This window comes from Sander lucioperca, chromosome 5, assembly GCF_008315115.2.
Source record: "Sander lucioperca isolate FBNREF2018 chromosome 5, SLUC_FBN_1.2, whole genome shotgun sequence".
Classification (NCBI taxonomy): Eukaryota; Metazoa; Chordata; class Actinopteri; order Perciformes; family Percidae; genus Sander; species Sander lucioperca.
The window spans coordinates 13,972,312-14,260,669 of NC_050177.1; the positions used below are offsets into that span (position 1 = coordinate 13,972,312).

General features: G+C 41.7%; 7 protein-coding genes and 5 long non-coding RNA genes across 21 annotated transcripts in view; 9 read left to right on the forward strand and 3 right to left on the reverse strand.

The window, feature by feature from the left end:
• Nucleotides 1-10,438: 10,438 nt before the first annotated feature.
• On the forward strand, nucleotides 10,439-14,401 carry LOC118495013. Its single transcript, XR_004897309.1, has 3 exons — nucleotides 10,439-10,579; nucleotides 13,568-13,573; nucleotides 14,391-14,401. It is a non-coding gene; the product is annotated as an uncharacterized LOC118495013 (long non-coding RNA).
• Nucleotides 14,402-26,030: 11,629 nt separating this feature from the next.
• Nucleotides 26,031-37,306, forward strand: LOC116057178 (heterochromatin protein 1-like). Its single transcript, XM_031309583.2, has 5 exons — nucleotides 26,031-26,230; nucleotides 26,507-26,639; nucleotides 27,610-27,854; nucleotides 28,132-28,284; nucleotides 36,978-37,306. Exons 2-5 carry the CDS (start codon nucleotides 26,565-26,567, stop codon nucleotides 37,054-37,056), a joined length of 552 nt encoding a protein of 183 aa, XP_031165443.2. The 5' UTR covers nucleotides 26,031-26,230; nucleotides 26,507-26,564; the 3' UTR covers nucleotides 37,057-37,306.
• An 11,500-nt stretch (nucleotides 37,307-48,806) lies between these two features.
• LOC116057179 (NLR family CARD domain-containing protein 3-like) lies at nucleotides 48,807-207,667 on the forward strand. Its single transcript, XM_036001074.1, has 14 exons — nucleotides 48,807-48,935; nucleotides 50,705-50,807; nucleotides 51,016-51,126; nucleotides 52,186-52,293; nucleotides 52,837-52,947; nucleotides 191,691-191,769; nucleotides 193,073-193,301; nucleotides 194,048-195,845; nucleotides 195,944-196,117; nucleotides 196,476-196,649; nucleotides 200,775-200,821; nucleotides 204,490-205,039; nucleotides 205,982-206,028; nucleotides 207,132-207,667. The coding sequence occupies exons 2-14, from the start codon at nucleotides 50,719-50,721 to the stop codon at nucleotides 207,665-207,667; spliced, it is 4,053 nt and encodes a 1,350-aa protein (XP_035856967.1). The 5' UTR covers nucleotides 48,807-48,935; nucleotides 50,705-50,718.
• Nucleotides 56,071-60,447, forward strand: LOC116057169. Its single transcript, XR_004106756.2, has 4 exons — nucleotides 56,071-56,082; nucleotides 57,002-57,003; nucleotides 58,904-58,908; nucleotides 60,165-60,447. It is a non-coding gene; the product is annotated as an uncharacterized LOC116057169 (long non-coding RNA).
• On the forward strand, nucleotides 80,501-100,779 carry LOC116057184 (zinc finger protein 239-like). 3 transcript variants are annotated; one of them, XM_036001065.1, is made up of 6 exons: nucleotides 81,507-81,549; nucleotides 88,122-88,286; nucleotides 88,419-88,516; nucleotides 88,766-88,904; nucleotides 98,959-99,925; nucleotides 100,020-100,779. In XM_036001065.1, exons 4-5 carry the CDS (start codon nucleotides 88,827-88,829, stop codon nucleotides 99,907-99,909), a joined length of 1,029 nt encoding a protein of 342 aa, XP_035856958.1. In that variant the 5' UTR covers nucleotides 81,507-81,549; nucleotides 88,122-88,286; nucleotides 88,419-88,516; nucleotides 88,766-88,826; the 3' UTR covers nucleotides 99,910-99,925; nucleotides 100,020-100,779. The 3 variants fall into 3 exon arrangements, with proteins under 3 accessions (XP_035856959.1, XP_035856958.1, XP_035856960.1); XM_036001066.1 differs by lacking the exons at nucleotides 81,507-81,549; nucleotides 100,020-100,779 and adding an exon at nucleotides 80,501-80,562 and having other exon boundaries at nucleotides 98,959-99,995; XM_036001067.1 differs by lacking the exons at nucleotides 81,507-81,549; nucleotides 100,020-100,779 and having other exon boundaries at nucleotides 88,277-88,286; nucleotides 88,425-88,516; nucleotides 98,959-99,994.
• LOC118495010 lies at nucleotides 158,053-189,336 on the forward strand. The gene is made up of 3 exons (XR_004897305.1): nucleotides 158,053-158,623; nucleotides 158,917-158,921; nucleotides 189,255-189,336. It is a non-coding gene; the product is annotated as an uncharacterized LOC118495010 (long non-coding RNA).
• On the forward strand, nucleotides 163,834-169,073 carry LOC116057175. Its single transcript, XR_004106762.1, has 3 exons — nucleotides 163,834-163,851; nucleotides 165,224-165,270; nucleotides 169,059-169,073. It is a non-coding gene; the product is annotated as an uncharacterized LOC116057175 (long non-coding RNA).
• On the reverse strand, nucleotides 173,595-174,890 carry LOC116057159 (protein ALP1-like). Its single transcript, XM_031309575.2, has 2 exons — nucleotides 174,390-174,890; nucleotides 173,595-174,177 (listed from the first exon to the last, which is right to left on the reverse strand). The coding sequence occupies exons 1-2, from the start codon at nucleotides 174,683-174,685 to the stop codon at nucleotides 173,790-173,792; spliced, it is 684 nt and encodes a 227-aa protein (XP_031165435.1). The 5' UTR covers nucleotides 174,686-174,890; the 3' UTR covers nucleotides 173,595-173,789.
• On the forward strand, nucleotides 182,901-185,123 carry LOC116057173. The gene is made up of 3 exons (XR_004106760.2): nucleotides 182,901-183,029; nucleotides 184,644-184,746; nucleotides 184,973-185,123. It is a non-coding gene; the product is annotated as an uncharacterized LOC116057173 (long non-coding RNA).
• Nucleotides 207,668-219,636: 11,969 nt separating the features above from the next.
• Nucleotides 219,637-225,363, reverse strand: gmnc (geminin coiled-coil domain containing). The gene is made up of 4 exons (XM_031309580.2): nucleotides 225,205-225,363; nucleotides 224,391-224,476; nucleotides 223,556-223,672; nucleotides 219,637-223,018 (listed from the first exon to the last, which is right to left on the reverse strand). Exons 1-4 carry the CDS (start codon nucleotides 225,278-225,280, stop codon nucleotides 222,017-222,019), a joined length of 1,281 nt encoding a protein of 426 aa, XP_031165440.2. The 5' UTR covers nucleotides 225,281-225,363; the 3' UTR covers nucleotides 219,637-222,016.
• A 32,172-nt stretch (nucleotides 225,364-257,535) lies between these two features.
• ostn (osteocrin) lies at nucleotides 257,536-265,467 on the forward strand. Its single transcript, XM_031309577.2, has 4 exons — nucleotides 257,536-257,771; nucleotides 259,532-259,618; nucleotides 261,945-262,174; nucleotides 264,896-265,467. Exons 2-4 carry the CDS (start codon nucleotides 259,532-259,534, stop codon nucleotides 264,981-264,983), a joined length of 405 nt encoding a protein of 134 aa, XP_031165437.1. The 5' UTR covers nucleotides 257,536-257,771; the 3' UTR covers nucleotides 264,984-265,467.
• A 6,892-nt stretch (nucleotides 265,468-272,359) lies between these two features.
• Nucleotides 272,360-288,358, reverse strand: part of LOC116057153 (protein IWS1 homolog) — an 18,706-nt gene continuing 2,707 nt past the window's right edge. The window contains exons 3-17 of one of the 8 annotated variants that reach the window (XM_031309564.2): nucleotides 287,056-287,068; nucleotides 286,363-286,926; nucleotides 285,155-285,214; nucleotides 284,579-284,795; nucleotides 284,415-284,472; nucleotides 284,138-284,238; nucleotides 283,577-283,727; nucleotides 283,402-283,484; nucleotides 281,571-281,700; nucleotides 281,084-281,201; nucleotides 280,810-280,921; nucleotides 280,055-280,111; nucleotides 277,650-277,706; nucleotides 276,820-276,931; nucleotides 272,360-272,845 (exon numbers count right to left, since the gene is read on the reverse strand). In XM_031309564.2, the coding sequence (XP_031165424.1) occupies nucleotides 272,717-272,845; nucleotides 276,820-276,931; nucleotides 277,650-277,706; nucleotides 280,055-280,111; nucleotides 280,810-280,921; nucleotides 281,084-281,201; nucleotides 281,571-281,700; nucleotides 283,402-283,484; nucleotides 283,577-283,727; nucleotides 284,138-284,238; nucleotides 284,415-284,472; nucleotides 284,579-284,795; nucleotides 285,155-285,214; nucleotides 286,363-286,926; nucleotides 287,056-287,068 (1,962 nt within the window). In that variant the 3' untranslated portion in view covers nucleotides 272,360-272,716. Of the gene's footprint in view, nucleotides 272,846-275,149; nucleotides 275,312-276,819; nucleotides 276,932-277,649; nucleotides 277,707-280,054; nucleotides 280,112-280,809; nucleotides 280,922-281,083; nucleotides 281,202-281,570; nucleotides 281,701-283,401; nucleotides 283,485-283,576; nucleotides 283,728-284,137; nucleotides 284,239-284,414; nucleotides 284,473-284,578; nucleotides 284,796-285,154; nucleotides 285,215-286,362; nucleotides 287,069-288,358 lie in introns of all 8 variants that reach the window. The other 7 variants (XM_031309561.2, XM_031309560.2, XM_031309559.2 and 4 more) reach the window with 7 other exon arrangements.

Genomic DNA, 288,358 nt, shown 5'->3' on the forward strand with positions numbered 1-288,358 from the left:
ATGTGCCTGACCTACCATTGAATGAGTGTCCGCTGATTAAGCTCATAGAGCTGGATCGTTGTCGTAGTCATAACCCTTGGACTGTTGAGCACTAAGTCCCGGATGTGGTGGTAGTGTCTGAGAATGATAGACCATCTGGGGGTGGAAACTCCAGCCTTCCTGCTGGTTGTTTTGTGTAATGTGCACAGCCTTATGCACATGGCCTCAACCAAGCGGCTGGTGCCGGGGACCTGAGCTGGCCCCCCAGGATGTCCTATCAAGCAGCGCTTAACACTTTCCACACCCGGCGTGACTCCAGACCGCTTGGGAGCTTTATAACGGCCACTTATCAGTCGCTGCTGATGACGAGGCTGGTAGTCGACCCGCTCCTTGTCGCCTTCAGGGAGAGCTGTCCACAGCTGGATGACCTGGGTCACCTGCAGCTCCGTGAGTTAAGACGCCTCATGGAGACCCACCAGGTAAGCAGCAAGATCCTGGACCTTGTCCCACCCAGCGACCCCATCCGGTCCAATGACTGCTCCCTAGTAAATGGATTGATTAATATCAATAAATGGGAAATAAAATGTCATTGATATTGGATTGAAATAGCCGTTAAAGTGTCTTACCTGAGCCTCGTTGGACAGATTGTTTTCACTCTCCAGCGCAGCCTCAGAGGGGTCAGGGAGCATTGAAGGGGCAGCAGCAGGATGTTGTCCTCCATCACGTGACGTGGACGGCAGATCAGCAGGTGATGCAGGGGCCTGAGGTGAAGAGGCCAGAGGACTCGTCATCAACGTTGAGGGCCTGTTCTCCAGATGACGGCGGGGGTCAGCCTCATAGAGCACAGGAACTGTGATATCCTCTGTGATCTCTTCTTGAAATCCCTCATCTTGTATGTCCTCATCATCATTGACTTGCTCCACCAGCCTGTCCTCCTCCTCTGGGTTCTGGAGCACTGGAGTCAGTGTTTTGCCAGTCTGATTGTACAAGTACTCCATTCCCAGCAATTCACCTACATAAACAAAAACAGAAAAAATAAAGTATTCTTAATATTTTTAAGCAATATAGCACTCGTGAGAGTGGGGTTGGTAATGGATAATCCACCGGTGTTGTTCGGCCGTAGCCACAAGGCCAGAGGCCGAGTTGCGCAGGTAACTGCCAACTAATTAACATTACAACAGTGTGTCAGAGTGGAGACGTCCTGGGATATGTCATGAATGTCTCTCAACCAATCAGAAACAAATAAATAATTCCATAGAACTCAATGGTTATAACATATAATACTTTAAAGGTTAAATTGATTAATGAATAGTGTTATTAAAGAACAAATTAATTAAGTTATTCTTTCTCATGATGGATGATGAAGATAATTTCTTGCCTGTGTACGCTCCAGGGGTGCGATAGCGCTCATCCCAGCATCTCCCTAGCACCTTTTGGCTGAGCTGGTCCACTGCCTCTTTCATAGCGCTGAAGAAGGGAGCCAATCTTTCCGCTCCCCTCACCCCCCATCTCCCAAGTGAAAAAATACGGCAAAATGTAGAATAATGAAATAACAGATATATTTTTGCCTGCAACAATATTGAAGTGATATCCCTGTGCGTTATGGACGATTTCAAGTTATATGTTTATCTAGTCACTTGCCGTGAGGTGGATTCGAACCTGCGATCTGCATGTAAATAAAAAATTAAAGGATGATTCAAAATTCAAACATGTGGGTAGGAAATGTATCGCACGTAAAAATATCCCCCTTTCTCTGTAGTCTACCGTTAGCTAGCTACCGTAATTGTAGGCTACTTTTAAAATGCCATATTTTCCCTCTGGGCTCACCAAAACAAACGTAAAAGCATACACTGCACGTGATCGCTAGTAAACATGTTACATCTTTGATGTCATTTTTCAGTTTTTTAAGTACCGGTTCTGCATCGGAATCGTAAAAATACAAACAATACCCAACCCTACTTCTTCTTTAGTGGGAGCAGCTTTCCATTAGCTTTTAACATGCTGCATTTTTTATGGCCAGCTGTGCTGTGGGGGCTACTGACACACCTAAAAGAAATACAATAGTGTTATTGAATGAATGTAGAAAGTTCAGTTATCCTTACAGAAGCCAAGTCTCATTAGGTAGCCTATATAACATTAACTATTATCATATTAAAGTAACCTTATCTGACAGAAAGAAAAGAAACTAATGGAATTTAGTCAAGTTCCCTTTCTTACGTTAGACTAGCTTATTGTTCAAGTATAATGCAGTGTGAATTACTATATAATTAGTTAATTTCAGACTGCATTCAGAGGTTTTCCTTTGGTTTCTATCTTATACTGTCTTAAATTGGTTTCTGAACTTAGGAGACACATGCTGAATTAATTCCATGGTAATTACGCTACAGTTAACTCTTGCTTCTTGATTTAACTGGTTATGCAGTTCAGTACCCCCACATTTGAGTAGCTAGCTACTGTATAAGTAGCTAGCAAGCTAGGTAGCAATCTACCTCATTGTCAATGTAAGTTATAAATTACAACCAAAATATATATTTATACTCACCAACACTACTGCCCTCCGCTTCTGTCTCCTCCACATCTTTTCTTGCTCTAGTATTTATCCGTTTTCTGTTTGGCATTGTTTTTCTTACTTTACAAACAATGTAACAGGCGGCTGTAGTAGTAGTAACTTTGTAGTATGTGTGGGTACGCAATCGGTCTGCCTGCACGACATGACATAACATGCGCATGCGTAAGATGTATAATCCTGTGCACGCGAAAGTTCTCCTGCGAGAAACCAAGGGGGTAAGCATCTCCTCACAAACTGAAACCTATGGCGCCATTTTGATGCTAATAAGCACTCGCCTCCCGTTAGCATTCCATTGACTGCCATTCATTTTGGCGCCACTTTGACAGAGAATAACTTTACATCTGAAGAGTTTAAAGACTCTATTTGTCCATTGTTTATTTCTAAAGAAACACGACAAAGTATAAAAGGCTCCATTACCTTGTACCTCACGTTATGGCTCCGTAGCAGACGTTTTTGTAAAAATAGGCTAACGATTGTGTCATAACCACAGGACTTACTGTCGCATAGTAGAGGAATTACCTAATGTTAACTAGCATTTTAGTTAGAAATAATTAGCCTGTGTCCATGTTATCTCCTACGCTCTCCGTATCTGCAAGATTGGGAATGATTGAGATTTCTCTTGGCACAGCTACCAGAAAGCTAATAACTTTTAGACAGGTTGCTCACGTCACATCTTCTAATATCCTTCACTGGTCTCCGTCCAGAGCAATGGGATCTGTTGGTCCATTCTTATATATACTATCTACACGAGAAACCTTTCTTTGTCCCATGTTGATGACGCAATCCCAACTGAACGCGGGCAGCGGGATTCTGTACCATCAATCTACACAATGACTCGATTCAGTAGTTTGAGAAACCTTCTACATGAGGATGTCTCTAGAAGAAATGCTAGGAAGCTTATTAAGTGGTTGTAGAGGAAGAAACTTTTGAGAAGAAAAATGAAATGCAGAAAATGCCATTGTAGCATGGAGCTGAAGGGAAGGGTCAACAGTGTGGACCAATATGCTTTGGTAAGAAATGTATAGACCTTTTCAATGGAATTCCATTGCTAGGCTACAGCCTGGCCCCTTGTTAATTTCCTGTCAGTTGATGCCATTCACATACACTGCAACAGGAAATCAACTTGGGTCCATTTAAAATGTTTATGTTTACATAGCATTTACATACATTTACAGATGTAAACATAAACAGAGATGAGATCCATTCAGTTCAAATTTGTGATATGTTATTGGTGAAAAATGTGTACAGTGGCTTGCATAAGTTAACACACCCATGCTAAAGTTGACTAAAAAGAGGAATAAAAAGAAATCATCTTTTGGAACCTGATCTTAATGCCTTAATTAAAAAAATAGGAAAAATCCAACCTTTAAGGACACCTATATTCTTTGTGAATGAATAGTTTATAGTAAATAAATAAATGTTCTTCCTTAAAATACAGGGGGCATAAGTCAGTACACACCGGTGCTAAATTCCCAGTCAGGCAGAACCCTATGTCCACTATGTCCACTCAGTAATATGCATGACTTCACATTTTCATTCTCAGTTCTCAATATGTGGGCTTTTCCTTATCATGCCTTTTCTAGTTTATAGTCAAATATGGGAATTGTATTGTTTGTATTGTAATTGTATGATGCACCTTTCTAAATGACAACAAATCTGTCGAGGGGCTGAACACTCCAGAAAGGTCAGACAAACATCTGTGCGTCACAAGTCAATTTTCAGTCATTTCAAGGTCTCCCTGAAAAACTGGATGCAGTTTATGCACGGGTAGGTAAGCAATACATTTGAGTTTTTAAGAAATCACCTTGCCATTATCTGTCAATGTAATTGATTATGTAGCCATACTTCTTTATTTACACTCAATGTATTACAATTGTATTATTAGTAGTATTATTGTAATGTATGTGTTATTGTTGTGTTCAAATTAGATTTGTCATTGCTTGTTATTATTGGCTATTGTGATGGTTGGGGTCGGCTGGCTGTGAGTTTGTTTATTTTTTCCCTAGCTATACCATAACTTGTTTTTTTCTGTCAGCTCTGTCTGTGTCTCTTCTGCTCTCCCTCCTCCCCTCCTGTCTACTGCCTGCCAGCTGATGAGACACACCTGCTGCAATCACCATCACCGCTCTCCCGCCACGCAGACCTGCCAGCCATCTACAATTAAGCTCAGTACTTCAACCCCGGCTCAACAGGCCATCTCCGCTGAATCGTTGTCTCTGCTGCATCGGTGACGCTCGCATACGTTATCTAAGAAAATCCTTCTGCACTTACCTTTCCCTGTGTGTTTTCCTGTCTTACCCTTTTTGTGTTCGCTTTGCAGTGACCATCTCCAAGTCTCCAAATCCAGTCAGCTGGCCTCTCCATCCAGTCCTCCTCCCACAGCACCCTGCTTCACCCTACCTCCATCTCCGCGTCCAGCCAGCCCGTCTTCGGTCCTCTGCTTCCCTTCTCCAGTGCCTCCTCCTCGGATCTTCGGCCCCGGTTTCCCCGCGCTCCCCTGAGTTCCCTCGTCATCCTGGCTCCTGCCCCTCGTCTTCCTAGTTTCTGCCCTTGAGGTCCTCGCCAGGTTTGGCTCCAGTCTTTGTTTAAATAAAATTGTTACCTTTTTTGAGTCTTGCATTTGAGTCCTATCTGTTCATTGTAACAGCTATGTTGGTACTTTTTAGTGTTATGGTATGTGTAAGGTTAACAATAGGTTTATATTGTTACCACCTTAATATGACCTTATTAGCAAAAATAACTACAAATGCTATTCCAAGGAATTATGCATGAAAATGCAAAAGTGACGTAAAATGTTATATAAAGCTAAAACAGAATGCGGAGATAGTTACTATTGTGTTGCTAGGGTAGACATGGTGGTGCTATGCTAAATAAAGTAGTTGCTGTGGTGGTTGCTAGGGTAATCATGTTGATTGCTAGGTAGTAGAGACTGTGAGCCTTTGAAGTTAAGTGTGCAAGGACCTTTTGAAACAGCACCTTGTATGCACTTGAGCAGAGGAAGTGGAGAAAAGTGAGACACACCGAGAAAGAGAGCCTTAGATGTTGAGTACTAAAAACATGCAAAGACTTTCGTTTTAAAAATAAATAAAAGAACAAAATGAAATTGATTAATAGAGAGAGAGAGAGAGAAGATGTGAGAGAAAGTGGGGAAGAAAGGCGTGAGTGATCCAGTTGAATGGAGAGAAGAGAAAACGTTCCTTTTAAGTAGCTGCATAGTCAGTAAGAGCACAGGTGCTTGGTTACTCTACATGTGCTTGATTTACCTAATATGATGTCACAATGGGCCATGTTAAGTCTATGGCAGAAATTATTTTTAGTTTTTATTTAATATCTCAAAAAGTGTATACTAGGGCTGTCAAACGATTAAGTTTTCTTTATTGTGATTAATCGTTGAATTTCTATAGTTAATCGTGATTAATCGCATGTTTTATCACATGATTAAAATTCTATTCTATTTTTTATTTTTTATTTTTATTCTATTTTGCATTTCAGAACTGTAGTTAAGTACATATTAACAATGGAAAGCCATTCTTACCAGTGTATCTTGATTGGGAATCAAATGAATGCAAAGAAAGTTACTTTATGAAGTTGATTTTAAGATTTGTATTTGTTTATTATATATTTAATCTAGTCACACATTTGAATTTAACAACTTTGAATGTACCACGAGGCTGTAAATTACCAGTTTCATTGAAGGCACCGTCTGTGTTTTTCCGACAACAGCAGCTGCAGATTGTTACATCCGGTGTTGAATCCTCTACAGTGAAACACAGTCAAACTTTACACTGTTTAGCGTTAGCTGTCAGCATTGTAACCGTGTTTAATCCAGCTACTAGCTAGCGGTAGGCTAACGTTAGCTGCTGTCAAGTATAGTGTTAACTAGCTAGCGGTAGGCTAACGTTAGCTGCTGTCGAGTATAGTGTTAACTAGCTAGCGGTAGGCTAACGTTAGCTGCTGTCGAGTATAGTGTTAACTAGCGTCACGTGCAGCAGTGTTTCTGTTGCCTGTAACGTCTGTTTCAGAGCATCAAAGAGAAGTGCAGACATATCAGTGGCACCAGAATGAGGCACCGAAATCTGCTTTGCTATTCCTGCAGCAGCAGGATGTGTTACGAGGATGTACGGCAAAATAGTAGCCCTTAGCCGAGTGAAGTGAAAATAAATTAATAAATGGCGGCATGCGATTAATACGATTAAAAAAAATTAACGCATTATGCTCGACCCTTAATCGCATCGCGATTAACGCGTTAATGCTGACAGCCCTAGTGTATACACAAAAATTAACAATACATATGTCAAGCATCCTTTTCTAAGCATGGTTGGGTGACGTCACTTCTGTTGATGTTTCAAACTAAACAGAGAGCTTGTGTATTCAGGGGACAGGCAGATAGTGAATCGTGAGATGTTTGCTGTATGTGACAAAATAAATGTCCGAGCTAAGAAACTGCGTAGCAAGACTTAGAGAACCTTTAAGCCAATCAAGCTGAATTAATCCTTGAAGAAACAATACAGCGCATTGTTTTGCCTTTTGCTGTTCTCCTTGATCTGCATAAATTATGTGCTATGTATTGTGTTAAATGTATTAACAGTACAACATTTTTTGTATTTACCTTTGAAGATTTTCACAGGGTCTAAGACTTCGTCAAATTGACATGATGGAAGACAGCATTGCAGCCAGTTCAGCAATCCTGACCAAAATGGCCAGAAAAATAAGGGAGGTATGTGTGTTTGCGATGGAGAGGTTGAGAAGGCAGACACGCCAGTAAATTGGTGGGAGAAGAAAGTTTGTAGTCCTTGATGAGAGCCACTTTCGACACAAACGAAAGGTATATTTTTAGTTTTTAGTTCATAACTTTTTGATACTTGTGAAATACAGCAGTCAATCAAGTTGTTTTTTATAGTAATATTATATCTTTTTTTTTTCCTGCATCAGTATGGAAGAGGAAGAATGGCTGGTGCGTGGGGCCGGCGGAAGTGGGTATTTGGGATGCTTGGTGTGAATGGAAAGTCAAGGAAGCCAGTTCTGCGCCTTGTGGAGAAACGGTCCAGGGGGCACCTCGTGCCTTTAGTGGTTCAACATGTCAGACCTGGGACATCAGTCGTAAGTGATGAATGGCGTGCCTATCGTGTACTGTCAGTACTTGAGTACAAACATCATTCTGTGAATCACAGTAGGTGGTATGTTGATCCCCATACTGGGGCTCATACTCAACATGTGGAGAGGGCCTGGCGCAGTTACAAGGAGCAGATTTGGAGACTGAGGGGAAATCGTTCTGAAAGTCTGCTGTCTGACCATTTGTCCCTCATGGAGTGGAACGAGTGGCTGGCGAAAAAGCACCACCATGGTGCATTTGTTCAGCTAATGCACGACATCTCAAAGAAATATAAGTAGGCCTAGGTAATGTTAATGAGGTTTTTCACTTCATTGGACAGTGACAGTGGATAGACAGGAAAGGGAGAGAGAGATGGGGGATGACACGCAGAAAAGGGCAGCAGGTCGGATTCGAACCCACCCATAAGTTTTTATTTATTGTAATTACATTTTCTATTTTCCCGTGAAGCATTTGTTGTTATTTTTTTGTTCAATACCATTACTTTCAGCTTTTTTTTTCTAATTTAGGAATTATTAAAAAATAAACTTATAAACAGTTTACATGGCCTTACTTACTATGGACCAAGCATTTACTAACTGTATTTACAAATGCTGTACTGATTAGAATGAATGTAGGAACTATGATTTACAAATGATAAACAAAGAAATTACTAATAGTTTGTAAATAGTATATAAAGGGAAAATTATTTAATTTACCAATGTTTTTTGCAATGCTTATTAAGTGTCAACCTTCTATTTATAAACATAATTTTCGAGAGCCTTAGTTACTATGAACAAACCACTTATGAGTGTGTATACAAATGCTTTATTTATGAGAATTAACATAGGAGCAATGCTTTACACATGATGAACAAAGCATTTAGCAATAGCTAGCAACTGGTTTATAATGGGGAAATTATTTCATTTCCAAATTATCTATTAAGTATAAATCATGTATACTTACAAACATATTTTTCAAAATAGGCTTATTTACTATGAACAAACTATCCATAACTGTGTGGATTAATGCTTTACTGATGATGAATTAAGTGAGAACAATTAATTAATAATGATGAACAAACCATTAACTAATGCTTAATAAATGGTGAATTATGGATAGTTATTATAAAGTGCTACCAAATATTATAGAATGCTGTAAAACAGAACACTACAATATGAGCCTAGCTGAGCAGATTCAAAGCCAATATCCCACAATGCAATGTGGGCATTCATTCAGAGAATCGGACAGTGATCAGCGGGTCTTTAACAACAGTATCGCTTCAATGTACACATATATAATCAGTGGTTTTGTCACCAACAACACGCTGCTCATTTAATAATCTTCTTCTGATATTTTATATTCCCTGTTTGTATTTTCTGTGACTGAATGTGGTTTTAAATCTGTTGAGGTCTGTTCAGACTGAAAGCAGAGACACTGATGATGTCATACAAAGTCAGAAAATAGAAAGCTAACTGTTTCCAGCAGACACTAAAGAATGATGGAGCAGCAGGAAACAGACCAGGTCAGATAGGAAACAGCTGATTTATTCATCTGACCTGTAGAATAACCTCAATGATTGAATTGTTTGAAATGTCTGGGAATGTGGAACAACTAAATGCAAAATGAATGAAATAAAACAAGGCCACATGCTGATTATTAGTGACTTGATTTGATGGATTTATTCTTCCTGTTGTGTCTGTGTTTAAACTCCTAATTAAAAGGTAAAGTTTCCATCCACTAAAAGTTCTGTTGTTGCCGCTGACAGACTCAGATTATTATTCTAAGAGTCTGACAACATTATGAAAGGATCCCTACAGAGATAGACCTTTTAGTTAAAGAGTAAGATCCTTTTAGTTTAACATGAAACAGCCCCGAGATCACCATCACCAAACCCACCAGACTCCATGTAAATAATCAGGACTTTTAGCGTTTATAGAGCCAGCATATTTCCACATGGAAATGGGTGAATTAAGAGTTTATTTCAACCAAACCAGAGTGGTGATTGTTGTTGGAACAGTTGATATATTTTTTTTTTATTTTTCTATCGACTATAAATGAAGTGTGTTTAATAATCAAGAAATTGCTATTTTATTTAAATGGAGTCTGGTGGAAACATACATTTAAATGCTTACATTATATTTAGTTATTTCTCTTTATACTTACAAATTGTTTTAATTATTTAAGTGCTGTACATTATTTAATACTCAAGTAAAGTACAAGTACCTCGAGTTAAGTCCAGTATTTGAGTAAATGTACTCAGTTCCAGTCCACCACTACCTGATTCATTAACTGAATGTGTATCTGTAGTTCCCCTCCTGACCTCCAGGTGGAGGCCTTCTTTCATTTTAAACTTTTAATCTGAAAATCCCTGACTTGGAGGAATCCGGAAGTCTCGTTAAGTCAACCCCCATTAATGCAATACTCATAGAAGCAGGAGAGACACCTCTGGAGTTGAGAAGAGAGAAACTTGCGCTGGCATATTGGATCAGATTAAAAGGAAGTGGAAAAGAAAACCCTAGAAAAGAGTCAATACAGGACTGTTGGGAGTACTCCAATGCCGCGTTCTATTCTATAAGCCGCAACTGGGATGTTTTCGTTAGCTCTAGCCCGGTTAGCTATTGTTAGCAACCAGTTGATAACAACGCATTACGCCGTTTGTTGTGTATGCAAACAGCGTAACAACATGTCCACAGATAGAAGTTGGACATGCCTGTGTGAACGACTGATTTAGTGAGACACAAATAAGACAGAAGTGCTTATAACTTTACGTTACTGCAGCTTTCACAACTGTTGATACAGAGGGCAGCCATGTTGGATTTTGAACTCACGCTACTGCGAGGTTGTACGAGTTCCGAGCTCGTAAATACGAGGTCAGGGGGCGTGTTTGTGACTTTGACCTCGTAAAAACCGAGTTGCGAGGTAAATAGAACGCGGCACAAGTTTCAGGGACCTGGGTTTGGATGGACGAGGGAAGAGAGAGTGAGGGAATATGGAAGCTTTAGATTTCACCGTGACCAACCCTGTTAGTAACATTCCACCATGGCTGTTTCCAGACGTAAAGACCGGTATTAATATCCTGGAAAAGAAAAGAGAATGCAGAATGGAGGAAGTGGGAGTTAAAACAAGCATTTACCCGAGACACAGTTACTATAATTATTTAAAGATTTACACAGACGGATCCAAGAACAAACAAGAATGTGTGGGAGTTGGAATATATATCCCAGACTTTAAAGTTGATCTCTCCAAAAGATTGTCTGACCAGTTATCGGTATATACAGCAGAAATGTTGGCAGCCATCATTGCATTACAGTGGGTTGAAGAGGTCAGACCTGATAGGGTGGTGCTATGCACAGACTCTTTAGCTGTCATAAAAAGCATACAGTCCATGACATCTGTCAGAGAAGACCTACTAATGGAACTTTATCACAGTTTGTTAAGACTACACCGGGGTGGCATAGACGTTCAGTTCTGCTGGGTACCAGCACATGAGGGGGTAAAGGGAACAAGGGTGCAGACAAACTGGCTAATGAGGCATTACTAAAGGAAATAACAGTTCCTATTCCACTTGGAAAAGCGGTGGTTAAGAAGAAAGGACTTGAAATATGGCAGAAATGGTGGGAGGACGACAGAAAAGGAAGGCGATATTATAAAATACAAAATCTGTCACTATAAAGAATTATACGGAAAGGACCAGAAGGGAGGAAATTATAATGACAAGACTCAGGGTGGATCACACAGGACTGAATGGCACCTTGTTTTTAATGGGGAAAAGGAATAGTGAGAACTGTGAGATTAAAGAAAATGCTGAACATATAATATTGTATTGGAAGGCCTTATTTACATTTTTAAAAGCTGCAGGGTTGTTGAGTAGAATTTTAAATAATTATACAATGACATGATGATACACACTCCAGCACAGTAGGTGGCGGTATAGACCTAAAAGTTGTTTGCAATCCGCCATTAAATAAGAGAAGAAGAAAAAGAACCGGAAGTCTCGTTGTTTCACTGTGCTCTCGAGCTGTGAGTATTAAACATCGACAGTATAAGAACGGTTTGAAGAAGACAGAGCTCCAGGTAAACCCGCACACACACACACTCAGGTAAACACTTTAATAACTGTTCTTTTACACGGCTATCAGAGCGAATAGAAGACAGAGCTGCGCATGCGTTAGCTTCCCATTCTGCTGTTGCTAAGATTCAGGTAAACAGAACGTCCGTTGCTGAGCAACAGTGTGCTCCGTTAGTGTCTCCTCTATAGTTCGGTGGGCTCTGTCGGTACACGATCCGTTCTGCCTGCACGATCCGTTCTGCACATGCGGAAGATAATACTGTTTTACGTATCCATACGACCTGTCTGTCCGTGGTACGATCTGTTCCACGCTAGCCTATGGCTAGCCTCCACCGGGAAGCTAACGTTAGTTTAGCTAACAGCTAATTCGGCTAACCGCTAGCTGATAGCTAGATTCAGTCTAAAATAACGTTAACTCAAACGTAATGGGAAAAGCAGGCTACAGCTAAATTAAGACTTCACAGTAATAACAATAAAGACGAGCAGGGCATGAAATTGGCACCCGCCCACCCGCCAAATGCGGGTAACTTTTGTGATTGGCGGGTGAAACTGTCAATCTACCTGCCACATTGGCGGGTAGCCAATGAGAATTGAATGATTCAGACTCGTAACTATCGGTAAGCAGGGTACACGGTTGCTTACGGGCCTGGTCCAATCAGGGGCCCGCATCACTGGAAGACACTGATTGACAGCCGGGGCCCCCTATCGCATTTTCATTACTCACACAATCCCAGTGCAGCCACTGACCAAGCGGGAGTGAGAACGGGTCAAATTAATTTCCTAGTTTCTGATATGAAGACGAGATGTGTATGTGACTCGAACATCTAACATTTACCAACAAGACGTACAGCGAAAGACCGTGCAAAACATTTCAGACCGTCCTGCCAACCTGTAGACATTTTAACATCAATGTACGCTGTAACGTTTTTTCACTCTAAAGTCAGCGCTGCTGTTTCAATCTGTCGGCTCTCTGCAGCGGGCGGGACTGCTCCGTTTCCCCCGCAACTGACGCACACACAAACACACACAAACACACACACAGACACACGCACGCACAGACAAACGCACACGGTGGATGCAGGAAAAAAAGATGAGACGTACAGGATGACCTAAATTGAGGACAGCTACGTTATTGTAAGTGTAATGATAAGTTAAAGTCCAATAAGTACTTTATTAAACCATATGAATGTGTGTTCCAGCCCAGGATAGGAAATTAACTAAACAATGTAAAGATTAACAATGACAGATATGTTCATATTTGATTCATCCAATAAATTATTTTGTGTCTTAAATCCACCAGCCTTTTTCATATTATACCAACATTTGCAGCATCCTGAGCCTTTTTGGTAAGGTTCCTAGAAAATCTCAGCCTAGAGTAATTAATTAATATTAATACGTATTATTCTCCCCAAAACAAGTTTCCTTTTTATTTATTTTTTTTATTTTTAAGAACTAAACAAAAAACATTCTTGTGTTATGGTGCGCATTCACCAGTGTTTTGTTGTTGTTGTGGTGGTGGCGTAGGTTACTCCTGATTTTGTCAGTCATCTCATCTCTTATATCAGTGGCATAACCAGCCAACACCGGGCCCCTATGCAGGATTATCAAGGCGGGCTACCATCAATAGGACAGGACAGGATTATAGAGTCACAGCAATTCCTGTTTTTCACCTTTATGACGCAAAAAAAAAAGTGGCTGGTAAAAAGTCCCTGTGGCAGGTGGATTTAAAAATCCACCTGCCACAGTGGCTGGTGGTCAAAAAAGTTAACTTCATGCCCTGAAGACAAGTATTGAGTGATTGTATTTTAAATGAGCACAAGTAAAGTAGAACTGACATAACAGCTGTTATATATGTTAGGTGTTTGTTATATATGTCAACGTTTATTTTCAAGTTTTATTTTGAGGGTCTTTTAAAGTTATTACATGCTGTCTCAGCTAGCAGTTAGCCGAATTAGCTGTTAGCTAAACTAACGTTAGCTTGGCTGTCGACCGGAAGCGTGGAACAGATCGTGCAGTGTCGTAAATCCTCGTACAACCGCGCATGCGCGAACATTTTGCGCATGGGCAGAACGGATCGTGCAGGCAGAACGGATCGTGTACCGGGGCTGAAGTTGTAACATTGTTGCATTTTTCATTTGGTTCGGTTTGCGTCACACTGCACTTTATCAAACGCAGCAAACACTGTAAACACACGTCACGTGGTGGAAGCAGTCGCTTGTTGATTGGACAGAATATCAGAGGGAAACTCTCCGAAATAATGAAGCTCCACTACATTTCTACCGTGTTGGCTTCTCTGGTTCTGCTTTAGTGTTTGTCATATTTTAGAGGAAGGTGAACAATGGGAGCAGCTGACAGTGTTGGCTGTATCATTAAATGTCTTTAGTTGTGTTAAAGAGGAGTTGGAGCAGAGTGTCTGTTAAAACCTAGGCCACTGTTTGGAGCTAACTGTAATATTACTGGAAGCTGACTCGCTAGAATAGACAAATGTTTTTTAAAGCTATGAATTGAATAATTAGCCTACTGAGAAACTAACCAGTGGTGTAGTCTAATGCAGGGGTTCTCAATAGGTGAGGCGCGCCTCCCCTGGGGGGCGCCAAAGAGCCACAGGGGAGGCGCGACACGTGAAGAAAAAATAACTATGCAGCTCTATTGATATCTGTAATTGTGCGTGCGTGTATTAGCTTTAAAGTGCATCGTTTCCTTGTCCCAAGTCAACAGAAGTCAGCATTAAGGGAGGAGACAGGACCCAGCAAAAAAATATGACGAAAGGAAATATGATCCTGAGTTAAAGTTAGGTTTCACCTGGTCGGGGTCCGAGGCTGCTCCTCTGCTGCAGTGGGACAGAGACCGGGAGAAATGGCGATCACGCGTTACGGTTGTCTGTGGAGAGCGAGTTCCCCCAGATCTCCACTAAGGCTATGAAAGTCCTGATCCCCTTCACCTCCGCCTACTTGTGTGAGTGCGGGTTTGGCTGCAGGTGGAGGTCGACTTGCGTTTATTTCTCTCTGCAGTGCAGCCCCGCATCCAACACCTCTGCACATCTAAAGCGCGGCCTCATTGTTTCCACTGACAGACGCGGCATCAGCTGATTTTGCCGGGGCTTCAGCCCCGAATGTATTTTGAAAAGTTGACTGACAAATATGAAACCGGACGTCGCTTAGTGTCCACTCTCGCTGTAAAAAGCTGTGCAGGTTCAGGTTTATGGATGCGCTCTGCTGTCGACATGCTGCAGTAGATGTGTCCCGTTTGTGCTCCGTGTATTTCTGCTGTAGTTTTGGTTTTCCACCTCCGATGTAGAGTAACGTACAGCCACTTCCCTAAACTTTGTCTCATTCAGAGACCAGAGACCCAAACGGGGCTCTGAGTCTGTCAGGAGGTCTGAGATCTACCGTATCAGCAGAGCAATCACGTAATGCACAGCAGGCTATGGTGCAGGTAGATTATTTTCTGAAATATAGTGACTTTATTCTTGTAATAGCCTATTATCACTTTATTTTTCACAAAATATCACGACTCCTCCAAATCTCAGAGAACACAGATGGGATGAGATATATTTGAATGTGAATGTGCACAAAGTTGCTCAAACACCTGAAATATTACAGTCCAGGAGTTTATTAATAAATTAAAATGAATAATGTATCATTGAGGTCATATGCACATTTAAGGAGGTTACTTCCCCAACAAAAGAAGCAAAAGAGGAGGGAGGAGTAAATGATGCTAGGCTACATGTGTGCTGACTCAGATATAATTAGAGAAGTCGATCTAAAGGAGAATAAATAGATAAAGTAATACAGAATGCCTCAGAGCCTTACTGCTAAATATTCCATTATGTTTTTAGATTTTGATTGTAATCTGTTTCCCTTTACATAAAGATATTTGCAGCATATTGATTCAGAAAAAGGTAGAAATAGGTGCATACAAATTCACCAGAATGCAGGAAATGAAGTATTTAATGCTCAAAATGTTCAGGGGGTTGACCCCCCCCCCCCCATCATAACACATGTTAAGCATGTTTTGTTGACTTGTGGATCGGCCCACTGACTGATGTTCAGTGATTTTAAAAGTAGCTTCAATTAGGCCTGCATGAAGTTAGAAATGATTTGCTGTTGCAAAGAATCGTTTATGAATTCACTTTATAAAAAGTTGTGGAAATAAAATGTCTTCAAATACAATATTAAAAAATATTTACATTTTATCAGTTGTTATTGAAACTTATCATTGTCTGGGACACACAAAAGATGTCATGTACTGCAGAGGCGTGGGTGGGTTAGGGCAGGCGGACGGGATTTTGGGGAAGGGGGGGGCTCGGCTGTCCTTAACTACTCTAAGGGGAGGCTCACATTCACCCAATTTGAAAACCCCTGGTCTAATGTATTGTAGTGGGTATACTGTACTGTATATATTGGCCAGAATCTGCCTTTGGGGAAGCATATCATAGTGGGGGGTCTGGGTGTCCTCCCCCAGGGAAGTTTTGAGCGTCAGCAAAGCATTTTTGTTGCATTTGGATACGGTTTAATGCACCAATTTATGGTGGAAATACCTTTTATTTAGCCTATGTGAAGAAGAAAATAATTGGGATTTTTTAAGTGGGTATATGGAAATCCTGGAGCTTTCTTAGTGGGTATACTGCGTATTCCTGCGTATCACGTAGACTACACCACTGGAACTAACCTGCACACGCATTACATATGGATCTGAAAGTTATCATCCATTAAACCAGATATTTAAGTCTGTAAACTGTGTGAAAGGTGTAAACTGAAGGCTAGTAAATGCTCTGTCTTTGGTCCACTTCCTGTGTTTGGGTCGGATTATGTTCCCACCTGAACCAGGACCCCCGTTTTCAAGTGGACCAGAGTCCTGGTGTTTGATCTGCACCCGAGTTCAGATGAGCTTTCACACCGTCCCAAACCAACCAGACTATTTCTAGCGGAGGTATTTTGAGGACAGTCAAGTTCTTAGTGTAAGTTAGCACACCTAAACAACGTAGTCTGAGTGAGACAGGAAGACAGCTGTCTCCGAGATGACGTCATCTTTGGCCTTCTGTAGAAGTGGTGAACTTACAGCTCGCAGCACTTTAATAAGATATAGTGTTTAGCTTTTGATTGATATATAGTGTCGGCAAAATCACTTTTTATTGAGTTTCCTTTTTCCTGAAATGCTCTGAGTGAATTTAATTTAAAAAAAATGTTTACCTTTTGCTGTGCAATTGTTTAGATTTTTTCCCAGTTTAATATAATGCTGTTTTCTCCAAACTACTCTGAGTTGATTGTGTAGCTAGGAAGGAAATGGGACAGTTTTCCAGCCTCTGCTCTGAGTTTTCCGACTGTTGTTTTAGTTGTGTGTGGATGTGAGGAAAACGAGAGGAGACAGCAGCTCCTGAATATCTCTGCTGCTTTGATTTGTACTGAACAGAATCCAGAGTGAGTCCAGCAGCCCCAGTGGACATCTGCTGGATTTCAGGACAAGAGAGGAATGGAGGAGGACAACCAGAACCTGGAGCAGCGGAGCAACAAGGTCCCCAGAAGACAAGCAGCAGACTGGGACTCTGATAGCAGCCATGTTCAGGTCAGTGTTCAGGGGGGTATCGCACAAAAGTAGAATTTATAAATCCAGGATAACTGATAAAGCCAGGCTTGACCTGGTCTAAGGCCGGTTACACACTGGATGCGTTGCGCGAGCGTGGTGTTTCTGTTGCGTCTCAGAAGCGTAGCGGCTGCGTGGATTTTTGTGGGTCCTACACACCAGAAGCGGGTCTGACGCGGCGCTGCTCCTGCTGCTAGGTACAGGGAGGGCTGATCTCGGGACATAGCGCCGACAGATTCAAACACTGAAAAATGGGTAAATGGGCTGTCTGTTTATAACAACTTTGTGTAGCTGTAAAGAGCCTATATAGCCTATCTGATGTTGGACCGTCACTCAGAACACACACTACGTTGTTATTGTAGCCTATCCTACCCTTTTATATATAGCCTACTGATTTGATTAAAGCAAGACAACGTTGGCATGTTTTCAAAAGCATCACATTAATTTTATGTGACATATTTCCAGTAGGCAACTGACTGCAAGCAGGCCCATCCGGACACAAACGCTGAGGCCGCGGAGACCCCCGGCCCAATTTAACCACTGGTCTCTCTGATGGTATTTCCTCTACCTCCGCTATTTTTTTTTTTTTTTTCGCTCCGTGCTCAACTGGTGTAATAGTCACACGACACAACAAATCGATAATGAAATTCGTTGCTAACTTTTTTAATAATCAAATTTTTTCGATTCGTTGTTACAGCCCTACGCGGACCGATTGAATGTGTAAGCAGCCTAAAAATATACATTAACTGACCACTGCTCATTTGCACAAATTAACAGTTGTATTCTTTGCCTTAAAAGTGAGCTGAAGATATGTTAATGTTATATACTAATGTTACTCAAGACATTTACCATGAAGATCCATTTTCTACAACGCTAGAATATGATGCATAAATATCTTTCACTCTGTTCCTCCCTCTCTCTCTCTCATGGGCTAAAATATAAATGACCTAAGTCATATTAACGTCCACTGCTCGCTTTTAATGCAAACTGTACAACTGTTCGTTTTTGCAAAATGACAAGTGACTCATTGAATCGTTTCAGTTAAGAGCAGTATTTCATGAATGATTATCTTTAGATATATCATTCAGTCGGTCCGCTATTATCTGCCACGCTTTTTCTCACGTGTTTTTTTTTTTTTTTTTTTTTTATATATAGAGGCCGAGTTTCCTTCTCTACATATTATATGATTTACTCCCTCATATATATGGACATAGAACAGAAAGACACTGAAGACATTGGACTCTAAAATCTAGAAACTATAAAGAGAATGAAGTGATAAATATAATGAACACTGTAAACATGAATGTAACAGAGTATATTCATCAGTTATTTCCCCCCCAGCTAAATATAAGGTCAAAAACCATTGAGGTGTCCTCTCCCTGTTGTTACATGAAGGTACAGTAGTCTACACTATATAGTTACTGGTCCAGTAAACTAAGACTAAATTTTGGGAGGATTGTACAATTAGGATATGTTCTTAAAAATGTACAGTCCTCCCAAATTATAGTCGTTAAAGAATACAAAAAAAATGTATCAACTAAAATAATTTACGGTGCATTGGTATAGAAACACACATGTACAGCACTTTATATATTGCCCTTAGTAACTGACTTCATTTAAAACACATTTGGCAGCTTTATCAGCCTTTTCTAATTATCTCAACAACTGCAGTAAAATATTCATCAAACTTCTAACAACAATATGAACTTAACTATATAATAACTTATAACTTATCTGCCTCTGCTTTTGTGAAACTGAGTCAAGGCTAAATTCATCCAGGATAACAGGAATATCCCGGCTTAATCCCTTATCCTGGTTATGTGAAATAGCCCCCAGGACACAACAACCACTCTAAAGTAACAGAGGTATTTCACAAAACCTAGATAGTGGATTAGACAAACTTTTTTTCTTTTTTTTTTTACTTTATTGACAATAGAGCTTTGTGAACTGTCTGTGGAATAGATCAACAGAGAGGAGAGAAAGCAGAGTGGCTGTAAATGACAGTAGAGATGCACCGATCCGAATTTTTCAGTCCCGATACCGATGCCAGGGCTTTGTGTATCTGTCGATACCCGATACCGATCCAATAGCGTTGCTGAATTAATAATAAACTGTATACCTTCCACCTTATACCTTCCTTCCAGCATGTGGAAGAGACTAAAGGCACCAGACCTTCCTAACTAAACATTACTTTCCTAACTAAACATTACTTTCCTAACTAAGACAAAATAACATAGATGTAATGTATTGAATTCTTATTTATTTGTTATTTAAAAAAAACAATTGTGCATTCAAATCGAAAATATAATGTAATCAATTGTGATCAATTTTTTATTGAAAAATGTACAAAATATATATATAATCACATCATATACACAATGTATTCTTTTCTTTTCCTACCCAGCAATGTAACAGAAATAAAGTCCTTTGTACATCCTTAGGAAAGCAAAAGTTTAGAACCCCTATAACACCCCACAACCCCCCCACCCCAAGGCAACTCCCTATAATCCCCCCCACCCAGGATCTCTTCCCCCAATAAAAATATAACAGAAAGATCAAGGTCGGCCATGCTGCATCCTTTCTTTAACTAACTTGTATGCTGCCTCCCATGCCTGCAGAGTCTCATGGCTGGCCCCGTGCATACGGGCAACGGACCACTCCATCAGCACAATTTCAAGAAATGAATTGGCCAAGTGCTGCCAAGCCAAGGAATGTGGCAGCTGCCACCTAAGGGCCAGCATCTTCTTGGCTGCTGTGAGACCGGCCCATAGAATATGTTTATGCTGCAGGGACAGATTTAAAAAAGAGTCGTCATTAAGCAGAAGTAAGGCTGGGGAGACTGGGATCCTGATCTTAAGAATGTCACTTAAGGTGAGAGATTTTTCCTTCCAGAATCTAACCATGCCGGGGCACTCTCAATAAACATGCAAGAAGGACCCCTGGACATTAAGTGGGCAGAGATCACAGTTTGGAGACGTGGTGATCTTCATAGAATAACACCTTCTGGGGGTGAGGTACATCCTATGAACATACTTATAGTGTATTATTGATGGTTGGGGTTTTTGGATGTACCACTAAGATTTTCCCACACTGTGTCCTAGCAGATCTCTCTATCATGTACTTCATTTAAATCTCAATTCCAGATACCCTCTACTGGTAAGGGTTTATAGGGTCCAGAAATGAATTTGTAAAGTTTAGAAATCATCATCATCTGATTTAGCGGCCAAGATGCGGAAGTCAATCGAGTTCTCCGCGATGCTACGATCCCCCTGCCGGAGAGAAACGAGCCGGGAAGCCGACTCCGTTCCTCGTACAGGGCGATCAAACACCCTCCTCATTTCCTCCACAAAAGAAGAGTAAGAGGAAAGGAGGCGTGGCTGTCCCTCGCTTACCGAGGTAAACCACGCAAGCACCCGATTGCGGATCAACCCGGCGACGAAACACATCTTGGCCTTGTCAGAGTGGAAGGTTACTGTCTGCCTCCTAAGCCTGCTGGGTCCATGTTTGGCTTGATCGTTCTGTTGTGTAGGAGACAGAACGGACCCAGCAAAAACAAGTTTATTGACAAAAAAAGGTAAGAGGGAGGAGTGGGGAGGCGGACACCAAGGACAGGAGTGAGGGCTCTGGGGCTGTGGCAGGATGATGAGGGAGTCTGCTGGGACAGGATGGCAAGGGAGCTAGCAGGGGATAGGATGGCAAGGGAGCTTACTGGGGATAGGATGGCGAGGGAACTTGCTGGGGTAGGATGGCGAGGGAGCTTGCTGGGGTAGGATGGCGAGGGAGCTTGGGGAGCGTGGGGAAATCGGGGCCGAAGGAGCCGAGGAGGAGGCACTGGAATCCGGGGAAGATGGGAGTCGAGGCGGGGGTGGCTGGAAGCTGGAGCGTAGGCAGGGCGAAACAGGAGTGGAGGCAGGGTGGAGCAGGGAGACGTGAGGAGGGGACCGAATGGTGAGGCCAGCTGACTGGAGGTACTTGAAGCGTGTGGAGAGAATGACTGTAGGGAAGAAACACGAAAAGGGTCAGCGACAGACAAGGACAGGTAAGTACGGAAGTTTTTCAGAGAGCTTGTATTGCGTGTCACCAGAACGACTGAAGCAACGATCAAGCGAAGATAATGAGTGGATCCGGGGTTCATATACTGGGCTTGATTGAAGATGGCTGGCAGGTGTGTACGGCTGGAGAGGTGATTGTGGAATGATGAGCAGGTGTGAGTAGTCAGCTGGCAGGAGCAGGCAGGAGGAGGGGAAAACACAGGGGACACAGAGAGAGGGAAGGCAAACAGAGAAAACTGACAGTGGAAATGAAATAGACACTAGGAAATTAAAAAACAAAACAAAGACTCCCAGCCAGCCGACCCCAACCATAACAAGGAAGTAGGCCTAAAATTCAAGGTGCTGTACTTTAACGAACTCCTCCTAGAGATTTCATCCGATGGACTTCAAACTTGGTCTGTACCATCTCAACACCTTAAAGATGAAAAGTTATTAAAAGAAAAACTTTTCGTCAAACAGTGTGGGCGTGGCGTGGCGGCCATTTTGAGTGTTTAGCAATGAACAAAGAAGTTGTAACTTGATTGTACGTTGTCATATCTGCCTGAAATTTCTCACGATTGACAAGGGTCCAGGCTTGAGGACAACTACAGGCCAAAATTGACTTTTGGTCATAGCGCCCCCCACTGGCAACAGGAAATGCGCCTTATATGACAAACATCATCCGATTTACATGAAACTTATAATGTGTGGTCTATGTGATACTGAGCCGCCCCCCGTACTTTAACCACGCCCCTTGCTCAGGCCACGCCCCATTTCATAACATTCAAACTGTTTAATTTAGAGTCTTGTGTGAGGTGTCATTGAACTCAGCAGAGAGTTCCTTCTTCATTGGTGATGGTTTGACCCGCTCCCTAAACTTTAGCCATGCCCCCTTCTAAAATATAGGAAATTTATATTTTAGCCCATGAGAGATAGAGAGAGAGAGAGAGGGAGAAACCGAGTGAAAGAGATATTTATGTATCATATTCTAGCGTTCTAGAAAATTGATCTTCATGGTAAATTTCCTGAGTAACATTATCTTCTGCTCACTTTTAAGGCAAAGAGTACAACTGTTAATTTGTGCAAGTGATTAGTAACCTAATCCTGGAATGGTATGATTATGACCGGTTCAGTTCAGAGCAGTGGTCAGTAAATGTATATTTTTAGGCTGCTTACACATTCAGTCGGTCCGTGATCGTCTGCCACGCTATCTCTCGGTGTTTCATGTTATCAAACTTCCACAAGAAACTGCTTCTCACTCTGTATAAAGTATGGACAATGTGTTATCTCTATTTTAGCATCAGTAAATCTGTGATCAACCTCGTGCTCTGATAAGGAAAGCCCTGAACGCTCTATCCAAAATACTTCAGCCTGACACGACCTAGTCACTCCTCCTCAGCCTGACTCCACCTAGTAGACCTGCCAACATGTATGAATTTCTTGTACTCGGCATGCATTTTGACCCTTAAGTACGCTTCGCTGCTCTCAAGGTACGCATTTTGTTACATCTTTTATTTTGCCGGTTTCAGTTTCTATGAAATCTATGATGCATGTAAGTGGAGTGAAAAGCCTTTTGCTGCATTTTATCCCTCCGCCCACCTGCCCCTCTTAGCCAAATGCTTTGCATGTTTAATTCAATTTAGTGCCTCAAGCAAGCCAGGCTGGCCGGATAACTGTAGGCTTGCATGCCATGGCTGAACCACCTCAAAAATGTTTTTCGGAAACCACAGCGGTTTCTTGACAGCTATCGGGTGAGATGGCCTTGCCTTCACATGTCCAGGCTACCTCATCATGCGTTCTGCACCGTGTGCAAGACAGACTTTGATATCAGTCACATTGGAGTAATAGTTAACGAACACAGTCCCACTCTCAAATACTGAGTCGGGTATGGCTGCAGCCTGCAGACCTCCCGTCTCATGCCTCCCATGCTCACTAACTTAACCGTAACTTCATTTAGAAAATAATTCACGATTTCGTAGGCTATTCTGAACATCTGAATTTACCGTTGTATTCTGAACATCTGAATTTACCGTTGTATTCTGATCATCTGAATTTACCGTTGGACAGGTCCAGACATGAGACGGGAGGAGCATGAGACAGGAGGTCTCCAGGCTGCAGTCATAAACTCTTGCAAACACTCCCCGCCCACCCCCCCAAACATAATGATATTAAAAATAAAAGGATGATATGAAAAAAAAACGTTCATAGTGTCAATAGGCTAGCCTATCACACCCGCCATCCTTCCCAATAGTTGGGGACAGTTAGAAAAGTGGTGGAATGGGTAGACAACTAGAAGGTTTTAGACAGGACAGGTGCTGATTAACGTAAGATAAAGGTAACAGTTAGGCTGTTTTTAGCCTAATTGAATTTATGAACATAAATAATGATTTTGACAACAGGGAGTCCAGCTGGGACGAGCTCAGTTAATGATGCATAGCATACAATAGGGCTGTTTGCTAGGCCAATGTGATGGCAACTGACATAATACAGTGTCACCCATGTCAACCTTTTAAAAGCCTATCTGAAAATATCTGACCCATGTTATTTGTGTATCTGCCAGGCTTCAATCTTGTGCTTTTTTAGTAGTTGCTTTAGGCCTATTTAAAGTTGTGTTATGAGTAAATCTGGTCTGACTCTCATCTTTAACACAGAAGTACTTAGGCCTATTTATTAGCTCACTCCGCCTCCTATTGGTTAGACTAACAAAAATATAGGGGCACAAAATATTGCACAGGATATAAGAAAACATTTGTGTAGTTTCATACACCTACAGCCATTCATCCACTCAATTCCTCTACACAATGATACTAATTTGTTGTAATCTAGGGGGGTTGTACTCATAAAATGTCTTCAAGGTTGCCAGGTCTGCAGCTAGTCAGCCTCAGCCTGTCTCGACCTAGTCTCTCCTCAGCCTGACTCGACATAGTCTCTCCTCTTCAGCCTGACTCGACATAGTCTCTCCTCCTCAGCCTGACTCGACCTACTCTCCTCCTCAGCCTGACTCGACATAGTCGCTCCTCCTCAGCCTGACTTGACCTAGTCTCTCCTCCTCAGCCTGACTCGACATAGTCGCTCCTCCTCAGCCTGACTTGACCTAGTCTCTCCTCCTCAGCCTGACTCGACATAGTCTCTCCTCTTCAGCCTGACTCGACATAGTCTCTCCTCCTCAGCCTGACTCGACCTAGTCTCTCCTCCTCAGCCTGACTCGACCTAGTCTCTCCTCTTCAGCCTGACTCGACCTACTCTCTCCTCCTCAGCCTGACTCGACCTAGTCTCTCCTCCTCAGCCTGACTCGACCTAGTCGCTCCTCCTCAGCCTGACTCGACCTAGTCTCTCCTCCTCAGCCTGACTCAACCTAGTCTCTCCAACTCAGCCTGACTCAACCTATTCTCTCCTCCTCAGCCTGACTCGACCTAGTCGCTCCTCCTAGTCGCTCCTCCTCAGCCTGATTCGACCTAGTCGCTCCTCCTCAGCCTGACTCGACCTAGTCGCTCCTCCTCAGCCTGACTCGAACTAGTCGCTCCTCCTCAGCCTGACTCGAACTAGTCGCTCCTCCTCAGCCTGACTCGAACTAGTCGCTCCTCCTCAGCCTGACTCGACCTAGTCGCTCCTCCTCAGCCTGACTCGACCTAGTCTCTCCTCCTCAGCCTGACTCAATCTAGTCTCCTCCTCAGCCTGACTCAACCTAGTCTCTCCTCCTCATCCTGACTTGACCTAGTCGCTCCTCCTCAGCCTGACTCGACCTAGTCTCTCCTCCTCATCCTGACTCGACCTAGTCTCTCCTCCTCAGCCTGACTCGACCTAGTCTCTCCTCTTCATCCTGACTCCACCTAGTCTCTCCTCCTCATCCTGACTCGACCTAGTCTCTCCTCCTCAGCCTGACTTGGCCTTCGTGAAACGCACCAAGCCAAACTGCACAGATTAGACTAGGTCAAGCCTGGCTTTATCAGTTATCCTGAATTTATTATTTATACTTTTGTGAAACAGCCCCCTGGCCTGCCTTGCAGCACAATCAAAACGTTGTTCTAAACTCAAAATTTGTTATTGTTTCCTGAAACGAACTGAATTTTGCAAGGCGAGGAACATCTGGCGTTTTTCTGGTAAATAACGTTGATTGAGGCTGAAGTCCTATGGTTTGGTCACCTCATCAGCCCTTACATTTTCTTCATTCAAACAGAACATTTCAGTGTTTCCTCTTTGTTGATTTTACCGTGGCGGCCCCCCACGGAAACATTTCTGCCCCCCACAGTATCAGAAATAGGGCTGCATTGTTAGAGTGCATCTCGGAGAATAGCGCGGTCACTCGGCAGAAAAGTGTTTGGACCTGCCCCCACTGCTAAAAAAAATCCTAAAGGAAACACTGCATTTCAATATAGTAAAACATGGTAAACTATAATTCACTCCCACCTCCCATTAGTTCTTCTAACCCTTGTATCATTATCTCTGCATGTTTCCCCCTTGGGTCTACCAAAGGAGTCCTCAGCAGACGTCAAACTGGCGACCGGAGCAGGAAAGAAGGACAAGAAGGCAGAGGAGGAGGAGCAGCCTGCAGCACCTCCTGCAGCTGCAGCAGTGAAGGAGGAGGAGGAAGAGGAGGAGGAGCAGCCTGCAGCAGCTGCACCAGAAGTGAAGGAGGAAGAGGAGGAGGAAGAGGAGCAGCCTGCATCACCTCTTGCAGCTGCAGCAGCAGCAGCGGAGGAGGAGGAGGAGCAGCTTGCAGCACCTCCTGCAGCTGCAGCAGCAGTGAAGGAGGAAGAGGAGGAGGAGGAGGAGCAGCCTGCAGCACCTCCTGCAGCTGCAGCAGCAGTGAAGGAGGAAGAGGAGGAGTATGTGGTGGAGAAGGTTTTGGACCGCAGAGTGGTGAAGGGAAGAGTAGAGTTTCTGCTGAAATGGAAGGGGTTCTCAGAGTAAGTATGAGTCTATAATATCAATACTTGGTGTTCTCTATGTATATTTAAATAGTATCTTGTTCATTTAAAAATTGCAGATAATCTACAGCATAGATTTTGGCATTGTATCATGCCCTCAAAGTTGAAAGTCTTTTGACACTAAGTTGCAGACCCGCAAATAACCTTACAAAATGGCAATAGAAAAAGGAATAATACGAATTAGCAATTAGAGTGAGAATGTATTGCCTAAAAACAAAGCCTGAGGAGATTTTCTACTGTCACTCACCTTTCCAGTGAGGATAACACATGGGAGCCTCAAGACAACCTGGACCTCAACCTTATCACCGAGTACATGAACAAACACAAGGAGAAGGAGGAGAAGAAGAAGGGCAAGAGGAAGCGAGGGTGCAAGAGGAAGAAGGAGGAGGTGAGGGAAGGAAAGAGGTTACTCCAGACTGAAGAGTCCCAGAAATCTAATCTCAATATTAATGAATATTAATACAAGAAATTTAAATGATTTATTAAAATTGTAATAATAACTAGGGATCTCAAACGATAACAACCCCCCCGAAAGATAATGATATTAAAAATAAAAGGATGATATGGAAAAAAAATGTTCATAGTGTCAATAGGCTAGCCTATCACACCCGCCATCCTTTACCAATAGTTGGGGGCAGTTAGAAAAGTGGTGGAATGGCTAGAAAACTAGAAGGTTTTAGACAGGACAGGTGCTGATTAACGTAAGATAAGGGTAGCAGTTAGGCTATTTTTTTTTAGCCTAATTAATTTTTAGCCTGACTCCACCTAGTCTCTCCTCCTCATCCTGACTCGACCTAGTCTCTCCTCCTCATCCTGACTCGACCTAGTCTCTCCTCCTCATCCTGACTCGACCTAGTCTCTCCTCCTCATCCTGACTCGACCTAGTCTCTCCTCCTCATCCTGACTCGACCTAGTCTCTCCTCTTCATCCTGACTCGACCTAGTCTCTCCTCCTCAGCCTGACTTGGCCTTTGTGAAACACACCAAGCCTGGCTGCACAGATGAGACTAGGTCAAGCCTGGCTTCATCAGTTATCCTGGATTTATAAATTCTGCTTTTGGCCTGCCTTATAGCACGATCAAAACATTGTTCTAAACTCAAAGTTTGTTGTTGTTTCCTGAAACAAACAGAATTTTGCAAGGCGAGGAACATCTGGTGATTTTCTGGTAAATGAACTGTCGTTGATTGAGGCTGAAGTCTATGGATTGTTCACCTCATCAGCCCTTGCATTTTCTCCATTCAAACAGAACATTTTAATATAGTAAAACATGGTAAACTATAATTCACTCCCACCTCCCATTAGTTCTTCTAACCCTTGTATCATTATCTCTGCATGTTTCCCCCTTGGGTCTACCAAAGGAGCCCTCAGCAGACGTCAAGCTGGCGACCGGAGCAGGAAAGAAGGGCAAGAAGGCCGAGGAGGAGCAGCCTTCAGCACCTCCTGCAGATGCAGCAGTGAAGGAGGAGGAGGAGGAGGAGCAACCTGCAGCACCTCCTGCAGCAGTGAAGGAGGAAGAGGAGGAGTATGTGGTGGAGAAGGTTTTGGACCGCAGAGTGGTGAAGGGAAGAGTAGAGTTTCTGCTGAAATGGAAGGGGTTCTCAGAGTAAGTATGAGTCTATAATATCAATACTTGGTGTTCTCTATATATTTAAATAGTATCTTGTTAATTTAAAAATTGCAGATAATCTACAGCATAAATTTTGGCATTGTATCATGCCCTCAAAGTTGAAAGTCTTTTGACACTAAGTTGCAGACCTGCAAATAACCTTACAAAATGGCAATAGAAAAAGGAATAATACGAATTAGCAATTAGAGTGAGAATGTATTGCCTAAAAACAAAGCCTGAGGAGATTTTCTACTGTCTGCACTCACCTTTCCAGTGAGGATAACACATGGGAGCCTCAAGACAACCTGGACCTCAACCTTATCACCAAGTACATGAAGAAACACAAGGAGAAGGAGGAGAAGAAGAAGAAGGGCAAGAGGAAGCGAGGGTGCAAGAGGAAGAAGGAGGAGGTGAGGGAAGGAAAGAGGTTACTCCAGACTGAAGAATATTAATACACTGTAAACCCGAATAAGTTACCAGAACTCAAAAAAATTGTGGCAACTGATTGCCTCACATTTTTTAAGTTGATTAACTTAAAAGTCCAAATTTTCCAGAACTTAAAAGGTTGGATGAATTGCTACATGTACCTTTTGATAACAGTTAAATTAAAAGTGCTCATTTAACTCAACTCAAATATTTGCAGTTAATATGACTTACAGTTTTCTGTTAAGGCAGCTCAATTACTTTCAGCTATTATGACTTAAAGTTTTGAGTTTACAAACCACAGGAATAAGTTCACAGAACTTTAAAAAAATAAGTACACAACCACACCAGTTTATGTTAACCAAACTCAATGTTTATTAGTTTTTTGTTGTCATTGTTTTAAGTACACATTAGTCAAATATGTTGAGTTTGTTTACTTAAAAACATGTGACTCAAAACTTAAAAATTTTGTGGCAACTGATTGCCTCACTTACATTAAGTTTGCCTCACTTACATTAAGTTTACCTTACTTAATATATCTAAAAGTCATGAAAGTCCGCTTTTGAACAGTTAAATTTAAAATTAAATACAAAAATAAATAAACATTTATAAATTAAAATAAATAGAAAAAAAAAATAATTTTAAAATATACTTAAATAAATTGTATATAAATAAATACATAAATACATTTGAGAGATTTTTAAGAACAAAAACTTCTAGCCTTCAAAATGTGTTCCTGGTCACTTAAAGGAACACACTGACTTATTGGGACTTTAGCTTATTCCCCGTATCCCCCAGAGTTAGATAAGTCCATACATACCCTTCTCATCTCCGTGCGTGTCTGACGCACCCACTGCATCTTCTAACCGTATACATACTGACAACTATTCTCAGAAAGGGTGAAGCACTGATACTTCTGCTACTTGGGCAGAGTGATTTGCACCTGAGAAGCCCCGTGGTGAGGAGCAGAGAGTTCACCTGGAGTTCTGCAAGCAAATCACTCCACCCAAGTAGCAGTGCTTTGCCTTCTGAGAATATAGTTCCCAGTTTGTATACGGTTAGAAGATGGTTGTGTCTCATGTGACCTTGTTATTCGTACACGCTGTGACTATACAAATCACAACATGTAAATAGGAAAATGTTGGCGTTATTTCGTCACTTATTAGGAGCATAGATGGAGCCGGTTACCTCCAGGATCTGTGCTAAGCTAGGCGTGGGTGCATCAGACAGAGTTACGACACGCACGAAGATGAGAAGGGTATGTATGGACTTATCGAACTCTGGGGGATACGGGGAATAAGCCCCAATGAGTAGGCGTGTTGCTTTAAGGCCCTAGGAAATAAATATGTATCACAAATTTCTGATATTGACCAGACAACTAATCAGATAGTCAGGAAAATGTGGGTCATCTTTCAGCCCACAATGGTTAAGAAAAACATTGAAACATACAAAACATTAGCGTTAGTTTTGCATTATATTAATGAGAACAAATGCATATTGTGTAGTTTGGGCCTATTAGATGAACACCTGCAAAGTAGTGCAGTAACTTTTTGAGGCATTATTTAGACAAAAGGAGATAACTTTGAACTAGCCTTTTATAATGCTTTACCCTGCAGCCTTTTTTCAGATGAGTTTCTACATCATTAAGCCATTCTTGAGGGTCTGCAACCTTGGTGGTAGTTTACCACTTTCTAACCTGTTCACATCTTTAATGCAATCAGACAAATGGCAAACATAAAGTGGACATAAAGCTCATTTGAATCATTGAACCTGTTCAATGTTCCACTGGGTCAACCTATGAAATGTGTAAAAATCTATTTACCTGTTCATCATTGATTTTTTTTAATTTTAGCCAGAGCATCTGCTGTCTTCCCAGTTTTTGATGCCTTCTGTCTGAATAAGGTCATCGGTTGTAGAAGATGGCGGTCAAGCTCAGCATAGCATGTGTTGGGCAGGTTCTGATTTGTAATCCGCTGGAACTCTGCATACAACTGCATAGAAATAACAGCAGGAGGAGAACACTTAAAAAAACAGTCCAATTTGAAGAATCTAGCACACATTTATAAAGCAAAAATATCGGCCAAATGAGTAAGAATCACAATTTTCACTTTAAAAGAGAGAGCTGATCCATTTTACCTCAGACTCTATTTTGAGACCAGGCCAGAGGTCTATGAGCTCGTTCACTGGTGGGAAGGATATCACTATGGTCTGTCAGCATAGGGGAAATGTGGTCTCCACCATCTTTCTTCAACAATATTTGCAAGCAAATACAAAGTAAAATATGATCTGTTCAGTGCCAAAGGTTAAATATCAATTAGGAAGATGATATTCGTGAACAGAAGACATTCATGAATTGTTGACTTGAATACGGCAAAAAGCATTATTTTGATCAAACAGGCAAGTAGAATAAACAAATGATATGTGTATGTGGGAGTGTGTATGATTTAGGGTTACCACACTAAAACATTGTCTGAAAAAACAAAACAGTTTAAGTTACTGGTATTTAGAGGTGTGTGTGTGTGTGTGTGTGTGTGTGTGTGTGTGTGTGTGTGTGTGTGTGTGTGTGTGTGTGTGTGTGTGTGGGTGTGTGTGTGGTGTGGTGTGTGTGGGTGTGTGGAGAGATTCATTGGATTACCTGGGATCTTTATCACATCTCCAGTTATCTTCCTTAACTTTTTGAAACTGGAACAGAGAGATGCAAAGGCATAAACTGATCTGAAACTGAACAAGTAAAAGCATTCAAAGAGTGTTGAATTATAAATACTTATAAATGTTCCCTGTTAATGATCTTTTCATTTGATCCCTAAAGTGTGAAGTTACTAAAGCCATCAAGCAAAATTAACATTACTGTAAAGAAAAGCAGCAGCACTTGAACCTTACTGCATGCTTAATCAACAATAATGCCATTTCTACAAACCAAAGCTTTACTGTTAAGGGTTTTTACTTTTTTCATCTTTGTCATGAAAAGCAGCTTGCCTCCAGCAGGGTCGTTTGTTTTAAAACCAACGCAACACAAGTGGGCGAGCACGGGCAGTTGACTCGTATTCTGTTAACAGCAATCTCCATGTCTCAGACAGTCTGCTCACACAGAATTTAAAACGAGCGTCCCTAGAAGCTACAGGGAGCGCGGACTTGCAGTGTAGGAACTCAGTTTGACTCATTATGCTGGTTTATGCTCTTTTAATATGATATTGGACCTTAGCGGTGCACTATTGAAAGTTTCCATCAACAAAAAACTAACTATCGCATATGAGGTGTCTGTTAGTGCTTCTACTAACAACTTATTTTCTAACACCACCTTTAAGCGGGGAATGAGCGTGTGATTACTAGATTCATCCGTCGTAAAATTCTTCAGTGAGTCTGGTAGTGGTAGGTCGCTAGCTGTGCTGCTGGAGTGTGTAACGTTAGTGGTCGCGCTAATTAGCTAGCTAGCTAGCTAGCTCTTTAGCAGCTAACCTATATCTGACAAGTTGCCAATCCCTACAAGATTTCCGTGATAAGCCAGTGAAGGGCGGGGGCTTGGAGAAGTTCTACACTCTCTGAGACAAACGCATGTAAAAATGTATAATGTATAAAAGAAGTAAAAGTGAATGAATATTAACATTCATACTTACAATAAGTCCAGTGATGCTGATTGCTGCTACGTAGGTAGTAACTTTTTGTAAGCCTACTGTCTGTTGCTTCCCGCCTTGCTGCGTTGTTCAAACTTTTCTTCTTCTGTTTTTTCCCAAAGAGCGGTAAGGAAGGTAGTATGCATATTAGCACCACCTTCTGCTTCGCAGGTTGAATCAGAGATTAACTCGGCATAAAAAATGATGCCTGCAGCTGCTCAACACTTAAATAAAAATAAAAAATATATAAGCAACATTAAATTGATGACAATAAAAATGCAAAAAATAAATACATGTTGTCTTCCACTAATGTCTAATGCATTTCAGACCATTTGCTGATTGCAATTTATTTATTATGATCAATTTTACTTATTTGGTGAAGCACTTTGAGATTTTATTGTATTTTAACATGTGCTATGTACATTTTTTTATTTTAAAGTTTTTTTTTTAAATCACCCCTATTTGAAACAATAGAAATAACAGGACTTTATCATTCTTAGTAATTACTTAATTCTATTAAGTTGCACTTAAGTTATGTTTTTAAGTTATGCTTACTTATACACAAAATAGTTCCTTTTAATCAAAAATTATTAGTTAACAATACTCAAAAATGAAGAACATGTTACACCAACTTGACAAAATTATGTTAGTATAACTTTTTCTAAAAATTTGAGTATACACCACTTAATCTATTTAATTACTTTGAACATTCGGGTTTACAGTGTACAACGCAAAAAAGGGAGAAATTTAAATGATTTATTAAAAATGTAATAATAACTAGAGCTGTCAAACGATAATTTTTTTTTATCATGATTAATCGCTGAATTAATCACATGTTTTATCACATGATTTAAATTGTATTATTTTGCATTTCAGAACTGTTTTTAAAATATCAGGGGTTTCAGGGATTTCAAATGTGGTATCTATCGACTTGTCTGCTCATTGGCTAAAAATGTAGACGGGTCTTATAGCATTATAAAATCTAACTGGTCCGAGCAAATGTCGATCGTTTGCACGTGGGCTCACATCGCGTCAGAGGAGTCTTCAGCTTTCTATTGGAATATCACAGGCAAACATGCACCGATTGGCCTATACCAGGTATCCATTAGAAAACCTTGGAACTCAGAGAATACAGTGACGCCCACATCGAACATGTAGGACCCTCGAGAGAAGAGTGAGACGCGATAGAAGTGCGGAAATGAAAGACAGCGATTTTCCGTTCTGATTCGGCCAGAAACGTCAAGATTGTACAAACAGCTCGTTTTGGATATAATGGCTTGGATATTCCATTTCCTTGGACTCTTGGGCATTTAAGAAATAAAATTTTGCAAAAAATGTAATGCTTTGAAGTTATAAAAACGTTTATGAATGGAGGTTACAGCGATGCCACAGCCACAAAGTGTGCCGTACACGGTACAGTGAACCTAATGGCTGGAGATGTGTCAAAGCAAAAACAGGGCCTCCTATAAGCATTTTACACCCTGTGCAATTTATAATGACTTATTTCTATATATTTTTGTATATAGTTATTTCAAGTATGTGTATGATTGATGTGGGTGTGTTTGTGTATTTAAAAAGTGTTTTATTTTGTACTTTATTGGCTTTTTTCTTTGCACTTTTTAAATGGAAATAGGAAAACGCACAGACATACACTCACCTAAAGGATTATTAGGAACACCCTACTAATACCGTGTTTGACCCCCTTTCCCCTTCAGAACTGCCTTAATTCTTCGTGGCATTGATTCAACAAAGTGCTGGAAGCATTCTTTAGAAATGTTGGCCCATATTGATAGGATGACAACTTGCAGTTGATGGAGATTTGTGGGATGCACATCGAGGTTATGAAGCTCCTGTTCCACCACATCCCAAAGATGTTCTATTGGGTTGAGATCTGGTGACTGTGGGGGCCATTTTAGTACAGTGAACTCATTGTCATGTTCAAGAAACCAATTTGAAATGATTGGAGCTTTGTGACATGGTGCATTATCCTGCTGGAAGTAGCCATCAGAGGATGGGTACATGGTGGTCATAAAGGGATGGACCTGGTCAGAAACAATGCTCAGGTAGGCTGTGGCATTTAAACGATGCCCAATTGGTACTAAGGGGCCTAAAGTGTGCCAAGAAAAAATTCCCCACTCCATTACACCACCACCACCAGCCTGCCCAGTGGTAACAAGGCATGATGGATCCATGTTCTCATTCTGTTTACGCCAAATTCTGACTCTACTATCAGAATGTCTCAATAGAAATCGAGACTCATCAGACGATTTTTTTTCATCCTGACTCAACCTAGTCTCTCCTCCTCAGCCTGGCTTTGCTGTCGTGAAACACAGAACACCAGGAAGCTCTGATCAGACTAGGTCAAGGCTCGCTTTATCGGTTATCCTGGATTTATAAATGGGTGAGGCTATTTGCACCCCTGGTACAATTAGTAGCGTATGCTATTCGTACCCCGCCGGTGCACACAGCAATGTGTTCTATTAATACCCCGACTGGTACAAATATCAATGTATGCTATTTGCACCCCTGTGCATTTACAGTACCTTGGCATATATTTACACACAGTTATCCATACTACTACTCATGTATTACACCTTTTTGGAATATTATAGTTTTTTATATATATATATATATATATATATATATGTATGTATGTATATGTATGTATGTATGTATGTATGTATGTATGTATATATGTATATATGTATGTATGTATGTATGTATGTATATGTATGTATGTATGTATGTATGTATGTATGTATGTGTATATATATATATATATGTGTATGTATATATATATATATATATATGTGTATGTGTATATATATATATATATGTATGTGTATATATATATATGTGTATATATATATATGTGTATATATATATATATGTGTATATATATATACAATGTGTGTTTGTGTAGGGGAAGATTGATGAATATTCATTAGGGAACTCATCACTGATTGGCTCGCCCTGACACTCTAACCATAACCAATCCCACTTCTCTTGCCTAAACCTAACCAACCCAACCAGAGCAGGCAACAAGTACTAGCCATTCAGGGATGAATCTCCTAATGAATATTCATGAGTCTTCCCCTACCACCCTGCAAAAAAAATGTCGCGTTTGCGGGCCCTGACTTGCACAATGGCATGCAAATTATCCAATCAAAATGGAAAAGAAAAACAGATCACCTTACCAGGGAATCGAACTCCAGACTCCCAGACCAAAGCTCAGAGTTATAACCACTCACCTAGCAGTTCTTACAGGAAGCTGTACAACTACCACTTGGTGTCTTCAAGTGTCGGTTGCTAGGCAACCATACTGTATATAAAAAATAGGTACTAACTAACAACGGTTGTATGCTTTCACTGAAGACAGAAAGCGCAACTGTTGTATCTATTTCCCGCTAGAAATTCAATTGTTATAAACTTTAGAGACAAAACTTTCCTAATATGCCAGTTTCTGCAGTCATGGAAGATGAACGTCCACCATGATTTCGGTGCACGCGAGCAACGTGTTTTTGTTGTTACGTCACAGGGTGTGAATAGCTCAGCTGTGCGGCCGAGGCTATTCGTACCGGGGGTGCAGATAGACACTCCGTTTATAAGTTCTACTGTTGTGCAATACCACTTTAACAACACATTGATTTCATGTAATTCTGAGCCATTTGGATGCTTGTCAACAATCCATTTGTGTAAGCCTGGGGGGCTACCTAACACTATTTAACATTTTTTAAATGAAAATGCTTTTGCTATGTTTACACCTCACGTCCCCACTACTGAGGTTAGAAGCAGAGTTTCCCATACATTATTTCTACTTGGGCGCACTGCCCAGGTAAATTAAGTCCCGCCCAGCACCTCCCCCTCGCAAAGTTGTGTGCCACATCCATGACAGCGACAATGCGACACTTGCTCAGAGAGGCTATCGTTAGTTGAAGGACAGAAATCTGCTCAGATGAGAACTTAATGAGTGCAACAGGACATGTATAGTACAGAACAGTAGGCTATGTTTAGGAACCCCAAAACACGGATTAATACACTTAAAAAAATGAACAATGATCTAACAATTATTAAGAAAAATAAGTAAATAAAAAAAGTCCACATGGGATTTGTTTTTGATGCGCTGGGTTTAACCAATCATCAAACTTCCACCTACCAATGAAACAAGTTCTAGCCAATCAGATGCAAATTAGGGCGGGTCTTTGCCTGAAAAGCAAGAGTGCAAAGTTTATCAAACTTGGAGCATGTAGATACAGCTTTATATGAGAAAGGAGTTAAAAACAAATGGTGGCGCACTTGGTGCCTCAATTTGAGGGAGCCGGGTGCTTCTGCAGCGCATGGTCAAGGAAGATACCGTACGGCAGCAGCGGTAAGACAGTGCTGCTAGTCATTAGATGCTGGTCATAAAGCATCGGTCCGTGCACTCACTGTACACTGTACACTGTCATACGAGTACATTAGCGGCAACGACGGCTACCGCTGCGACTGCTCCTTCACTGACCCACCGTGTTTGTGATACAAACAATACGTGTGTGCACTTTCACAGAGGAACCCGATTTGTCATTAACGATGGCCACTGTGTAAAAGCTATTTGAAGCCCAAACAAACAAAGCTGTCTGTCTGGAATCAGCATGGCAGTTATATAAACATAACGGCCTTGTCCCAGAGTTTAGACGTCTAGCTATATGAAAAGCTATACAATGCAAGTTTTAATAAATGTACATGAAGCAACTGATGGACATGGACAAAATCATGAATGTACTAATTCTCTTTTTTGATGATGACCTGACCAAAGTAACAACACATCTAGAAAGTTTAGTTTTCACAATGATTCATTGTAGGATTATGATGTTATGACAATATGTAAATCTACATTGACTTTTAATTTAACATATGGTTGAAGAAGTAAAATTGTATCCAAAACTTTTTACTTCTTAAAAAATCTTCTATTCTTTTGTTATTGTGTAATGTAAGAAGGACTTTAACTGTTTTGCCAGTAAAATTAACTTTAATGAAAAACATTCTCCCCCCAGGATTTAAGGAGGTTGTTCACTAACTCTCTCTCTCTGTTTGTCTGTTGCTATAGAAACGGAGAGGAGGAAAGGGACCCAAATGTCACCACTGTCAACACTGTGACAAATCTTTCACAACATCTGGATATTTAAAGATTCATCAGAGAGTTCACACTGGAGACAGTCTACACAGCTGTGGTCAATGTGGGGCAGCTTTCACACGACCGAGTACCCTAAAAAAACATCAACGCATTCACACTGGAGAGAAGCCTTACAGCTGTGATCTATGTGGTAAAACCTTTTCTCAGAGTGGTAACCTTAAATCTCACCAGCATGTTCACACTGGAGAGAAGCCTTACAGCTGTGATCAATGTGGTAAAACTTTTTCTCAGAGTGGTCACCTTAAATATCACCAGCATGTTCACACTGGAGAGAAGCCGTACTGGTGTAAACAATGTGGGGTAACTTTTTCTGTGATTGGTGCCCTTAAAATACATCAACACATTCACACTGGTAAGAAGCCATACTGGTGTAAACTATGTGGTAAAACTTTTGCTGTTCGTAGTGCCCTTATAAAACACCAGCGTATTCACACTGGAGAGAAGCCGTACTGCTGTGATCAATGTGGGAAAACGTTTTCTCAGAGTAGTTACCTTAAAAGACATCTACACATGCACACTGGAGAGAAGCCGTACTGTTGTGAACAATGTGATAAAACTTTTACTCATAGTAGTGGCCTTATAAAACACCGGCGCGTTCACACTGGAGAGAAGCCGTACTCGTGTGAACAATGTGGGAAAATGTTTTCTCGGAATGGTAACCTTAAAAAACACCAGGTCATTCACACTGGAGAGAAGCCGTACTCGTGTGAACTATGTGGGACAATGTTTACTCAGAGCAGTAGCCTTAAATCTCACCAGCGCGTTCACACTGGAGAGAAGCCGTACTCGTGTGAACAATGTGGGAAAACATTTTCTCAGAATAGTACCCTTAAATATCACCAGCTCATTCACACTGCCGTGTTTCAGAGCCAAGCTGTGTCCTCCTGCCTCCTCCTCATACCCTTATAGCTGTGTTGTTATTTTCTGATCTTCTCTCCAGTGCTTGAAGTGGAAAAAAAAGGTGCCGGTACTCTCTTGCATTGGCAAATCATTATGACATTTGAGATTTCTACAGTGAAAAACAAAACTTGGAGATATTGCTGGTACAACAACAATGTATTGTTATTTATGCAGACATAACATTAGAGAGTAGCTACACAGATGGCAGTGAAGTCAGTCTATATTCTGCTGTGATATTAACCAAATTGGCTATTCTAAAGAAACAGTAGACAATAAGTTCAATTATTTGATTGAATATTTGAAAGTAGCCATTTCTGGCATGAAAAAACACAATTATTTATTAATAATATTTAAGACTTATAGAATGGCAACCGGATGCTATGGGGTTGTTCATCAGCTCATCAGGATCCCAGGAACATGGGGTTCATCAGCTATTTTGGTGACTTTGTGGGGCACAGGCTTTCAGAAATAGAACCAGAGGTAAAAGATTAGAGGGCAGTGCGGGGATGCATTTAGTGAGGAAGTTACATTAAATAGATTGTAATCTATTGTGCTGACACATATTCATTAGCCTGGTCCTACCAGACATTTCATTTGTACAGAGAGTCTGGCCTCTCTCCATTGACAAGTGTTAACTTCCATAGGCTGGTACTCTGTTGAAGTTTAAAACTATTGGATCTGCCCAGAGCCACTCTGGATCTGCCATAACCAATCGCTAACGTTTGGTCGTGACGAATGTCATGTGCATGTTCAACAAGAGGGGAGACCAACAACAACTATCAGCTTATATTTAGCATTAGCATCGCTAGTCTTAGCCAACTCCTTCACCACTAACGGAGCGAGCTGGAAAATCAAACTGTTCCTGAACCCCGTGGGGAGGAGGGCCACAACATCATGGCCACCAACACAACTCAGATTGTTCTTGCTCGGGCTTTAACTTCTGGATATTCGGCAGCGTTGCTGCCACAACAGACCGAATGGCTTCGCTCGCATCTTTCTAGTGCACGTCCTCAACGTCATCGTTCTCAGCCACTCCCTCTGTTCGCTGATTGGACCGCCAAATATTTGACCGGAGAAAACCTAAGAATATACCGCAAACCCAGATGGAGTACTGAAGGGAAATGAAAATTGAGCGGAAGTAAGTAGGAGGGCAGAGCCAGGCTACATATTCATTGCCAAATAGGACTGAAACGATTCCTTGAATAATTCGATTACAAAAAAATCCTCGAAGCAAAATTCTTGGCCACGAAACTTCGTTAAATCAATGTAATTAAGGTTGTATGGCTCACTGTGTTTCCGCACGGAGGATAATTACTAGCGCACAAGAGGTTTTACGCTTCTGTGGACACAAAACCAGTTATATACTGTCTATGCACGAGACTGATGGCCCAGATTACAAATGAAGGAAGACGAAAATAGCGAGGGTCTAAGAGAAGAGACAGGCGAGAGAAAACGACAAAGTTTGGGATCATTTTAAGCTGCAAACATGCTGCTACATCATCTCTGTAGAAAACATCCAGTCCACTCATCCATTCCATGGAGCGAACCCGACACAAGGTATCTAACTAACGTCTGCTGCTCTCGTCCACCGCGCTGTTTTACACAACCAGCCTACAGCATGCTACTCTGCTAATAGCCATGTTTTACCAACAAGCTAAAACGAGAGCTGTCGGTTTGTAGTCTAACTGTTTGTGTCTTTGGAAACTTATCTGCTGCCGGAGACAAACCGGCTCCTCCCCCCAGCGTGGCCACTTAATATACACGTGAATGACGTCATCATGCCGGTGATGTCTGCATTCTTTATTCTTTATTCTCAGTGTGTATTAGGCTTCTGAAAATGTGTCCCCCAGAACAGTGTAGTTGAATAGCCCTGCTGTAAGCTTTGTACAGTCACATTTACCCTCTGGTTAGTGAACAGCTCTTTTGCATATCCAGTGCAAAGAGCCAGAGGCAAGAAGGGGAAGGGGTTGAAAATATTAACATTTGGGCCACCAAAAATGTACTTGGAAGTTGGCAATAAAAAATTTTGCTTTTTCAAAAAAAAACGTTTTTACGGTCAGGCTGACAGCTTTTTAGTGTCCATGGAGAAGCTAACTTCTGATAGGGTAGGCCAACTGCTTGCCTTTACGTGATTCGTCAAGATCCAAGGTAAAAATGTATTGCCCTCTGGATAATGTAGTTTATGGAACGTTAGGGTCATCTCTCTGATGCTTTCTCTGTCAGTGGAAGAGTACCGGCTACATGCGAGAAGCAGCGGTACGCAAGAAAAAGTGCAGGTACGGTTAAGAGTAAAATGTAGAGGTGCCCTGCGTACCGGCCCACTTTGAGCACTGCTTCTCTCCACGTTGAAGGCTGACCAGCAGTAACTTTATCTTCTGAACAGCATGTATGTTATCCTGGCTACTACGACTACACATTACACTCCCTCCCTTTGAAGGGATTTATTCCACTCAAAATTAGTTTGTTTTCCTGTAATAAAATATTCAGAGTTCAGGGTTCAACTGCTAGCTTTTTTTAACTAATGCTGCAAGAAGAAGTATTTGTTGTTCTAAATCACCTGGTAAATACAGTTTACCAAAAATCCCATCACTGTTTACTAAGGTGATGTCAAATTGCTGAAATATTCAGTTTATTTTCATCGCAAAAGGTAACATTAATCCTTTTATGCTAACAGTAAGTTAAGTGACTGTCCTGATACTGAATTGAGCTAATGCTAGCTTGTGTCAGGTCATGTATGTTTTATTTGAGTGATTATTAATATCTCAGTAAGATGCTGAAAACGATGTTTGTTATGTGTGTCACTGAACAGTTCCTCACGTCATTCCCCATAGACCCCCATAATAAAAAAATCCAAACTTTACATCAGAAATAAACATGTTTACAGCCTGATACAAAAATACTGTTTTGGTCTATGAAGCTAATTTCACACTTCATAACAACTGTTTATATAACTCACCTGTTTAAATTGTATCAAGGCTTAAATCAGCAGACTGTCACTAGCTTCAAAATATTTTGAAAAAAAAGTTTGATTAGAAAGCCACATATTTTATTTAATCAAGTATCCTGTATCATAAATAGATTAGGAACGTTAGGAAATGGCCGCCGTGTCAACATATCGCTCCAATAAAGAGCAGCGGCCAATGTGGTATCTACGTATATATATATACTGTGTATGTATGTACGTATGTATGTATATAAATATATTTATATATGGTATCCCCGAGGCTTCTTCAGTGGATTAGACACATGATAACAGCTGGTTGTATTTGTGGGAGGTTTTCGAGCTTTTGGCTAATTCTTGGATATTTAACCCATGTATAATCATTTGTTTTATTAATTTGATCTGTCCTCTTCTTAAATAAACTGAATTGAATTGATCTTCGACATTTTGTTTCTTCTTATTTTACAGGTTTATTCTTTTTTATGACACTCTTTTGCAACCTGGTCTCACAGAATTCCTTGAAATGAACACGGCCCCTTAACTCAAAATCTGTGACAGTTTCACGGAATCGCCAAAAATTCCGTGACGGGCCCACAGATCCGATGCCTATGTAAGTCAATGGCAGGCATCATCCGTGGTCTACGCACAGATTCCCTGATCACAGCACGTTTCTTTCTGCCAGTCGGGCTGCGGCAGAGAAGCTGTATAGCTTTGCTATTATTGGTATTTTTAGCCCAATAAGCGCTGTTTTAATCAACATTATTCACCACATCTTATCAAGTTTATTTGTATTTCTTTTAATGTTATTATTTCGGTCTATTTCGGCCAGGGAAGCTGGATTGCTTTGTTGTTTATTTATATTTTTTAAACTATAACGCTACATCTATCAACATTTATTTAGATGTTATCATAGTATACATAACACAAAATGAGCAAATAACTGACTTTATGAAATATCAATTTATGGTAGGCCTAACATATTAATTATTATATTCAGAAGATGATCCTGATATCAATCACCGTGGTTACAGCTTGTAGCCATATAGCCTTCAAAATTAAGAATGGACTAGTTTTATGAAGCATTTCAGGAAATTAGAAGGATAAGCAGATTGTTGCTGAGGTTTTTGTTTACAGAGATGTAGCTTTGTTTGTGTACATATACAACATGTGTTTTGGCATTTTTTCACAAACTGAGCAGTTGGTTGTGACGTTGTGACATGGGCCAGAGGGAATCAGAGGTCATAAATGATGAACCAATTAATCGGCTCTGCTCCTATAGGCACCTTGGTGTTCATGTGGACAACACCTTTGGCTGGAAGGCCCGTGTTCAAAGTGTGTGTTATCATTTAGAGCAGACACGGTGAATCAGAGGGTTTATGATATACAAGGCTGCATTACAGAGCATATTCATATGTCAGAAAGCATGGCAATATCTAAAAACATCTCATTTAAAGTTTGGTTGTCAGGTGACTGTCATGAAGGTTGTGGAGAGGAATAGAAAGTCTCTCCAGGCACAGAGAATATGGTCTGATCCATCTTTATTCTACATGCCAAGTAGCTCTTATCCTCTGCTGGCACCCCAATGTAAACTAAATATTTCTAAACTATAGGCCTTATTTGGACCTACCTCAACCTTTTGTGAATATTTTAAAGTTTGAATGATGTAGTTAAAATTATGTGGGAGGAGTAGCATTTCAAAAAGAAAGATGCCAGAAGAGGATTTGAAGATTGCTGAGCAGAAGCTAACAGGCTAGGTAGTAGTTCATATTAATGTTCCGTTGCATCACCAGCGTTGAAGTTAGCTTCCCATTCGATAATTATAAAGATTCAGGTAAACAGAACGTCCGTTGCTGAGCAACAGTGTGCTCCGTTAGTGTCTCCTCTATAGTGCGGTGGGCTCGGTGAGATTCGGGGCTGAAGTTGTAACATTGTTGCATTTTTCATTTGGTTCGGTTTGCGTCACACTGCACTTTATCAAACGCAGCAAACACTGTAAACACACGTCACGTGGTGGAAGCAGTCGCTTGTTGATTGGACAGAATATCAGAGGGAAACTCTCCGAAATAATGAAGCTCCACTACATTTCTACCGTGTTGGCTTCTCTGGTTCTGCTTTAGTGTTTGTCATATTTTAAAGGAAGGTGAACAATGGGAGCAGCTGACAGTGTTGGCTGTATCATTAAATGTCTTTAGTTGTGTTAAAGAGGAGTTGGCCACTGTTTGGAGCTAACTGTAATATTACTGGAAGCTGACTCGCTAGAATAGACAAATGCATTTTGACGCTGTAAATTGAAAAAATGAGTGTCAGGCATTCCCATTTGCTGGGGGAACTAACCTGCACACGCATTACATATGGATCTGAAAGTTATCATCCCTTAAACCAGATATTTAAGTCTGTAAACTGTGTGAAAGGGTGAAACTGCAGGCTAGTAAATGCTCTGTTTTTGGTCCACTTCCTGTGTTTGGGTCAGATCACGTTCTCACCTAGTCTGGCTATCACCACACCAAGCTCAATCTTTTAAGATTGAACACGGTGAAATCAAATCCCCGGCAGAGCAGTCTAGTTCTCACCTGAAGTGAACCGAACTCTAGTTCACTTGGAAGAGAACCGAGACCCCAGTTTGTTTTCTCCTGCTGGTCATACTTTTGCTCAACTTGCTCATCAGTGTTGTTGATGGAAAGTTGGAGATGTTTCCAATCAGCAGAAATCAGCTGGGACAGCCAACCAACACACAAACTGGGAGTACAAACACTTTAATTAATACTTTAAATAATTACTTTGTGAAGATTATATCTGAACTTTTAGCTTCAGTCTTCATCACAGACTCCAGCAGTTTTGGACAGTACCGAAGCCAAGTGAATGTAAAATCAATCTGAGTATCACAACTAACTGTTTTAGACACAGATATGGTCATAATAATGCTCCAAAATGCTGTCAATCCTTCATGTACAAATTGCATTTTTTTTTTTTTTTTTAAATCGTCCCATCTTCTTAAGGGGAGGAGCCCTAAACCTCCTGCCAAATATGGTCACCCAAGTCTTTTCACCAACCTGGGGAAAAGTGCCCAGTGTTGTTAAACAGGAGGAATGTGAGGTACAACAACAGCCTGTCAACTGCTACTGTTGATTCTGCATCAAGCTGCACAGTTTGGACATGTGCAGCTAACTGACTGCAGCTGGAACATCTGGTGGAGCATCACAGCTGTCTAAAAACAAGGACAGATGTTAATGACTGCTACACTTGAATATATCAATAATTCATAATCAATTAGCCTTGTGTGATGACAAAAACCAAAGTTTCTAAATGTCTGACTTGTTTTCATTCCTGCAGAATGAATCCTTCATGTACATAGACTCTTTGTCCCAAAAACTTTAAGGATTAATATTATTATAAAATCTAATTTCATTTTACTTTGTAATTTGAATTGAGGATTAAAAAGTATAAAATGTGTTCGCAGGGTGCGATTTGTGAAAAAAAACGGATGGGGGGGATGTTTTTTTACTCATGCACAACAAAAGAAAACGTGCCATAATGACCCCCCCTCCTTTCAGTACCATGGATATGGAGCTCCCAGTCACCTATTGGCCTCTAAACACATCTTCAAACTGCTGCTGATTCAACAGAACTCTGTAGCAGCTAAACAACTGCTGCTGTCAGCCGGCGTCCCGCAGCTCTGTAGCAGCTCACAGTTTATCTCCCCTCGCACTAAAGACTGTTCACGTTACAACGCTTTACTTACGCTTTGCCTACAGTGAACGAACGCGTAACGTATGCGTAACGTATGCGGACCATTAGCGGAGCGTATGTGTCACACACAATTATACTTGTCAATCAAGCCAGACGAAACCAGTCAGTTAGCTAAACTTCATGTGTGCATTAAAGATATAAAAACTTGTCGATGAACGACAACTTTCTGATGTTAAACTCAAACAAAATTGAAGTGATTGTGTTGGGCTCCAAACACCTCCGAACTTCATTATCTAAAGATATAGCTACTCTGGATGGCATTGCCCTGGCATCCAGCAAAAACAAAACAAACCTCAAGAACAGCCTTTTTTCACCTTCGTAACATTGCTAAAATTAGAAATATCCTATGAAGGTAAATATGGTGCAAAAAGGGAGAGCTTGTAGAATACAATGTGAGAACTTGCAGAACAAAAAATCTGAACTTGTATGTTAAAATTTGCACTTGTAAAAATTTAATTTGCACTTGTAAAAATAAAATTTGCACTTGTAAAAAATATTCACACACATGTGATCTGAATTTGAAGTCATACAAAGAAAAAAAACATGAGAGCTTGTAAAAAAAATCTGAACTTGTAAGTTGAAATTTGCACTTGTAGAAAATGTTAACACACCTGTATTCTGAATGTGAAGTTACAGAAAAAATATTCACAAATGTGTATATTGATATTTACATGAACACAATGACAGCTGCAAACTTATAATGCAACATTTACTCGTATACTTTTTTTTTTACTCTGGTTCATTTACCATCACAACCACAACTCAGTGATTACAACCTCTCGAATCTGTCACTGCAACTTCACATATGTGCTCTCTCGCATCACAAAGTGGCCAATCTGCGCACCTCGACTTTCACAACACTCTTGACGATACATTTGGTGCAAAACTAATTTGTACCTGTGGACTTAGGCTGTGGAGCTCTGAGCTAACAGAACGGGAAAAGCCTTCTTATATACAGTCTATGGGAAAAGCAGGGTTTCTATCGCCAGATGAGGGACAACTCTGTCCGGCTTATTTATGTAGCATGGAAACTTGGTGGAATAGAATGCTAGCGTTAGCTTGCTAACTAGCAGCCAGCCCGCTTCTAAATAAATACCTTTTAATTATCTAAACACTTTTTAACAGTCAAACTAAAACACTGGCGGTGAGCTCCACGGCCTGCAGCCGCAGACGGACCGTCATCAGTGGGGATCGACCAGCGTAGTAACACTGCTTTTGCCAGAAAGCTTCGCTGCCGACCTCGACCTGCAGTCGGAGCTCCAGCGGGACACGGAGAGCCCCACATTCGGTAGCAGCGGCCCATCCCCCGGCCATGACCAGAGCTTGCTTTGCTGATGTTGTGCATCCCTGCTAAGAATTGCACCCGCTTGGGCAGAAACAATAATTTCTGCAGAATTCATTGCTGCCGAAAATTGCATCTAAGTAGCAAGGAAATGCTACTACAGAGTCTGATAAAACATTGATGTCTCTCTAAACCTTCTAAAATCCTAATCATTATTGATGAACATGACAGAGAGATTTACTATATTGCCTAGTTTTTAAACAGTACATTGCCTTATAAAATCATTATTTTCCCTAGTGGATGCAATTCTCGGCAGGGATGCGAAACTTGGCACCTGTTACCCACTGATGACGGTCCGTCTGCGGCTGCAGGCCGTGGAGCTCACCGCCAGTGTTTTAGTTTGACTGTTAAAAATGTTTAGACAAAAGGTATTCAGAAGCGGGCTGGCTGCTAGTTAGCTAACGCTAGCATGCTATTCCACCAAGTTTCCATGCTACATAAATAAGCCGCACAGAGTTGTCCCTCATCTGGCGATAGACACCCTGCTTTTCCCATAGACTGTATATAAGAAGGCTTTTCCCGTTCTGTTAGCTCAGAGCTCCACAGCCTAAGTCCACAGGTACAAATTAGTTTTGCACCAAATGTATCGTCAAGAGTGTTGTGAAAGTCGAGGTGCGCAGATTGGCCACTTTGTGATGCGAGAGAGCACATATGTGAAGTTGCAGTGACAGATTCGAGAGGTTGTAATCACTGAGTTGTGGTTGTGATGGAAAATGAACCAGTAAAAAAAAAGTATACGAGTAAATGTTGCATTATAAGTTTGCAGCTGTCATTGTGTTCATGTAAATATCAATCTACACATTTGTGAATATTTTTTCTGTAACTTCACATTCAGAATACAGGTGTGTGAACATTTTCTACAAGTGCAAATTTCAACTTACAAGTTCAGATTTTTTTTACAAGCTCTCATGTTTTTTTTCTTTGTATGACTTCAAATTCAGATCACAGGTGTGTGAATATTTTTTACAAGTGCAAATTTTATTTTTACAAGTGCAAATAAAATTTTTACAAGTGCAAATTTTAACATACAAGTTCAGATTTTTTGTTCTGCAAGTTCTCACATTGTATTCTACAAGCTCTCCCTTTTTGCACCATATTTACCTTCATAATATCCTGTCTCAAAACGATGCTGAAAAACTAGTCCATGCATTCGTTACTTCTAGGCTGGACTACTGTAATTCCTTACTATCAGGATGCTCAAATAAGTTCCTTAGGACTCTCCAGCTGATCCAGAATGCTGCAGCGCGTGTTCTGACAAGAACTAAGAAAAGAGATCATATTTCTCCTGTATTAGCTTCTCTCCATTGGCTTCCAGTAAAATCCAGGATTGAATTTAAAATCCTTCTTCTGACCTACAAAGCTCTAAATGGCCAAGCACCATCATATCTTGAGGGGCTCTTAGTACCTTATTGTCCCACTAGAGCACTACGCTCCCAGAATTCAGAGTTTCTCGTGGTTCCTAAAGTCTCTAAAAGTAGAATGGGAGCCAGAGCCTTCAGCTACCAGGCTCCTCTCCTGTGGAACCAGCTCCCAATCTGGGTTCGGGGGGCAGACACCATCACCATATTTAAGAATAAACTGAAAACACTCCTCTTTGATAAAGCTTATAGTTAGGGAGTGAATAGAGTAGAGTAGAGGGAGGCAGGCCAGTACAGCCCGGTCCGGTTGGGGAGAGTTCTAGCCCGACCAGGCACCTCTCTTTGGCCTGCCTCTCTTAGTTATGCTGTTATAGTTCTAGACTACGGGGAAGGTTCCTTCCTTCCTGTGACACACCAAGCTGCTCTCTCCTCTCTCTTTCCATTTGTTTCCATTTGTGTGCATCCTTGCAACCAGAAATGCTTGTTACTAACCTATCTCTGGGGAGTTTACTCTCCGGAGTCCTTGTGTTTCTTTTCCGGGCCAGAATATTCCCTTGGATTAGGGTGGCACCACCATCTTGGTTGGAGCTGTCAGTGTGGTTCAACGCTCTGCAATGCCCTGCAGTGTCCGGCTGCGTCCTGCCAAGCGTCTGCATCTTGCTACGCCCACCCATGCTGTGTTGTGCCATGCTACATCCTGTAACGCCATCAGTGCCCTGTTATGACATGAACTACTACGACTACCATTTGTAGTCACTGCTCCATTATCCTTGTGATTATTATTGCCACTGTTCAGCACACCCCCAACCGGCATCGTCAGACACCGCCTACCAAGAGCCTGGGTCTGTCCCAGGTTTCTTCCTGAAAGGGAGTTTTTCCTCGCCACTCTCGCAATAGCCACTGCTAATGCTTGCTCTTGGGGGAACTATTGGAATTGTTGGGGCTTTGTAAATCATAGAGTGTGGTCTAGACCTATTCTATCTATAAAGTGTCTCGAGATAACTCTTGTTATGATTTGATACTATAAATAAATTGAATTGAAATTTAATTAAATGTGTCGTGGAATGACACATTTAAATAAATGTGTGTTGATTTGCGAGCTGCAGTCAGGAGAAAGATGCTTTTATTGTTTTAATTTGGAGATTTTCTTCTCACCCAAGAGTGAGGGAGCGGTACATGTAAAGGTAAATGTTGGACACAATTAAGCAGTGTAAAAAAAGTATTAAGGTAGTAAATATTAACAGGTAAATGTACTTAAAGTATCAAAGTAATATGTCACACGGAGGCCACTTGGAGAGATACCTGCTGCTGTACCAGTTCCTGATCTTTAGCTCATTAGATGGTCAGTTAGCTCCATCTAGTGGACAGATAGTAGAACTCCATCATCTGATGGGGGACTTCTCTGACTCTGACTGGGTGTGTGAACAGGTTGGACTGGTTCTGACGTCACTCTAAAGTTATCTGTAAATGAAAATCGACACCAGGACTGAGGAGGGACAATGAGCAGCTTCTTCTCTCCCAGTGTTTCCTCGACACATGAAGGAGGAAAGTGTCTGTAAAGTGACCTGAAGAGACTTCAGCAGGTGAGAATCTGACCAGAGGAATCTGGAAATGTTTGATGAACACAATCACTTTGATTCAATCTGTTTGACTGGACAGAAGAAATGTTTCTTTCTGGGTTGTTCTTCAGATTTTTATAGATAGACTATGATTCAAATGAGTGTCCATCTGAGTTAAAGGAGAGTGGTTTGAGAATGATTAGCATGTATTGCTGTTGGTAGTTCTCAGGTCAGAACAACAGCAGAATGTTCTCTGAGTTCACATCAGTGAAAAACAGGGAGGGTCAAAACTGGTCGGACAGCTTTGATCAACTTGGCCGTGGTACATTTGATCCAATACCCAGGTGTACTTTGACAGTGAGTTGTTTGTACTTTTACTGCATTACAGAATTACCATAGGATTATTTTCTACTGCAGTAAAAGTACCAACAAATGAATTTGTTAGTACAAGTTAAAGTTCAGCCTTGAAATTGTTACTTTGGTAAAAGCAGAAAAGTATTATCAGCTAAATATACTTAAAGTATCAAAGTAAAATGACTGAGGGCAGTAAAATGTCACCCTGTGAGTGTTGTACTATAAAATATATGAGATTATAATTTATGATGCATTCAGGTGTAAACTACATTTGACTGTTTTGATCAGTTTTTATATGATGCTGCAATGATTCTTTTCATTATTGATCAACCTGCTGATTATTTCTTTGTGTTTTTTAGGGAGCACAGGTTCAGTTATTAGCTATTATCAATGGTATTTTATCAATATTAGTAAAGTTGTGAAAATGTATATCTTGATCACTTTATCAAATTGAATAAATAATCAACAGGGCACCACCCTAAACTCAGGGACCAATAACTGAACTGTGGATGCAGTCTCTTAAGGATGCAGCTATTAAATGTCTTAATTAATGAATCTCATATTTATTAAATGAACATTGAAGGAGTGATTACGAGCACTGACCTGCACAACCAGTCGTTTTTTTTTCGTGGTGGTCAGCACGATTTTTAAACTAATGTATCTTGATCATTATCATGATCACAGCACGACTATGGTAGCGAGTAGTATGAAAGGCCGAAAATCCATGTGGCTTTTTAAAGTGTAATAGAATTAATTTAACTTCAGCAACACCAATTTAGTAAATAATAGTAATTTTTTCATACTCCACTACAACTGTGTGTGTGTGTGTGTGTGTGTGTGTGAACACGCAAGGGTGTCCGTGAGAGAGTGAGAATGAGGAAGATGGCAATGTGACTACGCGGGTGGCTACACCACAAGAGTTGAAGATGGCGAGGGAAGCCATGAGTTGAGATTCTTTGAAACTTAAGCATACGTTGCAGGCATAAGGTATAAAATTGATAATGCAGTGCTTAGGTTGGCGTGGAGTTGAGCTAAGTTACACTAACATTCAATCTGTGCAGTCAAAGACTATGTGAGTGTCAGGAAGGACATGTAGATGTGTTTGTGTGTGGTAAGAGAGGGCGTGTCTGTCATCAGTGAAAAAATGTAAGGAGTGTCAGAACTGGTGGGACAGCTTGGTGATACATTTACTGTAACTAAAACACAGCCATCTTCCAACACTGAGACAGACTTGGTTTGACTGAAATCTGTTTATACAGTCCATGTGTCAACTGTCCCAGAGACTCTGAGTCCTTCGATGGACCTGCTCAGTGTGTCTGATGGAAAGAGCTGAGTCACTGTTTTCTACACTATTTGTGACATGTTAGAGAGGAATGAGAAACTAATGTGTCCTGTGATGAAAAGCTTGTTATAGTGAGAGAGGTCATCTCTCCCAGCAGGTGAGGACTCTGCTATGAGTCAGTGTGAGGACAGAGAGGAGGGAGCCCCTCCCTCTAAAACCACTCTGTGTGGGGACCATGACAGCCAGACCAAAGCTCAGAGGTGAGATGATGATGGACTCTTCTCCATGTTAGAGCTCAGCACTCACATCACTCCTCCATCATGATTCACACTGAATATGTTGTTAATAATAACATCTTACTATAATACTCAACAAAGAGCCAACAACTGATTATCTGCTGAGATGAGACGGCATCTTTCATCAGATTACATTTTGGTGAACAGTTAATCCACTGTATTTTTTAATCAGGATGCAGCAGCAGAAACCTGGACCTGAACCCAGCTGTGTGTCCATGAAGAGTGACTGGTCTATGGATCGTCCTATTGACTTTAAAGTTGAACAAGGTGCTGCTGATGTAAGGTAAGAATTTAAAAGTTCATTTAATTATCTGACCCATCAGGTCTGGATCCAGAGCTTCATAGTCTGATGTAGGACTCAACAGTATATTGGGTAACACTTTACAATAAGGTACACAAAAAAATAGGTAGTTAATTATTAGTTACTGTTTTTGAAAGAGTAACGGATGATTAGTTACTGTTTTTCAGAAGGGTAGTTACTATTTTTTGAAAGGGTAGTTACTGTTTTTCAGAAGAGTATTTACTGTTTTTCAGAAGGGTAGTTACTGTTTTTCAGAAGAGTAGTTACTGTTTTTCAGAAGGGTAGTTACTGTTTTTTGAAAGGGTAACGAATGATTAGTTACTGTTTTTCAGAAGGGTAGTTATTAAAGGTTAAGTTCATAAAGTAACTTTCTTTGCATTCATTTGATTCGCAATCAAGATACACTGGTAAGAATTGCTTTCCGTTGTTAATATGTATTTAAAAACAGTTTTGAAATATAAAATAATAGAATTTTAATCATGTAATAAAACATGTGATTAATCGCGATTAACTATAGAAATTCAACGATTAATTGCGATTAAGAAAATGTTATCGTTTAACAGCCCTAATATATATATATGCAGCAGCATATGACGCATATGCAGCAGCATATGACGAAGCAGGCCCGGGTTCCACTCCTACCTGCGACCCTTTGCTGCATGTCATCCACCCCCCCTCTCTCCCCCTTCATTTCTTCAGCTGTCCTCTCAAAATAAAGGCAGAGGAGTAATTACCCTTCTGAAAAACAGTAACTACCCTTTTCAAAAAACAGTAACTACCCTTCTGAAAAACAGTAACTAATCATTCGTTACTATTTCAAAAACAGTAACTAATCATTAACTACTTATTTTTTTGTGTACCTTATTGTAAAGTGTTACCGTATATTGTGTCAGTAATGGCAGTGGTATGCCTATATAAAATTAACTTCTTACTTTATTAGTCAAAAAAGAGCCAATGATTGAGATGAGACAGCATTTTTTATCAGATTACTTTTTGATGAACACATAAAAGTTACTCATCCACTGTCTTTGTTTGTATCAGGATGCAGCAGCAGAAACCTGGACCTGAACCCAGCTGTGTGTCCATGAAGAGTGACCAGTCTATGGATTGTCCTATTGACTTTAAAGATGGACAAGCTGTTGATGAAAGGTAAGAATTTAAAAGTGAACATTGTTATTATCTGAGATTCTTAGAGCTTCATAGTCGAGGTGATGCCACATAACATGGTTTTGATCTGATGCCAGTGATACCAGGACCAGAACCACCAGCCAGCTCTGAACTGCCAAACACCTTTCTTACAACGGCTGAAAGTCCATCTGTTTTCAGGAACATGAAGAGTTGATTTATTGCAACAACAAAAAATTTAAAAGATCATAATTAATCTTTGGGTTTATCAAGTCCAGGTGAAATCACAAGTCATTAATGTTTTTATTTTGTGAAGTTGAGTCTAAAGTCATCAGACTCATGTTGAGTCAAAGTGACGTGAGCTTCTGCTTCAGAGTGCAGCACTAAGAAAAGTTCACATGTTCACAACATGATCTACTCTGAGACAGATCCATTTATAGTATTCATCCTGACACTCAATTCTCAAAATAGGACATATATCATTATTGATATAATAATAAAACAGGGCAAATTAATTAATATAACTAGTTAAAACTATTATTTTCATCATAAACTACTTTTCATTAGTCTGCAGCAAAGACCTGAACCTGAACCTGAACCCAGCTGTGTGTCCATGAAGAGTGACTGGTCTATGGGTCGTCCTATTGACTTTAAAGATGGACAAGCTGTTGATGAAAGGTAAGAATTTAAAAGTGAACATTGTTGTTATCTGAGATTTTTAGAGCTTCATAGTCGAGGTGATGCCACATAATGTGGTTTTGATCTGATGCCCAGTGATACCAGGACCAGAACCACCAGCCAGCTCTGAACTGCCAAACACCTTTCTTACAACGACAGAAAGTCCATCTGTTTTCAGGAACATGAGGAGTTGATTAATTGCAACAAAAAAAATTAAATTAAATTAATCTTTGGGCTTTGGGAGGATATCAAGTCCAAGTGAAATCACAAGTCATTGTTGTTAATTTTTTGATTTTGTGAACTTGAATCTGATGTCATCAGACTCATGTTGAGTCAAAGTGACGTGAGCTTCTGCTTCAGAGTGCAGCACTAAGAAAAGTTCACATGTTCACAACATGATCTACTCTGAGACAGATCCATTCATAGTATTCATCCTGACGCTCAATTCTCAAAATAAGACTTAATATATCATTATTGATATAATGATAAAACATGGCAACTTAATTAATGTATCTGGTTAAAAGTATTCGTCCGTTTGTTTGTATCAGTCTGCAGCAAAGACCTGAACCTGAACCAGGACCTGAATCTAACTGTGTTTCCATAAAGAGCGACCGGTCTATGGTCGTTTACAGGACTGCATGATTTGGTGAAAAAGTCATATTGCGATTATTGTGGATAATATTGCGATTAGCGATTGCGATATAACAAACAAATGCGTTAATGTGTATGATTCCATCAAGAAAAATTCACAGACTAAGATAATTATGTAAATGTGTATTTCTTAATCCAAATATACAAAAGTCAAAAACTTGTAGAATACTGTTGTCAAAAAACACTTTAAAATTTTACAAAATTAAATAAATAACAATAAAAGACAATAATATATATATTAGGGCTGTCAAACGATAAAATGTTCTTAATCGCGATTAATCATTGAATTTCTATAGTTATGTTTTATTACATGATTAAAATTCTATTATTTTGTATTTCAGAACTGTTTTTAAGTACATATTAACAATGGAAAGCAATTCTTACCAGTGTATCTTGATTGGGAATCAAATGAATGCAAAGAAAATGACTTTATGAACTTGATTTTAAGATTTGTATTTGTTTATTATATATTTAATCTAGTCACACATTTGAATCTAGAGTCAATATTAGGGTTGGGTATTGTTTGGTTTGGATACCGGTGCTAAAGCGGTACTTTTAAAAAGGTACCGGTGCCTTAACGGTGCCTGAACCGATACTTTTTAAGAAAGTTACAAAAAAGAAGGGTACTAAACAGTAAAGAATGGCTTGTTTATTGCTAAGGCCATATTGTCAAAATTAAATGTTTAATAATAATGTAATCACTATAACAATAAATTACTTCACTAGTAAATAGCTGGTGAATGACAAAAACAACCACCAGATGGGAAAAGGGCATTTAACAACAACTTTGAATGCACCACGAGGCTGTAAATTACTAGTTTCATTGAACACACCGTCTGTGTTTTTCCAACAACAGCAGCTGCAGATTGTTACATCCCGGTGTCGGAATCCTCTACAGTGAAATACAGACAAACTTTACACCGTTTAGCGTTAGCTGTCAGCATTTTGACCGTGTTTAATCCAGCTACTAGCTAGCGGTAGGCTAACGTTAGCTGCTGTTGAGTATTGTGTTAACTAGCGTCACGTGCACCAATGTTTCTGTTGCCTGTATCGTCTGTTTCAGAGCATCAGAGAGAAGTGCAGACATATCAGTGGCACCAGAATGAGGCACCGAAATCCGTGTTGCTATTCCTGCAGCAGCACGATGTGTTACGAGGAAGTACAGCAAAATAGTAGCCTGTTAGGCACGACGTAAAGCCGACTGAAGTGAAAATAAATTAATAAATGGCGGCATGCGATTAATACGATTAAAAAAAATTAACGCATTATCCTCAGCCCTTAATCGAATCGCGATTAATGTGTTAATGCTGACAGCCCTAATATATATATATATATATATATATATATATATATATATATATATATATATATACATATATATATATATGGCATCTCTGCAAGCATTGTTTTCAAAACATACAACTATAAGTAGAAAAATAAATAAAAACAAATGTTCATTCAGGTAATGCTCAAATAAACCAGGGCATTTAGCAGCGTGTTCTGTTTCTGTTTTAAACATGGAACCATTAGCCTTCTTCTAACTAAACATGGATTACTTAAGTTGTTTATTTAAATAAAACTAACCCCCAACAGCTATCTATTGTAGGCCTAGACTTTTTTTTATCAAGTTTTACCTCCATATTCCAGTTATCAGTTCAGAGGTTCTTTGCCAAAAACACCAGCCTATTTATCTTGTCTGGTTTTAGACATGAACAATGAGCTGATACATCACCGCCTGTGCTAAAAGCTCTCTCAGATGCAGAGCTCGTTGCTTCTATGCACAAATATTTCTATGCTAGTTTGCCCAGCCGGGGGAATGTAAATATAAATGTTGAGTTCAGCCATTATTGCTTCTCTAAACTGGGCTATGGGATCGAATGTGTCTGACACTGATGCTGCTTAGGAATGTTGTCATGTTCATTAGGTCTTGTATCTCTTCATATTTTTTGTTGAGATAGTTCAGAATTTTTGCATTTAGATTCTTGGTCAGGTCAGTGTGCTCTTCCTCTTCAGCCAGTACTGAGGTATTCAGAAGATGAAGAACAGGCTTCAGATAAGATACGCTCACATAGTTTTTACTTGATCAGTTTGAACCCACTGATGTAATACTATACATTTTTTTGAGACCAGCGCGACACAGTCCCAAGCCAACCCGACTTATGAGGAGAAGAGGGACCCATGTGAGCCAACGTCTCTATGGGAGGTGACAGTGCGCACCCTTGATCTGCTGTGCATGAATGAAATAAATACAATAACGGAAATATTTGCAAAATTAATAAAAATGAATGTTGTTTTAAATAACATAAGCGAAACCTTGAAAGAACTGGTTAAAACATATATGCCAATTCTCCTGCCACTTTTTCACATGCTGTTTATGACATCCAAACGGCACTGTAAGGGCCGGTCCCATTTCTCCCCCCCTAAAACGTCCACTTGGTTTTAAGTGACCTCGACAGTAAAGTCCCCTCCACAAGGGAAGTGGGGGTGAAGATCTTTCCCTATGAAATGGGACACCACTTATGCCAATTAGAGTAGTGAACATAGCGAACAGACTCTCTCAAAGCACTCAGCAGATATGAACATCGTCAGATAGAGTAGCTTCGTGAGATATTTTCTAACATTAGTGTTTACAACAGTTCTTTGGATGTGCATCAAACTAACACATTCCAACATATTTCGAAATTTTAACATGCTTATTTCTGAAAATACACGTACAATTCAATTGTTCCTTGTTCCAAAAAAATTTGGCCGGCTCGCTGAGGTTGCAAGGTATCCTGGGTAATTTCAGCTCCCACTTCATTTTAAGCCTGCATCGGATCTCACTATGTTTTGAGGGTTGCTTTTAATGGAAAAATAGCACTCCCCCTTGCTCCCTAAAGTATTGGGACACCCTACCCCTACGCGAGAACGCGCAAAAACGAGGGTTAGGGCAAAAATCTAGGGGAAGGGGAGGTATTGGGACAGGGCCTAAAGCTGCTGCATTCGGCCCAGTGTTTGGTGGGTTGGGTTAATTTACTACACCTTGTTCACTTACTTACAAATCATCCACAGGACGGACAGTGACGGTGAGACAGCGCCGATTAAACATTAAGAACAATTTTTTATTTAAGATTTGAGTTTGAGGTGTTTATAGAACAACTATCACTCAGTACAAGCGCAAGTAACATTTCTGGATTTAATCTTCATGATAACGTGGATGATATGGAGTGAAAAAATGTGCGTTAGGCATACGCACATTTGCAGCCCCGTTTTGTGCGTATGCCACGTTTATAAATGAGACCCCTGGTCATGCACAACCTCTTGTGTTGAACTCTTTTTTTCAGGCTTGTCATGGGAAGCTGAAAAATGTTCCTCCTTCCATTTAGCGTCTATGCTGCTGAGGCTTGGAGGAAGACCCAGCCAGCTGTGTAGGTTGCATATTTTAATAATTAAATGTCTGTAAACTTGATGTTTTCTCCACAGAATTCAGCAGAAGATTTCAGATGGCCTCGGTTGTCAGTCTGCCCAGCTGCATCAAACAGACCTGGACTCCATATTTATGGTGTGTACATGTACAAACTCAGTTTTCGCTATTAACTACAGATTAAATGCTAAACTACCATTCAGATCCCAACAGTTTCCATGCTGCTCTGTTCAGACCAACATACATTCAGCCTGATGAATCATATGTTGTGTTCTTTATAGAGGTGTGCGCAAGATTAACCCTTGTGTTGTCTTCCCGTCAACCTTTTTTCAACGTTTTTGATGCCTTTTTTTCACATTTTTCGAGCGTCTTTCACAGAGAGCAGGGCTTAGCTCGGACACACACACACACACACACGCACGCACGCACGCACGCACGCAGAGGTGTGGTGCAGACAGAGTGAGAGTTACGCCGCCTCTGCAATTTGTTAAAGTCACAGTGCCGGTAAAGGGGACACAAGTGTGGTTACAGTTTCAAAACTTCATGCTGACAGCGTTTGCTGCAATATAATACAGTAGTGAGATCGCCGTGCAGTTAAAGTTTAACTTCTGAGACAGGTTGAAGTTGGTGACTGACTGACAGGCACAAGACAAAAATGTTCATATGCCCTAGTGACAGACTGACAGGCTGAGGTTGTACAGTAATGGCAACCCTAACCCTACAAGACAATTTAAAGTGCTTTACATAAATGATTAAAGAGCAATTAAAAACACCTAAAAAAGAATTATACAAATACAAGAATCAAAGTTATAGTGCATTGTTAGAAATTTTTGATTAATAGGTTGCAGGCACGGGTTTGGGAGTAGAGAGAGATGCCGCAGTTATTTATGCTATGCCCTGCTACGCCATGAACTACTACAACTACTATTTCTAGTCATTATCTTTATTGTGACTATAATAGCCACTGTTCATCGTACCCTCAACCAGCACCGTCAGACCCGCCTACCAACCCACTGGGTCTTTCCGAGGTTTCTCCCCTAAAAGGAAGTTTTTCCTCACCACTGTTGCACTAAAAGCTTGCTCTTTGGGGAATTATTGGAATTGTTGGGTCTTCTATCTGTAAAATGTCTTGAGATAACTCCTGTTATGATTTGATACTTTCAATTAGAGATGCACCGATTACAATTTTCTAGGCCAATTCCAATTTCAGATTTTTCATTGAGTTTGACCTGACGACATAGATTTTAGCCAATTACGATTACATTTTTTCTAACCACTTTACAGCACACACAAATATTTATTTTCTATCTTTTCTTTAATAGAACATTTTGCATGGAACATAGAACATTTTTTTAACAGATAATCAATCACTATAAAATATAACTATATAAATTACTCCTGGTGTGGGAAATTCACACACATCTAAAGTGCAATGGAAGAACCATTTCCTTTTTTTCACAGTCAATATCCAACTAAAAGAATGTTATATATTTAGCAAAGTAAACTACTGTATGAAAACAGGGAAAATGGGTAATGGCAATAAAATAATAAAAATAAAATAATTATAGCCTTGCAGTTTAAAGATATTTCTCAAAACACACACACACACACACACACAGGCCTGTTTTAATGTCAACAGTAGCGCTACCTGAAAACAGTGTGTAGTTCCTTTTTTAGCAAGTTTGCTTTATTTGTCATTGTGCATAAATGCCGTTACCTGAAACTGATTATTTGCACACAGTTTAGCAACAAAGTAAACGCTGAGGGAAGATTACTACGTTTTTAATGTTGGTTTTGAGCGGTATGCATCCCCACTAACCTGGAAAGACTTTTAAACAGTAACGTTAATACAGCGTGTTGGAGGAATACAATTCAGTTTTATTTATAGTATCAAATCGTAAGTAGTAGTTGTAGTAGTTCATGGCATAGCAAGGCACTGCAGGGCGTTACAGGACGTAGCAGGGCACAGCAGAGCATAGCAGGACGTGGCAGGACACTGCAGAGTGTAGCAGGGTGTAACAAGGGCATAGCAGGGCGTGCAGCAGGACCTCGGCGACAGCTGCAATCATGACTTTGCTGCCACCATAATCCAAGGAAAACTGCTGGGCGAAAAAACATAAGGACTCCAGGGAATTAGCTCCCCAGAGGTAGGTTAGTAACAAGCATTTTTGGGACGTGGATGCACACAAATGGAAAGAGAGAGGAGAGAGAAGCTCAGTGTGTCAAAGGAAGTCCCCCGGCAGTCTAAAACTATAACAACATAATTAAGAGAGATAACCGGATCGGGCTGTGCTGGCCTGCCTCCCTCTACTTTGATTATATGGTAGATGAATCTGACGACTATGAAGAGAAGTAGGTGGGCCGGGCTAGGCAGACGCTGCAACTCCTCACTCCCTAACTATAAGCTTTATCGAAGAGGAGAGTTTTAAGTTTACTCTTAAATGTGGTGACGGTGCCTGCCCCCCGAACCCAGACTGGGAGCTGGATCCACAGGAGAGGAACCTGATAGCTGAAGGCTCTGGCTCCCATTCTACTTTTAGAGACTCTAGGAACCACAAGTAACTCTGCTTTCTGAGAGTGCAGTGCTCTAGTGGGACAATAAGGTACTATGTGTGATGAGCGAGCAGATCGGACTCAAAAGCTAGGCTCAAGGCAAAAGGTTTATTTGGGTCAAAGGAAAAGTGAATGGGGAGGTGGACGCCAGGGACAGGGAAATAGGCAGGTAAGATGGCGAGGGCAGATAGGATGGTGAGGGCTTGGGAGCTGGGAGTAGGATGGCGAAGGCAGATAGGACGATGACGGCCTGAGAGCTGGGGGTAGGATGGCGAAGGCAGATAGGACAGTAAGGGCTTGGGAGCTGGGAGTAGGATGGCAAAGGCAGAGTGGACAAGGGCACTCAGGGAAGCGTGGGGAAGCCGGGGCCGAAAAGCCGAGGGGGAGACACTAGAGCTGGAGGGCAGAGGAGCCGAGGAGTGGATGACTGGAAGCGGAGGCAGGTTGAAGCAGGGTGCCGTGGGAGGGGGACCGAGTGGTGAAGCCAGCTGACTGGAGACGACAGACAGGAATGAGATGGTAACTGCAGGGAAACAAACACAGGAAAAGGTAAGTAATGTTTTCACAAAGACAGGGAAAACAAGGGTCTCAAGGAATAGCTTGCAGGGAGTTTCACCAGTATGACTGGAGCAACAATCAAGCGGAGATGGTCTGTTGAGCCGGGGTTGAAATACTGATCTTGATTGCAGATGGAAGGCAGGTGTGCGTGGCGGGAGAAGGTGATGGTGGGATGGAAACCAGGTGCCCTCAATCAGCTGGCAGCAGCAGCGGAAGGGGGAGAACACAGGAGGCACAAAGAGAGGCAGGGCCAACAGAAAAACACAGAGAAGGCAGAACCTACCGAGAAACTGACAGTGAAAAAACCAAATAGAAAATAGTAAACAAAACAGAAAACTCACAGCCAGCCGACCCCAACCATCACACTATGAGCTCTTTAAGATATGATCGTGCCTGACCACTAAGAGCTTTGTAGGTCAGAAGAAGGATTTTAAATTCAATCCTGGATTTTACAGGAAGCCAATGCAGAGAAGCGAATACAGGAGAAATATGAGCTCTTTTCTTAGTTCTTCTCAGAACATGCGATGCAGCATTCTGGATCAGCTGGAGAGTCTTAAGGGTTTTATTTGAGCATCCTTATAATAGGAATTACAATAGTCCAGCCTGGAAGTAACAAATGCACAGACTAGTTTTTCAGCATCATTTTGAGACATTCCTAATTTTGGCAATATTACGAAGGTAAAAAAAAGCTGTTCCATGATTTTATATCTTTGATGCATGCTTGGAGTTTAGCTAACTGACTGATTCCGTCTGGCTAATGGATAGATATAATTGGGTGTCATCCGCGTAACAATGAAAGTTAATTGAGTGTTTCCTAATAATATTGCCTAGAGAAAGCATATATAAGGAGAATATAATTGGTCCAAGCACTGAGCCTTGTGGAACGCCATGGCTAACTTTAGCGTGCCTGGAGAAATCTTCGTTAACATTAACAAATTGAGATTGATCAGATAAATAGGACTTAGACCAGCTTAGTGCAATTCCTTTAATGCCAACTAAGTGTTCCCGTCTCTGTAACTTGATGGTATGGTCAATAGTATCGAATGCAGCACTAAGATCTAGTTAGACAAGTACAGAGACAAGTCCCTTGTCTGAAGCAGTTTGAAGGTCGTTAGTAATTTTCACTAGTGCCGTCTCTGTGCTACAATGCATTCTAAATCTTGACTGAAAGTCCTCAAATAGACTATTGCTACGTAGAAAATCACATATCTGGTTAACGACTAACTTCTCAAGGATCTTGGAGAGGAAGGGGAGTTTAGACATAGGTCTATAGTTAGCTAAGACCTCAGGATCGAGGGTGGCTTTTTTCCGAAGAGGTTTTATCACTGCTAATTTAAATGACTGTGGTACATAACCTGTTAATAAAGTAATATCTACTAATGAAGTGTTAACCACGGGTAACGCTTCTTTAAGTAGCCTCGTTGGGATGGGGTCTAAGAGACAGGTAGATGGCTTAGCTGAAAAGACCTTTAACATTAATTGTTGCAGGTCTATAGGATAAAAGCAGCTAAGTATATGTCAGATCTTGCCCTTCTTTCTAGCGGACCTGCTTTTAAAGGTGAACCGCTAGAAGTTGAGGGCAAGATGTGATGAATTTTCTCTCTAATTGTTATAATTTTATCATTAAAGAAGCTCATGAAGTTGTCACTACTCAGAGTTATAGGAATAAATGGCTCAATAGAGCTGTCAGTCTGGCTACAGTGCTGAAAAGAAACCTTGAGTGGTTCTTATTTTTTTCTATTAATGATGAGTAATAGTCTGATCTGACATTTCTGAGGGCCTTCCTATATGTTTTCAGACTGTCTTGTCAATCTAAAAAAAATTCTTCCAGTTTGGTGGAACGCCATTTACTTTCAAGTTTTCGTGAGGTTTGGTTTAATTTGTGAGTTTGTGAGCTATACCAAGGTGCTAGTTTCCTTTGCTTCATCATCTTCTTTTTGAGAGGAGCAACAGAGTCTAAAGTAGTCCGTAGTGAGGCTGTAGCACCATCTACAAAATTATCAATTTGGGAGGGACTAAAGTTACAATAAGACTCCTCTGTTATATTAAGGAACGGCTTTGAATTAAATGCTGTTGGAATATCTTCCTTAAATTTAGCTATAGCACTGTCAGATAGGCATTTAGTGTAGAAGCTTTTATTTAATTTCATATAGTCAGGTATAGTAAGAATTCGAAAGTTATTAAAGAATGGTCTGATAATAAAGGATTCTGCGGAAATACTTTTAAATCTTCAATTTCGATGCCACAAGGTCGAGGGTGTGGTTAAAACAGTGAGTGGCCTTATGCACAGTCCGACTGAAACCAATTGATTCTAGTATTGAGTTGAAAGCAATACTAAGGCTATTGTTGTCAGCGGCCACATGGATATTAAAATCACCTACAATAAGTACTTTGTCTGATTTAAGTACTACGCATGCAACAACAAATATAATTGGCTGTAATGTTTTCCATGTTGGATGTAGAAGGTTAAGAACAAGGCTTTGAAACAAGTTATAATTTAGTTTAGGTTTAGGATTAATTAACAGGCTTGAATCAAAAATGGCTGCAACTCCCCCTCCTTGGCCAGAGCCTCGTGGAATTTGAGTATTAATATGACTGGGAGCAGTGGATTCATTTAGACTAACATATTCTTCATGGCACAGCCATATTTCAGTAAGACAGAATAGATCAATTTTATTATCTGATATCAAAACGTTTACTAGTACTGCTTTAGAAGACAGATCTAATAGTTAATAGTCCACATCTTATTTTCCTATTGTGTTCTATCATTGCAGTGGTAGTTTTAATTCCAATTACGTTAAGTATAGGTCCTCTTTTGTTTACCTTGGATTTAACTGATCTGAGTTGGGGGACAGACACCGTGGTTATTGGACTATGAGTGGGCAACTGCTCCAACGGAAGCACAGAGAAGAGTGTGACATTGCACCTCTGATTACTGATATCAATGTCTCCAGTCCTGCAGCAGGGCGTCAGAGGGACCGCAGCGTTCACTAACGTTAGCTTCTTGTCTCATCTGGGGTCTGATAAACAGTAAGTTCATCAAAGTCAGTGTGCCTAATGCTATTTTATGATAAACTGTAGCTGTCATATTTCACAGGACCCTTGTGAGAGAGCTGCTGACTGTTCGCCTGAGCTCAGTAGAGCAGACTGCTTTGCAGAGCCGTGTATAATTCCGACTTTATGACATTTCATAAACAGCTGATGGAGCGGCGGTGCACGGAAACCATGCATGTGCACGTGTGATGCTGATGTTGCGCAATGTTAATCATGCAGCGCCTAGTGCATTTGACCGGCATAAAATCGGCATGTTGTGACAGTTTGGCTCAAGTTTAAATGATTTATCTTTTGTTTGGGGTGCCAGCCAGGTCTCTCTCCTGGCAGTAAGATACAGGTACTGGTTGTTGTTTCTTTTTAAATCAAATGTCACAAAGGATGTGTATCTTAAAAGAATGTACAACCTCCCCAATGAATGACCATAAAAGCAATAAACACCATAATTCAAAAACTAGTACAAAACAAAATTTGGATTTCACACAAAAACACAATCAGAGATGAAACACAATCCAAATCAAAATTCCACTTCGGGTTTTCTGCACACTTAAACCAACACAAAACACAAACACAAATTAGTTGCAGTCCAATACAAACAAAATCACAATTAAATCCAGACCAGTGCTGATAACGAGTGAAAAATAAAGCTGGTCGGTTTCTCAGGCTCAAAACAAACATAATGTCATAGAAGAGTTAATAACTCACGGAGTCTAGTCAGTCAGTCCAGTCCTTCCAGTCAGTCCAAGAATACAGTCCGGGTTTTTCTGCTGACTTGTGAATGATTACTGGCGTCCGTGAACAGATTTGCACGGCGAATGTGGCATGATGATCCGAAGGTGGAGTGTAAAGGATTGGTGTGCGGCTGAAAGTATGAAGGAAACAGTACGCAAGGGTTTTAACTACTTTGCTTTGTTTTGTGTTCCTTTTAAAGAGCGTTTTACTCCGGCCGGTTTTGACACTGCTCCTCTCTCTCACTCTTCTTCCGTCACACTGACTCTTACAGGGAGGAGATTTATGTGTAATGATGTAACTCAAATGGGTGTTTCCCGGTTTTACACAGGTGGTGAAACTTGGTGATGATCGCAGGTCGTCACAATGTGTCAGACTGACTGGCCGGTCGCCGGTCATGGCCGATCACGTGAAAATCCGCCAATTCCGATCACCAGCCGGTCAATCAGTGCATCTCTACTATGAATCAAATTGAAATTAAATATTAGGTCTGAAGAGGTTAGTTATACAGGAGAGAAGCCATTTGACTTTGTGGCAAAACCTTTGGTGCTCATTTTTCATTCTGTGCCTTTCGACTGAATAAAAGTCATATTTCATCATTTAGGTTTTCTTCAAAATAGTGTTAAAATCTTGTCTCGTTCTCCTGAACCCAATCTTGTGTCTCGTCTTGTGAGCTGAGTGTCACGTCACACCCCTAGTTCTTTACATTAAATGTTCAGTTCATCATTCTGTTTCAGCTGCTGGAGGAGAACATCGTCACCTTTGTGAAGAACGAACTGAAGAAGATCCAGAAAGTTCTGAATCCAGATTACCCAGAAGTCTTAGAGAGTCAGAAGAGGGATGAGGATGTGTTGGACGGTGAGGATGAAGAGCAGAGTAGGAGCAGCAGAAACGCCTTTCTGAAGATCACACTGCACTTCCTGAGGAGAATGGAGCAGGGGGAGCTGGCTGACTGTCTGCAGAACAGTAAGATGATTTAAGATTTAACATGATAGAAAATGGGAAAAACTATATATATACTATATTGCACACATCTACATCAGATCAAGGGCTATTTTTCTTAAAACTGATACAGCCTTAATTGTTTAGATTCTCTGATGTAATTTGTTGTTTGTTTATTTAGGAACTCTTGTTTCAGTATGCCGCCCCAAATTCAAATTCAACCTGGAGAAGAAGTTTCAGTGTGTGTTTGAGGGGATTGCTCAAGCAGGAAACCCAACGCTTCTGAATAAGATGTTCACAGAGATCTACATCATCGATGGAGGAACTTTAAAGGTCAATGAAGAACATGAGGTCAGACAGATTGAAATAGCATCCAAGAAACCGAACAGACCAGAAACAATAATCAGATGTGAAGACATCTTTAAAACCCCACCTGGAAGAGAGGAACCAATCAGAACCGTGATGACAAAGGGAGTGGCTGGCATCGGGAAAACAGTCTTAACACAGAAGTTCACTCTGGACTGGGCTCAAGGCAAAGCCAACCAGGACATCCAGTTCACATTTCCATTCACTTTCAGAGAACTGAATGTGCTGAAAGAGAAAAAGTACAGCTTGGTGGGACTTGTTGATCATTTCTTCAGTGAAACCAAAGAAGCAGGGATCTGCAGCTTTGAAAAATTCCCGGTTGTGTTCATCTTTGACGGTCTGGATGAGTGCCGACTTCCTCTGGACTTCCACAACACTGAGATCCTGACTGATGTTACAGAGTCCACCTCAGTGGGTGTGCTTCTGACAAACCTCATCAGGGGGAAACTTCTTCCCTCTGCTCGCCTCTGGATAACCACACGACACGCAGCAGCCAATCAGATCCCTGTTGAGTGTGTTGATATGGTGACAGAGATCAGAGGGTTCACTGACCCACAGAAGGAGGAGTTCTTCATCAAGAGATTCAGGGATGAGGAGCAGGCCAGCAAAATCTATTCCTACATTAGGAAATCACAAAGTCTACACATCATGTGCCACATCCCAGTCTTTTGCTGGATCACTGCTACAGTTCTGGAGAAGGTGTTGAAGACCAGAGAGAGAGGAGAGCTGCCCAAGACCCTGACTGAGATGTATATCCACTTCCTGGTGGTTCAGTCAAAAGTGAAGAACATCAAATATCATGGAAAATCTGAGATAGATCAACACTGGAGTCCAGAGACCAGGAAGATGATTGAGTCTCTGGGAAAACTGGCTTTTGAGCAGCTGCAGAAAGGCAACCTGATCTTCTATGAATCAGACCTGATAGAGTGTGGCATCGATATCAAAGAAGCCTCAGTGTACTCAGGAGTGTTCACACAGATCTTTAAAGAGGAGAGAGGACTGTACCAGGACAAGGTGTTCTGCTTCATCCATCTGAGTGTTCAGGAGTTTCTGGCTGCTCTTCATGTCCATCTGACATTCATCAACTCTGGAGTCAACGTGCTGGCAGAAGAAGAATCAACATCCCAGAAGACTGAAACCAGAAAAGATGGATCTTCACAGTTCTACCAGAGTGCTTTAGAGAAGGCCTTACAGAGTCCAAATGGACACCTGGACTTGTTCCTCCGCTTCCTCCTGGGTCTTTCACTAGAGACCAATCAGACTCTCCTACGAGGTCTGATGACACAGTCAGTAAATAGCTCACAGACCAATCAGAAAACAGTCGAGTACATCAAGACGAAGATCAGTGAGAATCTGTCTGCAGAGAGAAGCATCAATCTGTTCCACTGTTTGAATGAATTGGATGATGGTTCCCTAGTGGAGGAGATCCAACAGTCCCTGAGATCAGGACGTCTCTCCACAGATAAACTGTCTCCTGCTCAGTGGTCAGCTCTGGTCTTCATCTTACTATCATCAGAAAAAGATCTGGATGTGTTTGACCTGAAGAAATACTCTGCTTCAGAGGAGGCACTTCTGAGGCTGCTGCCAGTGGTCAAAGCCTCCAACAAAGCTCTGTACGTGCAAACAGAACTATCCAGATTAAATCAAGTTTTTATTTAGAGAAAAATAAATTGTGTAATAGTTTTTTTTTATGTATTGCTGACTTCTCTTCAGGTTAAGTGCTTGTAACCTGTCAGAGAGAAGCTGTGAAGCTCTGTCCTCAGTTCTAAGCTCCCAGTCCTCTAGTCTGAGAGAGCTGGATCTGAGTAACAATGACCTGCAGGATTCAGGAGTGGAGCTGATGTTTCCTGGACTGAAGAGTCCTCATTGCAGACTTGAAACTCTCAGGTTGGTGTTCAGTTCAGACCTACGTAACAATTTTCAACAACAACAATTCTTTTATTTTTTGTAACCAACCTTGAGTGCCTGGATAAGTTTTTTTGGTCATAACTCTTCCTCCGCTCCATGGACTTAATTCCATTCCATTAGCACTGGTGGTTTAAAGGATACCACAAGTGCTTTTTTTCTTAATTAAATCCTTAGTTGGGGACAACAGTGGACAAATGTGAATGTCTAACATAATGTGTGTGTTTGTGTGTGTGTGTGTGTGTGTGTGTGTGTGTGTGTGTGTGTGTGTGTGTGTGTGCTTGCATATGTGTGTGTATGTGTGCGCACGCTTGCGTGTGCGTGCGTGTGTGTGTGCGTGTGTGTGTGTTTAGTCTCTCAGGCTGTCTGATCTCAGAGGAAGGCTGTACTTCTCTGGCCTCAGTTCTGAGCTCCAACCCCTCCCATCTGAGAGAGCTGGACCTGAGCTACAATCATCCAGGAGACTCAGGAGTGAAGCTGCTGTCAGCTGGACTTAAGGATCCAAACTGGAGACTGGACACTCTCAGGTATGGACGGACATATAAGTACTAAGGGACTCTGGTTCATGTTTAATGAAGGATCTGAGTAAAGGTGTATTTGATTTTTATCTGGAACGATTCAATTGGCTTTAACAAAATAAGATTTAATCAACTCACTTATCACTTCAAGCAACATACAATCAAATTAAGTACTATCTCTTCCTATTCAACTTTTGTACCGATATAAGTAGCTGAAATTCGGTACCAGTACCCAACGGTACCTTTTCCGGTAGACAACTTTCTGTCGAACTAAATAATTTAATTTGGAAAAATAAGCCAAACATTTTTATTGTATTTTCCCTCCCGAACAACCTCCAGCCTGTCAGTCTGTCACGAGGCCATAGAGAACGTTGTTGTGCTTGTCTCAGAGTAAGTGTAACCACACCGTGACAGCTTTAGCAGCATTGCCCTGACTGTGACTTGAACAAGCTTTCACACTATGATCAGAGCCAGCCCTCCCTATACACAAACTAAGTGGCTGCTTAGGGCCCCACGGTCACTAGGGGACCCCCAAACTTTGGTCTGACCATAGATCCGGACCCTGACCTATCTAACATTACCTGATTCTGACTGACAAATTTTGTAATTTTCCACAGCCCAGGTGTATGAAGTTGATTGTGTCTTTGTTTCTTCCTGCAGGGTTGACCATGGTGGACCGCAGATTCTGAAACCTGGTCTGAGGAAGTGTGAGTGTTTTAAGTTTGCTCTAAGAGAACTCAGCTGCGTGTTACACTAGTTTAACCTAGGGCTGGGCGAGAAAATTAGATATCACGATACTCTACCAAATACCTCAATATCAATATTGCGGCGATATTCTAGTGTTGACAATTGGTGCTTCATCAGTAATGTGGACATAATGTCTAAGTGGGAAAAGGCAAATAATAGAACAGCTAGAACAGTCTGGTAAGTTCAGAAAAGTACATCACTTTACTGTAATGCAGCCTTTAAAACCAGTAAAAGACAACACTTATGTCATATCACGATATTACGATATCCAAAGTCTAAGACAGTAAGATCTAGTCTCATATCACGGTATCGATATAATATCGATATATTGCCCAGCCCTAGTTTAACCCCTTTCTGGTGCTGGAAGTATGATATTAGATGAGGTTACTTACTATTTCATGTTATACTGAACAGGATCCTGAGTGCTTTGCAATTGATGGTGAATTGGATAAATCTCCCATTACTAGTAGATATTATATAGACAAAAGCAACTACAAAGAAATAATCAAACAATAGCACGGTGCCTCCATTGTGGAACTACTTAACTCACACTGGCCAATCATGTATCTGGAGATCAAACTTGTCAATGTGGTTTGAGGCGGTGTGAGAGTCCCGTACAGGAAACAGGAAACATCACTGCCTCTATCTCTGCCACAACAAAGTTTAAAAACACCAAACACAAGCACTGAACTGCCCGGAAGTTTGTGGAACAGCTGAATCCTGCAACAACGAAGCACTCGCTATGTCTCGCTCGTTTCTTTTCTTTCTTTCTCTCTGTGAAATTAAGCTGCGTTTAACTGTGCTTTAAAGCGCCTGTATTTTGTGTGAATGCCCCATTAAAGTGCTCATATTATGAAAAAAAAACTTTTTCTGGGATATGGGGTGTTATTTTGTGTCTCTCGTGCTTCAACACGCATACAAACTTTGAAAAAAAACATCCATGCTGTTTTGAGTGAGATACGGGTTTCTGAATGTGTCCTGCTTTCAGTCTCCGGGTGAGCTCTTCAAAATCAGCAGGGCCGTCTACGTCATTGGCCGGAACATTTCAATATTTCACCCACCACCCCCTCCCATCAGAGCATATGTAAAGTGTCTATGTCTCCACCCAACAGATACAGCAGTAACTTCTCCGAATTCTTGCGCGTGCACGCGCAAGAGCGGCCAGCCGCAAAATGCCGCTTGCGCTGCGCTTTGTTCAGCGCAGCGGCAGACCAGTTCTTGCTCGCGCAAGCCATTGACAATAATGGGTTTCATAGCGCAGCGCTGCTGTTTGCGCTTACAATGTGAAACGGCCCTTAGACTCCAGACAGACTTTGATCTCTTATCTACAAATAAAGCCAGGCTTCGTCTGCTCAAATGTAGACAGCGTTTTTTTGAGTCAGGGGATAAAGCTGGGAAACTTCTGGCTCATCAGGCCAGAGCCGAGGCAACTTCACAGCTAATTCCTGCCATTAGAGCCAACTCAGGCAAGATCCACACTGATCCTGTCACCATTAATAAAATATTTGCTGAATTTTATGCTGAACTGTTTTTCCGCTCTCCTCGCGCCAGTTTTAAGAGATGTGTACAACGAGGCTTTTCGTCAGCGTCGCCTACCGGACACCCTATCGAAGGCCACTATTTCCCTAATTCCTAAGAAGGGGAAAGATCCCCTGCTCTGCAGCAGCTATAGACCAATCTCACTACTCAATGTGGACCTCAAAATTCTCTCAAAGGTTCTTGCACTCCGTCTTCAACGGGTGATGCCCTCCATTATCTCGCTAGATCAGAAAGGTTTCATGCCTGTCCGACAGTCTTCCCACAACACTAGTCACCTACTTAACATCATCCACTCGTCAAGTAATGATACCCCAGGAATCGTGGTGTCCCTCGATGCTGAAAAGGCCTTTAACAGGGTCGAGTGGGGGTACCTATATGAGGCAATGGACAGGTTCAGCCTAGGCGACAATTTTAGGTTAGGAAAAACTTTGGTTTGCAGGGCCCTTCCGTCTTGACCCCACTGCTTAAAAACAATGTCTTTACACCCTTGAGTTCAGACCTGTCATTTAGGACCTGGCACAGTAAGGGTACTGTCAGTGTCACGGACCTGCGCTGGCAGGCTACGGAGCAGGAATTTGGCTTCCCTGTCTCCAGGCCTGTTTGTCCTCCAGGGCCTCAGCTAACCAGTCCTCCTGAGCCTCAGCGGGGCAGCTTCAATGAACTCCAGCAGCCTACCAGCCTGCCTGTTGCTGGCCTGCAAGCATTGTGACTACAGGATTTTTGTCCGTCACCCAGCCTGCTCCCTTGTCTGCTTCTCCGGAATTTTTGTTAGACTGCCCAGCTGCCACCTGGTCAGCAAAACTCCCCGACCACCAGCAGTCTTTTGAGGGCACCCGCCTAGCCATATTCCCTGGGACCTGTGGAGGCCGTAGACGGGGAAAATGATGACATGGCTCCCGTCGACATGGCTCCCATCACCATGCCCCGCTTCATTCTCTCTTCAGCCCGGAGTCCTCGCTGTCGAGCGGACCAGGGCCCATGCTGTCCAGCGGCCCCGAGTCAGTGCTGTCCAGAGGCCCCGAGCCTGAGTTGTCCAGATTGCCCAGCGGACCAGAGCCTGAGCTGACCAGTGTGACCAGTGTTCCAGAGCTGACCAGTGTTCCTGAGCTGACCAGTGTTTCTGAGCTGTCCAGTCTTCCAGAGCTGTCCAGTGTTCAAGAACTGACCAGTGCTCCGGAGCCTGAACTAACCAGTGTCCCTGTGCTGACCAGTGTTTCCAAGCTGACCAGTGTTCCTGAGCCTGAGCTAACCAGTGTCACTGAGCTGACCAGCCATCCAGAGTCTCAGCTGCCGTCCAGCCGTCCAGAGTTTCAGCTGTCGTCCAGCTGTCCAGAGTCTTCGATGACTGTCCAGAGTCTTTGATGATCGTTCTTCCAGAGTCTTCGATGACCGTTCTTCCAGAGTCTTCAATGACCGGTCTTCCAGAGTCTTCCAGTCGCCCAGAGTCTGCGTCGACTGACCTCCCAGAGTCTGCGTTGACCGACCTCCCAGAGTCTTCCAGTCGTCCAGAGTCTGCGTCGACTGACCTCCCAGAGAGTCTGCATCGACCGACCTCCCAGAGTCTTCGTCGACTGACCTCCCAGAGTCTTTTCTTTCGGGCGCCCGCAGCATTTAAAGTAGCTGTGATAAAACCTCTACTGAAAAAACCCACCCTCGATCCTGAGGTCTTAGTCAACTATAGACCTATATCTAACCTTCCCTTTCTCTCCAAGATCCTTGAGAAAGTAGTCGCTAATCAGTTATGTGATTTTCTACATAGCAATAGCTTATTTGAGGACTTTCAGTCAGGATTTAGAAAGCATCATAGCACAGAGACGGCACTGGTGAAAATTACTAACGACCTTCTAACTGCATCAGACAACTTGTCTCCGTACTTGTCTTATTAGATCTTAGTGCTGCATTCGATACTATTGACCATACCATCCTCTTACAGAGACTGGAACATTTAGTTGGCATTAAAGGAATCGCACTAAACTGGTTTAAGTCCTACTTCTCTGATCGATCGCAATTTGTTAATGTTAACAATAAACCCTCCAATTACGCTAAAATTAACCATGGCGTTCCTCAAGGCTCAGTGCTTGGACCAATTCTATTCTCCTTATATATGCTTCCTCTAGGCAATATTATTAGGAAACACTCAATTAACTTTCACTGTTATGCGGATGACACCCAATTATATCTGTCAATCAAGCCAGACGAAACCAGCCAGCTAGCTAAACTTCAAGCTTGCATTAAAGATATGAAATCATGGATGGCCTACAATTTCCTGATGTTAAACTCAAACAAAACCGAAGTTATTGTGCTGGGCCCGAAACACCTATGAACCTCATTAGCCGAAGATATAATTACTCTGGATGGCATTGCCCTGGCCTCCAGTACTACTGTCAGAAATCTAGGAGTTATTTTTGATCAGGATCTATCCTTTAACGCCCATCTAAAACAAACCTCTAGAACAGCCTTTTTTCACCTTCGTAACATTGCTAAAATTAGGAACATCCTGTCTCAAAACGATGCAGAAAAACTAGTCCATGCATTCGTTACTTCCAGGCTGGACTACTGTAATTCCTTATTATCAGGATGCTCAAATAAGTCCCTTAGGACTCTCCAGCTGATCCAGAATGCTGTAGCGCGTGTTCTGACAAGAACTAAGAAAAGAGATCATATTTCTCCTGTATTAGCTTCTCTCCATTGGCTTCCTGTAAAATCCAGGATTGAATTTAAAATCCTTCTTCTGACCTATAAAGCTCTAAATGGTCAAGCTCCTTCATATCTTGAGGACCTCTTAGTACCTTATTGTCCCACTAGAGCACTACGCTCCCAGAATGCAGAGTTACTTGTGGTTCCTAGAGTCTCTAAAAGTAGAATGGGAGGCAGAGCCTTCAGCTATCAGGCTCCTCTCCTGTGGAACCAGCTCCCAATCTGGGTTCGGGGGGCAGACACCGTCGCTACATTTAAGACTAAACTGAAAACTCTCCTCTTTGATAAAGCTTATAGTTAGGGAGTGAGGAGTTGCAGTGAACGCCTAGACCGGCGGGGCAGGGTGTATAGCTGCAGACACAGCACCCCTGCTTTTCTCTGCTTCTCTTTACAGTCATCAGATTTACCTATCGTATAATCAATAATATAGTGCCTCTCCTAGTTATGCTGTTATAATTCTAGACTGCCGAGGAAGTTCCTTCTTATGACACGCTCTTTTCTTTTGTTTCCTTTTATGCACATCCTGTCTCAGAAGTGCTTGTTACTCACCTAGCTCTGGGGAGTTTACTCCCCGGTGTCCTTATGTTTCTTCTTCGCCCAGAACATCGCCTCGGATTAGGGCGACACCAAGACCTGGGTCTTGGGTGCAGCTGTGGCTATGGACCTGCTACACCCTGCTACGCTCTGCGATTCCCTGCAATGCCCGGCTACATCCTGCTGCGTCCACCGCGTCCACCCATGCTCTGCTGTGCCACACTACATCCTGTACCGTCTTAACCCCAACCGTCAGACACCGCCCACCAAGAGTCTGGGTCTGCCGAGGTTTCTTCCTAAAAGGGAGTTTTTCCTCGCCACTGTCGCAATAGCCACTGCTAATGCTTACTCTTGGGGGAACTATTGGAATTGTTGGGGCTTTATAGAGTGTGGTCTAGACCTACTCTATCTGTAAAGTGTCTCGAGATAACTCTTGTTATGATTTGATACTATAAATAAAATAAAATTGAATTGAATTGACTTGGAGGCAGCCACATCTGGCTGCAGATGTTTTTCCTAATGTGTTTAGGATTCTGGTTGACTTTGAGGGATTTGCTGTTTCATTTGTTTTATGTTTTTTGTGTTTTAGTGTATTTTGTTTTTGTATGTATGTGTGGTTGTACTGCTGCCTGTCTTGGCCAGGACACTTTTGAAAAAGAGATTTTTAATCACAATGAGTCTCTTCCTGGTTAAATAAAGGTAAAAAAGAAAGTTGTTAATAAATCATCAGATGATAACCTGCAGCTGTATTGTGTCTTGTTCTCTCCATCAGATGTCTGTGAACTGGAACTGGACACAAACACAGTACACAGAAGACTCAAACTGTCTGACAACAACAGGAAGGTGACAGGTGTGGAGGAGCTTCAGTCATATCCTGATCATCCAGACAGATTTGACTACTGGCCTCAGCTGCTGTGTAGAAATGGTCTGACTGGTCGCTGTTACTGGGAGGTCGAGAGGAGAGGAAGGGTTTATATATCAGTGAGTTACAGAGGAATCAGCAGGAAAGGAGACAGTAGAGACTGTGCATTTGGATGTAATGATCAGTCCTGGAGTCTGCACTGCTCTGATGAACGTGGTTACTCTGTCTGGCACAATAACAGAGGCACATACACCACCACCTCCCCCTCTTCTGATAGAGTAGCAGTGTATGTGGACTGTCCTGCTGGCACTCTGTCCTTCTACAGAGTCTCCTCTGATTCACTGATCCACCTCCACACCTTCAACACCACATTCACTCAACCTCTTTATCCTGGGTTTATGTTCTCCTCTGGTTCCTCATTGTCTCTGTGTCCTCTGCAGGACTGAGAGTCTCTCCTGTGGACAGAAACACTGACTGAAGATCAGCTGCTGAAATCAAAGTTCAGTCTGTTCACCATCACACACACTCTGCACTGTGAAGCAGATCTGATTTCATTTCTTTTATTATCAACATTTGACTAGAAACACTTCATCATATTTAACATCTGAACAATAATGAACTATCAATGCTAACTATTTCTTTTATATTTTGAATTATGCTGTAATGTAATGAATGTAATAGACCGAATCACTGTGACATTGATCTAACACAAAAAACTCTCCTGTGTAGACAAACGGCCGTTGATTTGTATTGCAGAGATTGTGAAATTAGCAAACTTGTTTATTTCTGTTGTCATTTTCAGCCGTTAATTTTAATGTTGAAAGATATATAGTTAAACACAGAGGTCCCACCTATGTGTCGTCTCTGCTGTGCTTATTTTCTGTTCTGTTTTGCTTTGCTTTCGTCTTAAATAAACCAAATCTAGCGTTAGAAACCCCAACATTTCGCCACCGGTCAGACTGACTGCTAGTTTGGGTGGTGTGATTTTCTTTAGTCTGTGGCCCAACAGGTAAATAAACGTTAGTAAAAGTGTTGACTTATGAAAGCATCAAACATGTATTTTAGATGAAGGAGATGAGAGTATATCCAGTTGTTCCTTGTCCCTGTTTGGTCAGTGCTGGTAAATTCTAAGTACGGGACGCAGAAGTTTTCTGCCCGGAAGTTATTGTAAACAAATATTGTGATTGGATCTATACTGTCATACATTTAAAATCTGGATGGTTTCTTTAAACATTCATATTTTCTAATGTTTTTAAATGCTTTGAATAAAATATATGCTTGTCATTTTGAGGACAGTCATTTGTTTATTTGATCACTTTCATGATTTCTGTGTCCCGATCCTGTTTCATGGCTCACCTGATCCGTTTCCTTTGCTCTTTGTTGTCACACAAAATACTGAAAACAGCTATCAACGTGTTGTTTGAACCCTCTGATCAATAAAACGCAAGACAATTTCTTTGTAGCGTCCATGTTGTTTCTACATTACAAATTAAAGCTCAAGAACAGACTGAAGTCGGAATAACAACGTCCCAAAAACACGAACGGAAGTAAACTGAGTTATTTAACTTTATTTTATTTTCTAGAATTACACGAACCTTGGACACTTGGGTTTTAGATGTTTTCTCATTTTCACTAAGGGCCACACTGGAAAAAGAGAATCACACCCAGACATGTAGAGTTTATTAACGTGCTTTTCTTACTGCGTGTCACTTTTTGTTTTACATTTTGGTAGCTTTTTTCCTCATTTTTGTTGTTTTTGTAATGACTTTTTTGTGGCTTTCTCAGACATTTGTCACCTTTTTGTTAATTTGTTGCTTTTTCCGACGTACTCTTTTTGTCGCATTTTCGTTGACATGAAGCCCTACAAAAGTCATCAAAAGAGTCCCTTAGCCATCATAGATTTTAGCAAATCAAGCAAAACGATATTTTTTTTTAACAACTTCTTTCACAGCCTGAATATGAAAACTCTCTGCTTCTGGGGGAATTTCTGAGTCACAGAGTCGGCAAATCTGCCATATTCTGCTTTGAATGTCAGGTAATTGTTACGAGGCAGAGGATTAAAGGACCCAAATGCAGGGAGAGGCAGGCAGGCAGGAGAATTTTTGAGTTTGAGGATTTATTAACCAAAACACAAAAATGAACCAAGGGAGTCCTGGGAGAAACAGCAGGCAAAAACCAATTCCAAAATAAGAATAGGCATCCAAAAAACCAAGGGAGTAAAAAACCAGGGAAATACAGGAAGAGTAGAAGCTGACCAGAACAGACATGGGGATCAGGGTGACTGCTAGCCAGCCGGGATTCAGGGGATGTGATGCGATGTGTTGACATGTTGACCCAGAAGGGGGTAGGTCCTGATAAAGGAGTCTCTGAGCGATATAAGATAAGATAAGAAAAACTTTGACTTTGACATGGCAGGCTCAAATGACATGAAATACATATAAGAACATAAAGATACATATAGAAACCATGTAATAACATTGACTGTACAAACGTGCAAAATGCAAAAACAGTGCAAGAAGAAGCTTGAATGGAACCGTTTGATCTTGTCTATGTGATGGCAGTGGGGATGAAGGATTTTTTGTTGCAAATGGGTCACTGTAGCGTCGACCTGATTACAGTAACTGAAAGGATTGGTGGAGGGGGGAATGGGATCCTGTGTGTACTGACGGATGTGAAGTTTTGTTAGGGTTGTTTGTGGGAGCCAATTATCTTGCTGGCCTGATTTATTAGTCATGCAAGTTTTGTTTTGCTGGGCTTTCATATCAGATTTAACAATTCAGATATTTGTGTGTAATCCTGTCTGCTGTTCTCTGTGTGGACTGGTTCAACTGGTTATTAATTATAACTGTTAGCTGTTAACTCAGCGTTTCCCCAGAAATGTTGTTTACCCCGGTAGCAAGTGTCTTTTTTTGACGAGGGCCTGGCTCGGACCAGTCCCAGACTGGTGGCAGCTCTAATGTTAAGCCCAGATAACAGAATCATCGACAGAAGTGCGAAATTGAGAATTTACAAAACCTATAAGACAGATTCCATAGGACCCTACATTAAGTCAATGCTAAAAGCTAACTGGAGACTTGAAAATAAGACTACGTCTAAGTTTCCTCAGATCTCTACAGGGTAAATCCAGACAGCTAAATAGACTATCTGTCCAATCTGAGTTTTCTGTTGCACGACTAAAAAAACTTTTGAACGTACACATGTTCCACCAAAATAAGTTCCTTCCCGAGGCTATTTAGCAGAGGCACTGTGACTCCGTCCGGAGCTTAGCACTGCTCAAGACAACTGTGATTGGTTTAAAGAAATGCCAATAAACCAGAGCACGTTTTTCTCCCATCCCGGAATGGTGTGTGGACAGACCCTCCTCCACAGCGCTGTGGAGGAAGGTCTGGCAAAGTGTGACTAGCACGAGTCTAACTGAGGCTTTAGAGAGAGGGTGAGAAGCTCAGACATCTGGAGGGAGCTGGACAACGCTGCTCTGGAGAGGACATTTTTCTTCTGACTCTCTTTACTGAGATTGATACACCCCACCCGTAATCAAAAACTATGTAACTCCGTGCAGCCTACTCCAAAAACCTATTATATTTCCTTTACATACATAAAGACATTTGCACCATAAATTTATGCAGAAAAGACACAAATTGTTGCAGAAAAATAAACCAGAATGCAGAAATGTTTGATGTTCAAAATTCTTAATTTTACTTTGAATACTTCAAGTTAGTGCTAAGTAAGTATGTAGCCTACTTTGACTCAAGTAGACTTTCTAATGCAGGATCTTTACTTGTAACAGAGTATTTCTACACTGTGGTAGCCTATTGCTACTTTGACTTTAATCTTTAGTGTAGTAGTGTCACTTTTTATTTCACTTTTATTCTGCTCAACCTGAGGCAGATTATTTTGAAGATTAAGACATGAACATGTGTCTTGTTTGCTCTCTCTCATCTTCTCTTCAGAAACAACCGTTCAAACACAAGCTAGGAGCTACGATCACTTTTTGGCAAGTGGAAACGTGCATTTTATGGATGTATTGCTTCTTAAAGAATGTATTTAAACTGCTTAAGTTATTGTGGGCTAAAATATGTCAGATATAATTGGAATCCAGTATTTTTGAGGCAGAAACAACCTTTCAGTGTAAAGGTAGGGGCTGCGATCACTTTTTGGCAGAACAGCAGGTGACTGATGGACGGACAGGTGCTGCTGTCGGTTCACTTTCCTTCTTCGGTTGTCGGATGGAAAGTTGGAGATGTTTCCAATCAGCAGAAATCAGCTGGGACAGCCAACCAACACACAAACTGGGAGTACAACCACTTTAATTAATACTTTAAATAATTACTTTGTGAAGATTATATCTGAACTTTTAGCTTCAGTCTTCATCACAGACTCCAGCAGTTTTGGACAGTACCGAAGCCAAGTGAATGTAAAATCAATCTGAGTATCACAACTAACTGTTTTAGACACAGATATGGTCATAATAATGCTCCAAAATGCTGTCAATCCTTCATGTACAAATTGCATTTTTTTTTTTTTTTTTAAATCGTCCCATCTTCTTAAGGGGAGGACCCCTAAACCTCCTGCCAAATATGGTCACCCAAGTCTTTTCACCAACCTGGGGAAAAGTGCCCAGTGTTGTTAAACAGGAGGAATGTGAGGTACAACAACAGCCTGTCAACTGCTACTGTTGATTCTGCATCAAGCTGCACAGTTTGGACATGTGCAGCTAACTGACTGCAGCTGGAACATCTGGTGGAGCATCACAGCTGTCTAAAAACAAGGACAGATGTTAATGACTGCTACACTTGATGATATCAATAATTTATAATCAATTAGCCTTGTGTGATGACAACAACCAAAGTTTCTAAATGTCTGACTTGTTCTCATTCCTGCAGAATGACTCCTCAACAATAACTCCCATCCCAATACTGACCTTACTTCCTTCACCTTTTAATGGTTCTGCTATAGAGCCAGCATATTTCCACCAGACTCCATGTAAATAATCAGGACTTTTAGCATGTATAGAGCCAGCATATTTCCACATGGAAATGGGTGAATTAAGAGTTTATTTCAACCAAACCAGAGTGGTGATTGTTGTTGGAACAGAGAGATATATTTTTTTATTTTTCTATCGACTATAAATGAAGTGTGTTTAATTATCAAGAAATTGCTATTTTCTGGTGGAAACATACATTTAAATGCTTACATTATATTAAGTTATTTCTCTTTATACTTACAAATTGTTTTAATTATTTAAGTGCTGTACATGATTTAATACCCAAGTAAAGTACAAGTACCTCGAGTTAAGTCCAGTACTTGAGTAAATGTACTCAGTTCCAGTCCACCACTACCTGATTCATTAACTGAATGTGTATCTGTAGTTCCCCTCCTGACCTCCAGGTGGAGGCCTTCTTTCATTTTAAACTTTTAATCCGAAAATCCCTGATTTAAAATTTATACAGATGGATCGATAGATCCACAAAATGGGCATTGTGGGATCGGGATATTTATTCCGGAATTTATTGAAAGAGATTGCTATAGGTTAAATAATTTTCTATCTGTATACTCTATAGAGATGACTGGGATAATAACAGCTCTTAGGTGGATTGAAGAGGTTAAACCAGTGAGAGCTGTAATCTGTACAGATTCCATGGCAGATATTCATAGCCTAAATACAGGTCACTCATCAAGGGAAGATTTGATTATTGAAATTAAACATTTACTATTGCAGTTCAGGATCCTTGGAATATTCAGTGTTGTCGCGTTCCAGCTCATATAGGTCTTTCAGGAAACAAAGAGGCTGATAAAATTGCGAAAAAGATGCTGAAAAACAAATGTATAGGAATTAATGTTCCACTGGGGAAGGAGGAAGCCAAATCCATAATTAAGTCTGAAAGTATGCAAAGATGGCAAACTGAATGGGAGGCAGAGTTTAATGCTAGACACTACCATAAATTACAGAAGACTGTGGCTGGGAAAAGGGTTACTTCGCTGAGTTTAAACAGAAGGGAAGAAGTGGTCTCTATACCAGACTTAGATTAGGTCACACAGGATTGAATGCCACCTTACTTATAGTAGGAAATGGTAATGGATTATACATAGAATGCCAAGACAAAGAAGATGTAGAACATGTACTTTTTGTATGCGAGAAATATAATGATAGTAGAATAAACTGGCAGGAAATAGTAGGAAAGAATGCAATACATGATATACTTGAAGAACAGGGTATGACAAGGGAGATTTATTTTTCTTCATAATACTGGTTTAATGAAAAGAATATACGTTTTTATTTTTTATTTATTTTTTTGGTTGTGGTATTATATTTATTTTTATTCATATTTTTTGTTTTTTTGTTTGTTTGTTTTGAATTAATTCCAGCCTAGACTCTATGAAGTGTATGGTATTACACACTCCTGTACACTTGGTGGCGGTATAATACAAAAGTAGTAATCTGCCAAAAAACAAAAGAAGAAGAAGAAGAAACCGGAAGTCTCCTTGCTTCACTGTGCTCTCGAGCTGTGAGTTTTAAACATCGACAGTATAAGAACGGTTTGAAGAAGACAGAGCTCCAGGTAAACCCGCACACACACACTCAGGTAAACACTTTAATAACTGTTCTTTTACACGGCTATCAAAGCGAATAGAAGACAGAGCTGCGCATGCGTTAGCTTCCCATTCTGCTGTTGCTAAGATTCAGGTAAACAGGTGAACTGTTAAAACCTAGGCCACTGTTTGGAGCTAACTGTAATATTACTGGAAGCTGACTCGCTAGAATATATCATATATATCATATCATAGTGGGGGAAGTTTTGAGCGTCAGCAACTGCATTTTTGTTGCATTTGGATACGGTTTAATGTACCAATTTATGGTGGAAATACCTTTATTTAGCCTATGTGAAGAAGAAAATAACAGATGACAATTCAAAATATATCAAAAATATAATGGAAAGTATGTTGTTGAGTATCATTGGGCATTTTTAAGTGGGTATATGGAAATCCTGGAGCTTAGTGGGTATACTGCGTATTCCTGCGTATCACGTAGACTACACCACTGGAACTAACCTGCACACGCATTACATATGGATCTGAAAGTTATCATCCATTATAACAGATATTATATACTGTGAAAGGTGGAAACTGCAGGCTAGTAAATGCTCTGAGTGAATTTAATTTAAATAATGTTAACCTTTTATTGTACAGTTGTTTAGATTTATTCCCAGTTTAATATAATGCTGTTTTCTCCAAACTCCTCTGAGTTGATTGTGTAGCGAGGAAGGAAATGGAACAGTTTTCCAGCCTCTGCTTTGAGTTTTCCGACTGTTGTTTTAGTTGTGTGTGGATGTGAGGAAAACGAGAGGAGACAGCAGCTCCTGAATATCTCTGCTGCTTTGATTTGTACTGAACAGAATCCAGAGTGAGTCCAGCAGCCCCAGTGGACATCTGCTGGATTTCAGGACAAGAGAGGAATGGAGGAGGACAACCAGAACCTGGAGCAGCGGAGCAACAAGGTCCCCAGAAGACAAGCAGCAGACTGGGACTCTGATACCAGCCATGTTCAGGTCAGTGTTCAGGGGGGTATCGCACAAAAGTAGAATTTATAAATCCAGGATAACTGATAAAGCCAGGCTTGACCTAGTCTAATCTGTGCAGCCTGGCTTGGTGCGTTTCACGAAGGCCAAGTCAGGATGAGGAGGAGAGACTAGGTCGAGTCAGGATGAAGAGGAGAGACTAGGTCGAGTCAGGATGAGGAGGAGAGACTAGGTCGAGTCAGACTGAGGAGGAGAGACTAGGTCGAGTCAGGCTGAGGAGGAGAGACTAGGTCGAGTCAGACTGAGGAGGAGAGACTAGGTCGAGTCAGGATGAAGAGGAGAGACTAGGTCGAGTCAGGATGAAGAGGAGAGACTAGGTCGAGTCAGGATGAAGAGGAGAGACTAGGTCGAGTCAGGATGAAGAGGAGAGACTAGGTCGAGTCAGACTGAGGAGGAGAGACTAGGTCGAGTCAGGATGAGGAGAGACTAGATCGAGTCAGGATGAGGAGGAGAGACTAGGTCGAGTCAGGATGAAGTAATTCAGATAGATGAGTGTTCACGGCTTTCCTCAACAGACCATGAGGTTGATAACAGATTTACTGATGCTAAAATGGAGAATAATCATTGTTCATACTTTACACAGAGTGAGCAGCAGCTTCTTGTGGAAGTATGATAACGTGAAACACATTATTTGTAAAAAAGAAACACGGCCGCTGTAATGAAACAGCGAGAGAAAGCGTGGCAGACGATCACGGACCGACTGAATGTGTAAGCAGCCTAAAAATATACATTAACTGACCACTGCTCTGAACTGAAACCATCATAATCATACCATTCAAGGATTAGGTTACTAATCATTGGCACAAATTAACAGTTGTACTCTTTGCCTTAAAAGTAAGAAGAAGATAATGTTACTCAGGAAATTTACCATGAAGATCCATTTTCTACAACGCTAGAATATGATGCATAAATATCTCTTTCACTCTATTCCTCCCTCTCTCTCTCATGGGCTAAAATATATATTTCCTAAGTCATATTAACTTCCACTGCTCGCTTTTAATGCAAAGTGTACAACTGTTCATTGAATGGTTTCAGTTAAGAGCAGTAGTTCATAAATGTATATTTTTAGATATATCATTCAGTCTATATATATACATATATATATATATACATATATATATATGTCTATATATATATGTCTATATATTTATATAATGTCTATATATTTATATTTATATTTATATTTATATTTATATTTATATATATATATATATATATATATATATATATATATATATATATATATATATATATATATATACATATACACACACATACAAGGCATGAAGTTAACTTTTTGCGTGCTGTAGTAGGGGGCCCGCCTTGATAATCCTGCATAGGGGCCCGGTGTTGGATCGTTATGCCACAGCATATAAGAGATGAGATGACTGACAAAATCAGGAGTAGCCTATGCACACCACAACAACAACAAAACACTGGTGAATGCACACCATAACACAATAATTTTTTTTGTATAGTTCTTAAAAATAAAAAAATAAATAAAAGGGAAGCTTGTTTTGGGGAGAATAATACTTAGGCTATTACTATTAATTCATTACTCTGGGCTGAGATTTCCTAGGAACCAAAAAGGCTCAGGATGCTGCAAATGTTGGTAAAATATGAAAAAGGCTGGTGGATTTAAGACACAAAATAAGAATGTATTGAATTAATCAAATATGAACATATCTGTCATTGTCAGTGGCTTGTTGATCTTTACATTGTTAGTTAAATTCCTAACCTGGCCTGGGACACACATTCATACGGTTTGATAAAGGACTTATTGGACTTTAACTTATCATTGCACTTACAATAACGAGCGCAGCTGTCCTCAATTTAGGTCATCCTGTAGGTCTCATCTGCGTTTTTTCCTGCATCCACCGTGTGCGTTTGTGTATGATTGTGTGTGTGTGTGTGTGTGTGTGTGTGTGTGTGTGTGTGTGTGTGTGTGTGTGTGTGTGTGTGTGTGTGTGTGTGTGTGTGATTGTGTGTGCGCGTCAGTCGCGGGGGAAACGGAGCAGCCCCGCCCGCTGCAGAGAGCCGACAGATTGAGACTTTAGAGTGAATAAACGTCACAGCGTACATTGATGTTTAAATGTATACATGTTGGCAGGACGGTCTGAAATGTTTTGACGGTCTTTCGCTGTACGTTTTGTTGGTAAATGTGAGATGTTCGAGTCACACACACACGTCTCGTCTTCATATCAGAAACTAGGAAATTAACTTTACCCGTTCTCACTCCCGCTTGGTCAGTGGCTGCACGTGGGACTGCTGGGATTGTGTGAGTAATGAAAATGTGATAGGGGGCCCCGGCTGTCAATCAATGTCTTTCAGTGATGCGGGCCCCTGATTGGACCAGGCCCGTAAGCAACGGCGTACCCTGCTTACTGATAGTTAGGTGTCTGAATCACTCAATTCTCATTGGCTACCCGCCAACGTGGCAGGTAGATTGACAGTTTCACCCGCCAATCACAAAAGTTACCCGCATTTGGCGGGTGCCAATTTCATGCCCTGTATATATATATATATTAACCTGACTTTTAAATAATCAATTGGTGTTAAAACCCTCCCAAATGATGTTTAATGCACTGAAATAAATTAGTTTCACTGAAAAAAGATTTATCATTTAATCAAGACAGAAAGGTCAAATTTTGGCAAGACAAAAGTTTTGTCGCCTATACAGAAATTGAACAAATTTACTGCAAATACAAAAATATGTCAGCAAATTAAGTAGTGGTGCTGTGAGATCCAAATTTAATATCTTGTATGACTTCCATGAGCTTGAAGGACTGCATCCATGCGGTTTTGCAAGGATTCATACAATTTATTGATGAAGTCATCAGGAATAGCAAAGAAAGCAGTCTTGCATGCCTCCCAGAGTTCATCAATATTCTTTGGTTTCGTCTTCCATGCTTCCTCTTTCATCCTACCCCACATATGCTCAATGATGTTCATGTCTGGTGACTGGGCTGGCCAATCCTGGAGCATCTTGATCTTCTTCGCCTTGAGGAACTTTGATGTGGAGATGGAAGTATGCGATGGAGCACCATCCTGCTGCAGAATTTGGCCTCTTTTATGGTTGGGAATATAAGAGGTAGCTAAGATTTCTTGGTATTTTAGATTATTGATGTTGCCTTCCACCCTGCAGATCTCTCGCACACCCCCATACTGGATGTAACCCCAGATCATGATTTTTCCGTCACCAAACTTCACTGTTTTCTGGGTGAATCTGGGATCCATGAGGGCTCCAGTAGGTCTCCTGCAATATTTGCGGCAACTGTGGTGTAATTCAACAGAAGATTCATCTGAAAAATCCACCTTCTTCCACTTTTCCAGCGTCCATCCTTTTAGCAGGCTGTGGGCCTTGGCAAATGTCACACGGTTTTTTAATTGTCTTTTGTTTAGTGCTGGCTTCTGGGCACTGATTTGACCATGGAGGCCATTTCGAGACAGAATCCGACAAACTGTTCTGGTTGACACAGGGACTTCAGGTGGCCAGGTCTCGTGGAGCTCTGCTGCAGTGGAAAATGGGCTGGCCTTGGATTTTCGAGCCAACAAACGGTCCTCTCGAGCAGTTGTCTTGCAGGGTCTGCCTGACCTGGGCTTGTCAAAAACGTCTCCGGTGTCTTCAAATGTTTTTTTTATCCTCTGTACTTGACGTTGAGACACATTGAAGGTGTCTGCCACATCAGCAGTGGATCTGGTCTTCAGCCTCTTGATAATCAAAACGTTAGTCTCAGGGTGAATCTTAGGCATGTTTGCAGAGGTCTAGCTGCAGTTGATGTGAAGGTCTAGTGTACTGGGGTTGTTTTTATACACACCTGAGACCTAATTGATCCATTATTAGTCACAGGTGAAGCTCATATGATTAGGCGACAACACTTATCACTTATGTCTTTGCAAAAATGGACTCAATGGGCTTTACCAAGCTGTGAATATTAGAATACTTTTTGACAGTTTCCTTTTGCACTGAAACATTACAAAAGCTGTTGGGCGTGAGCGTGGCGTTTCTGTTGCGTCTCAGAAGCGTGGCCGCTGCGTGGATTTTTCTGTGTCCTACACACCAGAAGCGTGTGTGACGCGGCGCTGCTCCTGCAGCTAGGTACAGGGAGGGCTGATCTCGGGACATAGCGCCGACACATTCAAACTCTGAAAAATGGGTAAGTGGTTCTGTCTGTTTATAACAACTTCGTGTAGCTGGACCGTCACTCAGAACACACACTACGTTGTTATTGTAGCCAATCCTACCCTTTATATATCGGCTTGTTTGACGTATTGGGAGAGAGTTGTTAAACTTAAAATAAATATATAGCCTACTGATTTGATTAAAGTAAGACAACGTCGGCAGTATTGACTGCAAAATATGTTACAGAATATTTCGTTCTGTATGACAGGTGCTATATTTGAAAATCTTTTCTCTGAAATCTTTTATTACATTTATATCTACATTGATGTCAAAACCTCGAGACTTTCAAACATCAAGATGTCATTTATTAATATGCATTCGTGTCTAAATGACATGTAAACATATTTTCCTATTCTATTTTGCATGGAAATGCTTCCAACACGCTCGCGTCTCGCGTGAAAAATAGGCGTCGGTTCTATTTCTAGCAGGCACGCGTCTCAGGCGCGGCTCATGCAGGCAGTGTGTAAGCTCTAACCTGTTAACAAGGGAGCCGAAATAAAAACGGACACGCTCGCGCGACGCATCCAGTGTTTAACCGGCCTAAGACTATAATTTGGGAGGATTGTACAATTAGGATGTTCTTAAAAATGTACAATCCTCCCAAATTATAGTCGTTAAAGAATACAAAAAAAATTAATCAACTAAAATAATTTACAGTGCATTGGTATAGAAACACACATGTGCAGCACTTTATATATTGCCCTTAGTAACTGACTTCATTTAAAACACATTTGGCAACTTTATCATCTTTTTCTAATTATCTCAACAACTGCAGTAATATATTCATCAGACTTCTAACAACAATATGAACAGCAGTCTTCATACAGTAACAATATAACAGTAACAATGTCACATGAATAATTATAAAAAATATTGGTCACAACTTTAAATAATAACTGTACTTAAATGATCAGCAATATGTACCAATATATTTTAGCCCATGAGAGAGAGAGAGGGAGGAACAGAGTGAGAGAGATATTTATGCATCATATTCTAGCGTTGTAGAAAATGGATCTTCATGGTAAATTTCCTGAATAACATTATCTTCTGCTCACTTTTAAGGCAAATAGTACAACTGTTAATTTGTTCAAATGTTGTAGTAGATTAGTAACCTAATCCTACTACTTCCACAAGAAGCTGCTGCTCACTCTGTATAAAGTATGAACGATGCATATTTTCAGTAAATCTGTTGTCGACCTCGCGGTCTGGTAAGGAAAGCCGTGAACGCTCATCTATCTGAATGATTTCAGGCTCGGCCTTCGTGAAACGCACCAAGCCAGGCTGCACAGATTAGACTAGGTCAAGCCTGGCTTTATCAGTTATCCTGGATTTATAAATTCTGCTTTTCTGAAACAGCCCCCAGGCCTGCCTTGTTGCACGTTTGTTTTTGTTTCCCGAAACGAGTTTTGCAAGGTGAGGAACATCTGGTGATTTTCTAGTAAATTAACTGTTGTTGATTGAGGCTACTGTGCATGTAGCTTGTAGCTCCAGTTAATGACTTTTGTGGCTTACATTTTAGTAGTTATTTCAGTTTTAATGCAGGAATGATGCTCTGAAGTCCTATGGATTGGTCACCTCATCAGCCCTTGCATTTTCTCCATTCAAACAGAACATTTTAATATAGTAAAACATGGTAAACTAATGGCATTTTTCCATTACATGGTACCTGCTCGCCTCGAATAGACTCGACACACTGTGCGTCCGTTTTCCATTGCAGATTTTAGTACCGCCTCAGCGTGGCTGGACGTCTTATATGCCGGCTCGAGGCACACACCAGCGCACAAGTATAAACATCAGACCACTTGAGTTTGTTTTACAGTTCTGTGGAGGCTCCACGCAGAGCTTTCACCGTAGCCTATGTAAGTGGCCTGATGTTTATACTTGTGCGCTGGTATTTGCGTCGAGCCGGCCATGTGTGTGTGTGTACGTAGGCTACGGCGAAAGCTCTGCCTGGAGCCTCCGCAGAACTGTAAAACAAGCGGCGCCTCAGTAAACTACTGTGACCTAACGCGACACACACAGAACGTGGAAGGTGTGTTGTTGTTGCCACAGCCAGAAGACATATTTAGTTTCTAATGAAGCTGGAGGGGCAAACAAAAACACAGCTGGCTAAACTGTTTAAAAATAGCGGGTTTGTTCAGGACACCCCCGTCTGTCGCTTTCACGTCACCTTTTGGTGACCTCGACTGAAGTGGTACTAAAAAAAGTACCTGTTAGCAGGTACCAGGTACCTTTTCGAGGCGAGTCGAGCAGGTACCATGTAATAAAAAAGCGCCATATAATTCACTCCCACCTCCCATTAGTTGTTCTAACCCTTGTATCATTATGTCTGCATGTTTCCCCCTTGGGTCTACCAAAGGAGCCCTCAGCAGACGTCAAGCTGGCGACCGGAGCAGGAAAGAAGGGCAAGAAGGCTGAGGAGGAGGAGCAGCCTGCAGCACCTCCTGCAGCTGCAGCAGTGAAGGAGGAAGAGGAGGAGGAGGAGGAGCAGCAGCCTGCAGCACCTCCTGCAGCAGCAGCAGCAGTAGTGAAGGAGGAAGAGGAGGAGGAGGAGGAGCAGCAGCCTGCTGCACCTCATGCAGCTGCAGTAGTGAAGGAGGAAGAGGAGGAGCAGCCTATAGCACTTTCTGGAGCTGCAGCAGTGAAGGAGGAAGAGGAGAAGGAGGAGGAGGATTATGTGGTGGAGAAGGTTTTGGACCGCAGAGTGGTGAAGGGAAGAGTAGAGTTTCTGCTGAAATGGAAGGGGTTCTCAGAGTAAGTATGAGTCTATTATTATAATACTTATTATAATACTTACTCTATTATTAAAATTATTAAAATATTAATACTTGGTGTTCTTGGTCATATATATATAGTGTATATATTGTTATTTTGACACTAAGTTGCAGACCATCAAATGACAATAGAAAAAAGGAATAATACGAATTAGCAATTATAGTGAGAATGTATTTCCTAAAAACAAAGTCTGAGGAGATTTTCTTCTGTCTGCACTCACCTTTCCAGTGAGGATAACACATGGGAGCCTCAAGACAACCTGGACTGCCCCGACCTTATCACCGAGTACATGAAGAAACACAAGAAGGAGGAGAAGAAGAAAAAGGAGGGCAAGAGGAAGCGAGGGCGCAAGAGGAAGATGGAGGAGGTGAGTGAAGGAAAGAGGTTACTCCAGACTGAAGAGTCCCAGAAATCTAATCTCAATATTAATGATTAATACAGTGCAAAAAAGGGAGTAATTTAAATGATTTATTAAAAATGTAATAATAACATAAGAATAATAATTTATTTAACCAGTAAATTGCTGTTAAACAACAACAACAGATGAGAAAAGGGTATTTTACAATAACTTTGAATGCACCACAAGGTTTACCCGTTTCAAGTTAACGCAACATTTAGGATATATTGTGCAGCCCTAGCTCCAACTGTTAATTTGTGCAAATGATTAGTAACCTAATCCTTGAATGGTATGATTATGATGGTTTCAGTTCAGAGCAGTGGTCAGTTAATGTATATTTTTAGGCTGCTTACACATTCAGTCGGTCCGTGATCTTCTGCCACGCTTTCTCTCGCTGTTTCATTGCAATGGCCGTGTTTCCTTTTTATAAATAATGGGCCTCATTCACCAATATCTTCCTAAGTTTTCTCTTAAATATGATCTTAAGAAAGTCCCTAAGAATAGTCTACATTGGATTCATGACGTGTTCTTAAACAACAGAATTGTTCGCACCTGTGTTCTTAGGATTGATGAATCCCACGTCTTTGTAATGATGAAATGAAAGCACGTGTCAGTGGTTCCTAATTAGCATAAGGGAACGCCCCACAAATTCCCATATAAGGACATGACACTTCCTGTGCACCTCCTGGGAAGCGGGAGACTCCGTTCAGGAGATGGTTGTCAGAGTCGCAGATGACTTGTACATTGCAGTGGTGGAGGAAGTACTGAATCTCAGTACTTAAGTAAAAGTACAAACAATATAACAGACATATTTACTTTAGTAAAAGTCGAAGTAGCCTACCACAATGACAACCCTACTTAAGTAAAAGTAAAGTACCTGATTTCAAATGTACTTTAACCCTTGTGTTGTCTTCCCTTCAACCTTGAAAAAAAACACTTTTTTTCTGACATTTGTGACGCCTTTTTTTCACAATTTGTTTTTGCTTTTTCCAACATTTTACATTTTTAAATTTTTCTTTTACACATTTTCAGCACTTACGTCCAATATTTTCTGATATAAAACAAAAATTTAAAACGGGCCAATGTGACCCAAAGTCAACACAAGGGTTAAGTATTATAAGTAAAAGTTCTTGCATAACGGGTTATTCCCTTAATCTTATTTGCATATTACCATTTTAAATGGCAATATGTCCACTACCACAAACAAGGCCTGGCTTTTAAAAACAGTTCCTATCCTAACCAGCTTAAAACGGAAATATGTTGTTAGAATCAGAATGCGGTTGGTTTTATTCATGGATGTATTTTAAGACGGTTTTATTTTCTTTAACCATGTAAGCAAATAAAGTTCATGAAGCAGCGGAAATGGGGAGGAGCTGTGAAGAGGTCCAGCCAAATAAATAAGATATGAACGCGTCTTACGCTGCCTGGCGGAGGAGTGAACGACGCTGTGGAGAGAAATAGATGGCAACTATGATTTAAAATCGGGAATAATAAAAAACAAACATTTTCATTTTCACTTTTACCGGAGGCTGTATTACCGAGGGTCAGCGGCGCTGCGGCCGGGCTCTGGAGTACCGGAGCCGGCTTGGAAGCCGATGAAGAATCGGCGGTGCCCCATATATACTGTATCTACGGCAACCAAACTTCAGTGGTGAGACAAACATGTGACGGTCAGGAAGACGTTTTGGCAGGGGGAAAAACTGATCATAAAATGTAATGGAACGTTGTAGAAATGTAGTGGAGTAGAAAGTATAGATAATGCTGCAAAATGTACAAAGTATGCACTATTGATTCTACTTAAAGTAAAGTACAGATACGTGAAAAATGTACTTAACCAAATAACGCAGTATTTAATCTGTTTAATTGCTGATGTAAATTACAGTCTTAGTGTTTCTTTGCATACTATGATTTTTTTTTCAACAGAAGATTAGAAATACATTACAGTACAATACTATCATTGTAAAAGACTGTAAAATTAAATAAAATGCAGTAACCAATTATTTGGAGCAAACTGTCTTCACTCAAATGTGCGTAAGCGTGCTCTTGAGTGTTCGTAGATTTTGTTGTTAGCCAGGGACGTCACTAGGATTGAAAGACGGGGGGGCTTAGCCCCGAGGCTAGGCAAAACTTTCCCTTGCAAAATCTAACATACAAACTCTAAAGTTAGCTTTTAGATACATCAACGCTGCATGGGGGGGGATTTACTTAGGCCCGACTGTGCTCCTGCTGAGTTCTTCTTTAGGCTAAGACTTAACCGCTATCTATCTGCCCGTGTAAATGTGTGGTAAAGTAATACCATACCTAATCCCTCTCTTTATTAGATAAGTCAAAATAGTCAAAAACAGGTCAAAATAAGACTACCGTATTTCCTCAAATAAAAGCCGGGGCCTTTATTTACCTGAACTGCAGAAGGTACCAGGCTTGTATTTGAAGCAGGCTTTTATTAGAGGCAGGCCTTTATTCTTGATTTCATCTGTTTGATAAGTGTAACTATTTTAAATAAACTGTTTTAAATGAAAAAACATAGCGTTCCAGTGGATAGAGATCATTCATTTTTTAAGAAACATTTGCAAAAATATCACCATATACAACAACAGCCAGAAGGGCAACAAAACAATTTGGGTCAGAATGAATCAAACACCACCATTGTGTCAGTTTGAACCCTGTAAATGTACCGGGTATTTATTTCAAATACAGGTACTACAGTATTGCTGGTATATTACAATAAGAGCATACAGCAGTTGCTGGTTTGCAGCACACCAGTATCTGATTAACGTTACAGACGGTAGCTAGCTAGCTTTGTTTCTAGCTCCAGGCTAACTTCTTTCCTCCCACCTCCAGCTAGCTAGCTGTGCTCTGCTTTAGTCGGCTAATCTTGTCAGCTCATCCTTCTGTTTCTTCCACTATCGGATTCTCCTGGGGTCAATGTCGAAACGTCTCGCAGCTTTTTCACCCGAGTTTTCCTCCGCATACTTTAAAACTCTTTTCGTTTTGTTGTTGAAAAGTCCGTCAATAGCACCAGAGTCCGTCTTTCTCTGCTAGCACTAAATGAGACCCGTGTTACATCCAATGTAGCTACTGCCATCTATTGGCACCTGTACGTTACTGCAAACTACACTTGGCTGAGTAACACATACAGCCGCACTGACTAAAATACCGGTTGGACAATAATCCAGAAAAACAAAGTGTGGAAAAAAGCATGAATATATTGTTGAAGCTGTTAAATGAAATTGGTAGAAATGTACATTACAATGAACTTGAATTTTATTTAGACTTAATATTATATGAAAGGCATTTAGGAGATTATCCACACTATTTTTTCCCCGGCCTTAATTTGAGACCGGCCTTTATTTGTCCGTGTTGACCACGCCCCCGGCCACTATCAGAGGCCCGGCTTTTAATTGACTACCGGTTTTTATTTGAGGAAATACGGTATTTAATTACTAGGGGTGTAACGATACACATATTCGTATTGAACTGTTCGTTACGAGGCTTTCGGTTTGGTGCGCACTACAAACCGAACGATTCGTTGGACTAATCCTATTTCATTTTTTTAAAAAGAGCTTAAATTGTGTGAAATATAATGTTCTCAGTGCCGCTGCACTCAACAAGGCCGCCCAAATGACGAAACAGGCAACATACTGTCTGCCCTTCCCACTCCTAAAGAAAAACACACTACTCCATCAGGCGTGATACGCTGAACTAGCTCGTTGTAATATGGATGACCAGGATTTAAAGTATGTCTGAATTTAATAACCTGATGGCGAGAAGAATAAAAGTTCTAGTATGTATTTATGTATGTATGTATGTATGCTCATATATAGCCTAGTCTACATTAAGGCAACATCTACCTACTTGTTTAATTTATTACAGCAAAGGAATGCAGAAAGTTAAGTTGGTCAGAATCACGCATATAATAAATATCATGAAATAATTTAGTTTAGGCTATGCCTTGGTGTCTCTCTCTCTCTCTCTCTCTCCTAAAATATCTTCCAGTATCCATTTGTTCAATGAATTGAAGGATATACTGGTACAATAGCATTAACAGTGACACTGATATTTAGGGACTGATATTGTTTTTAAAACTATATTAATTTTTTTATATTAATTCAATATTTTCTTGTATTTCACTCGTTTACACTAGCTAGACTATTGTTTTCTATAGCCAACTAAAATATTCCTTTATCTTTACCTGAAGTAGTGAGTGATACAGAGTGCACTGTAAAAAAGAAATAATAAAAAAATCTAATTATTATTTATCTTATTATTATTTCGGGGGACTTAGAACCATTTTGGGGTAGCTTCAGCCCCCCTAAAATATGCCTAACAACATCCCTGTTGTTAGCTAAGAACAAATCCAAGATAAGAAAAAAATAGTTAATGTCAGAATCTTCGTAAAAAGTGCGTAAGTAGGGTTTAAGAACACATTATTCGTAAGAAAGGTTGGTGAATGAGGCCCAATGTGTTTCACGTTATCATACTTCCATAAGAAGCTGCTGCTCACTAGAGCTTAGATCAGGCCCAAAATATCAAGCCCGACCCAACCTGAGCCCGTGCACGTTGTGTCCGAGCCCGGCCCGACACAAACTGACCGACATTAACTGTAATTATGAGCCCGATTTAAACCCGACAATTTTTTAATACGTGGGCCGTTATAACTGACGTTCTCAACTACAATTCAGAGTTGTTTGAACTACAGAAATCTGTTTAGAATTATCTTAATAAATACAGGTAATGCAACAAGGACGAAGCATGTAAACTGTGCCGTTTGTTTAATGGAACGGATCGCAAATGGATCCGAATGAGAAACGTAAAAAAAAACTCGACTCTATCTGCTCCCTCAGTCAAATAGTGTGGGTAACAAAGCCCTGGAACCATATAGGAGACTTTCTTGTCTCCATCACCTAATTAATACTGTCCTTCACCACAGTCTGCATGCTGACGCACTGGCCGTGAACAGTGCTGCGGATGGGGGAGACACGATGTAGCCCAGTTTACCTCACACTCAAGTCAGTGCAGGACATCCACCCAGAGCTACGGGAGAAGCTGGAGAGGCAGAGCTTGCTCCCCACCGTATAAGGCTAATAAAGTAATGATTAAAAAAACTAAAATGCTTGATCAAGGGCCCTGCCCGGCCCAAGGATAGCGGCGGAAAATATCGGCCTGGCCCGAGGATCGGGTTGGGTAGAGAATCTAAACTCTACTGCTCACTCTGTATAAAGTATGAACAATGTGTATTCTCCATTTTAACATCAGTAAATCTGTGATCGACCTCGCAGTCTGTTGAGGAAAGCTGTGAACGCACATCTATCTGAATTACCTCAGCCTGACTCGACCTAGTCTCTCCTCTTCATCCTGACTCGACCTAGTCTCTCCTCCTCATCCTGACTCGACCTAGTCTCTCCTCCTCATCCTGTCTCGACCTAGTCTCTCCTCCTCATCCTGACTCGACCTAGTCTCTCCTCCTCATCCTGACTCGACCTAGTCTCTCCTCCTCAGCCTGACTCGACCTAGTCTCTCCTCCTCAGCCTGACTCGACCTAGTCTCTCCTCCTCAGCCTGACTTTGCCGTTGTGAAACACAGAACACCAGGATGCTCTGATCAGCATAGGTCAAGCCTCGCTTTATCGGTTATCCTGGATTTACTGTATAATGCATGACAGCGTCAATGTTGCACTTACTCAGAGAGGCTATCATTAGTAGTAGCAGTAGTATGGGATTAACTGTACTAATAAAACCGTAGAAACAACAGGGCCACGCTGCTAGAAAAGCTCCCTGAACATCATTGATCAGAGTCTGGTTGTTACTCCTCTCCGCAGCAGGCTCCTCCGCTTCATGTCTTTATAACGGAGCTAGCTAACCAGAGCTAACTGCTAATCAGAGCTAATGGTTGCTAACCGAGCCTTCAGTTCTTCGTGCCTGTATCCATTAACTGTATTTATGGACCCGAGCCCGAATAAAAGCTCTTAATTTTATTAAATTGGCTGTTAAAGTTTTAAACTACAACTCAGAGTTGTTTGAATGACTGCTCAGTCTGCTCAGAAGAGAACTTAATGAGTGCAACAGGACATGTATAGTACAGAACAGTAGGCTATGTTTAGGAACCCCAAAACACGGATTAATACACTTCAAAAAATGAACAAAGTAGGGCTGCCCCCTCTTAGTCGATTAGTCGACTAATCGGTCGTTTTGGTCTTAGTCAACTAAGAATTCTTTACTCGATTAGTCATGTTTTATGCTTTTTTTCATGCTGAATGACTTATTTCCAAGAAACGTACGAGCACATCTCTGGTAAACACAAGAATTAAAGTGGTGCTTTTGCATGACTCTTTGCGGAGAAACTCAGATTTACAGATCTGTCGATTAAATCAACTAATCGATTAGTCAATACAATTGAATGAGTGTTAGTCGACTACGAATTCCTTCAATTGAGCACAGCAAAGATCAAAGATCTATCAAACAAAACGAACAAGAATGTACTTTAGATATTCCTAGTCTTGTGTGAGTTAACAGGAGTTAGGAGGAAACAGTGTTGAGATTAATAATAACATGTCATTTTCTGTATGGAGTATAGTATTATGTGTATTTTATCTGCTGAACCGTTAACATTTGGCAAAAAGAAAACAACTGATTTAATTGTCAAAGCACATCATGGCTAAACTTTTTCGTCATCTATAAATTGCAGGAACGTCTATCTGTCTGTCCATCTGTTATGCGAATATCTCTCGAACCGATGTATTTCAAACTTGACAGGTGTCCTGCTACAGGCATGAGTAAGTGCAGTGCCAAGTTTGACGTTGTTTAGATTAGAAATACTAAATATTGTTAAATATATAGGTAAAAGAAGCAACAGTCGCTCTAGCCACTGGCCACTCCCCCTCTCACCCTGAGGATCAGAGACAGAGAGCAGCGGAGCTTTGGCAGCTAAAATGTGCAAAGTTGCACTTTGGACTGTCTTTGACTTTGAATAAATAAACGACAATTCCAGAATTTAAGGACATTTCAGAATCCCCTTCTGGTCTGTGGTTGTGCGACCAGAAGTGGCAGACAGAGCGTGATGCCACTTATAGGCAGGCTATCTATCTTATAAAGCAAGACGTATCTGTATATACAGTATTGGTGTCCGTGTTTAGGGAGGGAAGGGAACCTGCACATCAGCAGACGCCACATGCAGAAAGCTTTAGAACAGCGGGGGGTCTCTTTTCCTGCGATTGTATTAAATTGCTGTGAGCTGGGAGAAGATAACATAATCTCTGAGATTATTCCTTCAGAGTTGAACCAGGCAGATACATCAGTTTTCATCAGACTCACCCTGGGTCGGGTTAATTGAGTCGCCAAAATACCCTGTTGAAATATACCCCCGTGAATCAAATCCCCTATTTCACCATTAACAGTCAAGCCACTAAACCTGTATGGAAATGAACACGTCTGCTGAAATGTTAAATTCCTTAACGATCCGACACTAGACAACACCGTCTCTCTCTCTCTCTCTCTCTCTGTCTCTCTCTCGCTCGCTCGCTCTCTCTCTCTCTCTCTCTCTCTCTCTCTCTCTGTGTGCACACACACACACACACACACACACACACACACACACACACACACACACACACACACACACACACAGTCCGGTCCTGGTGGTTGATGAACACAGATATGTGCTGATGAGCTCTCATAACGGGCCAGATGGGTAGCACACTGCCATGAGTCCATGACGCTAATGTCTGATTACTCCACATTGTCATTGTGATATTTTGTGATTACATTCTGAATCTGCAGCGTTTTCTGTCAGGTAAATATAGTAGTAATGTCTTCCTCTGATGCTACTGTAGAAGTAGCCTACACTGTAAGTCAGTAGAAGGCTATACAGTGGAGGTGCACATTAAGTGGTGTGGGGTCGTTCTGTAAGTAATTTTGGGGTACAATTTGGTTTTGATGAATTCTACAAGCAGCAATACTACAGGCCCAGTAATCGCCCGTTCCAAACAGGCACATTTTCAACGGGCACTGCACTAGTTTGTTTAAAATTTAACGAGCAATTTTTTTTTTAGCAAAATACTGAAAGCAGTAGAACTGAGTAGGCTTCATTTTAATATCTGTTTATTTATCACAAGTTATATCATTATCGCGATATTCAACAACGTTTCAGCATATCACATATTTTCCTCATATCGTGCAGCCCTAATAACTACCCTGAAATTGTGTCAGATGCCGCATAGTGTCTTTCTAAATGATCTGATAATGTTGTGTAGTCATTGTTTTCACCTTTGTTTGACTAGTTTATAACTGAACCCATTATTACTAAACCTAGCCATCACGCACCGCGCCGTCACATCTTGCACCACACACCACCACCAGTAAATTCTCAACCTGTGGGAAACACTGAGAAGAGCCCGATGGCTTCCATAGTAACATGTCTGCAACCAGAAGAACTTTACCTTTATTTTGACATCAAATTAATGTATGTATTTCAAAAGGCTTGAATGGGATTTAAAGGATGAAAAATACCCAGAATGTATGAAAGGTTTGTGTTATTTTAAAGTTACCATGGGATTTCTAACTGAAAGTAAAACTGAAGAGAGTGACCAAATGTTTTAGTTTTTAATAGGGCTGGGACGATTTGTCGACGTCATCGATTACGTAAATGCGTCGACACAAATAATTTGCGTCGCATTTCTTTAACTGTCTATGAGCATCACTCGTGTAAATCTAAATCTAAAAATAGCAGGGTTTCCCGCAGCTCTTTGCAGTTTAGGCGCCAAATAAAAAAGGATCTGAGCGCGTAAGCGCAAGCTTATCTGTCCTGTCAGACAGACAGCGGAGCTTCGACACAGACAAACACACAGACACGTGTGCGCGCAGAGGTGCAGAAGAACTACGTCAGCTCTGCAGTTCTGTTGAAGTCTCAGAGAGTCACTGTAATGCCGATAAAGTGGTTTCAAGCGTGGTTACAGTTTTCAAAACTTCACGCAGACAGCGTTTGCTGTGATATGATATTAATGGTGAGCCGAAAGCGTTCACGGTGACACTTCCTCCTGAGACAAGCAGGCACAACGGTGGTTTCTTTGCCCTGATGACTGACTGACAGGCTGATGTTTTAAGGACAGGCAACTTTATTTCTACAGCACCTTTCAGCAACAAGGCAACTTAATTCCATTCCTTTGCATTTAAGTTAGTTCTCCATTAGTTCAATGTTGACAACAGGGCAGCTACCAAGTTTACTGTTGCAATTTGCACTAAAACGTCTTTGTTGTTTACATTCCTTTGCATTTTAGTTCAATTATTACAGTTGGGATTGATACCAATCCTGAGTATGTGACTGGCGCTCCCCTATCCAAAAGCACAACCAGTTTTATTAATGTTACTCTGAGTGAGCAGTGTTATTAGAATTTTTTTAATTTTGATAACTGTTTTGATTCACAACTAAGGTGGAAAATAAAAGTTTTGTGTTTAATGTAGTTTTGTTGATGTTGAAATGGATTTTAAGACAGCAAAGCAAATACAGGCTACTCTTTTTGCACTTGCTCTGTTTACTTTAAGTTTTTATTTTTGTATTCCTCCTGAAGGTGACTTTATTTTGGCTTCAGGTTGCACTTCAAATTAATTTTACTTGAACAGTGCAGTGTTAAACATTTTAATAAATAGAGATTTGAACCTTATTGAAATTTGTTTTGTGTAAATTGTTAATAATTGAGCAATGGGAAAATAATCGCTAATCGAAAAAAGAATCGCTAGATTAATCGTTTAAAAAATAATCGTTTGGGACAGCCCTAGTTTTTAAATTGCCAAACATTTGAATGGGGAAACTTGCCCGAAAAATGTACAATATTTCTTATAAAACTTAACTTATAAAAGTTATGAAAAGTACATTTGCTTCCATAATAACATGTCTGCAACCGGCACATATTTAACTTCATTTTGTCATAAATTATTATATGAAGAGTGAAAATTGTGAGTGAGAGCAAGTCCAGGGTTTAAGAAGGTTGTTCACTAACTCTCTCTCTCTCTCTCTTTGTCTGTTGCTATAGAAACGGAGAGGAGGAGAGGGACCCAAACGTCAACCCTGTCAATACTGTGACAAATACTTCGCATCTGGATATTTAAAGATTCATCAGAGGGTTCACACTGGACAGAATCTACACTGCTGTGATCAATGTGGTGCAGCTTTCACACAAAAGAGTCGCCTAAAAACACATCAACTTATTCACACTGAAGAAAAGCCTTACAGCTGTGATCAATGTGGGGCAGCTTTCACACGACAGTGTACCCTAATAATACATCAACGCATTCACACTGGAGAAAAGCCTTACCGCTGTGGTCTGTGTGGTAAAACCTTTGCTAGGAGCGATAGCCTAGAAATCCACCGACGTATTCACACTGGAGAGAAGCCGTACTGGTGTGAACAATGTGGTAAAACGTTTCCTCAGAGGGGTGGCCTAGAAAGCCACAGACGTTCTCACACTGGAGATAAACCGTACAGCTGTGAACAATGCGGGGCAGCATTCGCATATTTAAATAGGTTACAATCCCACCAACGTGTTCACACTGGAGAGAAGCCTTACAGCTGTGAACAATGTGGAAAAACGTTTTCTCGGACTGGTGGCCTTAAAAAACACCAGCGTATTCACACTGGAGAAAAGCCGTACTGGTGTGAACAATGTGGAAAAACTTTTTCTCAGAGTACTGCGCTTAAAAAACACCAGCGCATTCACACTGGAGAGAAGCCGTACTGGTGTGAACAATGTGGTAAAACCTTTGCTCAGATTGGTAGCCTTACATATCACCAGCGCAGTCACACTGGAGAGAAGCCATACTGGTGTGAACAATGTGGTAAAACTTTTTCTCACAGTAGTCCCCTTAAATCTCACCAGCGCAGTCACACTGGAGAGAAGCCGTACTGGTGTGAACAATGTGGGAAAACTTTTTCTCAAAGTAATCACCTTAAAAAACACCAGCACGTTCACTCTGCCTCGTTGTGAACATGTTTCAAAGCCAAGCTGTGTCCTCCTGCCTCCTCCTCATGCCCTGATAGCTGTGTTGTTATTTTCTGATCTTCTCTTCACGTTGGAGGCTGACCAGCAGTAACTTTATCTTCTGAACAGCATGTATGTTATCCTGGCTACGACTACACATTACACTCCCTCCCTTTGAAGAGAGGTTTGAGATTTATTCCACTCAAAATTAGTTTATTTTCCTGTAATAAAATATTCTGAGTTCAGGGTTCAACTGCTAGCGCTTTTTAACTAATGCTGCAGCGAAGAAGTATTTGTTGTTCTAAATCACCTGGTAAATACAATTTACAAAAATCCTCATCACTAAGGTGATGTCAAGTTGCTGAAATATTCAGTTTTTTGTAACTTAAGACGAAGAAAAGAAGCAAACCTTCAGAACAGACAAGCTTTAATCAGAACATGGCTGCTGCTGCTTTAAAATGACGAACAGTTAATGGGCCCTATTTTAACGATCTAAAACGCAAATATCAAAGGTGAAACGCTTTGTGGGCGGATCTCGGGCACTGTTGCTGTTATACCGGCGGTATAGTTTTCGCTGAACCGTCCCTGGGAGCGCATATTCATTCCCCAATTTACGGAAGTGCATCTGTGGAAGTAAAAGTCAGCTGTGCGCCCGGTGCAAAATAGGATTTATACATGCGTCGGTGTACAAAGTGTGCAATTGCGCTGAGTGCAAGATAGGTCCTAATGTGTCTAAACTGCGTCTGTGCCACCGCCATCTTGGGACAGACAACTGATCTTAAAGACTCAGAAAAAGATTGTTGTACTGCTTTTGGATGTTCATGTGAAAGAAATGCTAAATTAAGCAACATGGAATAACATTTCACGGATGAAAAATGTGTTTTACAATATTATACTATTACAACAGTGTTGAATTTAATATCACAAAAGGTAACATTAATCCTTTTAAGCTAACAGTAAGTTAATTAGCTTGAGCTAATGCTAGCTTGTGTCAGGTTATGTATGTTGTATTTAAGTGATTATTAATATCTCAGTAAGATGCTGAAAATGATGTTTGTTATGTGTCACTGAACAGTTCCTCGTATCATTCCCCATAGACCCCCATGTGAAAAAAATCCAAACTTTACATCAGAAATAAACAGCCTGGTACAAAAAAACGGTTTTGGTCTATGAAGCTAATTTCACACTTCATATCAACTGTTTATATAACTCACCTGTTTAAATTGTATCAAGGCTTAAATCAGCAGACTTTCACGTCAAAAAAAAAAAAAAAAATATATATATATATATATATATATATATATATATAGTATCCCAGAGGCTTCTTCTGTGGATTAGACACATGAGAACAGCTGGTTGTATTTGGGGGGAAGTTTGCGAGTGTTAGGGTTAGGACAGAACGGACCCAAACGCAGAGCTCAGCAAAAGTTGTTTTAATAGGGAAAATGGGGGAGTGAATGGGGAAGTGGGAAGGTGGATGCCAGGGGCGAAAGCACGGGCGTGGAGACTGAAACGGGGAACAGAGAGGGTGCGCAGAGGGAGCGTGTGCGTGAGCTGAGGCAGGCTGGAGCAGAGAACCGCGAGGGAGGGACTGGATGGAGGAGCCAGCTGACTGGAGGCAGAGTGACGGGAAGGTAGTGACTGGAACTGGAAGTTGAACTTCGACATTTAGTTTCTTCTTATTTTACACGTTTATTCTTTTTTATGACACTCTTATGACATCATACTTCAATTTATCACAAACATCAACACACATCTGGAGATACATGGTTTTCATTGGACAGGAAGGGGAAAAAACTAAACTGAAAAGTAACTAGAAAATGCATTTCCTGCAGAAAATGCTCGTGAATGCTGAAAAGGTAAATTGTTAAAAATTAACTAGATTGCTGGCTTTAATGCAAAAGAGGGGAAGCAGTAAGAATAGTTGGAATAGTTTAAATTAGTTTAAATTTCATTAAATTTCAGCTGTGGTCTTAGGTGCCTCAAGGGGCGGTAACCCACGAACACCGTGGTGGACACCGGTGGTCAGGGAAGCCGTCCGACTGAAGAAGGAGTCTTTCCGGGATATGTTTTCCCAGATGACTCCGGAGGCAGTTGCAAGGTACCGAAGGGCCCGAAGGGCTGCAGCCTCTGCCGTGAAAGAGGCAAAGCAGCGGGTGTGGGAGAGGTTCGGAGAAGACATGGAGAAGGACTTTCGGTCGGCACCAAGGTGCTTCTGGAAAACCGTTCGCCACCTCAGGAGGGGGAAGCGGGGAACCATCCAAGCTGTGTACAGTAAGGTTGGGACGCTGTTGACCTCAACTGAGGAGGTAATAGGGCGGTGGAAGGAGCACTTTGAGTAACTCCTAAATCCGACTAATATGCCCTCTATGGTAGAGGCAGAGCTGGAGGATGATGGGGGATTGTCGTCAATTTCCCTGGTGGAAGTTGCTGAGGTAGTTAAACAACTCCACAGTGGCAAAGCCCCAGGGATTGATGAGATCCGTCCAGAAATGCTTAAAGCTCTGGGTGTGGAGGGGTTGTCTTGGTTGACACGCCTCTTCAACATTGCGTGGAAGTCGGGGACGGTGCCTAAGGAGTGGCAGACCGGGGTGGTGGTTCCCCTTTTCAAAAAGGGGGACCAGAGGGTGTGTGCCAATTACAGGGGTATCACACTTCTCATCCTCCCCGGTAAAGTCTACTCCAAGGTGCTGGAAAGGAGGGTTCGGTCGATAGTCGAACCTCAGGTTGAAGAGGAACAATGCGGATTCCGTCCTGGTCGTGGAACAACGGACCAGATCTTCAATCTCGCAAGGATCCTGGAGGGAGCCAGGAAGTATGCCCAACCAGTCTACATGTGCTTTGTGGATCTGGAGAAGGCGTATCACTGGGTCCCCCGGGAGATACTGTGGGAGGTGCTGCGGGAGTATGGGGCGAGGGGGTCCCTTCTCAGGGCCATCCAATCTCTGTACGACCAAAGCAAGAGCTGTGTCCGGGTTCTCGGTAGTAAGTCGGACTCGTTTCAGGTGAGGGTTGGCCTCCGCCAGGGCTGCGCTTTGTCACCAATCCTGTTTGTAGTATTTATGGACAGGATATCGAGGCGTAGTCGGGGTGGAGAGGGGTTGCAGTTTGGTGAGCTGGGGATCTCATCGCTGCTTTTTGCAGATGATGTGGTCCTGATGGCATCGTCGGCCTGTAACCTTTAGCACTCACTGGATCGGTTCGCAGCCGAGTGTGAAGCGGCTGGGATGAGGATCAGCACCTCTAAATGGAGGCCATGGTTCTCAGCAGGAAACCGATGGAGTGCCTTCTCCAGGTAGGGAATGAGTCCTTACCCCAAGTGAAGGAGTTCAAGTACCTTGGGGTCTTGTTCGCGAGTGAGGGGACAATGGAGCGGGAGATTGGTCGGAGAATCGGCGCAGCGTGTGCGATATTACATTCAATTTATCGCACCGTTGTGATGAAAAGGAACGAAAACTGACCGGTAGATTGAGAGCTTTGGCTTCTGGCTCAGCTCTCAATCTACCGGTCAGTTTTTGTTCCTATCCTCACCTATGGTCATGAAGGCTGGGTCATGACCGAAAGAATAAGATCCAGGGCACAAGCGGCCAAAATGGGTTTCCTCAGGAGGGTGGCTGGCGTCTCCCTTAGAGATAGGGTGAGAAGCTCAGTCATCCGTGAGGAGCTCGGAGTAGAGCCGCTGCTCCTTCGCGTCGAAAGGAGCCAGTTGAGGTGGTTCGGGCATCTGGTAAGGATGCCCCCTGGGCGCCTCCCTAGGGAGGTGTTCCAGGCACGTCCAGCTGGGAGGAGGCCTCGGGGGAGACCCAGGACTAGGTGGAGGGATTATATCTCCATCCTGGCCTGGGAACGCCTCGGGATGCCCCAGTCGGAGCTGGTTAATGTGGCTCTGGAAAGGGAAGTTTGGGGTCCCCTGCTGGAGCTGCTCCCCCCGCGACCCGATACCGGATAAGCGGACAAAGATGGATGGATGGATGGATGGATGGATGGATGGATCAACATTAAACGTTTTCATTTAGATGTTAGTCTTAATCATGATCTCCGTGTTAAAGTTGTTGATACATGGTTTTAATCATCATGGTTTCAAACCATCTCAGCACTAAACCTCACACAACTTCCACAGGTCACCAGGAAAGATGCAGCAACTGAAAAAGACTAGAAAAATACAAATTAAGGTATTCCCCTTTTCAAACCAGGTTTCTAGGAAGTCTTTGAATGGAACATCTATGCCTGTATTTACCCAAAAATAGTTTACTGATGTTTATGTCAGGCTTTACCTAAGCCAAAGTTATTTTTATCAACTTTTCATCAATCCAATTCAAATTCGAACAGGGAAATGTACTTCAAACATTTCCTGACACACCAACTGAATACTTATCTTAAAAGTAAAAATAAGTACTTCTAATTATCTTCTCCTAATAGTGTGTGTATTTTCAGAATGTGAGTCTGTGTGCTAGTTAGCTTCTCAATGCGTCAGATGTGTCAGATCAGGACGGTCTCTTGCTCCCCCCCTCCTTCTATCTGTCCGTCCTGCTGGCTGTTGTCCCGTACCTCCAGATAGGCGTCATCAGTTCATCACAGAATGTTCATCAAGGCTTTGGGTAGGGCATGTGGTTTGCTGCTGGCTCTTTCGTTTGCACAGTACATCTCCAGATGCTGAAGTCACAACCATACGGCTAGCACTAGTCCCCCATCCCTTTCCCTCTGGGCCCAGAACTGTAGCCAAACGACAAACCTTTATCGTGTCTAGCTGTGCTGTGGTCTGAGGTGCTGTGATGTTGGTTGTTGTTCTTCTGGGTTGTTTGTCACCGGTCCTGCAGCTGGTAGGGGGAGTGAGATAGACCCGACTGACACATACGAGGCACTGTGTGGCACAAAACAGAACTCCAAAAAGCATTATTTGTTCTTTTTATCAATATTAAAACTTGGAAAAACTTCTACTCATTTTAGTAAACATCAGTAATTATAAAACAGCATTTATTTCCTTCCTGCTGGTTTAACTGTATAAAATCCATACAAATGTGTTGAAAAGGAAACCATTATTATTATTATTATTAAACGATTATTTTAAGGGTTGTGTTTTTGCAAATAGTGCAAGTCAATCAGAACAAAACAAAATGTATTTAGAGTAAAATTTAAAATCAAAATGATGTGAACACTTTATTTATTATTGCTACTATAGCCCTCCTGTTTAAGGCATGACAAAACTCATGACTCAATAAGCAGCATATTTAAATCTGTTTAGCCATTAACACTGTCCTGTGTTACACAGCAAAACCTGTGTAAAAGCAATAAAAAGTTCAATAAATCATTATTTTTATCAAATTTTTATTTTATTTTCATTCAAACACAAAACAAATAGTGATGTACAGCCACTGAACATACCGTTACATCAAGTCCCCCCCCCCACACACACACACACACACAAACATACTTAGAATGAAAAATAATAACTATATAAAAAAAATAAAAATAAAAAAGAATAGCAATAGAATTGAGAGACGGCGGCTAAAACAAACAGTTCAATATCAATTAATAATTTAGTTTTAAACAATTATATATATACATTATATAGCAACTCGAAATGCAAACAAAGTCTATAGTGCAGCTTTACTGAAAAACTCACTAAAACAAAAATATGTTGTTTATTACAAACATAAGCACTTTTAATTTGAAGTCTATTCATCCAATTTGTTACCCTTATATGGGAACATATCACATTATATCATTTATGTCAAAAACTGTACCTCTAAATCATTGCTGAACCTAAATTCTACATGCACAACTCCTGTTTTTTCTCTTACCTCTGGGTGTGTGTGTGTGTGTGTGTGTGTGTGTGTCGCTATGGCCTTGCTCCTCTGTAAGTCTAGTCTACAGTGAGGGGTTACCATTCACCTCACTGAGTGTCTCTGCTGCTCTCATTGTGGTTGTTAGATGTCATCAGGAATTGGTGCCTTTTTTGCAGTGAGATACAATACATTACCAGTTGGTCCTCACACAATGGTGTGTCTGGTGGGTGTCCTTCTCGCCCGAGTCCAATGTGTGGAGGTGCTGTAAACAACATCTCAAAGGGTGACAGGTTAAGTCGCTTTTTCATAACCCTCAGTACAATAGGCAGAGCTTTTGTCAAGGGTAGGCATGTTGCATTTTGAATGCAAACCACTATACTTGAGATTTTGGTTGGAATTCTCCATTTTGGAATTATTTCAGTGAGTAGGGCTTTGGCTACTACACTAGCTGTCTGTTTTGACATGACACATGCCTGACAGTATTCTCTATCAAAAATAAAAAATCATTATGAAACAACTGTTTTTCCCTCAATTGTTTTTCAGAGTGTCTATTTGCACCCCCTTTTTACACATGAGCTCTACTGCTTGTGCCGAGAGATGAGATGGCAGATGTCCAAATCAGATAGCATCAGAATCAGGTACAACAGAGAAGCTCACACGGTTCATGCCAGTGCTAGAGTCTCTGGGAGAAGAAATGTCAAAAAATGAAATCAGGGTTAAGAACAGTGCATCTGTTAGAGTGGCATTTGGCAATCTAGCAGAGTAGTAATATCTAAGGTACCTGGCCACAGAGAAATAGAGTTTTTCCTTCTGTTCCCACAAAATGTGTGACACAGGCTGTGGAACAGGACGTATTTAATGCTTCCTCAGCGACAGAATCGAGTTTAGCACCAATAAAAAAACGTTCTCCCGAAGGAGAAAAGAGCAGGTGCTCAAACCTTGAGAGATGTAGAAAAAACACACAAGGAGTTGGGCACTTCAAAAAAACAAAACAATATTGGTTGTCAGTCAAGCATGCAGCTACAACACGGTCAGTATCAGTCCAAATTTTATGTGAGGTTGTCAAACTGTCATGTATGTCTCTGAAGAACCGTTTTGAGCATTCTTCATCAGGCCCTGTAGTAACATGAGCTGTGCAGTGCAAGTTGTCAGGTTTCATACAGTCAGAGGCAGGGCTGATTACAGATGCCGCCTCAGTGAGGTCATTTTAGCCACACTGTAATTAACAAATGTGGGTATATCAGATGCATCATTACGAGAAATTCTCAATCCGTCAGGTGTTGAGGTTAAACAATGTTAAAAGTGCACATTAAATCACGACCAAGCAAAATAAGTAGACATAAATACGATACCAAAAAAGACTGAGCTGTCTTCAGTTTCCCATGTACATGAGAAAGGAACAGAGAAATGTTCTTTTACTGCTTGACCTGTAGCCCCAATTGACCAAATAGAACGACCACTAAGCTTCAGTGTCAAATCTTTAGCTCTAATAATTAAGTTTGTAGCACCAGAGTCAACTAAATAAGTGAGTGTAACCCCTTTAACTTTACACTCAAAGGTACGCATTTTCCTGTAGGCTTCAGAAGAGAACATACTATAAGTTGGTTTAACTTTTGAGATTCTTTTTCAGAACTGGTTGCAGTAGCCTACCTCATCAGTGTTTGGACTCAGTCAATCAGAGGGACAAGTGCTGTTCTCTGTCTGAGGTGGTTTTTGCTTTTTCTTCGGGCAGTTACATACCCAATGTCCAAAGTTCTTGCAGTACCAACACTGGTCTGGGTTGTAGGGTCATCATTTTGTCCACGGTACCCGCCTCGGCCTCCTCTGTCTTGACCACGTCCTTCGTGGCCGCGGCTTTTTCGGGTCCGCGCTCCATATGCTCCACCAGTAAGTCTGTAACATGCAGACAGATGCTTCAAACATGGTTTTCTCATGTACTCGTTGGTCTTTCCACCCAATGCAGGTGTGATGGATGCTGTCGGTCATGTTCGAGAGTTGAGTCTGGGATATGGACGGCGATGCACAAAACATGTGTCTTCTTCGTCCCTCCGTTTTTCCCAGCTTGTCTACCGGGCTTATAGAGAACTGGAAAGCTCAGAATATGGGCTTTGGTTAGGTTGTAGAACTGATGAGGAAGTTATTGGTGTATGTGTGTTTTTGCATTCTTTCCCTGCATCACTACCATCACCTTTTATCCATAGTTAAAACATTCCTTTTTTTCCCCTCTCTAGTAGCTTTAAATCCCCTGTCTTAATCATTGATTCTCCCATTAATTCAATTTCTACTTCTTCTAAATCCTGTTTTAACATTCTCAAATTGCCTGTACTTAGTGAACCATTGTCAGTGAACCAAAATTCTTGGACCAATACGGTAGACACTCAAGTCCATATTTCTTAATCATCTCTACAACTGGTCCTTTCAGGACTTGTGACTTTGAACCTTTGTCGGTTCAAACAAGGCCTGTATGCATTTGTCTCCAGACTTTGTGTACGCAATCTACATGTGGGAATGAGATAAACTCCCTTCCAGCATTGTGAGAGAAACAGAAAAATAAAGTATACGAATAATATAGAGAATCATGCTTAAATGGAATATTTGCCATTACATAGTCACAATAAAAGATAATGGAACAGTGACTAGAAATAGTAGTTGTAAGAGTCCATGGAATAGCAGGGCACCGCAGGGCACAGCAGAGCATTTCAGGACGTAGCAGGGCACGGCAGAGCATTTCAGGACGTTGAAATGCAGAGCAGTGCATTTCAGGACGTAGCGGGCACAGCAGAGCATTTCAGGACGTTGAAATGCAGAGCAGAGCATTTCAGGACGTTGAAATGCAGAGCAGAGCATTTCAGGACGTAGCAGGGCACTGCAGAGCGTAGCAGGGCGTAACAGGGCATAGCAGGGCGTGCAGCAGGACCACGATTCTGCTGATTTAGGTGCTACCCTAATCCAAGGAAACATGCTGGGGGAAAAAAAAAACATAAGGTCTCCGGGGAATAAGCTCCCCAGAGCTAGGTTAGTAACAAGCATTTCTATTTAAGATTTATACAAGTTGGGAATACAAAATGTACAACTGCTTAACTAGTAATGATAAAGATGTAGAGCACAGGGGAGACTGGGGGGGCCTTTGTTCTAGACATCCTACTACAAAAATACCTTTTTTTGTTCCAATTAATGTTCCTAACACTTGATTCATTCTGTGTTGTTGTTAGTTTTCTCCTGTTGGTCTCTTTCATACTTTTGCTCAACTTGCTCATCAGTGTTGAGCATGAACGCGCTAAAAGAGCCTGTTCATTAAACCTTTTCAGACTGAAGGCTTTCAAAATCTATAATTTTAATCTTGTTGCACACCATAATAAGACTTGTACCTAAGATAGAAAATATATAATCTTTCAGAACCTTGAAGGCTCCATAATTTCACACTCTGAAATGTACACAGTGAATACTTTTACTTTGAATACTTCAAGTTAGTGCTAAGTAAGTATGTAGCCTACTTTGACTGAAGTAGACTTTCTACTGTAGGATCTTTACTTGTAACAGAGTATTTCTACACTGTGGGAGCCTATTCTACTTTGACTTTAATCTTTAGTTTAGTTTGGTCACTTTTAATTTCACTTTTATTCTGCTCAACCTGAGGCATATTATTTTGATGATGAAGACATGAACATGTGTCTTGTTTGTTCTCTCTCATCTTCTCTTCAGAAACAACCGTTCAAACACAAGCTAGGAGCTACGATCACTTTTTGGCAAGTGGAAACGTGCATTTATGGATGTATTGCTTCTTAAAGAATGTATTTAAACTGGTTAAGTTCTTGTGGGCTATAATCTGTCAGATATAATTGAAATCCAGTATTGTTGAGTCAGAAACAACCTTTCAGTGTAAAGGTAGGGGCTGTGATCACTTTTTGTCAGAACAGCAGAAGCGCGTGTCCCTCCCTCCCGCTCCAGGTGACTGATGGACGGACAGGTGCTGCTGTCGGTTCACTTTCCTTCTTCAGTTGTCGGATGGAAAGTTGGAGATGTTTCCAATCAGCAGAAATCAGCTGGGACAGCCAACCAACACACAAACTGGGAGAACAACCACTTTTTTAGCTGCAGTCTTCATCACAGACTCCAGCTTCTTTTCAGTTAAATCCATCAGAACAGCTGATTCCCCCGCGACAGTGAAGCCAAACATTAAAAATACAATGATGATAAGAAAGTGGAGCAACAGGTTATTTTTAAGTGTGTAATCCAGATTGTGTTGTTGTGTACGTCCTGCAGATGTTTCACAGAAGTCAACTGATTGAAGACTTTTATTTTGAAAAAGACAGAAGTGATTTTCATATCAACAACTCTTAAATCTAATGAAGGCACACAAAAGAACTAGGGCTGCATAATGATGATTTTCATGGTTTATTAATGTGTGGATTATGTTCTGGATGAATGGATGAGTAGTTTGGTCTTTAAAATATAGATCAGAGTTTCCCAAAAAGTCCAAGATGACGTCATCAAATGTCTCGTTCTGTCCACATCTCAGAGATATTCAGTTTCCTGTCCCAGAGGAGAGAAGACACTAGAACATATTCACATTTAACAAGCTGACATCACACAAGTTGACCTGTTTTATTATCAAAAATCACTCAAACTGATGAATGGATTATCAAAATAGTTGGAGATTAATTTAATAGTTGACAACTAACCTATAAACTTTGCAGCTCTAGACTTTATGTACAGTGGGGCAAAAAAGTATTTAGTCAGCCACCAATTGTGCAAGTTCTCCCAATTAAAAAGATGAGAGAGGCCTGTAATTTTCATCATAGGTACACTTCAACTATGAGAGACAAAATGAGAAACAAAATCCAGAAAAATCACATTGTAGGATATTTAATGAATTTATTGGTAAATTCCTCGGTAAAATAAGTATTTGGTCACCTACAAACAAGCAAGATTTCTGGCTCTCACAGACCTGTAACTTCTTTAAGAGGCTCCTCTGTCCTCCACTCCTTACCTGTATTAATGGCACCTGTTTGAACTTGTTATCAGTATAAAAGACACCTGTCCACAACCTCAAACAGTCACACTCCAAACTCCACTATGGCCAAGACCAAAGAGCTGTCAAAGGACACCAGAAACAAAATTGTAGACCTGCACCAGGCTGGGAAGACTGAATCTGCAATAGGTAAGCAGCTTGGTGTGAAGAAATCAACTGTGGGAGCAATTGTAAGAAAATGGAAGACATACAAGACCACTGATAATCTCCCTCGATCCTGGGCTCCATGCAAGATCTCACCCCGTGGGGTCAAAATGATCACAAGAACGGTGAGCAAAAATCCCAGAACCACACGAGGGGACCTAGTGAATGACCTGCAGAGAGCTGGGACCAAAGTAACAAAGGCTACCATCAGTAACACACTATGCCGCCAGGGACTTAAATCCTGCAGTGCCAGACGTGTCCCCCCTGCTTAACCAGTACATGTCCAGGCCCGTCTGAGATTTGCTAGAGAGCATTTGGATGATCCAGAAGAGGTTTGGGAGAATGTCAGATGGTCAGATGAAACCAAAATAGAACTTTTTGGTAAAAACTCAACTCGTCGTGTTTGGAGGAGAAAGAATGCTGAGTTGCATCCAAAGAACACCATACCTACTGTGAAGCATGGGGGTGGAAACATCATGCTTTGGGCTGTTTTTCTGCAAAGGGACCAGGACGACTGATCCGTGTAAAGGAAAGAATGAATGGGGCCATGTATCGTGAGATTTTGAGTGAAAACCTCCTTCCATCAGCAAGGGCATTGAAGATGAAACGTGGCTGGGTCTTTCAGCATGACAATGATCCCAAACACACCGCCCAGGCAACGAAGGAGTGGCTTCGTAAGAAGCATTTCAAGGTCCTGGAGTGGCCTAGCCAGTCTCCAGATCTCAACCCCATAGAAAATCTTTGGAGGGAGTTGAAAGTCTGTGTTGCCCAGCGACAGCCCCAAAACATCACTGCTCTAGAGGAGATCTGCATGGAGGAATGGGCCAAAATACCAGCAACAGTGTGTGAAAACCATGTGAAGACTTACAGAAAACGTTTGACCTCTGTCATTGTCAACAAAGGGTATATAACAAAGTATTGAGATGAACTTTTGTTATTGACCAAATACTTATTTTCCACCATAATTTACCAATAAATTCATAAAAAATCCTACAATGTGATTTTTCCGGATTTTTTTTCTCATTTTGTCTCTCATAGTTGAAGTGTACCTATGATGAAAATTACAGGCCTCTCTCATCTTTTTAAGTGGGAGAACTTGCACAATTGGTGGTTGACTAAATACTTTTTTGCCCCACTGTATGTTTGTAAGGAAGGAAGAAAATAAGTATGTATGGAAGAAGGTAGGGAAGGAAAAGAAGAAAAGGGAAGGAAAGTAAGATGAAAGAAAGGAGGCAAGGATGGAAAGAAAAAGGAAGGAAGGAATAATGGAAAGAAAGGAAAGGAAGCATCAATAAGGAAAGGATGGGAAAAGATGAAAAGAAGACGGAAGAAAGGAAAGTACGTCAGGAAAGAGGAAGGAAAGAAATGCAGGGAAGGAAGGAAGGATGAAAGGAAGGAGGATTCAGTTTCCTGTCCCAGAGGAGAGAAGAAACTAGAAAATATTCACATTTAACCAGCTGACATCACACAAGTTGACCTGTTTTATCATCAAAAATGACTCAAACTGATGAATGGATTAACTAAATAGTTGATTACATTTATAAAAGACAACTAATTGTTTCATCTTTGCAGGTCTAGACTTTATGTACGTTTTAAAGTAAGAATGTAAGGAGGAAAGGACAGAAAAGGAAGAATGAATAAGGAGGGACAAAAAAAGGGAAGGAAGGAAAGAGGGCGTAAGAAAGGACGTACGTTAAGGAGGTAGGGAAAGAAGAAAATTGAGAGAAGGAAGCAAGGAAGGATGAAAGGAAGAAAGAGTCAGTTTCCTGTCCCAGAGGAGAGAAGATACTAGAAAATATTCACATTTAACCAGCTGACATCACACAAGTTTGACTTTCTTTCACACGATTTACTTTCAGTCTCAAACAGACTCATCCATTATCAAAATAGTTGGAAATGAATATAATAATTGATCAAATGGATCAAATGAAAATAATTGTTAGTTGGGGCCTTCCTGAGTATTCTAGAAACATCTGGTGGAGCATCACAGCTGTATGAAACCTGATTTGAATAATGAATCAGCGTCTTTTGATGAGGAAAACAAAGAGCTGATGAAGGTTGGACTCATTTTTATTCCTGCTGACTGAATCTTCAACAACGAGCTTCATGTTCTCATAAAATAAAATATATCAGTTCATTCATGTTGCAGTTTGAAAATATGAAATGTGTGTGTAATGTCTGCTCTGTTCTGAGTCTGATTTATTCACCGTGTTTATGATGTATAAAGATGAGTATTTACAGTTTCTGTCAGTGTTTAATCCTCATCAATCATCTTCTATCTGACGTTCATGTTGAGACGTTTTCTAACAACTAAAAGAGCTCTGTTTGGGGGGAAAAAGGAGGAGTCTGGGACATGTAGTAAATGACAGTGTCAGCAGGAGAGTGAAAGTGTGGTTGACTCTGGTGTGAATATGGTTTAACATCTTCCCTCGTTCCCTCCCTTTTATTTCCTTCCAGCTAGAATATAAAGTGCAGCTTCCAGCATGAAGCGTATCCCACAATCCACTGCAACATGAGGTCACACAGGTCGGACGCCGCCTGTGCTCTAGAGACCCGTCGACAAATGTGAGTACCGTATTTTCCGGACTATAAGTCGCACTTTTTTTCATACTTTGGCTGGTCCTGCGACTTATAGTCAGGTGCGACTTATATATCAAAATATTTATAATTTCACGTTTTTAAATGTTATTTCATGCTGAAAACATTACCATCTACAGCCGCCAGAGGCGCTCTAGGCTTGTGACGACTATATGCTGCTCCTAAAGATAACTAAATAAAAAATATGCAGCCGAAAACGGTAATCGACCAGCAGAAAGAACGTTTGGAGTGAGAGAGAAACTTGTGAGGGACTGGCGAAAAGGTGACTCTTACTGCAATGAAGAAAACAAAGAAAGCTAGTCGCGCGCTGAAAGCAAGATGGCCAGAGCTGGAGGAACGAGTCCACAGATGTAGATGCACGTCAACGCTGCAGTTACGTCTCTGTATAGTTTAATAACTGTTAATGTGTTACGTTAACATACCGGACACCTACCGTATTCAGCCCCTTGTTCTGTGTGCTATTGTGTAGTTTAATAACTTGCCTTTCCAGATTAAATGTCTGTTCTTGATCTTGGATTTTGTGAAATCAATTTCTAAATAAATGCGACTTATAGTCCAGTGCGACTTATAGTCCGGAAAATACGGTAGTTATTTAAATTCATTTTTAACGTGTTGATTTGCGAGCTGCAGTCAGGAGAAAGATGCTTTTATTGTTTTAATTTGGAGATTTTCTTCTCACCCAAGAGTGAGGGAGAGGTACATGTAAAGGTAAATGTTGGACAAAAACAAGCAGTGTAAAAAAAGTATTAAGGTAGTAAATATTAACAGCTAAATGTACTTTACTAAAGTATCAAAGTAATATGTGACACGGAGGCCACTTGGAGAGATAGCTGCTGCTGTACCAGTTCCTGATCTTTAGCTCATTAGATGGTCCGTTAGCTCCATCTAGTGGACAGATAGTAGAACTCCATCATCTGATGGGGGACTTCTCTGACTCTGAATGGGTTTGTGAACAGGTTGGACTGGTTCTGACGTCTCTCTGACTCTGAAGTTATGAACTGTGACGGCGTCTTCAGATCAGATGCACACAGACACCAGGACGGACACAGAAGAAAAGAGCAGCTTCGTGTTTCCTCGACACATGAAGGTGGAAAGAGTCTGTTTGTCGACCTGAAGTGAGTTCAACAGGTAAGAATCCTACCAGAGGAATCTAAATGTCTGATAATCAGGATCAATTTGATCACATTGTGCTCTGTCACTGTTTAACTGGAAAGTAGAAAGGTTTCTTTATGCTGATTGGCTGATTCAAAATATGTATTTGAAATATTATGTAGAATTTCTCTCTGAGTTGAAGAACAATGATTTTAGACAATATTTACATGTAAAGTTTTTTGTACGTCCTAAAAAAAAGCAACAGTTTGATTGTCTTCTGAGTTCATGTCATCAGTAAAAAATGCTGTGAGTGCCTTAACAGGTTTGACAGCTTGGGTCAACTTGGCTGATTTTTTTGTCTGTTTTTTAACTCTTAAAACTCTGTTATGTGCTCAAATACAGCCATCTTCCAACACTGAGACTGACCTGGCATTATTGAAGACCCTTTAGCACAGTCCATGTCTCAACTGTCCCAGACTGCACCAGTCTTTATAACTATTTTTCTAGGTGGACCAGAGCCAGCCAGGAGTTGAAGGGGACTCAGGGGCCCTCTGCCGTCAAGAGACCTAAAGGAAGAGAAAATGTGAACTACTAATTAGGGACGTAACACCGAATGGTGCCAGCACCCTTTTATTTTAGTAGAGATTATTATTTGTAAAGCTTGGGATGCTTGAAAAACTCATGAAAATTGGCACAGTCGTCACAACTGCCGGAAATTGCTGTAATGATTGGGTTTTGGGAGTGGCCAACGGGCTCCATAGCGCCCCCCCCCACACCCCCCCGAAAGCACACTTTGGGTTGTGACAAAGTTCCTATTATGTTCAAAATTTGATGGGATCACTGCTATCATCTCCTGTCATCCAGCAGGAGTCAGCCATCTTGGATTTTGTGCATTTATTTCCAACACATGTTGGAGGATATTAGAATGCACAAAAAGTCACTCAACTAATTATCATGAATAATTTGCTTCTACAGCGAACTATGGCTCAGTTTATTGAAGACTCCAGCCTCCAGGACTGGAAGGTGATTGGCTCCGGAGGTTTCGGACAAATCTACAAAGCCAGGCATCGTCAGTGGGCCTGTGACGTGGCTATTAAACTGCTTCGTTATGACGACGGGTGAGTGCTTACAAAGAGTTTTCTGTTTATAATTACATTAAGTTGTGTGAATCACTTATAATGCAAACAAACACACACAGGACCAATGAATCTTTGCTGCGTGAGATCAAGAGGATGCGAGAAGCAAGCAGCCCGCATGTTCTTCGTGTCCTAGGGGTCTTCAAGGGTGTACCGCCCAACTGTGGTTGGGCAACACAGCTTGGTGTGGTCATGGAGCTCATGGAGAGAGGATCACTGGCCTCCCTACAGGTAACCAGGGGTGGAAGAACCACTCATCTTTTACTTAGAGGTACTCTGTAAAAAAGTACTCTGCTTCAAGTAAAAGTTTTGAATTTAAGATTTCAAAAAAACATCAGAACAAAAGTATGATTGACTAAATTAAAATTTGAATCTTGTCATTCCAAAAGAAAATCAAATGTAAATGTCTGAATTTTGCTGTTTTTATGTTCAAATAGTTAATATTGAAGGAAAAGAAACGACCATAAATATAACAGATGATTCCAAACTTTGTAGTGTATACAAAGCAGAAGTTGTATTTATTGCTCACTAACTCCACTATTTGTCGATCTGTAACCAGATGTGTCAAAAGTATTCACATTCATTACTCAATTAGAAGTATAGCTGCTAGGGTTTAAAAAGACTTCTGTAGAAGTTGAACTATCAAGCTTTTTACTCAAGTAAAAGTGTAAAAGTACTGGTTTCAAAACTACTTAAAGTATAAAATTAAAAGTAATGTAAGGGAAAAAAAATATCAATATGCTTTTTCAAATTATACGGCGAGTTTTGGAAACAATTACCTCGTGGTACTTGGGTGCGCAGAGCTTGAAGCCCATTCAAAAGGAGTTGTTTCTGCATCCAAACATTTCTAAAAATTCTTCCAGGTACAACCAGGGTTGAGAAGGGTTGGCCGGTCTTCTTGGCTACCAACCTCCTCGCTGGTGCTTGGTCGGGACATTTTGCTCGAGCTCTCTTGAGTCTCTGCCACGGACATCTTCGTACTAATACTAGGCTAAATACGTCTGCTATTTCCTTGCTGAAGTGTGACGTGATTTGTGTCAGGTGCAGATGCGATGGATCGCGTACAAACCAATAGGGTGTCGGAATGGTATATGTTTATACTTCTCATCCAAGCACAATCAAATTCACTCTATCCAGATGGCGCAATTTATCTGGATAGGTTTTTGGGTTTTTTTGGTGGTTTTTTGAACAATGACAAGCCAAACTGAAATGTAAGGAGTAGAAAGTACAGATAATTGCATGAAAAGTAAGGAGTAGAAGTAAGAAGTCTGCGGTAAAATAATTACTCCAGTAAAGTATAGATAGCCAAAATTTCTACTTAAGTAAGGTAACGAAGTATTTGTACTTTACTTAAGTACTTGACACCTCTGTCTGTAACTTTGAAAACAATGTTACAGAAAGCCTTGGATGGACCTCCACTCTGGCCGCTGGTCTTCAGACTGGCTCACCAAGTGGCTCTGGGTATTAACCTCCTCCACAGTCTGCCCCGTCCCGTTCTCCACCTGGACCTGAAGCCCCCCAACGTGCTGCTGGACGACTCTCTCAATGCCAAGGTGAGTCCCAGGCTTTCAGGGGAGGTCAGGCCTCATGCTTACTTTATATTGTTATAATAGTTTGCACATTTTATGGAGACTAAATAAAGGCTGAAAGTCATGTAAACTACAGACATGGTTTTCCCTAAATGTTGCAACTTGATAATAAGCAGAAACGACTCTAGATAAAAAGGAAGCAAAAGGGTTTTACTGTTTTAAAAGAGCCAAACTCCAGGTCTTAACATTGTACAGTATGAAGTATTATTAATAGGAGTAAAACTGATCTTTGACTGAAAAAGACAACTTGTTCAATTAATAACTTCAGATTAGCACTGATTTCAGGAATACATTTGATTTCCGATTCGATTAAATATCAAGTTGGGGTATTTAAGGGACACTAATAATTTAGTTAAGAGGGTGTGCTGTAGAGATGGTACGTGTCATGTCGATAAAAGTGACTTATTCCTTTTAGTTAGCATGTCAGGCTTATATTCGTATTTGTATCCATACAGTCACAGGCGATATAAGTCAAGACCTGCCAGAGATGTTCACAAGTCATTTTTTGCAAGTTCAAGTCAAGTCTTAAGTCTCTGGCCATCTGATCTGTCCCTAACACTGTATTGTTAAATCTTATGAATTCAAAGCATGTCCTGTAGCATCCATCCAGACAGGACAGTATCAAAATCAGTTGTAGGATAACTTTATGGGGTCTACTTAACACATCCCTCTAGCCCTCTGACCTGGTGAAATATTAACCTAAGTCTGTCACATCATATGGATACAACTGTAAAGATACAATTTGCCTGTTCCCAGCATTAGCACAACACTGCGATGGTTAGCTTGTTACCTGTGATGATATATGCTAAATGTAACGTCTCTTTCACTCAAAAAAATGTCTAACGTCGAAGTGGAAAATCAAGAGAATAGTGGCAGCACCACACCAGTTACAGAACAACATGCATCTCAGTGTCAGGCCAAATTACGCACAATAAGTAGTTTGAACTCACTGATGTAATGCCATTTATTTTCTAAGTGTTAGTACGCTCAGTGAAACTGAGTCCAGCACGAGGGAGACCCGACTCAGAGGAGGAGAGGTTAGTGAGGCCAGCGTCTCCACGGCAGCTGATCTGCTGCACCACGCATGGATGAAATAATGAAATAGTAAATAGGACTACAGTAACAGAAATATGTGCAGAATTAAGACAGTCAAGACGGCCCAGTGTTTGGTGGACCGGGTACAACTTGTTCACTTAATAGCCTACAAATCATCCACAGGATCAATTACGCATCACATGAGTTTGCCCCCCCGACACAGCGTGTGTTCCTGGGGAGATGGATCCGTGCGTCCCGCCTCCTGTGAGCCATGGATGTCTGAGCCTCAGCGACTACTAACTATAAAGATACTATTTGCCTGTTCCCAGTATTAGCACAACACTTTGCGATGGTTAGCTTGTTACCTGTGACGATATATGATAAATGTAACGTCTCTTTCACATTAGTGTGTGAGTGAGTGACCTATTTGGATGTGTTTTGAGATGCCTGATGAATTTTGATGTTGTTCATCCGGCATCATTTATCTTGGTGCCACACACCTTGCATGTAGCTGTTGGCTTACTGCAACTGTTTACCAAGTTATTGAAAGCAAAACTAATGACAAAAGGCACAACTCCAGGAGGATTTGGTGTCGCCATCGGCAATGCATTTTTTGATATGTGAGTGCGCACACATAGGCGCATGCGTTACGTTGCACATTATGGCGAAGGGCTGGGGACATACAGCTCGTCATACGTTTCCCTGTATATGCGCCAATAAAAGAAAATAGAAATACATGAATAAAATTAGATTTAAAAAGCAATAATTGCATGAAAACAGGTTGTTGACAAGTCTCGAAGCTCGAGTCCGAGTCAAGTCTGAAGTCTTTTGGGTCGAGTCCGAGTCAAGTCGGAAGTCAGCTGTTTGTGCGACTTAAGTGTGACTCAAGTCCGAGTCTCAGACTCGAGTCCCCATCACTGAGACCTGCATGTGTCTTCTCTGTCTTTATAGTTTGTTAATCCAAAATGCAACCAGATATCTGCCTTTAGGTTAAAGCTCCCTGCAAAAGGCAAATATTAAGAGATTGTTCTCTGGATTTTATGAATTGATATCAGATAATTCAAATGGAATTCGATAACAACCAATTTATTTTATTTTATTATTTTTTTACAATTGTGTGTATTCTCACAGCAGTAATATCAAAAACTAAATTTTGCGTCATGTCCAAAAGTAACAATTTGACGATGTGTCAAGTAAATACAATTTTCCTCTTTGTTTTCCTCTTAAGATAATTTAAACCATCACATTCCTCATTTTCTGACAGTGTTGCTTATCAAAATAGTTGCCAATTAATACAATAGAGTAAATTCATTAAATATTGGACTAAATGTTTCAACTATACTGTATGAATTGCAAAACATATTTCATAAGCTCTTTGTATACTTTGTGTGCAAAATTCTTGATTTCTAAAGTAACTAAACAATAAATGCAGTGGAATAGAAGTAGAAAGTAGCATAAAAAGAAAATACTCAAACAATGAATCCCTTTTCTGCCACCTTCCTCTCTTTACTATTTCTTTCTCCAGCTTACAGATTTTGGCCTTTCCCGGATTTCCTACAGCGTCACACAGGTTTCCAAGGACGATAAAGAGGGAGGAGGGACGACCAACTACATGCCCCCGGAGGCGTTTGGCTTAACATACAAACCTAAACGAACCTCTGATATCTACAGGTACAAGAGGCCCGAACCAGCACATGGATAAGAGTTTTATTTATCATATAATAAATAATAACTGGAGACGAGATCACTCGGAGGTTCAGTCTTGACAGGAAGTCAAAATATCAGTGACATAGTCCTTTACAGGTGAGGGAATTAGTAAGAGTATTATAGTATATATACTCAGGTGACTTCAGGCACTGATTTTATTGTTGTCATTGATTGTGTTCATTCTCACAAAAGCATCAATTTACAAATGACAATAAACCCTATCCATCAAACATTCAGGGTGTGATTGTTATGACATGGATATTAATCCTGACATGTAACTCTCTCTTTCAGTTATGGGATACTCATTTGGTCCATTGTCACAGGGAAACAACCATATGAAAGTAAGTGACTGTCTTTAGCCTCTCTTACTATCAATGCTCAAATCATATTTTGAGGCGTCACATCTTCAAAAAGCTAAGGGCCACCACCCCGACCTCCCCCGTAGTGGATTTGTCTGCTCTTATACTAGGTGCTTTGGTCATAGGTACTACAGACAGTAGAGGCTCACTTTAGAGTTCCACTCTGGTTGTGTCCAATGGCCAGAACTTACAATAGACAGGTTTCAGCGCTAAACTCAAGGCCACTCTGACACCCTTTTTAATTCTTCCTCCAATGTAGATGCAGAGCCCACCAGAGTGGAGCTCCTCATCCCACTGGGACAGCGTCCACTGCTGGACGATATCAAGGGCGATGCTCTGGGGTTGGCAGAATTGACAGGACTGATGAAGAGATGCTGGGACAATAAACCCAAACAAAGGCCTCGAGCCCTTGGTGAGGAACTCCTTCATTCATCTCTGAATTTACACAGAACAATAGCTTGTGATGCCTGGCTCCAACATTACATCTTTACTTTATGTTTGGTATAACAGAGTGTACAACTGAGACAGAACAACTATATAAGATGCACAAAGATGCAATTTTTGATGCTGTCCATGAAGTGCTTAAGAAACTGGTGAGGAACAAATCTCTTCATAAACACTCAGTCCTGCTGAGAGAAATTTTGACAACATGCAGCAAATTACTGTTTTTATCATTGTGTGTAACTTTCTCTTCCCATTTCCAGGCCCAAAAGACAAAAGAAAAAGTGATGACAGAGCAGGTTCAGAGTGATCAAATCACTGAAGCTTCAGGTCTGTATTTACTGTATATACTACTGTTGCCTGGGTCCAGACCTTTGGATCCCACCACTCCTCCAAGTTAACTGATTCATCTGACATAACAACATGAAATGGCCTTTTTTGGTTAAAAAAAAGAATTGAGCCAATGTCTAATGGTCAGCTAATCAGCACCATGGGTGGGACTAACTCAGGGTTTTCTTAATTCCACCGTGGGTGGACTCTCAGGCTTTTAAACTTCATAGAAGTATAAAGAATAGTTTAGGAACAACTAAGAACAAAGAATAATGAGGAGGATCTCCAGGGTCTTGGAAAATGAAATTTCTTTATTTCATATTTAATTTTACGTTAAAACAGGAATTAACAAATTGGTTTTTAAAATCATTAATTAATCCATTATTTAATAGCCGGAGATGTTGAGCTCTATAACGTTCTGATGAAAAACAGTAACAGGGAAATATAAAATACATAAACATTTGACTTGTCCTGTTTGTGAAAGTTGTGATTTGGAATTTTGTTTTGCCATCTAAGCTGACACTGTCCTTTCAAAAACAATGGATAGAAGGAGCGGGACGATTTTTAGAAATTGATTCTTTTTCCCTAGAATCGATATTCTTTATTATTATTTTAACTAATGATTGACCTAAATATTTTGCGTTCATACAGTACCGGCAACTAAATCATATCTGTTTCCAGCAAAACAAAGAGAAAGCAGAAAATGTGCTTCTTTAAAAATAAAAATAAATAAATGTCAGACTGACTGACTGACATGTGATGTGCATTCTTCTTAGAAAACGATTAGTTGTTAGAAATGTTTCATGATGTCTCTAGAAGTGTATTATTCAACTTTTGTTTTCGTTAAAGAAGGAAAAGAAAATCCCAACACTCAATACTATCAGATCCCAATACTTGTAGAATCGTAATGAATGAAAATCGCAATACAAATCGAATCGGCACCCATGTATCGTGAAAGAATCAAATCAGGACAAAAGCATATCGTCGCAGCCCTAACAGACATACAGTATCATTAGCAGAATGATAGGATTTTGTAACCAGCGGTGGAAGAAATACTCAGATCCTTTACTTAAGTAAAAGTACTAATATCACACTGTTAAAATACTCTGTTACTCTGTTGTTAGTAAAAGTCCTGCATTGAAAATGTACTACATGTGTTTTGTGTGCAAAAATCTTAATCTGTAAAGTAACTAGTAACTGAAAGCTGTCAGATGAATGTAGTGGCATAAAATGTACAATATTTCTCTCTGAAATGTTGCGGAGTAGAAGTAGAAAGTAGCATGAAAAGAAAAGACTCAAGTAAAGTACAAGTACCTCAACATTTGTACTTCAGTAAAGTACTTGAGTAAATGTACTTAGTTTCATTCCACCATGTGAGAGCATGCAGGACTGAACGTTTCTGTTCATTGTCATTTTCTCAGGTGATTGTGAAGAGGAGGAGAGCAGTCAGCAGCCCCAGCACGTAGCCTCTGCACTGGTCAACAGCTCTCCCAAGATGCCTTGGGGCAAGGTTCCGAACGTCGCCCGGCCCAAGTGCTTTGACGTCACTCTGCAGCGCAAAGACAACAAGGGCTTTGGCTTTGTCATCCTCACGCCAAAGAACAAGCCCCCACCTGGAGGTCAGAAATAAAGAAAAACACATCTTACATACAACTTAAAAAAAAAAATCACGTTATATCAAATACATATAAATCAGGGGTGTCAAACTCAACTTCCCTAAGGGCCGCACTGGAAAATGAGAATCACATCAAGAGCCAGATGTGTAGTTAATTGACATGCTTTTATTTTTGAAAAAGTCAAATGTCTTTGACTGTATTATTGCACGTCTTATAAAGTCCTCTCACTTACAGTTTCTCGACATAAAGCCCTAAAAAAGTTATTTAGCCATCGTAGAAAAAAACACCCAAAAAGTGGAAAGAAACTTGGAAGAAAGAGCCAAAAGCGTTGGCAGAAGTGACAAAAACTTCAGAAAAGGCGACAAAAAAAAGCATTGCATTGGTGACTGCAACACAGGATATTAAACCTGTTTCTTTGAACCTATAATAGTTTGCCCTCTGTCACTAACAGACAAGTTCGCAAACTCTAACTTGAAGCACTAAAATTGATTTAAAAAAAAAAAAAAAAATATATATATATATATATGTTTTTTATTATTATAATTTTGAGCCCCCCTAAAAAGGGTCTAAAATGGCCACTGGTTGGTAGAGAAAGTCTCAGTCCTGTGAAGCTGATTTCCAGAATGAATATTTTAGGAGATAATGGGAATGTTAAAGCACTTTTGAAGTAAGCAAAGCAAGCAAGTACAGTTTATTTATATAGCACCTTTCACAGACACCAGTCACAAAGTGCTTCACAGTCAAAGAATACACCAAAAATAAAATCCAATGTAGCATATATATATATATATATTAGGGCTGTCAAACGATTCATTTTTTTAATCGCGATTAATCGCATATTTTATTGCAATGATTAAAATTCTATTATTTTGCATTTCAAACAGTTTTTAAGTACATATTAACAATTGAAAGCAATTTTTACCAGTTTATCTTGATTGGGAATCAAATGAATTAAAAGAAAGTTATTTTTTGAACTTGATTTTAAGATTTGTAATTATTTATTTACTGTAAACAAAAGAAAAATGTGTGAATCTGTCATTATTGCACAATTCCTCCAAGTACCTAACTAAAACACTAAAAATCCCTATCCTTACTAGAGTCAATATAGTGTTTAGTAACTCCTAAATAATGTTGATTACTCACTGACGTCCAGTGATCACCGGTTAATGAGACAGCGTTTGCAGCACCTTGCAGCTGTTCCAGTGTGGCTGTTTTCTCCGTGTCATACAGGCTGTGTATCCGTGAAACTACTGTCGCCCTCGACGGCAATAAGACAGGTCAGTACATGCCAACTGTAGTACGTCTTTAAGACCCGAGTCCTCTACGATGCTGACAGGTCTGCAGTTAGTTGCCACCCGTTTCGCAAGAGCTGTAGTAATTTTTTGGGATTTGGTTTCAGCCACAGGTCGGCAAGTAGCACTCTCCAAAATAGTGCTTTGCCTGAGTGGGTAGCATGCTAGCAGGTAGCATCACGTTAACTGTACTACTATGCTTAGTTCATAGGTGGTAGCTCCAGCTTGACGTGCTTCGGTGATATTTTAATTCGGCTTTACACAATGTGCATATGGTTTTCGACTTGTCTACGAGCCGTCCGGGAGTTTTGGAAAATAAAAAGCGCCATTCAGGATTTCATTGCTGCTGTCTTTCTCCATCATGCTGCAGCCTGCAGCAGCAGGATGTGTTACGAGGAAGTGGCAGCTTGATGATAAGTAACGGTGCTGCAAAGGGTCAAAATAGAAGCTAATAGTTAGGCACAACGCAAAGCCGAGTGAAGTGTAAAATAAATACATTTTTTGAGATAGTTGGAAGAAAAGATCAGTAGAAAACTTTAACACTTTAAAATGTAACTGCCTTTTCTAGAATTACCTTAGCACCCCCAAGAAATTATTAGTGGTTTATTTATAAAAAATATTTTCCTTAATGTGTAAATAGTGTAATTTATTTTTGAAAAAATGAATAAATACATGAATAAAACAAACCGATTCTTTTTAGACTAAAAATCATAAAGCCAACACAGGTGATACTATTCAGCCAATGGGGCAGCACACATTAAACTTTTGACCTTACTTCTGCAGTAACGCATTTACACAGAAGAAGAAGAACACGATATTTGGTAGCCGTTAGGATTAGTGAAGTGAGTGTAACTTTAGTAATGGTGCAGCTAACCTGCCTGAACTTCACTTCAAACTACAGGATAACAAGTTACCAAACTGAGAGTTGAACACGACTGTTAGCTGTAAAAATGATACTTGTGCCAAAACTTTAAAAGTCCATTAGTCTCCAAACATCAGTCAGCTGGACATTAAAGTTAGTTTTTCTCTCCTCTGCTGACTGCATGTTTCTCCCTCCAACGTGCTCTACATGTCCTCTCTGACTTCCTCCTTTCTTTTCTACTCCCCAACAAAGTCATCTGATTGGCTAGGAGTGGAGCTATACAGAAAATAATTCACTTAGATTACTCCACTGAAAATACATCACACTTCACTTCCAAACAAAGGGTTATGGGAAAAGTATTTTTTTACTGTATTTACCCAGTTATGAACTGAAACAACATTTATTCATGTAGTTAACTGTATAAAATAAAGACTTTATTTATATTTATTTAACAGTATTTGTGATTTTTAGATTTTCTTGCCTGAAGTATGAAGATAAATTTCTCTTATGAGATAAGTTTCTGTTTTTGTGGCTGGAAAGATGTTAGAATTTAATTAATTAATTTAAAATCCACAAACAGAACAAACTGAACACGTTGATCCAACAGAACTAATAAATACATAAATACATGAATCAACAGTCGAGCCAACAGAAAGCTAACTTTGTTTCTTTATTTTTTATTCACACATAAGTTGTTGTGTTCAAGTAACCTTCAGTTTTCTTCTCTGGATGGTTTTAATAAATAAGCGTTGAAAAAACTCACAGTTCATAAACACAACGCGGCATAATTAATGTCACAAAGATGTTTAAAAGGTGAATAAAGTGAGTTGAGGTAGATTTATCTTCCAGTTCCTCCCTGATGGAGACCTGGTATCAGATATACGACACAGACACAAACATACCATAAATACTCATTTTTCATACATAAACTGGTATTTCTATAAAGTGAACATCAGCTAATATCAGTTTTAGAAAGCAGATGGTTCAGAGCTGCTTTGTGCTGCAGTAGAAGAAGATGGGACAGTTTTATTAGTGAGACTTTATTCAGTTGATGTTTCTAGATTTGGATCATCAGCTGTCATCATCGGGTCAACACGAGGACAAGAAGCTGAACATTGTTGACATGTTGACTCTCATGTTCACTAACTGTTCATGTTGTTAGAACTGGATTGTTAAACATCACTCACAGCTGAATATGAAATGAACGTTTGAATGATTTTCTTTCAGTTATTGTCAGTAAAGTTGTTAATAAATCATCAGATGATAACCTGCAGCTGTATTGTGTCTTGTTCTCTCCATCAGATGTCTGTGAACTGGAACTGGACACAAACACAGTACACAGAGGACTCAAACTGTCTCACAACAACAGGAAGGTGACACGTGTGGAGGAGGATCAGTCATATCCTGATCATCCAGACAGATTTGACCACTGGACTCAGCTGCTGTGTAGAAATGGTCTGACTGGTCGCTGTTACTGGGAGGTCGAGAGGAGAGGAAAGGTTAATATAGCAGTGAGTTACAGAGGAATCAGAAGGAAAGGAGACAGTGGTGACGGTGCGTTTGGATATAATGATCAGTCCTGGAGTCTGTTTTGCTCTGATGAACGTGGTTACTACGTCTGTCACAATAAGAAACACACATCCATCACCTCCTCCTCTGTCTCTAACAGAGTAGCAGTGTATGTGGACGTTCCTGCTGGCTCTCTGTCCTTCTACACATTCTCCTCTGACTCACTGCTCCACCTTCACACCTTCAACACCACATTCACTCAACCTCTTTATCCTGGGTTTGGGGTTGGGCCTGCTGGTTCCTCAGTGTCTCTGTGTCCTCTGCAGGACTGAGAGTCTCTCCTGTGGACAGAAACACTGACTGAAGATCAGCTGCTGAAATCAAAGTTCAGTCTGTTCACCATCACACACACTCTGCACTGTGAAGCAGATCTGAGACTCAAACATAAAAACATTCATCTGATTTCATCTCTGGGATTATCAACATTTGAACTGTTGGACTAAAAACACTTCATGATATGTAACATCTAAAAAATAATGAATTGGTTACTATTATGTCCTTTTATATTTTGAATCATATTGTAATATATTTAAAATTTGGAAAACGAATGTTTCTATAACAATCATCATATAGTCTAATGTTTCTAAATGCTTTTAATAAAATCTATACGTTTCATCTTGAGGGAGATCATTTGTTCATTTGATCATATCATGATTTCATTCATCAGTTGACTCTCTTTACTCAGATTGATAACCCCCCCCCTCCCCCAATAATCTAAAACTATGGAACTCAGTGCAGCTACTCCAAAAACCTATTATATTTCCTTTACATACATAAAGCACCATAAATTAATGCAGAAAAGGCACAAATTGTTGCAGAAAAATAAACCAGAATGCAGAAAATGAAGTGTTTGATGTTCAAAATTCTCAACATTCATTCTGTGTTGTTGTTAGTTTTCTCCTGTTGGTCTCTTTCATACTTTTGCTCAACTTGCTCATCAGTGTTGAGCATGAACGCGCTAAAAGAGCCTGTTCATTAAACCTTTTCAGACTGAAGGCTTTCAAAATCTATCATTTTAATCTGGTTGCACACCATAATAAGACTTGTGCCTAAGATAGAAAATATATAATCTTTCAGAACCTTGAAGGCTCCATAATTTCATACTCTGAAATGTACAAAGTTAGTGCTTTTACTTTGAATACTTCAAGTTAGTGCTAAGTAAGTATGTAGCCTACTTTGACTGAAGTAGACTTTCTACTGCAGGATCTTTACTTGTAACAGAGTATTTCTACACTGTGGTAGCCTATTCTACTTTGACTTTAATCTTTAGTTTAGTTTGGTCACTTTTTATTTCACTTTTATTCTGCTCAACCTGATTCAGATTATTCTGATGATTAAGACATGAACATGTGTCTTGTTTGCTCGCTCTCATCTTCTCTTCTCAATCAAACTAAATTAAAACCAAGTGGAGCTGATATTAACTCCAACACTTTGTAGATACTAAACCGGGTCTGAACCACTGGAATAATGAGCAAAAACTCTCCAACTTGTTGAAAACAAGAAAGCTCTTAAGCTGTTTTCATGTTTAGCTGTGTTGAAATGAATATGCGATAGCTCTGCTTTTATGTTAGTATTTCTGTTTTTTATTTTAGTTTTGTCACTTTTTATTCCAGTTTGATTTGGTCTCAACCTGAGGCAGATTATTGGGATGAATAATACATGAACATGTAGAAACAGTTGATATAACCCAAGAGTGTATGGCTGCAGCCTGGAGACCTCTCGTCTCATGCATGGTCGTGTCCAGCGGTAAATTCAGGAGGGTCAAAAATACTAAATTGTGAATTGAGCATGTTGCAACAATTGAAAGCCATTTAAACTCTTAAATTAACGATAGCCATACATAGCCTATGGTTGGCAGATTTGTGGACGTTAATGTATCCCTGATGTAAACATATTGTTTATTTGATGAAACCTGCAATTTACAATTTTTTTTTTAAATCAATGTTTTATTTGCAAATTCATAACAATACAAAAAAGGACAAGCATAACGTAAAAACGTATTCCAGCTGAACACCCACATGTACCGTTAAGCCTACTAAAAATAATACACATTTACAATTACAATATGAGACCTTACAAGGTAGGCTACAATAAAAAAAGGTTTTCATGCCTCCCATTAGAAAGAGATCTGATATTATTAAAAAAATTAGATAAGAGGAGGTTACCCAATATTTTATTACATTTTTAAAAATTAAATGAATTTTTTAGAGGTGAAGGGACCATTTAAACCTGCATCAGCATTTAATGTTGACGTTTGTTTAAAACATGTTACGTGAGAGGTTTAATTTCAAGATCCGTAAACATAACTGAAGTGTACCCTCGAGTGTAGCCTATTGCGATTATACAAATTATTACAATGGTTACAAACAAAATAAGTGATAATCAATCTGTATTCTTTTGTGGAGCAGTCATACAGGTTCCGAATATGGTTGCACTGTCCATAGAAAAAACACATTTTAAATTGATTAAATGGCCCATTTCACCAAAAGTCAAAGAGACTCACTTTAATATAATTGATAAGATATATCCGTCGCTGACTTTCTTAGAAAAAGATTTAAATTTGATGGAGACCCTTGTGTATTTTGTGAGGTGGCTGATGAGACTCTGGAACACATGTTCTTCTTTTGGCCCGTGTCCAACAGCTTCTGGTCCAAGCGACATGATTGGCTGTCACTTAAGATTGATAATATCCCTACTCTCACCTTGCCACACATCCTCTTTTATATGGATAATATAGATTCATCAGTATCAGATTTAGTCAATATGATTATTTTTATGGGTAAAAATCATATTCATTGCATTAAGTGGAGATGTTCTAAGCCTTCCTATGTTTGGTTTATAATTTTAAATTGTTTTTTTCCTCACTGAAAAAGATCGAATCTAGTAAAATTGCAAGAGAAATGTTTAGTGACATATCTTTTTTTTTTGTCAAAAAAAAAAAAAAACTGGGTTCCAATATTAAAGTGTCAGGAAAAGTCAAATATTAATAAATAAATACAAATTTGCATCTCTCTCTCTCTCTCTCTCTCTCTCTCTCTCTGTCTCTGTCTCTATCTCTCTCCCTCTATCTGTCTCTCTCTCTCTCTCTCTCTCTCTCTCTCTCCCTCTCTCCTCAAACGGTAAGTTGAAACAATAATATATATAAGAAAGAATACAAAGAAATAAAAGAATAGAGAAATAAAAATGATAATATATACAATTCTCTATTTATTTTCCTTGTATTGTGGCAGGAGAAGACATATTTAGCTGCTAGCCATGCCGTGCTTTAATCTTCCCCTAATAAACAAGGAAGCTTTTTGTCCTCAGTGTAGGTAGTGAATCCTGGTATATGTCTTTCAAATTTTTGGAAATATTTGGTTCTTAAGCCTTCATATTTGGGACATGTACATAAGAAATGTAATTAGTGGGAATGCTGTTCAGCAGCATTCCAACTATTGTTATTCTGTTCTTTATTTATTCTGCTTATTTTTATTATTCCGTACGTTTTTTGGCTCTCCGTAACTTCAGCATACATTCAGCTATTAAAACCATTCAACTTTTAAAATGTTCAGCTCTTTCAGCTAATGATGGGACTTCTTCAACTTTTTTTCTACTATTTATACTTTTTAAAATATTCAGCTTTTTATGACGTTTTTTTAACATTGAAGTGAATGAGAGCATGCTTCAAATCCTTCAAATCTTCTTCCGCTCCCAAAATTTTCAGCTCCTTCATACTTTCACCTACAGACGCCAAACAAACTTTAAAATGTTCACAAAATATTCAGGTATTAAACTATTGCTTTTCAGTTTGATATCTTTTATAGTTTTTGTGAAAAAGCTGTTTAAGTTTAGTGATCATTTCAGGATTTTTCTGCGTTTCTATGGAGTGTGTATTGCGTGTCCTAGAGTGGATGATGTCATCGTTAGAGTGCAGAAGCTTAGGAATAAAATCTTTGTCCCCTCTCTATAAATTGCTCTCACGCCCACAATATCTACTTGTCATACACAATTTATACATCAAAACGTAGGTATTTTTGTCTAGTTTCAGACAGTGTGCTCACTTTTGCAATATGCCTTATACTGTTGGCTCGATGAGCTTCCAAATGACGACAGTTCCACATTTTCCTCCATCCACTGCCATATTAAAAGTCTTCCACATTTCCCAGCGAAACGCAGAGCGAACCACTTTTTTAAATCGCTGATATGCCCACATTTTTAAGTTTATCAACATAAATTTTACATCAATACGTTCACAAAGGTCTTGTGGTGCTCACGATTACATCATTTCACCGATAGAACTTATCGTTTTAGCAGTCTGAGGCTTTATTTGAGAGCTTGCTCTGTGTCTTTGAACAGCTCCAGTGTGGCCAGCTGACAGTTTCAGCAGGTGACACGGTCGTTAACCTGATTAAAGATCAAAGAGATCTCATCACAGACTTCAAAGGGGGTTTTCACTGGTCATACGTTACCATGACAACCCTTTCACAGACAGTTGACTTGAATACTACAGGCAGTAATATGAACATTAGTCTACAGCTTTAGTGTTCCACTTCTGTCTGTCTCTGTCCGTCTGTCTGTCTGTTTGTTTCTCTGTCTGTCTCTCTCTTTCTCTCTCTCTTTCTGTCTATCTATTCAGACACACACACAGACACACAAACAGACACACGCACAAACACACACACACACACACACACACACACACAGACACAAGCACACACACACACACACACAAACACACACACTCACAAAAAAACACACACACAGACACACACACACACACACACAAACACACAAACAGACACAAACACACAGACACACACACACAAACACGCACACAAAAAAAAACACAAAAACACACACACATACGCAGACACACACACAGACAGACACACACACACACACACACACACACAGACACACACACACACACACACACACACAGACACACACACACACACACACACACAGACACACACACACACACACAGACACAAACACACACACAGACACATACACACACACACACAGATACACACCAACACACATACGCAGACACACACACACACAGACACACACACAAACACACACACACACACACAAAAACACAGACACACACACACAAACAAACACACACACAGACACACACACGCACACAGACACACACACACACGCACACACAAACGCAGACACACACACACACACAAACACACACACAGACACACACACACACACACGCACACAGACACACACACACACACACACACACACGCACACAGACATACACACACCAAAACACATACGCAGACACACAAACAAACACACACACAGACACACGCACACAGACACACACACAGACACACGCCCACAGACACACACAGACACACACACACACGTGCACACACACACGTGCACACACACACATATACACACACACCAAAACACATACGCAGACACACAAACAAACACACACACAGACACACGCACACAGACACACACACAGACACACGCCCACAGACACACACAGACACACACACACACGTGCACACACACACGTGCACACACACACATATACACACACACAGACACATACGCACACACACACACACACACACACACACACACAGCCACACATATATACACACACTGAGGTACATCAATCAATGTGTCCCTGAAGTAAACACTTAACCCATACTTGCTCCAAAGGTGTGTTACCACTGACATATATGCTATTGAAAGTTGATTCCTTTTCTCTTTTTTTCCTCTCGTTTTATCTTTCCTCTCTTTTTCCTCTCTCTCTCTCTTTCTGCTTGTTTGTTCTATGCAACGGATATGGCTGATAATAAGTCTTCTTAGTCAATTCATTGAAACGTCCACTTTTGACAGTATTACAGTTTAGCTTCCAGCTTTTCTAAAATGTATTTTAGCTCTTCACTTGGTTAATGCAGTTTAGCTTCCAACTCTAACAATTTTCCTGATTTTTTAGCGTGTAGTGCATTTGAGCTTTAAGATTTTTCGTACTATTTGTTTCATATTTCTGCATTTGTGAGTGATTATCGGTTAGAAAATGAACTCAGACCTCACAATGTTCTACGTGTTTTGTCATTATTCAACTTTTGAAGCCAACAGTTCAGTTTAGCATAAGCTTTTAACTTTTTAATGAAATTCATACGTATTAAAACGATTTCCACTTTTTCAACTATTCTCACTACTTCAACTTCTTCTTAATGATTTAAGCTATTCAACCAGTTTAGCTTTAGCAATTCAGCTATTCAGCATTCCCACGCATTTTCCGCAGGAAATGCATTTTCTAGTTCTGTTTCGATATCCTGGTGGCAGTGTGTACAGACTCGTTCCTCTCTTGGTCTCCACACTTTTAAATGTCTACCTCTTTCAATTTCCAGCTCATGGTCACTGACTCTGTATTTTGTTAAAATTTGTATTTCTTTTGGATTTTTTGTTTTGAGATATTCGGCCAATTGGATATCTCGATTCAGGGATTGATAACAGAGAAGTTTGTGTTGTATTTTATTTTCATTTTGCCATTGTTCTGTATACTCGTCTTTTAATTTAGTTTCAAATCTTTTGATTGAAGACTGAGGATTGTGTCTGTGGTGGCTCTGAGGCTCAATGTACCTGTCTCTCTCTCTACCTGTCTGTCTACTACTGACTGAGTTTAGCTCAGTGTACATGTCTCTCTCTCTCTACCTGTCTGTCTACTACTGACTGACTTTAGCTCCATGTACCTCCGAGCCAGCTGGTCCAGGGGGTGGACATCTGAACACTGCTCTCTCCCCCTCTCTCTCCCTCTCTCTCTCCCCCTCTCCCCCTCTCTCCCTCTCCCTCTCTCCCTCTCCCTCTCCCTCTCTCTCCCCTTCTCCCCCTCTCTCCCTCTCTCTCTCACTCTTTCTCCCCCTCTCCCCCTCTCTCTCTCTCCCTCTCTCTCTCCCCCTCTCCCCCTCTCTCCCTCTCCCTCTCTCCCTCTCCCTCTCCCTCTCTCTCCCCTTCTCCCCCTCTCTCCCTCTCTCTCTCTCTCTTTCTCCCCCTCTCTCCCTCTCCCTCTCTCTCCCTCTCCCTCTCTCTCTCTCTCCCTCCCCCCCTCTCTCTCCCCCTCCCTCTCTCTCCCTCCCTCTCCCCCTCTCCCCCTCTCTCCCTTTCCCTCTTTCTCTCTCTCTCTCTCCCCCTCTCCCCCTCTCCCCCTCTCTCCCTCTCCCTCTCTCTCCCCCTCTCCCCCTCTCTCCCTCTCCCTCTCCCTCTCTCTCCCCTTCTCCCCCTCTCTCCCTCTCTCTCTCACTCTTTCTCCCCCTCTCTCCCTCTCCCTCTCTCTCCCTCTCCCTCTCTCTCTCTCCCCCTCTCTCCCTCTCTCTCCCTCTCTCTCCCCCTCTCTCTCTCTCCCTCCCTCTCCCCCTCTCCCCCTCTCTCCCTGTCCCTCTTTCTCTCTCACTCTCTCCCCCTCTCCCCCTCTCTCCCTCTCCCTCTCTCTCCCCCTCTCTCCCTCTCTCTCTCCCTCTCTCTCCCCCTCTCCCCCTCTCTCCCTCTCCTCTCTCTCTCCCCTCTCTCCCTCCCCCTCTCCCNAGGAGAGAAACAGTAGAGAAAATCGGCATTCGACCCGACAACAATGGCGGATGGCAACCGGAGGGAAAGCCGAGGCGGCCGAGCAAAGGAGAAGCGGACTCCAACCTCACCTGGGTGATCAAACAAGCGGCTCACTCGCTGCCATATTCTTCTCAACATCTTTGTTCTCACCCGCATGCCTCCCATCTATCCTGCCCTGAGCAAATATCTCCTCTACTCCTGGCGACAACACTCTGCTGCCCTCTACTTCCCCTATCCTCTCCCAAGCGGAAGCTCAGTCTTCTCACTCCCTTATGACCCCCTTCCAACCCCTTTATCCCGGGTCCCAACCTCTGTTTGTACGTTTGTGATGCTCCATCTACTGATATACCTCCCTGCTGTCGTGCCGTAACCCCACTCCCCTTGGGTTTACATTCATCCCCGTCTCCCCATCTATCACTCCCCAGCTCTATCCCATCTCTCTCCCTATATCTCCCAACACAACGATCCCCCCCTGCTATTGCACCCTCTTCTAAACCTATCTCGCACTTCTCACCGCTCGTCCCGAAGAGACCACTCTCAGGGATCTCACCTCTCACCCGATCCTGCGCTCCGCTCCCACTCCTACTGCCCGTATCGCACTTTGAATATCTATAAACGTCGTATATCCCCGTCTCCCTTCCCCCCCTATCCCCCCGCTCCCACTCGCTCCCCGTTTCACGCTTTTTCTCGTCCTCTTCTCACTCTCTCCATCGCTCTCCCCCCCCTCTGCTCCTCTACTCGCTCTCTCCCCTCTCTCCTCGCCCTCCCCTCACTCTCTCTTTCGCCTCCTCTCTCTCTCTCTTCTCTGTCTCTCTCTCTCTCCTCTCTCTCTTCACTCGTGTCTCTCTCTCTCGCTCTCTCTACTCTTTCCTTCTCTATCTATCTCTCCCCTAACTCTCCTTTTTCTCTCTCTTCTCTCTATTATATCTCTCTCTCTCTCTTCCCTCTGTCTCTGTCATGACCATCCTGACAAAATTATATTCGTCTTAGGGGGCCCCTTTAATTTTGAACAGTTTGCAATTGTTGTCTTTTTTTTTTTTTTTTTTTTTTTTTTGTTTTTTTTTTTTGTGTTTAGAAACAGGTTTGGGTTGTAAAGTCATAGGAATTCCAACTCATATAGCAAATTTAAGTCTAATGTGTAAATCTAGATACCACTCTCCTCTCTCTCTCTCTCTCTCTCGCTCTATCTCTCGCTCTCCTCTCTCTCTCCTTCTCTTATCTCTCTCTCCTCTCTCTCTCCCTCTCCCTCCTCTCTCTTCTCTCTCTCTCTCTCTCTAGCTATCATCTCTCTTCCCCTCCCCCTCTCTCTCCTCTCTCTCTCTCTCTCTCTATCTCTCTCTTCCTCTCTCTCTCTCTCCTCTCTCTCTCATTCTCTTTCCCACTCCCCCTCTCTCTCTCCCCTCTCTCTCTCTCTCTCTCTCCTCTCTCTCCTAGCTCTCTCTCGCCTCGTTCTCTCCTCTCTCTCCTCTCTCTCTCTCTCTCTCTCTCTCTCGCTCTCTCTTCTCTCTCTCTCTCCTCTCTCTCTCCCCTGCTCTCTCTTTCTCCTTCTCTCTATCTCTCTATCTCTCTCTCTCCCTCTCTCCTCTCTCTCGATCTTCTCTCTCTCTCTCTCCTCTCTCTATATCTCTCTCTCCTCCCTCTCTCTCTCTCTCTCTCTCTCTCTCTCTCCTCTCTATCTCTGTCTCCTCTCTCTCTCTCATCTCTCTCTCTCTCTCTCCTCTCTCCTCTTCTCTTCTCTCTCTCCCTCCCTCTCTCCTCTCTCTCTCTCTCTCTCTCTATTCTCTTCTCCCTCTCTCTCTCTATCCCTCTCCTCTCTCTCTCTCTCTCTCTCTCTCTCTCTCTCTCTCTCTCTCTCTCTCTCTCTCTCTCTCCCTCTCTCCCTCTCTCTGTCTCTCTCTCTCTCTCTCTCTCTCTCTCTCTCTCTCTCTCCCTCCCTCTGTCTCACCAGACCAGAACCATTCTGAACGAGTGGAATAAAAGACTGGACAGTGAAGAAACAGAGATGCTGCGAGACTATGTTAATGGGACCGAAACCTCCATTTCTGGAGACCCTTTTCCGGACTTTGTTTTTTTAATTAACCACACTGACTCACCAGCACAACAGAAGACACACACTGCTGCTGATTTTCACATGGAAACTGCAAAAGGTTTGTATAAAAACCGTGTTCTGGCTACACACAGGAAGAAGATGAGTGAGAGGAAGGACATGGTGTGGAAGGACAGACTGCCACAAGACAGGACACCGGTGTACAAGCCTCCACTGAACTGTTACCTGGACTCTCACAGTCTGAAACCATCATTCACTGTTACCTGGACTCTCACAGTCTGAAACCATCATTCACTGTTACCTGGACTCTCACAGTCTGAAACCATCATTCACTGTTACCTGGACTCTCACAGTCTGAAACCATCATTCACTGTTACCTGGACTCTCACAGTCTGAAACCATCATTCACTGTTACCTGGACTCTCACAGTCTGAAACCATCATTCACTGTTACCTGGACTCTCACAGTCTGAAACCATCATTCACTGTTACCTGGACTCTCACAGTCTGAAACCATCATTCACTGTTACCTGGACTCTCACAGTCTGAAACCATCATTCACTGTTACCTGGACCGTCACAGTCTGAAACCATCATTCACTGTTACCTGGACCGTCACAGTCTGAAACCATCATTCACTGTTACCTGGACCGTCACAGACTGAAACCATCATTCACTGTTACCTGGACCGTCACAGACTGAAACCATCATTCACTGTTACCTGGACCGTCACAGTCTGAAACCATCATTCACTGTTACCTGGACCGTCACAGACTGAAACCATCATTCACTGTTACCTGGACCGTCACAGACTGAAACCATCATTCACTGTTACCTGGACCGTCACAGACTGAAACCATCATTCACTGTTACCTGGACCGTCACAGTCTGAAACCATCATTCACTGTTACCTGGACCGTCACAGTCTGAAACCATCATTCACTGTTACCTTAACATTACCTTTAACATTTTAAAAACTGTGTTTTTAGACTGTGGGGAGGATTTTACAGAGACTGATTTTATGTTTGGTGCTGGCTACAGAAAACAAAATGCAAAGAAGTGGCAATTGTTAAATTGTATTGTTGGTCAGGCCAAACTGTCGATTTATAAAAGCAGAAAAAAAACAAAATAGAAAATGTGTGTGGACAAGAGCTGACAAAGCTGTACGTGTCTGTGGTGAAAGCCAGAGTGAGAGTTGAGGTTCTCTCTCTGATGAAGGACATGCAGCAGTTTTTAGACCAGTGGTGTTTCACCACGGCTGTGTTCAGAGCTCATCTTTCACTCTGTGTTTCTATGAGATTATATATTTAATACATATATATATATTTTTTTTTTTGTGCATTTGAAAAACCATGATGTTATGGTAAAAAAGAAACGTCTTTTTATTGAAAATAAAAACATCTCTCTCTCTGTCTCTCTCTCTCTCTCTCTCTCTCTCTCTCTCTCTCTCTCTGTCTTCCTCTCTCTCTCTGTCTCCCTCTCTCTTTCTCTCTCTCTCTCTCTCTCTCTCTCTCTCTCTGTCTCTGTCTCCCTCTCTCTTTCTCTCTCTCTCCCTCTGTCTCTCTCTCTTTCTCTCTCTCTCTCTCTCTCCCTCTGTCTCTCTCTCTCTCTCTCTTTCCCTATTTCTCTCTCTCTCTGTATTGCATTATACAAGACAGATATCATGCTTTGACTGTAGCATTTGGCCAGTGGAAAAGTACTGACAGGTTGTGTAGAGCGCTAACAAAAGAGGAAATCATAAGTAGGTCAACCATTAACGTTAGAGTTCTAACTGCATATCTTGTATGACATGTGAGTTTCCTGTAAGCGTCTCCTGCATTACCTTATAAGGACATGAAGTTATGGAGAACAGACCCTGCTGCGTCTGGGGGAGTGAGGCAATTTCTGCTTAAATAGAGAAGCTTTGCAAGCAGAAAAGATAGATTAGTTACCTTGTGCTATAGGTGCAAGGACTTAGTACCTCCAACAGCCAGAGGGATACTCATCGAACCGACCCCGGTTCTGAGCATTTAAAATAAGCCTAGGTTACCTTGTGCTTTTGGGCATCGGGACTTAGGATTTAGTACCTCCAACAGCCAGAGGGATACTCATTGAACCGACTCGGTTCTGAGCCTAGTGCATTAGGTCTTTGCCTTAATATAGCCTTTCCTTTCTTTACATAAATAAAACTACCTGAGCTCGTGCTGAGCTAGGAGACCAAAAACCTCACGAGTTTTGTGTTTCTTTGGGATTCTTTAGAACAGGTTTCTTACCCCCGTGGCCAGGCGGGGGATACCCCTCACGGGGACAGCTCAGACTCCTCTTTAACCACCCGTTGCGAGTTGCGGCCCGGCGGGGACCCATTTAGACAGTCAGACCTCCTGTTATCTCTTAGTGGGAGTGCATTTCCCTACCAGCTCGGCAAGTCAGAGCCCCTGAGCACCTGACCTCTCTCAGATCGGCGACCAAGGAAGGCTAGCAGGTGTCCTTTAGAAGGAAGGGATCTCTGGTGACCCTGTGAGGAGCGGCCTTGACCGTGAGTACCTAAGAAAAATCATTGGTTGTAAAGATCCCCTCGGGCAGTGCTTTTCATACACAGGGGGACAAGAGATAGTGAGTTGGGGATGTCTAGGGTAAAAAATAGCCAGCCTCGCCTTTGGGTTCCCTGATCTGGACGAGGGCCCTTTAGCAAGGCCGTGTGTGTCTCTCTAAAAAACTAGCAATCAGGGAAGTATCTAAGTAACTCCTTTTAAATAGACCAAAACATATCTCTCTCTCCCCCTCTCTCTCCCCTCTCTCCCTCTCTCTCTCTCACTCTCTCTCTCTCTCTCTCTCACTCTCCCCCTCTCTCTCCCCTCTCTCCCTCTCTCTCTCACTCTCTCTCTCTCTCTCACTCTCCCCCTCTATCCCCTCTCTCCCTCTCTCTCTCTCTCTCTCACTCTCCCCCTCTCTCTCCCCTCTCTCCCTCTCTCTCTCTCTCTCACTCTCTCTCTCTCTCTCCCTCTCTCTCTCTCGCTCTCTCTCTCACTATCCCCCTCTCTCTCCCCTCTCTCCCTCTCCCTCTCTCTCTCTCTCTCTCTCCTCTCTCTCCCTCTCTCTCTCTCACTCTCTCTCTCTCCCTCTCTCTCTCTCTCTCACTCTCACTCTCTCTCTCTCTCTCACTCTCTCTCTCTCTCTGTCTCTCTCTCTCTCTCTCTCTCTCTCTCATATACATTCTGGGTACAGAATACAGCGGACACATATACACACACACACACACACACACACACACACACACAGAGGTGCGGACGGAGCGAAGTTACTCTAGGATAAATAGGTTTGAAATTATTTTTACAACTGAAATGCATTTTTTTGTTATTACAAAGGGAAAGTACCGAAAAAAGGTACCGTTGGGTACCGGAACCAAATTTCAAGTATCGGTACCGGTGTTGTGCCGAAAAAAGACTGCCTGCCGAAATACGACTGCACACCGCTAGAGGGCAATGTTGGTCAGTCTAAATAGTTATGTGCACCAATATTAACCAGGTCATTTTTGAAGGGCTTCAGCCACAAATGTTTTTATTGTAGCCCCAAATGTCAGACCCGTGTGTTGCTTTGTGTCCGTTCTGTATATAAAATGTACCATATAACCCTGCCAAAAAAGGACTGCACCCCCATAACTCAGGATTGCAAAGGCTGACAAAGACAAACTTTTCAGGACTTGCTTGGACTTCACTCATACCATGCAAGTATAGCAAATTGGGTGACTGTCGGACTTTGCTGTCCTGAGTTAGGGGGGGGCAGTCACTTTTCAGCAGGTCTCATATACCGCTGCCGAAAAAAGACTGCCTGCCGAAATACGTATGTGCGATGTCTTCTTACCTTACACATCAAAAGTGTTGGCTTTCCGACGAAAATTAGTTTTTTCGTTCCTGGAGTATCCCTCTGGATACTCACCACTTAATAAGTATTGGAGAATACCTTTGTATGTCTTGATCCATGATAAATGTGTGTGTGTGTGTGTGTGTGTGTGTGTGTGTGTGTGTGTGTGTGTGTGTGTGTATGTAATGCAATGTCCTATTAATGTGTGTATGTATGTAATCTAATGTATGTCCAATCTGTTTCTCGTGTAAACTCGTGACAAATTTTCCCCGCTCAAAAATGGGAAAGTTATTTTAACTTTTTAAATAACATTTTATTTACTCTTGGTTTGGATATCAAGACAACATGACCAACATTGCCCTGTAGCGGTGTGCAGTCGTATTTCGGCAGGCAGTCTTTTTTCGGCACAACACCGGCACTGGTAAAAATGTGAACGGTACCCAAGCCCTGGCCACATGTAATAGAAAATGAAGTTAACTGTTCACACAATATGGTAAAATGAGCTATTTAAATTAGCTGCATACATGGTTAAACGTAATTTGCTCTCACCAGTGTATCACCCTGTGTAACATTACTTCACCTGCAGCAATCCTGCCACAATCAGTCCCAAAACATCCCAGTTAGATATTAAATGGCATAACGTTAAACATATTCTTTGTAAATCTTTACAATTATTAACCAAAAAGATCCAACCAGAGGGTTATTTTACAAAACCAAGATAAGGGATTAAGCCGGGATATTCCTGTTATCCTGGCTCAATTTAGCCTTAACTTGGTTTCACAAAAGCAGAGGCAGATAAGTTACCATGGAGATTTATTCTGTACAGCTAGCCTGCTCCTGACCAAATCCTGGAGCCTTTTCTCTTCACTCAGCAGTGCTTTTACACTATTATTATTATCTGCCTGCATTAAAATACAACATGTGCATATTGCTATTCAGTTAAGTACTGTTATTATATAAAGTTGTGTTTTATCATTATAATTATATATTATTCATGTGACAGTCATTGTTACTGTTATATTGCTGTATGAAGACTGCTGTTCATATTGTTGTTAGAAGTTTGATGAATATATTACTGCAGTTGTTGAGATAATTAGAAAAGGCTGATAAAGTTGCCAAATGTGTTTTAAATGAAGTCAGTTACTAAGGGCAATATATAAAGTGCTGTACATGTGTGTTTCTATACCAATGCACCGTAAAGTATTTTAGTTGATTAATTTTTTTGTATTCTTTAACGACTATAATTTGGGAGGATTGTACATTTTTAAGAACATCCTAATTGTACAATCCTCCCAAATTATAGTCTTAGTTCACTGGACCAGTAACTATATAGTGTAGACTACTGTACCTTCATGTAACAACAGGGAGAGGACACCTCAATGGTTTTTGACCTTATATTTAGCTGGGGGGGGGAAATAACTGATGAATATACTCTGTTACATTCATGTTTACAGTGTGATTATATTTATCACTTAATTCTCTTTATAGTTTGTAGATTTTAGAGTCCAATGTCTTCAGTGTCTTTCTGTTCTATGTCCATATATACGAGGGAGCAAATCATATAATATGTAGAGAAGGAAACTCAGCCTCTATAAAAAAAAATAAAAAAACGTGAGAACAAGCGTGGCAGATAATAGCGGACCGACTGAATGATATATCTAAAAATATACATTTATGAACTACTGCTCTTGACTGAAACCATCAGTCACTTGTCATTTGCAAAAACAAACAGTTGAACACTTTGCATTAAAAGCGAGCAGTGGAAGTTAATATGACTTAGGTCATTTATATTTTAGCCCATGAGAGAGAGAGAGGGAGAAACGGAGTGAAAGAGATATTTATGCATCATATTCTAGTGTAGAAAAATGAACTTCATGGTAAATTTCCTGAGTAACATTATCTTCTGCTTACTTTTAAGGCAAAGAGTACAACGGTTAATTTGTGCAAATAACTAGTAACCTAATCCTTGAATGGTATGATTATGATGGTTTCAGTTCAGAGCAGTGGTCAGTTAATGTATATTTTTAGGCTGCTTACACATTCAGTCGGTCCGTGATCGTCTGCCACGCTTTCTCTCAATGTTTCATTACAGCGGCCGTGTTTCTTTTTCACAAATAATGTGTTTCACGTTATCATACTTCCACAAGAAGCTGCTGCTCACTCTGTATAAAGTATGAACAATGCGTTTTCTCCATTTTAGCATCAGTAAATCTGTTATCAACCTCGCGGTCTGGTAAGTAAAGCCGTGAACGCACATCTATCTGAATTACTTCAGCCTGACTCGACCTAGTCTCTCCTCCTCAGCCTGGCTTGGCCTTCGTGAAACACACCAAGCCAGGCTGCACAGGTTAGACTAGGTCAAGCCTGGCTTTATCAGTTATCCTGGATTTATAAGTTCGGCTTTTGTGAAACAGCCCCCTGGCCTGCCTTGTTGCACGATCAAAACATTTTTCAAAACTTGTCATTTTCAGCGTGTAGCTCGCTAGCTCAAAGTTTGTTGTTGTTTCCCGAAACGAACTGAGTTTTGCAAGGCGAGGAACATCTGGTGATTTTCTGGTAAATTAACTGTCATTGATTGAGGCTACTGTGCATGTAGCTTGTAGCTCCAGTTAATGATTTTTGTGGCTTACATTTTAGTAGTTATTTCAGTTTTAATGCAGGAGATACTTCACACTCTAAAGTCCTATGGATTTGTCACCTCATCAGCCCTTGCATTTTCTCCATTCAAACAGAACATTTTAATATAGTAAAACATGGTAAACTATAATTCACTCCCACCTCCCATTAGTTATTCTAACCATTATATCATTATCTCTGCATATTTCCCCCTTGGGTCTACCAAAAGAGCCCTCAGCAGATGTCAAGCTGGCGACCGTAGCAGGAAAGAAGGGCAAGAAGGCCGAGGAGGAGGAGCAGCCTGCAGCACCTCCTGCAGCTGCAGCAGTGAAGGAGGAGGAGGAAGAGGAGGAACAGGAGGAGTATGAGGTGGAGAAGGTTTTGGACCGCAGAGTGGTGAAGGGAAGAGTAGAGTTTCTGCTGAAATGGAAGGGGTTCTCAGAGTAAGTATGAGTATAATATTAATACTTGGTGTTCTCTCTCTCTCTCTCTCTCTCTCTCTCTCTCTCTCTCTATATATATATATATATATATATATATATATTGCATATATTGTTATTTTGACACTAAGTTGCAGACCATCAAATAACCTTACAAAATGACAATAGAAAAAAGGAATAATACGAATTAGCAATTAGAGTGAGAATGTATTGCCTAAAAACAAAGCCTGAGGAGATTTTCTTCTGTCTGCACTCACCTTTCCAGTGAGGATAACACATGGGAGCCTCAAGACAACCTGGACCTCGACCTTATCACCGAGTACATGCAGAAACACAAGGAGAAGGAGGAGAAGAAGAAGGTGGGCAATAGGAAAGTTGTCAGTGAAGCCTCGGGAGACTCAGAGGAGCGAGGGAGCAAGAGGAAGAAGGAGGAGGTGAGTGAAGGAAAGTGGTTACTCCAGACTGAAGAGTCCTATAAATCTAATCTCAATATTAATGAATGCACACAGAGGGTTTCACAAAGGTCTTTTAGGATTTACATATAAAAGACTCTTGATATTGCAGTATGCACATGCATATACATACATGTAAAATAGTAGGGGTGCAATGGATCACCAAACTCACGATTCGGTTTGGATCACGGTTTTGAGTCACAGATCAGATACATTTTTCAGATCAGTGCAAAGAAGGGAGGAATTTAAATGATTTATTAAAAATGTAATAATAACATAACAATAATAACTTATTTCACCAGTAAATTGCTGTTAAACAACCAAGTCTCTCCTCCTCAGCCTGGCTTGGCCGTCGTGAAACACAGAACGCAAGGATGCGCTAATCAGACTAGGTCAAGCCTGGCTTTATCGGTTATCCTGGATTTATACATTCTACTGTTGTACAATACCACTTTAACAACACATTGATTCCATGTAATTCTGAGCCATTTGTTTACTTGCAGGGATGTATCAATTACCGGTGCAATGGTAAACCACGGTAAAAATGTTGACGGTAACAATTACATCTGAGACTGCTGAAGTTGCCGCTCGGGCGCACTGCCTCAGACAGGAGAAGGGGACAGAATGTAGCAGCATGTTAACAGACTTTTTATCTTTATCATTCCTACCCATTTTTGGACTTGTTGAAGTGATGTGTGTAGCCCAGAACGTAAGTTAAAACTATTCTGTAGCTTGCTAAACTGTCATGGGTTTCACTGCCTCGTTATCTTCAGTAAGTGTTCTGCTACGATGTGGAAGTTTAGCCTGTGTTACGACGTGACATTTGGAGAGAGAGAGAAAGAGATATATTATAGCTTTGATAATATTGCTGTTGCTATGTTTCTTATTGCATAGCTGATAGATGTGCAGATTGTTTAATATTAGTTGTGCAGCCACGTGTTGATATCCTGGTTGTGTTAGGGCAATTTGCTAGCAACGTGCAATCAGCAGTAAACAGACTAGCCTGTGGAGCCACATGCTTAGCTATTAAAGCTGCATTACACTGTTTACTCCATTATGGAAATGTGTGCTGTAATAGATGTGGCTTATTCTCAGTTTGTGTTACTGAGCAATATGTTACATTTATGTTAATTATCACAGAGAAATTAATGTAATTCTTAATATTGTTTCTTGTTATATGCTGGTGGCTATAACATTTAGTTTTGGTAAATAATGTTCATAGTAAGTCAGATGCTTATTAATGTGCGTTATTATTTGCTTATATTTCAGAAACACATCCAACTTCACATGTAACGTCAAATACAACTCAGGGTCCCCTCGGGTCGTTAAAAAGTCTTAAATAACACGTTTACAGCAATGTATTCCTTTTTGCTGTAACGCAGTTATATAAAGCATTACTTATACTATTTAGGTAATATTATACCCGTTACAATCTTAGTAATGGGAGTTACAATGCAATTAACCCGACATTTAGTGGTGTTTTGTTTTTTTAAGAATTCACCGCAAAATATTTCGGCACAGAGAAAAAAAGTCTGCATGTATTATTTCCTGTTGCTGGATTTGGTGGTTGAAATGACTGCAGAGACGAATACATTTGCGACATTGACATTATTTGCAGGAGTGTTTTTACGCTGTATTGAAGCGAGTTGTCCCATCACTGTTCCCGTGGTCAGAACCAGAGATGGTACGGACGACATCTGTGTCCTGTCAGTGCCGACAGCAATGTGCCCGAGCAACTGACAGATAAAAACATATGTAATGTTTAGTCTTCGTTTTAGTCTTGCTACATGTAATATCATTACATTTCATCAGCGGTGGAAAGTAACTATACCGTAGACTACTTTGATTCAATTGTTATGTGCTTTTAATTGAGTATTTTCATTTTCTCCTACTTATTAGGCTACTTCTAGTGCACCACAATTCAGAGTCAAGTAGGATATTGTACGTTTTACTTAACTATTTATTTTATAGCTTTAGTTACTTTGCAGCTTCAGATTAATAATATGAATAAATTATGATGTATTAAAGAGGATAAAGATGAGACTTTGTTGATCCCATGGTGAAATTCACAAGTCATACTTCCACTATAATTTCAGTGAAAGTAACTCAAAAGTAACGCAAAAGTAGTGTGAAGCATTACAATTCAGAGACAGTAATATTGTAATATAACTAATTACTCTCAAATGACAGTAACTAGTAATCAATAATGGATTACATTTTGGAATTAATTCGCCTAACACTGGTCATGGTTGTAAGGCGAATCAGCACTTGGTATAAAAGTTGTTGTGTCCCTGTGACTTGTCTTGAGCGTGGCTCTGGTGAGCTGTGCTGTGCTACGCTTCGCCACACCATTCTGCGTCATATCGCGCTGAACTTTTTCCTGTTTTTTTTGTCGTGGTAAAGTCTTAAATTTTCGTTTTAGAAGACTTAAAAAAGGTCTTAAAAGGCATTCAATTTGCTGTTAAAAAATGTGCAGATATCCAGCAACTTCATAGTTAATTTCATGTTTGAGTTGTAAATAAATCTTCCTGGATCTCAATGTCAGACATCTCTGGTTCAAGTTCTTACCTGACACCCTGCAGCGGGCCAGTGTTTCAGCAGCCAGTTTTCAATAGTTATTACAAGCCTATAGCCTATATCTTTTGTGATATAATAACCACTGTTACACTTTTTGAAACAATTTCAGCTTGTGTAGGCCTATCAGTGCTTTCTGAACATATTGAACACACTTAAAAATACCGCGATAATACCAAAAACCATGATAATTTTGGTCACTATAGCCGTGAGGTTGAATTTTTATACCATTACATCCCTAGTTACTTGTCAACAATCCATTTCTGTAAGTCTGGGGGGCTACCTAACACTATTTAACATTTTTAAAATGAATGCTATGTTTACACCTCACGTCCACACTACTGAGGTTAGAAGCAAAGTTCCCATACATTGGTTCTACTTGGGCGCACCGGCCAGGTAGATAAAATCTGAATTCAATTGTCTTCCCAAACAATGGTGATTTTTGTACAGCTGCCTCCAGCCCCTCCCCCTCGCAAAGTTGCATGTCGCGTGCATGACAGCATCAATGTTGCACTTGCACGTTTAAATACAACCGTAGTTGACCAAGGTGCTTAACAAGCTAAAAAACTAAACAAAGTGATAATATACACAAACAATACACAATACAAACTAACCAATAGTACAAAAAAATAAAAATGGTCAAGGTATCAAACCTCAAATTGAATTCAAAGCCAACGAATAGTAGTGGGTCTTAAGCAAGAACTTGAACATTTCAACGGTCCAAGCAGTTCTTTAATGAATTGGTAAACTATTCCAGAGGTTTGGTGCAGCTACTGCAAAGGCTCGGTCACCTTTATTTTTTAAAGTCAAGCTGCTGCGTTCTGGACTGACTGTAACCGACATAGGGATGACTGATCCAATCCAACATACAAAGAGTTACAGTAGTCCAAACGAGACGTAGCGATAACTGTCTGGCTTGATTGATAGATATAAATGGGTGTCATCCATGTAACAATGAAAGTTAATTAAGTGTTTCCTAATAATATTGCCTAGTGGAAGCATATATAAGGTGAATAGAATTGGTCCAAGCACTGAGCCTTGTGGAACGCCATGGCTAACTTTAGCGTCCCTGGAGGATTTATCGTTAACAGTGATGTTCATTTGAAAACCCCAAAAACAGCTAAAACTATATTGCTGCTTAAAATGTATTAATATTTACTGCATTATACAAAACAGATAGCATGCTATGACTATTGCATTAGCTTGTGGAAAAAATACTTACAGCTTATGTAAAGTACTGACAGAGGAAGAAACCCATAGTAGTTCAACCACAGATGTTAGATTTCTAAATGCATATCCTGTATGACACATATTACTTTCCTGTAAGCATCTTCTGCATTACCTTACATTATGAATTATTAATGGACGTGTCCGAGGTGTAAAACACCTCCATAACCTAGTGGAAAGACCGCTAGACACCTCCCTACCAATAAGGAGGGTAAGGGCGATGCCTAATATAGGCAGTAACCAAGGAAGGGGTAATGAAATAATATAATAGAACCATGCCATTTTCTGAAAACTATCGACTGGGGGCCCGGACAAGGGTCCCCAGTCGATATTTTTCCATATCCGTACTGGACAACTAGGCTCAGTAAAAGATAGGAAAATTACTAGCCACAGGATATTCACTTGTAAACTCTTACTCCAACCAAGGATGGAAGGCCAGATACCAGTGACAACGGTGAAGGGCATCCAGATGAGCTACTCCACACCGCCTTTGAAGATATCGACCAAGGCCAAGAACCCATTCAGGCGGTGGCCCAAAGCAAACAACCCGCAGCGGCACTGGTAGCAGGTGAGCCAACACTGGAGCAGAACTCCTCCTCTTCTATTCTATCCCCCTCGCAATTGCCTGCTGTCCTTGAAAAACCTGAAACCAACCCATATGCCAAGAAACGCAAAAGGAAAAAACAGATTCAAGCCCCCTCTACTACCTCTGCCAAAGTGTCCAGAGGTACCCAGACTGAACCAGAGGGGTCTGAAGAGACCCCTGTTCTTGCACCAGTCTCGGCCTCTACCCCTCGGAGACCCCAGGAACCAGAAGGACCAGCCTTCAAAATCTACCAATGTGGTCAAGTGAGGGGAAGATGGAAGAAAACCAAAATTCACCCGCAAGCAACTGGGAATCCAGATATGTGGAAACGCTTCACCCATGTGAGGCTTGGACAGTTCCAACACCCTTGGATGGTTCCCCCCACCCAAGAGAATATGGATTACTTCACCCAGAAGTCCACTCATCTGAAGACAATGAACTTTGACTTCTCTGCTGAAGAAGGAGGATGCATCCCTGTTAACAAACACTGGCATGTGTTTACTGCAACAAGCAACAAGTTCCTGATACTCACAGACTGTAACCAGGACCCATTGGCGATCATCCTGGACCAGAATAAAGTCTGAACATTACAACTTTTTGCATTTTTAAAGGAGAGGAGGATGCTGAACGGAAGTTCAGTTGAAAACCCCAAAACTGCTAAAACTATATTGCTGCTTAAAATGTATTAATCTGTACTGCATTATACAAAACAGATAGCATGCTGTGACTATTGCCTTAGCTTGTGGAAAAGTCTGCTGTGTCTGTGGGAGTTGTTGAACGGAGGTTCAGTTGAAAACCCAAAAAACAGCTAAAACTATATTGCTGCATAGAATGTATTATCCCAAAAACAGCTAAAACTATATTATTGCTCAAAATATATTAATCTGTGTGAGTGCTTGAAAACATATTAATCTGTATTGCATTTATAACAGGACAGATAGTGTGCTTTAGAGAAATGCAGTTGGTTGAGCGGAAAGTACTTCAGTACATCTTTCCATTGCTACTAAAGTGAGGAGAACTGACAGTTTGTGCAGAGCAGTGTGAGAGGAAGTCGGCCGTCCACAAACTGTTGAACCCCAGCTGCTTATCCTGTATGGCACGTGGTGTGTTTCCTGTAAGCTTTTGGTGTATTGCCTTGCAAAAAATATGAAATTAGAGGGAACACCCCCGAGCTGCATCTATGAGGGGAGGGGGATGAATTGTGTATAAAAAGAGAAGCTTTGCAAGTCAAAGCACCTCTTTTTTAGGGCAGGACCAGACTCCTCGTGCTCACAGCACAAAGGTTCAATGCCTCTAATCTGGAGGGAACACTCATCGAGCCTATCCGGTTCTGAGCATGGCACTTAGGGACAGAATAGGGTATCTCGTGCCTTCGGGCAGCAGGACTTAGAAGATTTATTATACCTCTCAGCACTCGGAGGGAAACTCATAGAATCAGATTGGTTTTGAGTGCAGGTCATTTTATTTTTACACTGCTCTTATAGCGGGAAAATGACTCAGATAGGTCAGGGTCCGCGTTCTATAGCAAAAGTGAAGAATTATATCTCTATAGAATAATGCAAGAGGAAGTGTTAACTACCAGACATCCATATAGGGTAATTACCCTGTTTGGTGATGGGATTTTTCAGTACTTACAATAAGACAGTGTGCGGGCGTTGGCTAAACTGCTATGTAAACACGGGAACTGTGAATGGGTGGTCTGTTGCACCGAGAAAGCTATGGGGGATATAGAGCGGGCTCTGTTGCAAACAGAGAACCTGTATCCTGACCCCTTCTTGCGTCCGGACCGTAACGTTCACATGCCCCGTCTTGGAGTGGTGGTGTACATGCCAGGCCGTACCAGAGATCAAAGTATCTCAGGATACCTAGGAGGAGGGCCGAGAGGCACCTCACTGGGGGACCAGGAAATTTTTTTTGAATTTACTCTGTTAGGGACTTAGTGCATTTTTGTTCATTTTCTTTTAGTTTAGCTTATTTGCTTTTTTAACTTTCTGCTTCAATTAAAATAAAAATACCTGAGTTTGAGTTGAACTAGGGAACCAAAAAAAAAAACCATGTCAATCTTTTGTGCCTTTTTGGAAGACTTTTTCTTCATCCCTGCCGAAGGGAGGGGGAAACCCCCGGAGGGGGCAGTTCAGATGCCTCTTTAACCGCCTGTGGTGAGTTGCAGCCCAGCGGGGACCGATCTTGACAGGCAGGCCTCCTATTACCTCATCGGGGAGTGCATTTCCAGCGGATTTGAACCTTCGGTGATCCTGTGAGGAGCGGCCTTAAAGGTCCCATGACATGCTGCTTTTTGGATGCTTTTATATAGGCCTTAATGGTCCCCTAATACTGTATCTGATGTCTCTTTCCCGAAATTCAGCCTTGGTGCAGAATTACAGCCACTAGAGCCAGTCCCACAATGAGCTTTCATTAGGATGTGCCATTTCTGTGTCTGCAGCTATTGAGGAGGAGAGGGGGGGGGCAAGGTGGAGGGGGAGGGTGGTGTGGCCTTGACCAACTGCCACTTTGCTCATTTGAAAGCCATGATGTCTCTCTCTCATGGGTTGGCCAAATTCTTTGGGCCGGCAAAGCAGAGAAAGGGGAGGTAACCTTGCTTGTTATGACCTCATAACAAGCAAGATTCCAGATCGGCTCATCTGAGCTTACTTTTTCTCAAAGGCAGAACAGGATACCCAGGGCTCGGTTTACCCCTATCACCATTTCAAGCCAATTGGGGACCATAGGCAGGCTGGGGGAACTCATATTAATGTTAAAAAACCTTATAAAGTGACATTTTCATGCCATGGGACCTTTAAACCGTGAGTAGTAATACAAATCATTTGGTTGTGAAGCTCCCTTCGGGCAGTATTTTTTATACACAGGGGGTTAAAAGCTCGTGAGTAGGGGACATCTAGGGTGTTAATCAAAGCCTCTTGCCTCGCCTCTGGGTTCCCTGACCCGAGCGAGGGCCCTTTGATACGGGCGTGTGTGTCTCTCTAATAAACTAAAAAACAGGGAAGTATCTAAAATAACTAGGGCTGTCAATCGATTAAAAAATTTAATCTAATTAATTACATACTCTGATTAATTAATCGAAATGAATCGAATACATAATTAACGGTGCCTGAACCGATACTTTTTAAGAAAGTAAAAAAAGAAAAGAAAAAAAAGGGTACTAAACAACAGTCGGTGACATTAAAGAACGGCTTGTTTATTGCTAAGGCCATATGGTCAAAATTAAATGATTTAATAATAATGTATAACAATAACAATAACAATAACTTATTTCACTAGTAAATTGCTGTTGAACGACAAAGACAACAACCAGATAGGAAAAGGACATTTACAATAACTTCAAATGCACCACTAGGATGTAGTTTACCAGTTTCATTGAACGCACCGTCTGTGTTGTTTCTCCGACGGCAGCTACAGGTTGTTACATACCAGTGGCAAAATTACGAATCCTCTACAGTAAAACACAGTTGAACTTTACACCACCGTTTAGCGTTAGCTGTCAGCATTTTAACCGTGTTTAATCCAGCTACTAGCTAGGGGTAGGCTAACGTTAGCTGCTGTCGAGTGTAGTGATAACTAGCTGGCAGTAGGCTAACGTCAGCTGCTGTTGAGTATAGTGTTAACTAGCGTCAGCATGGATGTATTAAGCGTCACATGCAGCGGTGTTTGTGTTACCTGTCTATTTCAGAGCATCAGAGAGAAGCACAGACATATCAGTGGCACCAGATTTTTGTCTGTATGCAAACGTCAATATGGAATGGATTAATCTCGTTATTTTTTCTCAGATTAATTAATCGAAATGAACGCGTTATTTTGACAGCCCTAAAAATAACTCCTTTTAATATAGACCAAAACATCCGCTCCGCTGATAGTAACTGGTGTTGCTGTACATCAGAAGAGGGCATAGTAGACGCGGGGGTTATTGAGGGGAAGGCATAAAGGGAGTTGGCTTTTAAAGAAAAAGTGATACGAAGCCTCATCAGAGTGACCCAACTTGCACATAAATAGAGAAGCTTTGCAAACAGCAAAGGCAGCTTTGTTACCCTGTGCTTTAGGCGCAAGGATTTAGGACTTAGTACCTCACACAGCCAGAGAGAGATACTCATTGAGCCGACTCGGTTCTGAGTCTAGTGTATTTCTTTGTCCGTTTTTCTCATATAAAAAGACTCCTCTTTAATTGCCCGTGGCGAGTTGCGGCCCGGCAGGTACCGATTTAGGCAGTCAGACCTCCTGTTATCTCCTAGAGGGAGTGCATTTCACTCGATGGTGATTTTTGCCTCCAACGGCACCTTCCAGGCAGCTAACCCTAACCTTAACCCTAAACATAACCATTGCAGTGCTGCGTTGGAGGAGACGTTGGGGGCAAAAAACACCAAAGACCATGCATTTCCCTACCCACTCGGCCGGTCAAGCTAACAGTAAGTTAAGTGACTGTCCTGATACTGAATTGAGCTAACGCTAGCTTATGTATGTTTTATTTCAGTGATTATTGATACCTCAGTAAGATGCTGTGATGCTGCAGTAAACAATGTTTGTTATGTGTGTCACTGAACAGTTCCTCGCGTCATTTTCATTTTCAAAAAGTTGTAAAAAAGATTTTTAATGAATGAAAGATGCGGAACATTTTAAGTTTTGAAGGCATGTAGATAGAAAGGCAGGCAGACAGACAAAAAAGATATCATGAAGCTGAACACAACTGTTTTTTAAAAAGTACTTTACTGGGGCTTTTCCCTTTATTATAGTGACAATGGATAGACATGAAAGGGGGAGAGAGATGGGGGATGACACACAGCAAAGGGATGCAGGTTGGATTCGAACCTGGGCAGCTGCAGGACTCAGCCAACATGGGGAAAATGCTCTTACTGGGTGAGCTAGAGGCCAATAAAGTACAATATTTCCCTCTGAGATGTAGTGGGGAAAATAGTAAGTAAAGTACAGTACTTGAGTAAATGTACTCAGTTACAGTCCACCACTAACTGATTAATAAACTTTATGTGTATCTGTTGTTTCCCCTCCTGACATACAGGTGGTGACGTTCTTTCGTTTTAAACTTTGAACTGATAAACTCTGACTTGGAGGAACCAAGGGAGCAAGCATCCGGAAAGTGTACCTCATAATTATTTGAATTTGGGGATAAAGTTGTAACATTGTTGCATTTTTCATTTGGTTTGGTTTGCGTCACACTGCACTTTATCAAACGCAGCAAACTCTGTCACGTGGTGGAACCAGTCGCTTGTTTATTGGACAGAATATCAGAGGGAAACTCAGAAATAATGAAGCTCCACTACATTTATAACGTCTTGGGTTTTCTGGTACTGCTTTAGTGTTTGTAATATTTTAGAGGAAGGTGAACAATATGAGCAGCTGACAGTGTTGGCTGTATCATTAAATGTCTTTAGTTGTGTTAAAGAGGAGTTGGAGCAGAGTGTCTGTTAAAACCTAGGCCACTGTTTGGAGCTAACTGTAATATTACTGGAAGCTGACTCGCTAGAAAAAACAAATGAATTTTAACGCTGTAAATTGAAAAAAACGCCTGCTGAGAAACGAGTTTCAGGCATTCACATTTGCTGGAGGAACTAACCTGCACATGCATTACATATGGATCTGAAAGTTATCATCCCTTAAACCAGATATTTAAGTCTGTAAACTGTGTGAAAGGTGGAAACTGCAGGCTAGTAAATGCTCTGTTTTTGGTCCACTTCCTGTGTTTGGGTCGGATCACGTTCTCAACTAGTCTGGCTATCACCAGACCAAGCTCAGTCTTTTAAGATTGAACAGGGTGAAATCAAATCTCCGTCAGATGGGGCTGGGTTTACCTAGTCTAGTTCTCACCTGAAGTGAACCAAACTCTAGTTCACTTGGAAGAGAACCGAGACCCCCGTTATCAAGTGGACCAGAGTTCAGATGAGCTTTCACACCGCCCCAAACCAACCGGACTATCGGACCAAACGCTCCAGAGTTCATTTATAATGGACCAAACTGCTCAGGTGTGAAGGAAACCTTAGGTGATGTGGCAAGGTTTTTTTTGTTGCATGTCAGTTGCGTGGCGGCTGCGTGGCATTTTCTTTGTCTTTACACGCCAGAAACGTGTCTGACGCGGCGCTGCTGCTGCTGCTGCTAGCCTTGTCTGTACAGATGTATGTTTCCCTTTGATAAAATGAAATAAGCAGTAGTATAATTCATGTTAAACATAACTATATACTGATTTGATTACAGCAATGACAACGTCGGCAGTATTGATGGCAAAATAGGCTACATTTTGTTCTGTATTGACAGGTGCAATATTTGAAAATCGATAATTATTTTTTTAAATTACATTTATGTCTGCATTTAAAGCCTCTTTCCGACCAAGTAGTTACAGGAACGTAGTTATAGGAACAGTCCACTTCTAAACAGTTCTACTAACTACTCTCCCCCAAAACCAGTTTTTCAATTTGCATTCCCACTGGCCAAGTGGCCATAGGAACTGGTAGGAGGGATAAGGGAGTGACGCAAGCACGGAGACGGTCTTTATAGCTTTGTCACTTGACTTTAGCGCCACATACAAACACCCATTTGTACTAGCTCACTGGAGATTTCCTGAAGATTTTAATGTTTTCTTGTAGATCCTTCCAGGTCCCTCTGCACCTCTTTGGTGGCGTACATGGCCAGCAGCGCCTGCACCTCCACATCAGTCCTCTTTTCAGAGTTCAGTATTCCATCCATTCTCGTAGTAATTCACGTAGTCAAATAATTTAAGTATGTTTTGCTAACACAGACGGCATGGCTTGTACAGATGGTGCGCTGTGAAGGCGTGACTAGGTCACTATTCAGAAAATGGAAAAGACCCTGCCCTGAAGTAGGAGCTGAAAGAGTTACAGGAACTGCGGTCAGAGGAACTTAATAATCCCCAAATTGGTCCAGTCAGAACAGGAGAAAAAAGGGTTATAGGAAAGTTATGTTCTAGGAACTGCAAAAATCCCTCCAGTCGGAAAGCGGCTTATGTCGAAACCTAGAGACTTTCAAACATCAATATGTCATTTATTAAATGTATTTGTGTCAAAATGACATATAAACATCTTTTCCTATTCTATTTTGCCTGGAAACGCTTCCAACACGCTTGCGTGTCGCGTGAAAAATAGGCGTCGTTGCTATTTCTAGCATGCACGCGTTTTTGGTACGGCTCGAGCCGCCCCTGACGGTGCAGATCCACCTGGCAGTGCGACATTTCTGTTGCGCCGCTCTCCACTTTATTCCTATGGGCGACTTTAATGCGCCTGCAAAGCATCCCGGGAAGGCATTTCAAAAAATGCTGTGTATCAAAAAAAACCAAAGTTACCCCTTTGCATTCAACATCATCAGTATTCAGCCTGAGGTGGATGAGGTTCACTGTAAATTGTTTACCGCAATAGTATTACAGAATTCTAAGATCTAAAATTATCATTGATTTTAGTTTTCAAGGATTTTCATAAATCTGGGGTTACCATCTCCTCTTATGTGTTTAAATCCTCTAAACAAAATTATTTTTTGCTACCTCTGTGACCTCTGACCTCCTTCATACTGTCGGTAATTTGAAGGTCTTTCTCAGTCTTTGTTCTTGTGCTGGTGCGTATTCCTGACACATGCTACTTTCTGGGACATATTTCAGACTAAAGTCTAATTTAATCAGCTTTTCCAATTTGGGACGTGGTTTTTGTCCCCAATTGGAAAAGTAGTGTAAAGAAAGTATCAAGGTATTAATTATTAAATGCTAAATGTACAAAGTAATATGTGACACAGAGGCCACTTGGAGAGATACCTGCTGCTGTACAAGTTCCTGATCTTTAGCTCATTAGATGGTCAGTTAGCACCATCTAGTGGACAGATAGTAGAACTCCATCATCTGACCTAAGCAATTTAAGTAAGAAATGTATTTGATATAGCACCTTTTACAGAATGAGTCACAAAGTGCTTCACATAAAAGACAGTTGATTAAAATACAATAATACTACTAAAATACTAATACAAACATTAGACAAAAGCAAGCTGAAACAAGTATGTCTTCAGTTGCTTTCTAAAAGCGTCAACCGAGACTGCAGAATGTAAGTTAATAGGAAGGGCGTTCCACAGAATCGGCGCTACCACTTCATAGGAACGGTCACCTTTAGTTTTAAACGGGTTCGTGGAACTGCCATTAATCCCTTGTTAGAAGACCTGAGTGACCTGTTAGTGATGTTAGGATGGAGCAGGTCAGAAATATACAGACGTGCTCAAATTTGTTGGTACCCTTACAGCTCATTGAAATAATGCTTCATTCCTCCTGAAAAGTGATGAAATTGAAAGCTATTTTATCATGTATACTTGCATGCCTTTGGTATGTCATAGAATAAAGCAAAGAAGCTGTGAAAAGAGATGAATTATTGCTTATTCTACAAAGATATTCTAAAATGGCCTGGACACATTTGTTGGTACCCCTTAGAAAAGATAATAAATAACTGGATCATAGTGATATTTCAAACTAATTAGTTTCTTTAATTAGTATCACACCTGTCTCCAATCTTGTAATCAGTCATTTAGCTTATTTATATGGAGAAAAGTAGTCACTGTGCTGTTTGGTATCATTGTGTGCACCACACTGAACATGGACCAGAGAAAGCAAAGGAGAGAGTTGTCTGAGGAGATCAGAAAGAAAATAATAGACAAGCATGGTAAAGGTAAAGGCTACAAGACCATCTCCAAGCAGCTTGATTTTCCTGTGACAACAGTTGCAAATATTATTAAGAAGTTTAAGGTCCATGGAACTGTAGCCAACCTCCCTGGGCGCGGCCGCAAGAGGAAAATCGACCCCAGATTGAACAGAAGTATAGTGTGAATGGTAGAAAAAGAACCAAGGATAACTGCCAAAGAGATGCAAGCTAAACTCCAAGGTGAAGGTACGTCAGTTTCTGATCGCACCATCCGTCGCTTTTTGAGCAAAAGTGGGCTCCATGGAAGAAGACCCAGGAGGACTCCACTTTTGAAAGAAAAACATAAAAAAGCCAGACTGGAATGTCCTTTGGACATATGAGTCAAAACTGGAGCTGGCAAGTCACATCAGCTCTATGTTCACGGACGAAAAAATGAAGCTTTCAAAGAAAAGAACACCATACCTACAGTGAAACATGGAGGAGGCTTGGTTATGATTTGGGGCTGCTTTGTTGCGCCTGACACAGGGTGCCTTGAATCTGTGCAGGGCACAATGAAATCTCAAGACTATCAAGGCATTCTGGAGCGAAACATACTGCCCAGTGTCAGAAAGCTCGGTCTCAGTCGCCGGTCATGGGTCCTCCAACAGGATAATGACCTAAAACACACAGCTAAAAGCACCCAAGAATGGATAAGAACAAAACATTGGACTATTCTGAAGTGGCCTTCTATGAGTCCTGATCTGAATCCTATCGAACATCTATGGAAAGAGCTGAAACTTGCAGTCTGGAGAAGGCACCCATCAAACCTGAGACAGCTGGAGCAGTTTGCTCAGGAAGACTGGGCCAAACTACCTGTTAACAGGTGCAGAAGTCTCATTTAGAGCTACAGAAAACGTTTGATTGCAGTGATTGCCTCTAAAGGTTGTGCAACAAAATATTAGGTTAGCGGTCCCATCATTTTTGTCAATGCCATTTTCATTTGTTTTCTTATTTACAATATTATGTTGAATAAAAAATCAAAAGCAAAGTCTGTTTCAAGTTATTTCAGAGAAAATTGTGCATTCTTCATTTTTTGTGGAGGGGTACCAACAAATTTGAGCACATCTGTAAACAGGCGCCTGTCCATGCAATGTATTATATGTAAGAACAAGAACTTTAAATTGGATCCTGGAAGGTTTCTAAGATTGGGCTGCACCGCTGAAGAAAGGGACCCTAAAAGCTTAACAACCTTGGAGGCTGTAGTATCCGAAGCAACAATAAGGACTTCGGTCTTATCTTCATTAACCTGCAAGCAATTGTTTGCCAACCAATCCTTAATGGAGGACAAACATTTGAGCAATGCTGACACTTTGTTAGTCTCCTCAGGATTAAAAGAGACATACAGCTGGATGTCATCAGCATAGAAATGATAAAGTATATCTCGAGGTTAGGGTTGTTAAGATTAGGGTTAGGGGGTTTATGGTTATGGTTGGGGGTGTTAAGGTTAGGGGTGTTAAGGTTAGGGTTGTAAAGGTTAGCATTAACACAAACAGCTGTTAGTGTTCAGGATCACCATCTACTCTAACAACAAGAGCTAACCATACTAACCATGATGGAGCGGATTCCAAATTCATATTTAAGAAGTCAAATATAGCTCTGCTGACAAAGTGAGACAGGACTGAAGGTGATCTGTATAACTGTATTATAGCATATATTGATATTCTATGTTGCTGTTTTATGATGTAGGCTACTAAATTATATCTGATACTAAGTTAAACTATGTTTTATTGCTTCACTGTTCTATACTCTATAAACTGATATATTGTATTAATGTATGAGTTCTCAGGGCAGTAAAATGTTCCCTGTGTAATTTAATATTTGATATGATATTATTCTGATGTGTTCAGGTGAACACTGTGGAACAGAATGCAGCTTCTCTCTCTCCCCCTCCCTTCCTCTCTCTGTCACAGGTGTACTTCCTGCTCTTTGTGAGGCAGCAGTTTTTTTACTTTTACTTTGTCTTGTTGTGACGCAGATGTTTCCTCCACGTTAAACATTTGGCAAGTATCACTTCATCTGATTTTTGATCTTTCATTAAACTGTAAAAATGTGTTTTGTTGGAGAAGAGTTTAGTTTGGTTAGGGTTAACTGTAACAGTTATAAACTCTTAATCCTAACAGCCACGTGTTCAGGACCACCAGCTGCTCTAACAACAGGAGCTAACCAATGCTAACCATGCTAACCATAATGGAGCTATTTCCAAATTAATATTTGAGAAATCAAATGTAGCTCTGCTGACAACGTGAGGCAGGACTGGAGGTGATCTGTTAGTGTGAGGACGAGAAATGACTCATCAAACATTACTGAAACTCACTTATTATTCATATTTCAAACACACAACTCATGATAGTCTGAGTCTGAAGTCTCTAATGTTTATTCTGTGCGGCAGTAAAAGTACCAATACACCCTGTCAAAGCCTACTGCGTTAGTACAAGTTAAAGTTCTGCTTTGAAGATATTACTGATTTAAAAGTACACAAGTATTATCAGCTAAATATACTTTAGTTTATCAAATTAAAAGTACATAATTATTATTAGCTAAATTCATTAGCTGTTCCACTTCCGCTCAGCCCTAGATATTAGGCTACATAACAGCATACATCACCCTGCTGCTCACAGCAGAGAGTTGATGTTGCTGATCTTTATCTCATTAGATGGTCAGTTAGCTCCATCTAGTGGACAGATAGTAGAACTCCATCATCTAATGTGTGACAGCTTAAATCATCAGTGAAAAATGAAGGATGTGGCAGAATTGTCAGACTACTTAGATCAGGTGTGACCACACTTTTTCAGCTTGCAAGCTACTTTTAAAATGACCAAGTCAAAATTATTATCTACCTACTATAAAAATGCAAAACATATATTTATTTATACATATTTTTATTTCTAAATATATTTAAAATTCTTTATATGTACAATATAAGTTGGTGTACCTTGCATAACTGCATGAACCCATATTGCACAATATAACGTGTACATTTTTTTGTCATCACCTCACTCTGATGAATTGCACCAAATGGAATCAGCCAGGGATCCATAGTCCAGACAGTAGCTGCTGATAGCCAGCATCAAGCACATTTCCAAATGATGATCAGTCATGGTGGAACGGTATTTGGACTTAATAGTCTTCATGTGGGAAAAGGCTGACTCACATAAATAAGTGGAGTCGAATAATGCAGTCAAGGAGGTAGCACATTTCCTCATAGCGTCCACTGTCAAGTTGCACACACGCCTTCCCTTGCATCTCCAGTTCTGATACGAGCTTCTGGAAGCTTCACCTTTCTCCTTCTCAGTTTGCTTTTCGGATGGAAGTCAGTGTCGTAGCTTTTATGAAAAGTCCGTAAATTGCTGCTCCACATTTCCCTTCTTCGGAATAGCAATGGTAGATTTGCAGAATAGGACATTGTGAAAAAGAAATCCTCCTCCCATTCTGTATGGAAGTGGTAGGTTTTTGGCTTCTTACTTGATCCAGCTCCCCCACTCATTTTTATACCCTTTCTTAAGTTTAGTAGAAATAACTTAGGCTAACTGGGCAACTTGCTAGCTTGCTGGAATGTTGCTGCTGTTGTATGCACATGCGTGCAGCAGCTGATTCCATGTTTTCTACTGTATTTGTGCAGCTTGGTCTCACAGAATTGAAAATTGTTTACAGCTCATTACGTGGTGGTGGCACGGAATGTGTGAAAAATCCGTTTGGCCACCACGGAAAACAATGCCGATATAAAGTCAATGAGAAGATGACGTAGCATTAAGAGTGACTTTGATAGCGAGTAAAATGTAAGGCCAAAATTCCACGTAAGGAGGTTGGTTGGGGTGGTGGATGGGTCAAACACTGGACTTTCACCCAGGAGACCGTGGTTCGTGTCCCACATGTCAAGTTTCCTAAAGTCGCTTTCTTCTTTTCTGTCCCGTTCTTCCCGCGTGTCATGGAACCGTAAGCCCACCCACGACCTTTTCCTTAACTTAAGGGGCCGTGTTTATTTGACGGAATTCTTCCGTGGGCCCATCACGCAATGTTTTGCGATTCCGTGAAACTGCCACAGATTTTGAGTTAAGGGGCCATGTTCATTTCACGGAATTCTGTGAGATCAGGTTGTATTTGTGACATGTTAGAGAGGAATAAGAGACTAATGTGTCCTGTGATGAAAAGGTTGTCATAGTGACAGAGTGCATCTCTTCCAGCAGGTGTGGACTCTGCTATGAGTCAGTGTGAGGACAGAGAGGAGGGAGCCCCTCCCTCTAAAACCACTCTGTGTGGGGACCATGACAGCCAGACCAAAGCTCAGAGGTGAGATGATGATGGACTCTTCTCCATGTCAGAGCTCAGCACTCACATCACTCCTCCATCATGATTCATACTGAATATATATGTATAAAATATTAAAAAGCCCATATAATACTCCTTTTTTAGCATCATATTTGTACATCATGGTCTACTAGAATAGGTTTATATGCTTTGATATTAAAAAAAAACATGTTTCTTATACTGACCATTGCTGCAGTGTCTCCAGCCTTCTTAAAAAGCTCAGTCCATTCTGATTGATCAACCGAAATTCAATCAGCACCTATGGGCAGCACATATGAAAAACTGGGCTGGCTTTCTCAATCAATGACATCATTAAATTGAGAAATTTCAAACAGGAATTTGGGCGAGCTGTTTTCAGGCATTTGAGAAAAAGTGCTGTCTGTGGGAGCGAAAAGCTCCATTTGGAGTTGAATGTTTTTTTTTTACTTTATACATCTATAACATACACAAAAACTATAGAACACTATAAGATGGGAAAAATTCAAGAAAGCATGATAGGGGCTTTTTAACTACTAACTGTATTATTCAACAAAGCGACTGATCATCAACTGAGATGACATAGCATCTTTCATCAGATTACTTTTTGATGAACACAGACCTTACTCAGCCACTGTCTTTGTTTGTATCAGGATGCAGCAGGAGAAACCTGGACCTGAACCCAGCTGTGTGTCCATGAAGAGTGACTGGTCTATGGATCATCCTATTTACTTTAAAGATGGACAAGCTGTTGTTGAAAGGTAAGAATTTAAAAGTGAACTTTGTTATTATCTGACTCTCTCAGAGCTTCATAGTCGAAGTTCGGAGATGCCACATAACATGGTTTTGATATGATGCCCACTGATACCAGGACCAGAACCACCAGCCAGCTCTGAACTGCCAAACACCTTTCTTACAACAGCTGAAAGTCCATCTGTTTTCTGGAACATGAAGAGTTGATTCAATGCAACAACAAAAATATGTCAAAATTAATCTTTGGGCTTTGGGGGGATATCAAGTCCAAGTGAAGTCACAAGTCATTGTTAATTCTTTGATTTTGTGAAGTTGAGTCTAAAGTATCAGACTCATGTTGAGTCAAAGTGACGTGAGCTTCTGCTTCAGAGTGCTTCACATGTTCACAACATGTCTACTCTGACACTCAATTCTCAAAATGAGACATATATCATTATTGATATAATGATAAAACAGAGCAAATTAATTAATGTAACTAGTTAAAAGTATTATTTTCATCATAAAATACTTTTCATTAGTCTATTCAGAACCGTGATGACAAAGGGAGCAGCTGGCATCGGGAAAACAGTCTTAACACAGAAGTTCAGTCTGGACTGGGCTGAAGGCAAAGCCAACCAGGACATCCAGTTCATATTTCCATTCACTGTCAGAGAGCTGAGGCAGGTTTGAAGAGTTCCAGGTTGTGTTCATCTTTGACGGTCTGGATGAGTGTCGACTTCCTCTGGACTTCCACAACACTGAGGTCCTGACTGATGTTACAGAGTCCACCTCAGTGGATGTGCTGCTGACAAACCTCATCAAGGGGAAACTGCTTCCCTCTGCTCGCCTCTGGATAACCACACAACCTGCAGCAGCCAATCAGATCCCTCCTGAGTGTGTTGACATGGTGACAGAGATCAGAGGGTTCACTGACCCACAGAAGGACGAGTACTTTAGTAAGAGATGAGCAGATGTGGAGCAGGCCATCAAAATCTACTCCTACATTAGGAAATCACGAAGGCTTCAAATCATGTGCCACATCCCAGTTTTCTGCTGGATAACTGCTACAGTTCTGGAGAAGGTGTTGAAGACCAGAGGGGGAGGAGAGCTGCCCAAGACCCTGACTGAGATGTACATCCACTTCCTGGTGGTTCAGTCCAAACTGAAGAACATCAAATATCATGGAAAATCTGAGATAGATCGATAGATAGAATGATAGATGATAGATAGAATGTGAACATTATTTTGAGATAGATCAACACTGGAGTCCAGAGACCAGAAAGATGATTGAGTCTCTGGGAAAACTGGCTTTTGAGCAGCTGCAGAAAGGCAACCTGATCTTCTATGAATCAGACCTGACAGAGTGTGGCATCGATATCAGATCAGCCTCAGTGTACTCAGGAGTGTTCACACAGATTTTTAAAGAGGAGAGTGGACTATACCAGGACAAGGTGTTCTGCTTCGTCCATCTGAGTGTTCAGGAGTTTCTGGCTGCTCTTCATGTCCATCTGACATTGATCAACTCTGGAGTCAACCTGCTGGCAGAAAAAAGAATCAACATCCCAGAAGACTGAAACCAGAGAAGATGGATCTGCACAGTTTTACCAGAGTGCTGTGGACAATGCCGTACAGTCTAAATGGACACCTGGACTTGTTCCTCTGCTTCCTCCTGAGTCTTTCACTAGAGACCAATCAGACTCTCCTACGAGGTCTGATGACACAGACACGAAGTAGCTCACAGACCAATCAGAGAACAGTTGAGTACATAAAAACGAAGATCAGTGAGGATCTGTCTGCAAAGAGAAGCATCAATCTGTTCCCCTGTCTGAATGATGGTTCTCTAGTGGAGGAGATCCAACAGTCCCTGACTTCAGGAAGTCTCTCCACAGATAAACAGTCTCCTGCTCAGTGGTCAGCTCTGGTCTTCATCTTACTGTCATCAGAAAAAGATATGGACATGTTTGACCTGAAGAAATACTCTGCTTCAGAGGAGGCTCTTCTGAGGCTGCTGCCAGTGGTCAAAGCCTCCAACAAAGCTCTGTACGTGCACACAGAACTATCCAGATTAAATTAAGTTTTTATTCAGAGAAAAAAAAAAGTGTAATAGTTTTTTTATGTATTGCTGATTTATCTTCAGGTTAGGTGGTTGTAACCTGTCAGAGGGAAGCTGTGAAGCTCTGTCTTCAGTTTTCAGCTCACAGTCCTCTAGTCTGAGAGAGCTGGACCTGAGTAACAATGACCTACAGGATTCAGGAGTGGAGCTGATTTCTCCTGGACTGGAGAGTCCACACTGCAGACTGGAAACTCTCAGGTTGGTGTTCAGTTAGGACCTAAGTAACAATTTTCAACAACAACAACAAATCTTGTATTTTTTGTAACCAACCTTGAGTGCCTGGATATGTTTTTTTTTTTACTTTTTTGGTCATAAGTCTTCCTCCTCTCCATGAACTTAATTCCCTTCCATGAGCAATGGTGATTTATAGGATACCACAAGCACTTTTTTCTTAAGTAAATCCTTAGTTAGGGACAACAGTGGACAAATGGATGTCTAACATGATGTATTTGTGTATGTGTGTGTGTGTTCTTGCATGTGTGTGTGTGTGCTTGCATGTGGGTGTGTGTGCTTGCATATGTGTGTGTGTGTGTGTGTGTGTGTGTGTGCGTGCGTGCGTGCTTGCACGTGCATATGTATGTGTGTGTGTGTGTGTGTGTGTGTGTGTGTGTGTGTGTGTGTGTGTGTGCGTGTGTGTGTGTGGGTGTGTGTGTTTAGTCTCTCAGGCTGTCTGAACTCAGAGGATGGCTGTACTTCTCTGGCCTCAGCTCTGAGCTCCAACCCCTCCCATCTGAGAGAGCTGGAACTGAGCTACAATCATCCAGGAGACCCAGGAGTAAAGCTGCCAACAGCTGGACTTAAGGATCCCAACTGGAGACTTGACACTCTCAGGTATGGATGGACAAACACATACTAAGGGACTCTGGTTCATGTTTAATGGAGGATCTGAGTAAAGGTGTATCTGATTTTTATTAAAGGTCAGAGGTCTGGAACGATTCAATTGGCATTAACAAAAGGAGATTTAATCGACTCACTAATCACTTTAAGCAACGTACATTCAAATTAAGTACTTGCTTTTCCTAGTCAACTTTTGTACCAATATAGGTAGCTGAAGTAAGTGTAACCAGATCGCGACAGCTTTAGCAGCATTGCCCTGACTGTGACTTGAACAAGCTGTAGTGACAGCTGTAGAGTTGACGTAGTCACACTCCGTCTCTTTGAAAATTGTATTTTACACTATTAACAGAGCCGGCCCTCCCTATACACAAACTAAGTGGCTGCTTAGGGCCCCGCAGCCACTAGAGGTCCCCCAAACTTTGGTCCGACCATAGACCCGGACCGTGACCTATCTAACATTACCTGATTCTGACTGACATGGAAACGCTATGAATGTTGGTAATGAAATGTTCGGTGTTGCGACAAGAAAGGATCATGATGTTTGCTTGATCTAAAACTGGCAACAACGGTGACCTACATACAGAGCGAAACCCGCTGCCCTCTGCTTCCGCCACCAGTTTCCCCTCTGAACTGGCAAATACAACAAAGGGCCCCCAGATGTACAGGGCCAGCCCTGACTATTATCCACAGCCCTGGTGTATGAAGTTGATTGTGTCTTTGTTTCTTCCTACAGGGTGGACCATGGTGGACCGCAGATTCTGAGACCTGGTCTGAGGAAGTGTGAGTGTGTTTTAAGTTAGCTTTAAAGCAACACTAGAGAACTTTTCCCAATTCTGTCCCTCTACAGGTTGGAAGCGGAATTGTCCCATTATGTCTCATTGTAACTACAGATCCGCTACCCGATCTGGCAAACTTGTATTAACGTATAGCCGGTAGAGAGTGAATGCAGAAGTGCCGTTCACCCTGTTACGAGTTGATGAATCACTGAAACGATTTTGGAAACATTATTTTAAGGTACAAAAAGTTCTCTAGTGTTGCGTTAAGAGAACTCAGCTGCGTGTTACACTAGTTTAACCCCTTCCTGGTGCTGGAAGTATGAGGGTACTTACTATTTCAGTGATTTTCTGAACAGGATCCTGAGTGCTTAGCAGTTGATGGTGAATTGGCTAAATCTCCATTTACCAGTGGATGTTATTATGTAGATAAAAGCAACTATAAAGAAATAATTAAGAAACAATAGCACGGTGCTTCCATTGTGGAACTACTTAACTTACACTGGCCAATCTTGTATCCAGAGATCAGACTTGTCAGTGTGGTTTAAGGCGGTGTGAGAGTCCCGTACAAGAAAAAGGAAACATCACTGCCTCTATCTCTGCCACAAGAAAGTTTTAAAACACCAAACACAAGCACTGAACTGCTTGGGAGTTTGTGGAACAGCTGAGTGTTTCCTGCAACAACAAAGCACTCGCTATGTCTCGCTCGTCTCTTTTCTTTCTCTCTCTCTGTGAAATTAAGCTGCGTTTAACTGCGCTTGTTTTTGCTGTGACTGTCCCATTAATGTTCAAAAAAACACTTTATTTTTCTCATACTGTCTGTCTGCATATACCTGTATTCACCCTCTGTCTGAAACACTACTTTTTGTACAGTTAAGAATCAAGAAACAGACAGGAAATGGATAGTTTTTTTTCGTAATCATATCGTTATTGTGATATTTAACAAGGTTATCAGATATTTTCTTATTATGGTGCAGCCCTAGTCCTCCAGTGAAGTCCTGGTTTCTCCCGGTCCTCGGTGAAAGCTGCGGCTGGCGTTTACAGCTGACTGTCCCTCACGGCGGCGCTAGCTTAAACATCAACAGTTAACAGTTAACACTTTTCCAAAACTAGTGAAAACAAAAACACAGCTAACCTGCCTGAACTTCACTTAAAACTACGGGATAAAAAGTTACCAAACTGAGAGTTGCACACGACTGTTAGCTGCAAAAGAGATACTTGTTCCAAAACTTTAAAAGTCCATTAGTCTCCAAACATCAGTCAGCTGGACATTAAAGTTAGTTTTTCTCTCCTCAGCTGACTGCATGTTTCTCCCTCCAACGTGCTCTACATGTCCTCTCTGACTTCCTCCTTTCTTTTCTACTCCCCAACAAAGTCATCTGATTGGCTAGGAGTGGAGCTATACAGAAAATAATTCACTTAGATTACTCCACTGAAAATACATTACACTTCACTTCAAAACAAAGGATTATGGGAAAAGTAGTTTTCATTGTATTTGCCCAGTTATGAACTGAAACACTATTAATTCATGTAGTTAACTGTATAAAATAAACACTTTATTTATATTTATTTAACAGCATTTGTGTAGGTCCTGTTAAAAAGTTGATGTGTTTCTGAATCTCTGAGGAAGAAGAAGGCTTGGGTCCAATTGAAGATTTAACACAAAGATTTATTAATAAAAATTATAAGACCAAATACAATGAATTACGCTGCAGCGGGCTGAAGATAGTTGTTTTACCCAAAGGCTCTACATCTATCTGCCCCAGTATTTCTGTTACTATGAAGATTAATCCGGTAGAAATTTATGAGGATATCTCTAAAGGGAAGAAAAAGTCCCATTCACCTGTAGTGTGATAGTAGTGTCACCTGTTGTGGTTTTTTTCAGAACTTTCGTCCCGGGTAGAGATTTTGGCACACATCCCACATTGTTCAATGGGGTCATATTAGTCTATAACAGTTGAGATATTATCCGCTAAATGAAGTGCATACAAAATCTTACCCAGGACCTCTGATTGAAGATTTAACACAAAGATTTATTAATAAAAATGATAAGACCAAATACAATGAATTACGCTGCAGCGGGCTGAAGATAGTTGTTTTACCCAAAGGCTCTACATCTATCTGCCCCAAATTCCCGTCTCCCTCCCTGCTATATTCCTCTTGCCCCAGGGGTGGTTACTTTTCACCCTCGTGAGTAAAACCATCCTCATTGGCTCTTCGTTGGCATGGTGACATGTTTGATGCATCTCGTTGGTTTCTTTGCTGTCCAATGAGGAAAAACATGCTCTAAACTCTGCCCCCTTTGGGTCATTTTCAGCCACAGATCAAAATATTCTAGCATGCAGATGTGCAATCTTTACAAGTTTACAGGAATTAACATTCTATTGTCCCAACCTACTCTAAGACACCAGGGGGACAGAAGGAGACAGAAGGTTAACTTCTGCTGTGTAGCAGGAGGTTTCTTTCTAGAGCCCGACCGATGAGGCCGATACCGATACAAATATTTGGTGATTTAAAAATCCGATATTCCGATATATCGGCCAATATACAGTATATTTTAAAAGAAATCCAGAAACGCATAACAAAACATAAACGGATTTCCCTAACATTAGTTATTTGTAGTTATTTATAAGTCCTCACTAAAATAATATGATAATGCAGTTTAAAAATAAACTTGTTTGTTTTATTGTCACAACAGAACAGTATATATATATATATATATACAGTGCTGCTCATAAGTATTCATACCCATGGTCAAGTTGACTAAAAAGAGGAATAAAAAAATCATCTTTTGGAAATTGATCTTAATACCTTAATTAAAAAAATTAGGAAAAATCCGCCCTTTTAAGGACACCAATTTTTTTTGTGAATTAATAATGTAAATAAATAATAAATAAATATTTATACATACCCCTATGTTAAATTCCCATTGAGGAAGGCAGATTTTTATTTTTAAAGGCCAGTTATTTCATGGATCCAGGATACTATGCATCCTGATAAAGTTCCCTTGGCCGTTGGAATTAAAATAGACCCACATCATCACATCCCCTTCACCATACCTAGAGATTGGCATGGATTTATTTCAGTTCGCCTAATAGCTGGTTTGATTTGCATTGATATGGATCTTATCTCAGATAGCTATTAGGCTAACTGAAACTATATATATATATATATATATCGGCCATTATAAATGCAGATACCGATAGTTCGGTTCCGATAATATCGGCCTGCCGATATATCGGTCGGCCTCTATTTCTTTCTATATGTTAATTGTTTGGTTTCGATCTAATCTATCTGGCAGAGACAGAGGAAGAAAGGGGGAGAGTGAGAGACAAAAGGGTATGTCTTTGACCTGTTCTATAGACAGATAGAGAGAGATTGTAGAAACAGAAGGATATGGCTTTCTGACCTTAACAGTTATTTAATTCAATTCTATTTTGCCTAATCAGCTAATATCAGTTTTAGAAAGCAGATGGTTCAGAGCTGCTTTGTGCTGCAGTAGAAGAAGATGGGACAGTTTTATTAGTGAGACTTTATTCAGTTGATGTTTCTAGATTTGGATCATCAGCTGTCATCATCGGGTCAACACGAGGACAAGAAGCTGAACATTGTTGACATGTTGACTCTCATGTTCACTAACTGTTCATGTTGTTAGAACTGGATTGTTAAACATCACTCACAGCTGAATATGAAATGAACGTTTGAATGATTTTCTTTCAGTTATTGTCAGTGAAGTTGTTAATAAATCATCAGATGATAACCTGCAGCTGTATTGTGTCTTGTTCTCTCCATCAGATGTCTGTGAACTGGAACTGGACACAAACACAGTAAACAGAAGACTCAAACTGTCTGACAACAACAGGAAGGTGACAGATGTGGAGGAGTATCAGTCATATCCTGATCATCCAGACAGATTTGAGTTCTGGCCTCAGCTGCTGTGTAGAGATGGTCTGACTGGTCGCTGTTACTGGGAGGTCGAGTGGAGAGGAGCGGTTGATATATCAGTGAGTTACAGACGAATCAGAAGGAAAGGAGACAGTAAAGACTGTGTGTTTGGAGGGAATGATCAGTCCTGGAGTCTGCAGTGCTCTGATGAAGATGGTTACACTGTCTGGCATAATAACAGAGACACATACATCACTTCCTGCTCCTCTTCTGGTAGAGTAGGAGTGTATGTGGACTGTCCTGCTGGCACTCTGTCTTTTTACGGAGTCTCCTCTGACTCACTGATCCACCTCCACACCTTCAACACCACATTCACTCAACCTCTTTATCCTTTTGTGATTTGGGGTCTGGTCTGATTCCTCAGTGTCTCTGTGTCCTCTGCAGGACTGAGGACCAGATGTACGTACATTTGCGAAAGTAGCGTTATCAGCGGCATGGCCAACCCGCAGAAAGCGCACGCTGTGATACTTCAGCTTACGTCGTATTTACCAAACCTGCAGTTCATCAGGTAATCAGCGCCTTTCACCGCCCACTATACTGTAAATTGCGCATTTAAACCGCAATTGAATGTGCAATGTCTGTGTGGGGTGGGGAAATGTATGTATTGACTAGTGCGCTGTAGCAAAGTGTTAAGTACTGGTGCTATGATACAGCTGAGTGCAGACTGAGATGTTCCCACTGCTGATGTTATGACTGTTTGAAATGATCCTGATGCCAATATGTGTCATGTAGCGAGGAGTTTAACAGCTGCTGGAATGGAACGTGAACGCTGAGACAGAGATTCAATGTCATCTTTGATTTCTTCCAGTAACTGTAATATTGCATGGCTGCTTAATCTGTAATGCTTAATGATTTCGTGTTCACTCAACTAAGTGTGATCCTTGTGGCAAAAATCCTTTCAGCTCGTCTCCTTGGCCTATGTCTTCATCTTGCTCGGATCACTGCTGTCATTTCACCAGGAGGTATATGCCAGGAAACCCGCTTGCGGCTCGTTTACACCTGCTTTTAAGAGGCGGAGAATTTTCACCGCAAAATATATGTAGAATTATGCTGTAATGTAATGAATGTAATTGGCCGAATCACTATGACGTCGCTCTAACACAAAAAACTCTTCTGTGTAGACAAACGGCCGTTGATTTGAATTGCAGAGATTGTGAAATTGGCAAACTTGTTTAAATCTGTTGTCATTTTCAGCCGTTACTTTTAATGTTGAAAGATATATAGTTAAATACAGAGGTCCCACCTATGTGTGGTCTCTGCTGTGCTTATTTTCTTTTCTGTTTTGCTTTGCTAGCGTCTTAAATAAACCAAATCTAGTGTTAGAAACCCCAACATCTCTCCGCCGGTCGGACTGACTGCTAGTTTGGGTGGTGTCATTTTGTTGTGGCCCAACAGGTAAATAAACGTTAGTAAAAGTGTTGACATATGAACGCATCAAACATGTATTTTAGATGAAGGAGATGAGAGTATATGCTGTTGTTATTTTGTCCCTGTTTGCTCAGCGCTGTTAAATTCTAATTACGGGACGCAGAAGTTTTCTGCCCAGAAGTTACTGTAAACAAATATTGTGATTGGATCTATACTGTCATACATTTAAAATCTGGATGGTTTCTTTAAACATTCATATTTTCTAATGTTTTTAAATTCTTTGAATAAAATCTATGCTTTTCATTTGGAGTGCAGTCATTTGTTTATTTGATCAATTACATGATTTCTGTGTCCCGATCCTGTTTCATGGCTCACCTGATCCGTTTCCTTTGCTCTTTGTTGTCACACAAAATACTGAAAACAGCTATCAACGTGTTGTTTGAACCCTCTGAGCAATAAAACGCAAGACAATTTCTTTGTAGCGTTCATGTTGTTTCTACATTACAAATTAAAGCTCAAGAACAGATTGAAGTCGGAATAACAACGTCCCAATTTGGGAATTGGACCATTCAAGTAGCACGTGAATTCACCATTGGCCTTGGCGGAGGTCTGCACATTCTAGTTCTGATTTGGTTTGATTTGGCAAACGGCAGTGCTGCGGTATGAAACCCATTATTGTCAATGGCATGCGCGCAAAAGAACTCGTCTGCCTCTGCGCTGAGCAAAGCGCAGCGCAAGCGGCATTTTGTGGCTGGCCGCTCTTGCGCGTGCCGCGGTCAAAGTTCAACATGGTTCAACTTTGACCGCGGCATGCGCAAGAGTGGTCGCGGTGCGCTGTGACGTGTCTGAATAAAAAGAAAAAAAAGTAAACACCCAACACACGTGGATCCACAAACGGAACATGGACGAGAGGTTGATTTTGGCCGTCAGCGATCTCCCAGAGCTGTACGACACAACTTTGAGCTCGTACAGAGACCTCGGACGCAAAGCAATGCTGTGGAAGCTTATTTCTAACACAATAGGCATGCCAGGTGTGTAGATTATTGTAGCCTGTTAATTTAAATCATTCAGGTTTGTTTTAGCTATGTGAAATCAATATGGACATGTCTTCAAATACAGAAGTACAATCATAACTATGTTACTTTTTTACCACTTTGGTAGGCTTTTTAAATAATAATTTGCATTTGCAGTGAGTGCATTTCTTTTAAAACAATTGGTGGAAACTGCACCGCATAGTGACTGACCTGCACATGCCTGTTGTCTTGCTGGAATTCTTTTGTTTGTGTCCAAAGCAAGTATTTATACAAATGACACAATCAAACTGACAAGTCCTCACGCCATCATTTATACCAATATAGTGAAACTGCTTTGTGTTGTTGTCCATATTTAACAGTTCACTCTGTAAGTATAGTCTAATGAACAATGCACATGAAAGGGAGCACTATTCCCTATGTGACAAAGTTACGCATTATTGTCATCTCTGATCTGAGAAATGCACCAAAGCAACTGAGAAGAACTGAAGCCTACTGTTGTGAGCTACAAATACCAAATACCAAGTTGATAATACAGCTCCATACAGGTATTTGTAGGATATATTTGTATGTGTATGTTTATATGATGTAAAATACGCTTGGACCGATGACACAAGTCATGTTAATTTTCAGTACACATATAGGTAGTTAGGTATATGGCCTTTACACAGAATAACTACCCATTTCCTTGTGTAAGGTCAAGTTTTGGAGGAATTAATTGCACATATGCATGGAAAAAAAGTGTTTTCCAGAGTGAATGAATGATGATGAATGTATGAATATAGGCTCATATCTTAGCTTTATTACATCCAACTGCAATGACTGCAGACCTCTTACATACGTATGTAAACATGCAATGACACAGTGTTGAAATGCAACATTTTATTAAGAAATGCTAATAATCCACACGTCTATTTAGAGGAGGAGTGTAAGAAAAGGTGGAAGAACCTAAGAGACAGGTACTTAAAGGAGAGGAGGCAACAGAGAGAGAAAAAAAGTGGTGCTGGGGCAGACCACAAAAGTACTTGGAAGTACTTTGCCATTCTCTCTTTTCTGGAGCCACACGTCTGGGAGAGAGCGACAACATCTAACCTTTCCCAGTCCTGGTGCCAGTCCCAGTCCCTGTCCCAGCCCTTGTCCCAGCCCCTGTCCCAGCCCCAGCCCCTGTCCCTGTCCCAGCCCTTGTCCCAGCCCCTGACCCAGCCCCTGTCCCAGTCCCAGTCCCTGTCCCTGCCCCTGTCCCAGCCCCTGTCCCAGCCCCAGCCCCTGTCCCAGCCCCTGTCCCAGTCCCAGTCCCAGTCCCAGCCCCTGTCCCAGCCCCAGCCCCTGTCCCAGTCCCAGTCCCAGTCCCTGCCCCTGTCCCAGCCCCAGCACCTGTCCCAGTCCCAGTCCCCACAGGAGGGGTGCTCCAGCTACACTCTGTGCCTCCAAGATGTCCAGCTAGAAGGTTGGCAGATTGTGGATGACCCTGTAGAGTGCAGGGAGCCTCCAGCAACCCTGCAGCCTGCTCCAGCAACCCTGCAGCCTGCTCCAGCAACACCCCAGTCTCGGCAGGGCTCTGGCAAGAGACGGAAGAAACAGGGGGATGAGTTTGAGGAAGGTGTCCTCAATGTGCTACAGCAAAAAACAGATGACACAGAGCTGTTTCTGTTGAGCTTAGCCCCACGGCTCCGAAACCTGCCCAGGGAGAAGAGGAGTGAGGTGCAGATGGAATTTCTCGCTACTCTGCATAGAGCAGAGTTTTCTTGACATGTCCCATACACTACTACACATTACCACTATTTCTTTAAATGTTTTCACTCACAATTAGTTACCTTCCTGTGTTCCACGTTTTCCACATCAGCTGCACTCACATCACAGGTCTGCAAATGACAGGCAGAGAATTAATTGCATTTATTTTTTATAGATCTGGTAACCATTAGTTAACTTTTGTTGTGTGTGTTATTTATGTTACATAATAAAACGTCACATAAGTGACTGCATGTGATGTGTGTATATTCTGGGGGTGGATGAGTGAGTGAGATGTGATTGAAGTAATGTGTCCTTGTTATTATATCAGCTCATCGTGTCATTTAATATGGACACTTTGGAAACAGCTTTTTAAAGGATAAGAGAGTGGCTCTTAAAAGAGCCTTTGTGTTCTTCCGTAGAAGTGAAGCAGCAGGTGTGGGTTGCAAAGACGTCAGGCCACTGTGGTCCGAGGTATTGCCGCAGCAGGAGAGGAGAAGTAGGTGTTGAAAACCTCCCATGTGGCTATGGCCTCTTGGGTGGCGTTGTTGGTGGCAACTCTCCCTACATTCTGTAGAGCAGGGATGGGGATGGCCTCTGATGGGCAGGGAGCTGCAACTGGGGAGTTCCACCGCAGAAAATTGTGCAGAGCCACTGTTGCCTTCACAATGGCATCTGCATTTTCAGGGCTCACTCCAATGACACGGTGGTAGATCCTCCACTGTGCAGCAAGGATGCCAAAGGCATTCTCAACCACTCTCCTAGCACGTGACAGGCGGCTGTTGAAGGTCCTCCTTGGCTGGGTGAGGTCCCTTCCAGGATAGGGCCTCAGCAAATTCCTCCTACACAAAATGATGATGTAAGGACATGTGACTATGTACATCAAGATTACAATTTCTACAAAATACATTGTTGACATGACAATCTAATAATATCCAATGATACATTATAGTTTAACACAGTGCTGTTCAAAATCCTACAATACATAATGACAATGTGAATGACGCTGTTAAATCAGTACATGCACTTCATACAAATCAAATAGAACACTTACCTCAAGGGGAAAGCCTCATCCCCCACAAACACATGAGGCATGGGCCCCAGGTATTCAGCGCCAGGGATGAGGGCATCCTCCGGAAGACCCAGCTTGTCTCCTCGCAAGGCTGCTCCAAATGCAGAAGCTGCAAGGGTGCCTCCATCACTGCTTCGCCCGAAGGCTCCAACATCCACCACCCTGAAAAGGTATCTTGCATCCACGACCACCAGCAGCACTATGGAGAAGGTTCCCTTATAATTGAAATACTGGGAGCCGGAAATGAGGTGGTGCCTGGATGAGCACATGCTTCCCATCTATTGCCCCCACACAGTTGGGGAACTGCCACATCTCCCAGAAGCTCTGGGCGATCTCCTTCCAATGGGCAGCCGTTGGAACAGGCATGAATTCCTCCACCAGGCTATCCCAAATGGCTCCACACACCTCTGGCACAATGCCTGCCACAGTGGAGATGCCCACCCGGTAACTACTGGCAATGGTCTTGTAGGAGTCACCCGTGGCCAGGTATCTGAAATTACATTACATTACATTTCATTTGGCTGACGCCTTTCAACCAGTGACTCCCAACAAGGGAAAAATCTAGGTAGAGTATGGTAAGTACAAGTTACTGCATCAATGAGTGCTATTTCTATAAAGTGTCAGTTAGTTATACTCAGGTGATAAGTGCTAGAATTAGCTAGCTATGCTAGTTGTAGGTAGTGCTACAGGACATTAGTTAATCATTCAAGTTGGAAGATGTAACGCAGGCACAACAATGCAATGTTTCCTTTATCCGTCTGTTATGTGCAACAGTCAATCATTAATAATCATTATTATCCACACTAGGTTATTACTATCGACACAATTAGTAACAGACAGAAATGTAATCACCACAAGCAAGCGTAGGCCTACTAAACGAGAGAACCTTGGCAACAACATTCCATTCATGTGTACGTTATCACTCAGCTGATGCTAATGTTGCTACAGATGACAGATATTGCCATGTACCTCACCTCAAACAAATTGCCAGACGCTCCGTTGGAGAAATGGGCTTACGGAATGTTGTTCGCATCCGGGAAATCGTAGGCCCCACTCTCGTCAGCAAACAGTCAAATTGCTCCCTGTTGAGCCGAAAGTACCCCTTGAACCGGTCACAGTGAAAGCGGAGCTCCTTCACCAGCCGAAATTCCCCCAACTGCTCTCTGGACCTGAGGGTCTCGTGCACCCACACCCTTCTTGCTGCTGCTGTGGCTGCCCTCCTCCGTCTTCTCCTCACAACCAGGGCAAGTGCCAAGGCTTTTTTTTGTTTCATAGACAGAAACATCGTCTCCACCAAGTCACTGTCGCATGTACTGCACGGTCTGATGTCAACACCGGACGCAGACATGACGTGCATTTAAATATTGGCGCATGTATGACGTAAATTTGCGCTGAGGCCGGCGGCAAGCACAACAAACATAGTTGGGAATAGGACAACCTAGCGGCGAGCGTAGCATGCCGCGTACAATGTGAATGGCCCTTAAGAGCGACAAACTCAGGATGTAAGTTGCAGTGGTGGATGAGTCAAACAAACCTAGGACTTATTTTCTAGCATACTATCATGCTCCATGATTGAAATAACAGTAAATGGCAAGTTTTAACTTTACTTTTATTTTTATGAGCATGAGACGAACATCGGACACGGAGATCACCTGTCGGGACACAGATGTTGTCCGTAGCGTCTCTTGTTCTGGTTCTGACCACAGGAACAGTGACGGGACAGCTCGCTTCAACGCAGCGTAATAACTCCTGAACTCCATCTCGCAAATGTATTTTCTACAGTCATCTCAACCATCAAATACAGCAACAGGAAATAATACTCACGGCTTTTTTTTTTCCTGTGAAGAAAACACTGCTAAATGTTGCGTTAAAATGCCTTGTAAGTCACGTTACTGAGATTGTAACGGGTATAATATTACCGAAATTGTATTAGTAATGTAAGTAAACTGAGTATGAACACACACACACAGTTTCCTCTGAGAGCTTCAATAGAAACGTTACATGATGCTTTCTAACAGCAATCATATGTATACATTTGATACCAATAACTGTTGTATAAGTGTATCATTGTATTTACCTCTCTGATTGGGATTCTCTGAGGTCCTCCACAATCTGCACTGCAGGTTTAACTTGTTTTTTTCATTCTCAAAGTATAATCTGACTAAAACACTCTCTTCTTATTGTCCCACTGAGCTTCTCAAATAGAGAATGAATGTTCGGCATGAGTTTGATTTTGGGTGGTGCATTGAATCAGTGATTTGCGGGACTGCTTGCATGGCTGAAACAGCTGCATCTCCATCTCTGAGCACTAAGAAGGAGGTGCTGACTCCCTGTCCCTGAGGTGCTGCAGCTCAAGTTCAAATATCAAGTAGTAGTTTATGAGTGAGGGTAGAATGGAGCATGAGATTGACAGGTGGATTGGTGCGGCATCATAAGTGATGGGGATGTTTTGCATGACCGCTGTGGTGGAGAGGGATGTAATAGATCTAATCCTAAAATGTGGTCATGAGCTTTGGGTAGTGACCTAAAGAATGAGCTCGCGGATACACAAAGTTTACTTTGTAGGGTGTCTGCTGGGCTTAGCCTTACACTAGGTTTATGGTCGCTGTGGTGTTCCCAGCACAAGATGTGAAAGCCATAAAATGATGTCACCAAGTCTGTCGTTTCCAGCGCTAAGGCTTGGCAAGTTGTTGCAGCGTGTGGTCGTGCACCTCTTGAATTTTTGTAACTCTGCGTGCGCTTTCAGTTCAACATGGTCGGCTGGGATGATTCTTAAACATGTGGTCAGAGAGACACCACACTGGGAAAAGGAGAAGCATTTTGCTGGATTGTGTGGAAATCGCTTTGTCAAAGCTACAAAAACAGCCTCATGTAAAGAGTGTTTGTAACATCAAGAGGCATTCAGTTGGAGTTAAATTCATTCGGAGATAAACAACAGTCACGTTAATGATAAGAGTAGATAAATGTAATGTTTGGCATTACATCTGTGTTTATTATGGATGATAACTCAGTGTTTACCCAGAAAGGTGTTATACCCCAGTAGCATTAGTCTTTTTTTGACGAGGGCCCAGCTCAGACCAGTCCCAGACTGATTGCAGCACTAATATAAAGCAAAGATAACAGAATCGACAGAAGTGCGAAATTGAGAATTTAAAAAACCTATAAGACAGATTCCATAAGGCCCTACATTAAGTCAATGCTAAAAGCTAACTGGAGACTTGGAAATAAGACTATATTTAAGTTTCCAATCGAGCCACCCCACTGTAACTGTAGTCAGAAACACGTCTTAAAAATAGATACAAATTATTTTACAGTGGCTTAGGCCTGGCCACCAGGCTTCCAATACACTGGGGGAAACCCTGGTTTACTACTGTTACTAGGCAGCCTGCTTTCCTTTACTTCCGCTCTCTACTTCTTCTTGCATATTCACAGATAATTTTGTTTGTAGCCCCTTGGTGTTTCGGAGAATACAGAAACAAACGATGTGTTAAGAATAAACCCCTCCGTAGCGTGTCCAGCATCTACGGAGGCCCACACCACGGTGTCTTGCACGAGTCTAGTCTATATCCACGTTGTTTCTCTTCCAGGATTGCTAGATCTCCGTTGCAGCCAGAAATTCTGCTGGATGACACCCTTTTCGGCAGGATGCCCATCACGTTGCTCTTTCTTTGTGTTGGCGTTCTAACCTCCGGTGGATTTCTGAGGTCTATGGTTAACTGCTCCTCAGATCTCTGCAGGGTAAATCCAGACAGTTAGCTAGACTATCTGTCCAATCTGAGTTTTCTGTTGCACGACTAAAAAACTTTTGAACATACACATGTTCCACCAAAACAAGTTCCTTCCCGAGGCTATTTTGCAGAGGCACTGTGGCTCCGTCCGGAGCTTAGCACCGCCCAAGACGATTGTGATTGGTTTAAAGAAATGCCAATAAACCAGAGCACGTTTTTCTCCCATCCCAGAATGCTCTATGGACTAGCCCTCCTCCGCTGCGCTGTGGAGGAAGGTCTTGCAAAGCGAGACTAGCACGAGTCTAACTGAAGATTTAGAGAGAGGGTGAGGAGCTCAGACATCTGGAGGGAGCTGGAAAACACTGCTCTGGAGAGGACATTTTTCATTTAATGATCTCCTAAACACTGGACTCTCCTAAATAACATTAAACCTGTCCTGTATAGGACAATATACAGTCCACCTATCCACAGATCAGAGACCGACTCATGTTCAGTCATTTTTTTCCTTTCAGTTATTGTCAGTGAAGTTCTAAATAAATCATCAGATTGTGTCTTGTTCTCTCCATCAGATGTCTTCGAACTGAATTGGACACAAACACAGTAAACAGAAAACTCAAACTGCACATTGGTGTCTGGCCTGGTTCCTCAGTGTCTCTGTGTCCTCTGCAGGACTGAGAGTCTCTCCTGTGGACAGAAACACTGACTGAAGATCAGCTGCTGAAATCAAAGTTCAGTCTGTTCACCATCACACACACTCTGCACTGTGAAGCAGATCTGAGACTCAAACACAAAAACATTCATCTGATTTCATCTCTGGGATTATCAACATTTGAACTGTTGGACTAAAAACACTTCATATGTAACATCTAAAAAATTATCAACTGTTATTTACATTTTGAATCATATTGTAATATATATAGAATTTGGAAAACAAATGTTTCGATAATCATATAGTCCGTTTCTAAGTGCTTTTAATAAAATCTATAAGTTTCATCTTGAGGGAGATCATTTGATATGATTTCGTTCATCATAAATTTATGCAGAAAAGGCACAAATTGTTGCAGAAAAATAAACCAGAAATGAAGTGTTTGATGTCCAGAAGTCTCAACACAAAAATTATTTTGATAATTAAGACATGCACATGTGTCTTGTTTGTTCACTCTCATGTTCTCTTCAGAAACAACCGTTCAAACACAAGCTAGGAGCTACGATCACTTTTTGGCAAGTGGAAACGTGCATTTTATGGACGTATTGCTTCTTAAAGAAGGTTTTAACTGGTTAAGTTCTTGTGGGTTATAATCTGTCAGATATAATTGAAATCCAGTATTTTTGAGGCAGAAACAACCTTTCAGTGTAAAGATAGGGGCTGCGATCACTTTTTGTCAGAACAGCAGAAGCGCGTGTCCCTCCCTCCCGCTCCAGGTGACTGATGGACGGACAGGTGCTGCTGTCGGTTCACTTTCCTTCTTCAGTTGTCGGATGGAAAGTTGGAGATGTTTCCAATCAGCAGAAATCAGCTGGGACAGCCAACCAACACACAAACTGGGAGTACAACCACTTTAATGTTGACTTTGTGAATATTATATCTCAACTTTTAGCTTCAGTCTTCATCACAGACTCCAGCAGTTTTGGACAGTTCCGAAGTCAAGTAAATGTAAAATCAATCTGAGCATCACAACTAACTGTTTTAGACACAGATATGGAAATAATAATGCTCCAAAATGCTGTCAAATTGCATTTTTTTTTTTTTTTTTTTTTTTTTTTTTAAAAATGGTCACCCAAGTCTTTTCACCAACCTGGGGAAAAGTGCCCAGTGTTGTTAAACAGGAGGAATGTGAGGTAGAACAACAGCCTGTCAACTGCTACTGTTGATTCTGCATCAAGCTGCACAGTTTGGACATGTGCAGCTAACTGACTGCAGCTGGAACATCTGGTGGAGCATCACAGCTGTCTAAAAACAAGGACAGATGTTAATGACTGCTACACTTGATTATATCAATAATTCATAATCAATTAGCCTTGTGTGATGACAACAACCAAAGTTTCTAAATGTCTGACTTGTTTTCAATCCTGCAGAATGACTCCTCAACAATAACTCCCATCCCAATACTGACCTTACTTCCTTCACCTTTTAATGGTTCTGCTATTACCTTCTGCTTTGATAGCACCAGGGTTAAATTTCAAAAGTTGCAAGGAATGGAGGACCCAAATGCAGAGAGCAGGCAGAAGTTTGTTGCTTTAGGATTTATTTCACAAACAAAAATGAAGTACATACCAAAAGAGTCCAGAAAGCAACAGGCAAAAAAACTATTTCCAGAACAACAGAACAGGATCTCAAAAACCAGAACTCAGAGACAAAGGTAGACTCCATGCACCAACACACTCACAGAACACACAGCAACAGAATACAATGACCTGACAACAGACAAGAGAAACACAAAGACTAAATACACTAGGTAATGAGGACACAAGAGACAGGTGACACAACAGGTGAAACACATAAGATAATCAGAAGGGCGGGAAAACTAAAGACAGGAAGTAAAACCAGACAAGACAAGACTTCAAAATAAAATAGGAAACAGAAAATATACAAAAACATACAACCATGACATTAAAACCTTTCTGCATAATGTCTGTCTCATGTTATTGCTTTTCCCGTCTTTTATTCCTGTTGGCCAGTCAGACTCTTAAAGTTTGGATTTTAGTTCTCTTACAAGCCAGTAACTGACACTCTGCAGATATGATAGTTTTGTCATTGTGGAACAAACAATCCTTCATGTACATAGACTCTTTGTCCACAAAACTCTAAGGATTAATATTATTATAACATCTAATTTAATTTTACTTTATAGTTTGAATTGAGGATTAAAAAGTATAAAATGTGTGCGAAGGATGCGATTTGTGAAAAACAAACGGATGGGAGGGGGTGTTTTTTTAATCATGCACAACAAAAGAAAACGTGCCATACTGAAACCCCCCCTCTCAGTACCATGGATATGGAGCTCCCAGTCACCTATTGGCCTCTAAACACATCTTCAAACTGCCGCTGATTCAACAGAGCTCTGTAGCAGCTAAACAACTGCTGCTGGCAGCCGGCGTCCCGGAGCTCTGTAGCAGCTCACAGTTTATCTCCCCTCGCACTAAAGACTGTTGACGTTACAGCGCTTTACTTACGCTTTGGCTACAGTGAACGCGTAACGTATGCGGACCGTTAGCGGAGCGTATGTGTCGTGGAATGTATCTTTTAACCGGCTCCACCTGCAACGCCACATGGCGTAGGATTATGTGAGTCACAGGCGAGACGGAGAGCTTTTGCTTTGGGATTGTTGTTGTTTCTTCAGTTTTTTGGAGCCGGCACAGGGGATACATTTTGTCCCCACCGGGAATAAAAATAATTCAGCAGAGGCAGGGACATGTAGACCAGAAAGGGGGCAATCCCACACATCCCCCTTTTATTTCCTTCCAGCTAGAATATAAAGTGCAGCTTCCAGCATGAATTGTATCCCACAATCCACTGCAACATGAGGTCACACAGGTCAGACGCCGCCTGTGCTCTAGAGACCCGTCGACAAATGTGAGTAGATATTTAAATGTATTTATAACGCTGCTGCTTTTGCTGTGTTGATTTGCGAGCTGCAGTCAGGAGAAAGATGATATTATTGTTTTAATTTGGAGATTTTCTTCTCACCCAATAGTGAGGGAGAGGTACATGTAAAGGTAAAAAAAACAAAGAGTATAAAAAAAGTATTAAGGTAGTAAATATAACAGCTAAATGTACTTAAAGTATAAAAGTAATATGTGACACGGAGGCCACTTGGAGAGATAGCTGCTGCTGTACCAGTTCCTGATCTTTAGCTCATTAGATGGTCAGTTAGCTCCATCTAGTGGACAGATAGTAGAACTCCATCATCTGATGGGGGACTTCTCTGACACTGACTGGGTTAGTGAACAGGTTGGACTGGTTCTGACGTCTCTCTGACTCTGAAGTTATGAACTGTGACGGCGTCTTCAGATCAAATGCACATCGACACCAGGAATTCATACGTTGTAGAATTATTCTATTAACAATGTTAAGTAGTAACACAGTTGTAGAAGAAGAAAAAACATTCCTTTATATATCCCGCAAGGGGAAATTCACATTTTTCACTCTACTTGGTACAGTTAATACACACTTGACAGTGAGTTATTGGTACTTTTACAGGTTTTGTGTATTTTTTCCAGAAACTTAGTTTGTTAGTCTGCAGAACCTGAAGAACTCTTTAAGGGCCGTCTGTTAAAAATCAGAGGAGTAAGTCAGAGTATTATCTGCTGCTGAGCTGCAGGGCAGGTGGACCCTGAGTTATGGCTGCCAGGGTTGGTCTCTGTCTTAAAGGGCTGAGTATGAATACTACGTTTCTGTCAACCATCTTCATATGTTTACACTTATCTGCCTGTGATGAAGAGTGTTAATGTTCAGCCTTTTCTCACTAATTGTAATGGTGCACTTTGGATCTGTGTGTGTGTGTGTGTGTGTGTGTGTGTGTGTGTGTGTGTGTGTGTGTGTGTGTGTGTGTGTGTGTGTGTGTGTGTGTGTGTGTGTGTGTGTGTGTGTGTGTGTGTGTGTGTGTGTGTGTGTGTGTGTGTGTGTTTGTTTGTGTGTGTGTGTGTGTGTGTGTGTGTGTGTGTGTGTGTGTGTGTGTTTGTTTGTGTGTGTGTGTGTGTGTGTGTGTGTGTGTGTGTGTGTGTGTGTGTGTGTGTGTGTGTGTGTGTGTGTGTGTCTTTGTAGGTGTGTAGGTGTGTCCTGTAGCTGGTGATCAGGTGTCTTGATAAGGGACATTAAAGGTGAAAGTCTCTCTCTGGTACTTCACTTCATCCCGTGTTGTGACGCAGATGTTTCCTCCAGGTTAAACTTTTGGTAAGTCAAACTTTTCAGCTGATTTCTGATCTGATAGTTTCATCAAACTGTAAAATGTGTTGATGAGTTTGGTTAGAGTTAGGGGTGGCTTAGGGTTAGCGGTGTTGAGGTTATTGTTAGGGGTGTTAAGGTTAGGGTTAACTCTTCCAGTTAGCTGTTAGCCACCGTGTTTAGGATCACCAGCTTTCCAACAACAGGAGGTAACCATGCTAACACTTATGGAGGTGATTCAAAATAAATATTTGAGAAATCAAATGTAGCTCTGCTGACAAAGTGAGACAGGACTGAAGGTTATCTGTTAGTGTGAGGACAATTAATGACTAATTTAATATTACTGACACTCCCTTATTATTCATATTTCTAACACAACTCATGAAAGAATCTGAAGTCTCTAATGTTTATTCTGTACTGCAGTAAAAGTACTAATACATGCTATTAAAGTACTGCGTTAGTATAAGTTCTGCTTTGAAGATGTTACAGGTTGGCTGAATGACCAACCTGCTGATTATTGTCTTGGTTAACCAATGAATTGATCGGTCTGTTAAAGCCAGATTCCTTTAGCTAGTTTTGTGTTTCCTGTCATTTCAAAGAAGAAAAGCCGGGCGCCTGGATAGCTCAGTTGGTAGATCAGGCCCCCATATATAGAGGTTTACTCCTCGACGCAGTGGGCCAGGGTTCGACTCTGACCTGCGGCCCTTTCCTGCATGTGATTCCCCCTCTCTCTCCCCTTTCATGTCTTCAGCTGGCAATAAGGAATCCTGATGCTATAATGCAACTTGTGCATTTATGATTGGCTCCTAATTATATAATGTTAGCTCTTGTTCATATATAAATATCATATACATTTATATATTTCAGTACTTAACTTTTATCTAACATTTTCAGCTCATTATATATTATTCTTATATTATTTGATAGTATATGTGATTTTAGGTGAACTTACATTTATTGTATTATTATTATTAGACTTATTTATATTTAATTGTTCCAGTACTATCAAACATGTATTTCATCACTTTTAGCACACCCTTAGGCTGTCACAAAGTAATCTTGTTGTGCTACACAATGACAATAAAGTGTTTGAACTATGAACTTCAGCTGAAATGCCCAAAAAAATATCTTTAAAAAAAAGAAGAAAATCAGCAGATGGTCACCTTTGAAGAAGCTGGAACTATCAGGTGAAAAATGTTCAGTAGAATCACAAAAGAATCAAAGAAGTTAAATGAAGCAGAGTTTTATAAGTTTAAGAGGTCCATGGAGTTCAACATCCTGCAGTAAAATCCTCCTTTATGAGATTACATAAAACTTTATTGATCCACAGAGAACAAAAGTCATCCATTGCTGCAGCATGAAGACTTAAATAGGAAGTAAAGAAATGCAGAAAAGAGTCCAAAATAAACACATTAGAAGAATATTTTACCATCTACAATAATACATCAGACCTTAACACGCTAACATAATAATGGTTACTTACTTAGTTTGTATTCATATAGTTATATTATAGAACGATAATATGGTATATAATGTAATAAAACATCACAACATGATGGTAAATGGCACACAAAGTTTACATGTTTATAGGTCTACAGTAACAGAGGTCATGTCTCCCAGCAGGTGTGGACTCTGCTATGAGTCAGTGTGAGGACAGAGAGGAGGGAGCCCCTCCCTCTAAAACCACTCTGTGTGGGGACCATGACAACCAGACCAAAGCTCAGAGGTGAGATGATGATGATGGACTCTTCTCCATGTTAGAGTTCAGCACTCACATCACTCCTCCATCATGATTCACACTGAATGTAGTATATAATATTAACTATATACTTTATTAGTCAACAAAGACTCAAATAATTATTATTATCAACTGAGATGAGACAGCATCTTTCGTCAGATTACATTTTAATGAACACAAGAAAGTTACTCAGCATCGTCCTTTTTTGTATCAGGATGCAGCAGCAGAAACCTGGACCTGAAACTAAACCTAAGGTTAAGCCTAAGCCTAAACTTGAACCTAAACCTGAACCCAGCTGTGTTTCCATGAAGAGTGACCGATCTATGGGTCGTTATGATGACTTTAAAGTTGGACAAGCTGATGATGGAAGGTAAGAATTTAAAACTGAACTTTCTTATTATCTGACTGTCCTGAGATGAAGAATCAGGTCTTGATCCAGAGCTTTGTAGTCTGTTGTAGGACTCAACGATATAATGTGTCAGCAGTGACATCACAGTTTCCACCTATATAGAAGTAACTACTAACTATTATTCAACAACGACCCAATGACTGATAATAAACTGAGATAAGACAGCATCTTTCATCAGATTACATTTCGTCTTTGTTTGTATCAGGATACAGCAGCCGAGACCTGGACCTAAACCTAAGCTTAAACCTAAGCCTAAACTTGAACCTGAACCCAGCTGTGTGTCTATGAAGAGTGACTGGTCTATAGATCGTCCTATTGACTTGAAAGATGGACAAACTGCTGATGAAAGGTAAGAATTTAAAACTTTATTATCTGACTCTCTCAGAGCTTCATGGTTTAGGTTTGGCAATGCCACAAAATGTGATTTTAATCTGATGCCCAGTGATACCAGGACCAGAACCACCAGACAGATTAGCGCTGCACAAGACGATTGTGATTGAGACCATTCTCATGTCTGAATTGTCTGAATTGCATCACAACGTCGCATCACAACGTCGCATCACAACGTCGCATCACAACGTCGCATCACAACGTCGCATCACAACGTCGACGTCATCCACAAGCGACAGCAGTCGGCGGGGAAGAGGCAGCCGGCAGCTGCCTTCAATCTCCTACCCAACAGTCGGCTCTATAGCCTAGTTTTTATTATACTAATAAAGTGTTTTTAAAAAACCAAAGATACATTTTTACGTGTAAGTAAGCATTAGCCTCACGCTAATTTATCAAGACTAGGCCTACCGGCTAAACTAACGCTTCACTAGCTTCATGGCAACCTCTACACCTGGCGAGTCCACACTCCCCCACAGGATTTCCTCGTTGTTTAATAATGCAAACAAAGAAATTGCTGACCTCAGGGAAGATGTTTGTCGGCATTCCAAGGACTTAAAGACCAAAGATGCTTTGTTAACCGCCTGCTTAGACGAGGCTCATAATCAGTTGCTCCGGATCTCATCTCTCTCGGCGGCCTTCCAGGATACTGCGCCATGGGACCCAGCCGCCTGCCAATGTCCATCTTCTTGCTTGACACCGGTTATCAAGTTATCCTGGACTGAGGTGGTTTGCGGCCAAAACAGAGCCTCGAGTAGGGCTCCATCGCCTCCTGCCCTCAGCCTCTCCAACTGTTTCAACGCCTTGTTGGAGTCGGAACCGGTAGCGGCCGATGCGGTTCTGATGGATGCGGTAGTCAGACGGTCCGGTGGCCTACACTGCCTTCTTTTCCTTGTCCATCTGAAACCGACACTGACTGTTTTGCTCCCGTCACCGGCTATCCACACCCCCCCACTCCTCGTCCGCTCTTCCCCCTAACCACAGTAATTATTGGGGACTCCATCACTAGAGATCTACTGTTTCATAATGCTGTCACACACTGTTTTCCTGGAGCCAAAGTTGCTGACATCCTGGCTAAAGTTGTGGACCTGATACCCTCATTCCCGACCTCTATTAAACGCATCGTGGTCCATTGTGGACATAACAACATGTCCACTCGGATTCAGGAGTGTGAGCGCACAAGGCGAGACTTTACCACTCTCATTGAGGCTTTAAAAAGCACTGAGAAGTCGTTTTTTATTTCGGGCCCACTTCCATCTCTAGGTTGCGGATCATGCCTTTTTAGTAGACTACTCTCCCTTAATACCTGGCTCCAGCTCACATGCAGCATTCACAAGATAGGTTTTATTGACAACTTCAATCTGTTTTGGGAACGTGGCTCCCTGTTTAGCAGGGATGGGGTTCATCCCAATACACGCGGAAGCCAGATGCTACGTGGAAATTTGCATCACGCCCTGCATACTCAGAGCTATGATTGACTGTTTGCATCCCGTAAACACTCTCACAAGCACACTGACCAGACACAAATAACTCTGTTAACCCACAGACCAGCTATGTCATTCCAGTTATAATCAATAATATCAGTAATCAGAGATAGAGGGCTACATGCCCCTCTGTGCTCCCTTTGGAGCAATCACCCATTTATAATCCCATAACCACGGTGTCTGTCCCCCAAATTCCACGAGGCTCAGGCCGAGGAGGGGGAGTTGCAGCCATATTTGACTCAAGCCTGTTAATTAATCCTAAACCTAAACTAAATTATAACTTGTTTGAAAGCCTTGTTCTTAATCTTCAACACCCAACATGGAAAACAATACAGCCAATTATATTTGTTGTTGTCTACCGAGCCCCAGGTCCGTATTCTGAATTTCTATCTGAATTCTCTGAGTTTTTATCATGTGTAGTCCTTCAATCAGACAATGTACTTATTGTAGGTGATTTTAATATCCATGTGGACGTTGACAGCAATAGCCTTAGTACTGCTTTCAACTCACTACTAGATTCAATTGGTTTCAGTCAGAGGGTGCATAAGGCCACGCACTGTTTTAACCACACCCTCGACCTTGTGCTAGAATATGGCATCAAAATTGAAGATTTAATAGTATTTCTGCAGAATCCTTTATTATCAGACCATTTTTTAATAACTTTCAAATTCTTACTACCAGATTATATGAAATTAAATAAAAGTTTCTACACTAGATGCCTATCTGACAGTGCTATAGCTAAATTTAAGGAAGATATTCCAACAGCATTTAACTCAATGTCATGCCTTAATATAACAGAGGACCTTTATGTTAACTTTAGTCCCTCCCAAATTGATAATTTTGTAGATACTGCTATGGCCTGCCTACGGACTACTTTAGACTCGGTTGCTCCTATCAAAAAGAAGATGGCGATGCAAAGGAAACTAGCACCTTGGTATAACTCCCAAACTGCAAACAATTAGAGATAAAATTCATCACCTTCTGCCCACAGCTTCTAACGGCTCACCATTGGGCACAGGAGGGCTGGAGAGAACGATAAGACCTGATACATACTTAGACTGCTTTTATCCTTTAGACCTCCAAAAATTAATGTTAAGGGTCTCTTCAGCTAAGCCAACTACCTGTCTCTTAGACCCCATTCCAACGAGGCTACTTAAAGAAGCACTACCCGTGGTCAACACCACATTACTAGATACGATCAATATGTCTTTATTAACAGGTCACGTACCGCAGTCTTTTAAGGTATCTGTGATAAAACCTATTCTGAAAAAAAACACCCTCGATCCTGAGGTCTTAGCCAACTATAGACCTATATCGAACCTTCCCTTTCTCTCCAAAATCCTTGAGAAGGTAGTCGCTAATCAATTGTGTGACTTTCTACATAGAAATAGTATATTTGAAGACTTTCAGTCAGGATTTATAATGCATCTTAGCACAGAGACGGCACTGGTGATAATCACTAATGACCTTCTAACTGCTGCTGACAAAGGACTTGTCTCCATACTTGTCTTATTAGATCTTAGTGCTGCATTCGACACTATTAACCATACCATCCTGTTACAGAGACTGGAACATTTAGTTGGCATTAAAGGAATCGCACTAAGCTGGTCTAAGTCCTATTTCTCTGAGCGATCCCAACTTGTTAATATTAACGATAAACCCTCCAAATATGCTAGCCATATTTAGCCATGGCGTTCCTCAAGGCTCAGTGCTTGGACCAATTCTATTCTCCTTATATATGCTTCCTCTAGGCAATATCATTAGGAAACACTCAATTAACTTTCACTGTTACGCAGACAACACCCAATTATATCTGTCAATTAAGCCAGACGAAAGCATTCAGTTAGCTAGACTTCAAGCGTGCATTAAAGATATAAAATCCTGGATGACCTACAATTTTCTGATGTTAAACTCAAACAAAACTGAAGTTATTGTGCTGGGACCCAAGCACCTCCGAACTTCAAGATATAGCTACCCTAGATGGTATTGCCCTGGCCTACACCACTACTGTCAGATATCTAGGAGTTATTTTTGATCAGGATTTAACCTTCAACGCCCACTTAAAACAAACCTCAAGAACAGCCTTTTTCCATCTTCGTAACATTGCCAAAATCAGGAACATCCTATCTCAAAACAATGCTGAAAAAACAGTCCATGCATTCAATACTTTCAGGCTGGACTACTGTAATTCCTTACTATCAGGTTGCTTAAATAAGTCCCTTAATACTCTCCAGCTGATCCAGAATGCTGCAGCACATGTTCTGACAAGAACTAAGAAAAGAGATCATATTTCTCCTGTACTAGCGTCTCTGCATTGGCTTCCTGTAAAATCCAGGATTGAATTTAAAATCCTTCTGCTGACCTACAAAGCTCTAAATGGTCAAGCACCATCATATCTAGAAGAGCTCTTAGTACCTTATTGTCCCACTAGAGCACTGCGCTCCCAGAACTCAGAGCTACTAGTGGTTCCTAGAGTCTCTAAAAGTAGAATGGGAGCCAGAGCCTTCAGCTACCAGGCTCCACTCCTGTGGAACCAGCTCCCAATCTGGGTTCGGGGGCAGACACCGTCACCACATTTAAGAATAAACTGAAAACCCTCCTCTTTGATAAAGCTTATAGTTAGGGAGTGAGGAGTTGCAGCGTCTGCCTACATGAACAAGCTGTTGATGGAAGGTAAGAATTTAAAAGTGAACTTTGTTATTATCTAACTCTCAGAGCTTCATATTCGAGGTGGACGATGCCACAAAATGGTTTTGATCTGCGTCATAGTGATACCAGGACCATAACATCCAGCAAGATACTGATATTTTAATTAATAACCGCTACTGACGCACAGTGGACAGCCATGTGTCCTGAGTTCTGAGGTTATCGCTGCACACCAGCGGTGGGACAGTCATTGATTTCAGCCCGGTCTCACGGCAGTTCATGTAAATGTCACGTTATTTTTAATCTATTGATACGTGTTCACAGGGACGTTTTTCTCGTTTTATACGTGGTGGCCAGCACGAAAATGTGAAGTAATGTATTTCAATGGGAAGAATATTTCGTGGTCACAGCACGAAAATGGTAGGTAGTAGTATAAAGAGCCGAAAATCCGTGTAGGGAGGTTGGTCGGGGTGGTGGATGGGTCAAACAACACAGGACTTTCACCCGGGCGAGCAGGGATCGCATCCCGCGTGTGGCGTTTTGTTTCCAGTAGTCTTCCTAATCACAACCATCCTGTTATTGTGGCGCGTCCCCAGCAGCCGTCCCCCGCGGCCATCTCCCGGCGTGTGAGGCGCCCTTTCCCTGTAGTGTTTTTCCTAAACCCAACCTCCGCCATCCCGTTATTGTCGCGCGTCCCCTGCGGCCGTCTCCCGGCATATGGGGCGTCCTTTTCGGCCGTCTCCCGGCGTGTGAGGCATCCTTTCCCTGTAGGGTATTTCGTGCTGGCCACCATGTAAAAAACGAGAAAAATGTCCCTGTGAACACGTATCAATAGATTAAATATAACATGTTGACATTTACACAAACTGCCGTGAGACTGGGTTGTTGATACAAATCAGATTTAGGCTATGTTTAGACGGAAACGATCTGAAGAGAAAACCCAAAAGTGGCGTTGCATTCTCACTTTTTATTCAGTGTTTAGACGAGAGTTTTTGGGGGAGAAATCTGCGTGCATATGGTGACGCAAAAGTGTATATATTCAATATTCGATATTCAATGCAGTATGCCCTCCAGGCGGCTAGGTGGTAGTGTGAAGCACTGCCACACAACACCACCAAGTCTGCGCGCCTGCGGACAACCTTCCTTCTACTTCTCTCCATAGTAGCGCCAAACCAAAACATGAAAGCTGACAATTTTGTCTGGACAGACGAGGAGGTGGAGTTGCATGTTGGTCTGATGATGACCGACACAGTCGACCATGACAAGCCACAGCACAGCACCCACGGGAGCACTACCAATACCCTATCCTGAGCCTCGCAGCCCTTCAGCCGCTGCTTGAGAGTGAGAGGCAGCGGGCAGAGGAGGCTGAAGCAGACCCTCCTCTGCCCGCTGGCCGCTGCCACTCACTCTCTCTCTCTTTCTCTTCATCCGTAACGTTGTAGCCTACTCTGGCTCAAATGAATAGCCTACATATGGTCATCGAACTATAACAACCTTATCCACATTGTTGAAATCATTTAAATATTGAGCCATTACATTGAAAATCTTTTAGATAACAGGAGCCTATAATTTCTGTAGCTCCGTAACAACAGACTACCTGGACGCTTTTTTCTCGTCTCTCTCCACACCGCTGTCTTCAGACTTTTGCATTTTTACCCGTTAGACGGGAACGCGACGGTGGAGTGTTTTTAAGATTTCCACTCTGGAGGGTAGTTTCACTTTTTTTGCGTTTTTAAGCCCCAAAAACGCCATCACCTTCTAAACAAAAGGCACAACTGATAAAATATTTTTAAGTTTTCACCCGTGAGCGTATTCGTGTAAACAGGGCCTTAAAAATCTCACAGTGACTCTTTGGTTAGTTTGATCGTTAGTCCACTAAAATCTGATAGATGAGCAGCCGATGACATTCTGATTGAATACATACCTGATACCATATCGGAACACCTTTTGTAAACTGTGTGCAGATTTGAGTAATTGAATGTCAGTAAACTTGATGTTTTCTCCAGAGATCAACAGGAGAGTTCAGAGGGCCTCGATGGTCAGTCTGCCCAGCTGCATCAAACAGACCTGGACTCCATCTTTATGGTGTGTACATGTACAAACACAGGTTTCACTATTAACCACAGATTAAATGCTAAACTACCATTCAGATCCCAACAGTCTCCATGCTGCTGTGTTCAGACCAGCATACCTTCAGCCTGATGAATCATATGTTGTGTTATTTATAGAGGTGTATGCAAGACTAAAACATTCCGATATTTCTAGTTGAGGTTACAAATTGTCTCGTGATATCAGTACACAAGTGCTGAATTATGTTGGTACTACGAAGACCAATTCACTTTAACTCAATCGGTGCCAAATTTCTGTAACTCAGAGCGTCTTTCACAGAGAGCGGGCCTTAGCTCGGACACACAAACACAAACACACACACACACACACACACACACACACACACACACACACACAGAGGTGTGGTGCAGACACAGGGAGAGTTATGCCGCCTGTGCAGTTTGTTAAAGTCACAGTGAGACACGGCAATGCTGGTAAAGGGGACACAAGTGTGGTTACAGTTTCAAAAGTTCATGCAGACAGCATTTGCTGCAATATGATATAATATAATATAATAGTGAGACCACTGTGCAGTTAATGTTTAACTTTTAACTTCTGAGACAGGTGGAAGTTGGTGACTGACTGACAGGTTGAGGTTGTACAGGCAAGGCAACTTTATCTCTATAGTACCTTTCAGCAACAAGGCAATTTAAAGTGCTTTACATAAAACATTAAAGAACAATTAAAAACGGTCATGAAAAAAGGGTGCAGTTCCGCCCTGCAGTGCCCTGCTATCCCCTGCTATGTCCAGTGCCATGAGCTGCTACAACTACTATTTCTAGTCATAATTCCATTATCTTTATTGTCACTATAATTGCCACTGTTCATTGTGCCCTCAACTGGCACTGTCAGACACTGCCTACCAAGAGCCTGGGTCTGTCCCAGGTTTCTTCCTAAAAGGAGTTTTTCATCACCACTAAATGCTTGCTTTTAGGGGAATTAATGGAATTGTTGGGTCTTCTATCTGTAAAGTGTCTTGTGATAACTCTTTATGATTTGATACTATGAATCAAATTGAATTATTAGGTCTGAAGAGGTTAGTTATACAGGAGAGAAGCCATTTGAGTTTGTGGCAAAACCTTTCACGGTGCTCATTTTTCATTTTGTGACTTTCGATTTGAATAAAAGTCATATTTCATCATTTAGGTTTTCTTCAAAATAGTGTTAAAATCTCATCTCGTTCTCGTGAACCCAATCTTGTGTCTCGAGCTGTGAGCTGAGTGTCACGTCACACCCCTAGTTCTTTACATTAAATGTTCAGTTTATCGTTCTGTTTCAGCTGCTGGAGGAGAACATTGTCACCTTTGTGAAGAACGAGCTGAAGAAGATCCAGAAGGTTCTGAATCCAGATTACCCAGAATGCTTAGAGAGTCAAAAGAAGGCTGAGGATGTGTTGGACGGTGAGGATGAAGAGCAGAGAAGGAGCAGCAGAGATGCATTTCTGAAGATTACACTGCACTTCCTGAGGAGAATGGAGCAGGAGGAGCTGGCTGACTGTCTGCAGAACAGTAAGATGATTTAAGATGTAACATGATGGAAAGAGGAAATTAAGTCAAAATGGGAAAAATCCGATCAGGTTTTTTTGCCCTTGAGTCCGAGTCCGAGTCATTTGATTTTGCGTATCTACCGATACCAAGTCCCGATCCGATACTTCTATAATATATAAAAAAAGAATAAAGAAGAGCGAAAAAACAGATCCAGGATGTTCCTTATTTTTTATTTAATTCACCTTATTTTAACATTCAACAACTCTGTTAACAAACAGAGCACTTCTGTTACATATCTCACAGTTTGCTATGGCTATGTTGTTGTCATCAACTTTATAATACCTCCAGACCGCAGACATACTCGCGCTTTTCGCTTCAAGCTGCTTCTGTGTTCTACTTTGCTGGCATTTAACCAATAGCGTCTCTGCAACAAAGTGATGTCATGCCGCACGCGTTGCTGTTTCTGTGTGGAGTCAAAAGGGTCTAACTCTGTGCCACCACATAACTATAGATGTGTTAAAAAATAATGAGAATATATATACATATATTTCCGAGTCCTGATCGGGAGGTAACGTCCGATTTCGATTGAGTCTGAAACCACGTGATCGGGCCCGATTTCCGATCACGTGATCGGAACTGGACATCCCTAATATATATACAGTATACTGCACACATCTGCATCAGATCCAAGGCTGTATTTCTTACTGATACTGATAGAGCCTTAAATGTTTAGATTATCTGATGTAATTTGTTGTTTGTTTATTCAGGAATTCGTGTTGCAGTGTGCCGCCCCAAATTCAAGTCCAACCTGGAGAAGAAGTTTCAGTGTGTGTTTGAGGGGATTGCTAAAGCAGGAAACCCAACCGTTCTGAATAAGATGTTCACAGAGATCTACATCACCGATGGAGGAACTTTAAAGGTCAATGAAGAACATGAGGTCAGACAGATTGAAATAGCATCCAGGAAACCAAACAGACCAGAAACAACAATCAAACAAGAAGACATCTTTAAAACCCCACCTGGAAGAGATGAACCAATCAGAACAGTGATGACAAAGGGAGTGGCTGGCATCGGGAAAACAGTCTTAACACAGAAGTTCACTCTGGACTGGGCTGAAGGCAAAGCCAACCAGGACATCCAGTTCACATTTCCATTCACTTTCAGAGAGCTGAATGTGCTGAAAGAGAGAAAGTACAGCTTGGTGGAACTTGTTGATCACTTCTTCAGTGAAACCAAAGAAGCAGGAATCTGCTGGTTTGAAGAGTTCCAGGTTGTGTTCATCTTTGATGGTCTGGATGAGTGTCGACTTCCTCTGGACTTCCACAACACTGAGATCCTGACTGATGTTACAGAGTCCACCTCAGTGGGTGTGCTGCTGACAAACCTCATCAGGGGTAAACTGCTTCCATCTGCTCGCCTCTGGATAACCACACGACCTGCAGCAGCCAATCAGATCCCTGCTGAGTGTGTTGACATGGTGACAGAGATCAGAGGATTCACTGACCCACAGAAGGAGGAGTACTTCAGGAAGAGATTCACAGATGAGGATCAGGCCAGCCAAATCTACTCCTACATTAGGAAATCTCGAAGTCTCCACATCATGTGCCACATCCCAGTCTTCTGCTGGATCACTGCTAGAGTTCTGAGGAAGGTGTTGAAGACCAGAGGGGGAGGAGAGCTGCCCAAGACCCTGACTGAGATGTACATCCACTTCCTGGTGGTTCAGTCCAAACTGAAGAACGTCAAATATCATGGAAAATCTGAGATAGATCAACACTGGAGTCCAGAGACCAGGAAGATGATTGAGTCTCTGGGAAAACTGGCTTTTGAGCAGCTGCAGAAAGGCAACCTGATCTTCTATGAATCAGACCTGACAGAGTGTGGCATCGATATCAGAGAAGCCTCAGTGTACTCAGGAGTGTTCACACAGATCTTTAAAGAGGAGAGTGGACTGTACCAGGACAAGGTGTTCTGCTTCGTCCATCTGAGTGTTCAGGAGTTCCTAGCTGCTCTTCATGTCCATCTGACATTCATCAACTCTGGAGTCAATCTGCTGTCAGAAGAACAATCAACATCCCAGAAGACTGAAACCAGAGAAGATGGATCTTCACAGATCTACCAGAGTGCTGTGGACAAAGCCTTACAGAGTCCAAATGGACACCTGGACTTGTTCCTCCGCTTCCTCTTGGGTCTTTCACTAGAGACCAATCAGACTCTCCTACGAGGTCTGATGACACAGTCAGTAAGTAGCTCACAGACCAATCAGAAAACAGTCGAGTACATCAAGACGAAGCTCAGTGAGGATCTGTCTGCAGAGAGAAGCATCAATCTGTTCCACTGTCTGAATGAACTGAATGATCGTTCTCTAGTGGAGGAGATCCAACAGTCCCTGAGTTCAGGAAGTCTCCCCACAGACAAACTGTCTCCTTCTCAGTGGTCAGCTCTGGTCTTCATCTTACTATCATCAGAAAAAGATCTGTACATGTTTGACCTCAAGAAATACTCTGCTTCAGAGGAGGCTCTTCTGAGGCTGCTGCCAGTGGTCAAAGCCTCCAACAAAGCTCTGTACGTGCACATAACTATCAAGATTAAATTAAATTTTTATTTAGAGTAAACACAATTGTGTAATAGTTTTTATTTTTTTATTGCTGATTTCTCTTCAGGTTAAGTGCTTGTAACCTGTCAGAGAGAAGCTGTGAAGCTCTGTCCTCAGTTCTCAGCTCCCAGTCCTCTAGTCTGAGAGAGCTGGACCTGAGTAACAACGACCTGCAGGATTCAGGAGTGAATGTGATGTCTCCTGGACTGAAGAGTCCACACTGCAGACTGGAAACTCTCAGGTTGGTGTTCGGTTAGGATCTAAGTAACAATTTTCAACAACAACAATTCTTGTATTTTTTGTAACCAACCTTGAGTGCCTGGATATGTTTTTTATGACTTTTTGGTCATAACTCTTCCTCATCTCCATGAACTTAATTCCCTTCCATGAGCACCGGTGGTTTAAAGTATACCACCACATGCTTTTTTCTTATGTAAATCCTTAGTTGGGGACAAGAGTGGACAAATGTGAATGTCTAACATGACGTGTGTGTGTGTGTGTGTGTGTGTGTGTGTGTTTGTGTGTGTGTGTGTGTGTGTGTGTGTGTGTGTTTGTGTGTGTGTATGTGTGCACACACTTGCATGTGTGTGTGTGTTTAGTCTCTCAGGCTGTCTGATCTCAGAGGAAGGCTGTACTTCTCTGGCCTCAGCTCTGAGCTCCAACCCCTCCCATCTGAGAGAGCTGGACCTGAGCTACAATCATCCAGGAGACTCAGGAGTGAAGCTGCTGTCAGCTGGACTTAACGATCCAAACTGGAGACTAGACATTCTCAGGTATGGACGGACAGACACGTACTAAGGGACTCTGATTCATGTATAATGGGGGATCTGAGTAAAGGTGTATTTGGAACGATTCAATTGGCATTAACAAAATAAGATTGATGTCACAATGGGGCTGTGAGGCTTGGACCCAAATGCAGAGAGCCGGCAAAGTAAATTGAGCTTGAAAATTTGTTAAGGCAAGGCAAGGCAAGGCAGCTTTATTTGTATAGCACATTTCAGCAACAGGGCAATTCAAAGTGCTTTACATGAAAACAGATTAAAAAATTTAAAACAGATAAAATACAAGAATAAAAGTTACAGTGCAGTATAATAAATGAAACATTGAAGAGCAATTAAAACAGTTAAATATATAAAAGCAGATAAAATAGGAATTTGTCTTTATATGCATATATAGATTGTCATACAGTGTCAACAATGCAACGTATAAGAAATGAACAGTTATTTAAAGAAAGGCAACATCAAATAGATAGGTCTTCAGCTTTGATTTAAAAGAACTGAGAGTTGCAGCAGACCTGCAGTTTTCTGGGAGTTTGTTCCAGATATGTGGAGCATAAAAACTAAATGCTGCTTCCCCCTGTTTAGTTCTGACTCTGGGGACAACAAGCAAACCTGTCCCAGATGACCTGAGAGGTCTGGGTGGTTCATAGTGTACTAGCAGATCAGAAATGTATTTTGGCCCTAAACCGTTTAGTGATTTATAAACCAGCAAAAGTATTTTGAAATCAATTCTTTGAGGCAGTGGAAGCCAGTGTAGAGACTTCAGTACTGGCGTGATGTGATCCACTTTCTTGGTCTTAGTGAGGACTCGAGCAGCAGCGTTTTGAATCAGCTGCAGCTGTCTGATTGATTTTTTAGGGAGACCTGTAAAGACACCGTTACAGTAGTCAATTCTACTGAAGATAAAAGCTTGGACAAGTTTTTCCAAGTCCTGCTGAGACATAAGTCCTTTAACCCTTGATATATTTTTAAGGTGGTAATAGGCTGACTTTGTAATTGTCTTAATGTGGCTGTTAAAATTCAGGTCTGAGTCCATGACTACACCAAGATTTCTGGCTTTGTCTGTTGTTGTTAACATTATCGTTTGAAGCTGAGTGCTGACTTTTAATCGTTCCTCTTTTGCTCCAAAAACAACCACCTCAGTTTTTTCTTCATTTAATTTAAGAAAGTTCTGGCACATCCAGTCGTTAATTTGTTCAATGCACTTAGTCAGTTGTTGTATTGGACTATAGTCCCCTGGCGATAAGGTTATATAAATTTGTGTGTCATCCGCATAACTATGGTAACTTATTTTGTTGTTTTTCATAATTTGAGCGAGTGGAAGCATGTAGATGTTAAACAGGAGAGGCCCCAGAACTGAGCCTTGGGGAACTCCGCACGTCATATTTGTATGCTCAGATGTATAATTCCCTATAGGCACAAAGTAGTCCCTATTCTTTAAATAAGACTCAAACCACTTTAGTACTGAGCCAGAAATGCCAACCCAGTTTTCCAATCGGTCTAGTAATATGTCATGGTCAACCGTATCAAATGCAGCACTGAGATCAAGTAATACCAAGACTGAAATTTTGCCACTATCTGTGTTTAAGTGGATGTCATTAAAGACTTTAACAAGAGCTGTCTCAGTGCTGTGGTGTGGTCGAAAACCCGACTGGAAGGCATCAAAACTGTTGTTTAGTGACAAGAAAAGGTTCAGTTGTTGAGAAACCGTTTTTTCAATGATTTTACTTAAAAATGGAAGGTTTGATATCGGCCTATAGTTGCTCATTAGTGACGTGTCTAGATTATTCTTTTTTAAGAGTGGCTTAATGACTGCAGTTTTCAGGGCCTGTGGGAAGATACCTGAGAGAAGAGACATGTTTACAATCTGTAGAAGATCTGGAGCCAAACAATTTGCAACATTTTTGAAAACGCCCGTTGGTAGAATATCAAGGCAGCAGGAGGAGGTTTTCAGATGTTGTATAATGTCCTACAGGTTTTTACGGTTAATCATATGAAATTGGGTCATATTGGAATCTGTTTTGCCTGGACACTGTGACAACACATACCCTGTACTCGATATGGAAGCACTGACTGTTTAATTTTCTGAATTTTGTCATTGAAGAAGGTGGCAAAATCATTGCAGGCCTTTGTGGATAAAAGTTCAGATGCTACTGGTACTGGAGGGTTTGTTAACCTATCAACAGTAGCAAACAAAGCACGTGAATTATTATTGTTTTTGGCAATAATGTCCGAGAAGAAGGACCGAGGCAAAACTAACAAACAAAAGTAATCCTGGGCAGGAAACAAAACCACAGGGAACACGAGATAAAAATATAAAGACACGACAGAACAAGACAGACCTTGAAAACTCCGAACAGCAACAGAAACGTAATGCTCCCACACAAGACAAAGGCAACACAGAGACTAAATACACAAGGACTAACAAGAAACAGGTGACACAACAGGTGAAACAAATCAGGGCAGGGCAGAACAATCAAACAGGGGGGAAAACAAAAGACAGGAAGTAAAACAAGAGAAGACTAGGGAGGACACAAAGACTAAAAAATAAAACAAGAAACACAGACAGAACTAACAATTGTGACAATTTAATCAACTCACTTATCACTTAAAGCAACGTACCATCAAATTAAGTACTTTCTTCTCTTAGTCAACTTTTGTACCGATATACTGTAGGTAGCTGAAATTTGGTACCAGTACCCAACGGTACCTTTTTTCAGTAGGTTACTTTCTCTCTAACAAAATAATTAATTTAATTTGGAAAAATAAGCCAAACATATTTATCTAATTTTTCCTCCCAAACAACCAACCTGTCAGTTTGTCATCAGGGTAGAGCTTAGATCGGGCCCAAAAAAATCAAGCCCGACCCTACCCGAGCCCATGCATGCTGTGTCTGAGCCCGGCACGGCCCGACACATTAACTGTAATTATGAGCCCGAGCCCGATTTCAACCCAACACTTTTTTAATACGTGGGCCGTTATAACTGACATTGTCAACTACAATTCTGAGTTGTTTGAACTACAGAAATCTGTTCAGAATGATCTTAATAAATAATGCAACAAGGACGAAGCATATAGCCTAAACTGCGCTGTTTATTTATTCAGAATGGAATGGATCGCAAATGGATCCGAATGAAGAAACGTAAAAAAAAAACAACGCATTTCTCTGTGAGGGCTTGCCTCGCCCTCAGGGGTAGCCTATGCTTGGAGAAGACAAAAGAGGACATTGAAGGCTGACTATCATCTTTTCTGCCACGACGATGATCGAGTCTGCTTAATGAGTCCCCGTTTTATTTGCTGTCGTAGGCGAGCAGCGTGCTGCACTTAATGCACTCGACAAAGCCAACACATATGTTGTCACTGCCCACGACTTGTTTAATATGGTTCCATACCTCCGACTTTCCTCCAAACTTGCTCAAAGGTAATTCTCCTGTTTTTCTTTTTTTCTTTACATCCTCAAGCTCCATGCTACACACAGCACAGCAGGCCCGGTGTGATGTGTGCGAGAGGAGGAGACTCCGCGCATGACACGTGTTGCATTTTGTAACTGTAGTAACTTGTGTAACTTTTTGGAAACATTTTTTACTTTGGCCTAAATATAGCCTATATAGATAATATTTCTGATTATGGTATAGCTTTCTCCCCACCCAATTAGGCTAATAAAGTAATGATTAAAAAAAAAACACAAATGCTTGATCAAGGGCCCGGCCCGGCCGGGGATAGTGGCGCAAAATAACGGGCTCAGGTCGTGCTCGGGCTCGGGTTCGGGCAGAGAATCTAAACGCCACACCAGGGCATAGAGAGCGCTGTTGTGCTTGTCTCAGAGTAAGTGTAACCACACCGCGACAGCTTTAGCAGCATTGTCCTGACTGTGACTTGAACAAGCTGTACTGAGAGCTGTCTCTTTGAAAACTGTATTTCGCACTATGATCAGAGCCGGGCCTTCCTATACATGAACTAAGTGGCTGCTTAGGGCCCTGTGGCCACTAGGGGGCCCCCAAACTTTGGTCTGACCATAGACCCAGACCGTGACCCATCTAACATTACCTGATTCTGGCAACATGGCAACCCTGCAACGGTGACGTATGAAGTTGATTGTGTCTTTGTTTCTTCCTGCAGGGTGGATCATGGTGGACCGCAGAGACTGAGACCTGGTTTGAGGAAGTGTGAGTGTGTTTTAAGTTTGTTCTAAGAGAACTCAGCTGTGTTTCACTAGTTTAACCCCTTTCCTGTCGCTGGAAGTTTCATATTGGATGAGGTTATTTACTATTTCAATGTTTTACTGAACAGGATGGTGAGTGCTTCAGTTCAGTTTATTTTATGAAAGGGCACAGTGCAAATTAATAAAACACATTATTTCCCATGGGATAAAAAAGCCAGAATTAGCCAAAAGGCTATTTTTCATATGTAGTCTCAATGTTAAAAAAGGCTTTTTTTAAATGCAAAGAAACAACACATGCAAAAAAAAACATCATAGGAACAGAATACAACAAAACAAAGTACAACGCAGAACTTACTTAACATAAGACAAGACACAACACAGAAGCAGAAAATATACAACAAAGCAAAGCAACAGAGTATAAGAGTGCTTAGCAATTGATGGTGAATTGGCTAAATCTCCCTTTACCAGTGGATGTTATTATATAGACATTAGGGTTGCACGATATCGATTATGAATATTGCGATATCGATATTAATTTTGATATTTTAAAACATATGTAAAATTACAAAAGTTACAAGAAAATGCATCAAAATAGATTCATAACAAATTTAAAAAAATTAAAGTTTTCTTACAACACAAGGTTTATTTCAACTGACAGTCATACTGGACTTGAAGGCGGGTACTCTGTTGAAGTTTAAAACTATTGGATCTGCCCAGAGCCACTCTGGATCTGCCATAACCAATCGCTAACGTTTGGTCGTGACATATGTCATGCGCATGTGCAACAAGAGGGGAGACCTTCAAGGCTATTAGCATTAGCACTGCCAGTGATAGCTTTAGCCAACTCCTTCACCACTAACGGAGCGAGCTGGAAAATCAAACTGTTCCTGAACCCCGCGGGGAGGAGGGCCACAACATCATGGCCACCAACACAACTCAGCAAAGATTGTTCTTGCTCGGGCTTTAACTTCTGGATATTGGCATTAACAAAATAAGATTGATGTCACAATGGGACTGTGAGGCTTGGACCCAAATGCAGAGAGCCGGCAAAGTAAATTGAGCTTGAAAATTTGTTAAGGCAAGGCAAGGCAGTTGCTGCCACAACGGACCGAATGGCTTCGCTCGCATCTTTCTCAAGGGGGTAAGCCTCTCCTCAGACCGCGAACCTCCTATGGCGCCATTTTAATGCTACAAAGCCATCACCTCCCGTTAGCATTCCATTGACTGCCATTCATTTTGGAGCGAATAACTTTACATCTGAAGTTTTTAAAGACTCTATTTGTCCATTGTTTATTTCTAAAGAAACACGACAATGTATAAAAGGCTCCATTACCTTGTACCTCACGTTATGGCTCCGTAGCAGACGTTTTTGTAAAAATAGGCTAACGATTGGGTCATAACCAGGCGACTTACTGTCGCACAGTAGAGAAATTACCGTATAGTACAGGAGAAGCGCGCAGGCAGTTTTGTCTCACATTAGCTGTTTAAGTGTAATTACTAATGTTAACTATCATTTTAGTGATCAGTAATTAGCCTGTGTCCATGTTATCTCCTTACATATACCTACGCTCTCCGTCTCTGCAAGATTGGGAATGATTGAGATTTCTCTTGGCACAGCTACCAGAAGACTTCCAACTTTCAGACAGGTTGCTCACATCACATTTACGTCGTCTCTCTCAGTTGGAGGCTGCGCAGTAACGCTCAGCCATCACCAGAAAAGTGCTTCTATTTGCCTTCACTGGTCTCCGTCCAGAGCAACGGGATCTGTTGGTCCATTTTTATATACAGTCTATGATCTTTCTAGTGCACGTCCTCAACGTCATCGTTCTCAGCCACTCCCTCTGTTCGCTGATTGGACCGGTAAATATTTGACCGGAGAAAACCTAAGAATATACTGCAAACCCAGACGGAGTACTGAAGGGAAATGAAAATTGAGCGGAAATAAGTAGGAGGGCGGAGCCAGGCTATAGGAGTGTAGCTATACAGAAAATAATTCACTTAGTGTGACAGGATGAGGTTTGCCCCTCCCTCTTACCTGTGCACGGGAGTGCGCACCAGCACACCTGGGGCTCATCCCCTTTGATTGGGAGCAGGTGGGGGCTCTATTTAAGCCTGTGTGTAGACTCGTTCTTTTTCCGTCTTCTCCTGTCGGGTGTGGAGATGTGTCTGGGCTGGCGTGCTGCACGCTTTTCAGTTTGCTGCAGAGTGGTAAGGACGCTTTTTCATCCTTCGTGCCTTTCATTGTTTGTATTGCCGTGCGGGTAGCATTAACGAGCGTTCTCTTATAGAGCCGACTTTGTTTCGGCCGTTGACGTCCCCGTGTGGATAGATGAACACCTGGGCTGCTGGCGTTGGGTGCCTCGGTAAGCTGCATGTCTCCCTGTTTCGACCCATTTGGTGTTTATGTACCTGACATAGTCTTATTTGTTATAGTTGGGTGCGTGTGGTTGCGCGGATTGTGCGGCCCCCCTGCCGGGGCCTGAGGGCAGCGTGTCCTGTAAAGCGCTGGACCGAGCTACAACCTTGTGAGGCTGTCGGGTGCCACGGCTAGCTAAGGGGCCAACACTCAACAACAATAAACGGATCTGTGTGCTTTAAAGGTCGTGGGCCTATCCCAAGTGGCGTTGTTGGACATTTTAGCTTCTCGAGTGTCATAGGCCACTCCCACTGCCACATTAGATTACTCCACTGAAAATACATTACACTTCACTTTAAAACAAAGGATTATGGGAAATGTATTTTTCATTGTATTTACCCAGTTATAAACTGAAACACCATTTATTCATGTAGTTAACTGTATAAAATAAACTCTTTATTTATATTTATTTAACAGTATTTGTGATTTTTAGATTTTCTTGCCTGAAGTATGAATATAAATTTCTCTTATGAGATAAGTTTCTGTTTTTGTGGCTGGAAAGATGTTAGGATTTAATGAATTAATTTAAAATCCACAAACAGAACAAACTGAACACGTTGATCCAACAGAACTAATAAATACATAAATACATGAATCAACAGTCGAGCCAACAGAAAGCTAACTTTGTTTCTTTATTTTTTATTCATACATAAGTTGTTGTGTTCAAGTAGCCTTCAGTTTTCTTCTCTGGATGATTTTAATAAATAAACGTTGAAAAAACTCACAGTCCATGAACACAACACGGCATAATTAATGTCACAAAGATGTTTAAAAGGTGAATAAAGTGAGATGAGGTAGATTTATCTTCCAGTTCCTCCCTGATGGAGACCTGGTATCAGATATACGACACAGACACAAACATACCATAAATACTCATTTTTCATACATAAACTGGTATTTCTATAAAGTGAACATCAGCTAATATCAGTTTTAGAAAGCAGGTGGTTCAGAGCTGCTTTGTGCTGCAGTAGAAGAAGATGTGACAGTTTTATTAGTGAGACTTTATTCAGTTCATGTTTCTAGATTTGGATCATCAGCTGTCATCATCGGGTCAACACGAGGACAAGAAGCTGAACATTGTTGACATGTTGACTCTCATGTTCACTAACTGTTCATGTTGTTAGAACTGGATTGTTAAACATCACTCACAGCTGAATATGAAATGAACGTTTGAATGATTTTCTTTCAGTTATTGTCAGTGAAGTTGTTAATAAATCATCAGATGATAACCTGCAGCTGTATTGTGTCTCCATCAGATGTCTGTGAACTGGAACTGGACACAAACACAGTACAGCGAAACCTCAAACTGTCTGACAACAACAGGATGGTGACAGCTGTGGAGGAGGATCAGTCATATCCTGATCATCCAGACAGATTTGACACCTGCCGTCAGCTGCTGTGTAGAGATGGTCTGACTGGTCGCTGTTACTGGGAGGTCGAGAGGAGAGGAGAGGTTAATATATCAGTGAGTTACAGAGGAATCAGGAGGAGAGGAGAGATTGATGACCTTGGATTTGGATGTAATGATCAGTCCTGGAGTCTGTTCTGCTCTGATGAAGATGGTTACTCTGTCTTTCACAATAACAGAACAACATCCATCATCTCCTCCTCTGTGTCTAACAGAGTAGCAGTGTATGTGGACGTTCCTGCTGGCTCTCTGTCCTTCTACACAGTCTCCTCTGACTCACTGATCCACCTCTACACCTTCGACACCACATTCACTGAACCTCTTTATCCTGGGTTTGGGGTCTGGTCTGATTCCTCGATGTCTCTGCTGCCAGTGGTCAAATCCTCCAACAAAGCTCTGTACGTGCACATAACTATCCAGATTAAATTAAGGACAAGGGACTCTGGTTCATGTTTAATGGAGGATCTGAGTAAAGGTGTATCTGAATTTTATTGAAGGTCAGAGGTCTGGAATGATTCAGTTGGCATTAACAAAATAAGTTTTAATAAACTCACTTATCACTAAGCGACGTACTGTACATTCAAATTAAGTACTTGCTTTTCCTAGTTGGACCGATATAGGTAGCTGAAATTTGGTACCAGTACCCAACGGTACCTTTTTTTCAGTAGCCTACTTTCTCTCTAACAAAATAATTAATTTGATTTGGAAAAATGAGCCAAACATATTTATCTTATATTTCCTCCCAAACAACCTCCAGCCTGTCAGTCTGTCACCAGGGCATAGAGAACACTGTTGTGCTTGTCTCAGAGTAAGTGTAACCACAGCGTGACAGCTTTAGCAGCATTGTCCTGACTGTGACTTGAACAAGCTGCAGTGAGAGCTGTATATACTATACTCACACGCCGTCTCTTTCAAAACTGTATTTCACACTATGATCAGAGCCGGCCCTCCTATATATGAACTAAGTGGCTGCTTAGGGCCCCGTGGCCACTAGGAGGCCCCCAAACTTTGGTCTGACCATAGACCCGGACCGTGACCCATCTAACATTATCTGATTCTGACTGACATGGCAACCCTATGAATGTTGGTAAAGAAATGTTCGGTGTTGCTGATAGAGCGACAAGCAAGGATCATGATGTTTGCTTAAATCTAAAAGTGGCAACAACGGTGACCTACATACAGTGAAACTCGCTGCCCTCCGCTGCCGCTGCCTCGGATTTGACAAATACAACAAAGGGCCCCCAGATGTACAGGGCCGGCCCTGACTATGATGGTTACATTTTGCAATTATCCACAGCCCTGGTGTATGAAGTTGATTGTGTCTTTGTTTCTTCCTGCAGGGTGGACCATGGTGGACCGCAGATTCGGAGACCTGGTCTGAGGAAGTGTGAGTGTGTTTTAAGTTTGCTCTAAGAGAACTAGGCTGTGTGTTACACTAGTTTAACACCTTCCTGGCACTGGTTGTTTCATATTAGATGAGGTATTTACTATTTTAATGTTTTACTGAACAGGATCCTGAGTGCTTAGCAGTTGATGGTGAATTGGCTAAATCTCCCTTTACCAGTGGATGTTAATATTATAAGCATAAGTAACTATAAAGAAATAATCAAGAAACAATAGCGCGGTGCCTCCTTTGTGGAACTACTTACTTACTTACTACTTTTTTACTACTAACTTTATTACTTACTAACAACTCACACTGGCCAGTCATGTATCTGGAGATCAGACTTGTCAGTGTGGTTTGAGGCGGTGTGAGAGTCCCGTACAGGAAACAGGAATCACGTTGATCCAACAGAACTAATAAATACATAAATACATTAATCAACAGTCGAGCCAACAGAAAGCTAACTTTGTTTCTTTATTTTTTATTCACACATAAGTTGTTGTGTTCAAGTAGCCTTCAGTTTTCTTCTCTGGATGATTTTAATAAATAAGTGTTGAAAAAACTCACAGTTCATGAACACAACACGGCATAATTAATGTCACAAAGATGTTTAAAAGGTGAATAAAGTGAGTTGAGGTAGATTTATCTTCCAGTTCCTCCCTGATGGAGACCTGGTATCAGATATACGACACAGACACAAACATACTATAAATACTAATTTTTCATACATAAACTGGTATTTCTATAAAGTGAACATCAGCTAATAGCAGTTTTAGAAAGCAGATGGTTCAGAGCTGCTTTGTGCTGCAGTAGAAGAAGATGTGACAGTTTTATTAGTGAGACTTTATTCAGTTGATGTTTCTAGATTTGGATCATCAGCTGTCATCATCGGGTCAACACGAGGACAAGAAGCTGAACATTGTTGACATGTTGACTCTCATGTTCACTAACTGTTCATGTTGTTAGAACTGGATTGTTAAACATCACTCACAGCTGAATATGAAACGAACGTTTGAATGATTTTCTTTCAGTTATTGTCAGTAAAGTTGTTAATAAATCATCAGATGATAACCTGCAGCTGTATTGTGTCTTGTTCTCTCCATCAGATGCCTGTGAACTGGAACTGGACACAAACACATTATACAGAGAGCTCAAACTGTCTGACAACAACAGAAAGGTGACACGTGTGAAGGAGGATCAGTCATATCCTGATCATCCAGACAGATTTCAGTTCTGGCCTCAGCTGCTGTGTAGAAATGGTCTGACTGGTCGCTGTTACTGGGAGGTCGAGTGGAGAGGAGCGGTTGATATATCAGTGAGTTACAGAGGAATCAGGAGGAAAGGAGACAGTGAAGACTGTGTGTTTGGAGGGAATGATCAGTCCTGGAGTCTGCAGTGCTCTGATGAAGATGGTTACACTGTCTGGCATAATAACAGAGACACATACATCACTTCCTGCTCCTCTTCTGGTAGAGTAGGAGTGTATGTGGACTGTCCTGCTGGCACTCTGTCTTTTTACAGAGTCTCCTCTGACTCACTCATTCACCTCCACACCTTCAACACCACATTCACTCAACCTCTTTATCCTGGGTTTGGGGTCTGGTCTGATTCCTCAGTGTCTCTGTGTCCTCTGCAGGACTGAGGACCAGATGTACGTACATTTGCGAAAGTAGCGTTATCAGCGGCATGGCCAACCCGCAGAAAGCGCACGCTGTGATACTTCAGCTTACGTCGTATTTACCAAACCTGCAGTTCATCAGGTAATCAGCGCCTTTCTCCGCCCACTATACCGTAAATTGCGCGCATTTAAACCGCAATTGAATGTGCGATGTCAAAGAAATCCTGCTTGATGTGTGTTATTTCGCATTAGTGGTGGGGAAATGTATGTATTGACTAGTGCGCTGTAGCAAAGTGTTAAGTACTGGTGCTATGATACAGCTGAGTGCAGACTGAGATGTTCCCACTGCTGATGTTATGACTGTTTGAAATGATCCTGATGCCAATATGTGTCATGTAGCGAGGAGTTTAACAGCTGCTGGAATGGAACGTGAACGCTGAGACAGAGATTCAATGTCATCTTTGATTTCTTCCAGTAACTGTAATATTGCATGGCTGCTTAATCTGTAATGCTTAATGATTTCGTGTTCACTCAACTAAGTGTGATCCTTGTGGCAAAAATCCTTTCAGCTCGTCTCCTTGGCCTATGTCTTCATCTTGCTCAGATCACTGCTGTCATTTCACCAGGAGGTATATGCCAGGAAACCCGCTTGCGGCTCGTTTACACCTGCTTTTAAGAGGCGGAGAATTTTCACCGCAAAATATATGTAGAATTATGCTGTAATGTAATGAATGTAATTGGCCGAATCACTATGACATCGCTCTAACACAAAAAACTCTTCTGTGTAGACAAACGGCCGTTGATTTGAATTGCAGAGATTGTGAAATTGGCAAACTTGTTTAAATCTGTTGTCATTTTCAGCCGTTACTTTTAATGTTGAAAGATATATAGTTAAATACAGAGGTCCCACCTATGTGCGGTCTCTGCTGTGCTTATTTTCTTTTCTGTTTTGCTTTGCTAGCGTCTTAAATAAACCAAATCTAGTGTTAGAAACCCCAACATCTCTCCGCCGGTCGGACTGACTGCTAGTTTGGGTGGTGTCATTTTGTTGTGGCCCAACAGGTAAATAAACGTTAGTAAAAGTGTTGACTTATGAAAGCATCAAACATGTATTTTAGATGAAGGAGATGAGAGTATATGCTGTTGTTATTTTGTCCCTGTTTGCTCAGCGCTGTTAAATTCTAAGTACGGGACGCAGAAGTTTTCTGCCCAGAAGTTACTGTAAACAAATATTGTGATTGGATCTATACTGTCATACATTTAAAATCTGGATGGTTTCTTTAAACATTCATATTTTCTAATGTTTTTAAATTCTTTGAGTAAAATCTATGCTTGTCATTTGGAGTGCAGTCATTTGTTTATTTGATCAATTACATGATTTCTGTGTCCCGATCCTGTTTCATGGCTCACCTGATCCGTTTCCTTTGCTCTTTGTTGTCACACAAAATACTGAAAACAGCTATCAACGTGTTGTTTGAACCCTCTGATCAATAAAACGCAAGACAATTTCTTTGTAGCGTTCATGTTGTTTCTACATTACAAATTAAAGCTCAAGAACAGATTGAAGTCGGAATAACAACGTCCCAATTTGGGAATTGGACCATTCAAGTAGCACGTGAATTCGCCATTGGCCTTGGCGGAGGTCTGCACATTCTAGTTCTGATTTGGTTTGATTTGGCAAAGCAGGAAGTCTAAGAGCGCCAAACTCAGGATGTAAGTTGCAGTGGTGGATGGGTCAAACAAACACAGGACTTATTTTCTAGCATGCTGTCATGCTCCATGCTTGAAATAACAGTAAATGGCAAGCTTTTAACTTTTATTTTTACGAGCATGAGACGAACTTCGGACACGGAGATCACCTGTCGGGACACAGATGTTGTCCGTAGCGTCTCTTGTTCTGGTTCTGACCACAGGAACAGTGACGGGACAGCTCGCTTCAACGCAGCGTAATAACTCCTGAACTCCATCTTGCAAATGTATTTTCTACAGTCATCTCAACCATCGAATACAGCAACAGGAAATAATACTCACGGCTTTTTTTTTTCCTGTGAAGAAAACACTGCTAAATGTTGCGTTAAAATGCCTTGTAAGTCACGTTACTGAGATTGTAACGGGTATAATATTACCGAAATTGTATTAGTAATGCGTTATATTACTGCGTAACAGCAAAAAGGAATATATAACTGTAATTGCGTTACTTTTGTAACGCGTTACTCCCAACAGATTTTTCATGCAAGTTTTGTTTTGTGTTTGATGGTAAGGGCATTGTATCAGGCTAAGATATTGAAAGTCAGTATGGATTCAATGAGTGACCGGTAATACCAGAGTTAAAATGTCCTCAGGTTTCCTCAACAGGTATAAGCGCTGCTGGGCTTTCATATCAGATTTAACAATTCAGATACTTGTGTGTAATCAAGTCTGCTGTTCTCTGTGTGGACTGGTTCAACTGGTTATTAATTATAACTGTTAGTTAGTCATATCAAAGTGTGTGTGTTCATTGTTATACCACCAAAGTGTGTAAACATCAGACTGAGGCTCTGTGCCTGGATCACATTAGCTCAGATATTTGTTCATGACTGAGTGTGTTTGTGGCGTTGTGCCAGTGCAGAGGTATTGTGTCAGGTGTGTGTGGTGCATTCCACACACGCTTAGAACACGCGAACGCTGTTATTTGATCCAATGAAAAAAAATCCAACACCCACCACTCGCCGCTGATCCCAGTTCATGTTCCTGTTTTATTTATGAAGTATTGTTTTTAGCTCTTTGTGTACTTTCCTGCTTTGTTTTCTGCATTCATTCTCATGTTCCTCACATCAACAATACAATCACACAAACCGTTAATAGGGGGAGGCACAGCTGCATGCAGGATTATGGAAATACTTTCACTGGTGATTAGACTTAGATAATATAAGATAAACCTTTATTGATCACTGGCGGGGGGGAGGATTCAGGTACTGCAGCAGCACAAAGTAGTATAGTATATCAACAGTATACGTATGTCACTGCATCTCAGTTGTCACAGAGTTTGGACAAATCAAAGCAAAGTCTCTGCATTTCATTTTTTACCCCAAAGCACTGTAACTGTACCATCTGGTGTGTCTGAGTGTGTGAGAACTGATGGAAATATTTTTCATTATTATAATTAAAATGTGGCTAATCTGATGCAGCTCATAATCACGTTCTGTATTGGGTTTAATTTATACAGAAATGCTGATTTACGGGATAGTCTTACCAAAGTGACATAGTTGACTAAAGAAGTATTAAACATGTCAAAGTAACAATAATATACATATATACCTGTAAATGTGTTTATTTTAAAGTATAGAAAGTTTTGGTCTGAGTCTCTGAGTTCATATTGGAGTCTTCAATACCTTATGATTTATGTCCTGTGTGTGTGTGTGTGTGTGTGCGCGTGTGTGTGTGTGTGTGTGTGTGTGTTTAGAGGCACTCATGGGGTGAATTGTTGAGCAGGAGACTGCAGCAGTTAGTATGTTGGTATAAAGTTACTCATCATTACAAAGAACGCCATAAAGACTCATTAACCATTAAACTGAGTAGGAACACACACACACACATACACACACACACGCGCACACACACACACACACACACACACACACACACACACAATGTTTCCTCTGAGAGCTTCAATAGAAACGTTACATGATGCTTTATAACAGCAATCATATGTATACATTTGATACCAATAACTGTTGTATAAGTGTGTCATTGTATTTACCTCTCTGATTGGGATTCTCTGAGGTCCTCCACAATCTGCACTGCAGGTTTAACTTGTTTTTTTCATTCTCAAAGTATAATCTGACTAAAACACTCTGTTCTTATTGTCCCACTGAGCTTCTCAAATAGAGAATGAATGTTCGGTAGTCAAATCTGTGAGTATTATGGACAGCAGCCGCTAGTGCAGCCCAGTTACATTGCGGATGTGTTTGATTTTGGGTGTGAGGAACGTGATTTGCGGGACTGCTTGCATGGCTGAAACAGCTGCATCTCCATCTCTGAGCACTAAGAAGGAGGTGCTGACTCCCTGTCCGCGAGGTGCTGCAGCTCAAGTTCAAATATCAAGTAGTAGTAGTTTATGAGTGAGGGTAGAATGGAGCATGACATTGACAGGTGGATTGGTGCGGCATCATAAGTGATGGGGATGTTTTGCATGACTGCTGTGGTGGAGAGGGAGCTGATAGATAGCCCTAACCCTAAGCTGTGGTCATGAGCTTTGGGTAGTGACCTAAAGAATGAGCTCGCGGATACACAAAGTTTACTTTGTAGGGTGTCTGCTGGGCTTAGCCTTACACTAGGTTTATGGTCGCTGTGGTGTTCCCAGCACAAGATGTGAAAGCCATAAAAATGATGTCACCAAGTCTGTCGTTTCCAGCGCTAAGGCTTGGTAAGTTGTTGCAGCGTGTGGTCGTGCACCTCTTGAATTTTTGTAACTCGGCGTGCGCTTTCAGTTCAACATGGTCGGCTGGGATGATTCTTAAACATGTGGTCAGAGAGACACCACACTGGGAAAAGGAGAAGCATTTTGCTGGATTGTGTGGAAATCGCTATGTCAAAGCTACAAAAACAGCCTCATGTAAAGAGTGTTTGTAACATCAAGAGGCATTCAGTTGGAGTTAAATTCATTCGGAGATAAACAACAGTTACGTTAATGATAAGAGTAGATAAATGTAATGTTTGGCATTACATCTGTGTTTATTATGGATGATAACTCAGTGTTTACCCAGAAAAGTTGTTTAGTCCGGTAGCAAGTGTCTTTTTGTGACGAGGGCCCGGCTCTGACCAGTCCCAGACTGATGGCAGCAGTAACATAAAGCCCAGATAACAGAATGACAGAAGTGTGAAATTGAGAATTTAAAAAACCTATAAAACAGATTCCATAGGGCCCTACATTAAGTCAATGCTAAAAGCTAACTGGAGACTTGGAAATAAGACTATGTCTAAGTTTCCAATCGAGCCGCCCCACTGTAACTGTAGTTAGAAACATGTCTTAAAAATAGATAAAGATTTTTTTACAGTGGCTTAGGCTAATTATTGCCAACTAAAATGCTAGTTAACATTAGTAATTACCCTTAAGCAGCTAATGCAAGTCCAAACTGCCTGAGAGCTTCTCCTGTACTATACGGTAATTCCTCTACTATGAGACAGAATGTCCCGTGGTTATGACCCAATCGTTAGCCTATTTTTACAAAAACGTCTTCTACGGAGCCATAACGTGAGATACAAGGTAATGGAGCCTTTTATACATTGTCGTGTTTCTTTAGAAATAAACAATGGACAAATAGAGTCTTTAAAAACTTCAGATGTAAAGTTATTCGCTGTCAGACGTCAAAATGAATGGCAGTCAATAGAATGCTAACGGGAGGTGATGGCTTATTAGCAACAAAATGGCTCCATAGGAGGTACACTTTGCAGAGGCTCGCTTACCCCCTTTTGGGGAAACCCTGGTTTACTACTGTTGCTAGGCAGCCTGCTTTCCTTTACTTCCGCTCTCTAACTTCTTCTTGCATATTCACAGATAATTTTGTTTGTAACTCCCTGGTGTTTCAGAGAATACTGCAACGAACAATGTGTTAAGAATAAACCCCTCCGTAGCGTGCCCAGCATCTACGGAGGCCCGCACCACGGTGTCTTGCACGAGTCTAGTCTATATCCACGACGTTCCACTTCCGGGATTGCTAGATCTCCGCTGCTCCTCAGATCTCTGCAGGGTAACCAGCTAGCTAGACTATCTGTCCAATTTGCGTTTTCTGTTGAACGACTAAAACAACCTTTGAACGTACACATGTTCCACCAAAACAAGTTCCTTCCTGAGGCTATTTTGCAGAGACACCGACACCGACACAGAGATGATTGTGATTGGTTTAAAGAAATGCCAATAAACCAGAGCATGTTTTTCTCCCATCCTGGAATGCTGTATGGACTCGACCTCCTCCGCTGCACTGTGGAGGAAGGTCTGGCAAAGCGAGACTAGCACGAGTCTAACTGAAGCTTTAGAGAGAGGGTGAGGAGCTCAGCCATCCGGATGGAGCTGGACAACGCTGCTCTGGAGAGGACATTTTTCATTTAATGATCTCCTAAACACTGGACTCTCCTAGATAACATTAAACCTGTCCTGTATAGGACAATATACAGTCCACCTATCCACAGATCAGAGACCGTGTGTGTGTCCACTCAGGCCTTCACTTCCTCATTGTCCTCTGAATGCACATTAACTGGTTCCAGCAACAGGACTGCTGGTGTTCTCCATCACTGATCCGGGGTCAGAGGTCAGCAGCATCCACACACTTATACATGACGTATTACCAAAAACCAATTAGTGTGAACACAGCGGTCAATCTGTAACTCTGTGTGTGTGTGTTTGTGTGTGTGTGTGTGTGTGTGTGTGTGTGTGTGTGTGTGTGTGTGTGTGTGTGTGTGTGTGTAAATGGATGCATATTTCTGTCTGCATTCCTGACTGTAAAGGTTCCCTCATCAATCAGCGTATTATTGTTAGAGACCAATCAATAATGTTTCACAGACACACACAAAGTAGTGCAGTTAGATCGGCTACGATTGCAAATAAGTTCGCAAAAGCAAACATGTTACAAAATTTTAATTTAAATTTAAGTATTTTAAAGGTACTTCTACACTACTTGATAATTTCCAATTTATGCAACGTTATACTTATGATAATTCTTGTATTTTTACTGCACTACATTTATCTGACAACTTAAGTTACTTTACAGATTGATATTATGAAAACAAAATATAACCAGCTACTACATGATGATGTGTTATTACAGATTAAACTACCCAGCAGTTTATAAAGTCGTTAAAATGAGCTCCACCTTTACCAGCTGCAAACATTAAAATGATCAACACAACTCTGCTGCACTAATTGTAATACAATAATATAATATGGATTATTCTGCAGAATGAGTATCTTTCCCTTGTGGCCTGTAGACAAAAGCCTTTGGCAGGCTTTTAATGTGAAATGTCAGCAGGATGTGATGAGTTTACTTGACAAAAAATCCTCAACATTAATATTATTAACAGAGGGAGGAATATTTACTTTTTCTTTTCTAAGCGCCGCATGATTCGGCCCGATTCAGAGGACTGCAATGCAATTATAAATCGATTATCAGTGCATGAACATTTTGGATTTATACACATTATTTTATGATTTTTAGTGTTTTTAGTTTTTCCTCATCCCAGATTTGTATTTTATATATATATATTATATATATATATATATATATATATATATTTATATTATTCTTCCCTTGTAATATTCACAGTTGAGACCATATATTTAAATACACCCAGGCTTTAAACTTCTACAAACACTTAAACCCGGGAGACCAGGAAACCGAGTTTTTGTTTGAAACAACTTTGATTTTGATTGCATATGAAATTGTAAATGAATGGTTTGAAAAAATGTTATTTGGCAAATGTCCCAGGTATAAGTGGGTCAATGCCCCTGAAGGTATCAGGAAATTAATGGACGCTTGGTCAGGTGCCTTTGGCGTTGTTATTGACGCTAAAAGTCTCCTTTAGCATCATATCTAAACACGCTGGGTCGGGACTATTGGCATCACTTTGGACCCAGTTAGGTTAAGGAAAAGGTTGTGGGTGGGCTTATGTTTCCATGACAAGCGGGACAAGAACGGGACAGTTGGGTTTAGGAAAAGAAGAATGGGACGGTTGGGATTAGGAAAAGAAGAAAACGACGGTTGGGTTTAGGAAACGTGACACGCGGGACACAATCCCCGGTCTATTGGGTGAAAGTCCTGTGTTGTTTGACCCATCCACCACCCCAATCACCCTCCCTATGCAGATTTTCGGGCTTTCTCCTCTCTACCGTAGTCGCTCTTAGTGCTACGTCATCTTCAAACCCTGTGTAGCTGCGGCTCTTCCTGGTGCGTTCTACATACATGCTGAAGGGGGATTTTTGCGTCGCTTCTGACACTGACAGCCACTGTCCAAACGTCCGTATTTTACGAGTTCGGAGTGAGAACGGGTTGGCATTGTCCATTAATTCCTAATTACGGCCAACTCAAAGGGCATTAATGTAACATATGTGGAGTTCTGAAAAACTGAGTTTGAATGTGTTTTGCCAAGGTGTTTTTAACCCAGGTGTTGTCTTCCTGTTGACCAGGGCCAAAATTGAAAATGAACGTTTTTGTCCCTCTTTTCAACGCTTTTTTTCATTCATCGTCAGAAGCTTCTTGTGTCTATTTAAAGTTCAGTAAGAAAAACTTAGGAATGAAATGAAACGTGCTGACTGTTTACACTTCATGTTAATACAATCAGGCGTTTGTTGTTGCAGCAGAAGAGTTTAAGATTGAAGATAGTTGCGAGATATCTCAGTGTGCCCAGTGAAGCAGCAGTGTGGGATTGTGGAATGCCTCTCTGGCAGACGGTGTCGACATCATGGAGGCAGGGTTTAGGATGGTGGAGGTGTGGCGGCTCATCAAGAGTTAATGTCAGGTTAATGTGCTCTCTGGGAGTGTACTGTGGTCTGAGTCTGTGCTGTTAATGTTGCACCTACACCTGACTGCCAGCTGCTGGCTACGCCCTCCTCCCTGTTGGACCCACAATCCTCCTGGTTCTCACCTCTGACCCCCCACTTACTCCCTGCAGACTGCTCCTGAGTTCATACTGGTCTTTGGTTTGACCTGAGTCAGTTTGGTTTTGGCCAAACAGCTAATCTTAATGTGATAAATCTTGTTGTAGTGGTGTCCTAATGTTGTGATTCTTATTGTCGCAGTGGCATTGTCCCTGTCAAATAAACAAAGTGAAAAAAGTGCTACCACGTTTTCTTTAAAAGTAGAAGTACTGCAGGTGACTTTGAAACCTGAGCTCCGGCTTCCTTCAGGAAACTGTCGTGGAAAAGCTGAAACAAGTCGAAACTCTCTGGGAGGGAAATCGTCTCATTATCTGATACGCTTTGAGGTGAGCCAAGCTGTCGGGTTCTGCGAGAAAGTGGCGGCGAGGCCGTTCCCCCAATCAGCCGGTGTGGATTGAGTTTCGGCCGGCCTCTTTAATGACCCCTTTCCCTGGCCGACACTTAGCCCACTGACAACAACAGAGCCTGTGATCTGGAGAGGCCCTCCTTTCACATTCCTGCCAGACTCCGGAGCCTCCCTGCCCTGAAAGAGCCTCCAATCTGTCGGACATCTGCAGCCGGTCTTACCTTGTTATTAGAGATAGACCACTCGGTCGGCCTGCCACGGACACAGCTCGCTGCCAACTTTCCCTCGGCCCCGGCGCGCTCTCAGGGGACTCAGGGCAGGGCCGGGACCCTGTGTTGGGAACCCCCAGGGAGAAGAACACCACCATCTTTACTTGTGAGGGGGCGGATCAGGGTGGAGGCGGAGGGGGGCGTCTCCAGGGAGCCACTGGCCTCCTTTTGTTCCTGAGAGCTGAGACTGGTTTAACTGGTAACTGAGCTAAAGAACGAGAAGGCCGGCAAACAGCACAGCTGAGACAAACTTAAACAGGTCCTGATTTACTCAGTCGGCCCTGAAATGTAAAACTGCTGACACGTTGAAGAGAAACAGATCTGAACAAAATGTCGCTAAAGAACATAAAATATTGTTTTTTAAAGGCAGCCTCATGAAACACAGATGGTGGTCTCCTGTACTCATGTTAGTGTACTTTTAGCCTGGGCCTCTTGGGGTTACTTCTTAAATCTTAATGCTACAACGCACAATATGTAAGACCAGTGGTTCCCAAAATAAATCTGAAATGATTTACAGGCCACACAAAGTCATGTTTAATTTTGCAGACTTTCCTCTTCTGGGCGTCTACTGGATCATTTAATCCAGGGGTGTCAAACTCAACTTCCCTAAGGGCCACACTAGAAAATGAGAATCACATCAAGGGCCAGACATATAGTTTATTGCTTTTATATCATGGGAAAAGTCAAATATATATTTGACTGTATTATTGCATGTTTCATATAGTCTTCTCACTTATAGTTTGGTTGACAAAAATGCCAAAGAAAATACCAAAAACATTTGGAAAAAGTGTCAAAAAATTTTGACGTGAAAAGTGACAAAAAGTATTTGGGCCAAAATGAACCTAAATGAATATAGGAGCCGGATCAAAATTAGGGCCTTGAGTTTGACATTTGTGATTTAATCTTTTCAGTCCTTTATTAAACTGGTCAGAAACCACTTGGCACATGCTACTAGTGATGAGAGTCACAAGCAGGAATCATCAGGTCGAGACATTTGGGAATTGGTGTCCACACACTGGCCATAAAATGTGTATTAACTAACTGTCCACTGGATATTACCTTGGCAGTAAAATAGTTTCCCTGTATCAGTACTCAATACCGTTACAATAAGGTCTTTCAAAACATACGACGAAATAGTTTGTTTATTCCTACCCTATTATACAACCCACAGGAGTGTTTTATGAATATGGTTGCTGGAAATACGACCCATCGGAGCGTTTTCCATCCTCATAAGTAAACAGGTTTTTTTGCCCCTGCAGTTACCGCTTTACTCATACACATAGGCACACGCTATCCACACTCATGCATAACATGTTTGCCAACTCCTTTCAACACCCTTACTGTGACCACCCAATGTGAATTACAGATCATTCTACCCAATCACTAATAATACGTCCTTGTGCTTGTCAACTGTCCTGTCCAGGCCGGTCTTGTCAGTTCTGATATCGTCCCATCTCACTTCCCTCTGTTGTCTGTCTGTCACCTTGTCACGTTTTATGTGTTATGTGTTACACTTCGTACGTGGGGCTTTAATCCCCCCTGCCATTATATGGATCCAGGGTCTCACTAAAACAGGGTGAATGGTTACGGTAGGACAACAGTAAATGTACTGAATGTAAATCTAAATCTGAATGTAACATATTGTGTATATAAAAATATAAAAAAATTTAAACAATAAGTAAACGTAACGGTCCGGATTTGAACCACATCGTTGTGAAAGGGTCCCAGTTACTACTTGGTTAGGTTTAGAAAAAGATCGTGCTTTGGGTTAAAATCATGGACATTTGTTGCGTAACCTCACATTTGACTTCCAACTGCTGTTTAATAAATACTTTCCAAATCATTCATTCTTTATATAGGTTCAATAAAGTGGCCAGGTAACTTTATTTTAGCATAAAACCACCTTAAGGGCCTTCTGCCGCTGGCCTAGACTAAAGCTGATCATCTTTATGAAAGATACTGTGAAATCGTTGGTCCCCAATCACAAACAGTCGCTGTAGGAGCCACATACTGTATGTTGTTTATGGTCTCATTTATATTATTTATTCATTATTATATTGTAGGTGGTGGGCGTGTTCATCGCGGCTTGAGCGGAATTGATAACATTACATTTGTTTGCTTCACCTGTTCACATGTTTTTTTTGGGCTTTGACAGAGATTTTCAACTTTACATTTGGTAACTGCAGTACTAGTTGTATTTTACGTGTGGAGGAATAAATCATTGCAATACAATCTTGAGCACGTCACAGTGTGTTCATGCATCTCTCAGTGTTTAGTCCCTCGCGGCAGCACTTTGTTGGACCGCTTACAGCCGCAACAGTCCCCAAGATCACAGGCTGTATTGGCGCAACCAGTAAAAGACATGCTGTCAATTAACAACTACAACTTTTTTTAATACAAGGCAGACACCAATTCTGGCATCAAATACTACACACTCCCTCAACCATCCGCTCTTGCAATACAACATCTCCAAGTAGCTATTAAAGCATAATTAATGTTTTTTATGGTTAATGTTTAAAGCACAAAAAGCTCTTAAGATTAAGCTTCAGGGAAAGTTGTTTTCTTGGTTAAATATTGAAAAAGTCAGCTGAAGAACACACTGGGATGTGTTAATATGATTTCCCTCAAAACATATTTGGCAAAAAACAGATTAGTAGAAGACGAGATGAGGTTCCACACCTTGTAAAAGAAACTCAGACTCAGACATATCTTTAAATCATTTTTTTTTTCTGTTAGACAGTTTGCAGTCAGTTATTTATTCATTACATTCTGTACACATTCATAGAAAAACATTACAGCACATAAACAGTCTGTCTGAGATTTAAAAACATAAAGAACAGTTTGACACAATCAGCCACTGGACTGACTTTGTATGAATTCAACTTTTCCTTTCAATGTCTCAGTTGCTTCTTTCTATTGTTGCTTAAAGAGAACATATCTGTGGCAGTCATACCAGCATTTATGGCAGCAATGTATTGCACCAAATTCAACAAATAACCCTGAAATGTTCACGTGTTTGTAACGTCAAAGACATATGACCTGATGTTTTTACATAACACATGAAAACAACAATTTCACAAATTAGAAGCACAGTTCACATGTTAAACATGTCCAACACCCTTTGAGTTGCGTCAATTTCACATATACTGTATATAGGCACAAATTCACACATTTTACACAATGTAGAAAGCACATGTAAAAACCATAATTTCAAATGTAATATATGAAACGTTCGACATCTAAATAATCCACATTTAGGCACGTGTGGTTTTTAGATAACTTCACGTGATGATTTAAAATATATGTACATGTAATGTTTTGGTCATTGTATGTGAGATTTAGCTCACATAATGAAGGCATATTTGTTTTTTAGATTACCATGCTTGTATTGAAAGGGAAAACTAAACCAAAAGCACATTTGAAATTACTTTACATTTATGTTAATGTTGTTCATGTTTTAATTTAAGTTTTGGAACATTACATCGTCAATGTCCAGTTAAAACCATGGACAGCATAAACTGAAGGATTAAGAGAAAATTCTTATTAAGCTAAATAAGCCCTTTAATATCTCACTGGATTATCTGAGAAATGCATCATCATAAAGCTGTTTTACTTTGTTCATAAAAAGTTGGCGTTCATTGCTTCTCACAGGACAGTGACGACATGTGAAGTACAGGTCACGGGAAATATCTGAAAACCACATATTGCCAGTATGTGAATGTATTATTTGTGTATTGGTGTTTCACGTGTGCTGACTTCATTCTGTGTCAGCCAAAGTTGTTTCACATCTGGTAAAACAAAAATGACAAAAGCTCCGTGGTGTCGTTTGCAGTCAGTCACAAATTCAGTAGATGCTTAACTTAAGAGTGTAAAAAGTGCTTTGTGTTAAGATGGCTAGGTGGCTTACTGTAAATGCTAGCTAGAACTGTTAATTTCCAGTTATATCTCGTACTTTTTGTACCAATTTGTACCAATTAGCTGTGTAAAAACAGGGTTAGCAACAATGGCAGTGACGTCTTTCACTCAGCAACATTCAAATTACACTGGACACTACCCAATCCTCCAACCAATCAGTGGCAGCTTTAAATTTACATTTACATTTTTAGCACTTACTTTAGGCTAAAATATCTGTAGTTACTGTTTAGTACCTGTTTCCCTATTGTGATAATAACCTTAATTCAGGGCAGTCTTTTGTTCGGAGGCAGTTATTACTTTGTGGCACCAATTACATTTTTTCCTGTTCTTCATTGTATTCAATATATATGATAATATAACACAAAGATCATTACTGACATGTTTATGTGGCAGTTTCATAGACAAACAAAATAAAAAACCTCAGCTTTAAGACATTATTTTAAGCAGTCCTGTTAATTTGTTATGTTACACTTATTGTAAGTCAATTAGCTACGTTAAACTGTAAAATGTTCCACAGTTTGGCTCTAGATCTAAATCCTAAAACAAGTTGGTTAGTCTCATGGTACCACAGTTTACCAAATGATTATTTAGCATTTTTCCATTCCTCTTGTATTCTAAACTTTGAACAAAATGCAACGCAGCTTTTTTGAAATCTGAAATCTGTTTTAACAAACAAAAGGCAAGTTATCAGAGGAACAAGTATTTCCATTAAACCTTATCATATCAAGGTCTTTGAAAGAAGTTCAAGAGCTGTTTAATGAATTATCTGTTTGATGTGTTGCCCGAGGGTCTTTTCAGGCCTTTGTTTCGCTACTTGCATGGTCTTGTGCAATCAGTAGGGCTGAGAACAAAGTCTTAAAAGCCAGCAACAAGTTCAACATGGACTTATAGTTCTGAAAGTTCGAGCTGGGATGCTTGGTCACTTAGCAACGGTGGCTGTGGCTCAGACACTGGCTGTGTCTACCAATCGGAGGGTTCGTGGTGCGATCCCTGGCCCCAGTCGATCCCAGTCTACATGTCAGAGTGTCATTGGGCAAGACACTGAACCCTGAATCTCCTGCGCCATTGGTGTTGGAATGTTAATCGTATCATATCGTTGTACAAATGTCTGTGTGAATGGGGTGTGTAAAGCGCTTTGAGTAGTCGTTAAGACTAGAAAAAAAGCGCTATATAAATGCAATCTACTATACAAAATCTGGAGCTTTTTAAGCTGCCTATGGTCCTTGTCTGGGCACCCAGGTGAAGTTCCACCTTCCCCCGGTGTCCTTTCGGACAAAAGCTTGTCCCTGGGGGAAGCTGTGGGTCTTGACACTGCTGGACGGGCTGAGGGACATACTGAACGCCAAATCTGTCCGGCTGCGAGGCATCTGGGGCGTGGCAGGAGGCTTACGGACTTCCGCGGATGGACTTGTCGGGCTGCAGTCGCTTACAGGTGTCCATTGCTGGTGAATGACAGGACTCGAAGACGAGATTGGGGAGAACGGGACACTCTCTCCTGGTGGAGACCAGTAAGTCGGATGTTTTGCAGGGATTTCCTCCAGAGTTTGGACTTGACTCGAGGCTGTGATGGAGCAGATCTCCGCTTGATCTTCCGACTGGGTGAACGGTAGTTCTTCTGTTAGTAGTGGAGATTGGAAGGCAGTAAATGTGTGGTAGCTCCTGATCACAGCTTCAGGAGCTTCATACTGTCCGGTCAGTGCAGAGGCAGTGAAGTCAGAGCGTTGAACCAGGGAATTTGTGCAGTTCTGAGGAGACTCGGCAGGATTACCACAGTTTGATTCAGCACTGTACCTACAATCGGTTTGCTGTGTGGATCTTTGGCAATAGCTTTGGACGGAAGAAGGCGTAGAAGGGGCGACTGGAGGGCTGAAAGAGGAGTTGAGAGTGTATTCGGAGGACGAGGAAGACGCGATTGAAGCATCATGAACTAAACTGCCGAGGCTGTATCCAGACGAGGAATAGGAGGAGTTGTTGGACGTGTCGATGGTGTCTCGATCCTTCAGTCCCAGCGTCCGTAGAACCCAGAGGTCCAGGTTTGGTTCGGAGGAAGAAGAAGTCTCCGAGGATTCGGAGCAGAACTCGGCCGTGAGGTTCCTGCAGACTCTTTTGCTGACCTGCTGCGATGTTACTAGCTGATGACTGTGGTTCTGGAAAGGTCCATCATCGACATGCATCAGGTTTCTCTTTAGCTTTCTTCTCCCATCAGCGGTTAGTTTCTATGAAGGTGAACAAGGACAGAGCAAGATTACATTTACACCTCTCTGGTTTTGTCCAACTAATACCTGATATCACCCTCATTATGTTCATAAGACAAACTTTGAACTTGACAGAAACTTTTCTATAATTGATAATTTAAAGCGGCAAACACGATATGGACTGATGCTTGACTGATTTCTTTCAATCGACTTGTGAAACAATCAGCTTGCAGAGGCTGGAGTCTTGTTCGAGATTGTTAATACATACATCTACGGCTGCAACTAACAATTATTTTCAATGTGGATTCATTTGTGGATTCTTTTCTGGATGAATAGATTAGTTGTTTGGTCTCTAAAATGTCAAAAAATAGTGAAAAATGTGGCTCAGTGTTGTCCAAAAAGCCCAAGATGACGTCCTCAAATGTCTTGTTTTGTCCACAACTCAAAGATATTCAGTTTACTGTCACAGATGAGAGAGGAAACTACAAAGACATAAAGTTAGGATATCTAAACCTATCCCCAAACTTTATGGAAGTGCAAAGATGATAGTGAACGAACCTTGGCCTTTTGCTCCAGGTTCCTCACGAAAGAAGAGGTGAGGAACTCTCTGAGTTTGTTGTTCTCATCCTGCAGTCTGGCCAGCTGCTCTTCTCTCTGCAGCAGAGTGTCCTGAAGCTGGAAACAGATAAAAGCCATATTAATGCCGAGTCAAAAACACAACAGGAAGTTAACTAGTCTCAATCCTGTTTTTGTTTTGGTCAAGATGACAGAATTACTGCTTTTGCACTTGACATACATATATCAAATAATGAAATGTGACACTGTATGTATGATTTACTAACTTAAAAAGTGGATTTTAGAGTTGAGTTACTCTTTAAAGAAATTCCATGAAGTTTTCTCAGCATCTTTCTTTAGTAACTGTTTAAAGTCAAAGTAAACTTTATTATCCTGCAAGGGGAAATTCATGTGGTCTTACACATCTCCTCAAAGAAAAGAAACATAACACTTTAAAATATGGTCAGTACGGACAGTACAGTATACAACAACATAGGCCTACACAAGAAAACAGGAATTTCTGAAAAGCAATGGAAGAAACCTACATTGCAAATACTATCCAGAGTGCAAGATTCGCAGCAATAAAAAGACAAATTACAGTGCCAGAGAGTTGCATAATTATGCGATGATGCAGTTAAAATACCAAAGAAGTTTTAGTTTTAGTTTCTTATTGAGAAGTCTAATTGCTGTCAGCGCAAATGATTTCTGCTGCAGAAATCTGCTGTTTGGATGAGCAGGATGGTTGAGGATATTATTGTTATATTAAAACGAGTAGGCTTATTATTGTTGCTGCAGAGAAATAATAGATGGAAGTTAAAGTGATGAACAGTTTGAGTACCTGTTTGTTTCTCTGGAGGTGAGGGGAGAGCTGCTCAGTCCACATCTGACCAGCAGGGGGCGAGCTGGTAAAATCACACTCAGACTCTGATATACAGACAGACAGAAAGAGAGAGATAGACAGACAGAAAAACAGACAGAGACAGTTTAAGTCATTTTTTTATGTAAAAACAGGTAAACTTGTGTGATGTCAGCTTCTTAAATGTGAATATCTTCTAGTTTCTTCTCTCCTCTGTGACAGTAAACTGAATATCTTTGAGTTATGGACAAAACAAGACATCTGAGGACGTCATCTTGGGCTTTTTGGGAAACTCATTTTCACCATTTTCGGAACAAACTACTAATCCATTCATCCAGAAAATAATACACACATTAATCTAACAATGAAAATAATGTTTAGTTGCAGCCGTAGGAGCAATATGCCAATAAATTTGGTAAAAATATAGGAGCCACTCTGCATGATGAATACTTTTTACATTTTGATACTTTAAGTACATTTAGCTGTCAGTATTTCTGTACTTATATAGACATTAGAATGCTTAACTTTTGCTTGTAAGAGTATCTTTAGTAACTTTATTTTCTCAATCATATTGTTCCTTTCTTCTGTCCCTTTTTTATTTCATAGACTATATGTTTTTTATTTTTCTCTTCATGTTATGTGTTGTTGGATAATTGATAGAGAACCCGACATGTCGAGCCCCCCCGAGGGTTACCTTTCCATGTCTCTTTTTAGTTAATGTCTCTTAAATGTAACGTTACTGTGATATTATGTGCTACATAAATCTAATCAAATCAAATATTTCTTGCAGACTCACCCCAAACAGACGACTTCTCTCCGAGGTCGCTGAAGTCACAGGGGTCACGGGTCCAAACGGAGGCCAGGGTTTCCATGGAAACGTCAACAGTGTCACGGCCAAAGGACAAGTCCTGGAGCGAGAGGTGAGGAAGAGGAGGAGGAGGAGGAGAAGGAGAGGGATTCCCTACAGAGAGACGGAGAGAGTTTGTGTGTGAATGAAGAGAAGGGAGGGTGTGTGTGTGTGTGTGTGTGTGTGTGTGTGTGTGTGTGTGTGTGTGTGTGTGTGTGTGTGTGTGTGTGTGTGTGTGTGTGTGCCAGCTGAACATGTGTTGATATGGTGATGATAAACACAAACTTTTAAAAACTTTTAAGTGAAATAAAACAGTTATTATGACACTAGATGGCCAAAAGTATGTGTACACCCTGATATCAGGTTACGGTGTAACTGGACTCTTACACAATGTTTCTTTACACTCAAGTTGCTCCACACCCAAACTGGGGAAAACATTGTATTTATGGAGCTGGCTTTGTGCACAACTATATTGTCTAATATATCATTACGCTTGGGCATTTAAACTTAAGTTCATTGGAACTAAGGGCATTTTTTTTTACACTTGGTCCGTTTCAGGCCTCCAAAAGAACTCAGACCTATCAGTCGGCATTTTTCGGAGCGTATGTGATCACTCCAAAGTTGACTCAGACCCCTCATACCTGACGTGACAGACATAAAATAAGACTGAGAACTGAGTCCTCTTTCAAGTAAACTGACAATGTCAACGCAAAAAGGACTGAGTCCCTTTTCTGTTCTGGTCCACTTTAAGAGAAAGGAGTTTGATCCGTTTAAAAAGGACTCTGTGAAAACACCCTAAGAAGCCCAAGAATCGCATCAAATACGGACGCTTGGTCAGATGCCTTTGGCGTTTGTTATTGACGCAAAAAGTCTCCTTTAGTGTCATATTTAGATAGACTGGGTAAACCCAGCCCGATCTGCCGGCGAATTTGATTTCGCCCTGCAGCTCAGGTTGGAAACCTGTACATTATTGTATCCTGCTTCCGTTACAAATCTGCGGGGACCAATCACAAACTGGCTTATCCACCTGGCACGCTATTGGCGAGTTTAACACGATGGCGATAGAGAAGCGACCAAGCAGCTTTTTGTTTACATTCAACAGGGCGGCCACCAAAGCGCAGCAACCAGCAACCCATTGATGCCGCTGTCGCTGCACCCGGACCGTTGGTCTGATTGGTTGAAGGACTATCCAATTGCATACAGAGTCATCTGAACTATGCCCGTTGATCACGCCTCTTGTGCAGTAGAACATACAGAGCAGACTCCCCAGACTAATGTTCAATCTTAAAAGATCGAGCTTGGTCTGGTGATAGCCAGACTAATATTTAGATGCTCTTGGTCGGGACTCTCGGCGCCACTTTTTGACGCTCTGGGTCGGGACGTACGTTTAACTGACATGCAGCACGAGAACGGGACAGTTAGGTTTAGGAAAAGATGGTGGGTGGGGTTACAAAATAAACATTTCAGTGACACGCAGGACAAGAATGGAACACGAACCCTGGTCTCCAAGGCGAAAGTCCTGTGTTGTTTGACACATCCACCCCCCCGCAACCAATCTCCTTACGCGGCATTTCGGTCTTTCGTACTACTCTCTACCATTGTCACTCTAAATACTACATCATCTTACAGCGCCGTGTAGCTGCTGCTCTGCCCGGTGCGTTCAATACAGACGCTGAAGGGGGACTTTTGCGTCGTATGTAACGCTGAGAGACACTGACCCAGCGTCAGTATTTTACGAGTTGGGAGTGAGAACGGGTTGTGAAAACACCACATGTCCGCATACTTTTCACTGTATTAGTCCAACAGCACTTCACTTTAAACTGTGTATGCAGATTTTAAGTCCCTGAATTTCCAGGTAATATCACTGAATAAAAAAGCTTTAAAATAAAACAAGGAAATCAGAAAAAAAGGTTGCAACCATAGTGCAAAATAAACTTTTTGTCCACCGGCCAAATGTTACACGCCAACTCTTTAGATTACCATTCTGCGGAGTAAATCTAATCTACCAGCCACTTGCATATTTCAACGAGCAATTGGCTGGTGGATGGTTGCAACGAGTGTCATTATCTACATTATGTTTTATACATTAAACTATGGATGAAATAGTAAATATAGTTTTCTGGGAGTTTGTTCCAGATATGTGGAGCATAAAAACTGAACGCTGCTTCCCCCTGTTTAGTTCTGACTCTGGGGACAACAAGCAGACCTGTCCCAGACCACCTGAGAGGTCTGGGTGGGTCATACTGTAGTAGACCTGTCCCAGACCACCTGAGAGGTCTGGGTGGGTCATATTAGACATATTTATATAAATATAGACATATAAAAAGATATAGAAACTTTTTAAAAATGGGTCAAATTTGACCAGAGGACAAATATCTTCAGCTCTGTGTCAGTTCCCCTCAGTCTCTCTGACTGGACCGGCAAATCAACAGAGCAACAAAAGTTCTGTTCCTGCGGAAACATGGCCATTCATTCATTCTGTGACTCTCTTCTCCAGCAGAGTAAAACAAAAAGCTTTCAAAATTAGAAATGCAGTATACGTTCCCATGGTACATATCTTATGGAACTAAAAAAATAGAAAACATCAGACAATTTTTGCCTCTTTTCACATGGCAGGAGTGAAAATCCTCAACATGTGTTGTGTTCTGCTTTCAGAACGACAAATACAGTGGGAGAACAGTTAGAGACCAAACAGCATGTTGGCTCTACAGGATGATTTGTTTCTTAGAAACTGTAATGCTCTTCTCAAATGATGTACAGATTTGTAAGCTTTCTGTTATCCAATAGCTTGAAAAATATAGTCATTAAATGGAGTATGGCCAGAGAGACCCCCTTTATGTTTGGGCTGAGCCCTAGATGTTTAAAACATCTGCCTCTGCCCCTGGCCATCATTTATCTTATTAATCTGTTCTAAGTTATGTGTCATGCGCAAACGATCAGCCTGCAGCATGTTAAAGTCCTGCAGCAAGTTGAGCAGTAAAGTTGCGTTTTTTACTTTTTACACAAAGCCTCAACTTGTTCTCTAAGATTCTTTCAACCCATCTGAACTTTTAAAGCAGCACTAAAGAACTGTTCTGCTCTTCTCTGCACCTGTTGCGTCCCAGCAGTTCACCTGCCCGCCAGACTCCATTCAAAAAACCCTCCAAACAACATCAAACCGACCCAGACTGCAGCTTCTTCACCGAACATGCATTATCTGTTACAGATGAGACATTAACTCACGTGAACTCACTGCTGGACGCGCTGAATTATCCCGCAGATCTTCCGTTTTTTTATTCGGCAGGTGTTGCGTCAGGCTGTGCGTAACTGCGCGCTGCTGCACACTCTCCGGCTCCAGCAAAACACCGCGTGGATGAAATAAAAAGGTTAGAAGAGTTTAATTTTCTGCACGTGAATCCGGAATGAAGCTGGATTATGAATAAATGTTTCCTGATCCTGATGTGCAGCTGAGGACTCCTCGCCGCGGACTGAAGCCGAGAGAGAGAGAGAGAGAGAGACAGACAGGTGTGTGTGTGTGTGTGTGTGTGTGTGTGTGTGTGTGTGTGTGTGTGTGTGTGTGTGTGTGAGATCGGTCTGTCCAATCAGCTGTTCGGAGCTGGTGACGCTGCAGCCTCAGTTTGAGAGTAAACGCTGTAGCTGAAGGTGAAGTCATTCTGTCAGGTAGTAGGACTCAGAAAGAGATAGATAGATAGATAGATAGATAGATAGATAGATAGATAGATAGATAGATAGATAGATAGATTATCAGCAGTGTGCATTAAAGTTAAATAAATCAAAGAAAGACTAATATGCAAATACGAAATATGAATAAAAGCAAAATATGCATAGAAGAACTTTTTTTTAAAGACGTTTTGTTTTATAATAGGTGAGAGACAAGTGTTACAAAGTGACATTAACATAATACACTGGTTAGGTAGCAGTATAAGGGACTGTTTTTGCAAAATTTGTGCATTTTAGGGAGGGGGGAGGAGACAGTGACCACCGTTTTTGGAGAAAAAAAAATACTATAACATAGTACTGTGCGGTAAAGCATATAGTGCACAGCAGCTTTATTTCTATAGCACATTTGAGCAACAAGGCAGTTCAAAGGGTTTTACATAAAATATAAAAAAGCAACTAAAGACAATTGAAGGCATCAGTTAAGGATAATTTAGCTAAAATAGAATAAGACAGATATGAAATACAAGAATAACAGTTACAGTGCAGTGTAAGAAATGAACAATAACTTAAAAAAAAAAGAAAATTCTTCAGCCTTGATTAAAAAGAACTGAGAGTTGCAGTGGAGCTGCAGTTTTCTGGGAGTTTGTTCCAGATGTGTGGAGCATAAAAACTGAACGCTGCTTCCCCCTGTTTAGTTCTGACTCTGGGGACAACAAGCAGACCTGTCCCAGACCACCTGAGAGGTCTGGGTGGGTCATACTGTAGTAGACCTGTCCCAGACCACCTGAGAGGTCTGGGTGGGTCATACTGTAGTAGACCTGTCCCAGACCACCTGAGAGGTCTGGGTGGGTCATACTGTAGTAGACCTGTCCCAGACCACCTGAGAGGTCTGGGTGGGTCATAGTGTAGTAGCAGATCAGAAATACACCGCTCAGTGCTTTAAAAACCAACAGAAGTAGTTGGAAATCAATTCACGCATGCACGCACACACACACACACACACACACACACACAGAAACAGACACAAACGCACACTCACAGTGAGTTAAACTGTAATCTGACAGCAGGTCAGTTAAACTGCTGCAATAATTAGGAATTTAATTCACAAACTGACATACCAACAAGATGACACATTAACAGAGAAAAGAGAAGAGAAAAAGAAAGATTACAGGAAAGAGGGAAAAAGGTGAGGAGACATGGAAAGGAAAGTTGACAAGGAGAGAAGAGAAGGAAACAAGAAAGAAGAGGAAGATACTGTGAGGAGGAAAGGAAAGAGAAGAGGGAGAGGAGAGAGGAGAGGAGACAAGGAAAAGAAAGTACTGTTCTTAGTAGTCTCACATTGCCAGACTTCCACAGTGCTGGAGAATGGTCAGATGATTGTTTGTGTTTCTTTAAACCAATCACAACTGTCTCTGACGGCACTAAACCCACAAAGGTTACCTCGCAAAAAAAGAAAGCAGAGATATCAGAAGGAAAGGAGAGTGTCTGACATCCGGCTTTATGCCCGCGCTGTACATCCGGTAAACCAGACTCACTTTCAGTAACTCTGAGTAAACAAAGTCCAACTCTAAAGAGACGATCTGGGTCACCTGGCAGGAAAAGAAACGTCCTATAAGCTCTGATAAACATTGATCTCTCTCCATTGCTGAAGTTGAGTCTAACGAGCAGTCGGCAGGTTGCACCAGACGTCTGTCCCCTCCCCCCCACCTCCCTGCAAGGAAACAGGCCGACCAATAAATTTGACTTTCCTCATTAGCTTTTGTGGCTGGTTAAGTGGTCGTGGAGGGGGGTTAATTGCCTCGCCAGCGGGCATTAAATAGCAGCGGTGTGAACGCAGCGGCAGAGGCCATATGTGGCGGCTGCAGGAGAGGGACTGTGGCCCCCGAGGTTGCTGGTGTGAATCCCCTGAGTGGCGGAGAGGATGTGCTTGCTGTTACAGGCGTACCGTCCATCTTTGTTGTCCTGTACGTAGTCTGGATGAACGGCAGCCCATTTACCGGATAATCGCTGGATGTTCTTTGCCATGCAGCACTCCATTCATTTCTGGAAACAACAAACTTCGAGCTAGCTTTATTACACGCTGAAAATGTCTTAGAAAAGTTTAGAAGAGAATTTGGATGGTGCAACAAGGCAGGCCTGCATTTGTAGAATATGTTTACAGCGTTTCCTCTCTAACTGGGACGTTTTGGGACTGATTGGTGGGATTGCTGTGGACAAAGTACACACGGAGATACACTGGTAAGAGCTAATGAGGTTTAACCATGTATCAGCTCATTTAAATAGCTCACGTTACTGTACTGTGTCAACAGTTAACTTCATTTAATATTGTACGTGGCGTTTTCCTTCGCGGGGTGCCAATGTTCCTTCCTGAGACTATTTAGCAGAGACACCGTCGCTGCGTCCGGAGCTTAGCGCCACCCAAGACCGTTGTGATTGATTGAAAAGAAATGCAACTTCTTCCGCGGACGTGAACTCTGCTTCCCAGCCTGAGCATCCCTGTTTTTTTTAGGAGCCAACCAACCTTCAGTCACAAAAATGAGAATGGTAAAACTAAACTGCCTAAAGACTTGACTTTAATATTGAGAGTGAGAACAATGAAGTCTCAATTTTGACCTAAAATCCCAGAAATTTAACAGATATTAGTTTGAGCTCAATGCTAACATCAGGTGTGCTGATGCTTCAGCAAGATAAGAACAGTAGATGACTTATTATCATCAGCCCTGTGTGGTTCTTCCATCACAGGTAGAGCAGGTCAATCATACGTTTTGTGTGTGTGTGTGTGTGTGTGTGTGTGTGTGTGTGTGTGTGTGTGTGTGTGTGTGTCAGGGTGTGTGCGTGCCTGCATGCGTGTGTGTGAGCGTACCTGTGTGCCTGTGCGTGTGTGTATCAGGGGGTGTGTATGGGAGTGTCGGTCAGCAGGTCGTCCTCTCAGTGACCTGCTGAGCGCTCATCTGAGGCCAGCGGATCACAACGCCCTCTGCCAATTAAACCGAGTCGCCGGGTTGCCGTAGCAGTTAACCAAAACTGGGCCGGCGGATTACTGACCCTCTGTAGCCTCGGGTATTGTGCAGCCAGCTGGTTTAATTTAGTGAAATGAGTCTCTGTGCTGATGGGCCTTTGAGCCAGGCACTGAAGCTCTGATATCTCCAGCAGGGGATACGTTGGACACGTTTACACTTTTCCAACAGAGATGAACACAGAGCCTTAAAGGTGACAGACATTTAAACAAACAGCCTGCAGCCCTGGCAGCAGTTAGCAGCTAATTACCCCTCAGTAGGGCAGCATGGAGCGGCAGAGGGCTACAGGTGGGCTACCTGGTGGTCTAACTCTGATTCAGTGGGACAGATGTTAAACCCTGCCGCCCCCCCGACTTACGCCTCTTCCCTGCTGGGATCCTAATAACAGGGGGACGGACCAGAGGATTTGTTGGACAACAGCGGCGGCTGCCCGACTGCCAGCAGCCTGCCTGACTGCCAGCAGCCTGCTCTCTACTGGACGTCCAGACATACACACACACACACACACACACACACACACACTGACAACCACTCCCTCCGATCTAAACCTGACTTCACTAACAATCTGCCTCTGTAGTCAAACCAGTTAACGTCACACGTGGTTAAAGTTGTGAATTAAACCTACACGAGCAAAAATGCTTGTTTAGGTTTAGGAAAAGTTCATGGTTTGGGTTAAAATAAATATGTTTGTTTCGTAAGTAAGTCACTAAGTCAATAATTTGACTTTTGGTTTCAGACGGGACACAGACCCTGACCTCCTGAGTTTTCACTGTGTTCGTGTGATTCTGCAATTTACCCTGACCACCCACCTACCCCTGCACACATATATATTACATATATACTCACACATGTGACGACTTCTCATAGTTCATTTCTGTTTGCATGCATGTCAGTGGATGAAGAAGGGTATATGACTTATTCAAATGGGTGCTTCCTATTTCTTCTATTTCTTCTATTATTATGCATTATGTTCCTTATCGTACTTATCATACGTACTATAGACAACCTTGGTGTTTTAGTACCCTCATAGCACATTGTCGTATATATTATCAGGGACCTCTAAGCTTCTAAAAGAATAAAAAGTCATGCTATAGAGGGTTAAGGTGTGTGTGTGTGTGTGTGTGTGTGTGTGTGTGTGTGTGTGTGTGTGTGCGCAGTGACCTCCTGTGCAGAAGTCAGGCGTTCCAGCCTGTTGTCTTTAGTTCATCTCAGCGGGGGACAAACACACTCAGGATTAACCAGGCAGGTTAAAACACACACACACACACACACACACACACACACACACACACACAAACACACACACACACACATTAACTACCCCCCTCAAAACACAAACATGGACACACAGGACATGTTTTGCCCCCCTAACACACACAAACACCAAATGTATAAATCTACCAGCTCTAACTTCATTCTGTGTGTGTGTGTGTGTGTGTGTGTGTGTGTGTGTGTGTGTGTGTGCGTGCGTGCGTGCGTGCGTGCGTGCGTGCGTGCGTGCGTGCGTGCGTGCCGTTTGCCTCGTGCTGCTAAGCTTCCTCTACGTCCACAATGACGCCCTGCTGAGCTCAGGGCCAATTAAAGCCCCGCGAGAGAGCGAGAGAAAACACCTCCAGGCCTCTAACCTCGCTCGCCCTGGGGCTCCCGCCACAGACTGAAGGGACGAACCAGCTGGTTCACGAACTACAGATATATTTAACCTTTGGTGGGTTGTATCACCCGAGGGTCCGTCGTTGGGAGTCAAAAGACGCCAGAAAAAGGTCAAAAATTCGAAAAACCAAAAACAACTTCAAAAAAAGTGACAAAAAACCTCCTCCTGGTATTAACAGTGGAAATATATTTGATACAATTCAGCATAAATAGATTATCCTGTAAAACAAATGCTGAAAGCTGTACAATATCGTACGAAAATGTATGCACACCAATTCGTATAATGCCCTTCGAAATTAGGCGACCGCCAGGTACAGAGCACTGTGAGATGACGGTCCATTCAGTGGCCGTGGCAGTTAAGTTTAGCCGGCAAAACGACTAGTTAAAGGACAATGCCGGCGCAAAATGAACCTAGGGGTTAATAACACGTGTACCGAGTCGACCGTTCTCTGGGATATGTTTTCATGCTGTGTCTCTAGCTTGAAACAAGCTAGCGCAAACCGATTATTAGCTTATAACGCTAGCCTTGGGGGAGAGGGTACATCGCTATTTTCTACAGCGCTAACAAGGCTGAAAATAGCACCACACTTCAACGGTAGTGTAATGAGGGTCCCTACATGTAAACCGAAGCATTGAGAACTTTGTAAGTGTACAGAGAGTTTATTAAAAAGATAGTTTAGAAAGACAGTACCGTTCATGTATACAGGCAGGCGCCATCTTGGGAAAACAGTCATGACCAGTTGAACCACAAACACTGCGCAGGAAGCGAACTCCGCTCCCTGGCTTGAAAGCGTTGTGTTTTAGGAGCCAAACTTCCACCCAACCTCCTCCCTACATGGTCAACAGCTTTCTTATACAGCAGCAGTCTATGTGGTGCATACAGCAATAAATACGTTGAATACATACCAATTACAACGCTTTACTTTTTCATAAATATATGTATGAATGGTTCATGAGAACAGCCTGGAGTACAGTGGCTTTATCAGAGCTTGTCTGATGAAAATAGCTGCTGGAAACTGGATTGTAGCAGATGTTAAAATCTCTCAAATGTGAAGTGAAGACTGTATTTCACTTTAATCTGAGTTTCGTCATCACATTTGTAAGAGCATTTAACAGTCTCGGCGTTACCTTTTCACCTTCATTGCTGCAATAAAAAATCCTGTATTGTTACATTTGTTGGCGACGACATTAAACCACCAGCACTTAAAGTAATGAGATTATGTTGAAAATGAGTGACAGCTAATGATACGTTACTAACACTTCTAACAGTGGAGAGGAGTCGGGTGTCGCCTGGCAGCATGCCTCCCTCTGTTCTCACAACAATACACCGACACTCACCTGGTGACATCGTCGGCTGCCGGCCCTCCCATTGGCTGCCTGCGGGGTCACATGACACTCAGGAGAGGTCATGGTGTGTGGGCGAAAGTGTGCCACCACTGAGGCGTTGTAAATGTGTTTGTTCTGTTTGGACAAAGCGTTCTTTCTGGTTAGTGAAGTGTAAAGAGAGAGAGATTTGATATTTCCTCCTGCAAATAAGTAAGTGTGTGTGTGTGTGTGTGTGTGTGTGTGTGTGTGTGTGTGTGTGTGTGTGTGTGTGTGTGTGTGTGTGAGTGTGTGCTTGTTTTACTATATTCGTGGGGTCCAAAAACCGGGGAATACAGTATACTTGTGGGGTCTGCACAGCCTTGTGGGGCCCAAAATGCTGGACCCCACAAGGTTAAAGGGCTGTTTGAGGGTTAAGACTTGGTTGTAGGATTAGGGTTAGAATTAGGTTATGGTTAGGGTGAGGGTAAGGGTTAAGGTTAGGCATTTAGTGGTGATGGTTAAGGTTAGGGTAAGGGGCTAGGGAATGCATTATGTCAATGACGGGTCCCCACAAAGACAGTTAAAACAAACGTGTGTGTGTGTGTGTGTGTGTGTGTGTGTGTGTGTGTGTGTGTGTGTGTGTGTGTGTGTGTGTGTGTGTGTGTTGTACAGAGGAATCAGCAGGGAGAATGAGGAGACACTAAGCTAATGTTATGCACAACGTTATGTATGTTAGCTTAACTTGCAGTATATAGTTAGCCTAAAACTGACTTTTGGATATTTGACTTGGTAACAAAATGCTTTCTGCATAACGTTATAGCTTAGTGTCTTCCCATTTTTCCTGCTGATTCCTCAAGTCTGTATCCGGGTTGATCAGTGTTTCCAAAAACCCAAAATGAAGTTGTTAGCGGTTGGATATTTATAGCAGGAGACTTGAGGCAGAGATCCGTCAGCAGTGATGTAATGTTCTGTGCAGACGCTTCGGAGCGTGTGTCGAGAAATCCCGAAAAGTTTTCCGTGAAGCATGTATCGAGGCTTGTATCGTTTTAGACATACAACGTCATTGATGACAGCCGAAGCCTCGCTGCCCGTCCGTACCACGTGAACGGTTTAGGAAGTGTTTGAATCTACATGGTTTTATTATTAGGATTGATGTACACACATTTGATAGCCACATTCCTCTCAAGACAATATTTATTATACAGTTATGTTATTCAATCATTATACCACCATTAACGTTATCCCTGCGTTTTTGGAAGTGGGTATACGGAAATCCTTGACCTTTCCTAGTGGGTGTACTCTGTATACCTGCGTATCACGTAGACTACACCACTGAACTGACATTACCTCGACCCTACCATGATTCTAGTATGTAGAGACAACAGTAGAGAGTAGTATGTAGAGAGACAACAGTAGAGAGTAGTATGAAGAGAGACAACAGTAGAGAGACAACAGTAGAGAGTAGTATGTAGAGAGACAACAGTAGAGAGTAGTATGTAGAGAGACAACAGTAGAGAGTAGTATGTAGAGAGACAACAGTAGAGAGTAGTATGTAGAGAGACAACAGTAGAGAGTAGTATGTAGAGAGACAACGTAGAGAGTAGTATGTAGAGAGACAACAGTAGAGAGTCGTATGAAGAGAGACAACAGTAGAGAGTAGTATGTAGAGAGACAACAGTAGAGAGTAGTATGTAGAGACAACAGTAGAGAGTAGTATGTAGAGAGACTACAGTAGAGAGTAGTATGTAGAGAGACAACGTAGAGAGTAGTATGTAGAGAGACAACAGTAGAGAGTAGTATGTAGAGAGACAACGTAGAGAGTAGTATGTAGAGAGACTACAGTAGAGAGTAGTATGAAAAGAGACAACAGTAGAGAGTAGTATGTAGAGAGACAACAGTAGAGAGTAGTATGTAGAGACAACAGTAGAGAGTAGTATGTCGAGAGACAACGGTAGAGAGTAGTACGAAAGACCGAAATGCCGCGTAAGGAGGTTGGTTCGTGTCCCGTTCTTGTCCCCCGTGACACTGAAACGTACATTTTATAACCCCACCTACCATCTTTCCCTAAACCTAACTGTCCTGTTTTTGTGCTGCATGTCAGTCAGTACGTCCCAACCCAGACACTAAAGGAGATTTTTAGCGTGAATAACAAACTCCAAAGGCACATCACCAAGCGGATGTGTAATAAAACCGTGTAGATTCGAACCACTTCCTAAACCGATCACGTGGTACGGACGGGCAGGGAGGCCGTCAAAAAGCGACGCTTGGTCAGATGCCTTTGGCATTTGTTATTGATGCAAAAAAAGTCTCCTACACTACTTACTACTCTCTACTGTTGTCTCTCTTAATACTACGTCATCTCACAACGCCGCATCAAGCTGCTGCTCTGACCACTGCGTTCCATACAGACGCTAAAAGGGGATTTTTGCTTCAGTATCTGACGCTGAGAGCCACTGACCAAGCGTCAGTATTTTACGAGTATGGAGTGTACGAGTATGAGTTGGTCTTGACAGGGCCGGCCTCTAATCAACACCAGCTGCTTTTTTTGCGATTTTTAAGATGTTTCAATGAAACATTCAAAACTTTGAGGTTGTGCTTTATTTCTTTTACCAGTAGCATTTGCTGCAAATAAACTCCCGCACAGTCTTACTTGCAACAAATATTAAATTGTTCCAGTTTTATTTTATTTACAGTAACATAAAATTAGCTACAGCATACCAATGCTGAAGTAGTGATGAAGAGGTCCTTCATTACAGATGTCTTCAAATGTCTTGTTTTGTCCACAATGTTAAGTTAACTGTCACAGAGGAAAGAAGAAACTAGAAGATATTCACATTTAAAGATGCAATTAGACAAGTTTTACTTTTTTGTCATAAAAAAATGGCTCAAAACCGATTATCAAAATAGTTGGCAATTCAGTAATTGACAGCTAATCAATTAATCGTTGCAGCTCTAAGATTAGAAAAAAATGTGGTGTTTGGGTTAAAACACCGGCCCCCTTAAGTAGTACTTCCATGGCACCAACATCCATTTGTCGGTTAAAAGTCTGGTGTTTTGGGACCCATCCTCCTCATGCAGATGTTCACTGAAAGGCTTCATATTTAGGATATAAACTTTGGGAATGTGGAGAGAGAACTTGCTGCTCAGAGAGCTTCTGTTTTTAAGACTAGACTGTTAATGTCTTTAAGCAAGGCACTGCCTGAACCCTCCACCTTTTTTTAAGAAACAAGTCGAGCAGCAGCAGGTTGAAGTCACGGACTGACTGCTGGTTTGTTGTTCTCTCAGCAGGTTCCCTCCACTCCACAAACTAATCTGGTTTAATCCCAACAGGAATCCAGCAAACTAACGCCTCTAAATCTAAAATCTGATCCATAACTTTTCATTACTTCCATATTAGAGCAGTGCTCTAAGACGGCTCGGTTTAACACAGCAGTTAATGTCCCCAAAACAGCCCAAAATACCTCAGTGTGTGAGCGTGTGCACTAATGATTTTTCAGTCATTCAAACAATATAGAGTATAAACTCCTGCAAGTGTCGCCTCGAGACTGCAGTGTCAATGATAGCCACAATACGAAAGAACAAATTCACAGCCTTAAGATTTATGTATTAGGACATTGCACATTAAACATTTCCGTAAATGTGCCAGTGTTAGCTAGTTGGCTAATTTTTAACTGTACCTTGCATGTATATGGTGGGAGGAAACCAGAGCACCCGGAGGAAACCCACACAAACACGGCGAGAACATGCAAACCGGGTGTCGAACTCTGCCCAGAACGGGAATAAGCGTCAATTAGGTATGGCAGCTTCTGGGTAAATTAAGATACGTAGCCAATTATTTTTGCACTTTTTGAGTAGGGTTGGGTATCGTGTAGAAGTTAGACTTCAGGGCTTTCTGTCAGAAAGGGTCTTAAAGGACAATTCCGGCACAAAATTAACCTAGGGGTTAATAACATATGTGTACCGAGTCGACCGTTCTCTGGGATATGTTTTCATGCTAATAAAATGTGTCTCTAGCTTTAAACAAGCTACCGCAAAATCGGTGGTTAGCTGCTAACGCTTACTTTCGGGGCGCCATCTTGGAAAACAGTCATGAGCAGTCGAATCACGAACGCTGAGTTTGAGCTATGTTACTGGTTACTGGTTGCACGGTGTTCGTGGTTCGACTGCTCATGACTGTTTTCCAAGATGGCGCCCGAATGTAAACACTAAACACTTTTTAATAAACTGTCTGTACACTTACAAAGTTGTCAATGCTTCGGTTTGCATCTAGGGACCCTCATTATGCTACCGTTTAAGTATGGTGCTATTTTGAGCCTTGTTAGTGGTATAAAATAGTGATTTACCAAGTGCCCCGAAAGCTAGCGTTAGCAGCTAACCACCGGTTTTGCGGTAGCTTGTTAAAAGCTAGAGACGCATTCGATTAGCATGAAAACATATCCCAGAGAACGTTCGACTCAGTACACATATGTTATTAACCCCTAGGTTCATTTTGCGCCAAAATTGTCCTTTAACCTTTGGCACGATCGTTTCCTAAATTTAACAATGTAGTTTTGTTGCCTAAACCTAACTAGATGTGAGTGCTGTAAGATTTACGTAGTATAAAGTGTGGCAAAGTGTGCGTAGAAAAGGATGGATCAAACAGGACTTTCACCCAGGTGAACCACTGCTTATGTCCCACGTGAAACCAAAAGTCAACGCTGACTTATTTTAATTTACGGAACAGACTTAACATATCATCACATGTCTAAGTTACATAACACATATACTTGTTTTAACATTTATAGACAAATTGTTCATCTAATCCCCTGCCAGGTATTTTTCTGTGTAACAAATCATCTGGCTCGTCAGATTAAGAAGTTAGAGAGAAGTTATCCATGCATATATACGTGGTATTTCAAACCGTGATTTGTCTAATGTTCTTTTTCTTTTGTTTTCAGATGTTACTTTTAATGCAAAGGTTCATTTCTTATATGATAGACGGGTTATTAATTTGAATCTCTTTTCTGTCAGCATCCAGAAACGAGAACATAAGAATCAGAGAGCAAAGACCCTCATCTGTGATGTCGCAAGGGGACAAATTGTGGCAGTCTGAGGGTGACAGCGGCCCTGTAAGTCCAAGACACACACACACACACACACACACACACACACACAAACACATTATCCCCTCAAAGACCAAATGCAGCAGCCGCCTCAAAAGCATCCAAACACGGAGTAGAAAAGGACTGTAGAGCAGGACTGTTGGTGGCTGTTGTGTCTCTAAACCAAATACTATAGAGTGGGGGGGGGGGGGCCGCAGGCTGCACCGAATGTCTGAACAGCAGCCAAGCCTGAAGGGGCAACTGGCGAGCCAACAACGCTGGTCACCACGGTAACAGTAGTAGTAGTAGTAAAGAAAGAAAGAAGAAGCCAAACTATTCAGGGGAGTAGTAATGTTTGTCAGTCATTTATCAAACTGATTCAGCTGGAAGGGATTTTAGTATAAATGTTTGTAAGTACCTGTCTGTGTACTTTGAGCGTACAGAAGAGGGCAGATTAGAGCTGATTTATCTCTAAACCAACCACCAAATCCTCCAAAACCATACGAGGATATCAGTCATTTATTCCTCGCCTCTAATACGACCCACAGGAGCGCTTTCACTCCTCATATTTTAAGTAATGAACATAACGGTCGCAGTTTTCAAAACGTTAATGTTGTGAAACAGTCCCAGTTTGGTTAGGTTTAGGCACGAAAACTACTTAGTTAAATTTAGACAAAAACAGTGGTTTGGGTTCAAATCAGACGTTACTTCGCTTCCTGAAGGTTACCACGTGACCCAGAACTTGACGTAAAAACAAAATTTGCTGTTTATTTGAATTGCAAACGGGACATGAACCCCGGTCTCCTGGGCGAAAGTGTTTTTGACAAAAAAATTAGCCTAGAAATCTAGACGCACCCTATCAGCAGCAGATGTAATTTGCAGCTAAGGTCGTCTAGCAACTCTCCGTTGGCTTGCGAGCTGGAAAAACCAAACTCTAGTCAGGCCAATCACATCGTGTATAGAGTCGGTGGGCGGGCTTAACATAATGACGGCAGTGTTGCTACTTGAAAACATAGAAGATGGCTGCTGCTGCTGGTGAACAGCAGTCTTTGGAATCGGCTTTGGCCGCGACTCTGGAAGACTTGGAGTTCAGCTTTTCTTTGAGAAAAGAACAAAGAACGGCCCTGAAGTCATTCTTAAAAAAGGAAGATGTGTTCGGAGTTTTGCCGACCGGATACGACAAAAGTTTAATCTATCAACTAGTGTTGCTCTGGTTGGCTATGAGTGCAGAGGGAATTTGAAAGACAACCGTTTATCCCGCCCCTCGGATTGAGCCCTGCCAATGGTGAGTTCCCAGACCCAACATCTTGATGTGGGTCTGGCTTGTCAGGCTACCAACAATTCACTATCATACAAAATTACAGCGACTTCCTACCGGTCACGGTACAGTTTAGAAAGTCTAGCGGCCATTAAAGTTGAGTTTAGCCGACAAAAGGTGAGAGTCATGCGGCAACAACAGTTAAGTTTAGGCACCAAAACTACTAGTTAAGATCAGAATAAATGATTGTGGTTTGGATTAATACACATGAACACCTGTTTCCTGGGTGAAAGTCTTGTGTTTTCTCCTTAACTTCTTCAGGACATGAACACCTGTTTCCTGGGTGAAAGTCTTGTGTTTTCTCCTTAACTTCTTCAGGAAATGAACACCTGTTTCCTGGGTGAAAGTCTTGTGTTTTCTCCTTAACTTCTTCAGGACATGAACACCTGTTTCCTGGGTGAAAGTCTTGTGTTTTCTCCTTAACTTCTTCAGGAAATGAACACCTGTTTCCTGGGTGAAAGTCTTGTGTTTTTCCTACTCTCGACATACACCTGTTTCTGGGGAAAGTCTTTGTTTTCTCTTATCTCGGAAATGAACACCTGTTTCCTGGGTGAAAGTCTTGTGTTTTCTCCTTAACTTCTTCAGGACATGAACACCTGTTTCCTGGGTGAAAGTCTTGTGTTTTCTCCTTAACTTCTTCAGGACATGAACTCCGCTCACCGGCTTCAAATTCCTGTGTTTTAGTAGCCAAACATCCATCCCGACCTCCTCCCTACAAGGACATTTAGCGTTCTTATACTTCCTCACCTGACTTCCTGCTTTGCTCCCGTTATAACTACTACGGCCACTAGAGGTTGCCACCGCTATAAACGTAAATATGTCGTAATTGCTGCATGAACAAGTGAGCTATGGGAGCGTTTTTCAGGGGAGAACAGTGTGACCGACACATGATCTTCCTCCAGAAACTGTGAAACTTGTGATTTTGCACAAAGAAAATGAAATACGGAGAACAAAAAAAATAGTTGTTGCTGTTGGTTGAACGCAGCTTGTGCACATTCAGCGTTCATTTCTGAGGATGTGTTAAGATTAATGTTTTCCCAAGGAGAAAAAATACAAATGTCAACACTCATAAAACACTTGAAGTGCAGACTGTTAACTTGTTACTAGTTTTCTTCTTAAAAAGTGTTTTCTGAAAAGTCTGGACATTTCTAAAGAGTCATGTCATTGAGTTCAGTCCTCACTTCTTCAAAGAGCTGTTGGAGGGTTAAAGTTAGATGGTCCTCACAAGTACAGAAGTGAAACTGTGTGTGTGTGTGTGTGTGTGTGTGTGTGTGTGTGTGTGTGTGTGTGTGTGTGTTCAGCAGCGGTGTCTCTTGTCACCGTAGCGATGGAACCAGGCCAGAGTGTCCCCAGTGAGCGCGCTCAGACCAGAGTGAAATCCACCAATCAGAGCGCTGCTGCCAGATTCCCTGTCGCAGGGGGCCCGCTGGCATCAATCAGGTCGTCAGATACCTGCCAATAGCACACACACACACACACACACACACACACACACACACACACACACATAGGCTTTGTTTACTTGTTGAGTCTCAAAGGGTCAGTTCACCCAAATCACAGACGTATTGTGTCAGATATTTTGGAGTTTTCTGCATCTGTGCTGGAACTGGTGTGACGTTCTCAGATCTTTTACTGAAGCAAAAAGTATGAATACAACAATGTGAAAATACTCCATTACAAGGTAATTCAATTCATTTCAATTTTATTTATAGTATCAAATCATAACAAGAGTTATCTCAAGACACTTTACAGACAGAGTAGGTCTAGACCACACTCTATAATTTACAAAGACCCAACAATTCCAGTAAAGTAAGTAAAGTTAAAGTCCTGCATTCAAAATTCACAAAGTGTCCTTCAGTTTCACAGTATTAGCAGCTAAGTATGTTTACAATGTGATACACTTTATTGTCCCCATAGGGACAACATATACACAAAGCAACATTTAGGCTACAACCACAAACAACACATATTGCACAACCCCTGCAGCCTAAGAAACGTTATTCCTGAGTAGGCCTATAATAAAATACCATAGAAGTAAAAACAGTCATTGTGCAGAAAAATGGCCATGAATTATTTATGTTATGTATGTTTAAGCTTCTCAAAACCAATACCAGTACTCTTAAAAGTGTTTAAGAATGGGCGGTCAGGGCGGTTTGGATGGCGATATGACGACGCAACTTTGGCCTGGCCGCTGAGCCTTGCACCTGCAAGATTTTGTAACACGCCGGGCACCTCCTGAGGCATCATTACAGGGAAACTTGATGTGCTTTATATTAAAGTGCATACAGGAAAAAGTGACATGACATGTAGTGGTTACTGGGGAGGGATTATGGACTCTATAAGTGGGTTCCAATGGTTTCAGGGTCCCTTACCCCTAACCCTAATCCTAAAGGCTGTTTTATGCTTCTGCGTCCACACCGTAGCTACGCCATCGTTCCTACAGCGTCATGACCCACTGGAGTTCTGCGTCGGGGTTGCTTTGCATGGCAGTGCATTTCACCGCCATAACGCTAGGGGGTGATAAGTCTGAGGTTATTTGCGAGGTGTCTGCCAGCCAGTTTATGTTATGTTAGCAAGCTGTCAGGGTCCTGCTGTGACCTTTGTGCCACTCTGGTGGCCATTTTGTATATTCTGTTGTGTTTTGTGCTTGTTGCTGTTTCCCATGTGCTCTGTGGTTACCTGTCTGTCATGTGTCTTTGTCTCTGCCCATCCCCTTATATGGTCTGCACTTCCTGTCTTGTTAGTTTCCCTCCGTTTCTGCTCTCACCTGTTCCCAATTATTGTCTTGTTAGTTTCCCTCCATTTCTGATCTCACCTGTTCCCAATTATGGTCTTGTCCAGTCCCCTGTCTTCCTGTTAATTGGTCTGTGTATTTCTACTCCTGGTGTTCCTCTGTCCTTTGTCAGTTCGTCTCTCTCGGTTTGTCCTGTGAGAGTCCTGTTCATTTGTAGTTGTAAGTTTGTAAGTTGTAGAGTCAAAATAAAGCGTGTTTGTCTGCACTTCTGCCTGGAAGAGTCTTGCATTTGGGTCCTCCTGCTGAAACCGTGACACAAGCAAACTTTACCACAACTGCCCACAAAGTACTGCTTGCTGGCGAAGTGCTAATTTCAAAACGTTACTGACAAATAGACCCTTTACAAATGGATAACCCCGTCATTGTAACCAAAATATGTCTGAGTTTATTTGCAAAGCTGATGTCAGTGAACTAGCATGTTGCTACTCCCCACAGTAGGCTGCTTGAAACACCGACTATCAACACACAGGACCAGTTGACCAATCACAGTCCTTGCGGTCTGCGTCACCCCGACGCAAAGTTAACATATTCTGGAGGTGCACATCGAGCTGTACCTGTGCTGGTAGCAGGTGTAGACGCTCCCGTCATGTTTCATGTTTGCCAAATTTACGCATTTCTTAACATCTACTCATCGTCGAAATGTTTGCTGCCGTGTCGTCTTTCTAATCCCAGCAGCGTGGGCTGGCATACGCCCGCCGTCATCAATCAACACTGTTCCCTCCACTCCTGTTTTTAGTTTAACGTTAGAAACCTTTAAAAATCTGCACGGGGCGGGAGTTGGCCTGCAGCACGCCGCTGTCCATCAAACTTTCGCTGGGTGTCTGAAATGCGTTCGAGGCTGCTGACAGGCGTGGGCTCACGTCGAGCTGCCGCCTTTAATCTCCTGCCAGCCGCCGCCAACCGCCTGCTCATTACAGCATTATGTTTGCTTTTAACCTCACATTCCTTTTTAAACTGTCAGATCTTTGAATGTAACAGATACTGCATGTCAACGTCAGATTATCATATAGGCGAAAATATTTAAAGTAGTGTTTCTTTCTTTGAGGGATTAAACGCTAATGTTAGTTTATCACTGAGATAATGGAGTTTTCAAAGTGGCATCTGATAAAACAGATTAGTGTTTCAGCAGTGAAAGATGTGGAAAGTAACTGCTTTCAGTCGAGTCAGTTTGTCCGTTTAAAGACCTCTGAGAGACAGGAAGCACTTTATTCAACATGAAGCCAAAAGTCAGAGTCAACAGCAAAACATCATATAGAATCTAATTTAATTTAAGAATGAGCACATCTGATAGTTAGAAACATGACATTAATGGGCATTAGATATTGTTTCTACAAGTCTTTTCTTAATGTGTCTGCCGTCAGTTTAAAACATTTTAATGTCAGTAAAGTGAACCTAAGGATGTAATGTTTTCACATCTATGGTTTGTTTGCTGTGGTCAGAATCAGTTTGTAAACTAAATTTGTTAAATTTTGCAAATGGTTTCTTTTCACGTAAAAATAAAGTGAACCAAATGGCATCAGTACAAACCACGCAAGAACGTTCACTCCACTCATCGGTCAGACTAGTGCAGTGCCTGTTCAAAACATGCCTGGGCTGATTACTTGGTTTCCTGTATTGCTGCTTGTGGCTTTCTCCATAGGAGCATGCCTATGTTCCCACAGCCCTATGTTCCCACATTTCTAAGAATTCATTTTTTCACTGAAAATTAGGCCCTATGGTCCCACAGCCCTGTGTTCCCACATCCCTATGTTCCCACATTTCTAAGATTTTTCTCAAAATAACATTTCCTTTTTCATAAATTTATATCAGATTTTATCCCCCTAACCCTAACCCTAAAAAATGTTGTGGGAGAATAGGGCTTAAATTGAAGTGAAATGTAGGAACACAAGACCTAATTTTGAAAAGGTCCTAGAAATGTAGGGAATATAGGGCCTAATTTTAAGAACAATCTCAGAAATGTGGGAACATAGGGCCTAATTTTCAGTGAAAAAAACTTACAGAGGGACCCAAAAGCCCTTATTCAGTCCCTCCAGAAAAACGTGATTATGCGATCGCATAATTCAATGCATAATCAGCCAAAGTCTGCATATTTATGCGGAGGCCACATTTTTTCAAATACGCTGCACTTTCGCCGCTTAAATTGCCGATTTCTGCGCAAAATATGCAGGGCTTGCATGATTTCATAATCCCCGCATTTTTGTTGCAAAAAAGTCACATATATCTTAGCAGAAAGTTGAAAATGTTTTGCATAAATATCCCGCATATTCATCGCATTTTTTAAGAAAATGTGCCGCATAATCAAGGATTTTTGCCCGCAACAATCACAAAAAAACTCTTATTATGCAACTAACTGTATACTACTGCTTTACAGTGTACTTGTAATTCAGAGGAAGAACGGCCGGAGAAATGTGCGCAACAAAAGAACGGGCTGGAGAGCCCCAACCATCGATTTATAGATAGATGTGTCTGGGGCAGGAGCAGGAAAGGAAATAAAGGTGCCTTTGTCGTTGTTATTGATGCTAAAAGTCTCCTTTAGCGTCAGATCTAAACGCGCTTGGTCGGGGACTATTGGCATCACTTTTGACGCAGTTAGGTTTAGGAAAAGGTCGTGGGTGGGCTTATGTTTCCATGACATGCGGGAGACGGTTGGATTTAGGAAACGTCTCCTGGGTCAAAGTCCTCTGTTGTTGGACCCATCCACCCCCTCCAACCAACCTCCCTATGCGGATTTTCGGCCTTTCATTCTACTTGCTACCATAGTCGCTCTTAGAGCTACGTCATCTTCAAACCCTGTGTAGCTGCTGCTCTCCCCGGTACGTTCTACACACACGCTGAAAGGCGCTTTTTTCGTTACTTCAGACGCTGACAGTCACTGCCCAAACGTCCGTATTTTACGAGTTCGGAGTGAGAACGGGTTGAGAGTACACACTCTTAAGTAACATTTTCAATGCAGGACTTTTACTTGGAACAGAGTATTTTTACAGTGTGGTATTAGTAAGTAAGAATCTGAATACTTCTTCCACCACTGGGAATAGTGTGATTCTAATAAGTTATATTGTAGAATATATCATGGATTTTATTCTCTGTACTATTATTTTTAGGTTAAAGCAGTTTCAAACCCCAAACCCCAGACTCAAAATGTTTGCATGTGATCTCATCTGTTTTTGAATGAAAACATGGGAACGGCTGTTCTGAGATCCTGCGCTGTGCTGCCACACTCTGGTTCCCGGGGGAACGGCAGGTGGTGTGTGACTGAAAGAAAGAGAGGTTGTTAAACCAGTGGAGCATCAGGGCGTCGCAAACAAACAAAGTAAAATACCAAGATGTCCTTTTAATTGATTTCTGCTCCTGTTCCCGCAGGGTTAAAGGTTCAACTCCCTGAACAGTTTGAAAGGTCGGGCCGAGGAAACCAAACTCCAGCTGGAGTGTCGGATCATCAGCTCGCCACGGACCAACAGACTCCCGGGGGATGCTGGAAAACAGGAAGAGAGATGTGTTTTCTCTGTGCTGATAGGCTGGCTGCTACTCTGTGTTTGTTTACTCGGTAATGAACCAATCACACGGCTCATTGACACACACTCACACACACTCACTCACTCACACTCACGCACACACACACACACACACACACACACACACACACACGCTCACACACACACACATAGTGCATTTCACTATCTTTGTGGGACCCGTCATTGACATAATGCATTCCCTAGCATCTTACCCTAACCTTAACCATCCCAACTAAATGCCTAACCTTAACCCTTACCCTCACCCTAACCATAACCTAATTCTAACCCTAATCCTAAAACCAAGTCTTAACCCTCAAACAGACCTTTAACCTTGTGGGGTCCAGCATTTTGGGCCCCACAAGGCTGTGCAGACCCCACAAGTATACTGTATTCCCCAGTTTTTAGACCCCACGAATATAGTAAAACAAGCACACAGACACTCACACTCACACGCACACACACACACACGCACACGCACACACGCACACACACACACACACACACACAGACACACACAATAATTAGGTGGAAAATGAGGATAGTGTAAGCGATGTGAAGCAGCTGGTAAAGCAGAAATAAACTCAGCTCCATCTGGAGCACATCGAGAGGTCGACACGTTATTAGCCAATTGTTTCCCCTGACTGATAAAATTAGTAAAAAGTTTAAAATGTGACACCACAGCAGACATCAGAGCATCACTGGTCCAAGTTTAGGCCGCCATCAGGCCAGCCCGGTCTTTAACACTGAAGTCCTGCTGAAAGAGCAAACAGCCTCCTGATGTTTTCTCTTCTCTAAAGTCCAGTTCAGACCTGAGACTCACAGCGAGATTAAACTGTTTTAGAACGCTGCAGGAAAGGTTTCAGCGGCCTGAACCGGCCCTTCTCAGCTCGACTCAGCTGGTGGAGTCTCCAGAGGCTGGTTTTAGAACGTAAGAGACGTCTCCTGTTTCAACAGCCAATAGAGAAGTCAGCTGATCAACGACTTTCTAACATGCTGATGGATAACACAGGTGTGGGTTGTGTTGGTGTGTGGGACGGGTCGACTCGCGGTCACAACCAGGAAAAAGTCATGACTGAAACATTTAAATGGAAATGTGAGGGAGAGCTCCGGCTGGGAATGCCCGGATCCCCCCACCCCCCCCTCCCCCTCCCCACACCAACACCATCACCATAACCCCCACTGGCTGTACGTGTTAAATTAATCTGTCCTTTTCCATCGGCCTGTCCAGCATTCTGCAGCTTTCATTATCTCAGACGCACAAAACAAGCGCTCCCCCCATCTGCAGGGACTTCGTTGTGTTTGTTTCCGTCTGTTGGCCGCATCAGGTCGAGAAAGAGACGTTCACAGACAGCCAGACTGAAGGGCTTCAGAGTCGTGCTAAAAGGAAGTTAATGTGCGTCTTGGCAGAAAACCAACTTTTATTACGTTTCCTGTGTTCTTTTGCCTGTTTGCTGCTTTGTGCTGAGCAAGAGTTTACAGCAGGGTTTTAGAGTTTATTTAGTCGAAAACCGCTGCTGCTGCTGCAGACGAAAATAACGCTACGAGAGATTAATAGACTACAGCGGTCCTCGGACCGTTTGGTGAAAAACACAGGTCATTCCATTCATTTTGAATAGGGGTAGTGTGTTAAAGGTGCTGTAGGTAGGACTGTGAAGATCCAGGACATAGCCAAAAAATGTGAACATCGACAACTTCTCAGTCCCTACCCCCTTTCTGTTAAAGCCCAAAACGGTCTCCTAAGCCCCTCCCCCCACAAGGGAGAATGAATGCGTGTGCATGAGCAGTGATTGACCCCTCCTGGCCCTGATTGGTGCATCTGAACAGGGAGCTGTGGATTTTTGCAAATCTCACTACAAGCTGTAGGTGGTGCCAGAGGAGCCAGATTTTAAATGACCTGCTTCATGTAGTTCTACTGGAACATAGGGTCAGCTTCAGCAAATATGACAGAAAGTTAGTTTTATAAGGCTTACCTACTACACCTTTAAGGGGAGCCTAAAAAAAACACCCGCCTGACTCGAAAAGTTGACATGGATTCAACTTTTGGAGAAACGCAACCCTGTGTCCCGCTGCGGGAGGTGTGAGAGTCCCGTACAGGAAACAGGAAACATCACTGCCTCTATCTCTGCCACGAGAAAGTTTTAAAACACCAAACGCGAGCACTGAACTGCCCGGGAGTTTGTGGAACAGCTGAGTGTTTCCTCAGTCCCCCTTTTCTTTCTCTTTCCCATTGAAATGAAGCCGCCTCAAAGTGCGCTCGGAAACATCGAGATCTATAAACGACCTGACGGAAAACAGCAACAGTGAAATATAAAGTCTAAATGTGCTTCGTTGGGGGGGGGGGGTTAAAGAACACAACAGGATGTCACACAAATGAGCCATTTCAATGACACACTCTCTGCCCAACGCACAACCCTGCGGCGAAACGCCGGATCATATTGTGTGATCTGAAAGGGCCCTAAATCAAAACCATCCAGCGAGGCATCGTGTCGGTCGGTCGGGTCTGAAACACAGAGAGTTAAATCTCAGAGTAAACAGAGATGTTGGGGAAAGCTGGAGGCAAGAGACAGAGGACGGTGGGGGATGTCCAGGGGGAATCCTGCAGGCTTGATTTGGCCGAAGAGAAAGCTTTGCTCACAAGATGTGAGTCATCTGACCGCTGAGAATCATCAGGTGGGATCTTTACAGCATGGCTGCAGAGTCAGCAGGACGGAGGACTGAAAGAGCCCGGACCGGAGGGCTTATGGGTCAAAACCTGCAGGGAAAGCGATGAGCAACATTTTCTTTTCCCTCTCTGAGAACTGACGTCTTCTTTATTTTATAAGGATCTGTTATGGCCATCACTTACAGTGTGTTGCTGTGTGGAGGACTCCATCCAGACCTCTGAAACCAGAGTTGGGTAGTAACGGATTACATGTAATCTGGATTACGTAATCAGATTACAAAAATCAAGTAACTATAATCAGCCCAGATTACAATATAAAAAATGGTATTTGTATTGTAATCAGATTACAGTTACATTGTTTAGGATTACCTGATTACATTTTATCATGCAAACAATGCAACTTTTTTATGATAGCCTAACTGTGTTTTAATTTGACAAGCAGTTCACTCGTTTGTCCACTAGATGTCAAGTCAAAAGACAGACCTGTTTCAGTTGGGAAAAATGCGTTTGCTAGTTGGCAATATCGCCACAACTTCGATTTAAAGACAGTGGAAAATAATAATGTGTATGTTGTGTGCAAGTTGTGCAAACCAAAAGTGCAAGTATTGTCAACGATGCTAACATCTACTTCAAATCTGAAATGAAAATGTTTTAGGAATGTTTTTAGTTTTAAACATTCAATATGATGTGAGAAAAGAGTTAAACAGATTGATATGATGATATGTACTGAGTAAAGAAAGTACTTGATATATTTATATACTAAATATAATGTTTTTAGTTAATAACATTTTTAATTAGTTCACACAGGAAAGCAAAAATATTTCTTAGATGTAATGAAATAATAAAGAGAAAAATAAAATGTGAATTCATTGATCAATTCTGTGGCGATGTCTTTTACTTAAGGTGCATATTCTGATTATTTATAACAATTGTTTAATTCATTCATCACATCGGCTGTAATCAGAATTATTACCTCCAAGGAGATTTTGTTTTCGTTTTAGTGGTTATTTGTGAGCAGGATTACAAAAAACCTACTGTCTCGATTTTCATGAAACTTGGTGAAAGAGTATAGCATGGGCCAAGGAATAACCCATTACATTTTATGCTGTTCTCATGAAGCATTCATACATATATCTCTGAAAAGTAAAGCTCTGTAAATGGTAAAACACAAGACTTTCACCCAGGAAACAGGTGTTCATGTCCTGAAGAAGTTAAGGAGAAAACACAAGACTTTCACCCAGGAAACAGGTGTTCATGTCCTGAAGAAGTTAAGGAGAAAACACAAGACTTTCACCCAGGAAACAGGTGTTCATGTCCTGAAGAAGTTAAGGAGAAAACACAAGGCTATCACCCAGGAAACAGGTGTTCATGCCCCAGGAGTGTTTTATCTTTTCTTTTTATCATAACTAGTCATTTTGGTGCCTAAACCTATTATCGTTGCCAGATGACAATCAACTTTTGTCGGCCTTGTAAACTTAACTACCAACGGCCCCTGGAACGACCCACAGCTCATGATGCTCTGTACCCAGCTCCCCATAACCTTTTGTCGGCTAAATTTAACTGTCATGTGACCGGCCGGAGGTTGCCCAAATTTCTTGAATATCATACGAATTGTTGTGCATAAATTTTCGTACGATATCATACAAACCCGTTCATGAGAATGCGTTGTATATTTTGGAGAGGATCCGAATCACGGGGCAGATAAACTAATTCTCTTTTGTTAATATAGATTAAGATAATTAAGATAGGGCCTGGCCTTGGCAGAGCTCTGCACTCTCCGAGTGCCTTTCAAGTTATAAATAGAGAGATTGTTTTTCCTCTGTGGAGCAGAACAGTTAGATTTAATTGTGGGTCTGGTGGGCAATTGGTAACCAGCTTTGGTGCTCGATGGTTGGTCTGTATGGAGAGGTTTGGGCCAGCATTGGAGCAGGACTTGGGGTTGTCAAGTTAATCCAGTGATGTAGTCTACGTGATACGCAGGTATACGCAGTATACCCACTAAGAATGCTCCAGGATTTCCATATACCCACTTAAAAATGCCCATTGACATGTAACAACATACTTTGCATTGTAATTTTGATATATTTTGAATTGTCATCTGTGTTTTTCTTCTTCACATAAGAAAGCTAAATGAAGGTATTTGCAGCGCAAATTGGTGCATAAAACTGTTTCAGAATGCAGGAAATGAAGTCGTTGATGCTTAAAACTTCCCTGGGGGAGGACACCCAGACCCCCCACTATGAAATGCCCATACATATACAGTACAGAATACCCACTACAATACATTAGACTACACCACTGAGTTAATCCCTAAGGCAACATGAATGTCAACGGTGAATCTCATCAAAATGGTCCTGTAATTGTTGGTAAAGCTATGAATGCAATCCCGTTTTTAACACTTAAATAAATGTTCCCCAGATGTAACTGATCATCTTCACGAGAGGCCATTTGAGGGATTGAAGCTTGGTTGTGACGGAGCGTTTTGTCAGCCATGTTTGCTCAACATGGCCTCTCCATGGCCACTGCTTTGGGCGATTGTTTTGTCCCCGTTGCCACAGAGATGTTAAAGAGAAAACTGGTCCAACAAAACGAAGAGCCAAAGCCATGACTCACCTGTAGCTCTCATTTATTTCTCACCTTACATATTAGGTTATGTGAGTTTAAACTGTGGCATTAACCTCCTCTGATTCCTGTCCAGCCACAGTAGCCAAGTCAAACCTCAGAGACACTCGGCGCTAACGGTGTCCAGCTAGAGCAGAACTGATTCACTGACATTCATTCATTTAACCTTTATTTTTACTCGAGGGCTCATTGATCAAATTACAAAGACAAAAACAAAACCACACAGAAAAGAAACGACGATGGAAAAATAATTGGATGAATAAATTAGGATAGTTCAGAAAGTACAATTATGTAAAGAAATATTATGTAAAAAAAGTTTAGAAGTTTGGAGTTTTAAAATCAGATTTCCAAATTGTCCAAAAGGCACGAGTGAGTCCATTTTAAGAAAGTGCTGTAAATCGTTCAAGGAGTCAGGTAAAGTTACAACGTACAAGATACAGCAAGATGAAAGTTTTTTAATTTTGTGTGAAGACTTTTCATTTGACGCAGCTTCAAAATTTCCCGGAGAGTTTGACTGTCCAATAACAGCAAAGCTTGTGAATGACAACAAAGCTGTAATGTTTTGGTTTTCAATTTGAAATCGATAATTGTGATCAAGGGACTGAGTAGTCTCGCATTGCCAGACCTTCCTCCACAGCGCTGTGGAGGAAGGTCTGGCGAGTCCACACAGAATTCCTGGATGGGAGAAAAACGTGCTCTGGTTTCATCATCTTGGGGTGGTGCTAAGCGCCGGACGGAGCCATAGTGCCTCTGCTAAATAGTCTCAGGAAGGAACTTGTTTTGGTGGAACGTGTGTACGTTCAAAAGTAGTTTTAGTCGTGCAACAGAAAACTCAGATTGGACAGATAGTCTAGCTAGCTGTCTGGATTTACCCTGCAGAGATCTGAGGAGCAGTTAACCATAGTCCTCACAAATCCATCGGAGGTTAGAACGCCAACACAGATTTGTTTGTTTGTCTCTCAGCAGGATTACAGAAAAACCTCTGGCCTGATTTCAATTAAACTTGATGGGACGTTGTAGCATTGGCCACAAAAGAAGTCACTACATTTTGGAGCAGATCCGAATCCAAGGGTGGGTTGAGATCTCCACTTTTGAGCAAATATGAAATTTTGAGCAAATCAAACACTTCATTTCCTGCATTCTGGTGATTTTTTCTGCAACAATTTGTGACTTTTCGGCATCAAGTTATGGTGCAAATGTCTTTATTTATGTAAAGGAACTTATTATTAGATATTTAAGGGGGTTGCACTGGCCAGTTTTGATTATTTGGGGGGTTGTACCCCCCTTCATCCCTTCACAGTGTAGATGCGCATTATACACATTGTTTTATGACACAGACTCAAGGATGAACTGATCAGATTTGTGACTGTCACCTAAAAAAAACACGTTTTGGGCCACAACTCAAGAATTACATCACTAGTTATGACAACATTTCACACAAATGTCAAAGGGCAACTTCAAGACATGACTTAAATTAATCTATATTAATATAAAACTATTTTATAATCACTTTGAGTCATTTTTTAAGATAATGTAAAGAAATCCTCTGATTCTAGCTTGTTAAATGTGAATATATTCTAGTTTCTTCTCTCCTCTGGGACAGGAAACTCAATATCTTTGAGTTGGGGACAAAACATTTTGGGCTTTTTGGAAAAATCTGATCCACATTTTAGAGACCAAACAACTGATCCATTCATCCAGAAAATAATCCACACATTAATCGATATTTAGAATAATCGTTAGTTGTAGCCCTAGCTTCACATTTCAGCGTGTTCAGAGTGCTCAAAGAGACACGACTCTGTTACAGTTTCATGTTTGCCTGAAGGGGAACGACAGCTGATCCGACGCTGTCTGTCCATCTTTCTGCCGGGATTCCTCTTGAACCCTTTTAGCCTGTATTTAAACCCATGTGCTCTGTTTCCATGTCAATAGGGACGGAGGGGGGAGGTGGGGGTGGTCAGAGGGGTAACATGACATCACCTGGATCACGGAAGGTCGTCACTAATTAAAGGGCGAGCGGACGGAGGGGGGGGGGGGAGTTTCCGTCATTATTAGCGTGTTAGCTGCAGCGTCATTACTGTTATTAAGCCAGGTGTGTTTTCTCAATGACCCAATCCTCCGTCCGGAGTGAATGGAGAGAAAGTGGGAATGAATGGAGGGATGGATGGAACGGAGGTCGTCCGGTCCCCAGAGGCGGGGGACGCTGCCGACCATAGGGGTGGGGGGTGGGGGGGGGGGGGGGGGGGCTTGTCTCCCTTAGCAACGACAACACAAAGAAGGAGAAGAAATCTTCCGGTCTACAAACTGAAGTTCCATCAGGAGGAGGCGATCAGCTCGAGCAAACCGAATTAAAAGTACATTTACTAAACATTCTTTTAACAAGAGGGAAACTACTTTTCGACCAGGGAACAGACTTCGACGCAATCGAGACAGTGATTTCAAGCTCGAGGTTTTCAGTCCCATGGTGCAGAACAAAGCGGTACAAAATTAGTTTTGTTCACTGAGCTAAACAAGCTGTAGCGATATTTGCACATATATGACACAGGTATTATTATTTTGTTTGGTTTTAAACCTGCCTTAATCTAGATTTTATTTCACTTATTTATATTTATCTCTCTCTTATGTGCTGATTGGTGGAACCTTGAGTATTTGCATTTGTATCAGATTTTGAGTACTTGTGTCAGTTTTTGGTGTGTTTTCGTAGTTGTATGTCATGATGGAAGTCATACTCTTGCAGAACAAATCTACCTACGGGTACAAATAAAGTTACCTGAACCTTAACAACGCCTATTTACGGTAAAACAAGGCCGAACCGGACCAAACGTTTTTAGAAGAACTGGAAGAAATGAACGTGAAATAGTTCTTTTAAATTTGTGTGAACCAAACTTTGAACTAACTCATGTTAGGTGTGCAACACTGGCCTACCAGCTGGTGTTAGCTATTCATAATCGTCTCTGCGGGTTTGCTTTGTTTTTTTAAACCTCAATGATGAATCTCTCTGCAACGTTATCTACAACGTTGAACGTGACGCCCTGTACATTTGGATTTGACTGTCAGTGTTTCTATTTTTCATCCAGTCACTCTGAAAGTAGTCTGGATCAACGGAAGTTCATTTCCAGGATCATTGCCTGACACCATGCACTGGATGGCCCTCCCCTTCCGCTCTCTGTTTGTTGCCGTTCTCAAACTCCGTTCTCTTCGGGGAAACATCAACAAACTCCAAGCTAGCGAGCTACACGCTGAAAATGTCAAGTTTTGAAGAAAATGTGGATGGAGGAGAGAGACTGTGGCCCCCGAGGTTGCTGGTGTGAATCCCCTGAGTGGTGGAGAGGATGTGCTTGCTGTTACGGGCGTACCGTCCATCTTTGTTGTCCTGTACGTAGTCTGGATGAACGGCAGCCCATTTACCGGATAATCGCTGGATGTCCTTCGCCATCCATTGCAACACTCCATTCATATCACAAAACAACAACTTCGAGCTAGCGAGCTACACGCTGAAAATGTCAAGTTTAGAAGAGAATTAGGATGGTGCAACAAGGCAGGACTGCTTGGTTCTTTAAGGGAATGATTGTAAAGATTTATAAAGAATATGTTTAGGGCGTTTCCTCTCTAACTGGGATGTTTTGGGACTGATTGGTGGGATTGATGTGGACGTAGTACACACGAAGATACACTGGTAAGAGCCATTGAGGTTTAACCATGTATCAGCTACTTTAAATAGCTCACGTTACTGTATTGTGTCAACAGTTAATTTCATTTAATATTGTATGAGGAGTTTTCTTTTGCAGATTGCGAATGTTCCACCAAAACAAGTTCCTTCCAGAGACTATTTAGCAGAGCCACCGTCGCTGCGTCCGCAACTTAGCGCCGCCCAAGACCGTTGTGATTGGTTTAAAGAAAAGCAAACAACCCAGAAAGTTATTTTCTCCTATCCCAGAATGCATCTGTGGTGTAGCCAGCTCTGCAACAATGCAACAACACTACTCTGAAAGTTATCCCAACGATAATCGCTCGCCTCGTCATAGTAAGAGTTGTGCTGTGGACTCCGCCATCCTCTGGAGTTAGAAGGATTTTTGAAAACTATATCTTTATAGTTATTGCTGTTGATATGGACGGCCTTCAACTTGAGATCATTCTTCAGGCCAAACGTGGTGTTCATGTTAGCTGTTTTTACAATATTTTGCTTCAACCGAAGCATTTCACTTTGTCTATGTATGAGTTGTTATTTCTGAAAGTCGACTCACGTCAACCTGTGCAGCTACAAACATCTCATCCACAGGAACAAGATGTTCTTAATCTTGATTAGTGTGTTATTACAGTGTGTGTGTGTGTGTGTGTGTGTGTGTGTGTGTGTGTGGGGTTGTTTTTTTCCATCTGAGGAAAAGATAAACGCTTGTCTTTCAACTCAACACCAGAATCATCTGATATAAAGAATCATTAGATTCTGATCTGAGCAGCAGTTCAGGCTGAAGTTTTAACACAAACTTGGTAGGAATCAAACTATAAAGCACCGTCGCAGTTTGACACTCCAGGACTCAGTGTGGAAGAGATGAATGTGTTTATTTTAGAGATTGAGAGAAGAGAAAGGAGAGCTGTTAGGAAGTTAGGAAGGAGAGAGAGGTTTGAGGAGGAGGAGGAGGAGGAGGAGGAGGCGAGCTGTGATGGCTCCCGGGAGGTTTCATTAACAGGTAATGGTCCTCGTGATGAAATGTCACAGAACCTACTGTGGAAAAAAGTAGGGAAGCACAGGAAGTGATGTGACCGGAGCGGAGGCTGCCGATTGGCCAGGAGATTCCCGGGCAGCTGCTATAAAACCTGACGTGAAGCCACAACAAGACTCAGAAACAGAGAAGAGACGACGCAGCAGGACACACACACACTCAGAGAGACTGAAGGTACGGACACAGAGTGTGTGTGTGTGTGTGTGTGTGTGTGTGTGTGTGTGTGTGTGTGTGAGATGCAGGTGTGCACAGGTTCACACTCCTGCAGGTGTTACATTGCAAAATATGTGTGTGTATATGCATCACACATTTAATGCAGATTTCAATTTTCTCAGGCAATTAGCACTTCTTTATTACTTTTTCCAAAGTAATCTGGTATTTCACGCCGTAGTTTTTCTTCTGTATGAGTCACTTTAAGCTGCTGTCTGCTCCTTTCGTGTAGTTTTGTCAATTTCCCGTAAAATCAAACTGATTAATAACAGCAAATTCAAATCATTTCTGCAGAAACTGCTTTTTTTTTCTATTTCGTTCGGCTGCCAATGTTTTTGAAGTATTAAATTACGGTTTCACATTAGGTATTATTTATTTTGTATGTGTCAGACAGCTTTCGGGTTGTTTTAAAGGGCTATTATGATTGTCTCTAGGCTGAAATATTGGATATATTATATGATCTTTTGCATGATATCTTTTAAATTCTGATTTGTGGCATATTGTGTGTCATCTGTCTTGTGTTTTTTGTGCTTTTGCTGCAGCCTTGTGAACCAATCAGAGAGGCTTTTTTAGTTAAATACATTAAAGTCTTCATTATGTAAGCATGCATTAAAGGGTTGATACCCTTTCCCTTAATGTCAGATACATTTTTGCAAAGAATTTTTTTTTTAAATCTCCACATGAACAGTTTGCAGCACAGTGTGGAATAAAGTGTAGAAATGTTGCGTTCAGGTGTCCTTCTGATCTGTGAACATGAAGGTGTTCTGTCTGATGCTCCAGGGACGGGGGGATACACGGGGCATTCTCTTGAATGGAAGAATCTGCTGTGTGTGTGTGTGTGTGTGTGTGTGTGTATGTGTGTGTGTGTGTGTGTGTGTGTGTGTGTGTGTGTGTGTGTGTGTGTGTGTGTGTGTGTTTTATTTCCTGACACATTCATGAATGAGAGTGCCAGTAGACGTCAGCTTCACCTTGTGTGTATGTTTGATTCCATATACAAACGTTTGTGCATCATCAAGAATGTGTGTGACGTTGGCAGCAGTGTTTCTGTGTGTGTCTGTGTGTGTGTGTGTGTGTGTGTGTGTGTGTGTGTGTGTGTGTGTGTGTGTGTGTTGGGGTGGGGGAATGCAGGTGCGTGCACGTCAGTGAGCGTGCATGTGACGGTCAAAAGACATTTATTCTCAGGGATGGAAAATGCTAAAATTAGCCGATGTTGCTGGACAATACACTTCAGCCGTCAGCTGAGCTAAAAGTGTTCAGCTGTGTGTGTGTGTGTGTGTGTGTGTGTGTGTGTGTGTGTGTGTGTGTGTGTGTGTGTGTGTGTGTGGTCTGCAGGGTAAAGAGACAAATTAAATTAAAATCTTTGCAACATTCTGCAGAATCCTGCGTCTGCAGATTGGTTGTAGCTAGAAGAGATACGGCTACAGCTAAATCTAGGCTAATATAATCATATAATTTAATACTTTCACCCCAAGAAACACGTGTTGGAACCTTGGAAGTGTTTTAATCCAAAACACAATCTTTTTTCCTAAACTTAACTAGACGTTTTGGTGCCTAAACTTAACTTGTCGTCGCCATAGCAGCATCCCATCTAGCCTCAACCCCGCAGATCCTGTTTGGGCCTGTTGATCACACAGTAAACACTTTATATTTTATGAATGAGGAGACTGAAAAAAAATGATGTGCTGTGTCAGATCATGTTTTTTTTTTTTGTTTTTTGGTTGCAGATGCAGTTCTGTGGCTGTTTGCTGTTTTCCTGCCTGTTCATCACGCTGCTCCACTGCAGCGTCGACGGCTTCAGAGTCCAACACCCGGTCAGAACACACACACGCATGCACGCACAGACACACACACCCACACACACACAGACACACGCAGGGGCGTAGCACAACATTCTGTGCCCTGTAGAAAGGTATTTTCTATGGGCATCCACAGCTATTCATTCTAGCATCTTTTTGGCCCTCCTCACATGAGGGCCCTGCACGCATACACAAGCATGCACACAGACGCACACACGCACACACACACGCACACACATACAGACACACACACGCATGCATGCACAAGTATTTCTACACTGATCTGAGTACTTCTTCCATACATACATACTTTTACTGTAAGTAAGGTTTGGTGAATGCAGGATTGTGACTTCTACTGCAGTCAATGATCTAAGTACCTCTTCCGCTTCTGGATAGCACATGCATAGGTGCAATTAACAGGGGGGGGGGGGGTAATCAAATAATCAAAACCAGCCAGTGCAACCCCCCCAAATATCTATGAATAATAAATACCTTTACATAAATATAGACATTTGCACCATAACTTCATGCAGGAAAGGCACAAACTTGCAGAGAAATTCACCAGAATGCAAGAAATGAAGTCTTTGATATGCTCAAAAGTGGAGATCTCAACCCCCCCCCCAATGATAATCCCAAAGCTACGCCCTTGCACGCATGAGAAAGTGCTTGCAGGTTAACTCCTGGATGAGAGGGTGAAGCAGCAGATCAGATTGTGTCCTATCAAATCATCCCGAGGGCCAAAGCAAACGGCCCCTCCCTCGGAGGGCCCCCGTGCCGATATCAGGTGATGTAAGCGGTCCTGAAGACGGACCCGAAGGTGTTTTCTGTTTAGTCTGGATGATATCTGACCGTGTGACTCATCAGAGGCAGCAGGGCCGACAGGAAGTCAGAAAGCGCTTCGCTGTCAGGGCGGTGATGTAAGAGCGGGGGTCGCAGCGTGGAGTCCTGACGTGTGAAAACACCCGGCGCAGAGCAGGGTGGCCCGGCTCTGCCCAGGGCAGTGTTTTCTATGAGGAGACTCCCTTATGGAAAATAAAATATGGAGGAGCAGGGCCAGTTCCTTTCACACAGACCTGGAGGAAGTACTCAGATACTTTACTTATTAACTAAAAGTAGCAATACTACTGTGTAGAAATACTCTGTTACAAATGTGTGATATTTTTGTATTTTTATCTTTCTTTTAAACATTAAAACATTCGCGAAATGTTGTTTGCTAAACCCACCAGACTCCATGTAAATAAACAGTAATTTTAGCATTGTTAAATACACTTCATTCAAAGTGGACAGAAACAAAATAGAACTATGAAAAGCCGTTTTGGTTCATTCTTCCACTTTTCCGACAATCACAACTCTAGTTGTGGTTGAAATAAACACAGAGTTTATCAATTTACATGTGAAAATATGTTGGCTCAATATAATCTAAAAGTATTGTTTTTTTAAATGGAGTCTGGTGAGTTTAGCGCTTGCGACCTCAGAGCTGTTTCTAGTTAAACATCAAGGTCTTAATCTCTGTAGGGATACTTTCCATAATTTTCTTTTTTTGCAAAGCTCGGGAGAGAAGACACAATATTTAGTTTAATAACAAGCTCTAAAATAATCCATCCATCCATCCATCTTCTTCCGCTTATCCGGTAACGGGTCGCGGGGGTAGCAGCTCCAGCAGGGGACCCCAAACTTCCCTTTCCCGAGCCACATTAACCAGCTCCGACTGGGGGATCCCGAGGCGTTCCCAGGCCAGGTTGGAGATATAATCCCTCCACCTAGTCCTGGGTCTTCCCCGAGGCCTCCTCCCAGCTGGACGTGCCTGGAACACCTCCCTAGGGAGGCGCCCAGGGGGCATCATTACCAGATGCCCGAACCACCTCAACTGGCTCCTTTCGACGCGAAGGAGCAGCGGCTCTACTCCGAGCTCCTCACGGATGACTGAGCTTCTCACCCTATCTCTAAGGGAGACGCCAGCCACCCTCCTGAGGAAACCCATTTCGGCCGCTTGTACCCTACTATTATTATTATTTTACTCTAAAATAATAATTTTGTGAAATATAATGAAATGTTTGAACACTGCAATTGACATTTTGGTGTCTCATAAACCATTTAGGGTTGGACATGTTAATGCAAGACATCATCAATCATCAAATCTACTTTCCTTGGGCAAATCCATTTTATATTACTATATACTTCTATTTCATTACATCTCACAGGGGAATATTGTACCTTTTACTGCACTGTATTTATTCAATAGTTACTCCATATTCATGTTTGTTTAAAAGTTACGATGGAAATTTTTATAGATGGGACATTTTAGTTCATATCTCCATCCCATCCTGTGCTTGTGTTCCAGCGTGTAGACCGAACCGCCTCGAGGGCCACGGCGGCTCTTCGGCCTTGTCCCGGAGCGGTGAAGGCAGGGGAGGAGCTGACGGCGAAGCTGCTCCGATTGGACGACCTGGTGAGGCTGGAGAATGATGTCATGGAGCCAAAGAGGAAGAGGAGTTTCCCCGGCAACAACGCCCCGCTGGACCGCCTGTCGGTCAGCTCCATGGAGACCAAACAGGGAACATCCAAGCAGAGGTAGGACGACCGGCTGTCTCTGTAATATTCAGCTCTCCAGGAAGTTAACAAGCCAGGACCTGAACGTTAAGAACCGTATCAGTCTTGTATCAGTCTGACTTTGTTGAACATTCTATACTATGACTTTTTTATGACTTTTTTTGACATGGTATGCTATGACTTTTTTCACAAACTATTATATGACTTTTAATGACTTTTTTTTAACATACTATACGTTCACTTTTTTTTACATAATATACTATGAATTTTCATGACTTTTTTCAACATAATACAACTTTTTAAATGACTTTTTTCGACATGCAATACTATGACTTTTTTATGACTTTTTTTGACATGGTATGCTATGCCTTTTTTCACATACTATTATATGACTTTTTTCTACATACTATACCATTACTTTTTTCGACACAATATACTATGACTTTATTTGTCATACTATACTATAACTTTTTATGACTTTTTTCGACATTCTAAACAATGACTTTTTATGACTTTTTCATGACTTTTTCAACATACTATACTGACTTTTTTTACATACTATACTATGACTTTTTTAAACTTACTACACCATGACTTTTTCACGACTTTTTTCGACTTACTATACTATGACTTTTTATGACTTTTTTCGACATACTATACTTCGACTTTTTTTTTACATACTATACTATCACTTTTCATGACTTTTTTCAAAATACTATGACTTTTTAAATTACTTTTTTCAACATGCTATAATGACTTTTTCATGACTTTTTTCGACATGCTACGACTTTTTAAATTACTTTTTTCCACATCCTATACTATGACTTTTTTATACATACTATACTATGACTTTTTTATTACTTTTTTCAACATATTATACTATGACTTTGTACGTCATGCTATACTATGACTTTTTATGACTTTTTTCGACATACTATATTTTGGCTTTTTATGACTTTTTTTCGATGTACTATACTATGACTTTTGATTACTTTTTAGACATACTATACTATTACTATTATTTTTTTTCCAACATATCTGCTTTCTACATATGTATTTTGGTTGCAAGATGGCTCAGAGGCACTGATGCAAATTAAACTAGCAAGTAGACTCTGCAGCCTTGAACTCTGGTTCGATTCCCAACTGTTTTTTCTTTTTTGGTGTGGAGTTTGCATTTTCTTCCACACTTTCATTCACACACTATACTATGACTTTTTTCGTCATACTATACTAAGATGTATTTATGACTTCTTTGACATACTATCCTATGACTTTTTTTATGACTTTTTTTCGACATACTATTTACTTTTTTATATTTAAGATAGTTTGTGAGGTGCAAGGTTGCTCAGTGAAACATGAGGAATACAAAACATCACGCTGGCAGGAAGGTGTGCTCAAAAAATTGGCGGACTTTTATTTTCGTCATCAAACAAAAAAACACAGCGGGAACACCTCTCTCCACTGCTCAACATATTGATATTGGAAACATAAATGAAGTAAAGTAGAAGTAAAGTGAGATTAGGTAAAAAATATTGTTGCTACTACAATGGATCGTACAAATGCTGTTGTAGTGCAGTGTGAACATAAACTACTCACAGAGTAGATGATAGGATACAAACCACAAAACAATTGTGATTGGATTGTTTCATAACAGCAAATCTACTACATTTCACACAAAAACATTCATGCTGGCATTCTGGCTGGAAGTGGAGAGAGGAGAAGACGGCCTTTTAAATCACAAGCTTGGAGGCTGGAACCAATCACATCCGGAAAAACCATCAGCCAAGTTCACCTGCAGCCCATCACACACAGGCACTGAAGCAGAAAGAGAGAGAAAAGGTCCACAACACATGGTAGACAGGGTAGACCCCCACATACGTACACAAATAAATAGACATGATATGACACATACTACACTAGACATACTATACTGTACTGTATAACAGACGTTTTTATGACTTTTTTAGACGTACTAAACTATGACTTTTTGCGACATACTGTACGATAGAGGTGTAAATTAATCAAATAATCGCTGCATCGAATCGTGGAAATGGATGATGCTGCATCGTTTAGGTGCAACGATGAATCGATTAATTGATTAGTTGTCAACTATTAAATTAATCGCCAACTATTTTGATAATCGATTAATCATTCGAGTCATTTTTTTATTAAAAATAATCAGATTTCTCTGATTCCAGCTTGTTAAATGTGAATATCTTCTAGTTTCTTCTCTCCTCTGTGACAGGAAACTGAATATTTTTTGAGTTTTGGACAAAACAAGACGTTTGAGGACGTCATCTTAGGCTTTGGGAAACACATATAGATCAAACAACTAATCGATTAATCAAGAAAATAATCAACAGATTAATCGACTATGAAAATAATCGTTATTTGCAGTCCTACTGCATCGATAATCAGTCAGGCCATAATCGATTATTTCTGTTTGTACGATTACTTTTTCATGACTTTTTTCAATATACTATACTATGAAATTTTTATGACTTTTACCAACATGCTATACTATGACTTTTTTCGACATAATATTCTATGAATTTGTTATGATTTTTTTTCGACATACAATACTATGACATTTTTTAAAAGACAGTTTATTGTTCTATTAATAGTATATTGTGCTCAAATGTAACAAACAACATTTCTAAACATAAAATATAAATAAAGTATATTTGTATCAAATGAATCGCTTTGACTCCAGCACTGTCGTTTACCTGTTTGTGTTTACAGTAAGGTAGTGGAGTTGCCGCGGCGACGAGTCAATCCGCCTCCCATCGACAGGATCGGAATGAGTCGTCTGCCAACGAGTCGAGGATAGGCCACGCCCCCTGCCTCTGACAGCCCACCTCCGCCTCCACAGCGCCCTCCTCTGGACAGGTACGCCACTGCAGTCTGTTCACATTCATCAAAAACACCGAAATGGTCCTTTAACGTCTTTCTCTCTCTGCAGAGGAATCACAACAGATGCATGAAACACAGCCAATCACCAACTGCCACGCCCACCACCTGTCAATCATCCACCTGCACTTCACCTGGACACCCCCCACCCCCCACACAGCAATGAATGTTTAATGATGGTGCATTCAGGTGCTGCTTGGCAAATTTACAACGCATTATCATGAAAGGGTTCGTGTGATATGGTACGAAAACTTGCACAACAATTGGTATGTTATCCAAGAAATTAAGGTGACCGCCGGTAGGTCACATGACAACCAGTCACATGACAGTTAGGTGACTGAGCCGGGTACAGAGCACAGTGAGGGGACGGTCATTTCAGAGGCCGTTACACTTGAGTTTAACCCACAAAAAGTGAGCGCCATGCGCCGCTGACTGAGTTAAGTTTAGGCACCAAAACGACATGTTACAATTAGAAAAAAGACTGTGTTTTCTCCTTAAAGGTATAGTACGTGATGTTAATCTAATACACTTTTTGACAGAATAATCTGAGTACTTCTTCCACGTCCGGTGTTGAGACAAAGTGAAATCCTATATTTTAGGAAGTTTGGAAGTGATGTTGTGAAATTTGACAGCGAAATAAATTCATTTTAACGGATCAGTAAATCTGAGTGAATCTTCCGCGTCAATTTTAACTTGAATTTCATTTTAAAATTTTGTTTTACCTGAGAAAATGAATCCCATTTCAGGATATTACAACTTAACTTTAACAGAATTCCTTTTTCTTTGGGTCAAATTCAACTTTGAGAAAACTCCCTTTCGCACCTGAACAGTTAGGGTGCAACTTACTTGCAGTGTTTTCAGGGTGTCACCTGAATGCACCATCCCCCCCCCCCCCCCACCCCCACCGGTGACTCTGACTGGAGGCGTCCGCCGCCTCGACGCTGAGAGCTGAACATCTGACACGACTTGACTTGAGTTTCTGCCTCGTAGTTCTTTTTCCAGCAGTGCAGCGGGTCTGTTTACAGCAGGACGACACGCTGACAGACGTCTCCACGGCAACTGGACCTGACCGGCACCAAATCAGAACATTTACACTGTATACAGTGTATGCAACCTTAAATATTACAAGTGACAACCATCACTGTTTTATGTTGACGCCAGTGTGAACCCATTTTACAGTGAGATAAATCTGTTTCCCCTTTATTAAAGGGTAACTACCATTTTTTTTCAACCTGGACCCTATGTTCCTATGTGTTTCTGTCTCAGTGACTGATGGGAACAACTATCTTTGACATTGGTCCAGTATTAAGACAGATCGCTGCAGTCGGCAGCGGCCAAACAAGCTACAATCTAAGTTAACAGGGCAATGTTCAGCTTGTATTTACCTTCACAAAAGTGCTCGTTTCGCCGCTGACAGACTCAGATTAATATTCTAAGTGTCTGACAACATTATGGAAAGGATTTCTAAGGAGGTTGATCTTTCTGTTAAAGAGTAAGATCCTTTTTTTAAACATAAAAACATCCATGAAATCACGTTCGCTAAACCCACCAGACTCCATGTAAATAATCAGTGATTTTAGCATCGTAAAATACACTTCATTCAAAGTCGACAGAAACTAAATAAAACTATGAAAAGCCGTTTTCGGTCGTCTTTCCACTTTTCCAACCATCACAACTCTAGTTTTGGTTGAAATAAACACATAGTTTACCAATTTACATGTGAAAATATGTGGGCTCTATACACGCTAAAAGTATTGCTTTTTTAAATGGAGTCTGGTGGGTTTAGCGCTAGCGACCTCAGAGCTGTTTCTGGTTAAACATCAAGGTCTTAATCTCTGTAGGGATACTTTCCATAATTTTCTTTTTTTGCAAAGCTCGGGAGAGAAGACACAATATTTAGTTTAATAACAAGCTCTAAAATAATAATGTTGTTGTCTGGTGGATTTAGCAGCGTTCAAACTTAATACTGGACCAATGTCAAAGATTGTTGTTCCAGGTTGGAAAAAAAAAACGTTAATTCCCCTTTAAAGCTCCATTGTGTAATGTTTTGAGTTGATTCTTAGCAAAACCTCTTTGTTCTTTCACTAAATGCTCATTCATGTGTAATTACTTCCACCAACTAATCAAAGTATTCTCGTTAGCGTACAAGCTGCCATTCAGAATCATTCAGAATACACACGAGCGAGTCGTTCCAATGTATTCCGCCATGTTGCGCCTCCATCTTTAAAATACATTAGCCAAAGAGGGACATACCTCCGTGTTTCGCGCTTTCAGTGGCACCGTGACGAATGCCAGGGGGAGATTACTCGATCTGCCGGCAGATTTGAAAGCCTGTTGAAGATGGAGGATCACGCTGATACTTTACCAACATTAGCTTGCATTCATTTGGGAACCTGATAGCTGATGTTAGCAATGAAATGGTACCAAAATAACGAAAACGTAAAACTATTATTACACTGGTAAGGAACACTCACGGACGAAGTCATACTTCTTGGAATAATACGGCCACCGTCGGTACACGATCCGTTCTGCACATGCGCAAGATAATACTGTTTTACCGAGGACACGACCTGCACGATCTGTTCCACGCTAGCCTATGGCTAGCCTCCACCGGGAAGCTAATGTTAGTTTAGCTAACAGCTAATTCGGCTAACCGCTAGCTGACAGCTAGATTCAGTCTAAAATAACGTTAACTCAAACTTAATGGGAAAAGCAGGCCTTACAAGCCTTAAGACTTCACAGTAATAACAATACAGACAAGTATTGAGTGATTGGATTTTAAATGAGCACAAGTAGAACTGATGTAACAGCTGTTATATATGTTAGGTGTTTGTTATATATGTCAACGTTTATTTTCAAGTTTTATTTTGAGGGTCTTTTAAAGTTATTACATGCTGTCTCAGCTAGCAGTTAGCCGAATTAGCTGTTAGCTAAACTAACGTTAGCTTGCCTGTGGAGGCTAACGGCAGACCGCTACAATCAGCTAGCGGTTAGCCGAATGAGCCGTTAGCTAAACTAACGTTAGCTTGCCTGTGGAGGCTAACGGCAGACCGCTACAATCAGCTAGCGGTTATCCAAATTAGCTGTTAGCTTGGCTGTCGACCGGAAGCGCGGAACAGATCGTGCAGTGTCGTAAATCCTCGTACAACCGCGCATGCGCGAACATTTTGCGCATGGGCAGAACGGATCGTGTACCGACAGTTACAACGCGCTCTGACTGGGAGGGGCTAGAAAGTAAGTTGGTTGTCGTATACAATTTCACTGCTAGATGGGAGAAATTCTTACACAATGTAGCTTTAAGGCCAATTCTGTCAGTTTTCTTTGAGCAGTATCTAGTGGCCATTAGAGGAACTACCTCCTAAAAACGTTACCCTCGGGTCAAATTTGACCCATTTTCAAAAGTTTTTTTACATCAGAAATATGGTTTTCTTTCAACCAAACTGCCCAATGGATGGATTGTTGTTTCTTTCCCCCATACATTTATGAAGGGTTTCCCGACATTTTTGTCCCTTTTTTTAAAACGTTCTTTTATGAGAGACGGTTTCCACGTCAGCCAGAGGTTCAAAATTTAAAAATGAGTCTGATGTGACTTTGTTCCAGTCTACGTTCAGTCCCGTTCCACTCATCCTGTTTTTAATAAATGCTTCTTACTGCTTTACGTTTTAAATTGTGCATAATAAAAAGTAAACTATCACGGGGCTGAAAGTGTCTGTTTTGTTCTGACTGATGATGAACGGGGATAGAATCTGCCGACACACAATTACGCAGAATTTTCTGCAGAATTTTCCGTTACATTTACATTGCTAAGTTTTGGTTTAAAAAGGAGTATCTTCTGCTACATTTCCCCCTCTCATTCCCCCTGCTCTGGCGTTTCCCCCTCTCATTCCCCCTGCTCTGGCGTTTCCCCCTCTCATTCCCCCTGCTCTGGCGTTTCCCCCTCATTCCCCCTGCTCTGGTGTTTCCCCCTCTCATTCCCCCTGCTCTGGTGTTTCCCCCTCTCATTCCCCCTGCTCTGGTGTTTCCCCCTCTCATTCCCCCTGCTCTGGCGTTTCCGATATTTTGGTTTGGGCGTGTTAGTTTAAACGGAGATTAGTTCTTCTACTGGAGATAAAGTCACGTGGTGCACCGAGATCACTTTGAGCTTAAAAACAAAAACGTAGCGATGTAAATGTAGCCTGATTTTGATTTATTTTTATTAAACTCAGATTGTTACCACATCTCCACCACAAGCAGAAAAACAGTGCTAACTTTGCAGATTTTCATTCTGGATTACAGCTGAAAACTGTACAAAACAAAAACAAAAAAACAGCATCCATCTGTTTGTTTATGGGTGTTTCTACAGTTATATGTTATAGAACAGTTATAAAAATCTGTTCGCCATAACGGATTACTGTGAATAAGAATCGTAGGGATGTAATGTTGAAAAATGGATGCCTAGGTTAACTCCAACAGGGACCCACATCTCAACTAATCAAAGAACTTTTGATTAGTTGAAGCAGACGGTATGGAGACTATGCAAATCTACTCAGACTTGTGAACGTCTTTTCAACTTTTCTTGATTCCGTCGTTTCCTGTAAACTTCCGGTCAGAGGGAATTGCACAGCTTCTTGTGAACTTCTGTCTCCACTGCGCAGTGAATACAACTCATGAACCAGCCACTGAATTGGACCGGAGAAAAACCTTTTTAAGAAAGCGACAAAAAATGTTTAAGTGGCAAAAAAAGTGTAAAAAAAATGACAAAAGTATCGAAAAAAAGGGTAAGAAAAAACATTGAATAAAACAATAAAATCGGCATCAATCGGCTCTATAAACCGTAACAAATACTTTATACAAATACATTGAAGAAAGAGAGACTTTGAAAAAAACTTTTAAAAAAAGCAACAAAAAATTTGAAGTGCCAAACTATTTTTTAAAGCGGTAAAAAAAAAAAAAAAATGACAAAAGCATCAAAAAAAGCATTTAAAGAAGCAACAAAACCATCCTCATCATTTTATCTGTTAAACTATACTTTGGAAAATATTTTTGACACGGACACCAAATATGTTGATAATCCTTTTATTTCTAGCTAAAAAAAAATGTATTTTACGGAGGTGATATATATATATATATATATATATATATATATATATATATATATATATATATATACACACACACACACACACACACAACGCTGTTCGTTTTGGGTGGGATTTTTCTGTTGTATGTTTTTTGTGTGCGTATACATACACTTTTTTCTGTTGTTGGTGTGTCTGTTAAACTAAAAAAAAAATTCTTTAAATAAATAAAGAAAAACGAAGGAAAATATCAGTAAAAGAAAAGAAAAACAACTGAAAAAAGACAAAGCTAGTTCAAATAAATAAATGTATATTTTGTGTTTTGCTGCGAGCCCTAACAGCCCGATTGAAGCGGACTTCCTGTAAGTATTTGCAGTGATAAACAGAAGAGTCCCGAGAGCAGAGGTGAGTTTCTGTCGAGTCTTTATTAAGAAAAGTAACCCTGATCCAGAACACAGTGCAGAAACAAGGCCCATTCACACAGTCAGCACCCCGACACCACATCTGATCGGGGTCACCGTGTGTTACCTGCGTGAACGCCGTCCTGCACACAGTTTACACACTTCTGTACAGCCGCTACGGGAACAGAGACGGGACAAAATGGGACTGAGGAGGAAGAGGAGGAGGCCAGTCGATTAGCAAAACACAAACACCTTCATATTCAGAAAAACAAAAAAAGAGCCTGAGGGAAGATTTAATTATCAAATCCAATATTAAAAAGCTTTGAAAAAAAAAAAAAAAAAAAAAAAAAAAAATACATGATGGTACTTTGGACAAAAAACTCAAAATGTCACCAAAATGATTCTTTGATCAGCCACGTTAGATTTCTCTCTCTGCAACACACACTTCAAGAGATAAAGCTAATGTAGCCGTTTGCTAACTTAGAAACCTGTAGGTTAAGCAAAAAAGTGCTGACATTAGTTAACTAATGCTAACGTAATGTGGAGCTTACAAAATGTAGCTAACTGATAATTTAAGCTCATGTTGTATATTTTACTTGTTTTGAGATGTAGCTAACACAGCGAACTGCTAACATTAGCTATCTCCGTTGTCCTGGATGTTAAGCTAACAACTAATAGTATCTACTGTGTTAACTTTCTGCAAGTCATCATTAGGGATCCAGTTTGTTTGGAGCTAAAGCTAATATAGCGAACATAAGCTACATAATTGGTTTAGAGACAATTACTAACCGCGAAAGTTATGAACTTAGCTTCATCTTCAAGTCCATAATGCTGAACATGTAACTGACTATTAAAATTAGTGTAGAGATAACATTATGGACCGGACATGCTTTAGAGCCAGCGCTACTGACTGCTAACATAAGTTAATGTCATGGATTTTGCCAGTTTTGGATTACTAACATAGCTAACTGATAATATAAGGTAAGCAAAAGATTTCTTTTGCGATATAGCTAATGTAGCTGACTGCTAACATTAGCTAGCTTAGTTGGCTTAGATGTAAAGCTAACATTAGCTTTAACTGTGTTAGTTGTACCTCCAAGTCCACTCACTGCTAACATTAGCTTCTATTGTTACTTACCTAAGAGGTAAAGCTAACATTGTGCAGACATTAGCGACACTGTGGATCCAGTGACAGTAGCTACTATTATGGGCTTGGAGATGAAACTGACCGCTAATATTACCTTACTTGAGGTAAAGCTAATGTAACGCTAACATGAGCTAACTTTTTGGATCTAGTTGGTTTGGAAATTATGCAAAATGTAGCTCACTGCTAACATAATGCTACATTCACGTGGTGTCAAATTTATTAGATGAATGAGTTCCTGAATGGCCTGTAAACGTCCCCTCAAATCGACTCCAAAAGTTTGCATCTTTTTTTGCTAGCTGAGTTGGCACCGTAGTTCATGGCAAGATACTTTAGTTTACAAATTGCACATACATTTTTTGCTCATGTAATTTGTAAAATGGTATCCGGTTGTAACAGTTAGCGGTCTACTAACATCTTCTTTATCAATTCTACTTCAAATGCTATAAAATTGAACGAAACCCTCAAATTCAATGAAAGTAGTGAACTGATTATTTGTTTTACTTGTGAAGAGCGTTGTACAGAACCATCCACGTTATTTATTTTGACAATTTGGTTGAAAGAAACCCACATTTCTGATACAGAAACTTTTTGAAAATGTGGTCCAATTTGACCTGAGGACACCAGGAGGGTTAAACTTAAACTCTGAGCAATAAAACACAACACGTCTTCTTTGTAGCGTTCATGTTTTTCCCCACATTACGACTTAATCTTGAACACCAACAAGTTGGAAGAACGACTTCCTAACTCGGGAGACGGCACCATCAAATGTTCGGAGCTCAAATTAACTACTACTGATGTTTTGCAGCCAGCTATCTTTTATTCTGCGGATCATTTTGGATTAAGATTTCAAGTTGTTTAGCCCAAAGACCAGATGAGTTTACAGCAGATGTTCACATTCTGACCCAAAGTCAGAGAGATTTGACCTCAGGCTTCAGTAAGGCAGAGCTGGACCTGATGAGGGAGGGGAGGATTGTTCAGGAAAACAACACATTAAAAAGAAGAAAAAAAAAAATAATAATAAAGTGAATAAATCCTATGGAGGTTAAAATCAGAGGGGCATCCGGTTGCCCTCGACGCTGATTTTAACAGCGTGTCCCGGCTTCGTCAGGCGGCGGATGTCGGCGATTCGACGCATCTGTTTATCAACGCGGGACATTCCCTTCTTCACCTGGCCGTGCTGCAACAAACAGGAAACAACAGATTAGAGAGAAGCTGCCGACGTGTTCAGGGTTGGGTTATACGTTAAACCATCAGGGGTTCTCAAAGTCTGGACCGAGGTCCACAGCCGGCCCAAAACAGCAAGTCGATCCGGACCGGGACCATAAACATTGTGTTCTGAGTCCTAAACCTCATGAAGTGTAACGTTTTCTATTTTGAAATAAATCTATTGGTCGATACGTTGTTAGTAATGTCGACTATGGACGAATAAATTGACAAAAATGTTGAAAGAAATGCTTCCTTTTACTACATAAAGCCAAAAATAAACAGGCCGAATGTTTTTCTGTTATTGCCAATCGTTCCGGACCTTCGACCTGGAATAAAAATGAGATGCGGACCTTTGAGTGATGCGTTTGAGAACCCCTGATCTATGCCTTTAAAAAGAAAAGAGATGAAATGGGAAATCTTATGCTGTATTGATGCACACAAACGTTACACAACTTCTTTTTTAAGTTTTAATAAAAGCAGAGTGTTTTTAGCCAGTTTTTCATCACGCTTCACTTCTCCGGGGTCATGCAGAGAGAGTTAAAACCCTCGGAGATGATGCATCACCAAACTCCCAAAAGTCACAACCTCAACCCAACAGCAAGTTTGTTAATAGTGAGGGCGAGTGTGTCTCAGTCTGTGCGTGTCTGTGTCTGTGTGTCAGTCTGTGTGTCCACTGCTGACGAAAGGGTAAGGAAAAAACCTTCCGAGCTGAAGTTCAATCATCAAGTCAGCAGATGAGACGATGAAATAGGTCCAGTTTGAGTAACAGAGTTGTTAATCTGAAGGTTTGTGCGATGCCAAAACACTGCACAAAAGATTTATATTACAAGTTAAAACGGTAAAACCACAGACGGGTGTGACGATCAAGAAGAAAGTCCCAAGCTACTTGTGACAGATGGACCGGGGTTGACATTATGCTGCTCCTAACATGAGATTCGGTTTATCGAAGACGCTAGCGAAGCAACACAGGACAGACAAGATGCACAGCAGAGACCACAGATATGTGGGTACTCTGTGTCTAACTTTATATCTTTAAACGTTACAGTTAGGACTAGAAATAAGCCTGTGGGGCGGTGGGAGTGTCACTGAAACGGCCCATGTGTGCGACGTCCTGTTGTGTTCTTCAACCCCCGATATAGCACAAGTAGACTTTATATTTCACAGTTCCTGTTTTCCGTCAGATTGTTTATAGGCACTTGAAGGCAGCTTCATTTCCCGGAGAAATCGGTCAGCTGTTCCCAAAACTCCCGGGCAGTTCAGAGCTCGCGTTTGGTGTTTTAAACCTTTCTCGTGGCAGAGATAGAAGCAGTGATGTTTCCTGTTTCCTGTATGGGACTCTCACACCGCCTACAAACACACCCACAAGTCTGATCCACGCTCACATGAGCCTGACTGGCCGCCGCAGCCTGACTGGCCGCCGCAGCCTGACTGGCCGCCGCAGCCTGACACAGGGTTGCGTTCCTCCAAAGGTTGACTCGGCCTCAACTTTTCCAGCAGGGTTTATCTTCAGCTACCTCTTTTGGCTCCCCCCGCCGCAGCCTAAACGCACTACACCCCATTCAAAATAAATGGAAACACCTGTTTTTTTTCACCGGACCGTCTGACGGCCAACGCAGCGTGCGTGAATAAAGTCTATATCGACGCCGGATTTCCCTCATTTCTGCCGGATGTCCGTCCCCTTCCTCTGTCTCTGTGTTGGCGTTCTAACCTCCGGTGGATTTGTGAGGACTATGGTTAACTGCTCCTCAGATCTCTGCAGGGTAAATCCAGACAGCTAGCTAGACTATCTGTCCAATCTGAGTTTTCTGTTGCACGACTAAAACTACTTTTGAACGTACACACGTTCCACCAAAACAAGTTCCTTCCTGAGACTATTTAGCAGAGGCACCGTGGCTCCGTCTGGAGCTTAGCCCCGCCCAAGACGATTGTGATTGGTTTAAAGAAATGCCAATCAACCAGAGCACGTTTTCCTCCCATCCAGGAATGCTGTGTGGACTAGACAGACCCTCCTCCGCAGAGCTGTGGAGGAAGGTCTGTTAAAGCGAGACTGCGACCTAAATGGAGGAAAGTTAGATCAGTGTTGGCGTTAGTCACAGAGTCAGTTCTCTGACAAAGACGGTTCCCCACAGACAGACGCTCCACTCCGTCTCTTATCTGTTCATAAACACACAGCGGAGCATCTTGTCCGGGGGGGAAGACTCTTTGCAGACACCACACACAAGTTCGAGCCATCACCGCACGCCGTAACACCCCCCCCCCATGCAGAAGGACTTACTGCCCCTGCCCCGCCTCTGCGGGCCGGCAGTGGGAACTACAGGGGCATTCGGTTTCCCTCTATGCTGATCTTGACAGCTCCCTGCAGGCGGCTCAGTTTCCTCTGCTCGGCAAAGCGCCGCTTGTGCTTCTCCACCATGCTGATGCCTTTCTTATAGCCGCTCTACAGAGGACCAATCACAGCTCAGCTGATTACCTCACTTCCTGTGTACAGACAGCCCCCCACCCCCCCCCCCCTCACACCAGAATTCCCACACAGGGTCATCCCGCTCTCAGCGACACCACATTTTCTCATTCAAGTTCCTTTCAGCGAGAGCTAGAAGTTCATACAGTGTATCGTCACAGAAATGTGTTTAATATATCAAATATAAAATCTGCATTACATAAATAAAGTATTAGATATAACACAAAAGTCTAATATCTCTATGTTGACATTTATTGAAATTGTGAATGTATCTATTATTATTATTTCAAGATTTTTAAGATATTTTAAAAAGACTTTTATTCCTAAATATGCCTATGAAGTAAATGCTGAATAAAGACAGAGGCTGTGTCTCAAAGCGCCTACTGTCACACTTCAAACACTTAGTTTTAAGTATATAGTGGAGATAACGCAAAAAGTCAGTGCACTTAAAGTACCAGGATGACCCCCTAAAAACGGTCAAAAAGCTAAGTGTGGAATGATGGACCCTACTTGCACTAAACGGGCGCCATCTTGACTACAAAGCCTTGACCGGCAGCTGATTGGATGAACGCGTCACGTGGGTCTGGCTGCTCGAGAATTTCAAACTGAACCGTCATGGCGTCTCGTTCTGAATACGATCTCGTATTTTACTAAGATAGTTCACCGAAACGTGTTTCTGACAACATTTTAAGCGAGAAATAGGCCGTGCAGTTGCTGAATCTGTTTTTTTTTTGATCGACAAAGGTCACTTTATATATATGTATATATATGGGTCACGATTCAATATATTGCAATATATTTCGATACTGTCCGTAAGGCGATATATTTTTTTTAAGTATAATTTTAGAAAAACTAATATTTAAAAAAAGACACGATGTTCCTAGAAGTCAAAGAAGTTTGTAAGTTTGTTTGTAAACAATTCAGTACACAGAAAATCACACTGCCAGTTTGGGATCATGGTTCACATCGATAAATCGATATTTCCTTTTTGAAAATTTTTGATTTTTTCTTACCCCCCTAGCAGTAAGTGGTCAGTGCACGTTAGCAGTGTACTGATGGAAGTATGCGGAATGAGACACAGCCAAGTACTTATTAAACATTCTGTTGGTTGCAGCTGACAAGGCTTTAAACAGGAAATGGTCATCACATGAGAGACGGACTAACAGGATGGACAGACATTTACAATTTGGAAAAAGAGAACAGTCATTTGTCAATCATAAAAGCTTACTTTTTCAAATAAAAAAACTACTCATTTTCAATCTATGTTGTTTAATACCTAATGTATTAATTGTATTTATTTATTTGTACAGTACCTCTTCATTACCTTAAATGGCGTTGCATATTGCATATATTTGGTGTTCAAACAGTTCCGAGAGACTGACATCATCCTTTAACTCACGGCCATAGCGTCACTCTTTAACTCTCTACAACACGTGACTTGTATTTTAGTTTTTACCTTCAGAAAAAAAGGAAAACAAAAAACTCACCCTGTTGGACTCCATCTCTACGTTCCATTTGGGTCGTACGACGTAGTCTTTGTTGGAGGGCATCGGCACCCGGGCCCTGGCGCAGAACCCGGGGTCTCCGGGTCGCAGAGCTCTGAGGGGAGAAGAGGTGTTGAGATATAATAATAGTAGTCAGAAGCCCTATTTTAACGATCTAAGCACAGGGCGTGAAGCGCCTGGCGCAGGTGCGTTTAGAGCGTGTCCAAATCCACTTTTGCTAGTTTGACGACGGGGAAAAAGGGTCCGTGCGTCGGGTGCATGGTTCTAAAGGGTTGTACTTAGTGTCTTCATTAATCAGAGGGGTGTTTTGGGCGTAACATGCAATAACCCAATCTGTCACTGGTTATCCACATTCATATTTAGACGCTACAAAAGGCCTGGAAGTCATTTGTTAGAACCGAAGTACAAAGAGTCGTTGCTATGCAGATGATACCCTGCTTGTCTCATTGGTCTGAACTGGGCTTTGGTGTGACGTGTATGCCTTGGATGTGGACAATAGGAGTTATGATGGAAGAGATGTCGATCATGTATTCAACATGGCTGGTTACTCTGCACTTTGTTGGTTTTTGTATTTATTTTGTCATTCTGATGGTTATTGATGCTGTGGTTTGTACACTGGGGACATGTCGGTGAAAGTCGGTCACTAGTGAATATTTTTGGGCTTCTGGTCCACTCGTTTTCAGGTCTCGCCCCATCTTGTTCTGTACTGTATATCTATGTTGTTTTCCGTGCATTGTATTGCCTTGCCGTAAAACCAAATCGCCCCCCCACGGACGAAATGAAGTTGAAGTGAAAACTGAAGCTCAACTTACTTTTCCTCCCCGGTCAGCTGTTTCTCCAGGTCTCTCCGGGGCGTCTGACCACCCGAACTAGAGAGAGAGAGAGAGAGAGAGAGAGAGAGAGAGAGAGAGAGAGAGAGAGAGACTTTGGTTTATATCAGGATGGATTTAACAGGGATGGGAAACAGAGCAGAAACACCACCAGCTGAGTCTCCGTGCTATTATTAGCATTCTCCACCTCACAGCAGTTAGTCAGCGTTTCAGTGCAACGCCGAGAAAACACCCGACACCTCCGCAGATTCCCCCGCCGCGTTGCTATCTCTGGACCCCCGTCATCGGCACGGAAACACAATCTTCTCCGCCTGAGCTCGTGTAAGTCCGAACGGCTCACGTTCCTTATCTCAGCTGAACTTATGAAGTTATTTTTACACCAGGATGACGACTGTGGATTCCATCCTCTATCTCTTACATCCCTTCAAGCGCTTACGGATTCAAAACACGAGAGGCCATGGATGGGGACTCAAGTTTGGAACACAGCATTCAGACTTGGTACTCGTCCTCAAAAGACTTCAGACTCCACTTCGAGGTGGGCACAACTCGCGAACAACAGTACCTTTTAGGAAATGTGCGTAACCTATAACCTCCCTACGTAACACGAGAAACGCAACGTATCTCTTGCGAGAGAGAACAACAAACATGTTGCCGGCTTTGGCTTTAAAAACTTCAGACAACAAGGTCCAAAACAAAAGAAGCGCTGAATGCAAAATATGTAGTATCAAGATAAAGGAATCTGGCTCAACCGTATTTCATTTGATCTGGAAAGCAGCTGAAAGCGCACCCTGATAGGTTAGCACACATCTTTAGCTTAGCACTGGCCATCTAAAGTTAGCTTGCTTCTTGCTTTAGATGCGACGTCGTTCGCTAGATGTTAGGAAAAGATGAATGAGCGCTTGATTGTTTGCCAAAGTTGTGGTAGTTTATTTACGTAATCATTTACGTCCCGCTGGCTGCAATGCTTTGAATTCCTGATATATAGCTCTGCAGTGTTCTGACACAACACTCATTATTTTATTTTTATTTAACCTTTATTTATCCAGGTAAGTCGATACCTGTCACATTCACACAGTTCCACATTCATACCTGGAAGCTGCCCAGTACAACCACAGTTTGATCTGCTGGCCAATGAGCAGCTCCACTGGAGCCGTTGGAGGTTAAGGGCCTTGCTCATGGGCACCTCAGTGGTGGTAATGAGGGAGGGACTAGCGCTGCTCTTTCACTTTCCCCACCCAGATTTTATCCTGTCGGTCTGGGGATTGAACCAGCGAACTCCTGGTCACAAGCTTTAACCATTAGGCCACCACTGCCCAAATTATTATTAATTACAACCGCCAGACACTTCAGACTTGACTTGGACTCTAGCTCAGAGACTAGTGAGCATCTCTGCCGGAGGCACAACCTCTAGGCTAGTCTGCAGGCTACCGGTAAGCTAACGTTACTCTGTGTCTTTAGCCGTATGCTACCAGCCGCTAAGCTACCATTGAGTCGGGGTTTTTTCCCTGCCAAATATGCGGCAAGTAACCAAGGGTGGAGAAAAAAAAAATTCTCTGAAATCGCCGAACCTTCTGATTTCGATAATCGAAATTAGGGCTGCACAGTATACTGTGTTTTAGATCGTCATCGTGATATGTATGTGCGCAGTAAACAAACACATGGTGAAAGACAGTCAGAGATTTTTTGTGTTAGTTGACAGAAAATATCAGTAGAACACTTTAATTTGTTTACGGTCATTCTTGTTTTAGTGCTGCCTTTAATATTCAATGCAATGTTCAATTTGTTCAACAAAAGAAAGTTGGAAGTGATTTCCTTTGATTTGTTTTAACCCTTGTGTTGTCCTCACTTCAACCTTGAAAAACACTAAATTTTTTTTGGCTTTTTCCAATGTTTTACATTTTAAAATTTTTCTTCTACACATTTTCAGCACTTATTTCTACGTCCCATATTTTCTGATATAAAAAAAATTTTTTAAACGGGTCAATGTGACCCGAGGTCAACACAAGGGTTAAATCCAACAAGCAGTTTATTCGTATTTTAGCAGAATCCTGAAAGCGGCAGAACTGAGAACACTTTAATATCTGAATATTTATCACAAGAAATCACTTCAGTCTTTATCACATTCAGCCGCTCCGACCAAAAGAGTCCGCATAAAAACAAAGAGTTCAATCCTTGGGTTTGCACTTTGTTGTAATGGTTCGGTTTTGCCTTACATTTGCACCATTTAGAACTTATTGTATATACAGTATATATTATCTTTATACTTGTTGTATGTGTCCTTATTGCAGAGAGTCGGATTTTCCGATTCCTCTGCATGTTTGGCACACACAAGTTGACTTGAGACTCAGTCGGCGAGGCCGTGCAAACATGCAGTTTTGAGACTGAACCTGATTGGTGGAGAGAAGACGTCAGGTTCCTCCGCCCTCTCCACTTTCTGAGGCTGACTGGGTGGGGGGGAAGGGGGGGGATGAATGAGGAATTAAAGAAGGTAGATTTAAAAGGAACAAGTAGAAGGAAGGAAAAGGCTGGAAGGAAAACAATATGTGAAGAGAGTGAAAGAAAAGAATAAAAAAGGAAAAAGATGTGGGTGAAAATACTAGGGATCGAGCAATTATCTGCCTGGCTGATATCTGTCAGAAGGTGGGGGGTGTAAATGGTTGTACCTGTCAGAAGGTGGGGGGTGTAAATGGTTGTACCTGTGAGAAGGTGGGGGGTGTAAATGGTTGTACCTGTGAGAAGGTGGGGGGTGTTAATGGTTGTACCTGTCAGAAGGTGGGGGGTGTTAATGGTTGTACCTGTCAGAAGGTGGGTGGTGTTAATGGTTGTACCTGTCAGATGGTTGTACCTGTCAGAAGGTGGGGGGTGTTAATGGTTGTACCTGTCAGAAGGTGGGGGGTGTAAATGGTTGTACCTGTCAGAAGGTGGGGGGTGTAAATGGTTGTACCTGTCAGAAGGTGGGGGGTGTTAATGGTTGTACCTGTCAGAAGGTGGGGGGTGTTAATGGTTGTACCTGTCAGAAGGTGGGGGGTGTTAATGGTTGTACCTGTCAGAAGGTGGGGGGTGTTAATGGTTGTACCTGTCAGAAGGTGGGTGGTGTTAATGGTTGTACCTGTCAGAAGGTGGGGGGTGTTAATGGTTGTACCTGAGTCGTTGTCTCTGAGGCATCTGCTGGTCCAGATCTCTCTGCTGGCGCTCCTCTCTCGTCATCCCCTTGTAGTTGGACGTCAAGCCGAATATCGGCCGCGACCACTCATCTAAACAGACGACAGATTATTATAACCGGCTGGCTACATTGAATGTGTTAACGCATGTGGAGCAGATGCTCCAACGCTACTTGAAACTGGTAATGGACACTTTAAAAAGCCCCCGAGCTGCAGCTCTTTAGGAGCCTGATTTCAGAGAGAGAGATTCCTTACTGATAAGTTTAAGGGCGAGGTCTTTGTTGGATCGAGACTCTTTGGGATGTTTGTAGAGAAACATGACGGAGCGCCCGATGCCGCTGTGCTTCAGAGTCTCCTGGCTCACACTGGGCAGCTGCAGGGAGGAAAACATGCGGTCTGAACGAGGCAGAGAGGATGCTGAAGCTGTGACAGGGCCCGCCCATGGCAGGAGAGGCAAACGCTAGAGGCGCTCGAATGCGTACAGAGAAGTTAACAGATAAAAAAGCGACAAAAACGAAAGAAAATAAAACATCAGAAATATCAACAAAGCAACAAAACCATTGAAGAAAGCGTCAAATACAGCGAAAAAAAACATGCGACAAAAACGTCGGATATCAAATATCAAAAGAGCGAAAAAAAACGTTAAAAGAAATGACGAAAAAGACAAAAGTGTCAAAAAACGCGACAAAAACGTTGAAAAAAGCGTTGCCTACGGGCCGCGGCTCCGAGCAGGCGTACTCACTTCCTGCAGGATCCTGAGCAGCTCCTCTCGGATTCTGAGCGCCGGCAGCGATTTGTCTGGAAGAGGACTGATCCACTCTTTAATGGCCGACATCACGCCGCTGTCGATGAACGTCTCCTTCAGATCCTGTCTGAGGGACAAACACCACCGCACGTTACACCCTAATACTATCACACCACCGCACGTTACACCCTAATACTATAACACCCTAATACTATCACACCACCGCACGTTACACCCTAATACTATAACACCCTAATACTATAACACCACCGCACGTTACACCCTAATACTATAACACCCTAATACTATAACACCACCGCACGTTACACCCTAATACTATCACACCCTAATACTATAACACCACCGCACGTTACACCCTAATACTATCACACCACCGCACGTTACACCCTAATACTATAACACCCTAATACTATCACACCACCGCACGTTACACCCTAATACTATAACACCCTAATACTATAACACCACCGCACGTTACACCCTAATACTATCACACCCTAATACTATAACACCACCGCACGTTACACCCTAATACTATCACACCACCGCACGTTACACCCTAATACTATAACACCCTAATACTATCACACAACCGCACGTTACACCCTAATACTATAACACCCTAATACTATCACACAACCACACGTTACACCCTAATACTATAACACCCTAATACTATCACACCACCGCACGTTACACCCTAATACTATCACACAACCACACGTTACACCCTAATACTATCACACAACCACACGTTATACCTTAATGCTATCACACGTTACACCCTAATACTATCACACAACCACACGTTACACCCTAATACTATCACACAACCACACGTTATACCTTAATACTATCACACAACCACACGTTACACCCTAATACTATAACACCCTAATACTATCACACCACCGCACGTTACACCCTAATACTATCACACAACCACACGTTACACCCTAATACTATCACACAACCACACGTTATACCTTAATGCTATCACACGTTACACCCTAATACTATCACACAACCACACGTTACACCCTAATACTATCACACAACCACACGTTATACCTTAATACTATCACACAACCACACGTTACACCCTAATACTATCACACAACCACACGTTACACCTTAATACTATCACACCACCGCACGTTACACCCTAATACTATAACACCCTAATACTATAACACCACCGCACGTTACACCCTAATACTATCACACCACCGCACGTTACACCCTAATACTATCACACAACCACACGTTACACCCTAATACTATCACACAACCACACGTTATACCTTAATGCTATCACACGTTACACCCTAATACTATCACACAACCACACGTTATACCTTAATACTATCACACAACCACACGTTATACCTTAATACTATCACACCACCACACGTTACACCCAAATACTATCACACAACCACAGGTTGCACCCTAATACTATCACACCACCACACGTTACACCTTAATACTATCACACCACCACACGTTAGACCCTAATACTATAACACCACCGCACGTTACACCCTAATACTATCACACCACCACACGTTACACCCTAATACTATCACACAGCCACACGTTACACCCTAATACTATCACACCACCACACGTTACACCCTAATACTATCACACGTTACACCATTTTGAGCGTTACTTAGGTAGCCTGACATGGTTGGTACTACGACTGTCTACGAATTTCTAAATTTGAATTTATAGTACCAGTCAAAAGTTTGGACATGCCACAGACATACACACACACGCACACATGAATAAACAGAGTTCTTACTTCTTCAGGTGCATGACGACTTGTGGCAGCAGCGTGAGCTTTTTCAGCGCTGGTTTCTTCTGACTGTTGAGAGTTCGATCCTCCTGTTGAAGCAACAACACACGGTCAGTATCGCTCACAGCGGGCTACAGGAGAGCACAGACAATAAAAAGGCTTTTATTTTGACGGGGCGCACCTCCGCGGCTTCGTTCATCTTGCTGATCATGGCGCTGACCACGTCATCGGCGTCGCTGATGAACGTCCCTCCGTCGCGGTGCCGCCGTTTCCTGCTGTTCATGGCTTTCCTCTTGGCGAGCATGATGTCAAAGTCGGACATGAAGCTGGTGCTACACACACGCAGACACACAAATTTACATTATACGTTCGGGAATCACAACGTTAGGAAAAGGGAGGGAGGAGTGTTTTCCATTTAGCATTTCATTTGGCCGACTCAAAGTTTGCGTTTTCGTAGCTAACTACACATATTTGTTCGTAAGTAATGTGCGCAGTTTTTAACCGATTAAAAATTCTTTTGATAACTTTGTGTCAGGTCGGTCTGGAGATGCTATGTGCCAAGTTTGGTACAGGTCGGCACAGATCAGACCCTAATAACACTCAAAAAGGTTAAAGCCAAAACTTGCTAAAGAAGTCCAACTACAATCAGTCTTTTAGTTTGTTTCATTCTGATTAGGTGCTGCCTAAACCGGCTTCGGGTGAAGCACTCAGACCTCGTAATGGCGGGAAAAACTCGGCTTACTCTTGGCCGCTGCGGTCGACTCCTTCGTCCGAGTCCGACTCCTCCTGCTGCTCCTGCTTCTCCTCCTTCTTGTCCCCCTCGAGATCCTCCTGGTTGAAACCCTGCAAAAAGAGGGGGAAACACACACTTTGTCACTTTACGTCTCATAGTTTTCAAGTCTGCGAATGGATTTGTGAATGGACCGAGGGAACTCTACCGTGAGCACATGTCACGGCGCTCGTTAAGTTGCCGTGTGATCTAATCTGAAAGAAACAAACGTGCGAGGAGTCGCACTCACCGTGAACTCCTCTTCCTCCTCGTCTCCGGACTCTCCAAAGATGTCGGCGATCATTTTCCTGAAAGGAACAGAGGGGTCAAAAAGGTCAGCGGCGGCTTTTACCGGGGGTCCGACTCGCCGGAAACGGAGACGCCGAGTTGGCTTCAGATTGGTCAAGTACTCACTCCTCCTCCTCGCCTTCCCCCGATTCGCTGTCGCTGCCGAACAGCGCCTTCTCGTCCTTCTGGCCGCCGGCGGCCTTGGCGCGCTCGTCGTCCTCGCTGCCGCTGTCCGAGCCCAGCTCTCTCAGCTTGGCCGCCATGCTCTTGTCGGGGCCGAGCGAGCCGCCGCCGTCGCTGTCCGAGTTCCCGTCATCCGACACCGCTCGGCTCCTCTTCGCTGCTCCGAGAGAACAAACAAGAGGACAGGTGGGTTTACGCTACGCGCATATCTGTGTCTTAGACGTTGGAAAACCTGGAGCAGAGAATTTGGGTTGACTACTGGTGCTTTCGCAAAATATTAACACCAATAATGTCGATATAGTGACTACAGTAAGGGGGGGAAGGCAAATAATACGACAGCTAGAGCAGTTAAGGTCAGAAGGCAGCCAAAGAGGGAGAGCCTCTGCCTCCCCGAAGGGGTTTATGGGTAATTCCACATCTAGACTACGGCCAAATTAGCGATTTAGACTTTCAGAAACCTTTGTCCCGTAATTCAGAGTGTCAGCGAAGGCGATAACCGGCCGACAGGCGTCGTCTTACCTGGTTTGTCCGCGTTCTCCTCGTCCTCGCTGTCTGACAGGATGGCCTTCTTCCTCTTCACTGCAAGACACACACACACACACACACACACACACACACACTAATGAGGGCTGAAGGAATGTTGCATGGCAACGCACGATGTGGTTGTACGTCAGTAGCCGACAGTAAATTACGTCCCCCTTCCATTTAGCGCGGACGTTTTATCCCTTTTAGTCGGTGTTTGTGTTGGCCTACTATTTTCTTTCCCCTTGTCCCCCTGTAGTTGTGTAAAGTGTACGTGGGTTTCCTGTAATCTAAGTTATTACTACGCTGGTTGCTACAACAACCTCTTAACGCCCTGGCTCGTGACACACAGCGATACCCGGTTCAGCTCACGAGACGTCCAACTAGGACTGAAACGATCCCTCGAGTAACTCGAATAAATCGATTACAAAAAAATCCTCTTCGTTTAATCAACGTAACCGACGTACGGCTCACTGTGTTTTCCGCACGGAGGATTAGCACTAGCGCCCAAAGGGGCTGACGCCTCTGTGGACGCGAGGCTGACGGCGCAGGTTACAAACACGAAGGAAGACAGCGAAAGTAGCGAGGGGCTAAGAGAAGAGACAGGCGAGCGAAAACGACAGAACGTCTGGGATCATTTAAAAGCTGCAAACGTGCTGCTCCCTCATCTCGGTAGAAAACGCCCGCTGCTCTCATCCACCGCGCCGCGTTTTACACAACTACAGCAAGGCAACTCTGCAAATAGCCATGTTTCACCGACAAGCTAAAACGAGAGCTGTCGGTTTGTAGTCCAACTGTTTATTAGTTTGCTACTAATCTTTGGAAACTTAGCTGCTGCCGGAGACAAACCCAACAGCGGTCTTTGGAATCGGCTTTGGCCGCGACTCTGGAAGACTTGGAGCTCAGCTTTTCTTTGAGAAAAGAACAAAGAACGGCACTGAAGTCCTTCTTAAAAAAGGAAGATATGTTCGGAGTTTAAAGTTTAATCTATCAACTAGCGTTGCTCTGATTGGTTGTAGCTCTATCCTATCGCGTGCAGAGGGAATTTGAAAGACATTTATCCCGCCCCTCGGATTGAGCCCAGCCAATGGGGAGTTCCCAGACCCAACATCTGGATGTGGGTCTGGGAACTCCCCATTGGCTAACATATGGCCTCAGACAGTTGCTGATTATTATTCCTCTACGGGTCGACCAGAGGTCCGTACCTGGCTTCTCGTCTTCGTCATCGCTGTCGTCCTTCTGCTTCTTCTCCTCTTCCTGTTGCTCTCCGTCGCTTCCTGCCGCGGCCTTCTTCCTCCCCGCCTCCTCTTCCTCCTCGCTGTCAGACTGCATCACAGCCTTCCACTTCCCCCCCCCTCCTCCTCCTCCTTCCTCTGCCTCCTCCGGCCGTTTCTCCGCCTCCTCCTCGCCGTCTGAGTCTATCTGCGCCGCCTTGCGTCTGCCGGGCGTCTCTGTCTCAGAGTCACTGTCGGCGGGGTTGGACCTGCGGCCGGGAGACGCCGCCGCCGGCTTGGCGTCCTCGTTCTCCGAGTCGCTGTTGGCGGCCGCTCTGGGCTTCTGCTCCCCCTCCTCCTCCTCCATGTCCGAGCCGCTGCCCGTGCGTTTGGCGGCGGGCGACGCCGGCCCGTCCTCGTCGTCCGACCCTCTGTGTTTGACGGGCGACGACCCCTCCTCCTCGTCGTCGGACGCGCTCGCCCTGCGTTTCACCGGAGAGGAGTCGGAGTCGCTGTCGGCGCGCCGGGGAGCCTCCGTCTCCGAATCGCTTTTGTCGCTCGCGGCGGCGCGGCGCCGGGGGGCCTCGTCCTCCGAGTCGCTGTCGGCCCCGCCGCGGCGCCGCTCGCTGTCGGAGCCGCTGGCGTCGCCGCCGGTCGCCGTGGCGCGCGGGGCGGCGCCGCCGTTGCTGCCCTCGTCCTGTTGAGACAAAACAGAGGGTGGCGTTTAGAGTCTCGGCAAGTCTGGCGTAGCCGGACCTTCCTCCACGGCGCCGCGGAGGAAGGTCCGGCTACGCCACAGATGCATTCTGGGATGTTTGCAAGAGAACAGGACACAACTTTTCTCTCTCTTCTCTGATCCGTTTAGTTTAGTTGTCTCTATCTATTGAAATACGCACACGCGTCCCGTGGTACGCTCCACAGGGCTTGTCACGTAGTGGCCCCCGCGCGCTGACGTGCACCAACGTGTGCAGGTGGCACGGTAACCACGGTAACTGCCCAATGAAGCACGGTCATTATAGCGTTTCAAGCGGGCTCTAGATCAAACCCAACTAAGCCACGCAGCCAACAGACAGGACGCAGCGCTCCACAAAATAAACTAAAAATCATACTTATCCTGACACTTTCGATACAATATTGCACATCGAGATATTGTGATACCGATATTGAGTCGATATATCACGCACGCACGCACGCACACACAATATATCGATATCGTGATATGAGGCTAGATATCGTCTTAGATTTTGGATATCGTACTATGACATAAGTGTCTTGTCCTGGTTTTAAAGGCTGCATTACAGTAAAGTGAAGTCATTATCCTAACTTACCAGACTGTTGTAGCTGTTCTATTATTTAACTTTACCCACTTAGACATTATATCCACATTACTGATGGTTGGAATATTGTTGCGGTATCGAGGTATTTGGTCAAAACACACACACACACACACACACACACACACACACACACACAGATTGCTGACGTTAGCGAAGGTCTTCAGGCGTCTGAATAAAGAGGCGTGGTTCTCTACATGGGCTGTGTATTTGTGTAACTGCAGTATCTGGGTCACGTGACAGAGATATAACACAAGACGTACCCTGGAATTCACTCAAAACTTTCATTTGTTTGAAAAAGTAATACGTGAATAAATGTTTTTAAAATCTGACTGAAAGAGACAATTGTATTGTCCAGTGAAGTTTGGAATTGTTACAGCTCTGTTTTCGATACCAATTTTATGAAACTAAAAGAAATTACAACATTAGGGCACAAATCTCCGTATGTGTGTTCCAGCTCCGACTACGTGGGTCCGTCTCTGTGTGACCTCGAGGTTTTCCAGCGGGTCTCTGCGACAGCCAATCACAGACATGATTAGATCTTGGTCGAAGCATGCTGCGTGCTGATTGGCTCGCTGACTCTGATGAGATTTACTCCTTAGGGTGTTGAAATTGGGTATTGAATGACGAGGCATTTTTAGATTCTCCATCCT

Bases quoted from the DNA above. Each gene is read 5' to 3' on its own strand.
- LOC116057178 (XM_031309583.2), top strand. From the start codon at position 26,565: ATGAACAAACACAAGGAGAAGGAGGAGAAGAAGAAGGGCAAGAGGAAG. The intron at 27,855-28,131 runs GTAAGTATGAGT...TCACCTTTCCAG, and splicing joins AAATGGAAGGGGTTCTCAGA to TGAGGATAACACATGGGAGC. The intron at 28,285-36,977 runs GTTACTCCAGAC...CTGTTGCTATAG, and splicing joins GAGGTGAGGGAAGGAAAGAG to AAACGGAGAGGAGGAAAGGG.
- gmnc (XM_031309580.2), bottom strand. From the start codon at position 225,280: ATGGAAACCCTGGCCTCCGTTTGGACCCGTGACCCCTGTGACTTCAGC. The intron at 223,673-224,390 runs GTACTCAAACTG...ATCTGTTTCCAG, and splicing joins ACCTCCAGAGAAACAAACAG to CTTCAGGACACTCTGCTGCA. The intron at 223,019-223,555 runs GTTCGTTCACTA...TCACCTTCATAG, and splicing joins ACCTGGAGCAAAAGGCCAAG to AAACTAACCGCTGATGGGAG.
- LOC116057184 (XM_036001066.1), top strand. From the start codon at position 88,827: ATGAAGAAACACAAGAAGGAGGAGAAGAAGAAAAAGGAGGGCAAGAGG. The intron at 88,905-98,958 runs GTGAGTGAAGGA...CTGTTGCTATAG, and splicing joins GCAAGAGGAAGATGGAGGAG to AAACGGAGAGGAGGAGAGGG.
- ostn (XM_031309577.2), top strand. From the start codon at position 259,532: ATGCAGTTCTGTGGCTGTTTGCTGTTTTCCTGCCTGTTCATCACGCTG. The intron at 259,619-261,944 runs GTCAGAACACAC...CTTGTGTTCCAG, and splicing joins GCTTCAGAGTCCAACACCCG to CGTGTAGACCGAACCGCCTC. The intron at 262,175-264,895 runs GTAGGACGACCG...TTGTGTTTACAG, and splicing joins CAGGGAACATCCAAGCAGAG to TAAGGTAGTGGAGTTGCCGC.
- LOC116057159 (XM_031309575.2), bottom strand. From the start codon at position 174,685: ATGGGAAGCATGTGCTCATCCAGGCACCACCTCATTTCCGGCTCCCAG. The intron at 174,178-174,389 runs GTAAGTGTTCTA...CATTTTGTGTAG, and splicing joins GATGAGGCTTTCCCCTTGAG to GAGGAATTTGCTGAGGCCCT.
- LOC116057179 (XM_036001074.1), top strand. From the start codon at position 50,719: ATGAGTCAGTGTGAGGACAGAGAGGAGGGAGCCCCTCCCTCTAAAACC. The intron at 51,127-52,185 runs GTAAGAATTTAA...TGTTTGTATCAG, and splicing joins CAAGGTGCTGCTGATGTAAG to GATGCAGCAGCAGAAACCTG. The intron at 196,650-200,774 runs GTATGGACGGAC...TTCTTCCTGCAG, and splicing joins TGGAGACTAGACATTCTCAG to GGTGGATCATGGTGGACCGC.